Source organism: Cricetulus griseus (assembly GCF_003668045.3).
Source record: "Cricetulus griseus strain 17A/GY chromosome 1 unlocalized genomic scaffold, alternate assembly CriGri-PICRH-1.0 chr1_0, whole genome shotgun sequence".
NCBI classification, from domain to species: domain Eukaryota; kingdom Metazoa; phylum Chordata; class Mammalia; order Rodentia; family Cricetidae; genus Cricetulus; species Cricetulus griseus.
This window is the reverse complement of record NW_023276806.1, coordinates 126,136,353-126,424,710: the sequence shown is the minus strand read 5'-3', so window position 1 is coordinate 126,424,710 and position 288,358 is coordinate 126,136,353. Positions and strand designations below refer to the sequence as shown.

The following is a 288,358-nucleotide window of genomic DNA, read 5'->3' as shown; positions in this document are numbered from 1 at the left end:
GCCCAATCATATTGAGGTACTTTCTCAAGTGAGGATCCCTCCTCTCCAGTGACTCCAGCTTGTGTCAAATTGACATAAAACTAGCTAGTAGACCATATAGAGGAAGAAGTAGAAACCAACTCCACAGGTTGTGCTCTGTTATCTACCTGGTATAGCACATGTGCTCACACCACTCGAGAGTACACACTTACAACACACACACACACACACACACACACACACACACACACACGCGAGCTCACACACACACAAAAAACACATATACATGCACTCAAAGAAAGAAAAGATGGCTGGAATAGATGGATGATCAGCCCTGTGGATCTGGAGTTGCTACTCCCCCCATCTTTTTTTTTTTTTTTTAATCACAGTCAACCCAGGAACTGCTGACTGTTCTCAAGAGAGGCTTGAAAGTCACTTCTGAAAAGTTTTATGCATGAGCCTATCAGCCAGGCCTTCCCCTCTCTACACGGAGACCTCTATCTGAGGCCACCAGAGACAAGCATTAGCCCTGTCATGAGGCATAATCTTCCTAAAGGACTAGCCAGTCTCCTGGTAGCAGGTTAATTACACCAGGCCTAGGGAAAGTTTCCCTGTACCTAGTTTCAGTTCCATCTGAAACTACACATTTTAACATTGTTTTTATCCACTTGGTCTAGCAAGCTTCTCCCTGTCTCATCTCTGACCTTAACCGATGGTACTGTAACTCACAAATCAGTATTTCTGCCCCCAAGATCTTATTTTATACCAAAATGATTAGGACGCTGGCCAGCATCTTTAGGATGCTGCTATAGGTTGAATGTGAACAGTCTCTCATGGGCTTACATGTTGGAACAGCTGGTCCACAGTTGTGGTCCTCTTCTGAGAGGTTGTGAAATGTTTGGGGGCCTCGTTGACAGGTGTAGGACTGTTGAGGGAGGACTCATAGATTGCAGTCCAGCCTTGGTTGCACACTGTATCATTCTGTTTTCTGGTCTGCAGAAACACCAGCAAGCAGCTGCACACGATGGAGCCAGCACAATGGGCCATATCCCCTCAAACTGTGGACCAAAGTAAGTCCCTCCTCCCTTAGTTCCCTTCTTATTGAGCATTTGTTGACAGTGTGGCAGGAAGCATCAAGCTATCTAAGCAGACCACAAGCTCCAGCAATTCCACTCTTAGGCATATACCCAAAAGAAGCACATTCATACAACAAGGACATCTGTTCAACGATGTTCATAGCAGCACTATCTGTAATAGCCAGAAACTGGAAGCAGCCTAGATGCCTCTCATATGAAGAATGGATAGAGAAAATGTGGTACATTTACACAATGGAGTACTACTCAGCAGAAAAAAAACAATGGAATCTTGAAATTTGCGGGAAAATGTATGGAACTAGAAGAAACGGTTCTGATTGAGGTAACCCAATCACAAAAAAACAAACATGATATGTACTCACTCATATGTGGATTTTAGACATAGAGTAAAGGATTACCAGCCTACAATCCACACTGCCAGAGAAGCTAATAAACAAGGAGGATCCTAAGAGAGACATACATGGTCCCCTGGAGAAGGGGAAAGTGTCAAGATCCCCTGAGCAAATTGAGAGCATGGGAAGAGAGGTGGAGGGAGTTACGAGAATGAGAAGGGAAGAAGAGGAAGGATGCAGAGGTCATGAGGGAGCAGAGAGGTTGAGTCAGGTGAAGAATTGAAGAAAGAATATGTGATAGGTAGGGTTTTAGTTGGGGGGTGGTAGGGGAGGACGGAAGGGAGAAGGGAACTGGGATTGTCATGTAAAACAATCTTGTTTCTAATTCAAATAAAAATGATTTTAAAAAAAAGATATCTAAGCAGAAGCAGCTGAGTTTGTAACTGTGAAGTGACTCCCTTTGGTTTGGTTCCTATTGGCAGCTATTTTCAACGCTTAGCCTGCTTTCCTAGAAGATATGGAGCATGCCACAAAGCAATGACTAATGCATGTGTTTTATGTTTTTATTTTTCTTCCAATCCACAATACAAAAGGGAGCCAGGCATGAGGAGGCTGAGGCAGGAAGATCACCATGAATTCAAAGTTGAAAGCCAGGAAGTACAGCCAAGAGCCATGCTTCTCGGTGTCTCCTATCTAGATCATTGATGAGAATTTTATCTAGATTGGCTAATAGCTCGTTGTACAGCACTTGCCAACTCATTCTCCAGGCGCTGATGCAGCCATCAGCATCTCAAGAAAAAGCTACTTCATAACCTCTGAGCACAAGGTAGAAACAGGAGATATTGCTTTAAGACTCATGTTTCTATAGAGTACTTCCAGGTATTGCTGTTATAAATGAGGATCAGGGACCAGAGGGCAACTGCTGAGATTTCCAGGTTCTTATGTCCCAGAGATGAACAAGGAACACATGGGCAGTGATAGAAATACACCTTTCTATGAGAAAGACAAAGCACTCAGAGAATGGAAGTAAGCAGAGAGCTGGAACGGGTCTGAGGCTCAAAAGCCACCAAATCCTGGCACTTTGTAGCTCATCCATAGAGCTGCCTTCTCCAACATTAGAGAGTGCGAGCTGGGGAGGGGGGTTGTTTGTATGTTTTCTTATATGCCCATTTTGGTAACGAAGCCATCGATTGGAAGACTTCGTAGTCTTCCTCTGCCATTGGCTCCTTCTGTGTTTGTTTTCCTTGATGCCCCTGAGCCTCCCTCTCCAGCCTGACTGCCATGTTCCCTCCTGAATGTGGATAAGAACTACAGCTCCCCACACACGCATGTATAGTATAGAACCAGTGGCTGAGAAATGGAAGTGTGTATTACTCCCCTAGTGAAGAATCAGCACCCACCTAAAAACAAAAGCAACGTTTAATAGCTAATCAATGAAGAAAACTGGGAACAATTCAAAAATGTTTTCGAAAATACAGCTGATTGTTTACTCTTGCTTTAATGTGTCACTGTGGTTTGTATTTATGATTCAATCTATACATTACAAAATATCAAGGCAGAAACAAGGGAACACAATCAGGGCTACATATACTAGACCTGGAGACAGTTTTGAATCTGCTAGTTTGGTGAGAGGGTAAGTCACCTCATTAGAAAAGTGAGTTTTATTCCTGTATAGGAGAGAGGTACGGCTGCACATATGTGAAGGTACAAGTACCTGTGTGTGCAGGCCCATGTGGAAGCCGGAAGACAGTCTTTGGAGTCATTCCTCATGTGTCATCACATTTTTTAAAATTTGACATTTATTCTTTATTATTTATGGGGGGGTGGAAGCATACATGCCACAGAATGTGGGTGCTACTGGAAGACAATTTGTGGGATTTGGTTTTGTCTTTCCACCATGTGTGTCTTAGCTGGAGTTCCTATTGCTATGATAAGATATGATGACCCAACAGCTTGGAAAGGAAAGGATGTATTTCAGCTTACAACTGTTAGGACACACTCTGTTACTGCCGGAAGCAAGGCAGAAACTCAAGCAGAGGTGGGACTGGAGGGGAGGGAGGGGTTGCTCAATCTGCTTTCTTATAGAACTCAGAACCACCAGCCCAGGGTGGAACCACCCACAGTGAGCTGGGCCCTCTCCATCAATCAAGAAAATGTAGCACAGGTTTGCCCACATGCCAATCTACTGGGGATGTTTTCTCGATTGAGATTCCCTCTTCCCAAGAAATGACTCTAGCACAAAACCAACATGTGCAGTGTGGGTCCCTGGGATCAAACTCAGGTCCTCAGGCCTGGTGGCAAACACCTTTACCCACTGAGTCATTTTACAGCCTCACCTTTTCTAAGACAGGATCTCTCACTGAGACCTGGGGCTCACTGCTTAGATTCAGCTGGCTGGCCAGTCAGGGAGCCCAGGGGTGCTTCCTATCTCTCTTCTCTCACACTGAGAGCACAAGTTCATGCTCCTTCTCCTGCTTTTTTTATATTGGTTCTTGGGAAGGGACGCACTGAGCCATCTTTCTAGCCCATGTTCCTATTCCTTATTAAGTTTAGGAAAGGGATTCATGTCTAGGCTAACAATAAACCTTTTGTAACTGTTCAAAATATTTTAAAGACTTCTTGCTTTTGATTGTTTCTTACTTTGTCTTATTTTCTTTAGATAGACTCTTAAAAACAGTAACTTTATAACTCTTTAATATAGTACAAGCTGGTCTGGGGATGTATTGGGCTCAGTTGGTAGTGTTTGCCTGGCATGCCCAAAGTCTTGGGTTCAAGCCCCAGCACGATAAAAACCAAAAGTGGTAATGCACACCTATAATTCTAGCATTCTGGAGGTGGAGACAGGAGGATCAGGAGTTCAAGGTCATCTTTGTCTATATAGCAAGTTAGAGGCCAGCCTGTACTACATGAGACCAATGGAGAAGGTGGGGTGTAGTATGTGAGCAGTTAGCTGTCTGCCTTCTGCAATAGGGGACAATGGAGTAGACACAGATAACTGAATTTTGAATTGTATCAATGATGTGGAGACTTCTTCCTCATCAAGCACAGAGATACTGCTGTTCTAGGGTGAGCAGCAATGATATGTCAGCTTCCTTCTCTGAACTGACCTGAGAGGGTGGTTCTAGAGCCAGTGGTGGTGAGAGATGACAGCCTTGTCATTAGTCCAGTTCAGGGGTTTGCCTCAAGTTATTATGCCTAGTAGCCTAACATATCTCCGATTCTGGTCCTGTGTGAGGACAACTCTGTTTATCATTTGAACTAAAATACCTGTAGTTAGATTTTTTCTTTGGGCCACCAACCTGGTCCCAGATAAAGACACAGAGATTTATTATTAATTATGAACACTTGGCCTTAGCTTAGGCTTGCTCCATTAGCTGTTTTAACTTAATTTAACCTGTTTCTAATTTTCTACATTTTGCCTTGGAGCTTTTTGTCTTTCTTTCATTCTGTATGTCCAACTTTCCTGCTTCCTCCATGTCTAGCTGGCTGGCTCCTGGCATCTCTTTTCTTTCTTCCCCGAGCCTAAAGCCCTCCTCCTTCTTACTCTCTCTACCCAGAAGCCCTGCCTATGCCTCTTCCCTCACTATTGGCCATTCAGCTTCTTATTAGACCAATCAGATGCCTTAGGCAGGGAAGATAAACGAACACATCTTTACATAGTTAAACAAATATTCTGCAACATAAACAAATGCAATACATCCTTACATAATTCATATTTGCATAAATATTCCACAACAAACACTCTTGAAAGTGAAAACATTGCTGTTGAAAACTTTAAGAGAAAGCCAGGGCTCTATTCACCTGGAGGAGCGACCATTGGGTGCTGCTTCAAGTACTTAGCACCTTTGCTGCTTGAGTCAGAGTGGGCTCAACTGTTTTTAACTAAAAACTCTAGCCTAATACTATGGGATTTTAGGACTATAAAATTATATAATAATCTAAGCCTGGTTTGTAATTCCCAATGCTTGGAAGGTAGAGGCAGGGGGATCAGGAGTTCAAAGTCAGCTTCAGATATAGGAAATCCTATCTCAAAAAAAGCTATATATACTCTTTCTGGTGGAAGAGTTCAGAGATGATGTTCAGAAATGGAACCTCAAAAGGGGAATGAAAAGAAAATAAGTCCCTGGACCTCAAGTAGTAGTTGAAGGGGAGAATGTATTTAGTGTCTGCCACATCTTTGTTTCCTTCAATGATACCTTTGTCCATGTTACCAATCTTTCTGGCAAGGAAACCATCTACCAAGTGACTGGTGGGATGATAGTAAAGATTGACAGAGATGAATCTGCTCCATAGGCAGCCATGTTGGCTGCTAGGATGTAGCCTAGAGATGCAGGGGCATCACTACCCTGTGTATCAACTCGGGGCAACAGGAGGAAACAGGACCAAGATCCCCTGGACTTAGAGCCCAGTCAGCCCTCAGAGCTCTTGATCTGTCAGGGATAAGGATTAGGCAGATTGAGGATGTTACCCCAACCTCTCTGATAGCAGTTTTTGTGGTCACCATCTATGAACAGGACTTCTCAAATTATTTTCTCTTAATAAATTGCTTTGTGTAAGCTTTTTAAAAAGATATGTGCTTGTGTGTGTGTGTGTGTGTGTGTGTGTGTGTGTATGAATGTATGTATATTTAACAACCTAAATAGACCTTGTGCACTACAATTGTATCTATAACCTAGGATACCACATTCTATTTTGCATATGTATAAGCAAATATATATTAACTTAGATTCATAGAATCTGTTATATCAATATTGGTTCTCTCAATGTAACCATATGTTTCTTACCTAAAGAATATTACTCGCCCTGATGTTCCAAGTTGTTAATGAGGCTGAGAAATGAAAACATGATATCTCATTATAACATTTTGGTAAACAGTGATTTATTGAAATACAGGTAAGTTGAAGTGTGTTGAGTAAAATATTACCAGGAAAATATATATGTAGAGAAATTAATAACCTGGCATCTATTAAAAGTGGTGTCACTCACTTGTATAAATATTCTAAGAGAGACAGATGTAGCTGTGTGTGTACAAATATCTGTGTTCTAGGCTATAAATGTATTTGTCATATGGTTCAACAAGAATCCAACTAAAATCTCTTTTTGTCATTCTAATGTCTGTTTTTGAGCAACATTACTTTCATCAGGTATTCTGTTTAGCTAAGAAAAATAGCAAAACATACTTGATCTTGGAGTGCAGAGATGAACTTAGTACTCCAAAAAAAGAAAGAAATCAACTGATTATAACAACAGGAAATACAGCCACAATTGGGTGTCAGGTGCCTTGAAGAAAATGCTATGTGCTCTGGGACTTCAGGACTCTGGAGAGATGGTTTTGCAGAAGTTGACACTTCTGAGCTGAGACCCAAACATACTCCATAGTAGCCAAGTGTGGAGTGTCTTCTCTGGGGATAGACAAGCATGCAGAAGAGCAGGAAGCAACACTGGCTGAATTTCAGCTCACTGCCATGAAGGAAGACAGTGCCACCAGAGAGAACACAGTGCTCTTACCCACCTCTTATGCCTCAGTGGAGTGCTGGAATTCCAGTCACAGGTCACATACCCAGAGTTCTGTTTTTGCTATTTAACTTGGGCTCTGGGACTTGAATTCCATTGTCAGATCAGACTTACAAGGCTAATGCTTTTACTTGCTAATCCATTTTCTCACCTATATTTAAAGGAGATTGTGATGGATTGTGATATATATAATTTCACAAATATCACCTGACTATGAATTTAAGAAATAGAGTGGTAGAAAACTGAAAGGAAATAGCCAGTGCCCACATAGCCTAGAACACAGGTGAACATGTAGGTTTAGATGTATTATATAAGCAAACTCAGTTTAAAGTAGGAAATTCCCTCTGAAGAAGGAAAGTCATTGTGACTACATGCCTTTTGTATCTAAAGTGTAGTGCAGTTGTGTACTAATGCTCTGGGGTGAGCTCCCAGAAGCTAGCACTGGTAGTGGGCCAGCTCACCTGGAAAAACAGCCCTGGGCAATTGCTCTTCCATTCACCTCTTGCACAGTAAGCATCCAGGAATGCAAGCATTCAGGAATGCTCTGGGGGACGGGGGAGGGGGAGGCGGTCATGAGTGAGCACACATCTGGAGAAGGTTAAAAACATCATCCAAGTCTCTGGAACAGCAGAAGGGCGATTAAGGAGTGTGAGGGGGCTTGGAGCTCTTGAAAGACCCTCAGCTGAAGACGCCTCTGTGTGCTTGCTGGCTGTCAAGTCTTCTCTTTGGTCCCATCAGCTCCCTGTGGGCAGCAGTTGTACTTCCATTCAAAGTGTTTTTGTTCTCCCCTGGAAATTTTGTCTCCCAACAGATACAACCCTCTTTTTGAAGCCTCGGGCCACCTGTTTAAAACAATAATATTAAATGAAGAAATAAGAATATGCTTGATGTTGTCAGGGAAAGGCCACATTGCACCTGACAAGGATGCCTTTTAAGTATTCAATACAGTTGATTTTCCTCAGTGTTGGAACTAAATGGTGGCTGTTTGTTAAACACCTGCTGCACAGCCTGCCTTACATTTGGAAGCCAAGGGGTTCAGATGAATACATTTACCTGGGAGCCAAGTTGGACAAAGACAGCTTCTACTTCTGGTCATGGGGGAAATTTAACATCAAAAACAACCCTGTAAGGGCCAGATAATGAAAGACCTGCTTCAGAAACATGCAGGAAGATTGCATTCTCCCAGAAAAGAGAAACAAGTAAGGCTACCCTGAGTCAAGTGGCCTGCTACCACAGGAACTTTCCGGAGATCCTTCTGGAGAGGTGAACCTCAACTGAGTATGGTCAGCAGCAGACAGTGAACTATGGGAAGGCCTACATGACTAAAAAGAAGGGAGCAAACACCACAGAGAAGGGTGTTCAGGAATCTGCCTTAGTCCCCTGGGAACAGCAGCTTACTAGAAAGTCCTGCAGAGGAAGAACTCCTTTGGAGCAAAAGGAGACTGCAAGAAAGCAGGGACCAGAGGACAAAGAAGGAACAATGGAAGCAAGAACAAAGACTGCTGAATGCCACTACACATTTAAGGACACAGAATGACCTTTTACTGTCACAGATGGTTACAGAGGGCTGTATCAAGTGGATAGGGGTCAGAGTGCTAAAAGCCTCGCAGTGGAGACACCTCAGCTGAGTTCAAATCACCACAATCCACATGAAAGTCAACACCTGCCTATAATCCTGGCATTTGGCAATACAGACAGGCAATCCCTAGACAAACTAGCTAGGATCAGCTGAACAGGTGAGCGATGGCCCAACCAGAGACCCTGCCTTATGACATAAAGTGGCAAGTCATGAAGGAAGACACCCAATGGCAGCCTCTGACTTCTACACACACCTACATTTGAGCACACAAGCACACACATACACTGCATGCAAAAAATCTTCTTTCCATGGGGCTAGAAAGATGGCTTAGCCATTAACAAATGCTTGCTGCTCTTGCACAGGACCTATGTTCAGTTCCCAATACCCACATCAGGTGTCTCACCACCATCTATACTCCAACTCTAGGGAATCCAATGCCTCTGGTCTCCGTGGGCACTTGCACACACACACACACACACACACACACACTATTAAAAGTAAATTTAAAGAATTAGATCCCAAATGCTAGTAGTCCTAAAGAAACCTGACAAAAAGCTGAAAAATTAACAAACTAAAAATAACTCATTAAAATAAGCCTATTTGTTTTAAATGTATTAATATTATTTTATTTTGTGTGAGAAAAAGTTTCATTTTGTAGCCTAGGCTGTCCTGTAAATTCCTGCACTTACTGTGCAGACTAGACTAGCCTTTTACTGAAGGCAATCCTCCTGCCTCAGCTTTCCATGCACTGCAATTACAGCCTTGAGCAGTACATCCAGCAAAAAAGCTAATTTAGATGTCACATTTAAAAAGTATAAAAGCAAAATGGCCTGGCATGGGCCCATGCCCATAGTCCCAGCATTTGGTATAGGAAGGAGGATCAGGAGTTGAAGGTCATCCTTGGTTACATAGTAAATTTGAGGTCAACCTGTGCTACATGTCTCAAAAATTATAAAAGCAAAATACAGGAGCAAGAGCATGCTGATATACAGTTAAGTGTATAGCCACTCACAAAAAGAACCACAGCATGGTTTAAAGGAAACAAAAGTAAAGGAAAATAAGAGATTTCAGAAACTTATTTAGAAACATAATCATAATATCCAATATTAAACTGTGTTTATCTGTGATAGTCTTACTATGTTGTGCTGACTGGCCTCAGCTCCCACCACAGACCATGTTGGCCTCAAACTTGCTCTACTCCTCCAATGTCTTCCTCCCAAGTGCTGGGATTACAAGTGTGAGCCACCATTGTGCATGTCCAAACATGCAAGAAGCAAGAGAGGTCATTATAAAAGACAATACTTGAGAAAGTGCCTGCTACCCAGCAGCCACTGTAAGTACTGACAAGGGCCTGAAGGAAATGTGAGGATGAGGAAGACAGATGGAGAAACTGTAAAGTACCACACACTCCCAGAGCCAAAGAGGGAAATGCTCAAGGTGAAAACTTCGCACTAGAAATTCTCAAAAGATTAGGAGCTGCACAGCAAAATCTATGAGACACTTCTGAAAGTAGAAGAAATCCCGAATAAATGAAGACATAATAAGATACAATGTGTTTATTTATCTCATTATACAAATAGCCAATATCAAGATAATTAAATCCCCTCAAAATTGGTCTACGGATTCCATGAAATTCCCATCAAATACCAGCGGGTTCTTGCAGCGCCCCCCCCCGAAAAATTGACAAATGATTCTGAAATATATGATTATTTATAAAAAACAAAGAATAGGGTTAGCAAAATATTTCATTAGGAATATGCACTTGCAATCAAGGCCAGTGACATAAGTTCCATACACAGCATCCATCCACACAGTAAAGGAGAAAACTAACCTGATAATTGACTTTTATTTATTTTAAATTGTACGTGTATGAGTGTTTTGTCTATGAGTGCATGTGTCTACTACATGTGGGTGCTCTCAGGGAAAGTTGTCCCTACATTATGAAGATATTCAGCCAACCATGCAAAGGGAGCCCTGTGGGGAAGAGTTCAGCCTCTCCCAGTGACAGCTTCCTCCCATCCTCTCAGGTATGTGAGTGAGGTGCCTCCATAGCCTTTGCTCCAGTGACTACAGACAACATCTAGACAGCAGCCTTACGGTAAGCCCCAGGGCAAATGCTCAGTGAGGCAACTGGTTATTTATGACCCATTATTTTTTCAGGACCCATTTTTCTTTATTTTTGTTGTTATTGGTGGTGGCAGTGGTGTAATGTAGATACCATGGTTCATGTACCACAAGCTAGCCTCAAACTTTCCACGTAGGGCAACCTAGAATATCCTATCTTCTGACCTCTACCTCCCAAGGGCCGGGATTAGAGGCTTGAGCTACCACTCCCAGTTGGAATATCTGCAATTGTCTGTAGGCACTACATTTTGGCATAATTTGTTAAGCAGCAGTAAATAATGGACAAAGATTTCTAACTCTAGGATTTATTATAAGGAAATAATTTGATAATATGGGCAGATAACTAATAATCCCTGTATGGTTTCTGTTTTGAGGTCTTGCCATGGAATGTATAACTTATCTGGAAGGCAGCTGGAGAAATAAATACCAGAAGGGACCATGTTGTAATAGCAACTGGATGGTTTAATCTGGATGAACTAGAAAAAAAAATTGTTTCATCTCCTCGTGCCTCCAAAATTAAAGAAGGGTATTCCATAAGAAAAGCTGTTAGAGATTAAACACATAGGGAATCGAGTCAGGGCAGCTGAAGCCAGATGGGAATGGGGGTGGATCTAGACATGCTTTGCTGTGCCCAGATCACAAAGACAGCCAAAGGATAAGGACAGCACTCGAAAGCTACTACCACTCCTGCTGTCTACACACAGTTTCATGAAATAAAGCAGAAGCAATGTGTCTGCTGCTTATCTTCATCACTTTGTGAGGATGGGGGAGACAGGATTTCACGCTGTCCTGGAACTTGCCATGTATACAAGGATGACCCTGAACTCTGGTTCTTCTTGCCTCTGCCTCCTGAGCTCCAAGAGAGCAGGCTTGTGCCACTATCAGGGGTTTGTTTCTGCCTTCAAAGTCTTACTCCAAGTACTTCTTACGGTCCACCACAGCCAGAAAAGGAGACGAGAACTCTGCAAACAATCCAGCCATGTTCACAAATTTCGAAATCATTACAGGTCAGGGAGGATGATAATGTTGTTTAGAGCTAGACATTAAAGATGGGTGGGGGTAGGAGGTGGAGGGATGGGGGAGGTGGGGGGGGTGGGGAACCAAACAGTGGTGGCGCATGCCTTTAATCCCAGCACTTGGGAGTCAGAGGCAGGCAGATGTCTGTGAATTCAAGGCCATCCTGGAGAGCAAATTCCAGGACACCTATAGCTGTTACTCAGAGAAACCCTGTCTCAAATAAATAAATAAATAAATAAATAAATAAATAAATAAATAAATAAATGAGTGTGTGGGAGCTTTAGAGTAAACTTTGTAAAAATGAAACAAAGAAAGATAGAAGCCAAAACTGGGTAAGTGAAAAACTCAAAACCAACTCCTCAATTCTCAAGGAGACAGGAAAGAAGGAACTAGAAGTTAGTGATATAGAGGCTGGGAGTGTCAGTCGGTAGAGTTTGCCTAGCATGCACAGAGCCCAGGCTTGATCTGAAGCATTGAATGAGCCCGGCATGGGGAAGCATACAATCCACATAGTTAGGGTGTGGGAGCATGAGAACTAGGTTCATCTTCCTTACTTCATCCTCATACTGAGTTCTAGGCCAGCCTGGGGCACATGAAAGTGATATATAATAAAATATAAATTAATGGTATTAAATAGAAAACAAGAAGTTTGGCATTCTTTATTCTTTCCATAAAACTATTTTATCAATAAACACATTATGAATATGTTCAATACATCAAGAAGATGGATTAAAAGTAGGTTGGGTGACCAGGTTTGGTGGCACATACTTGGAATCGCAGTACCTGGAGGTATAGGCAGGAGGAACAGAACTCAGCTACATATTGAATGGAAAGCCAGCCTCAGGTATATGAGACCATGACTCAAAAAAGAAGAAAACAAAGGAAAATGCTCGAGACAGGATACCTTCCTTTAAAAATGAGGTTTATTTTATTTACCTCATGGTTTTGATACTGAAAGTCCAAATAGCATTGTACAGGCTCTAGGAATGTGCCTGCAGACTGCTTGCTTGGCATACTCAAAGCACTGGGTTAGCTTTTCCACACCACTAAACCAGTCAAGGTGGAGGCAGGAGGAGCGGAAGGTCAAGGTCATCTTTGAGTAGATAGTAAGTTCTAGGTCAGTCTGGACCACATGCATAAGTTAGCAAAACAAAAGCAAAGAAGAAGCTCATGCAGAAGGAGAAGCCAGAGGACCATGCAGGTTCTATCCTGAAAATATGACTCTTTTATTGCATGCATATTATACATGATGGGAGGGTGATAAGAAAGAGTGGGCTGAGAGTAATTGGAACGTATTATATCCATGTTTGAAGTTATCAGAGAACAAGCTTAATACTTTTAATCAACTAATTTTTAAAAAAGTAAAAAAAAAAAAAAACAAATGAATGTTTGTGAAATTCATCAGGTTGAATAAATAAGGACCAAAATCAAAATTCAAATTCATGACCTAAAGGACCACAAGTAACATTTTCTTAGCTTAAAAAGAGACAGGAGGGGCTGTAGAGATAGCACTGTCAGTAGTACCTTCTTTGCAAGCAGGAGGAACAGAGTTCAGACATCAGAACCCAAGTGAAAAAGCCAGGCCTGATGGCATGAGCTTGTAATCCCAACAAAGGGAAACAAAGACATTGCTGGAAGTATGGAAAACAAACCAGAGACAGACAGTCAACATTCTCATGCACCATGGTGGTTTGAAAGAAAATGGTCCCCAAAGGGGACCATTAGGAGGTGTGGCCTTATTGGAGGAAGTGTGTCACTGTGGGGGTGGAATTTAAGGTCTTTTGCTCAACCTTCCCTCAGTGTGATTATCAGTCAACTTCCTGTTGCCTGTAAGATGTAGGACTCTCAGCAATTCCTCCAGCACCACATCTACCTGCATGCTGCCATGTTTTCTGACATAACAATAATGGACAGAACCTCTGAAACTGTAAGCAAGCCCCCTCAATTAAATCTTTTCCTTATAAGAGTTGCCGTTGCCATGATGTCTTTTCATAGCAATAAAAACCCTAACTAAGATACCCACTGAATTGTGGGTCAAATGAGACCACTTGTATATAGCTTACTATCTAATAAATAGCTAGCCCAAGAACAATGCCATGTAAGACAGGTGTGGGGTTGCCCTCAGTGCCTTTGTACTGTTGCTGTCTATATCTGAGGTGCTGCCCTTAGTCAGGTTTATGAAGTTTACCAGCCAGTATTAGGGGTAACATGGAAGTGAAGGCCAAAAAGGTTCTCTTTAAGAGCAAGGCCAAAGCTGAAATTTTTGTGGTGCTGAGATTTGAACCTCCTGGTCTTGCATATGCTAGATAAGTGTCTGCCATTGAGCTGCATTTCCAAGTCTTGAACTATTGCTTAAATACGTGAAAGACAGGGATTGAGAGAGTGCATTGCTGCCAAGTGGTGATGCCTGCCTTTAATCTCAGCACTTGGTAGGCAGAGACAGGGAAATCTCTGACTTCAAGAGCCAGCATGGTCTACAGAATTCTAATACAGCCAGAAGTAAACAAAACCAAAACAAAGAAAAGGAGAGATTTGATTGCTAAAGTCCAGACTCCTTCCTGAAAATTACTTCCCCTCCCCCACAGGAAGTACTTCAGAGAAGTCTTTGTTTTCACTTAGGGTTCCTCATCTTCTTTCCCTTTCTCTCATGGGTCCTATAAATATTTATTATATTCAATGATCTTTTTATAACATTTCAATTTTTTATTATCTAGTTATCTGGATGCCCTCTATAAGACCCACCCACTCCCTCATGTCTTCAATCTTACATTATAACAGGCAAAGGAGATTTCAGTGCAAATGCTTCTTATGGGGTTATATTTGAAATCTAAACAAGTTCCTGACTGTGGGAAAGATGGGATAGCCATGCTGAAATGGCAAAATTCAAGTCAGTGTTGAAAAACTAACTGAACAAATAAATAAACACAGGAACCTTTGCAGAAGTGTCTTGACTATATTTTTGCATTGGTCTGCCACAGAGATCTTACTAAAATGAGCATGTGGCTGTGTCTGACCCTCTCCTTTGAATCCTTTATTATATTATGTTGCTCTTGTGACAAACACCCAAACTCTCTCTGTGGCTTGTGAAACCTTTGGGGGGAGGGCTCTGCCTATCCCACAGCCCTGTCCCTCTCCCTGGCTTGATTCATGCCAGCTCCATCTGTCTTCCTTCATGTCCCCTTCCAAAGTGCCACCTTTTCTCCAGAGAAAATCTCTACAAAGATTCTTTCCTTTCCTTGGTGTCATCTTTTCTCTCCATGCCTCCCTCAACATGCTAAATGCCTCCTGAAATACCAGATTTCTAGTGAAAGATGCTTCGCCTGAATCTTCAGATCGTCCCTCATTCTCCAGATCCAGGTGTGATGGTGACAAGATCTGGAATCATGGAGGAGCTGCACCTCTGGGTGTGTCTAAGAGGGCAGACTGAGTGTCAAGATGACAGGGGAACTCTTTAAATAGGGAGGCAAACAACTCACATTGCTTCAGGAAGTCCCTGAAACTGACCAGATTCACTAGGCTCCTCCTTGACAGAGTAAGCAGAGCCAAGCTGCAAAGAAGACTGAGACCACACCAGCTGTCTTGAAGAAGCAGAAATCAGCCTTGCTAGCTGGAAGAGGTTCAGATCAACCGAGGCACCTGGAAAGGACACTCTCCAACCCAGGCATATGGCACCTTGAACTGTCTCTTATATGTCTTGATAAACTGATAAGGAAACCTTCTTTAATACAGCTGTTCTTCTCAACCTATGGGTCATGACCCCTTTGGGAATTGAACAACCCTTTCACAGAGGTCACCTGAGACCATGAGAAAACACAAATATTTTACATTGTGATTAATAACAGTAAAAAAATTACAGTTACAGTTACGATGTAACAACAAAATAATTTTATGGTTGGGGTCACCACAACATGAAGAACTGTATTAAAGGGTTACAATATGAAGGTTGAGAACCACTGGCTTAAGATGATCACGGTTCAATGTTTTATGTTCTCTTTTGTCCTTTAAGCATCCATGTGTCCAAGTTCCCTTACTATTTACTTTTAAAATGAAACAGACTCTGAATCAATATTCATTCCAAGAAAAAGAAGATGTAAGTATTGAGAAACAAAGTGAGTTAGAAATATTTTCTTTTCCCTTTTTTAAAAAATGAAAACACTACATATGCTTCCTGAGCCTCCTCCAGTGCCCCATTGATCAGATACTCAGAAAACAGAAGGTGTGCACTAGTTCTGTGTGCTAAATTATTTTTCTTTGGCTGGCTATATACCTGTGGATCAGTCTCTTCTGTTTCATTCTCACAGGAAGAGCCTCATTTTCATATATATTTTATATTATTGTGTTTCCCACAGAGATAGAGAGTTGGACCTGTCAGCTGTGTGTGTATTTTTCTAGCACCTAGGAGAATATCATAGACTTCAGAAACTGCAAGAGATTGGATGCTGGTTGTAGTCTGGACTGCCTGCTTGCTATTTATTCCTCACATGGTATTTGCTTGAACAACAGAAAAATCTCAACCAGGCTTGAGAAAGAATAAAATGCAATTTTAAAAGACCCAATATGTTTACTAGGCATGGTGGTATATGCCTGTAATCCTAGCATGTAGGGGGTAAGGCATCAAGTTCCAGGACAAAGAGTGGGTTCCATTCCAGTTAGCGTTACACAGAGAGACCCTCTCTTAAAATTAAAACACAAAAAGAAAATCAAATCATCAGTTTAATAAAGTGGGCAATAAGCAATGTAAATAAGAAGTAAAAAATATATTTTTAAATTGCTGAATATTTTACATGGATATTTTGTACTAGGAGCATAGTTGTGTCCCCCTCCATATCTTTTACTGGCCCCCATGTTCCTCTGTGTGTGTGAGTGTGAGTGTGTGTGTGTGTGAATTATTCACATCAAAATATGGACAGTGGTCCTAGAGCGAGCTCTGTTAGTAAAAGGTTGCCCTGTAAACACAAGGACCTGACTCAGTTCAGTCCCCAGAATCCACATAAAAAAAAGAAAGAAAGAAAGAAAGAAAGAAAGAAAGAAAGAAAGAAAGAAAGAAAGAGAGAGAGAGAGAGAGAGAAAGAGAAGGAAAGAAAGAAAAGAAAAGCCAGGCTTGGTTACTTGCTCTTACAATGCCAGTTCGGGGAGGTGGAGACAGGTGGATCACTGAAGTTTCCTGACAAGTATGCCTAGCTTATTAGTGTGTTCCATGCTGTAAAGAGACCCTGTCTTCAAAAATAAAATTGTGAATAGCAACATAAAACCAATAGTAATTTGGAGGGTTTTCATTTTAGAATACTTTATTTCAATACTTTGTTTTACCTTACAGGTCTTATGCTTCTATTTTATGTTTTCCAATTTTGTGTTTTTATGGGATTTCTGTTGGGGGTGAATGTGTGTATTTCTATGTCTATCTGTGTTTTTGTGCTTTTTTGTGTGTTAATCCCACTGGTCAAGACTAAGACCACTACCACAGGTTTTGAGCCAAATTTGAAGCAAGCCTTATTAAATACCACCAAGGGCAATGGACACTGACCAAGTCCATACCCGAGATTCCCAGAGAATGGCAGCAAATTACATCAGTCCAGTGCTCATAAAGGCAAAACCCATATGGCTACATATTGCCCACCTTCATCCAATCCAGGGCAAGCATACATCCTGACATACTTCCTGTGCAGTTAGGGCAACAAATCTTGTTTCTAGAAGTGAAAACACATGGCTTGTTATCTTACATGAACAGTCCCTAGCATTTTGGGAAATTATTTGTCCTTGGACAAGTGGGGCTTACAGGTTAGAAGCATTTCCATTTTATAGACCTGTAAATGGAGTTCTTAATTGGTCTAAATAATAAAAACCCAGAATCAGATATAGAGGAAAATGCTGAGAGATCAGAGAGAAGAAGGAGAAAGCCACAGCCACTTTTACCTTATTAGCTTCCCAATAGAAAAGAGAATGAGTTCCTGTTTCTTCCTGCTTATATCCTCTCTGCCTAGCCATCTCACTTCCTGTTTCTGCTTAGCCATCTCACTTGCTGTCTGTCTGTACAGACCTCCTGTTTTCTATGGTTAGCTAATGGCAAGCGCCATCCTCCTATCTTCAGAAAGCTTTATTTTGTACAAGCAAGATTTCACCAAATATCAAATTTCTGTCTAAAGAGGGTTATAATTAATATAAGAAAAACTATATACAATATGTACAATAGCTATGTACAATATATAGGCAATAAGTACATCAAGAACGTCTAGTTCATTAGCAAATGACAAATTCAGAGAAAATACTGCATTACTTTGATGAGTCCAAAGTCTTTCACCTAATTTACTTTCTATTCTAATTTTCATTATCAAATTATCTTTTAATGTCTTTCAAACCTTTTACACTTAACACATCTTTAGTGAGTTTATTTTCTGAGTCTGGTAAACAAGGAAAACTATAACTATGCTATCTAATTTTCAACTCCTTCAGAGACCCTGGAAGGAAATAATATTAACTAAGGAAGCTCAAGCAAATAACTTCCAAAAAGTGAGAAATGACAGAAACAGCTGGCTGCTGCATAGTCATCTAAGGTTGCTCTGCAATGTAGGGGCATCTATCTTTGGCCTACAGGTCTAGCATATCTGACAGACTTTTCTTTATATTCTGTATAAAACAAAATCAAATTTATATACTAAAATAATTTGTCTAAAATTTTACATTGTTTCCAAATAAAAGTTGAAATATAATATATAAAAATCCAATCTGATGTAAAATATTTAAAACTATTAGTTGTTTTTTTTAAAATTGGATTCAATAATCTACCTTTTTATCTTATCATATCTTTATCCTCCCTTTTTTCTCTTCAGAGTAGATTCAATAATTATCCTTTTTATCCTATCATATCTGTATTCCTTTTTTTTTTTCCAAAACAAAAATTCCCCTCCCCACCCCCTCTCTCAGCTTTTCTAGACAGGGTTTCTCTGTGTAACAGCCCTCGCTGTTAGGTAGGAGATCTGCCTACCTCTGCTTCCCAAGTGTTGTAATTAAAGGTGTGTGCCACCATGCCTGGCTGTTTTATAGCTCTGTTAAACACATTAGTTTAAACTTAAAACATTTCTTTAACTATCACATTCCTGCCTTGAGTTGTATTCTGAATCAAATCTTTGACTCTACAGTGGATATCTGTTTATACCACAATCTAATAACCATCAGCTTAATGGTATCAGATGGAAATGAATGAATGTATACAGTTAAGGAATTAATGATGCCAGGACCAATAGTAATTAGCAGAAACAGAAAGACCAAAGGCCCTGTGATGGCTGACATCAGAGTTACTATGAGAATGGAAAGTAATCCTTTAATTTCATCTGACATCCCCTTTGTTCTACAATGTTTTTTGAGTATAACCAAATTATTCCTAATTATTCCCGAGTGGTTTTGTTTAGAAACAATTTTCTCTTAAAGCCATACAATAGCCTCCTTGTTTTACATAGAGCAGGTCAAGTGCCCTATCATATTGTAGAACTACTCCAGCTAATGATCTACATGTTGATAGATCTTTGTCTATTGGTTTCAATCTGTACCTTCCCTAGGATTTCAATAGGCACTCTAGGTAGCCATTTTGTCACCTATACCAAGGAGTATCATTTTGACTTTACATTCTAGCCTTTTGTAGAAGATAAGGGGTGATATACTCTCTTCTGTAACTACTTTCTGCTGAAATTAGGATGCCTTTGTCAGGGCCCAAGAAGGCTGGAATGCTAATCAAAGGCCTGGATGGGATTCTGGCAATGGGAAATTCACCAGAAGTATCTGGTTAGTCTACCCAGCTGCAAAGACAGAGAGCAATCACATCAACTAGACTCTAGACTGGTTCACATCATCTTTCACAAGTCCAGAGTTCACAGACATTTGGAACAGTTTCTAGTTCTCAGTTAATTCCCAGATGGTATCTGTCACCCAAGTGGAAATCTGCTGAGATAGATATAAACTAGTGGCAGAAGTTAACGTTTAGGAACTGAAAGAAAAGTCTTAAATTTGGAACTTTCAGGCCCATAGTCCTGATAGTTGAGGGAGATGAGGAGTCCCAAGTCCAAGGAATATACCGTCAGGAATAGGCAGGTAGCAAAACTTAGACTGTACTGATTTGGAGTCCATTTGACCTGGTTTGATGTGGATCCAGGTCTTATGACTCCCTCAACTCCTTGAAGCATATATGAATTTTTTAGTTTACAAAAAGAGGTAAGTTTTTAGCTATATTAGCAGTATCACTGTTTGTAATCTGTACTGAAATCCATATTGTAGAAAAAGCAGCTAACAAGTGCTTATAAAAACATCTGGGGTAGACTCATGCCTTAGAGTCATAGCAAAGCTGTGTCTTTGGGTTAAAGAGCATGAACATTCTTTTCTGTGTCCAGAAGGCTGGATATATAAAGGTTGGACACAGATGTGTTTGGCTTGATGAGAAGCACCTTTAAGTCTATGCTATGAAGACAAACAAAGGAAATTTGAAATCTTTTGCTTGTGACTGATAATAGTAGTCAGTGGTTTACCAGCTTATCAGAATTCCATTGATCAATGTTAAAACTATGAATATTTGAAATCTTAATATTATAGCATAGAGGAAAGAAATCTGAAACATATTTATAACCTTAAATCACATTCTTATAGTTTTATAACTTTCATTTATACAACTTAAAACAGTTTCTTAGATCATCAGAAATTACTTAAGCTTTCACATCTTAGACCTTTACATACCTTAGAACATACCTTGACAAAGTAGCTGCATCCTTAGGGAAGAAGCTGATTGCTTGGTGCCACCAAAGCTACAGTTAGCCTAGCTGGCAATGCCATCAGGATAAAATATAACAGGAAGTATAGTCTGAATGGCCTATGTATGATTAAAGTGACAGAAACTTACCCATTACCTAGGTGGTTGCCCTAGGCTCCTGTGGTATCTATGGCTTCATTTGGGGGGCAGAGGTCCCAAGGCAACATCAGTCTGTGGCTGTCAGGTCCAGAAGATTTGAGATAGTTTCCTCTTGTGGAGGAACTTAGGGTACTGGCCTACCTTGTCTAGACAAAGTGGAGCAATCATCTCTCCAATGTCCTGCTTGTTGACAGTTTGGGCAGGGACCTGGTGATAGGTGAAGCATGAGGCATTTTGCCCAGTGGTTAGCTTTACCACAAACCGGGTCTGTGCCACATCTGTTATTCTGTTTATCGCAGGAAGCTTTTCCATTAAACATTTTAAATGCCATATTCAGCAGATCTCTGAGCAGTTTGAGGACCATAATCTATTAAGTATGCCTGATTTTTAAACAAACTTTGTTTTTAGTTACTAGCTAAAATTACTAGCTTTAAAACCCCTACAATAGGCTAAATAAAACCTTTCACTGTAAATGAATTACATTTGAACTTAGCATGACTATAATCACTGTTCTAAGAACATTTAAGAATTTGACACTCTATGAGGTGACTGACCATTAACTTGCTTGTCTGGATTACCTTGAACAGTTTACAATAAGTTAGTAGCTTTTATAAGTTTAGAGTTTGCAGCTTTACCTCTGTGAAGTTTGAGCATTAAAATAAAAAAAAAGTATAAATACAGTCTATGGGGGAGTGGCATTTTTACTTTCCTCATTCTTTTATAGTGCACCATTACAGAATATCACAGTTTCTTGTATGACTCAGCTAATCAAAATAGCTAAAGCTTAACAAAGTTAGCAAAGACAAAGTGTTTAGTGCTCATAAATTAAAACATTTTATAAACTTATCATAATATAAAAGACCAAAATATGAAACATTTTAAAACTTAAACTGTCTTCTAGGCCCCAGCCTGCTCCCTTAAATTGCAGGGGTTTTTGTTGTTGTTGTTGTTGTTTGTTTTTTTGTTTTTTTTTTTTTTTTTCTGATGGCCATTTCATGGTACCAGCATCTCCAAAACTGCTGGGCTCCCTCTCCTGGGCTCTCTTTAGGAACTCCAGCCCTGCCGCACATTACCAAGTATCAACTGCTTTCCAAGCCCCCTTTATGTTTTTAAAACAAGTACCACCTGAGTGACTCTTAATTTATAAAGTTTGGCTACCCATATGAGGTACATTCCTGTATATGAACATGTAGAAGTTCAGCCTTAATACCTTATTAAACAAGCATTGTTTTTAAGTGCTATCTTTTGTAAACATTGTTTTTTGGGTTTATTTGTTTGTTTGTTTGGTTGGTTGGTTTAGTTTGGATGGTTTGATTTGGTTTTGGTTTTTCATGACAGGGTTTCTCTGTTTAATGGTCCTGTCTATGCCAGAACTCATTTTGTAGACCAGGCTGGCCTCAAACTCACAGGCTGCCTCTGCCTCTCAAGTGCTGGTATTAAACATGTATGCCACAATTGCTTAGCACATAAGAATTATCATAAAAAAATCCATCCTAATCCAAAATATTGTGGAGATCTGCTGTTGCCTCCTTGATTGGTTTATACAACATGGTTTTCTTTAATCAAGATGGCAGTAAGGGGATGGAAAGATGGCTCAAGGGTTAAGACAATTGGCTGTTCTTCCAGATGTCCTGAGTCCAATTACCAGCAACCACATGGTGCTCACAACCATCTATAGTGAGATCTGGTGACCTCTTCTACCATGCAGGTATATATACATGCAGGTAGAACACTTTGTACATAATAAATAAATATATCTTTTAAAAATTGGCATTGAAGTCACATGACATACATCCTCTCCAACCCTCCCAAAGAGACTGCCAGCCATGTGGCTGCCTCCTTCCTAATGGGGGACTGTAACTAAGCCAGTGGCAAGCCATGTGTTGTTTATATTCCAAGATAGTGTCACACCACAAGGTTCCTTTAATATTATCTATGTATAGATTTTTAATATCAACTCCCTGTGTGATGAGTTTTAAGTTAACTTTTTGGTTACAGGTTTTACAGATTTTTAACAAAACACAATAAACTTAAAAACCTTGAGGTACAGAAAGTTCACATAATACAGTTACAAATCTTGAGATAAGGTTTATGTCTTAGCAAAAGTTTTAGGCAGTTAAATGAAACCAATAATCTGTTTTTTTTTTTTTTATGTGTGTCTGTTTCTTTTGTTCTCTTCTCCTTGTCACAGAGTCAATGGGCTTACCTTACATGGGACATAAAGGAAACTTTTAAATAAACATGTTCGGGTCTAGAGATGGATAAGCCATAATCCAGCTTCAGAGCCAGCTTTTCAATAAAGTAGAACAGAATAAAACAACCTTAATATTATCCAAAGACAATGGAATCTCTGCTAAACTGAATTCAGTGACCAGAAAGCCCAGAGATAAATTCTGAACCTTGGCCATTAAAATGGCCATAGCAAGCAGCATTTATGTAGTATCTGGCAGCAGCAGAGATAGCAAAAACAAAACCAATAAACACAGAATACAGAAACCCCAAACGCTCAAAGGAGACCAGTCAGGATTTACAACTCTAGCACATTCTACAAACACTGCTCCATTTAAATGTGTGCATATCCACATGATTTGAGGGTCTGAGTATATGTACACATGTGTTATTCGTGCAGGAGGTCAATATATGAGGTTCGTGTATTTTATGATTAAGAATGTCATTTCATGCACTAGACATTATATTTTGCAGGTCATGTAAAAATGTTTTAGGTCAGATTCCTTGTATCACTAAAAATTAAACCTTAAAGTGGTTATGCTTATAATCTGAGAACATAGGAGATGGAGGCTGGAATAACTGAAGTTCAAAGTAGAGAAGGAGATGCATCTTGCTGTTTGTCTCTGCAGCCAGGACTATTCATAAGTGAAGTCAAGAAATGCTGTTTTTTTCTCTTCCTCTTTTAGAACCAACTGCAAATCATTGAAGAACTGGGGTACAGAAGATGCAAATAGAGCAATGTAGTAAAGTGACACTGGGGCTGGGAATCCCCAAGGGAGGGTCTATGTGCTGGGATCCTCAGCTTTCAGAGACAGGAGGGACTTACTGAATGAGTTTTCTCTTCTTTGCTACCAGTTCATTTCATTTGTTTGTTTGTTTGTTTAATCCTCCTCATCTTCTTCCTTTAACAAAGTGTCATAGCTTCTGGTTGATGTGAGATTTACTAGATAGCCCGAGCAGGCCATAAACTTGCAGAGACCTATCCTCTGCATCCTAAATGTGAGGTTGACAATAGTGCTCTATCATGCCAGACTATTACCTCTTTGCTGTTTTAAAACACCTTGGTTTCTTCCAAATTCTTGTGATGTGTTCTTTCCATTTCCATTAAGTAATGTAGGGTGAGGCCTGGGGATATAGCTCAGTGATAGCATGCTTTCTTGGCATGCATGAGATCCTTGACTCCATCGCCTACATGGTGGTAGTGCTGGTGGTGGTGACAGAGAAAGTTAAGCCAAATGTATACTTAACAGATTATTTCTTACATGGCCTGTTTCTTCTGTCTCTTCAGGGTGAACAGGAAAGTACCTAGCACATTCCTACAAAAACCCTCTCAGATTGTAGAAGCCAATGGAAATCCTATCTACTTGAGGGCTGCCCATAGCCACTGACAGGAAAAAGCCAAGATATCAGCTTTGTGACTTTTGTTACTTAGTTACTTCTGTCTTAATTACTTTTATTGTGCTTAAAGAGACACTATGACCAAGACAACTTACAGAAGAAAGTTTACTGGGGGCTTACAGTTCCCAAGGTTGAGTCCATGACCATCATGGTGGGGACTATGGCAGCAGGGGGTAGGCATGATGCAGTAGCTGAGAGCTCACAGCTGCTTCACAGGCAGGAGGCAGAGAAAAAGGAGCTTTCTGGGAATAGCAGTGGCAGCTTTTGAAGCCTCAAGGCTGCCCCAAGTGACACACCTCTTCTATAAAGGCCACACCTCCTAATCCTTCCCAAATGACTCTACTAACTGAGGACCAAGCATTCAATGTATTAGCCTATGGGATCATTCTCATTTAGACGACTACACCTTCCATATCTCTCATCTATCCATTTTCTTAGAAGAGCCGAGGTGAATCTAAAACCCTGCTTGCAAAAGAGGACGAGAAAAGATGCTCCAAGGTTTCCACCTGTGAGACATGGGAGACACGAGGTGAAGAAGAATGTAGAGATCTACAGGCAATATTTCTTTCCCTTGTGTATTGTCCAATCAATTCAAGTAGCCCTGTTAGACTAGAATAGAAGCATTAAATATGCATAGGAAGGCAGATTACTGGCTGGAGAGAGTTGAAGATTGGAGAAAGCAAAGGGAGACAAAGCGAGGCCTAAAGACAGAATAGATTAAATAGGTATTTACTAGAAGCCCATTATGGGTATTAAACAGGAAGGCTACATCTTTTAAAGTCCTCTAGGACAAGGAAAGGATGGACTTTCCTGGCTGTGTGGTGTTGCAGTGGAGACAAAAGAGCAAGGTAGAAACTCCAAGTAGGGAAGCCTGTTAGAAGACAACTTGAAGAATCCCCCAGTGACAATATGAACCTATTGATCATAGGGCAAGTCAAGAGAAAACCTGACTAAAGGCCTTTCTGGGAGATGTGGCCTCTGGTTCAGAAGTATTCTGCTCTTCGGGACATTATTGTATTGTCAGACGGTGGTGACACACACCTTTAATCCCAGCTCTCAGAAGACAGAGGCAGGAGGATCTCTGAGTCCAAATCCAGCTTCATCTACAGAGAAAGTTCCAGGACAGCCAGAGATACACAGAGAAACCCTGTCTCAGAAAACAAAAACAAACAAAATTCTAGTATCTTATAGGGATACAGCTCAATTGGTACAGTGCTGCTCTGCAAGAAAAAAGGCCCGTACTTATTTCCCAGAACTATATAAATCCAGTGTTGTGGTGCACACTCGTAATGCCAACAAAACAAAGCAAAACCAATAAAAACTGTTTTTATAATAAATTCTATCTTCTACTCCACCTCCAGGGGAGCCCTGCTTTTGTCAGGTTGGCCCATCTTTCAGTCTCCTGCATTCCACAGGCCCTTCAGGACATACATATTCATCATGCAGCTCTCTATAGGGGCTTCCTGGAGATTAGAAGTCAGTAACAACAGTAAGAACTAGAATGAGTGCCTTTTGTGGGGAGAGGCAAACAAGAATGACATGATGTCCATACATTAGAAGGACAGAGGAGAGAGATGTGGTAGAGTGCCCTGCCTTCCTCTATCCTTTCTTCTTTCCTCCTTCATTTTTTTTTTTAATTTCTTTTTTAAACAAGGACTGTTATAGACCTGGTGGCCCTGATTTCCAGAGGATGACCTTGAACTTCTCTGATCCTCCTGCTTCCTTTCCACTCCAGAGTGTGAGGATTATAGATGTGGTTACCCAGCTCATGCAATGCTGGGGACATAGGGAAGCTGAGACACGGACATTAGGACAGAAACCTAGGTCTCCTGAAAATCGGTTTGCAGAAGGAGCCCACCCTGAAGGCAATTTTAGTTCTCTGGTTAGGACTTCAAGCACCTGGCTGCAAGGAAGGCAAGCAGGTGGTGTAATGGGAAGAAGACACAGCTGCCTGGCCTCTCAGCAGGGGAGGGGGCTAGCACCAAGTGCTACTAGACAGGCTCAGTGCTGGGAGAGAGATGAGGATGTGTTCAGAGAACAAACAGGAATGTCTCAAATCCTGTTGAGAGCCAGTTGTTTGCAAGAGAGAGCATGGCCAACATCTAGCTGGAAACTCTCTTTCAGAAGGTCAAGAGCAGGAGAGAATGGGTTGTGCAAGGCTAGCAGAGAGGACTGGCACTTCAGTGGCAACATGCAATGAGTCACTTAAGAGAATCTAGGTCAGTTTAGGGTGAAAACTCTCTGGCCTACCATGCCTATTCCTCTTGCCCAAGGTCCTCACAACCAAAGTAGGCATTTGCCTGAAGAGCAGAGAGAAGCCATGGCTTGAATAACCCTAGCTGACAAAAGAAGCCCTCATAGAACTAAAGGCTTTCAGATGGAGAGTGGGTGGAAAGATGAGTCATGAGTAGTGATGGAAAGCCTTCCACACACTGTCCACCTCTCAGCTTAGAACAAAGGCTCTGCCCACTTCCCCATCTCCCAATTTCCCATCAGCTCTTGCAGTCACTTTCTATATATGAGTTATTTTCCTCAACTTGTCTGTAAATGGTTTATGAATACTGAATCAACAAAGAAACTCTTCACATAAGAGACAAACCCCAGGGGCTGGAGAGATGGTTCTGTGTTTTAAGAACACTTGTTTCAACCCACAGCCAAACATTTGGTGGAGCTCAAAGCTACAGAAGTGGGCATGGGGAAGGATTGTAACAGCCAGAGGGGTCAAGGACACCACAAGAAAACCCACAGAATCAACTAACCTGGGCTCATAGGGGCTTGCAGAAACTGAACCGACAACCAGGGAGCCTTCATGGGACTGACCTAGGCACTCTGCATATATGTTACAGATGTTTAGCTTGGTCTTTTTATGGGACTCCTAACAGAGGGAATAGGGTTGTCTCTGACTCTTTTACTGCCCTTTGGGCCCTACTCCTCATACTGGGCTGCCCTGTCCAGCCTTAATATAAGGGAAAGTGCTTAGTTTTACTGCAACTTGATATGCCATGTCTTGTTGATAACAATTGGATACTTGCCCTTTCCTGAACAGAAATGGAGGGGGATTGGGTTGGGGGAGGGGTGGGGTGGGAACAGAGGGAGTGGAGTGGAGGTAGGGACTGGGAGGAAAGGGCATAGGGGAAATAAATAAATAACAAGCATTTAAACACTTGCTGCTCTTCTAGAGGACCTGAGTTGAGTTTCCAGCACTGTCACTGCTCCAGAGGCGGTGGTACCTGGGAGAATGGAACCCATAAATAAAGCAGACCAAAGTCTCATGCAATAGCCAACTTTATTCAGCGCACCAGACAAGGCACTCTTAGTTTAAGAAAGGTCACGTGAGTAACATTTTCATGAGTGCAGGCTGTATACAATCACAAGGACAAGCCACATGTGACAAAAACATGTTTTTCCATTGAGACATATAAAGGACTGTTTAAAGATTTAATTAATAGCAACAAGCAATAATGCGTAAGCCGAGGTAAACCCACTCCTATCTGCTACACCTGAAAGGAGCACAAAAACACATTCCAAGAATAACTCCATGTTTTCAAGAAACTAAATCACAAGACTCTGGTCTTGTGATTTCCTTGGAGTATTCTCACAAGCTCTCAGAATCCTCATGACTCTATTCCTGGACTGTGTTCCAACAGGCTCCCACGTCAGTGGGCTCACAACTAAGTGGAGCTCCAGTTCTAAGAGAGTTAGTACTCTCTTCAGCTTCTGTGAGTGCACACACACACACACACACACACACACACACACACACACACACACACATATTTTTTTAATAAAAGAAACACCTAAACTATATTTTTCTGTCACAAGGATATGTGTACACCTATATAGGTTGGGATTACATTCCAGTTACCAGTATTTGCTTTCTCTGCTCCCACCCTCCCCCCTCCCTTTCTTTTCTTCCACTTTCCCTTCCTCCCTTTCTCCTTCCTTCCTTCCTTTTCTCCTTTCATCCCCCTTTTCTCTTTTGAGACTGCGGTTCTGTATAGCAAGGGCGGACCCTGAATTTCACCCTTCTGTTTCTACTTCATGAGCATTGGAGTTACAGGCGTGTACTACCATACGCCAGGTTTATACAGAGAGAGATTGAATCCAGGGCTTCCTGAGTACTAGACAAGAACTCTACAATCTGTATCACAGCCCCAGTCCAGTAGTTTTTTTTAAGCCACAGTTTTGCGGTTTAAGGTCAAAGGAACTTGGCTGTGATTTGAACACCTAAAGATAAATACCATTTTAACTCTACCATCCCTGCTGACCCCTGTCCTCTGCCCAGCCACTCCCCTTCTACTTTTATGTCTTCAAAAAGAGATCTATTTTATTATTTGTTATGTATATGTGTGTGACTGTGTATGTGCACATGTAATTGAACGCCTATGGAGGCCAGAGGACGTTGTATCTCCTGAAGGGGAGATACAGGCAAACGTGAGAGACTGTTGTACCCTGCATGGGTTGGTCCTGGAAACCTGACTGGTGCAATGACAGGATAAAGAAGGGACAGATTCACAGACACACATACAGCAAAGCTCAGATCTGGTGGGCTGTGCTTGTTCTAATGGAGGGCACCAACTGCAGCAGCAGCCCAAACTTTATTGGGTTTATCGTATGTATCAGAATCAGGAGGCAGGTCTCTGGTATACAGCAAGACAAGGAGACTGGTTTAGCTCAATAGGAGGTCTTTGTAGAGTGGCAGTCTCAGGCTGTGAGCATCCTGGAGAAGGAAGAAAGTAGTTGATAGTTTCTGTCCACACTGGTCAGTCATTGGTAAACACTCACATTTGGACCATAGGAAGGCTCTGCCAATTCCACAGGTCTGAGGCATTGGAGTCAGAGTCCGTGACATTATCATGTCCCTGTGAGACAATACACATCAACTTGTGGCTTCATCTACTCTCCACAAATGACTGGATGTGCTCTATATACCACTGTATTCCTGTCTCCTTACCATATCATCAAGTCTTCTGGTATATCTCTGTTGGGGGGAAATGGGTAGTATGTGTTAAGGTCCTTGGTATGGTGGTTATGATAAGCTTTGCTTGTGTATTATTATGTGCCACTTTTAACTGAATCAAGTTGAGATAGCTCATTTCAGATAGTTACCAATGGCAAGATTTTACTATGACTATTTTACTATGGAGTCCCAGGTGTTAGAACTACGGCAGGAATAGAAATAGTTGGGTACAGTTGTGTATCCCTTACCCTAAGTCTTCATTTTCTGGCATATAGAATACTTCAGTACAGCAAACAGGATACACATCCATGAGACCATGAGCTCTGAACTCTGCCTAGACTTAAATATAAGCCTCTCCATTTATGAGCTCTGTTACTTGCTGAGATGTTTAACTGCCCTTCTGTTCTTCAATTAGTTCAGCTTTTAACAGAAACACAATAGGGCATAATTGGAAAAGAGACATGTAAAACTTGCTGTACCCAACATAATACTCCTTTCTATTGTACCCCAGAAGAGTTTAGTGTGGTGGCACACACCTTTAATTCCAGCACTTGGGAAGCAGAGGCAGAGGAATCTCTATGAGTTTGAGGCCAGTCTGGTCTACAAAGCAAGTTCCAGGACAGGCTCTAAAGCTACACAGAGAAAACCTACCTCAAACCCCCCCCCCAAAAAAAAATGATATGAGATGGATATTTTCTATTACTAATATTCTAATCTCACATTTTTAAAAAGATTAGAGAAAAAGTTTCATCAGGAAGGGATGGAATATTGTGGAATGCTGTCCCTAGGCAGGCATGGGCCATTGCCCTTACGAACTCACACACTTGCAATTGCCTTCGTGAGGCCTGTATAAGACACTGCAGGCCTGGGGTCCATCACCAAGGGGGCAGGATCTCATGAAGATCCACTCTCCCTGAGGATGGAAGGGCAGTTAATGGTTGTACAAGCCAGGCAGGGAAAGAGGCATTTCCCTTAGCGGTGTGGTTGATAGTAAGATTCCCATTCCTGGGTAAATAATCCCTCACCCAAAATCCTATAAGGAACCTTCATTTGTTTTATTTGACTTTCCTTTTATTTCTTTTATTTTACTTTTTATATTAAATTTTTATTTAATTTTTTTTATACAGTACATATTGAACATGCCCTCCTCCCAACTTCTTCCAGATCCTCCTCCCGACTTCTTCCAGATCCTCCATACTTTCCTACTCACCCAAGTTTATGTTCTTTTTCTCAGTTTCAAAAGGAATAAAAGAAAAAACAATCCACAAAAACACAGAAAGGAAAATCAAATCAACAGGAAACAAATAAAGCATCCCCACCCCCATGCACATAAATAAGTTATCTTGGAGCTAGTCTTATGTTGGCCACTGCTCCAGGGCATGGGGCCTGTTCTGCAGTGTGGTTGATAGACTCAGTGAGACTCCATTGGAGAAAGCTGGTTTTCCATTTGCTAGCAGGTATCAACTGCAAATACCACCTTGGTTAGGGGTAGGGCTTGTGTCCACTTCCCCTTCTCCATGCTGGGATTTTATCTGGATTAGGCCTGTTTGGGTGTGCATGCTGTCATAGACTCTGTGATTTCATGTATGCATCAGTCTATTGGTTCTGGAAGACACTGTTTCCTTAGAGTTGGGGAAGGAAAAAATTATGATGAAAATACATTGTATGAAAAACATTTAAATAAAAAAAGTTAATGAATTAAAAAAAAACAAAAAACAAAACAGATTCTCTTCTATCCTTAGCCATGTACCAGCAACCTGATAAGGACTCTGTCAAACTCTATCAGGTTAAACACATTGGAAACCTCTTATAACTATTTGAAAATTATGGCTTCCCTACAAAACTCTTTTTTGAGATTCAAAGGCAATAAATCCCTATTTCCTGATATTTTCCGTTTTCAAAATTATGATGTATTAAACACATTTTCTTTTTTTTTTCTTTTTTCATTTTTCTTTTATTCTTTTATTAGTTAAACACATTTTCAACAGTCTCCATTCTCTATAATCTGAATCACAAGGGTTCTTCTTTAGAGAACAAAATACATTCAGTACAGCAATTCTTACAATGCACTTTAAACTACAGGAATATTCAATGAAAGACAGTGTAAAATTCAGGTCTCAGTATGTGTTATACCTTGAGAGCACAAAGACCATACACAAAATACTCTATTCATGTGAATGTCTCAGTACACATAGTATCTCTTTTATTACTCTTTCTTGTTCTTTCTAAATGCTATACTATACCTACATACATTTGTTTACTGATATACATGTACACATTTTGGGCTAGGATGTGCATGTGAGGGAGAACATGTAATGATTTTCTCTCCGAGACCGGATGACCTTGTATTTTAAGGGTTCTTTTGCTGTTATAAAATACCCTGGCCAAAAGTAACTTGAGGAAGAAAAGCTTTATTTCAGCTTACCCATCATTCAGGGAAATCAGGGCAGGAACTCAAGGCAGGAACCTGGAGGCAGGAACTGATGCAGAAGTCATAGAGGAATGTTTCTCTCTGGCTTGCTCCACTTTGCTAGCTCATTTTGCTTTTTTATATAATGCAGGCCTACCTACCCAGAAGTGACATCATTCTGTTAATCACAAATATTGGAGGAGAAAGATGACTGACCCAAATCATCATGGCCAAATTAGTTAAAGCAAGCAATTAATTGAAGCTTTTTTAATTGCATACAGGGTGCTTCTATCTAAGGTGGAGTTTTAGAGGTCAACATTGGATGTTGACCAAGGTCTTTATAGATCAGGGGTAGGGGGCTTCTAAATGGGGAATTTGGTGGACAAAATAGGTAGGGTTACAGGAGCAGAATATTATAACAAGTTAGTCCTAACAACCTCCTGAAACAAAGACATGATTGCAAGGTAAATCCTAACAATGTTTTGAAACAAAGGTAGAGTTACAAAATGGTTTCCTGGAAAAAGCAGTGCAGAAAAATTTGTAATTAAGGTTACTGGTAGACATAGCTCAATTCTTGAGAAAGAGATTTAATCATAAACAGGAATTAACCTAGTTTGTCTTTACTGTAAGTTTATAATGATGGCAGGCTAATTCATCAACCCCCTGCTGGACCCTCCCACACCAATTTCCCTTTAAAATCAAATCTGAAATCTTTTCTATATATGTTTTTAATTTTTTATTCTGTTTATGTGGTAGAAATATCCATTCTAATGTGGTATCTTCCCTCTGCATCACAATCCCTGAAGGGTATTCTCTAGATGGTAATATAACCAGAAAACAATCTAGTTTTGGAGCCACATGGTCCACATGTGCCTCTAATATTCTTTTTTCTACCCATTCTAATTCCTTTTCAGCTACAGATGATAATATTCTTGGACTATTTAAGTCCTTATCCCCCTTTAGAGTCTTTTTCAAATTTTTTAAATCATGACCTTCTACTCCAATAATAGTCTGTAGCTGGGAAATCTCTCCTAGCAATTTTTGAAGATCATTAAAAGTCTGATATTGATCTCTCCTGATCTGTACTTTTTGTGGTCTAATTTTCTGTAGACCTATTTTATATCCTAAATAATTGATAGAATCTCCTCTTTGTATTTTTTTTCTAGGGCAGTTTGTAAACCCCAGTGAGATAAAACTTCCTCAAACATTTTTTCTAGCGTCTCTGCCATAGAATCATCCAGCAATGTATCATCCATATAGTGGTATATTATAGATTGTGGAAACTGTTTATGAATTATTTCCAATGGTTTTTGCACAAAATATTGGCACAGGGTGGGGCTGTTTAACATTCCCTGTGGCAAAATCTTCCATTGATATCTCTTGACTGGCTGAGAATTATTGTAATTAGGCACCATGAAGGCAAATTTTCTTTATCCGTTTCTTGTAAAGGTATAGTGAAGAAACAATATTTTAAATCAATAATTATAATAGGTTATTCTTTAGGTATCAGAGAAGGTAAGGGCATTCCAGGTTGTAGAGAGCCTATTGGCTGAATTACTTTATTGATGGTTCTCAGGTCTGTAAGCACTCTCCATTTTCCAGATTTCTTTTTAATAACAAATACAGGAGAATTCCAAGGGCTGGTAGATTCTTTGATATATCCAGCATTTAGCTGTTCCTGCACCAACTTCTCTAGAGCCTCTAGCTTTTCAGAGGTCATCGGCATTGCCCATCCAGACAGTTTCATCAGTTAGCCACTTTAAAGGTAGGGCTTTTGGTTCCTCTGTTAGTTTGGCACTTGCATTCTGTTTTTGTACAGCCTGAATAGTTGGTGTCTGTTTTCTATAGTGCACTACAATGTTTTTTCCATAACCATGAGTTTGTTTATGGTTCATATCTGAAACTGGAGGAATATTAATCTGATTATTCCATTGCTGCAACATATCATGACCCCATAGATTTATTGCTATATCAGGCACATATGGCCTCAGCCTTCCTCTTTTTCCTTTTGGCCATATACATTCAACCCATCTCATGCTCTGTTTTACCTTAGATAGGGTTCCAGTCCCTAAGAATTGAAAGTTTACCTCCTGCAGAGGCTATCTTGGAAGTCAAGATTTTTGAGTTAGAATAGTAATATCCTCCCCTGTGTCCACCAAGTCTATCAGCATAGTGTTATTTATTGATACTCTTAATTTCGGTCTTTTATCATTTATAGAAGTCTGACAAAATATGTTTTTTATTTCTTCCATGTATGCTTGATTCATCCTCCAAAGCTAATTTATGATCCAGAGCAGTATGAATTTTTACACTAGGCACTGGATTTTAATTGTTCTGGGGAGGATTGTTCTCCACAATGACTGGGAATGACTGGACCACTTTTGACATGGGGGTCTTTAAGAGGTCCCCCAAGGAGCTTCTTGATGGTAAAGGGTTTCCTTGCTTGTCCCTGGTCGATCTACTTCCATTGGTCCGGTGTTGGGCTTTACCAAATCTTCTATGTAATCCAGAAGGTTGGGGTCTTCTGTTTGAGTTATTCCTATAAGAATCATTATTCTTAGGAATGCCTTGTCTACAATTTCTTCTCAGATGTCCTATTCTACCATAAATAAAGCATTTGGTAATTTGATGTCTTGTCATACCTTTGGAGATAGCTTCTCCTACCCAAGCCTCAGTGTCATAATCATTAGACTCAATATTGGATGTGTCCAATGGTGCTGATCTGATCTTTATGAACCAAAGCACCTTTTTGCATTGTGAACTAGCATTCTCATAAGCTACAGATTCTATGAGTATTCACCTAGCTTCTAGATCTGCTACCCCTATTTGAACCCCTCCAGTCAATCTTTGCAAAAATGCACTATAATGTTCCTTTGGGTCTTGTAGCACTTTAGTATAGGAATCAATTCTTTCCCCTGGTTCTTGAATCTTATCCCAAGCATTTAGAGATGCTCTACAGCATAGGGACAAGATGTGTTCATTATATTCAGCTTGAGTCTCTGCATCAGCATAAAGACCCTCACCAATAATTTTATCTTGGGGAGCCTTCTAACCTTTCTTTCAGCCTTGAATTCAAGTGCTTTGGCCTCTTCCCTCCATAAAGCCTGCCATTCATTTTGAAATGCAGGTTTAAGGACAGTTTAGATTGATTGGCCCCAATCTTTAGGGGTCACCCTATTTCTTGTTGCCCATGATTCTACTAATTTCCTCACATATGGTGAATGAATGCCATAAGAGGTTACTAATTCCTTTATACTTTTTAAATCTTGCATACATATTGGCTTCCAATGACATTTAACAAATCCTTTTGGGTGTTTTTGAGTTGCTGATTTTTCAGTGACCATAATGAGGTAAACCATAGGGGATGATGTAACGACACTTAGTAGGTCATCCCTGACTCTAAAAGATATTAAATCATTTTCATTCTCTATGATTTGTACCTCTGCTTCTGGTGTATCAGCCTGAAGGTGTTCTAAGGCCTGTAATCTACTCACCATTGTTTCTTTGAGTGTTTAAATCTCCTGGACAGTATACATTTCTAGGGACTTCATTAAATCAGTCAGTTTCTTGTTTTCTTCATTTATATATGATTCTGAAGAGTTACTATTCTCATCCTTAGAGATTATATGAATGGCATGGAAATTGCTTTGCAAACACATTGTTCTATCTGCTAGCTTGTCATTAGTCTCAGACATGGAACAAATGTTTTCTGTTAGTATTTCAATCTTATGTTCCATTTTTTGCATTCTGGTTGTCAAATCATCAGACATGGAACAAATTTTTTTGTTAGCTGGTCAACTTTTTGTTCCATATTTTGCAATCTGTTAAATCACCATTGCCGTTTTCAATGTTCTGAATCCTTTTTTCTAAGGTTTCATTATTACTCTGTAAAGTATTTTCAATAGTATGCATCCTTTTTACTAAAGTCTCATTACCAATCTGCGAAGTTTGTATGGTTTCTGTAAGTTCCTCATTCTTAGCTCTACTGTCCAACCATTTCTTAAAGGATATTATATGGATTATGAAGCTAATTGCTACCATGGATAATATATATATCCCAGGTAGGTCGTAAGCCTCTTCTAAAATCCCATCCATAAAAGAAACCAAAAGGTTTTTCACTTCCTGTATTGTAATATTATCTGCCATTGCTATGGGGTAGTCAATTTACCTTAAGTAGATTCCTGAAATGTGGAGATCTGGGTGATTGTTGGCTCGTAGGGAACCTTGGAGCTGGGCAGGTAAATTGAGCAGAAGAAAAAAATGCAATGACTCAATGCCTTGGGTTACTTTCCACAGGTGTGCCTGCAAATCCAAAGCACTTAAAAGGCACAGCAAAGTATGGGCTTTTCCCTGGATAGGCTGCAGAAACTGTGTAGCCAATTCAGCAGTTACAGCAAAATGCAAAGCCATGGGCTGCACAGTCAGCCAGGAGGCAGTCGAGGGGACCTACCCAAGAAAACATTCGGTGCCAATTGAAGGTGAGGATGTAATTATATCACTAGACCCAAGATAAATGATAAATGGGTGTTTACTGGCAACAACTACACAGAAAAATACAAAGTGTTTCCCTTCTCTTTCTACCGGATCCACTGACCCAACAGAAAGATCAGGCAAAGGAAAGCCATGCCTCAAGCTCCTCTCTTTCTGCTTCTGTGCACCTGAAGCCACACTTAAAGGGGTGTGGCCACCATTTCAGATCCATAGATCAGATGCCTACAGTTGTAGATGATAGTCATGGCATGGAGTTTGCCAGCAAACCAGCCTATAGGCTAAATAGGTGTTTGAGCGGTAGCTAAGAACTTACATCCTGATCCTCATGTAGTGAGAGCAAGAATTTTGAAACCCCAAAGTCCATACCAGTGACACAACTCCTCCAACAAGGTCATACCTCATAATCCCTCCTAAATAGCCCATCAACTGGGACCAAGCATATGTATGAGCCTATGGGGGCCATTCTCATTCAAACCACCACAATATCCATCATTGTATATCCATCATCTGTGCTGGACAACTAGGTTGAATCTACTTCTTGCTATAATGAATAGAGAACAATAAAGGGTAGGAACAATATCTCTCTGGTAAGGCATGGAATTCTCTGGGCTTTTGCCAGGAATTTGAAAACGCTGAGAAATGGGTTTGTTTTTACCATTGTATGTTATACTTCTAAATTGTATCATTGTTGATAAATAACATACCTTGTGATCTTTTTTTAAAAAAAAAGTAAAAATAAATTATCTCCTCTCTTCCTTCTCCCCAGACCTCAAAATTATGTCTTTGTGTTGTTTGATAATACATTTTCCTGGTGTTAAGGGTGTAGTTCAGAGGGCTTGCTTATCAGGATCAAGGTCTTAGGTTCAATCCCCAGCATTTCACAAAACTGGCTTTGGTGATATACACTTGTAACCCCAGAATACCCTGTTTCAAAAACAAATAAGACTATATATAATAATCAAAAATAGATTTCACTGCTAGAAGTTCACATCCAAGGCTTTGGGGAAGAGAGAGTCTTGGGCAGGTGATTGGACGAACAGCTGTCCTATAAAAAAAACGAAAACACACACACAAAAAACCACTGTTTAGTCTTTACCACTGTGTCTCCTTACTGTAAAGCTGAACTCTTCAAATGATATGCAACAGAGTTAGGGTGACTACTTCCTTCTTGAATGCTTCTCAAAGATGTGGACGTATTCCTTTTGGGGGTACTGAGAATGGAAGAATTCAAAGCCACTTCTCCTGGAGCTCAATCCTGCTGAGGTTCAAATCTCTGCACGATTGTTGCAGGTACAAGTTCTCAAATAAAATGTGGCATGGAACAGAATTCTTGACCAATTACTCATGTGTGTAGCTGTGCATGGCAGAAAAGTGCCAAACCTTCTGCTTGCCAGACAAGAGATGGGCTGCTGAATGGGATGCATTATGTGAAAGACACGAAGAATAAATATAATGCTGCATGTCAGTAGAACCGAGCTCGGTGGCAAAGGACACTGCTCACAAGAGGCATCACCAGTCAGAGTTCTAGGTCCTTTCTTTACCTGAGCCCCTTTCTTTGTCCTAGGCAGGCCCTTTTTCAGGATAAGCGGCTAAGACTGCTGAAGAGGCCAGGATGAGACTAAAGTGTGTGTGTGTGTGTGTGTGTGTGTGTGTTTACAGATATCTTTACAGCAGAAATCAGCAAAATGTAACCTAGAGATGAAGCCTTCCTGCTATGAGCAGTTTCTATTCTGTTAAATGATAGAGAAAGGAAAAGAACAGCACAGGCTAAAACTTTACTGTCTGGCTGTAAAAGTTTGCTGAGCCAAGCTCAAAGCTTTTGCCTGCACTCACTGACCCCTCTTCATCCCCTACAGAAAGGAGCTGGCCTCATCCTCAGCTACTGATCATTAACTCAGCAAATATAGTTTGCCTTTCTGCTCAAAGGCAAAACCACCAAAAGCTGCCTTTTCCAGTTAATAGGATGCTTTCTCTCCTCCACACTGCTCTTCTCTGGGCTTCCCCCATGGGACCAGAACTAGGGATGCCCCACCTCCAAGCAGTGAGAATCCTGGTTTTCATTGCCCAGGGCAATGGTGAAGCATGCTCTAGACATGTTTACCCTGTGGGTCCAATAAAGAGTTCATGAGGTCCCTGGACTTGGTATGGTGACCCAGAGTGCTTTGGGGCTCCTAGCCCTTCACTAGTTGTCTCCATTGCCAAACTTAGATCTGCCCACTGTGTGTGGTGGTAGTTAAAGTCTTGAACTCAGACTTGGGATGTAGCTCTGTTGGTAGAGTGCTTGCCTAACATACACAAAAGCCCTGGGTTCAACACCAGTGCTGCATAAACCCCGTGTAATGATGTGCATTGTTAATCTCCACTCAGGAGGTAAAGGTGGGGACATTCTGTCTACATAGTGATTTGGAGGCCAGCCTGAGCTGCTTGAGACCCTGGCTCAAAACACAAAAGTCTTGAACTGAGTCCCCTGGATGAAAACCTAGCTCTGGAGAACTTGATCTGTTAATGGGCCAGTGGCTTGGTTTTTCACCATGGAGAGTGGGAATTAACAGTATCTCCTATCTCATATAAGGCTGAAATTATTTCATCTGCATGACATTGTTTTAAGTTTTTGGTAAGTAGCCAATAAAGTTCCAGCTCTCTGTGTTGCTTAGTGTTCTGATGCCTAAGCAGTGTCATGGCTAGCTTTAGACATTTTTCATGCCAATATAGCTTAAATACAAGTCCCTTTCACACTTCGGCCAGACCAGCTCCACAGGGCTGACAAGACTAAGAAACAGGTGGAATATGTTGACAGAGTTTGTTTTTCTCTTTGGGGGAGGTTCAGAGTGCAGTTAGGGGTTGAGATAGGATATCTTGTAGCCCAAGATGGCCTTGAACTCACTACATAGCTAAGGATGACCTTGAACTTCTGATCTTCTTGCCTCTAACTCCCATGTGCTGGGATTACAGGTATTTTTCTATATTAGTTGTAGCCATATATATATATATATATATATATATATATTATATATATATGGATAATTGTGGTGATATATTGTTTACTATCTAATAAAATTTGACTGAAGATCATAATGCAAAGCTAGCCACAGCCATAGAGGCCAGGAAGTGGTGGTACACACAATTAATCATAACAGCTATACTAGTTAGCCAAAGAAGCTGGGTGGTGATGGTACATGCCTTTAATCCCAGCACTAGAGAGGTATGTAAGACAGTAGCAGGATTTAGTCTCCAGCCATTGAGGACAGGATTGCTCCAGCCTTGGTAGAGTAAGAGCTCTCTGGTGTCTTCACTGTTTTGCTTTTCTGATCTTCAGCTTGAACCCAAATATCTGTCTCTGTGTTGTTATTATTCACACTACTTGTGTATGCTTGTACATGCCTGATATCAACCTCCCATGTCATTCCTCCAGACAGTCCTACCTTGGTTTTTGAGACAGGGTCTCTCATTGGCCTGGAACACACGAAGTATACAAGATTCCAGGAGAAACCTTGTCAAAAACAAAAACACCCATGAATAAATATAAAGAAGTCCAAAAATAATTGTTTTTAATTTATTTATTTATTATGTTGTGTGTGTGTGTAGATGATTTGTGGGTCTGGGGGGGTCCATGTGTATGGAGATGAGAGGACCTCTTTCCACATTTATGTGGACTTAGGGTAATTGACTCAGGCTGTGTGCCAAGTGCCTTTACCACTTCCCTGACTCATTTTATAAATTTGTGTCTCTTGAGTTTCTATAAGGTTTTCTCCATTTTTACTATGCTAATAAGCACATTTCTAGAAGGCAAGTTTAATATGGTATTTCCTAACTTTTTAATTTTTCTGAGACAAGGTCTCAAGTAGCCCAGGTTAGCTTCAAACTCACTATGCAGTAAGCACAAGAACTTCTGGTTCTCTTTCTTCATCTACATGGGCAGAGAGCTGGGATAACCCACATGCATCACAATACCTGGATCATACACTGCTGAGGCTTCGAGCCCCCTCAGCCAGCACTCTACCAGCTAGTTTCTAACCTTCCATTTATTTATTTTTAAACGATTTAACCATTTATTTTCAGAAGCATGAATTGTCATCTTGAGTGCCATACAGTTTGCGAGATGCTGACATAAGGAAGGACTGCTTTAATGCTCTTTCCGCCAGTCACCTGCTTCAGGGCCCCTAAATAACACATAGAGTCTTATATTAGTTACAATGCTGCTGGCCAATGACTAGGATTTCTTATTTGCTAGCTCAGTCTTAATTATCAACCATAACTACTAATCTATATATTTTTATAAGGACTTATCTTACACCAGCCTTATGTGTCCTCTCTTCCTGGCGATCACATGGCGACTCCCTAACTACATTTCCCAGAATCCACCCTCTCTCCTAGTCCCACCTATCTTGCTTCCCTATTGGCCAACCATGTTTTATTCATTAAACAATAAGAGAGACATATACACAGAAGGACTTGCCCTATCAGACTGTGCTTATAATAACTGCTGTATCATCTAAAGACTGGGCATTCTTCTCAGAAAATGCAATGGGCTTCTATTCTAATGCCTGTAAGACTGGGACTGTGTATCAATGGCCAGGCTAGCCACTCGCATGAACCCACAGCATGCCCAGGGCTATATCAGGAGTCTCACAGGTAGGGTCTGAAGCCAAACCATTGGGAAGAAGCAGTGCAAACAGAACTGTTGACAGGAATTGTTTCCAGATCATCCTTTGCAAGGGCAGGAGCTCCCACTGGCTGGTGTCAGGCATCTTTTGAGCATATTCAGAAATACTGCCTCCAGCTAGTATCTGCCAGCACAGTCAGCCACTCCATGAACTGGAAAGGCATCTCTTGTCATCTGAATATTTGTGCCCTCATCTTAAATTCATATATTGGCATCTATAGTCAAAGGTGACATAAGACGTGAAGCTTCTCTGCCAGCCCTCATTAAGGGGTGTGCCAGCCTTCCTAAAAAGTCATGAGCACCCTGTGAAGAACACAACAAGAAGGTGTTAGCTTAGCTCAGACATGGGCCTCTCATCTGACACCAAATCTGCCAGAATTAGCATCTTGGAATTTCAAGCTTCCCAAATTGAGAAGAAATTGTTGTTGTCTAGAAGCTACCCAGCTTATATGATTCAAAGCACAATGTAAACCAAGATTGTGTCTCAGCTTGAGATGGAAGAACTCTTGATTAATTTTATTTACAAGAATATCTGGGTTATTTACCTGTGTGAGTGTGTAGCACATATATGAGGCACCTAGGGAGGCCATAGAGGACATCCAATTCCCTGGAGCTGAATTCATAGACTATTGTGGACCGACGGATGTGTGTGCTGGGAACTAAACTGTAGTCCTTTGGCAAGTGCTCTCAACCACTGAGCTAAAATAATTGTTTATTTAAAGGCTAACTTTATTTTAAACTCAGGACAGCACAAGGCTGAAGAAAGCAATATACAAATTAAAACCATAGCACTTGTCTTTGTTTGGGTTTCTACTGCTCTGAAGACATCATGACCACAGTAACTCTTATAAAGGAAAACATTTAGCTGGGGCTAGCTTACAGTTCAGAGATTTATTCCATTATTGTCATAGTGGAAAACATGGTGGCATGCAGGCAGACATGGTGCTGGAGAGGTAGCTGAGAGTTCTACATGTTGATCTGCAGGTATCAAGAAATTCTGTACCATGCTGGGTATAGCTTGAGCACAGGAGACCTCAAAGCCCACCCCTACAGTGACACACTTGCTTTAACAAGGCCACGCCTCCTAATTAGTGCTACTCCCTAGGGGCCAAGCATTCAAACACGATTCTATAGGGGCCATTCCTTTTCGGACCATCATAGTACTGTTATTTTTATTAATTTTAAAGTATTTGTTTATATTTGTACTTGGTATTTTAATCTTGTGGGATTTTTTTGTTTGTTTATTTTTCTGTTTGTTTTTGTTTTAGGGGTAGTGTCTTAAGTAGGGTAGGCTGACCTGCAATTCACTAGACAGCCAAGGATGACTTGAACTCCTAGTCCTTCTGTGGGTTAGGATTACAACACTATGTTTGGCTAACCCTTTTAAATTTCAAAATAATTTCACATTTAAAAATAACTAACAGGTTCTTCGAGATGGCTCATAAGCTAAGGGTGATTGCTGCCAAATCTGACAACTTTAGGTGGAACCCTTGGACCCACACAGTGGGAGGCTATTAGCAAATGTGCACTATGGCATGTGTACATATCCCATATAATAAATGAATGTAATGCTTTTTCCTTAAATAAAAGAAGAGCAAATTATCTTTTAAAGCCAATGTAAGATATGTAAATTACAATTATAATTGATTTAGATTTGTGGTTTTAGGTAAAGAAGATATGAGTTTTATTAAGTCTACAAACATTTTCGTAACATTCAAGAGAACTTAAGAGACAAATTTTATAACCAGTCAGTCATATTTATGAATATCAGATAACTGCTTTTGATTCTACTTGCCCAGTAGCTTAGGCTTTTTTTGTTTGTTTGTTTCAACACAGGGTTTCTCTGTATAGCACTGGCTGTCCTAACCTTACTTTGTAGACAAGGCTGGCCTTGAACTCGGAGATCCACCTGTCTCTGTTTCCCAAGTGCTGGGATTAGAGGAGTGCACCACCACTGCCCGGCTGCAATTTAAGCATTTTTAAAAAGGTAATTGGACTCATTAAATGTATTCTTGCAGCTTAATACATAGTAATTTAATTAACCAAACTATAAACACACTTTTGAAAGGAACAGTTAATTTTTTTAAATGTAAACTTCTATTTTTCTTGTCATTTTGACACAGGGTCTATTAGCCTAAGCACACCTTGAACTTGTGGCAATCTTCTTGCCTCAGCCTCCAGAGTGATGAGATTACAGATGAGTGTCACCAGACTAAGCTCTATAACTCGAATTTCAGGCTTCCAAATGCGTAACTAGTATGATTGCTATCGAACAGCATATCCTGTTACTGAGTTCTCTTGTAGTGGCAGGAGAGGTGGAGGAGACAGGGAGAGAGTGAACCACTCACTCACTTTCTTCCCCTAACCAGTACATACTCTAACACACAAATGACTGATTAGGCCCTATCTGTATCCAATGAATATTTTTCAGATGCTCATGTAAGAAACATGTGACACAAATTCTATTCTGATGGGGTCCTTTCCATTAAGCAGCTCTGCTCACTTTGCTTTTTCTCTCCTCATTTTAACCAAACTATTAATTTTTTTTTCTTTTGAGGCCCATGCTGGGCCCAAATTTCCCTTGCACTTCTGATCTTTCTGTTTCACCTCCACCTCTTTATTCTGGGAGTTCAGATGTGTGCCTCTGCACTGTGGAACCCAGGGCTTCCTGAATGCGAGGCAGACACTTTACCAACTGAGCCACATCTATAGCCCTTTGCCCTTTCTAGTCTGGACCTGCATAGTCTCCCTCCATGGAAATGAAAACTGTGCTTTCAGAAGTCTCAAGTTCATGTGCTTGGCTTGCTTGCAGCTTGACCTGAGATCCACTGTTGGACTTCATTGTGGCATGCATTAGACTGAGAAAACACTGTTTACCCACTGTGGACACAGTGCCCTAAGTGGAGATGCAGAGAGACCTTGCTTCCTTTCTCTGCTGTGAGGGAACAGAGCAAAAGGCTGCCAGAACCTGACCATGCTGATATTATGATCTCAGGCCTCCTAGATCCCAGAGCTATGAGGAATGTGTTTCGCCTTTACAGCATCCTGTCTAAGGAAGACATTGCCTTTTCTGGTTGTTGAGAAAATTAGAAACAGTAAATAAAACATCTTGAAAGGTGCTTGTATCCTGCTTTATGAATGACAGCACCTAACTCTTAAGAGCCAGTATACTCACATGTATAAAGTCATTGTATACTGATCTGTGATTACATGTATTTAGCAGGCCCTCTTTCTTCCTTCCTTCCTTTCTTTCTTTCTTTCTTTCTTTCTTCCTTTCTTTCTTTCTTTCCTTTCTTTCCCTTTCTTTCTTTCTCTTTTTATACCATAATATTTTATTGAATCTTTGGGTATTTCACATCAGGTACCCCAATCCCACTCCCAGTGGGACTGAATTAATTGAAAAATACAAACCAGAAAAGAAAGAAAGAAAAACAACAACAACAGAGTCTTTGTCAATCCCTCTGGGCAATGACCTCTATCAACCACAGCGTTTCTGTGCCTGTATTGTTCCACTCCATCTTACCTGTGTCGCCATCACACATTCATTCATTCATTCATTCATCAGAGTGGCGTTGGAAGTTGTGGTGTGTCATGCCTAATCAGCCCAGCTCAAACAGCTTAACTTGTGAATGTTCATTGCAATGAGTCCTTAGGCCGGGTCCAGGCCTCTGGCTTCTGCTACATTGTCAATACTGGACCCTCATAGAGACTCTCAGATATCCTGCTGTTGCTCTGAGTCATGGGGGATCCTGAAGCTACACACAGGCCCCTTCATGTGCTCCAGCAGTTCCTAGATGAGGAAGATGTTGGGATGGGCCAACTTAAAGCCCTAGCAGGATATTCCTAATACAAAATATTTATCTGGGCATGGTGGCATACACTTTTAATTCTAGGACTTTTGGGGCAGAGGCATGTTTATCTGTTTTTGTGAGTTCAAGACTTGCTTGACTCTGTCTCAAAATAAATAAACAAACAAGTAAATCCATAAAACATTTAAACCAAGCTTGGTGGTGTATGCCCATAATCCCAGCACTCTGGGGGGGGGGGTCAGCAGGATCAGTTCACAGTCATCCTCAGCTATATACTGAGTATAAGGCCAACCTGGGCTGCATGAGACTCTGTCTGAAGAAAATACAGAGCACAGCAAAATAAAACACAAAAGCACCTGGGGCACAGGACACTTGGAGCTATCAGATAATCCAGCACTCTGTTTACACTGGCTGCTCAGGTCACTATGTTTATACCCATCATTTTTTAAAATTATATAATCACATTCTCATGAATGTGTGTGTATGGCACTTGAGTAGAGGTCAGAGAACCACTTTTGGGAGTCAGTTCTCTTGTTCCACTATGCACTTCTTGAGACTGAATCCAGATTGTCAAACTTTTAATGAGTCATAAAGTCATGTCTCCACTTCCCAACTCCTTTGAACACCAGATGTGCTAATCTGTCTGCCTGTCAAACATTTTCCTGGGGACATCTCATACTCATCAAACTATAAAAACAAGCACTTTTTTTTTTTTAATTGCTCCCCCATCTTCCCCATCTTTGCAAACAGCAACTTCATTCTTGGTCTAAACCCTGTAATCATCTTTGGATTCTCCTTTTCAACAACAACCAAAAACGATTCCATTCTTTACCTTGACAAGTACATAGCTGAGCCAGACCTAGGGAATTACTTCTGTACTTCTAGTACTTGGGGGATGAGACAGGAAGAGTATGGAAGCTCAAGGCCATCCTGGCAATAGAGTAAGACCAGGTCTGTACACCATCTTATTTCCTGACACCATCTGCTCTGTGATCTCTATGACAGTCCTCAGCCAGCAGCACCCTCTTCTAGTTGGTCCTCTGTATAGGAAGCAGAACCCTTTTTCTTTTAGAGGTAAGACCAGCTCAAGGCTTTCCTGTGGCTTTTCGTGTCTGAGAAGGGAAAGGCCCTTTCACCCTCTGCTTCATACCTGCCAGATGACATTTGCTGTCATTCCCAGGATACAGCAGTCTTGCTTTTACCTCTGTTTCTATGTATTCAATGTCCCCTCTTCCTGGAATGCTCCTTTCCTGATGATAGATACTCACTTCTCTGTGTCATTAATATTCTGTTCGTGTGTCAGTATAGCTTAGCAGCCTTCTCTATCTAAAACAATGCACCACGCTCACTTATTTTGCTTAAGCTTCATTTTGACTTCACTTTTGAGTGTGCTTATCTGACGAGTTCCTGGCCTACAGAATGGCAGTGAGGAGTGCAGCCACCAGTGGCTGGACTTGCCTAGGACAGCAAGAGTTGGAAAAGCCATCGGAAAGATTTGCTGGAGGTGGTGTAACTACAGAGTGGAACAATCTGGCTCTTTTGTGTGTGCGTAGGTTTGTACCTGTTTGTGTGAGAGTGTGAGTGTGTATGGGTGTGCAATGTGTGTGGTACCTGTGGGAGGACACGTGCACTTGTATGGGGAAGTCGGAGGGCATCTTCTTGTAGCTGCCTTTAAATGGATCCTGGAGACTGAATTCATCAGTCTTGCACAGAAAGCACCTCTACCTGATGAGTCATCTTTTTGGCCCACGCCCAGCATTTATGTGGGGAGGTGATGATCAAATGCAGGGCTTCATGCTTGCAAGCTAGGTCTCACAGCTTATTCAAATGCTCTGCTTGAATAGCAGCAGTAAAAAGAGGACAAACCTCCCCAAGCCATTTTATATTATCTTGGTGACAAAAGTTAAACCACAATGCAGCTTATTCTTATTTTTAGACAGTCTCACCAAGCCCAGGATGACCATAAATTTTATGTTCAGTTAGGATGGCCTTGGACATCTGATCCTCCTTTACCTTCTTTGTGTAGTTCGGAACATCAAGTCCTGGCTTCATGCATGCTAGGTAAGCACTCTCCCAACTGAGCCTACAAGGCTCCAGTTAGGCCACTTGGCTGTATTTTTGAAAGTTTCTTCATATTTTAACCCCCACAGTACAAGACTAAAATGTGAACTCCATAAAGAATAGGTGCTGTTTGGTTCACTGTAAGCAGCTTCTGAAAGCCTTCTTACACTAATAAACAAATGTTTACTAGATGATGGCAAAGCTGTCAACACAACATGAGGCTTTTCATGCTGCCAGGGCAGTACAAGGCTGTCCATAAAAGTAGGTGGTTGGTGAGACAATGTGCTGTGTGTGTGGCTGGCTTTCTGCTCTGACTGAGTCACAAACAGGATACAGCCTGCTGTTTCCATATTCTGAAAGACAGATAGGACTAGTTTATAAGTAGGTGTGATTTTTTTCCTTTCAAGGGATTTTATTATTTTAGAAAAAATATGTGTGTGTGTGTGTGTGTGTGTGTGTGTGTGTGTGTGTGTGTGTGTGTGTGTGTGTCTGCCTGTGGAGGCCAGGTAGAGCACTGAGTCCCCTGGAGCTGAAGTTATTAGGTGATTGTGAGCCACTTGACATGGATATTCTTAACTGCTCAGCCATCTTTCCTGCCTCCTTTTCTTTTTTTGTTTTTTGTTTTTTGAAGAAAGGTTTTTCTGTGTAGCCCCAGCTGGCCTGGAACTCCATCTGTAGACCAGGCTGGTCTCAGAGATCTCCTTGCCTCTGCCTCCCAAGTGCTAGGATTAAAGAGGGCCTTTCTTTCTTGATACAGGATCTTGGCTAATTAGCCCTGGAACTCCCTATTTAACCCAAGTTGGCTTTGAAATTCTCCTGCCTCAGTCTTTCTGGGTGCTAGCTTTTATTTTTTTAATCTCTTTTAATATAATTTTATTTTTATTGAAATAAAAGCTCTCAAGTAAAGCCCATTGATTCTATTGAAGGGGCCTTGGAGTCAGCACACACCAGATTCTCATCACTAAGAAGATTTATTTACCCCAAAAGGATAAGTGGGCTGCTTCTGGGTGAGGCAAAGACAGGAATGGCTAACTAACAACTAACCATTTTAAGGGCTCTAACATGGAAAAGGAAGAAAGGGAGATGTCCTTCCCCTGGAAGGATTGGGGTGGCTGTTTCAGATTGGACAGGAGAACAAAAGAGATGAGGTATCGGGCTTTTTGTCAGGTAGCCTGGTGGGTTTGAGAGACATTTGTAGAATCTGATCACAGGTCAAGGAGCACTGTGACAAGGTCATGCTGATGAAGAAAGGTCACATGGAGAACACCCTGCACATAAGTGCTGAGATCCAGATTCTGTGGCCAAGCTGTTCAATCAGTCCTGACAGCATAGCCTGGGAGCCCAAGACCACAGAACTAACTGCACAGGTCAGAAGGAAACCGTAACATATGACAGGGCACCAGAAGGATGTCTATGGAAGCTCAGCAAACATGAGCTACTGAGTGCTGAGAATGAAAGACATGACTTAGAGCACTGGCTAATACTTGTGGTACCAGACATCTACTACATACTGTTACCTTTGTTTTGAATACTTAATTATGTGGGCCACATAATGTAAACATTTTAAACCATCATAGTGGTTTAAAATCTTGCTATATATAATGCTCCTTGGGTGAAATATTATTTGAAGTAAGACAAGTCAGGATTTGTTTAGTCTGAGGTTGTGTGTGTGTGTGTGTGTGTGTGTGTGTGTGTGTGTGTGTATGTGCGCGTGTGTGAGAGAGTAGTGATTCGTTTTTAGGCTTGGTAATAATTGCCCTTACCTGATGAACAATGTCCCAGGAACTAAACTTATTTTTTGAGACAGGGTCTCTCTACATAGTTCTGGCTGTCTGGAACTCACCATGTAGACCCTGTTGGCCTTGAACTCAGATCCACTTGGGTCTGCCTCCCAAGTGCAGACATATGCCATCATGCCCAGCTAAAACTTATTTTTTAATTTATTCATTCATTCTTTTGAGAATAGCCCACACTGTTCTAGAATCCCTTACATAGCAGAAGATGATTACTTCTGGTCCCTCTGTATTGACCTCCCCAATTCTTAGGTTCCAAGTATGCAGGACCAGGTTCAGGTTAGGTAGTGCTAGATATGGTCCTGGGAGCTAGACAATCATTTTACCAACTGGATCACTAAGAGATCTTTCTTTCCTTTCCTTTTTTTTTTTTTTTTTTTTTTCTTCAAGACAGGATTTCTCTGTGTAGTCCTTGGCTGACATTGAACTCACACACAGAGCTCCACCTGTCTCAGTACTGAGAACGGGGATTAAAGGTGTGCACAACCAATTTGCAAGAGATCTTTCTTAATGTGTCCTTTTCCTGTAGAACTTCTTAATAACAATAATTTGTACTTTCTAGAAACAACATTTATACTCAGAATATTGAAAATTAGTAACAATTTTTACCATTTGCCCAGGTCTAATTATTGCTTGAATTTCAATGCAGCCTTTGATTTGTGTGTTGGCAATGTTGGAATGGCTAAAGGTGAGGTTCATTCTACCTTCATACTGCCACCCATCTACCTGAGTCTTTAAGATGCTGATGCTGGAGAAATAGCTCAGGGTAAGAGTTCTTGCTGCTCATGCAGAGTACCCAAGTTTGGTTCTATTGGATGGCTTACAACTGACTGTAATTCCAGTCCCAGGACACACACACAGAGCTGTGTAACAGTCTGCTTGACATTAAAACATCCATCCTCCACGATGCAAGCTCATTAAGCAGGGAGGTCAACAACAAAAAAGTACTTTCAAGAATTCCCTGAAACTGATCAGATTCACTGGGCTCTTCCCTGCTAAACAAGAAAAGCTGAGAGTCTTTTTTCAGAGAAGCGAAGCTGAGCTACTAAGAAGCCTTTGAGAGGAGAAAGGCTGCAAAGCAGACTCCCAGACCAGCTGTCTCAAAAAAGAGAGAGAGAGAGAGAGAGAGAGAGAGAGAGAGAGAGAGAGAGAGAGAGAGAGAGACCAGCAGAACTACCTGGAAGAGTTTTAGATCAACTGAGGTACCTGGAAAGGACACACTCTCTACCCTGTTAAGTTGCCTTAAGGTTGTGCAGTGTGCTCCAGGTTCCCAGCTTTTGTGAGCTGTCACCCATGCTAGGGTGCACTTTGGTCATGCAGATGTCTTTAAGTTATTTCTGTTTCTGTAAGTAACCCCAATAAAGCTCATTGGTTCACCAAGTTGAACTTTGGTGGTATCTGTACTTTGGGCTGTTGTGGGTTCCCTACCTGGGGTGAGTAGATGAGTGTGATTCATCTCCCAAGGAAAAGTTTTGACACACAGAGTGATTTAAAAAAAAAAAAAATTAAAAATGCTGAAGCTAGGTTCCGGCATCTAGAACAGCCAGGGTTCAGGCTCCAGACTCAGCTAACTCCCTTTAGAAACCAGAATGGCACTCACCTTTAATACCCAGCACTTGGGATGCAGAGGCAGGTGGATCTCTGAGAGCTCAAGGTCAGCCTGGTCTACAGAGTGAGTGCCAGGAGAGACTCCAAAGCTACACAGAGAAACCTGTCTCAAAATAACAAAAACCAAAAACCCAAAAAACCAAAAACCCCACAAATAAACCCCCAAAGACAAAACAACAAACAACAACAAAACAAAACACCCAGAGCAGCCAAGGTGCAGGCTCATCTAACTAACTCCCTTTAGCAGGTAGGCTAAAGTGGAGCATCTAAAGCCATGCTAGGACTTCCTCTGACTGTGGTGAGTGCAGGTGCAAATGCCACAGTTAGAGGATGAGGTCTGAGGACAATGTTCTGGATTCAGTTCTTTCCTTCTTCCTTAGTTTGGGTCAGGGTCTCACTATGTAGCCTTGGTTGGCTTGGAGCTTACCATGTAGACCAGGCTGGCCTCAAACCCAGATGTCTGCCCACCTCTACTTCCCAAGTGCTGGGATTAAGGAGCCAGTGCATCCTCTAGGGTTTCCTTTCTGCTGAGCTGTGAACTCCAGGTCAGCCAGCAGAGACATTTCCTGTCTCCCATCCTGCCATTGGAGCATAAGAATTAACCTGAATTTAGGTTATCAGGTGGTATATCAACCTGATGAGCAATCTCAAAGGACCAGGTAATATTTAATAATGGTAAGATATCCTCTTGGCTCTTAGGAGAGTGGGCAGGAGGATTGCAAAGCGTTTGAGACCAGGCCGAGGCACACAGGAAATTCCTCTTCAGAAACAACATCAAAAACTAAACAAACATTCAAAAACAAAACAAAACAAAAAAACAAAACCAAAAAAAAAAAACCAACAAAAACCAAAAAACAGAAAACAAACCCAAACCAACAAACAAAACAGAAAACAAAACAAAACAAAGGTTGAAGGGCACTTTACTGGAGCAAGTTTAAGGTACAGGCCCCCAACTTTAATTTCTGTCAAGGCATTTAAATAAAGCAGTTTCTGCCCATAGACACTGTGCCTAACAAATTCACAGGTTCTCCCCACTCTCAATGTTCAGTGTGCACAGAACCACAGCAGGTAGCAACTTGGCCCAGGGTCTAAGAACTGGCAGGAAAGAGGGCTGTCTTTGGAAGAACTGTCTCACAGGAGGGTTAGGAGTCACCTGCTTGGAGCTGACTATAAAGACTGGTGTGTTCATCCTTATCCACTCTAAGTGTGGTTTCCTTTTCTTGTAGCTGTAGTGGAGGTCAAGGGAGGGAATCCCTGCTGGTCTACCTACCCTACTACCTTGAAGTAGTTTTAGAGGCTCACTGGGTGGTTCAGAAAAAGACCATTGGTTGCAGTGTTAAAGAGAGGTTTATGTTGAGTGGGCATACCTATCACTGGCCAGTTCTTAACTGGGAAGATTCTAAATCCTCTGGGCAGCTGGAGGACTGAGCCAGGCATCACCTTTGGCAGGCCACTGTAAGGTAAAACCAGCTCCCTCTGAACACCCAGCAGTTGTTTTGGAAGCCGTTATCTAAGTTCCCATCAGGTGACATTGTTTAATCTAACATTCCCTCTTTCACGAGTGACTATAGCTTCAAGGACACCTAGGCTCAGGCTTTGAACTTTCCAGTAGCTAGGGCATTTCCAACCCCACAGACTTCTTTCGGTGGCCTTTCCACTCACTCTCTTTGAGCGATCTCCCTCAAAACAGACTTCTGCCAGCAAGGAAGGGGGCCCATGAGGGGAGAGAAATTGACCTTGATTAAAAAAAAATCTGGTTTAGTCACTGAATGTATTAGACAGGACTGAGTATATAGCGGTGAAAAGTTACTTCAAACGATACTTTGTTTGAAAATTTATTTGAGGCACTAAAGGAAGACCAGTGCTTGACAAGAATATGTATACATACACACACACCCAAATATTTTGATACCTTAAAATCAGAACCTCTCACCTAAGGTTGCAAAATGTTATTTTTAAAGATACAGTAACTGCAAAGCAGAGTTTCAAGTTATATGTTAGAATTCAAAGGAAGGCTGTTTCTTACACTCCAGGTTTCTGAAAAGCTCAGGAAGGTCAACGCAGTGCTTAAAAATGTTTTCCTTAAAAAACAAAACACAAGCTCTCAGCACTCCCCCAGTCACAATGTGACATTATTGAGGAGCCGAGGGGTACTTCTGAAACCGCCTTCACGTGCCACACGCATGCAGAAAAGTAGGAGATAAACTCCGGTGGAAGCCACACCCCGGTGCATACTTAGTGAACATTCATTCAGTTTATGACTTTATTTTTGCGCAATGTGAACTGATCGACCAAACCTTCCCAAGAGACCCAGAAGACAAGTGGCACAACTGGGCACACATACTTCAATTACAGCTTTGAAATAGCACCAAACCCCTTCTCTCCGTGTGCGCGCCTCCCCCACGCGCGGTGCTCGGGTCCCCCATCCTGCCACTCGCTCCCTGCAGATAAGCACCTTTCCAGGTACACTTCCGAGCAGGCGTGTTTACACGCAACGGAGTGAGCGACGCTTTGCCCGCGATGTCCCATCCGGAGCCCGCTCCGCGCTCCCTCACCGGCCCCCTGCCTCTGGGAATCAGGAGGCAGGGGACCCGAGTGCCACCCAGTCCGCGGGACAGCCCAGGCTGCCGGCTCTGGAACGAATGCGCTCCGGGAGCCCAACCCCCAGCGCCGCCTGGGAGCGAGGGAGGGTGGGTGGAGGGAAAGCAGAGCAAGTGAGGAAGCGGAGAGTGCAGCCGCGAGCCGGCCGCCACCCCCACCGCCTCGCTGCCTCCGTTGGGGCCCCGCCCCTCCGGCGCGTCCCTTCCCCCCAGCGCTCCTCCCCTCATCCTCCCTCCCTCCCTCCCTCTCGAGGTTCCCCTCCCCCTCCCAGGCTCAGGCTCCCTTCCCCCTCGCCTTTCCTCCTCCAGGCTCCCTTCCCCCTCCACGTTCTCTTTCCCCACCCCTCCTCCAGGCTCCCCTCCCCCCCTGCCTCCTCTCCCTCCCTTCCTCCTCCCAGGCTCCCCTCCTCCTCCGGGGTCCTCCTCACTTCCTCCCTCCCCCACCCCTCCCGGCGCCCTTCCCCTCCCCCTACACGGGTCGTCCTCCCCTCCCCTCCATCCCCCTCCTCGCTCCCTCCTCCCTCCCCGCGCGCCGGGCGCAGGCCGCTCGGGTTTGTTTTGCTGTGCGGGCCGCCGCCGCCGCCGCCGCCGCCGCCGCGGGCCCGGAGCTCATTTGTGCCTGGCTGGTCCCCGCGCTCCCCGGTGCCGAGCCGGAGCCGTTGGCCGCTCGCGCGCTTGGCTCTCTCCCTTAGTAACAGCTCCCCTCCTGCCTCGGTGCTGCGCCCTGCCCCGCGCCCCTCCCCCGCCGGACCCGCCGCCCGGCTGTCAGCGCCAGCACCCCAGGGCGCCTCAGGGTGCCCACGGCGGCCAGGAGGGGAGCGCCGCGCATCCGGGAGGGGACAGCGTCGCCAGGCAGGTGAGCGCGGGCCCGGGGCGGCGGGCGCTGCGAACTTGGCCTGGGCGCGGGGGAGGGGCGGCCGCGCTCACGTGCCGCCCCCCCTCCCGGGTCCGGGTGGCCGGGCTGCGGGAGGCACTCGCCTTGGCGAGCGGGCGTGGGGGCGCAGGCTGGATGCGGGGCCGCAGCCGCTCGAAGCTCGCTTAGCGGGGGAGCGGGCTGGGCTTGGGATGGGCGCCCGTCCGCGCTGGGGCGCGCGGGCTGCAGTCACCCGGTCGCGCTCCCTTCTGGGCCCCGCCGCGCGGAGCCTCCGGGCAGCGGCGGGGGCTGCGGGCGGCTGTTGGGGTGCGGCGGGGGGAGGGCGCGGGCGGGTCTCGCTCACTCGGGACGCGCGTGTGGTTACCTTGTCTCTGTGGCCCCTCCACAAGGAGGCCCTGGCCACAGTCTCGGTAAAGTTGGGTCAGAAGTGTATACAGTTGGCAAACTTATTGCCAGCTTCCTGGTAAGTTTCGGGGTGGCACACAAGTCACATTATCTTTCTGACAGTGTAGAGGCCAGGTTGTGAGTGTTTGCTGGGTAACTTCCTCTTTGCAACCGATGTCTTTTTCTTTTTTGGAACAGGGCAGACTTTCATTTAAGTGTAATATTCCATGTTGAAAGGCAGCTCGAGGCGAGCCATGCATGTTTCGGAGTGTTCAGTAATTTTGGAAGTTCTCAGTTTGGATTAAATTTAGGTTATGAAAATGTCTGTTCACGTGTAACATTTGGATTGGGTGGCTTTTAAGAAACTCACTCTTTGTTGGGTTACCGAATACTGAGAATAATTTGGTGATCACACAGAAGTGTTGGAACGTAGCTCAACATGACTTTTCCTCAGGCTGGAGATTTCTTAAAACCTTGAACTTCACAAGACCCAGGGTGAAGGGTTTTCCTACCTATGTCATTTACAGTAAATTAGGGAAGCTTACTGTTGGCCCTCTTGTTTCCCATATAGGAACCTTAGGCTGGTCTGAACATGTTAATAAAATATGATGGGTGAAATGCTGTGTTTTGGTTTGAATCTTGAGCCTGAATGCTCCCCCACCAATGTAAAGTAACGTCTTTTTCCTCCTGTCCCCAAATCACTTGGCTGTAGCATCTGATTTAACTTAGCTAAAATAACTTGCAATAAGTATCTCGATGGCCTGTTGAAGGTAGTGACTTTGGGGTTTCCCTGTGTGATTCATGTTCATTTTTGTTAAATAAGAGCCATGCTTATTAGAGTACTTCAGTAATCCCGACTTCCTGGGACTGTATGTTCTCACCACTTTAATAAGTTTATAGTCTGGTGAAGTAGGGCATCTTTGTCTCCACAGAAACATTGTTTATCAGTTGGATTGAAACGTGGGAGTTAATGGCAACCTTCCCAAATTATCATTGAGAGTTCTAGAAACAGTTGGCATTTACCTATGGGGGAGGGGTGGCAGGACGAAAACGTGCCTGGAAGGAGTTAGGCAGGCAGGCCCTGAGTGCAGCCAAGTCGAGGCTTCTCTGCCGCTTTAGTGTATTTCTGTCTTAGTTTTGCTGTTCTGCAAGGCATTAAGTCTGTAATCACAAACATTAAACACTCCAGTCACTTTCCCTCTCTTGTGTAGTTTAATGAATGGAGTCAGATCTCTAGTATTTAGGACCAACACTAACTTGTGGGGAAAGAAAACAGTGTCAAAAGTCAAACCAATTAACTACGTACAGACTTAAAAATTCTTGCACCTTCATCCTCTGTTTGAAGCACACTTCCAACCTGTACATGTTGTTAACATAGGAGATGGAGTAGTTTCTTAATTTGGATGTGTTTTGGGGGCGATATTGGCAATTGAGCCTAAAGCAAGTGCTCTGCCACTGAGCTACCGCCCAGCCATGAGATTGATTGTATTTTGTGTTGACTTGTTGAAGAACCGACAAACACTTTAACTTTTTACATATGCCCAAGTAAGTACCCCTTTGATACTTGCAGTCTACCTAGTTAAGAGTTTTGCAAGATTGATTATCATGATACCTGTATGCCAAGACAACAAGGAAGAAATTCGTCCTGTGAATTAGGAAGCTTTGAAACCGGTGAGCAGAGAGGGAGGGTAGCTCCTGCCATATAAACATGGACTTTCTGATAGAAAGGGTGTGCCAGGTAGACCTTTGGAGCTTCAACCTGTTGAGTAAATGTGCTAGCTCACTTGTGGTGAGTAAGTCTAACTACAGTGTGGTCAGAGGCTGTGTACAAATGAGTTTCCCCACAGACTTTGTCAATGGAATGTTACTGTGGAGATTGAGCACATTTAGATGAAGTTAGTTGCAACAATTTGTTAGGTTTGTTACCTATATAAAAACAGAGAGAAATGCATTGGAGCTCAGGGGAGAGGTGAAAGAAACCTTGGCACTGGTTAGAACTGTTTTTTTGGTACATGTAGATTTGACTCATTTTCAGAAATAACATTTAGAATGGACAGCCCTGAAGTGGGAAGAGGAAGGCAGTGAGCTTCGGACATTTACTATTTATCCTCAGACTTTCCCTGTGGCTGGCTGTGTAGTAAGGCCCATGGAACTGCCACCAACAGAAACTGTGGAGTGCTGATGCTCAGGAGCTTTTACTACCTAACTGCCTTTGGTGTCATAGACTGTAAGAGTACAAGTAATTGCCCTTTTACCAGAGAGCTAAAGGAAAAGGACTCTGAGCCACCTCCAGGAGTTGTGAGGTGCAGCCTGCCATTTAGACTGATCCCCTGTGGTCAGTCTGGAGTGTTGGCTTTCTTTGATGGGAGAGATTCTAGAAAGAGGGACTCCGCTCACTCTTTCTAGATGACCATTTATGACACATTTCCTGCTGCTTTGCCAGGGTTGGCATTTCCGATTTCCTGGCGACAGACCTTGTGTTTCTAATTGGGACTGTATCTCTCAGGTACCTCTGTCAGGTGATGGCATGGTGGATGAATAGTCCAGGAGTCCTGCCATTGTGCTCAAGCGCTCTAACTGTCTGCTGAGATGTAGTGTCATATAGTTGTTGTTTTTCTTAATAGTAAAGGTAGCCTCTCCAAATACTTGTGCAGAAAGAGAAAATTAAAATGGGAAGCAAAGAAGAGTGTGACCAATTGTTGAGAAGTGTGCACTTCTGAAAACTTGTGAAAGAAAGGTCCTATGTGTGTGGTAGCTCAGCGGTCTGAGCAAGGGTTCTTTTGGTTTTCTGTCCCTTAAAGGCCCATGACCTTGAGGTTAATACTGGTACTGTCATTTATGTTTCCCCCCTTGTATCATAGTTGAGACAATGGAGTTGGTGTATGTGTGGTGCTCAGAACAGTGTTTGACTTGCCAAGCATTGCCTGAATGTCAAGACATGTTTTGGTTGTGACGTGGTTTCTTTGTATTACGTTTTCATTCTGTTACTACCGGGGTGTATAATATCACATAAACCTCTCAGCAGGTCTATTGCCTGAGTTTCTGGGCAACATTCTTGAAATAAACTTAGCATGATTTTTCTCAAAGTTGTGATTGAGGCTTGCTCATGAAGAATTTGACTGCATTGCCAATACTTTGTGGGCCTGTCCATTTCTTTGATTGGTGTGATTATAGGGGTGGGTTTCCCATACCTTGGTGGTGTTTTTTTTTCTCCACTTGGTCTTGGGCTTCAAATCTGTATTCCACTGGAAACATTACCAAATTTTGAAGTTTTTGAGTCTGGCGGAACTTGTCTGTCTTACAGGTGGGTGTTTTTTCTACCCACAAGTCTTGACCATTTTTGAGTCTGCACTCCTTGTCTTCAGTTCCTTAGGGAACTTTGTCAGGTCTCAGTCCCATAATTGTTTTCTTTTTACCACTTTCTACTCAGCAGCACTAGTGCTGTTTGCCATGTGTCTGTCATGACTACACTAGTGCTTTGACAAGTTTGAGCAGCTGGCACCCTAGATTTAACTGAGGAACAGAGGCTCGGGTAGTGAGGGGCAGGAACAGTGGCTTGGGCACAGTGTGTGTGGCTCCTCAGCCAGTGTCTTCTGGCAGCGAGGTCACAGGAAGTTGAGGAATGTGGGAGAGTTGTAGGTTTGGTCTGTGCATTAATGTTCCTGTTTTCTGAACGGATTTCTTCTCTTATCTAATGTAACCATTGACGGTGACTGGTTTTTGTCACTTAGGTCCTCCTGGAAAACCCAAAATGGTTGCCTCTTGCAACTGGACCAAGTTCATGGGCTTCAGCCTGGTGTTTAGGGCTCTTTTCTACCTATTCCATTTTCCATGGCTTTTCCAGATGGACTCCAACCGGCCTGCAGCTACTGTGTTTGCTACTGCTTTGGTTTTCCTCATGTCCTTCCTTCCCTTCTTCCCTTTGGGTGTTGTCTTTTTTTTTTTTTTTGTCTAGTTTCATCCCCACATTTTGAGAAGTCTCTTTTGCAGTCCTGACATGTTCTTCTCTGATTCTGAAAGAACCCCGAAGGCTCAGGCCCTCAGGATCTCTGCCCAGGACCTCGGCCACCCCAATCACCAGGGGGAGGGGAAAGCTTGATGCAAACAGCAAGAGGTTTTATTGCAGTTGTTTATTGAGCTAACCCCATGTTAGCTTGGGCCTTTCATCCATTCATGGTGGAAGGCTGGGAAAGACACGAAGAAGCCACAGGATAGAGATCTTAGAGGGCAGCGTAAGGGGAGTGTCTAGGGGTATGCACAGGCTCAGGATTGGTGTGCCTCCAGGCTTGGAGGACTTGTCCTGTGTTGATTGGTCAACTGGTGGTTATGGCCCATAGGCCCTCCCAGGGCGGCTGCTATCTATGCTCTGCATGTCATTGCTGTGCACTTGTCCATAAAGCACACCCATAGCCGATAGCGCTACCAGCTAACTTCTGATTGGTTCCTTGCCACGAGGCAGACATCTGACAATCTAATGACCAAGGCAAAGTCAGGTAAGCACTTGTTAGGCTGTTATGGCTGCTGAAATGGGGAGCTGGTCCCTTCAATTCCATTGCATTTAATGTATGTGACAGTTCTTCCCTCTCTCTTTTGTATTTTGTGGGGATAGGCCCTGTTTTGCCTCTGAGGGGAAGACCTTGGAGAATCATGTAAGAATGGTTTGTTTGTGTAAGACATGTTAAAGTTGTTGATGGCCCAGACTTTCTGACTTAGACTTCTAGGAGTATTACAGACATGGGTGTGTTGCTGCAATTTTAATGCTTGTGGAGTGGATGAGGAGAAAAACTTAGTTCCTTCTTAGTGATTAGTGAAAATGACTAGTTTGTCCTTTTAATGGGAATTCTAGCTGCAGTATTAAGGGAGGAGTGACTCCAGTTAGGAATTGTGTTACCTTCTCTACTTCATCCAGGTGTACATACTGACTGTTTCTTGTCCAAAATGCCTGGGACCCAGAGGTGTTTTGGATTTTTTTCCTTTGGATTTTAGCATGTGCACCATAGGATCTTGGGGATGGGATCTGAGTCTGAACCGAAGGTCATTTTTGTTTCCTGTGCACCTTGTACCATAGTCTAAAATGATTTCATATTTAGTGTTGCCTGCTTTTGTCATTACTTCACATAATTTAATATCTGAAGTTGGCATTGAGTTTGTGTTTGGGTCTGGTTAGGAAGTTTTGGATTTTTGGAGCATTTCAGATTGTGAACTTTCTGACTAGGGATGTTCAACCTGTGTGTTTGCCAGGTATGATGGTTTAGATTTTGGAACTGGTGTATGTTGAGACAGGCTCTCATGTAGCCCAGGCCTCCTTTGAACTGAGTGTAGCTGAGGCTGGTTTTAGTCTAATGCTTTTCCCATTCTGCAGTGTTGCTCTTCACTTGTGTTACTCCTGTTGTCGACGTAAAGTACTGCTTTCTAGATGTCCCTTATGTTCATTTCTTTTCTAGTCTCCACCCCCTCTCCCTTTTGTTTTTGATTTTTGATTTTCGAGACAGGGTTTCTCTGTGTATCCCTGGCTGCTCTGTAGACCAGGCTGGCCTCAAACTCAGAGAGACACAATTGCTTCTGCATCCGGAGTGCTGGGATTAGAGGAGTGCCACCTCCAGGCTTTGTTTGTTTTTGGGAAGGCTGTCACTGCATGTATCCTAGTATGACCAGGAACTTGCAGCAATTCTTCCTCTGCTTCCCGTGTGCCACTCCCACGCTCCACTGGACCTGATACTTTTCTCTGGGTCTTTTTTGTTAACTCAGGCTGGCTTTCCTCAGTAGTGTACCTATATAAAATTGCATTTTTGTCCTTGCTTTGGTTCTAACATTCTGATGAACATTGAAGCTTGATTTGAGCCATCACTTTTAACATATTAACATTCAGCATAGGTCTGTGTATTCAGTGTAAGTGGTTTTAATCTACCAGAAGAACGTTGTCTTCACCATCTCCCCTCTGAAAGTTTTTATGGTAAGATGATGCTGTATTCATTCTAACCCACCAGGGTAATTGACTCTTAAGGCAACTAATTTGATGTTATGTCCTTTCAAAATGTTTAATTTAGAGTTTAAAAATGTGTGCTTTCCAGCATGATTTTTGAACTGAACATAATGAGTTGAATGCTGCTTTGAAACTGTAGCTCAAAATGAACACAAGGCATGCCCTAGAGCCTGGAGTGCCCAGGTAAGGAAGAAACTGCAAAGACTGGGCTTAAGTGGTGTAGGAGGAGGTATGGGTGACGATTGCGTACCAGCCAGTTGAGTTATGGAGTCTGACTCTTGTGTGTAGCCTCCTGCTTCCTGGGTTTCCTAGAGGAGATAAATTAAAAAGTAGGAGGCAACTTGGTGATAAAGTCTGAGATGATCATTCCAGCATCTTCTAGAGTATTTTTTTTTTATTTTCTTCCTGTGGGTTAGAGCCAGGGTAGTGCTGTTTGACCTTGACCTCCTGACCTTCCAGTCTTGGCCTCCCAACTGCTTGAGTCTGGCTCCAGTCATTATGTGAAATTGTACTCTGAGTGTTCATACTTGACCTCCTCCCACTAATCCCAGGGTCTCATGTAACCCAACCTGTTGAACTCTGATCCTTCTGCCTGTCTCCTAAATAATGAGATTATAGGATGTAACACCATGCCTGACTCTTTCTCTGTATTTTAAGTAAATAAGTTTTAGTTAATATAATGATTTTACTCTTTAGGAATTAGATGTTAATCTCTATTAATTTTCCCTTCCTTTCTTCCTTCTTTGCTTGTGTGTGTGTGTGTGTGTGTGTGTGAGAGAGAGAGAGAGAGAGAGAGAGAGAGAGAGAGAGAGAGAGAGAGAGAGAGAGAGGAGAGTATGTGTTGTGTGTAGTTCCAGGATAGCCTCCATCTGGATGTCTAGCTGAGGATGATCTTGAATTTTAAGTTGGCTTCCACCTTCTTTTTTTGTTTTTTGTTTTTCGAGACAGGGTTTCTCTGTGGCTTTGGAGGCTGTCCTGCAACTAGCTCTTGTAGACCAGGCTGGTCTCAAACTCACTGAGATCCGCCTGCCTCTTGGCTTCCACCTTCTAAGTGCTAGGATTATAAGAGGGTACCAAATGCACTGTTTGTGCAATGCTGGAATGGACCCCAGGTCCTCATGCTTGCTAGGCCACCATTTGGGTTCTTTTCTGTTTTTGTTCTGGGGTCAAAGGTATCAGTGGTTTTTTTCTTTACTTGGTGTTCTAGAAGGTAGAGTGTTGTGAAGAGGTTATAATTGACTCAGAAGGTTTGAGAAGTTTACAGACTGTGCTTTTGTTATTACTGTGTGTTTGCTTGAACTGTGGCAGCATTTTAACATGGATCCAGTGCTAAGCCAACACATTTATTTTGGAGTTTAATTAGAACTGTTATTATTTTTTACATTTATGGTGTGTGCGCTCCCACAGGTACTGCATGCCTGGGGAGATTGATTTCAGGGAGTCAGTTTTCTCCCTGCACCGGTGCTTCTGCCTGTTGTATTCAGGTCTCAGGCCTGGTGGTAAATGCCAGTTTGCCCATGAGGTATCTTGCCAGCCTTTTTTTTTTTTTTTTTTTTTTTTTTTTTTTTTGAGACAGGGTTTCTCTGTGTAGCTCTGGAGCTATCCTGGCACTCGCTCTGGAGACCAGGCTGGCCTCGAACTCACAGAGATCCGCCTGCCTCTGCCTCCCGAGTGCTGGGATTAAAGGCGTGTGCCACCAATGCCCAGCAATTTTTAAACTTTTAATTTGGATAATTAGAAGAGGGAAGACCCAGGCATGGTACCTCATGCCTACAGTTCAAAAATTCAGGAGGCGTAGGCAGGAGGATTGCCAGTTCAGGGCATTCCTGGGGTTGGTGAGTCCTTCCCTCATAACAAGCAACCTTTTAAGGTGACAGAACTACTATTTTCTTCTTTCCCCAGTTCTGAAAGAGAGCCGTTTATTTCTGACAGCACTTCATATTTATTCCTCAGATTCATTGACAGAATTAGAGTTGTTATATGATGAAATGTGTTGAAATTTTTTTGTTGTTGAGTTTTGTTTTGTTTTCTTTCTTTCTTTCTTTCTTTTTTTTTTTTTTTTGGTTTTTCGAGGCAGGGTTTCTCTGTATAGCTTTGGAGCCTATCCTGGCACTCGCTCTGGAGACCAGGCTGACCTGGAACTCACAGAGATCCGCCTGCCTCTGCTTCCCCAGTGCTACCAATGCCTGGTTGTTTTCTTGTTTTTGAGACAGTCTTATTATATACAGCTCTGGCTAACCTGAAATTTGTTGACCAGGCTGGCCTTGAATGCACAGAAATCCACTTGTCTTGCTTCATAGATTTTGAGATTAAAGACCTGTGTCATTACACTGTATGTTGGTATATATTGTAGCTGGCTCATCAGGCCATTGATGGATCTTATGATTTTTGAGTCCTGTTTAAAGTGGACAATTAGAAATAGGAAGTTCTATGCCGGGTGGTGGTGGCGCACGCCTTTATTCCCAGCACTCAGGAGGCAGAGGCAGGCGGATCTTTGTGAGTTTGAGACCAGCCTGGCCTACAAGAGCTAGTTCCAGGACAGCCTCCAAAGCCACAGGGAAACCCTGCCTCGAAAATCCAAAAAGAAAAGAAAAAAAAAAAAAAAAGAAATAGGAAGTTCTAGTTATTCAGAAATACCTAAGTAATTTATTTCAAAGGCACTCCTTTTTCAGAGTTGGGGATCAGGTGGAAGCAGGTTTTCCTAGGCTGGTAGTTAACTTTAGTGATTATGATAATCTCTGGTTTGGTAGGAATTAAGTTACTGTGTGGATTCTGGGTGAATCATACTATGACATGGGAATTGTAATGAACATTAGATTCCTTTTCTGATTTTGGTTCCAATTGGTTGCAATTGTGTCATTTGTATTTATCCATTGGTAATTTAGGTTACTGATGCTGGGGTTTTGGCTTCCAGTTATTTGTGGACCTCATTTTCAGCTTTAGCTGGAGCCATTGCATACCCTGTTTTCATGCTGATGTCTGCTGTGCTGATGAGCTGTCAGTCTTCCTGTGGCAGTGCCCTCTCCAACAGCAACTGGAGACTGCTAGGGTCTGTCTGAACTGGCAGCAGACTTCTCTAGCATGCTACTGTGTGAAGAGCTGGCTCCAGGCAGTGCTGCCTTGATTCCTGTCACTCCTATTTATCTGTGGATGGTTTTGTGAGATCACGTGACTATTACAGTTGGTTTCCTCATCTGAAAGTAGAAATAAATCTTTTGGTTATGAGGACTGAAATAAGAATGTATGTAAAGTAGTTTGTATGGGGCCTGACAAAGAGGAGTTCCTCACTTAATGCTAGTGACTGCTTCCTGGCCTTTAGAAATTAAAAATCTTTTTCATTTTTAAAAAAATTTGTGTTTGTGTGCTGAGTGTAGGTTTGTACAGGTGAGCACAATGTCCTCTGAAGTCAGGGAATGGTGTTGGAACCTTGGAACCGTAGTCACATGTGGTTGTGAGCCACCTAATGTGGGCACTGGCAGTGGAACTCTGGTCTGCAGCAAACCATCTTTCCAGCCTGCTGGCCTCCGGGGATCAGCAGAGGCTGTAGCTGCAGAGCTGAGAAGGAAGGCGTTTGCTGACTGTTCATTTTTGTTTATGGCTCACTTTAGAATAAGAGTAGGCTGTGTAGAGTTTTTTTGTGTTTGAAATAGGTAGGCTTTTTTGTTGTCTGAATATTTGTTTATTTATTTATTGAGGCAGGTTCTTATGTGGCTCATGCTGGCTTGCACATTGTTTTGTGCTGGAGGTTGACCTTCAACACTTGTTATTCTTTCCCAAGTTCTGTGATTATGGGATGTGATGCCCCAAATAATTGAGTATGATAACACAGATGTTTTAAGAAGATTGCTACCTTAGGAGGTAAGCTGCACTGCTTTCCCCATTCATTTCCAGGGTATATGTTAATTTCTTGAAAACTGGTGTGACTGATAGTCATTGAAACCTGGATGAAACAACATGGGCTGTGTGTGCAGAAGTAGCTGAGTAAGCACATAACTGGTAACATTTTTTGTCTTCCTGTTTCTTTAGCAAACCTCCTCTCTCTGTCAGAGAGAATGAGCTCCACTGAGCATTTTGGGATGAGAGGACAACTTTGTGGAGTTGGTTCTTTAGTTGTTTTCATGATTTTCAGGGATGGAATTAGGTACCTGGCAAGCACCTTTACCTACCGAGCTATCTTGCCAGCCTCTGTTTTGTCTCTTGAAAAAATCATCTTGAGACGGATCTTACTCTGTAGACCAGGTTGGTATTGAATTCATGGCAGTCTTCCTATTGGGACTATGGGTGTGGTCACCTTGTCTGGCCTTTTTTTTTTTTTTTCTATTTAAGAACATTTCTTTATTTTTATTTTGTCTTTTTAAAAGATATGTGTCTTGCTCTGTAGCCATGACTGGGCTGGAACTCTATAGCCTCAAACTATTTCAGGCTCCTCAGCTGCTGGATTACAGGTGTAAGATATCTTAATGTCTAGTTTAAAAATGTTGTTTAAACTGACTGGGGAGGTGGCACAGTCAAGAAAATGTTTGCTATGCAAGCATGAGTGATCTGAGTTTGGATCTCTCAAGCTCACATAAAAAAGCTGGGTATTGTGACACGTGTTTGGATCCCAGTATTGAGTCAGAAGCAGGAGGATCCCTGGAGCCTGCTGGTCAGGCCAGTCTGTCCTTCTCCCTGCCGTCCTTGTTTAGTGAGAACACTCTACTCTGTCTTTAAAAACGAAAGCCAGCAGCCAGGGAAGATGTCCAGTATTGACCTCTTTTCCCCTCATGCATGTGTTTGCCTGTGCACACACAGAACATTTATCGCCCCCTCCCCCAGGAAAAAGGCCTTTTTTTTCCCCCTTTGAAGTTTACTTTATTTCATCGTAGTATTTTACATTTTATTTTAATTGGACCCCTCCTCCAGTTTGACCACCTAACACCTTCTGGATCTAACCCTTTTACCCCACTCCCAACTTCATGTTCTCTCTTTCTTTCTTTAAATTAATTTTAAAACTCTTCCCCAGTCCAATTTCTGTTGCCTATATACACATTGTTGTGGGGTCATCCATTGGAACATGATTGACTTACCCTTAAATAAAACTTTCTCTCTCCCTCCCAGAAGCCATCAACTGCCATTATCAACATAGGTAGGGGTGGGGCCTAATGAGCCCCTCTCCCTTCTATACTGGAATGTTGACTGGCATTGATAATTATACAGGTGTTAAGCAACTACAGCTGCTGAGAATTTATGAGGGCCTCGGTCCTGTCTTGTTTAGAAGACACTGTTTAGCTTAGTCCTCATGAACCTCTGGGTCTTAAAGTCTTTCCATACCCACTGTTCCTTGATGTTCCCTGTATTTTGACCATTTGTGCATTAACTCATCTGCTGCACAAAGAAGCTGGTCTGATGAGGACTGAGAGCTGCACTCATATGTGGGTACAGGTATGTGTATCTAGAGGTGCTTTGTTAGCATATTCTTTTAGCAACATAATGGTGGTAAGATCACCCCTGGGGTTTAGCACTCTGAAGTCATGGGTTCTTGGCCAAACTTAGAGTGCCTGGCAAAAGTTTCTTCCTGTGGAACTTGCCTTGAATCCAAGAAAAAAGAAAAGAAAAAAAAAAAAAAAGCTGTTGGCTACCCCCTTAACATAATGTGTCACTATTGGCCCCATTGTCCCATTTTTTTTTTTTTTGGAAGATTTTTTTTTATTTGAATTAGAAACAAGATTGTTTTACATGACAATCCCAGTTCCCTCTCCTCCCCTCCCCCCCCAACTAAAACCCTACATTATCACATATCCTTTCTTCTCTCCCTGGCTGGTAAGGCCTTCCATAGGGTGTCATCAGAGTCTATTGTGTCCTTTGGGATAGGACCTAGGCTCACCCCCGTGTGTCTTGGCTCAGGAAGTATTCCTCTATATGGAATGGGCTCCCAAAGTCCACACCTATGCTAGGGATAAATACTGAACTACTACAGGAGGTCTCGTAGATTTCCGAGGTCTCTTCACTGAAACCCACATTCCTGGGGTCTGGATCCGTCCCATGCTGATATCCCAGCTATCAGTCTGGGGACCAGGAGCTCCTAGTTGTTCAGGTCAGCTGTTTCTGTGGGTTTCACTAACCTGGTCTGGACCCCTTTGCTCTTCACTCGTCCTTCTCTGCGACTGGATTCCAATTCAGTTCAGTGATAAGTTGTGGGTGTTGGCTTCTACTTCCACCAGCTGCTGGATGAAGGCTATAGGATGGCATATAAAGTCATCAATCACATTATCAGGGGATGGCATTTAAGGTAGCCTCTCCTCTGTTGCTTAGATTGTTAGCTGGTGTCATCTTTGTAGATCTCTAGACATTTCCCTAGTGCCAGATTTCTCTGTAAACCTGAAATGTCTCCCTCTATTATGGTATCTCCATTCTTGTTATCTTCTATTCTTCCCCCGACTCAAACTTTCTGCTCCCTTATGTCCTCTGCACCCCTCTTCTTCCCTTCTCATTCTCCTAGCTCACTCCCCCCTCTTCCCATGCTCTCAATTTGCTCAGGAGATCTTGACCCTTTCCCCTTCTCCAGGGGACCATGTATGTCTCTCTTAGGGTCCTCCTTGTTTATTAGCTTCTCTGGCAGTGTGGATTGTAGGCTGGCAATCCTTTATTCTATGCCCATGGACCCATCTTAACTAGGGTAGTTATTACTGTAGCTCACAACTGGGTAAGACTGTTGGTGACCTTTCTTCTCCAGCAGCCATTAAAACAACTTCCAGTACTATGAAAGTGAGCAAGCAGGGAGGAAGCTTTCCATTCATACCAACTCATTTCTTTCTGACTTGTGACCATTCTTTATAAAACTATAAATTGATTGTAATATTTAATAATTGTTTTATTAATTCATTGAACTTAGGAACTGTGGATTTAAAGTAATATAGAAATATATTTTTTTATGTTTATGGGTTTAGAATGAGTATTGAGAATAGGCAGAAAGTTGACATTCTGCATGATAGAACATGGACAAATCATGGTCACATTTATTGTGCCATGTCCTTGACTTTCTTATGAAGCCTAGGCTAGCCTTGAGCTCCTGATCTTCCTACCTCAGCCTCCTGAGTGCTGGCATCATAGGTGAGACACTATGCTTGGCTTTCTCTGAAAGTCCTATCTTGGGAGTCACTTGTTTCTAGAACAGATGCCTGCAAACATGTCCTTGATGTAGTTGTTTACTCTTAGCTAGGTAGTGCCTTCCTAAGGATACTTGTTTGATCCATTTTCACCTCAGTTGAAGTACAGGGAAACTGTAGACTTTGCTCATACTGAATTGGGGAGGCTTTCCAAGTCATTTGAGGGTTTCCTGGTCCCTGCAGAACCTACCTTGTCATATAGGCCTAGAAAAAAGATTGGTCTAGCTGAATGAGTTCCTTGCTGCTTGGATGCATGGTGTTCAGAGTATAAGATCATCAGTCTCTGCTTGCGTATCCTGCTTTGCATGTTGGGCCACCTGTCTTTTCTTTTGGCTTGGGAGCAACTTAAGATATGCTGTCAGAGCAGGGAATATTCCCCAAACCAGGGTAAAAGAAAGAAAGACCTGAACCTAAGATTAGCAGTTAACAGCTGATTGAGTCATTATCTGGTCTTCTGCACTGGTTCCTGACTCCCCTGTTCTTTGTAATCTGGTTCCCTTAGTCCCTTCTTCCGTTTAAATCCTCAGCAAATGCTGCTATAGCACTGCTTTTTGATTCTGGTCTTTACGTGAGCTCTTGCTCCACCATACACGCTTTGTGGCCTGTGTGCCTGTAAGGCTTGAGTCTGTGCATTGCACAAGTAATTCTGTCTCCTGCTGGCTATCCAGTCACTTACTGTGTCAAGGAAGGAGCTGGCATTTCTTCCTGTGTCTGTTATTGAATGTTGACTGTTGGCAGTCTTTGCATCTTTATTTCATAATTATGAGTGGCAGCCAGATGGTTGGAGGAGAAAAGAGAGGGTCAGAGTTGGGAGAAACAGTGGTGAGCTGGCCATATTCTTAGCTACTGATGCATACTTCCTAGATAATGCAAAACCTTGGATACTGGAGATGTATAGAGTTAGGGGGTGAGGTAAGAATTTGTAGTTAATTGAGTCTTCAGGATTTGGAATCTTCAAATCTGTTGTCAGAAGGGAGCTAGCTTCTTGGTCATTTCAGCCTAATTGGATCTGCATTTGAGAAGACAGGGCTTCCAGTTTACAAATGAACTAAAGTGATTGCCATAAATAACACTTCATTGATTGGTATTGCAATAAGTCTGTGCAGTGAGAAGAACTTGCTCTGCTGTGGCTGCCCTGTTTTATGCCCTGTTTCTGGTGTGTCCTTGCCAGGTGACTCCGACATCTGGTGGATGGAGACACAGAGGCATAGAAATGATTTCTACAAGTTGAAAAGTGGCTTTCTCCCATTCTGAGGCAATAATGTACGGTTGTCTTTGGACAAACATGATGGGCCAGTGAGATGGCTCAGTGGGTAAGGGTGCTTAACACCAAGACCCATGGCTTGAGTTCAGTGAGAGAAATGACTCCACAATCTTGTTCTGTGATCTGCATATGTGCACTGTGGCACTCTTGTACCCACATGCATTTGTGACATCACATGTATAGACAAATAATGTAACAAAAATGTATGTATATATGGTATAACTTAATGATTGTGGTTTGAAGCTGTGTGAGGGTTTAGTTGTTAGTGTGGTTAGTGCAAAGAAAGCTGCTGAATGAGTTTGGAACAAAGAAAAGTTTGGAAACTGTTACTGAAGTTTTCTGTTCCAGCCTGGTCCTACAGCCCTTAGCCCCAAATAAACACACGGATGCTATATTAGTCTTAATCTGTTGGCTGATGACTAGGGCTTCTTATTGGCTAGCTCCGTCTTAATTATTAACCCATTTCTACCAATCTATGCATTGCCTTGAGGTTGTGGTTTACCCGGTAATGCCCTGGCATGTTGTTACTCCTTTGGCAGTATGATAACTCTGTTGTGAGCTCCCTCTGCCTACCTTTCCCAGAATTCTCCTTGTCTCCTAGTCTCCCCTCCCCCCATCTTCCTGCCTCATTGGCCGAACAGTGTTTTATTCATAACCCATAAGAGAAACATACATACAGAAGGACAACCCCCATCAGGAAACAGTTAATTCACCAACTTCCTTTATTTGCAAAATACCTCATATTTCTCATGGATGAAAGTAGAATGGACAATCAAGGACAAGCTCAGAAGAGTGGTTCAGGCTGTGCAACCACTCTGCATCCTCCCCTGCCCTACTCATACTTTGCCTGAGTAGCAACAGCAGAGTTCATGAACCATAGCAACTCAGGAGGTTACTGAGTTTTTCCTTTTGTGAGAGTTTGGGTAGCCATCTTTTCAGGGTTCCCTCCCCTTTTCTTTTTTGAGAGTGAGCCCCACACTATAGTAGGGGTCTGTTGTAGTAGTGGCTGGTCTGGAACTTGATATGTAGAACAACCTGGCCTCACACTTGCAGTTGTGCTCCTGCCCCAGCCTAGGCCTCCTGGTGCTGGGATTACCCCAAGGGCTCCAGGCTTTTTGTCTTACTGCATCAGTGTTCCTGATGTTGCAGTTTGCTCAAGTCTTGCTTAGCAGCTTTTTTTTTTAGGTTTTTGCTTTTCTACCTGAAGTTGAATGTTTTTCTCCTGAGAAATTAGCCACTAAAATTTTTATTATCGTTTTAATTTGGATTGTTAATTTTGGTAATGTTTTGTTATAAAGTTGTATGGGTTTTGAATGTTCTGTTTTTCCCTTATAAATCTGTTGTCTTCAGCATTGGACTTTGCGTAAATTGAAGTTACCCACCAATTTGTGTTGTTTTTATAATCTATAGAAGAAAACACCATTATGTGTTATGATTGGCACCGTGGAGTTGTGCAGTAAGTCAGTCGCCTTCCCTTTCTGTTTCCTCAAAGGGCCACATCTGTAATCTTAACAAGGCAGAGTCAGGAGGAGGATTGCAACTAGTAGCTAACCTGGTCTATGTAGTGAGTCCTGGATAGCCAGGGCTACATAGTGAAGTTTAGACCCTAAAAGCCAACCAATAAACAAAAGGCAGAGAATGGTGGTGGTCCACACCTGTAATACTGACACTTTAGAGGTGGAAACAGGAGGAGGGTCAAGAATTAAGGCTAGTTGTGGCTACAGAGCAAGTTCAGATCAGCCTGAGCCACAGGAAACTATGGCACAAAACAAAAAAAATGTTAATAAAACCCAAAGTGGAGGCAGTTATTATTTAGTATGTGAGTACCCCTTCCCCTCCTACCTGCACATACCTTATTTCACAGTGCCTTCCCCTCTGCTACTGCATGGCCAGCCCTGGCAGCTCCTTAGCTGCCTTGTTCTTCGTCTTAGGCTCTGCCCTGAGATTGGCATGGACATTGAAGTAACACTCACTAGGTCCCTCATTTTACCTTGAGAAATCTCTGTTGATCTCCTCATCCCCTTTCTGCATAATTTAAACTTGATGAGAATAGGGATGGGTTCTCTCCTCCTTGTGACTCTCTCCAGTACCTTGGAACAGGACCTGTGAGTGTTTAATTAGTGGGATATTTGATAAACTGATATTGAAATATTTGTACTAAGATATTAGATTTTAATAAGTTACATTTCATTTTTCTCAGTAATAGGAGGTGGGCTAAATACTACCAGTTACATTGAAGTGAGCTGAAGAAATTTTGCATTTTACTTTTAGCTACATTTACCTGTGATGTGGTGGTGTTTAATTCTGATCTACTTCCTAAAATTGATGGTGAATAATAATTCAGATGAGTTGTGCTGAGGAAGCCCAAAGCAAGCTTTTGGTTTGCTTCAAAAAGGAGTCTCATTGGTGTGTGGAATACAGGGCTCTTACTGAATTACTCTCCTGTGGGAAGAGTACCAGGGTAGCTGGGCTGTCTGAACAACAAACCAGGCCTGTGAATGCCTTGCTCATAGCAGCTTAGCTGTCTTTACTTCTTCCTAGTAGTCTGGCCCTTCACCTACTGTGACAGTATATAAATTTGATGACTTTGTTACTTTACCTGGGAAGTCTCTGAAAGACTCTGAGCAGTGTAGCTGGGGAAGAGGCTCTGTAGTTGTATGAGAATTGGTTGTGTCCATCCAATTGGGAACTGAAGTAGTAGGCAGCCATTTATAGCAGGAAGACTGGCCTTTAGTCCACTCTGAATGTCACTTAAGATTGTCATTTACTAGGAAGTGACAAGTGTCTCTTTATCAGGTTTCTTCACCTCTGCCATCTAGCTTTTTCAAATGAACCTGTTTTTAAAATGAAAACCAAAGGTTCTCTTTTGATAATAGCTGCACTTTTCTTCAGTCTGTGTAGGTAGTGCAGTGCTGACAGGACTGTCCTCAGAATGAGCCCCACAGTAGGGATGTTGTGGTAGTGAAGGTACTTAGGAGGATGCCAGCGAGTTCTTTATACAAATATTGCGGACATTGTAACTTCTGAGGAAGTAAATCTAATTAAGATTTATTCTACCTATGTTACACTGTGTATTTATGTATTTCTGTGTGTGGGTTTGCCTGTGTGGGTGCAGGTATTCGTGGAGGCCAGAGACCTTGGAGCTTCTTCTGGAGCAATAGTTAAGCCACCTGGCATGGGTGCTGGGAACCAAACTTGGGTTTTCTTTCCATTTTATTATTCTTGTTTTTTTCGAGACAGGGTTTTCCTGTGTAACCTGGCTGTCCTGGAACTTGCTCTGTAGACCAGGCTGGCCTTGAACTCAGAGATCCACCTGCTTCTGCTCTCCGAGCAGTGGGATTAAAGGTGTGTGCCACCACCTCCTGACTGTTCTTTTGTGTTTTTCAGTTGGGGTTTTACTCTGTATTATCCCATGGTGGCCTGCACCTCAGTCTGCAGCCCAGGCTAACCTCCAACTTGGGGTGATCCTCTTGCCATCTTCACCTTACTGCTGGCCAAGGTGATCAACCACTGTATCTGGCTGCCTCTCTTGAATTCCAATTGCTTCATCTTTAACATCCTGAACTGTGGGCTGTCCTTTCCATCTCATTATTCTTAGCCCTTTTATTACATACATGACTAAACATGTTGATGAGATGACATGGAAGATAGTACTGATACATTTCTCAGACACCTGGTTTAGAATTAGCCTCAAAGAAAAAAAATCATAGCTAGCTGAAGAGAAACTTGTGTTAATTTCATATTCTCTTAAACTATAGAGACTACTAAAAGAAATACTAACCAATCAAACTCTCAGTTGAAAATGATTTTTTTTTTCCTCTAATGCATGTTTGCAGGATGTTTTTCAAAATCAAACCAGTGTTTTTAAGCATTAAGGTTTCACCTTACTCTGTGAAAACATTTTTGAAACATTGTATTAAAATATATTAAATAATTTGAGAAAATCCTCTGCATTTGTAATTTTTAAAGCAAAATCACTTTATTGTAGGTGTGTGTAATCTTTTTCATAGTAGATGGCCCTTCTAATTAATTGATAGTCTGCATGTGTTAAAAGTATTTTGTAGTAGACAAATTGAGTGTATGTGAGTAAGAAAGGGGAGGAAAAGACCACCTTGATCTTTTTTGGCAAGTGGTTTAGTTTATGTCTAGCACAAGTTGTAAGGGGATACAGGAAGGCTCAGGAGGCAGGTGAGCTTCTACTCTGCCAGAGGGCATTTTCTGTTAGAGGGAACTGGGCAGAATTGTTCTAAGTGAAACAGCTTGTTTTCAGCTTTGCAACTAGTGTGAGGTAGGGAAGAGACACTAATTCTGCAGAGTAAGGAAGTTGAGTTGGTACAGTATGTGGTAGGTGTGGACAAGGGCACATATTCTGGGTGTATTGTAACTTGTGTTCTTATATCTACCGAAAGCCTTGGGAACAAGCAGTCTCCTTTGGATACTTCTGCACCCAGGCCCCTCATTAAACTCAGTGGGCCACAAAACTAAAACAAGAAGACAAGAATGTGGGAAAGGTACTTGTAGGGAAGAAGCTAGTGGGGGTGGGTTTGATAGGTAGGATGTCAAGAGAAGAGAGTGTGTTAGAGTAGTTGGAATCCAATATATGCATTTATAAAATTGTAAACAAACATAAGCAATGGAAATTCAGGAAGCTATCGAGATAGAACTCATTGCTGGCTCTGCTTTCTGGCTTGCAGTGTGCCTCTACTTTTGGGGAGCAGGAAAAGAGACACTGGTCCCATTGACTATGGCCAGAGCCTGAGTAGGAAGGTCAGGACTGGGAGAGGGTGCTGGACATTGAAGACCCCTTGCACCCAAATGCCTTGACGAGGGTCCTTACACCCAGTGCTAATTTGAAATCAGCCTTAGAGAGCTAGTCTGAGCTAGGGACTGATTCTAGCTTACTTATTGTTACTGAATTCTAGCTTAGTCACTTAAAAAATTTTTTAAGCTGGTATTTCCTAATGGCCTTGAACTTGATATGTAGCTGAGGACGGTGTTCCTGCCTTTACCTTCAAGTGCTGGGGGTACAAGCTTGCTACCACACCTACTTTAAAAGTCTGTGTTTTCTTTTGGAGTATGTCCATGAGACAAATGCCCTGCCTCAGAGCTACAGCTGTAGTCCTTTCCTAAAGATTTTAATCCCCCCAAATTATCTTTTATACTTGATAATTGTGCACCCTTGTTGTGTAAGTGATGTTTTGTCCCTAGTCCTTCACGCAATAGTGGGATTTTTTTTCTTTATGAGATTGATTTTTGTTTATTTAGGTATGTTTTAGTATGTCACCCACTCAGTCTTGCCTGTATGGTCCTGTGTAGATCACTTTGTCCTTTGGGTTATAATTGCTGTATTTATTTCCCCCAAAGTGTGTTAATACTGTGTTAAACACACATTTTTGTAGATGTAAGGGTATGATGGATGGGTGTGTGCAGGGATGCCAGGAGGCAGGAAACTGATTATTCAGTAAGCTCTATTTTGGAACATTTAGAAAGTTATTCAATTTCTTTCATTTTGATTTTTATTTGAAACATATTTCTTAGAGTTTTGTGAGCCATGTGAGCAGTTCAATATAGTTTTATCTAAAGGGATTCATGTGCTCTATGTCTCATTGAGGAAAAACAAAGGAGATGAAGATGAAGTAGGCTCTAGCACAGTTTTTTTCTTGTCTATAAAGTATTTAACACCTCTTTGTACAATTCATGCCTCTAAAAGAAAAAACATTGAAATGTAAGGTGGAAAAATTTGTTTTTAAGCCAGTATGGTGTCTTATTTTGGTGTAGTTAACACACTGTTAAGTGTACCTTTAAATAACCTTGTCCTGGTGGTGTTGTCCATAGCCAGTAACCTGGCATGACACAGAATTGGGCTATGATTGTCATGGAAATTAAAGCTATTTTTTGCTGGTGCATAGAGCAAACTAGTTACATATGGGTTAGGTTTTAGGTCTTCAATTGTCTCTGCACCTGCTGTGTAAGAATTGCTCTATTAACTAAATACCACTATAACTGCAAAAAACATAACAAAAATGCTGCAGCTGTTTGGTTGGTAATTTGGATGTATCTAATTTAAATTTTTTAAATTAAAAAACAACAAAAAAGAGGTCTCATGGATGAGACAGGATACCATAGCTCAGGCAGAGCAACTGCTCACTATACTATATATGAAACCTGCAAAAAGACAAAAATAGACATATTGGCAAGTTATTGTTAACTTATTTACCTGTGAGAGACATTTAGTTTATAACATGCCTGGCTGCCATCATATTTATATATTTTTATTTCATCTCCGGATTGGAAAAGCACTGGAAGTTGTTAATTTCTTCATTGAAACTCGAGAGCATTAATTAAGAGGTTTTGCTCTGTAACAATTTTTTAAAAAGAATTGGTTTGTTTGGGTGTGTTTTAGGAAGAAGCAGAGGTGTCCCTGTCTGGGCTTAGTCTTCAGTGTCTGAATTCTTTACCAGAGTCAGATCTTTGTAGTTTAGACAGGCCAGCGTCATCCAGACTCCCATTCTGCATACACTGTTATGCAACGTACCCCTACCCTGACCCTATCGACCATACCCTGGCCATTCAGGATCTTTGTTGAGTCTTCATTGTTTGGCCTTTCTCAGGCTATAAATACAGCTCTGATGATTCTTACAGTATGTGGCCTTTCCACAATCATTTCTTAGCGTAATATGCATTCAGATTTCCCTCGTGTCTTTTCTTATTTTTTCATAGCTCCTTTATAGTGAAGAACAGCACACTGTTGTCTGCCTGAACCTGGCTTCATCTCTTGACCTACTAGATATCTTGGTTAGCTCTGAATTTGGGTAGTTGGAAATAAAGCTGCTAGATACATCCACATGTACATCTTTGTGTAGATTTATGGTGTTTTTTTGTTCATGTGAGTTTGAATAGCCACCAGGTAGCACAGTTGTTGGAATATATGTTAAGACTGTTTAGTTTTATAAGCAACAGCCAAGCAGTCTTCCAGAGTATCTCTGTTGTATACCTAGCAGCAACAAGAGATCTACCCCACAGAATCCTCCCAGTGGTTGGTGGTGTCTGTGTGTTGATTTTGGCTGTTGCAGTAGGTGTGTGGCCGTGTCACAAATATTTTTGTTTTCCTGATTAGTATATGATGCGAAATATTTTTTTCTATTCTTTTTTTTTTTCCGAGACAGGGTTTCTGGAGGCTGTTCTGGAACTAGCTGTTGTAGACCAGGCTGGTCTCGAACTCACAGAGATCCACCTGCCCCTGCCTCCCCAGTGCTGGGATTAAAGGCGTGCGCCACCACCACCCGGCCTTTTTTCTATTCTTAATTTCCATTTATGTCTCTTTTTCTTTTACATTTATTTGTCTTGTGTGTATACATGTACATGCATGCTAGTGTAGTGGCAATAAGTCAAGTGCATTTCTCACTTTTTGAGGCATGGCGTCTCAATAAACCTGGAGCTCACTGATAAACTAGTCTGGCTGGCTGCTCAGCAGGCTCGCTCCAGCACAGGGGTTACAAATATGTGCCACTGTGCCTAGCGTTTCCATTAGATATTGGGAGTCCAAAATTAAACCCTCACACTTGGTGCCACAAGCACCTTGATGACGACTGAGCCAGCTGTTTTCTTACTGATCAGATTTAGTAGTTCTTGATAGATGTAAGGCCCTATTTTTGGAACCACAGCTACTATAAAATATGTTTTTTGTATAGTTGTTGGTTAACAATCTTTTATCAGGTATGTTATGCAAACATTTCTCTGTTTTCTAGCCTCTTTTCATTCTGCAGATACTGTCTTTTACAGAACAAAAAATTTAATTTAGATTAAGCCCAGCTTATGAGTTGTTTCCTTTATGTGTCCTGTCACTCCTGAGATCCTGAGCTATCTTGGGTTCTTTATCTTGGTTTCTGTCTTTTCCACATTTAGGTATTGATCTGCTTCACTGATGTGATGAATGTGGGGGTCTTTGGATTCTAATATTATTTATTTATGGAATATATATGGATGTTTTGTCTGTATCTGTGTTAGTGCACCATGTGTTTGCCTGATACTCTCAGAGGCCAGGAGAGGGAAGTCTCTTCCCTTGAGACTTGAGTTACACATGCTTGTGAGCTGCCATGTGGGTGCTGCGAATTGAACCCAGGTCCTCTGAAAAAGCAGCCAGTGCTCTTAACCACTGAGCCAAATCTCCAGTGCCCAGGGTTCGTTATTATTATAGTCACTTCTGAAGTGTTTGTTGGAAAGAGCCTCTGCAGCATGGTGGTCTTACTCTTGCCTATTGTGAGAGCTCTGTCTTCCTCTTTCACTAGTCTCATAGTCTCCAAACAGCTTTTCTTGAGGTCCAATGTAATCCCCTCCCATCGTGTTTCTCCCCCCCCCACCCAGTATTAAGTTGGCTATTCTGGATTTTTTTTGTATAAACTCACATAAAAATTTTTGACTCAATTTTCTAATACCTACAAACTAACTTGTCAGGATTTTGACTGGGATTGAATTAAATTTTTTTTTTCAATTGGGAAGTGATGGTGTCTTGACAGTAGTGATTGTTCCTGTATGTAGACATAGAGACATCCCATTTACTTGGTCCTTTGATTTTAGTGTGCTTTGTTTATGTACATCTTCTTGAGTGTAGTTTGGGAGCTGTCTTAGTCTATTTTCTGTTACAACAAAATATTCAAGACCGGGCAATTGTTAATATTAAAGTCTTTTTTTTTTTTTTTTTTTTGGTTTCCTGCCTCTCAAGCTTGGAAGCCCAAGAGCATGGTGCTGCCCTCTGCAATGGGAAGAGCTGGTCACACATATGTGCATGTGACTCAGTAAATGTTGTAGTTGTAGTTGAAGAGTTGTAGTTCGCTTCATTCTACTGAAGTGAACATGGTACTTGTATAGCTCTGATTGGTTCTGACAGCTTTATCTGACTAGACCTTATCTGTGACCCACTCTAGTTTGTGTTTCTTTACCCTCACTCCTTCAGGCCACATGCCTAGACAGTTTTCCCTCTGAACCACCTAAAGCAGTTCCTTTCCACTTCCTGTTATGTAAGTGACCAACCAAGCTTAGGGGCTCATGTCCTTAATCTCAGGCCTTCGATGCCGAGGCATGAGAACCACATCTAGTACTATGTAGTGAGTCTGGTCTCAGCATCAATCAACCAGCCCCCTCCCCTGCATTATGTGCCCACGCATGATGTTTTTGAATGTATTTAATACCAGTATTGTGACCAACAGATAAAGACTGCATTGTCGCTTTAACAGGGCTCCTTTCCTCCCACCACACTAACTAACCATACTAGACTTGTGCTTGTTATAGGTTATGTGTGCAACTCTTTGGCTCATTATTTTAAAGTTGCCCAGGCTGTTCTGAAAGCAGCCCTCTATAAGTTTGCTAGGTGGCTGGGGCTTTGCTGTATCAAGCAGTGTCCTCTCTCCCCACCTCTCTCTTTCCAGATCTTTTTTTTTTTTTTTTCTTTTCACCTGTGTTTTTTTTCCTTGCAGGCTTTGACTTCTCTACTGTGGACCATAGTAGTCAAATAGTCTGGATGTTAAGAGCTTCAGAGGGGTAGCTACCTCATAGAAGGAATGTCATCCTGCCTAAGCTACGTTTTGCTTTGTCTTGTATAAAAGCCCTAATTGGAGCTCGGGTCCTCTACCCAGAGATGATTTGTTGTTGATTATTAATTTTTTTTTAAGACAGCATCTCATGTGACTCAAGCTGACTTGAATTTAAGGTCAGTCTTCCTGTACCTCCTGTATGTATGTTGGCATTTCAAGAATGCACTACCATGCCTGGTTCCTGTGGGTTTTATAAGATGATTGATGGGTTCTTAGAGGGAGACTTGGTGAGCAGCACCATTTATGTCTTCCAGGGAGATTTTGGAGATAGCATTAGACTGGCTATGGTGACATTGCCCAAACTGGTAGTGCAGCCTGTGGTGCTGTTTACCGTCAATGCTTGTCATTGTCAAGAGCTTCTTGAGCACAGGGTGTAAGATGACCTTGAGTGGAAAGGGGGCTCACTCACAGTGCAGAGCCATAACAGCCTGCTAACTTGCATGGACTGAGCTGGCTGGTATTAGCCATATTATTCCCATGAAGTCTCATAACATGGGGGCAGTGGATATTTTTCCATGGTAGTGGCATCTTGGGTGGGGTGACTACCCTTTTGGGGCACTTAAGCAATTGGTCCCTCTTAATGACAAATGCCTTGAACAGTTGCTGGGCCATTGGTTAGCCAGCACAGACTTGCTTCTGTATCACTTGATCAAAGATCAACTTGACTCATCTTAAGGATGGTACAGGAAAGCATCAGTCACATGACTTCATAGGGTTGAGAAAGATAAAACCATTTTCCAGGGACTTGAGCTCAGTGTGTGGCCAGATGGCCTGGTCTTTGGTATTGTTTCCAGGAGCTGGATGACCTCAGCACTTCTCTGACCATGGTCTCCTGCAAAGGTTGTTCTTGGATTCTTGGTATCTGTTTGTTTGCATGGTGTCATCCGTCTTTGTTGTTGTCCTTGGTAGAAATGATATTTTGGATTTTTGCTTTTGTCTGTTCTGAGTGAAACTACTGGATGTTACAGATTAGACATGGAACTGATGGACTATAGATATAGTCTCTTAAACTTGAGTGGATAGCTGCCAAGGGGCCCTCAAGGTGGTTGTACCAACCTGCATAGCAGCTGTCAGTATTGGAGCTCTCTGGATGTTCCATGCTTTGGTTTACACTTAGTATTTTCAGCTCTCTCTCTCTCTCTCTCTCTCTCTCTCTCTCTGTACTGACTTTGAATTAATTTCATGACAAATGATGTGAAATTTCTTCATTTGCTTATTGTTGGTACATGTTTCTTTAAATGTTTTAAAAGACCATGTTTTTCATTCTTTAAAAATACTTTAAGGGATTATATATTTCAGGATGTGCATGCCACTGTAGTTGTGGAGGTCTGAGATCTTTTCATCACGGATGAAACTTGAGTCACCAGTCTTGGCAGCAAGTGCCCCTACCTGCTGGGCTGGCTCATTGGCCATAGTGTGTGATTTTTAATTGAGGATGGGACTTGCAATAATTTACAGATTTTTAAAAATGTATTACAGAAGTTAAGATAGCTCATTGTAATATGAGAGTCTTTTAAAACCCCTGTTTGTCAAAAATCACAGCAGCTTAAATGAAAACTTTGGCTGCTGTTAGGATTCTGTTTTGTCTCTTCTGATTGTGCAGCATCCATTTGACAATCCCCCTAGTTTGAGATGATCATAGCGAATTTAGTGCTGTGTCAGGTAGTTTGATTATTTTATAGAGCTTCATAAAACAAGAAGAAAGTTTATTACAGGACTTAAACACCATTTTCATACCATTTACGTAGGGTCTTTAGACCTTTAAATTTAGCATTTTCTGCTTTTCTTTGGTATCTTTAGCCTGGGTATCCCCAAGTAGCTCACATTAGCCTCAACTAGCTGCCAAATACTGTGGTCACAAGTATGTGTCAGCGTGCCAGGCTTAATTTAGCATTTTCTATTGCATGCTACTCTTGTACATATGTGAGAGAGTAAGCATGGATGATTGAAGTGTCTACTTGAAACTACCAGTGCAATAGAACATGCTAGTTGGGGATGCTTATTAAATGAATTTGGGGGGAAATCCCACTGGCTCGAGGTCCTTAAGTTCCTTTGATTTGAAGAACTAGCCTGTTGTTTCCATTCTAGGCTTAGGAATCTTGGCAAATGTTTCAGATTCTGTAGTCCCTAAGTCCCTTAAATCTCCTGTATCTGTGAACTTGAAAGGCCTACTGTTGGTTCAGGTAAAGTTCTGACTATTGTCTGAACATTCTGTCACTGGTCACTCAACAGTAATTATAAGTTAAATATCTTCAGATGGTATCCTAAGTTAATGAATGTTCTATGAAGTCAAAATAAGACATTCTCCCCCAGATTAATCTCCTTACAGTGTTATTGTCCTAAGCTTAAAGAAATCAGAGAATCTTGTCAGTAACTGTACTTTGCATGTCATATAGAGAAGACAAAAATATCAATAAACTCCATTCATATGTATAACTAAACTGTTTCCTGCCTTCTAGATATCCACATTAAATATCCATGCTGCACTGGGGATAACTCTGCTGTTACTCTTTTACCAGATTTTCCTTTGTGTGGTTTTACTTGGCTACCTCTGAGTTAATCTTTTACTTGTATTTTATTAATTGAGAAATGGAATTATCCAGCTGGCATTGTGGCATATGTATGTAATCTTAACATGTAGTAAGAGAAGGGAGGAAGTCAAGTTTTCATACTACTCTGCCCTAAAAATCCAAAAAGAAAACTGGAGTTAATCTTACTTGACTCATGATGTCCATGGAAGTGTGAGGAAGCTGTGGGAAAGCAACACCAGTGTTGCTGGTGTTTATATTATCGTCAGTCTTGTATTTATTTGCTTAGTGCTCAGTATATACTTTTTTTTTGTATTCTAGAAAATGTCTTGGGTCTTTAGACATGTTTTATGAGAGCTTGATGAAAAAGGAGAATTTATGGGAATACATCTCTAAAACTCTGAGTGCTGGGACATGTCCTGAAGTTGGAAGTAGAAGGGGAAAGAGGGAGGGACCCAGTGGAGGTGATTCTGGACTGAGTCCTCTCTGAAGATTGGGCATAATGCTTAGGGGGGGTGCAGCTTGAAGCAGCAAAGCCAGTTTCCAGTTGCTCTCTGGCCTAGAGGTCCCCAAGAGGCAGCACTCTCATTTCATCTGCCCTTCCTTTTCTTTCCCTTTTCTCCCATTAAGTATTGTATCCAGTGTCACATGAGATGTTCCTTTTTAGTCATGCTTTACGTTACATTTATTCTGTCAGGGTGAGACACTAACATATTTATGAACTCAATCTATTAGTAAAGATTTCACAACTTTTAAACAGGTAAATATACTGACATTTCTGGAACTAGCAGGTACATGATTAGTGTCTTGAAACATGGTGGCCCAACTAGTTTCCCAAACCTGAGCAGACTCTGACTTGCTGTGCCTGTAGAAGCACTGTGTGGCTGGTGGAGCATGTGTTTGACTTTCTGGAGCTAGTGCCTCTCATGCTTAGCTATGGTGGTGGGTGTCTGTTGAGGTCACCATCATGTCTCTACTATTGAAAAGGGATGTGTTGTCTATGCTTTATGAGAAAGCATAAATGTTACGGGAATTTTTGCCCGGGTGTTAGCAAGCAGCTACTGTGACCAGACTTGGCATCATGTATTAAACTATTTATGTTTTCTTAGCATTTTAAAAAAACTATGCAGTCATTGTAATGGAGTGATAGATGTGCTTGTATCTTAAATTGGTGTCTTTTTATAAAACGTGTACTGCAATTTTACTAAAGTGAGTATTATTTACCATATCTGTGTTTCAAGAAGCTTGTTTGTTCACTCTGGTTGAGAAGTGAGCTGTTTTCTTTTCTGAGGCAGGAAGATTGCTTCAAGGACAGCCTGGGCTACATAATGAAAATCTGTCTGAAAAACTAAAGATAAATACAATTTTGATTTGAATTTGAGAGCAGGATATCTAAAACACTCTCCTTTGGTGTTTTGCCTCATTCTTTGGCTCATTGTGATCCGGAAATTCATGGTTCCCCAGGGTGCAGAGTGGCCTTGACATGGATTTATGATACAAGTATTAGGCAGTGCCCCACTGAGGATATTTTTGCTTGTTTTTAAAGTCAGGGTCTCGTAGTCCATGCTGCCTTTCCTTTTCTGTGTAGCTAAAGACACCATGATTTCCTGATTCTCCTGCCTCGACCTCCCAGGCCTTGTATATGCTAGGGGTGTAACTTCACTAATGGAGCTACACCCCCAGCACCAAATCCTTCAAATTCTAGTGATGTCAGAGAACATTGTCTTTTCTATTGTTTGAATTTGGAGGTGGGAAGATGTCCTTTAGAGGTATTTGTAGTTTAGATTGATGTAATCGTAGAATGGATGTACCTATTCTTGACTTGTGTTCACTTGCTTATAGAAGAATACTTGCTTGTATATAGTACGACTTTCAGGAGGTGTCCTAGTTAGCCTTACTGATACAATCTAACTCACCCTAGGCTATATAAGAAAGCTAAGCATGAATGTGTGAGTGAGCCAACAAGCAGCATTTCTTTATGGATTCTGCTTTGATTTCCTTTCCTGACCTCCCTCAGTGATGTAATGTGACCTAGAAGTGTAATCCCAATATATCCTTTCTTTGCCTAAGCTGCTTTGGGTCAGAGTGTTAGCATAGAAGGAAGGTTAGACCAGGAAGTTAGGCTGGTTCCCAGGTTTGTATGTTTTTAGGATTGTCAGTGGCTGTGTACTGTTCTGTAGAGTGCCCAGCCAGGGTTGATTGTAGCTCTGTAGCCTTTCCCTGATCACATGATCCATCTTCAGGCCTGTCACTGTTTTCTGCTTCTGAGCTGCCTCCTACAGTTAGTACATATAGAAACAGGCATAATTCAGATTTAGATTTGTATCATGAGGGTGATAACTCCTCAGCCTGAATGGGATCTTGTTCTCTGTTCTTATGTAGTGTGTGCTCTGCTTGGTGAGTGCTGCTCTGACCGATTGTGTCATGCACTATCCCATAGTGGTGGTGTGTATAAGACAAGGTATCTAGTCCAGGCTAGTCTTAAAATTGTGGTTAAAAGTGACCTTCAAGTTCTGATCCTCCTGCCTCTACCTCTGAGTGCTGAGATTATAGCTGTGTACCACTATCCTTGGGTTATGTGTCTCTGGAGATGGAGCCAGGTCTTTGGACTTCCCAGGAACCCGTCTGCCCACTGAGCTGTACCTCCAGTTCTTACACATTAGCTTTCATTAACTTAGTTCTTATGCTGTTCATTCTTAATTGATTCTCTGAATTATTTTGAAAGAAGGTTGACAGACTTCTAGATTACAGGAAATCTTGGCCTTGCCATTTACCACACAAGGGGCCCAGGGCTGGTCAGTGCACTGCTTCTGAGGTTGTAAAAGATTGCTTTTCCGGTGAATGGCATTGTTACTTGGCCTGTGTCAGTATGTGAGTGGAGATGGGCATGAGCTTCAGAAACTTTTAAGAAAGCTGGATGGAAAACAGAATGGCAGAGAGCGAGCCAGAAGCAGTATTCCCTCATTTAAGGTTAGATGAAAGTGAGCGGGATGTCAGATGGGGAAACTCATAAGAATGTTGCTCACAGAATCTGTTGTTCGGTGGAAAATAAAGAAGTTGGGTGTGTAGCTTAAAGAGTATTTGCCTAGCATGAGTGAGGCCCTTGCTTCAGTCTTCAAGGTCATTGAGAAAGGAGAACATAGTTTACATGTTTGTGGTGTGTGTGTGTGTGTGTGTGTGTGTGTGTGTGTGTGTGTGTGTGTGTGTTGTGTAGTGTGTGGGTGAAGGAAATGCCTATAAGCATAGCAGCTCTCTGTAAAAGGCAGAGGGCAGAATGGCTCATTGTGCAGGTCTAGAGAAGACTGAAGAGTACAGTTCAAGGAGAGAAGGTAGTACTGAAGGTCCTGAAGACCAGGACACAAGGGTGACAACAGGTGGCAGCTTTGCAGGTTTTCAGCACAGCTAGCCCAAAAAATATTAATTCACTGTAGGGGGAAATGCTGGTCATGTCCACTTGAGGGCTGGCCCAGATGACGCAGACCATGCACACTTGGGGGAAGTCAGAGTGATGTAGTAAGACCTTAAATATGATGGTCGAATGCATGCTGCTCTCTCTGCCACATGGGTGCCCAGAATAACACAGAGTCTTATATTAGTTTACAATGCTGCCTTTTTTTTTTTTTTTTTAAAGTTTGATGAGCAGATGTTTATTGGGAAAGTACTCATGCAATGGAGTCAGTCTTGTACAACCAGGCAGGTCAGGGAACAGAGAGAGCCACATGTGTGCCACTCTCAGGCGGCTCCGTAGAGAAGAGAGCAGGAGGAAGAGGAAGAGCAAGAGAGTGATGTCCTGCTTATATTCTGAGTCCTGCTATGTCACTTCCTGCCTGGATCTCTACTACATTTCCCAGAATCTTCCTTGACGCCTAGTCCTGCCTAAGTTACTTCATTGGCCAACAGTACTTTTCCAACAACCAATAAGATAAACATACACAAAAGGACTACCCCCATCAATTCACTATAATTATATTGGATTTATTCTTGAATTCCCCTCATATTGGTATCTGTTTGAAGCAATTTGGAATTAATTGTAACAGATATTAGGACAAATGCAGTGTATAGTGGGAATCTTTTATCCTTGAGCAGTGAAAAGTTGTTCTGAGGGTCATAGCAGCTGAAAGTTTGGATGTAGCAGGATCCACACAGCAAGCCTGTTTGGTGGAACAGAACATGATACCACTGCTCCCCAATGTTGCTGCTTCTGTGTGCTGGTGAATTAAGCCATACTGACGCATCAGTACTTAAAATTACCTCATAGCTGCAAGTGGTGGTGCATGCCTGTGTTCCCTGAACCTGGAAGGTGGAAACAGGAAGATCAGGAGTTCAAGGTCAGCCGTAGGTACATCAATAGTTTGAGGCTACCCTGGGATACATGAGACCCTTTCTTTAAAAACCAACAAAACAAAAGCTTTCATATCTAGATGTGGTTAGTTCTAGCTTTGATTTTTACATGCCTCAGTAAGCCAGCTGTTCTTCACAGTTGCCTTACTTTAAAGTTTAGTACATACTTAAATTGCTTTTTGATGCCCTGGTCCCAGGAAGTTTTAAAAGTTATTTTTTGCTTTTCCATTTTACTAAGGAGACAACTCTTGTTTCCAGGAAAGTAATGTGTTTAAATGCTGAGTGGCACATCCACACTCCCATATAAGGAGGCCAGAGCCTTTTCATAAGTTATTTGGATTTGTGTCTTGTGTTTCAAATGGAGATAAAATAATGAAAAATTTTGATTCATTCTCTCCATGTAGCTAAAACTCCCTCTACTCTATTCTCAGTCCCATAATTCTGGGAATTATGTCAGGGGCCCAACATCACTGAGCATTTCTTGTTCGTGGCTTCTCAGCTGCATGGTACTTAAAACAAGGTGGGCTAGTTTAGCACACAGAAACTCCCTGTGGGCATAGTCAGGTAGAACTTTGAACACTACCAAAAAATGAGAAGAAATATTAGAAAACATTAAGCTACTACATGGTATGGTTTTAAAAAAGCATGTGGGGCCGCATTCTGCAGCCACGGATGGGTTTTGCTAGATCACACAGCTTGTATTTAACGAGAGAGCGGGTGACTTCCATTTTATGTGACCTGATAGCTTTTGCATTTGGACTTTTGGTTTGCACTGAAGACCCCATCTATCATCAGGTCTTAGCAGGTGCATTTTCTAGTCATTGTGGATTTCTGTTTGACTTATTTTCCCTGTTTTTTTTTTTTTTCTTCCTCCTCCCTCCCTCCCTCTATATTTTTAAACCAACGGAAGAATCTTTACTCTGAGCTAAAATATCATCTTCTCTGCCACTATGCTGTTTGCTTCTTTTTTCTTGAACCCTGTATACCCCTTTATTTACTTTTTATGTTTCTGTATTTTGACACTGTCTTAACTAGGTAAGCACTAGGTGTCCTAATACTTGTTAGGCCCATGCTGGCCGTGAACTTGGGGCAGTCCTCCTCCTTTACATTCTCTTGCATGATCCTTTAAAAGTTCCAGCTGTGCAAGCAATAACAACTGCCAAGAGAAGGGGAACTAATGTTCCCTAAGAGATGAACCCTTGCTGGTTATCTAATACCACGTGGTCAGCCATGTTCTCAAAGTAGATACCCTGGGTTGCTGTGATTTTGTGTATGTCTGCTTCAGAATTTATATTCCTACATATTCCCTGTTACACTAGAGTAATTGTAGAGCAGAGGCAGCACACTGGGTTAAGGAAGAGCCAGTCACATAGCAGATATTTGTGACAGCTACTTAAGTCGCTGGTGTATTGGGAAACATCCATAAAGAGTATTTAAATGAATAGACATGGCTCTGCTCCAGAAATTCTATTTATGACAGACACTAAAATTGAAGTTCATACTATTTTCATATTCATTTGTTCCCTTGTCACTTGAAAATGTAAAGCCATTCTCAGCTTGGAGGACATAGAAACGCAGTTTGGATGTGGCCATGGCCAGAGTTTGACAGTGCCTGCTTTCAAGCAGTGGTGAGAGTTTGAGTAGCTTTCCTTGTGTTAGTTAAACAGTTGTAGAAATTTGCAAAGTAATTGCACGTGGTGTCATGAACCAACTAGCCATCTGAAGGCTTTGTGAAGGAGGGACTCACAGTGATGCCTAGGCTTGCCTCAAACTCACTGCCTTCCTGCCTTTGCCGTATGATTGCTGAGATCACAGACACATAGCAGCCCTACATCTCCATTCTCTTGTGTGGGAAAGGAGAGTAGTTATATTCATTCCAGTTCCTCACTGAGAACAGCAGTTTGCTCTGGCTAGAAATGGGAATAGAAGGTTTTAGACAGCTGGTCATGCCAGTAGCCATGGCTGTCCATGGCAGTGACCTACTATCCACTCTTTAACCTAAAACAGTTATAGCAAGCTCTCATATGCAGTGTATAGTGGAAAATTACCAATACGGAGTCAGGTAGAAATATAAGGGTATTTCATAGGGAAAAGCCTTGCTTACAGAGCGACCTAGCCAGCCGGTGTGGCAGCAGTCTGTACGAAAGCCCAAAAGAGAAAGCGAAAAGGGAAAATGCAGTCACACTACGTCACCCTGACCACGCCCTCGCAAGCATGGTCAGGCACACCTGTAGCCAGCCCCTAAGTAGGCGTGGCTACAGCTTCCCCTACAATTCCCCTTTTAGTCTAAAAGAGGATTAAAACTTAAAATATAAGAAGATACAACAATCTCTTTATGTCACATCCAACTGTCTATTTTAACTAAACCCTAAAGTCATCTGACAGAGGTATCCAAGCCTGAACACCTCGTTCCAATCCCAATCAAAAACAATAGGAAGCTATCCCTAACTAGGTATATACACTATCCTAAGTGACAACAATGGGGAAAGGGGGCGTAGCATCCTCCAAGTTACTTCCTGCTGAAATGGGACGATGATAGTCATGTGGGGTCCTATATAGGAAGAAAATGTTAGTATAGTGAAAGTCTTGAATGAATTGTATCCAGTCCATGTTAGATGGGATTCACTTGATTGAAGATCTCGCTTGAAATCCTCAACTTGATTGAAGTCAGTACCAGAACCTCTGGCCGGAGTGTCAGTTGAAATGGAGCAAGTTGGATCCAGTGCAGTCGAGGAGATGTGGCCCATTTTCTTTCCAGGGTGTCCAGGGATTGCTGTCAGGCAGGTCTTCATTGGCTGTGGGGGACTCAAACATAAACAGCAGAGAAATGTTTGCTTGTGTATGTACACATGCTGGGGAATGCAACCATGAGAGCATAACAATTATGAGAGGGTGTACACCTTGAGAGAAAGATCCAAGAAAAGACAAAGACAGTCCCCAAATTCTTCTTTTATTCTGTATTACATCAATTGGCTTCTTGATACAATACAGAAACACTAAAGTTTAATTAAATAATGTGCTTGGATTTTAGAGGAGGAAAGCCAAATCCACCTCTAAACTCAGCATTGGTTTAATTGAATAGGGACTAGGAAATGAAGAGAAATAGAGTTCTCTGAGAGACAGCTGTAAAGTTTATCATATGGCACGTTCCTTTTGTTTGATGGTTATAGCTACCTTCTCTTCTTAAGAATCTACCCATGCAGTGTCCTTTGACTACTGGAGATGAGTTTTCCTGTGAAGATAAAAGCAAAACACTTCCCTTTCCTTTGGGGGGTTTCTATTTAGTTTATAAGATATACCTTAGTAGAATACCTGTCATTTATCCTCCTCGAGAGGTTTTTCCTTTTCCACTAGAATCTTGATCAACTTTGATGGTATCCAAAGTTTTTCTTCTCCTTGTAGAAACCAAAGCAAAACCCCTACCCCAACGTAACACATGTCCTGGTTTCCATACAGAGGTTAGTACATCTTTGAAGTATACCGGCTGATTGAGTTCAGCAGTTTTTTCTGTAGTCCAGTGTCTTTCTGCAGCTGTTTGTCCTTTTTCATTGGCATTAAGAAAGTTTAGTGTTAATAAAGCATTATGCAACCTATGTTTGGGGGGTTTAGTCTTCCAAGCTTGTTTGTTGAGCATCTCCTTAAGTGTTCTATTAGATCTCTCAACCACTGCTTGTCCTGTAGGATTGTGTGGTATACCAGTAACATGCTTTATGTTATAATATTTGAAAAATTGTTCCAATTTTGTAGAGACATATGCTGGAGCATTGTCAGTTTTTATTTGTGCAGGTATACCCATAACTGCCATCACCTCTAGCAGGTGTGTAATAACAGAATCAGCTTTTTCAGAGTTAAGAGCAGTAGCCCATTGGAACCCTGAGAATGTGTCTATAGTATGATGCACATATTTCAGATTTCCAAACTGTGCAAAGTGATAGACATCCATCTGCCAAACCTCACTTCTCCGAATGCCCTTAGGATTACAACCTGCTGGCAATGCAGTTTTATTATAAAAGGAACAAGTAGGATAGTTTTTCACTATCTCCTTGGCTTGTTGCCAAGTGATGGAGAAGTCCTTTTTCAAACCTTTGCTATTTACATGATGTTTCTTATGAAATTCTGAGGCTTCTAGCACACTTCCAATTAATAAACGATCAATCTCATCATTGCCTTGTGCTAGTGGGCCTGGCAGACGTATGGGATCTGATATGTGTAATGTATATAGGATTACTTCTGTTTCTGATAGTTTCCTGTAATTGTAAAAACAGAGAAGTTAATTCTGTATTATCAGGAACAAATTCTGCAGTCTCAATATGTAATACGACTCTCTCTGCATATTGAGAATCAGTAACTATATTAAGAGGTTCTGTAAAATCCTTAAGTACCATGAGAATTACATGTAATTCTGCCTTCTGTACAGATGTATATGGACTTTGAACTACTTTGCTTACCTCACCTGCTTTATAACCTGCCTTACCTGATTTGTTGGCATCAGTGTAGAAGGTAAGAACTCCAGAAATAGGAGTTTGTCTTACAATACATGTAAGAATCCAGACTGTCTTTTATGAATTTAATTCTGTCAGTTTTGGGATAATTGTTGCTAATTGTTCCCAAAAAGTCAGTAAGAGCTATTTGCCAATATTCATTATCCTTCCATAAGGAGGAAATTTCCTCATTAGTTAAAGGTAGTATAATTTTTGCTGGATCTTTTCCAGTCAGCTGACGAAGTCTTAATTTATCCTTTAAAATCAAATCAGATATCTTTTCTATATATGTCTTTAGTTTTTTATTCTGTTTATGTGGCAGAAATATCCATTCCAATATAGTGTCTTCCCTTTGCATCAGAATTCCAGAAGGGTATTCTCTAGATGGCAAGTTAACCAGAATACAGTCTAAATCAAGGTTCATCCGATCTATGTGTGCATCCAATATTCTGTTTTCTACCCATTGTAACTCTTTTTCTGCCTCAGCAGATCATATTCTTGGACTGTTTAGGTCCTTATCATCTTTAAGGGCCATTTTTAAATGCTTTAAGTCATGTCCTTCTATACCAATAATCGTCTGTAATTGAGAAATTTCCCCTAATAATTTCTGAAGAGAATTAAGAGTTTCATAACGATCTCTCCTAATTTGTACCTTTTGAGGTCTGATTCTTTGTAAGCTTATGTTGTAACCTAATTAGTTAATAGAATCTCCTCTTTGTATCTTTTCTGGGGCAATCTGTAATCCCCAATGAGGCAGAACTTCCTTCACCATTTCAAACATACGTTCCAAAGTTTCCTTATTAGAATCTGATAAAAGAATGTCATCCATGTAATGATAAACAAGAGATTGTGAAAGTTTCTTACGAATTATTTCCAAAGGTTGCTGTACAAAGTGCTGACACAAAGTAGGACTATTTAGCATTCCTTGTGGAAAAACTCTCCACTGATATCTCCTAACTGGCTGTGAATTATTAAGAGTTGGTACAGTAAATGCAAATTTTTCTCTATCATTTTCCTGTAATGGTATTGTGAAGAAACAGTCTTTTAGATCAATGACTATGATAGGCCATCCTTTAGGTATTAAGGAAGGTAATGGCATTCCAGGTTGCAGAGAGCCCATTGGTTGAATTACCTTATTTATGGCTCTCAGGTCTGTCAGCATTCTCCACTTACCTGACTTCTTATTGATAACAAATACAGGAGAATTCTCTGAGCTGGGTGGATGGTTCTGAGCAGCTCAGCTGCTAGTCAGGAACACCTGGGAGAGAGGGCGCTTTCCGGGCCTAGGCCGTGGGCCCGATGGAACCCACAGCCTGTCCCAAATGGGGTGTAGGTTTCCAATATCCCACTTCTGACACCAGATATAGTGGGAAATTACCAATACGGAGCCAGGCAGAGATACAAGGGTATTTAATAGGGAAAAGCCTTACTTACAGAGCGACCTAGCCAGCTGGTCTGGCAGCAGTCTGTACGCAAGCCCAAAAGAGAAAGCGAAAAGGGAAAACGCAGTCACACTACGTCACCCTGACCACGCCCTCGAAAGTGTGGTCAGGCACACCTGTAGCCAGCCCCTAAGTAGGCGTGGCTACAGCTTCCCCTATAGCAGTGTGCTGACTTTGTGTATGAGTTGGCTATTTAGAACCTAAAATGTGTTCTCCATTTAAAATAAGATGACCAGGTAGTTGAGGTTTGTGCCATAGAATTTCAGGTTTTAAGGTTGGGAAACTCCCATCCTGCTTACCACATGGCTATTTGCTCTGTGATAGCTTCTACTTGGAGATGAGGAGGAGTTAATTGCCTTTGATAGATTGCATTGTTCACAAATGTTTCCTTCCCTCCTTTTCTGGCATACACCACTATAATCAGCTGGGCATTCTCTCTCCATTCTCTCTCTCTCTCTCTCTCTCTCTCTCTCTCTCTCTCTCCTCTCTTCTCTCTCTCTCTCTCTCTCTCTCTCTCTCCTCTCTCTCTCTCTCTCTCTGTCTGTCTGTCTCTGTCTCTTTCTCTGTTTCTGTCATTATTATTACTTTGAGGAATGTCCCTTGTCTTCTACATTGTTGAGGCAGAATCGCTCAGTTTTCTGCACTGCACACTGCATACTCCACCTGGCCTGTGAGCTTCTGGCTGATTATTGTCCTGTCTCTGCCGTTCGTGTCCCCACAGGAATGCTGGGCTTACAGACGCTGACCACTGTATCTGGCTCTTTCCTGGGTTCTGGAAGTAGAACTCAATCTTCAGGCTACGGTGACAATTACTTTTACCCACTGTTCCCTGACCTGCTGGATATTCTTAGTTTAATTTAATTCCATAAAGTTTGAAATGTATTCTTTCTTGTCCCATGTTTCACTGTCAGTCTAATTTGCTTTAATGTTTTGAAAGGGAAGATTGATTTCATTGTTTGAGACTTTTCTAAGTATGACTATTTCTTGCTATAGAGTAATGACATCACCGTTTTTTTTTTGTTTGCTTGTTTGTTTATTTATGTTTTTGTTTTTGGAGACTTGGCTTTGTGTAGCCTAGGCTGGACTTGAACTTACTGTGTAACAAACATTCCAATCTTTTACCTCTATTTCTCTATTACTGAAATTACAGATATGTATCATTCCTGGCTTACCAAATACTGGGGATGGAACTTAGGGTTTTGTGCATGCCAAGCAAGCACTTTGCCAACAACTGATTCCCCCCTCCCCCCCCCCCCCGCCCCGCCCCAAAGGGTCTTACCATATAGCCCAGTTTGGCTTGGAACTTGAATTTTTCCTGGCCTTGTGTCCCTGGGATTATAAACCTGTGCAATATTTTCTTGGAATAATTGACATTAAGGGTGCATTATTCAGCTTTTGATTATTTTTAGTTTCCTGAGATCTCTCAACTGCTGTTTGCTGACTTAATTTCGCTGTTCCCATGTCTGTTTGATAATATTCAAGTCATTCATTTAGCCTTGCCTGATTTTTCTGTCCCTCTTTAGTAACTACTGAGAATTAGATACTGTTTTGTTATTGTTACCTTTTTTACCTTGGTAATATTCTGTGCTTTGACAGTCTGCCCTGTCTGATATTTCTGCTGTCATTTCAGCTTTCTCTTGACTAGAGGTGTCATGGTCAACTTACTCTTGAGTCTGTTTCAGTATTTTGAGTATATATGAAGTCTGGTTTATGTATGATGTACGTGGCGTAGTCTTGCTTATTCATTATTCGGCTAGTTTCAATCTCTGCTTTGGAGTAATACAAAATTCTACCTCCTTTAGGCTCTATGGCACAGGGCTTGGATACACACACCACCCACCTTGAAGTGATACTTTAGAGGGGTTACCTAACCACAGTGTATTACTTACAGCTACCATTTCCTTCATGACTCTTTACATTGCATAGGCAAATGGATTCATCTGGTATTGTATTCTGTCTTACAAGAACATTTTTTTATACTGCAGACCTACTAGTAAATATTAATTATCCTGCTTTTTTGTGATCTGAAACAAAGTCATTTTACCTTCTCTGAGGGCTAGTTTTATGTCAGCGTGACACACTTGTCAGAGAGGTGGGAACCTCAACTGAGAAAATGTGTCTTTAATATTGGGCTGCAGAGAGGCCTGTAGGACATTTTCTTCATTTGTGGCTGATGGGAGAGGGCCCAGTTGATTGTGGGTGGTGCCACCTCTAGGCAGATGGTCCTGGGTTCTATGAGGAAGCAGGCTGAGGAAGCCATCAGGAGCAAGCCAGTAAGCAGCCTCCATGGCCTCTGCATTAGTTCTTGCCTGTGGGTCCCTGCTCTGAGTTCCTGTCCTGATTTCCTTTAAAGATGAACAGTGATGTGTAAGTGTAAGCCAAACAACCCTTTCCTCCGAGAGTTGTGTTTGATCACGGTGTTTGATCACAGCGGTGATAACCCTAAGACACCTTCATTTTTTATTTAGTTTAATTTATATGTATGTGTGCATTTGGCCCATGTGTAAGGTCAACTTTGGAGTTGGTTCTCCTAGGACTTCTGCCTTGGCAGCCTTTGCTGCCAAGCCATGTTTCTGGCTTATCACTTGGGTTTTTAAGTTAGTGTGCATAGCAGTAGGTTTCATTATGTTTCTCATGCATACTTGGTTCTTCTTGTTCTCTTCCTGTCCTTTCAACTGGCCTTTTCTGCTTTTGGTGCTTGCATTCATGTACCTTCCTCCTGCTCAAGATCTCTTGTCTGTGATGGACCGCTTTCTAGCACCCCCCCCCCCATATATGTGTAAAAAGACTAAAATCTAGAATCTGCACATGGGAGAAAATGTGGTAGGTAGTTGACTCTCTCAGTGATTGTGTTGAACACTATTGCAGAATCCATCTGTTTTCCTGTAAATGTCATGATTTTGGTTTTCTGTGAGGCTGAATAAAGTTCTATTGTATACGTTAACCACATTTTCTTCATGTGTTTATCAGTTTATGAGACATCTGGGCTGGTTCCATCTCTTGGGAACAGCTTTGTGATATGTAAGTCTACTGTGTAAATCTATATTTATAAGTCTACTATCCCACTATATGTTCAGAAAGGTTATCTCTGGGTCAGGTGCCGTTCAGTTTTTTATTATTTTGAGAAACCTGAGCACTGTGATTTTCATAGTGGCTTCACTTGCTTATTTTTTTTGTCAGCCCTGGATGGGTTACTCTCCCCCATGTCAGCATGTTTTTGTTACTGTTCTCTTAGTGTTAAGCCATTCTGCCCACGGAACATTGAGATCTCAGAAGCGCTATTGTATTATTTCTGAAATGGCTAAGGTTGTTGAACATTTTATTTTTAAATATTTAGTAACTGTAATTTTTAAAAACATGTATGTGTCATGATTGTTATTGTTATATTATGTGTATGAGTTTTGCCTGTGTGTATGTCTAAACTGTGTGCATGCAGTGCCCCTGTCCCTGGAGACCAGAGGAAGATGATGAGTCCCCTGGGACTGTAGTCATAGACAACTGTGAGCTGCCCTATGGGTGCTGCATACTGCACACGGGTCCTCAGGAACAACAGCAAGTGCTCTGAGAATGTCTATTTGGTATTAGTTGGGCATTTGTTTTGTTTTGTTTATGTTCTGAGACATTAGGCTCTGTCTACTATATAGTTGGCAGTGATTTTCCACCTCACCCCATTCTGCGCTCTCTCTCTCTCTCTCTCTCTCTCTCTCTCTATCTCTCTCTCTCTCTCTCTCTGTGTGTGTGTGTGTGTCTGTGTGTGTGTCTGTGTGTGTGTCTGTCTGTCTCTGTCTCTCTTTTCTTCAAGACAGGGTTTCTCTGTGTAACAGCCCTTGGTGTCCTGGAACTCTTAGTACACCAGGTTGGCCTCAACCTTTTTGAGATCGGCCTGCCTCTGCCTCCGGGGTGCTGAGATTAAAAGTGTGAGCCACCAGCAATGGGCCACATGCCTCTCAATACAGATGGGTGTTTCCTTTGTTGCACAGAAGCCTTTTAGTTTCATGTTTCCCTACTGGTCACTTGAGTTTTTTTTTCTGTGCTATTGGGGTCCATTTTAGAGTTACTCCACTCCCTGTGTTTCACCATTTCAATGTTTCAGGTCTTTTATTAAGTTCTATGATCCATTATGAAGTGATTTTTGTACAAGGTGAGAGATACGGGTCTAATTTTTTTTTTTTTTAACATGTGTATATCCAGTTTCTCAGCATCATTTCTTTGGAGAGGCTCTCCCTCCCCCCCCCCCCCCCCGTGTATGTTTTTTTTTTTTAAATACATTTGTCATAAATTTGGTAGTGGTAGGTGTGGTGTGTGTTTTGGTTCTCTGTTTTAGTACATTATATATACTTGGTTTTGTGCTGGTACCATGTTGTCTATGCCACTATAGAATAATTTGAGGTCATGTATTATAATATATTTAGCATTGTTTTTTGACCACTGTTGGCTGGTTTCTTTTAAAATTTCCTGGTGTGTGTGGGTGTTTTGTCTGCATTTATGTCTGTATACTATGTGTATGCAGTGCCCATGGGGGCTGGAAGAGTGCATTGGATTCACTGGAACTGGAGTTAACAGCTGTGAGCTGCCATGTGGATGCTGGGAAATGAACCCAGGTTCTCTGGAAGAGCAGCCAGTGCTCTTATATGGTGGACTCCCTCTCCAGCCCCAGGTTGATTGTTTTACTTTTAACCAGGTATGTAGCTCAGGCTGCTCTCAAACTAATGGTGATGTTCCTGCCTCATCGACTCAAGTGTTGGGATTACCAAAATACCATCATCCTTACTGGCTTTACAGTAGCATTATTTGTGTTTAGGTTGCTTTGGTTTTTTGGAGTATTATGTGTTTTCATATACTTTTTAAAATTTAATTCTGTGAAAAGTCTTTACAATTTTGATGGGACCGGCATGGATCCAGAATTCCTATTTCAGTACTGTATCTTTTCACGATATTAACTCTTGTCAGTCTGTGAGAATGGAAGGTCTTTCAGTATTCTACTCTTCAGGTCTTAAAAGTTTTTATTGTAGAGGACTTCCACCTTCTTGGTTAGGTTCATGCCTGAGTATTTAAATTTTATTTTTAAATGTCACAGATAGGGTATTTCTCTTGGCAGGTTTGTTAATTGATCTATAGGAAAGTGACTGATACACACACATGCACACTTGTGCACTCACGCTCGTACACACACACACACACACACACACACACACACACACACACGTATCTGCAAGCATTGCTTGTTACTGATTCTAATCATTCCTGATAGCTCATGCTGAGAGCAGGATGGCCTCCTGGGAGACAAGAACAAAGCTGCAGTGGCAAAATGGTAGGCACTAAGGCCTAACATTGCTGCTGCTGAGAACACAGCAACTTCAGACCCTAAGAAGACAGTGTTCTAGAGCACATGATAATTAGCCATGAAGCCACAATGGGAATACATCAGCTATGGCTACACTCATCTCCCAGCTGTGACAGCACTCCATTTTTCCTTAAGTACCCATGGACCTGTGACCTGGAGGCAACGGGAGAGAGAGAGAGCACACCTTCAATTCTCACCCTGACTTCCTTGTATTTCTAATACAGGAACATCCTTCTCACACTGCACAATAGGTCTATCTGTATAATTTTATAGGAGAAAAAAGAGACATCTCAAAAATCCCAAAAGAAAAGACTCATGCTTAAATGGCAGTGCCTCATCCCCGCCCCCCCCCCCCCCCTTCCTGGCAAGCAATGGAAAAAGAGGAAGGACACAGTCGTTCCTTAGGTTTAAGAAAACCTAAGGAAGAGAGACCAGATTGTAGGTCAGTGACTGGCTGAGTCCTTCAGTTATTTACCTTGACAGTCTGTTTTATGTTTTTGTCAGCAGAGTGAGGGACAGTATGATCTAATTCCAAGACTGCAGTAGAAGCTATATACAGTTCTTCAAAGTAAAATCAGAGGTCTGGAAACCACAGATCTTGAGTACTAAATTACTGTTTAAAATATGCACTCCAGAGAGCTGTCTCATCCCATGTTAACTGAGCTCACATGGGATGTGGGTGTGGAAGGCGAAAAGAGCTTTGGGAGCTATGTGAAACTAGAGTTAGGATCTGTATCCTGAACCTGTGTATGAGGGAAGCAGACAGAAGTACGTAGACACAGAAAATTTGGATTCCTGTGTTTTAAACTGTGAGGTTATGTGATTTCTTCCATAGGACATTGACTGTGTAGGGACTATAAATGCTGGAAGGAGGGAACAAATGTGAATACAGAGGCAGCAAGAACTGAAACAAAGAAAGATATGGTCTTAGGTGAAATCTTTATACATGTCTACAACCCACTTAACCTTCCTGGCTTGTTTAATTACCGGCATTTGTTCCTTGTGTGCCACTCTTGTGACATCTGGGTTTTCTCATCTTGGAGCCTGTGTCTTTGTGTGATTATCTGCCTAGAATCCTGTACCCTGGTAGTCACTTGCTTGGATTTGGCCCTCAGGTCATATGCTTCTACCTCATTTCTGGTTACAGTCTTTATTCCCAGGGGCCTTGGACTTTTACACTATGTTTTGTTTATTATTTTAAGTTACAATTAAGTACTTCCAATTTTGTTTTTCTGTTCCATTAAAGGCAGTTAGGTAAAGTAGTTGCTAAAAACATCACAGTCTAAATCACAGCACTTCCACCAAGGGGATTGCTGGGAAAGGATGCTGTGTAATTGGCTTGAAGCATGGCACACCTTAGCCCTGGCTGCCTCCCTCTGAGCAGCCACCTATTTGTGGCTTGAACCATTGTGTTCGCAGGTACCTTCAGCCTCAGAGACCTCACAGTATAGTCCAATGGAGCCTTTTATGCTTTGCTGCCCATGCACAGCATAATCCCTGCTGTGTCGTGTGTGTGTGTGTGTGTGTGTGTGTGTGTGTGTGTGTGTGTGTGTCTGTCTGTCTGTCTGTCTGTCTGTCTGTCTGTCTGTCTGTCTGTCTGTGTGTGTGTGTCTTTGTGTCTGTGTGTGTCTGACCAAAATCTAGTGTGTTCATAGTAAACAGTACTGGCTTGCAAACAGCTTGGAAGCGCTACTGTTCTTGGATGATCAGTGCTATCCTTGTAGAGTTAACTACTTGGATACTTTTATGTATATGTTGTTTATTTCCTATTCTACTAGACTATGCATTCTAGTAGACAAGGAATCTTGCCTGTATTGGAAGATGCCAGGAATTATCCAAATATCTTAAAATTTGATGACAGCTATTCAGAAGAGCTAAAGTATCCTTATCATTTGGGGTGGTAGTTATGGTACCTCACTCAGTGCCTGATACTCCATGCAGTCAGGTGCAATAGTGAAGAGTGGCTTAGTAGTGGGGGAGGGAGGATCTGTCTCCTCATGGTGGGATTGTCTTTGATTCTCCCTTCAGGGTCTTGTGTTTAGATAAACACTTACATGTGTTACTGTTGGTCTTGGAGGAAGAGTTATACATACAAAATATTCTCCAAAGTGTCTCCAAAGTGTCCAAAGAAGAATGTTTTATGCCTTCCTGTAATCCTGGCTGAATGCAAGGTTGAACACAAACTTTATTGCATAATGAGTTAGAGCTTATCAATTCTCATAAAAAAAAAGAAACCAAAAAAACAAACAAAAATACCACCAAAGAAATTCTATTTTAATATTTATCATCAGGTTGGGTACCAATTAAAAATAGGCCACTTTTTTGGGGGGGGGAGGGGTGGGGTTGTTTTGAGACAGTTTTTTTCTGTGTAGCTTTGGAGCCTATCCTGGCACTTGCTCTGGAGACTAGGCTAGTCTAGAACTCACAGAGATCTGCCTGCCTCTCTGCCTCCCGAGTGCTGGGATTAAAGGCATGCACCACCACCACCCAGCAGAAAGTAGGTTTTTATAGTTGTTACATTCAGACTTCAGAACTGAAGGGTTCGTCTCAGGAGTGAGACTGTGAAAAACACAGGCTTCCCAGGAGTTTCAGGAGAGGCAAGCTTGTTTTGTGTAGTTCCTGAACCTCCAATTAGAAGCTATAGGTTAATCCCAGAGAAGAGATAGATAGTTGATTATAGCTGTCTAGTAAGGCAGACTCAAGTAACTTTTGGTCAGCACAGAAAGGGTTGTGTATCAGCCCAGATGCCTAACGCTGTCTTACTCTCTAGGCTGTGTGTTAGGGTTTCTGTTTTCCTTCTAGGTGACACCAACATTTGTTGAGCTTTTTCCCCTCAAGGCTCATCCTTTCCTAAAGTGTGCCACGTAGTGAAATGAGATCAGGGAAAGCGAGAGGTTTTGTCTCAAGTGACTGAACTGTGATAGGATACAGTGTTTGCTTAGCTTTGTTATGTGTCATCCTGGAGGTTGGTGTGAGAGCCCATGCCTTTTGTCTGATGAAAGTAGTCTTGTTTCCCAGGTACTGCTGGCCAGCAGCCCCTGGCATCTGCCTTCTACCTTGCCATTCCTGGGACTGTAGGCATGTGCCACCATATCCCACTTTTTGCAGGGTTTCTATGGGATCCAGATGAGTACAGGTCCTGATGATGCTTGCATGGCAAGCACTTTCCAAAACTGAGCCATCTATCTCCTCGGCCCTGTTGATCTTTTTAGCTGTAAGACTTGAACTTCAGAGTACTGTATTTCTCAAAATAAGTTTGGGATCTCTCTCTCTCTCTCTCTCTCTCTCTCTCTCTCTCTCTCTCTCTCTCTCCTCTCTCTCTTCTCTCTCTCTCACACACACACACACACACACACACACAAGCCTACACACATATTAATTCAAAGTGGTAGTTTCTGAATAGTCTCTTTCCTCCTCCTTTGTTTGTGTTTGTTTCTGGTTGTTTTGCTGGAGATTAACCCAAGCCTTTCCCCAAGTTCAGCACAAAGTTCACTGTTGAGCCATATCCCTTTTTTAAGTAGGAAAAGCTTTGTGGAGTAGTCTTCCATGTGTTGGTTAAAATCTGTCTTGTTGAGTTTTAGGTATTTTCCCTTGTCATAGTTTTTTCTGGATTCACATCTTGAGCAAAGCCTGGAATTTCTTGGGATGGGAACAATTTTCATGATCCCCCCCCCTTTTTTTTGAGTGTTGTGGGTATGCACAGTGGAGAACCTGTGTGTTTTTAAAGACTTCAATTAAAATTTTTGTGTAATGTGTACTTGTGATTAAGAAGGTAAAAAATAGTCAAACCTGGTGGTACAGTCTGTAATCCATGCTGCTTGGAGGCTGATGTAGTAGAATCACAAGTTCAAGTTCAGCCTTGTCTACACAGAGGCACCCAAGGCCATCCTGGGAAACTTTGTGAGACCCTGTCTCAAAGTGAAAGTGAAGGATGGACAGAATGGTATCACAGTGGTAATCGGGTCCAGCATGCTGGAGGGCCTAGCTTCAGTCCAGGGGGATAAAAAAGTAAAATACTGTTTTTAGTGATAAATTCTATGATGTTACATTTAAGTTGTTAAAATGTACTAATTAAGAGTCCCCCCCTTTTTTTAAGACTGTTTTAGGATTAATATTGTGAAGAGATACCATGATCATGGCAATTCTTATATAAAGTAAAACATTTAATTGGAGCTGGCTTACATACAATTCAGAAGTTTAGTTCATTATTGTCATGGTGGGTAGCAGGGTGACAGACAAGCAAACATGGTACTGGAGAACATCTCGATTGGAAGCCAGCAGGAAGAGAGAATGAGATACTGGGCCTGGCTTGAGCATCTGAAACCTGAAAGTCCATCCCCAGTGACATACTTCCTCCAACAAGACCACACCTCTTCCAACAAGGCCACACTTCCTAATAGTGCCACTCCCTATGAGCCTGTGGGGGTTGTTTTCATTCAGACCACCACAAAGACCCATTTGTAAATTGTGCTCTTTAGATTTTTTTTTCTTCTGGATCCTACTTAGATTTAGTCAGAACATTCACTCCTTGCCACCATTTGCAAAATAAGTCACACAGTGTAGGGTAATGCATGTGCTGTTGTTCTGTGACTTCATTCTTGCTTATAATGTTTAGCTACATTGTTAATTGAATTTGTGTTAAAGATTACCCCACTTTCAAGGGTAGTAAGCTCTGTTTTCATTTTAAAATGCCATTGACTTTGGAAGGTTTAGTTGTTGGTGTCAATTGCTTGACCTCAGTGGATGGGATTGGGAAGACTTAACAGTTAACCAAGCATTTCTGCACACCTGTGGTGGGTGATCAGTTTTTGAGTTAGCAGCAGTGACCACTGTTTAAAAGAATGGCTTGTAGCCAGATGGTGGTGTCACATGCCTTTAATCCCAGGGCTCTGGAGGCAGAGGGGGGCGGGGGATCTCTGTGAGTTTAAAGGCCAGTGGTCTACAGAGCTAGTTCCCGGACACCTAGGGCTGTTATACAGAGAAACCCTGTCTTGAAAAATAAAAACAAAACAAAAGAATGGCTTGCCTCTTGCAGCTTCCTCATAAACTCTTTCTGCCAGAAGTCATTGATCAAATAGCTGTTTTTGCACACCTGTAAAGATACTACAGAGAAGTTGAATTTCCATCCGTGACTTCATTGTGGGCACACTGGTAATCAGTATTTAGGTAAGAGATGTTGTTCAAGTACATCAGAGTTAAGATGAGTACAAGACCAAATTTGACATTAGGTCACTCTCATGGTATGTTGGGGGTTTGAATGCTACTTTTCTGACCTTGAACCTTCTTTGCTCAGCAGTGGCAACATCCCTGTTACTTCAGCCAGTGGTAAAAATTTTATCTGTATTCCTAGATGTCTTGATACAGGCTTATATTTATACAGTACTTATATCAGTCTTATACCATCAAGAAGAAATATTTTCATTTTTGTACCTCTGTTGGCTATATCTGGTAGAATGCATTCCCTTACTGAGCATGGTCATAGTGAGCAGCTCTGGCTGTGGTGTCCAGGTTGTGTTTTGGTATGCTTATCTCAGTACAGTACAAACCTTTAAGTACATCTTCATTAGCAGAAAGTGTGTTTTCTTATTAGCATGCTAGATTTCTAAACACTCCATGATTTTAACTTCCCTTCAGTTAAAACACTGGGATTATACTCCATTTCTACATATTGTAGGATTGGGGATAGTTTTCTTCATTCTCTTTCCTTCAAGCTCCATGTCTCTGGGGCTTGTAATTTTAGGTTTCTAGTGATTGATGCCTCTTTGTTTCCATGGATTTTGCAATTTCAGTACAAACACTGTAAACCACTCATGAAAGCAACAGTTGTGTCAAATTTAAAGGTCCTTTGATGTGGTTATTTGAGTGAAAATGGCTCCATTAGGCTTATAGGGAGTGGCACTATTGGGAGAAGTGGCCTTGTTGGAGGAAGTGTGTCATTGGGGATGGGTTTACAGGTATTAGATGCTCAAGGCAGGACCAGTGGCTCATTCTCTCTTCCTGCTGCCTGCTGATGTGGATGTAGAACCCTTAGCACCTCTCCAGCACCATGTCTACGTGCCACCCTGCTTCCCACCATGACCAGAATGGACTAAACTGAACTATAAGCCAGCCCCAAATAAATAAATAATATATATATATATATATTATATATATATATATATATATTTTTTTTTTTTTTTTTGAATTGCTGTAATCATAGTGGATGTCTCTTCACAGCAACAGAAATCCACGCTAAGATATTTGACTACAACAGCCTTGCTTTCCACTCAGATCTCACACACCTGTTGTGAGTGTTTGGTTTTTCAGGTGCCAAAGAGAGCCAGATTTAGGGCCAGGGGTGGAAGGTGCTGTTTGATCTTTTGGACACTGCAGTTTATGTCAATTGCCAGATAAGACAGACCCTTTCCCTCTGGCTAAAAAGGTATTAGGTGCACTTTTGAATGGAGCCAGTACTTGAAGGATTCGTGAATTTAAATTGGGGCTGATTTCTGGAGGGTGACTATGGAAGGAAAGGAAGAGATTGACTTTTAGCAGTTTTCTTCAAGGAATGGTTTTATTGTAAAATGTTTATACAAAATTTGAAGGTATATAAGAGATAAAACATTTTTCTACCGCTTAGCACTGGCAGTTAGCAAATATACTAAATCCTCCCCCCCTTCCTCCTTCCTTTCCTTCTCTAATATCCCCCCTTCTTATCCCTCCACTCCCTGTCCCTGTCTCCCCTTTTTTCTCCCCCTCTGGTGCTGGGGATCACTGAGCCACACACCAGCAGCCCTGCTTCCAGTCTGTAGTTGATCAGCTTCTTAACTGTTCTTGACTATTATGACTTTGGTGATTGTGAAGACTCTTCCTTGTGAAGAATATATGACTGGTTGTTACTTAGAGTTGGGTTCATCTTAGTGGATTTAATTAACATAAATATGGGAGCCCATGGCTGAAGCCACAAGTTAGAATTCAAAGAGTTCTGGGCCAGAAGTCTTGAAAGCTTGTTCTCAGAAGACAATTCAGTGTTTGTTAAGAACATGACTGAGTATCTTAGCTCTTGTGGGTAGGTAACTGTTATGAATAATTGTATTAATGTAGGTCAGATGATATAACATCTTAGATATGTTCGTAAAATATGGCTAAATTTCTCCTCTCGAGAAAACACAGTATGCAAAGGTGCTTTGCTATATGATGTTGGTTAAAATAAACAGAAAATCTAGCATCACTTAAAAGTATAGAAAAAAGTGTGAGTAGGGAAGCTGGCATGTGGCCTGTGATTTGAAATGTGTTCATTTGGATAAACTTGATGTGGAGAGTTAGGGTCAGATTAATAAGGGAGATAATCTTAGAGGATAGAAGAGCAACTGCTTCTTCTAATGTGGAACATGAAGGCCTTTTGCATGCTTTTGGACCTTGCTGTTCAGCTCTGGGTAGTGCTTGTTAGACTGCAGCATTTGTGTAAGGGGTGGAGTACCACCAGCAGGACATAGTCTGTAGCACTTAACTGAGTTCCCTGAGTTTTGAAAATTGACCTTGGAGGTATATAGGGTCCAGATAGTAGAGAGAAGGGGAAATGTCATCAAACCAGGAAGATTGAAACAAAGAAGGCAACATTGGACGTAGGAGCCAGGTTAGAGGTGGTGCATGTTAGAAATTGGTAATTGTAGCAGGCTTTCTTGGACCATCAGCCACCAAATCATGACACATATACTTACTATTAGTTATAACTGATTAACTTAACCTTGTTTCTAGATAGCCCACCTCCACACACCTTTTAACTTAAACCATTTCTTTTCATCTATGTGCTGCTCTGAGGCTCATTTACCTGATCTACATAGAGCCCTGCTGTCCATCCTGCTTTCCTGCTTCTTTGTGTCTGTCTGTGTGGTCTCGATGGCCAACTGGCTGGCAGCTGGCTGGCTACCTGGCTGTTCAGCTTTTTATTAGAGCAGTCAGGTGCCTTAGGCAGGCAACACATCTATGCATAGTAAACAAATATTCTGTTCCACGACAGGTAACAACACATTGAGGCTATCTGTTCTATGCTTTGTACCAGGATCTTATTATTAGGCATGGCACTTAGGGTTAGTGAAATAGGAACCTGTCCCTCAGGTATTTCATAAAGGTTGATGAGATGGCTCTTGCTCTATATTGACCATGTATATAATGCTGTGGGGAGATAGCTTGTAGACTGTTGGCTTAGGATGCCCCAAGGGGCTTTCTGTTTGAGAAGCTACATCCCTGTTCTCTTATTTGTGATATTTGATATAACAATTCCCAAAGCCTGTGGAAGGAAAAGGTAATGATAAATGATAGCACTAGTAAATAACCTTGAAGAAAATGGCTCAGCCTGAAATGCAGATGCAGTCCAGAGGCCAAAGTGTTCTTTGGACATATTTGTGTGCCCTGTGGTGGGTGTGGAGTATCTGGAGACTTGCCACCTAAGTATGATATTGATTCTGGAGCAATGGGAAGCAGTTTTTGAGATAAGTATTAAATGAACTGAACAGTGGTGGACAATGTTGTTGTTGTCTGGCCATGGTTAAGCCAGTGGCACAGCACAGCAAGTACTCTTGCCACTTGAGAGCAGTTTGAACAATCTGTCCTATGGAAACAAAGACAGAGTACCAGTAGCTCTTCCTTGTGGGACTTAGGCTGCAGGGCTGCTGTGCTCCCTTTTGCTAACCATTCATACTACCACTCTATTTACAAAATATGTTAGTCAGAGTTTTCTAGAGCAGTGGTTTTCAAACTTCCTAATCTTTTGACTCTTTAATACAGTTTTTCACGTCGTGGTGACCACCCCCACCATTATTTTTATTGCTACTTCATAACTGTAGTTTTGCTACTGCTAAGAATTGTAATGTAAATATCTGTTAAGCAGGATATCTGATATGTGACCCCTGTGAAAGGGTTGTTTGACCCTCCCCAAAAGCTTGAGAACCACTGCTCTAGAGGAATAGAACTTATAGAATGTATGTATGTATGTATGTATGTATGTATGTATGTGTGTATGGTCCATCCAGTTTATTAGAATGCCTTTACAGACTATGGTCCAGCTAGTCCAACAATGGCTGTCTACCAGTGGTGTTATGATAAAGTGCGAGGGGAACCTTGGTGGATTCCATGTCAGGTGAAGTTGACCAATGTGGAGGGACAAACATGCCAGGCAGACAGAGCTGAAGTGAGAAGTTTTATTAGAAGAAAAGAGAAAAGCAGTAAAGAGACAGAGAAGACAGAAGAGAAGAGGGAGACAGTAAGTTCTGTCTGCCCCAGGGGAACAGCGGGAAAGAGAGCATAAGTGGGTAGGGAGGGGTCCTTTGCACCTGCCTTCAGACTAGTAGTCATGGAACTCTGGGCTGACCAGAGTGTACTACCTGAGTGCATTCTGTCAGGTGACAGGGGCAGGCCAGCACAATGCCTGAATCCTTACAAGTAGAAGGTCCAAGAATTCAGTGGTTGTTCAGTCCACAAGGCTGGACGTCTCAACTAGTCTTTACTGTGTGCTGAAATCCCAAAGAAGTAATCTCTAATGCTAGTGAAAGAATGCACTTGTCAGTGAGAGCAAGCAGGCAAAGAGAGAGCAAGCCTCCTTCCAGTACCTTTATATAGGCTGCCAGCAGAAGGCTTTTCTCAGATTAAAGGTGAGTCTTCCCACCTCAAAGATCTGGATTAGAAGTGGTTGTTCCCATTTCAAATGATTTAATTAAGAAAGAAAATCCCTCATAGGTGTTCCCAACCATTTGGGTTTTAGTTAATTCTAGATGACCAAACATAGCCATCACAACAAATAGGGCCACAATTAAATAGGAATCAAGCCACTGATTAGAGAGAGGAGAGAACATAGCTGAGCATGGGTGGTTGATTTTCTGGAATAGAATTATTTGGTGTATTACTTTTCTGTTGCGCTGCTAAGATATGACAACCAAAGGCAACCAAAGGAAGAGAGAGTGTATTTAGGCTTTTTGCAGTTGTAGCCCATCATGGTGGAGATGAATGGTAGCAAGTGGCACTCAAGGTGCAGGAGCAGGAAAGCAGAGGGATCATATCTCAACCACATACTGGAAACAGAGTGAATTGGAAGTGGGGTAAGGCATTAAACCCCAAAGCCTGCCCTGTGTTGATGAGCTTCTGGAAAAACTGCACCTCCCCAAAGCTTCTCCAGACAGCACCAACAACTGGGGAGGGAGCAGGTGTTGGAATGTCTGAGACTATAGGAAACATTTGTCATTAAGAGCACCAGGTTTTGTTGTTGAGTATTTACATGTGGAACTGCTGAAGTCTCTCTCTCTCTCTCTCTCTCTCTCTCTCTCTCTCTCTCTCTCTGTCTCTTTCTCTATCCCCCTCTCCCCTCTCTTCTCCCTCCCCCTCCCTCTCCTTGATTGTCAGCTCATAACCTGTAATCCCAGCACTTGGGTGGCCAAGGCAGGAGCATTGCCATGAACTCAAGGTCACACTGGCCTACATAGTGAGTTCAAGGCCAGTCTGGTTTACAGAGTAGAAAATTAAAATTCTTTGTGGAGAAACCAGCCAGCCAACCAACTAAACAAGTAAAAATCCAACTTGATTATTTGGATGCTACTGAGTTGTTCCTATTTCTTCAAGCTGGCGTTTGGAATTGCTCTCCCTGCTGGCAGTGCACCCAGAGACACTTTACATGTACTATGTGTACATTCAGTTGTCTTTCACTAAAAGAGACCTCCAGTTTTTCTCACTTCTGTTGTTAGCAGCTAAAATCTTGTGTGGCCTTTTGTCTTCACTCAATAAACAGCTAGCTACTCGGTGAGTGAACAAGCCACTGTGGTATTTCACAGTATAAGGTGATAGCCTGAGAAGATGAATTGCAGAAAGATTCCTTTTCCAAGCCCTAGAGTCTGTCTTTCTAACTGTTCTCGAACCTTCTCTTTAAAGCCTTTTCTTTTTGAACAATGAAATTATTTTTAATGTTTTAATCTTTTCTAGGTATATAGTTTTAACAAAAGTAAATACCTCATTAGATCAATTTGAGTTACTAGATTGTGTGCTCAGGAAAAAGTACAGAATTTTGTTGGTGCAGGGTGATCTGGAAAAATTTCAGTACCTGGGACTATAAAAGTAATGAACCTATGGAATGAAGCAGTGAGGAGCCTTCCCTTTCCTCTTTTTCTTTTCCTGTTTTTTGAGGCTGGGTCTTGCTATGTTCAAGGCTGTTCTGAATTCCTCCTGCCTCAGCCTGTTAAATGTTGGGATTATAAGCATGTACCACTGTTCCAGCATTTCAGTGAACTTTTGCCAAATGAATGAGTAACTGTTGAGTGTTCTATGCAGACTAAAGAAATGAAGCAATTTTGAAGTCTCAGAAGCTGGGCTCTTTGTATTTATTGGCTGGGATGCAGCTACTTTCTTAATGCCTGAGTTGGAGTAGTCATTACTCTTCTACAAATATGCCCTGAATATCTGGCTGGTAATAATGCATAAGCTATTAAGAGAGTGGGGGCAAGCCACAGTTCATATAATGTTAAGTATATAGATTGTCATTGGCCTTAGACTCCTGGTTTCAGTTTGCTTGCTGTCTTGCATAGCGAAGACATGCCACAAGTTGATAGGTCAGAATGCCTACTGGCTCCTGGTTGGCATGCCCCTTGGTATTGAACTTCTGCCTTTCACTCTGCTCCTCTGTCTTGTGAAAGAAACAGCCAGTTTTGCACTATGTTTCTTTCTCAGTGGTGTGTAAAGTGGAGTTTGTTAGCTCTCCTGGTGGGACTTTCAGCATTCTTTCAAATTTGAGTAGTCTCTCTACTGGAGGAATTTGAAGTTGGACTGGATGAGTTGTTAACACCTTTGTTACTCCTGGTGAAGATGTATACTCACAGCTTGGATGTACATTTAGTTTGCCTGGGGCCAGCATCTAAAGTGAGTGCTTACTGATGGAAGGCACAGCCTTAAGTGACAACCCTCAAGTTGGTTCCTATTAATGTTTTAAAATTATTTTGATGTCATGTGTTGAGGAAGGAATAGGTAGTATTCAGAATATTCTGGGTGACTATCAAGACTAAAATAAAAGCACCATTAAAAAATTCTGTGGGACTACAAAGAAGGCACCGTAGAAGCCTATTAAGTTTACCTGTTGTTGTTAACACAAAAATAATCTGTCAGGAATTCAGTCTTGTATCATGATTCAGGTAGTAATTTGAAAATAGCTTTGAAAAAAAAAAAGATTTACTTGATGATTGTTTTGCCTGCATGATTGTAGGTCTACCACATGAATTCCTGGTGTGTCAGAGGCTAGAAGAAGGCATTGGATCCCCTCAAACTGGAGTTTTGAATGGTTGTGAACTACCATGTGGGTGCTTCGAATCAAACTTGGTTCTTCCGCAAGAACAACAGATGCTCTAAGCCTTATCTCTCCAGTGCCTACACAGAAGTTTTATTTGCTTATTAGTGTTTGGAAGCTAGGAAGTAAGAATATTGTTGAATAATGTTAGACTGAAGGATTTATTTTGTTTTGTTTTAAGGTTGTTTGGTTAATACAGTACCCATGACCATTTAAAAGAAAGGTTTTTTTTTTTCTTTTCATTTTGGATGTCTCAGTGTGTTGCCAGGCTGGCTTTGAACTCCAAGGTGAGTCTGGTGAGCCTCCTTAATTTTGGGGCCATTGTAGTGACCTATCTTGCTATTTATATTGAGATTTTCAGAATGTGTATAACTGTGTTTAAGGACAAAGTCCCATTTTTGTTTTTAGTAACCTGTACATTCACATTAGTGTGTGTGGTTGGTGCTTTACCACATCACATTAGTGGTTCTAGAAAGGATGGAACAACCAATGTTTCTCCAGACACAAAATCTAGGATAAAGATGTGGCTGGCATGTATTAAGCACATCCCAGTTTCTGGGTCCTATTGCATACTTGATCAGATATTTGGATCTTACTATAAACCTCTGAAAGCAGGCAATACTGCAGCCTTGGTGGAGGTGACCCCACAGACAGAACTTCCTTTTTTCACTGGGAGAAAGTGACAGATTTTTCTCTTGATTCCCTAGTTGTTTGTGAAGAATGATGGACTTGGGCTGGTGATATGGTTCAGTAAGTACTTGGGCTTCCTATGCAAGCCTGAGTTTATGAGTTCCATACCAGTGCCCAGGGTAGAAGGAGAGAACCATTCCCCAAAGTTGTTTTCTCACACTCTCCCCCATAGACTACTGTATGTGCACACAAACAAATTGAAACTAAAATTAAAAAAAAAAAGAAGACGACTAGATGAATCTCAAGAAAGACACACAGGTGAAGCAACCTGGCATTGACACAAAGGTATAAAATGTTGAGATACCAGAGCTGCAGAGGAGGAGGAGCTGGAGGTGGGCCAGGGATGTGATTGTCTTCATGTGGACTCCCTGTCATAGTCTGTCACCAGGGAATCTGGTTGACATTGAAAATGGAGATGAGCTTTGGCGTAAGCTCCTGAGGTACATCACATTGTCCATCAAGAATGTCTGTCTCTTCAGTCTGTCTTTCTGAGATTTTGGGACCAGAAGTTAACAGTGAAGGAAGACCTAACTGTTCTCATCTGCCTTGATTTCCTGAAGTGGCCTTTCAAGCCATTCCCTTTAACTATGGGGAACAGAGGGGGCTGGAGAGATGGCTCAGGTGTTCAGGATCCTTGCTGCTCCTGGGTTCTGTTCTTAACACTCAGAATAAATAGCTTATAATGACTTACTACAGTGCCAGGGAATTGAGCACTCTGGCCTACTTGGAGACCTGCACAGACTGTGGTGTGCATGCACTCTGCGTGCACTGGCAGATGGCTCACACTAGTCGCTACAACCCACATGGTAGAAGGACAAAACTGCTGCAAGTTGTCCTCTGACCTCTATGAATAGTACCTTCTCCAGCCCTAAAAAAACCCTCCTCTGACCCTACAAAAAACAAAAACCAACAGCAGTGAAACTCAGTCGTTTAGAAAGCCTGGCTCTAAAAATAAGTTTTCAGTGCTCCAGGGGCCCAGCAGGACCTTGTCTCCCAGTGACCTGAGGCTGTTGGTGTTACTTGTTTGAACTCTCCACTGACTGCTCTGACCTGAAGAATTAAGCCATAGAACCACAAGAGCAAAATATGGGAAATACCTTTGAAGAATAATGGTTATGTGTGTGTTTGTAGCATGAACTTGTACGATACTGTGCATTTAAGATGTGGAGGCCTGTTATGATAATGTAAGTTCAGGTGATACAATATTTCAGAGCTAAGGATGGTTATTTATTAAATGGGCATAACTGTCATTCTTTACTCTTAGAACAGAAATACACTTCTAGCTTTGTAAAATTCAGATACTGTTTGCATTTGTAGAATTTATCTTAATCTCATTTTTCTTGTGAGGGTGTTAAGACATCCCCCAGTATTATCACCATTAATCTCCTCCCTCCCCCTTCCTCCCTCCCCCTTCCCCCCCTTGTAACGGTAACTCCTTCCACCATCCCGAGTTCTGCTGCCACGTTAGGGCCCCCAAATAACACACAGCTACATATATATGTATATATGTATATACATAATGTATAATATACATTGTATATTAGCTACAATGCTGCTGGCCAATGACTAGGATTTCTTATTTGCTAGCTCAGTTTTAATTATTAACAATAACTATTAATCTATATATTTTATAAAAACTTACTGAGGACACCAGCGGCATGCATCCTCTCTTCCTGGGATCACATCTCGACTCCTCTTTACTACATTTCCCAGAATCGGTCTTCTCTCCTAGCCCCGCCTATCTTGCTTCCCTATTGGCCAACATTAACCAATAAGACAAACATATACACAGAAGGGCCTCCCCCATCACTCCTTTTCTTTTTATGTTTGAGGAGAGGATGGCATTTAAACTACTAACGCTTCACCGGAGGATACAGGAGTGTATGTTATCAGAAGGTTACGAAGTAGTACGTCTCAGGTGACTTTCAGTAGATAAGACAGTCATGAAATGACTAGCTACAGTGGTGGAAAGTTAGGTACAGTGTGGGTCACCTAACAGCCAAGGGATGCAACATGTCCAACTAGAGACACACATGAAGAAGCACATAGAAGTGCAAGGTGATCAGGGCTTGCTTGCTTAGCTGTAGGAGATAGGGGAGGGAAAAGCTGTATTTACAGCTGGTGTAAGTGGGGTGAGAGGTGAATTAAATTTATACACTGGTAAGTGTGAGATACTTTGGGAAATAACTGAAGGGGGAAAAGAATCTTATTTACTTCAAGTAATGATACTTCGAAGTAAATTGAGAGGCAGTTTTAAGTTTTTGATTCTTAGTGTAGTTATATTGTTTGAAAATTGACTACTGCTGCTGGAGGCACAGTAGTTTAAGTAGTAAGTGCTGACAGCGTGTCTGTATCCCCTCCAGCAGGGGATGGAGGAGATGCCTGAACCTGTATCAGCTAGGAAGAGCAGGGGACCTATTTGTGTATACTTTGCTTTTGCTTTGAACAGAATTGAGATTACATTAATAATAGCACCTGAACTATTGTAACTAAATGAGTGGTTAAACATTATCATAAACAAGAAACCCACTGCTGACTGTTGCTTCAAAATTTAAAAAACATTGGTACCTATTACACAATTTTGGAGGAATGCCTCTTACAAATAATTTGGCTTTTAGACTTTATCAGGGCTGCAGAAGTGAAGCACCCTGAGATGTTTGGAAGGGAGGTGGCCGAGCAGACAGGAGAAGTTGGACATGTTTCTCTCTCTTGGGCTGGGTAACTCTGCACAGAAGCACAGCTCTCACCCTAAGGAGGTAAGAGATACATTACTCTAGAGACAAATAAGAGTTACCATGTTCCAATGTGCTGACAGTTGCAGGAAGTTTTCATAGTAACAGAACAAAGACAGTTATAAATCAAGGCATCTTTCAAATATATTGGTAGAAACATCAAATGGGGTGGATTATAGCAAAGAGGAATGTAAAGGAATAAGTAGCCACATATTTGAATATGAATAGTGCTTTTCAAGTCTTACTGGTAAACTTGAAAAGAAAGGATTATGTATTCTAAAATCCCAAATGTCTTTAGAATTCAGATTGTATAAATTAAACCAAACTTTGACATGAATTCCCTGATTTTTATCTGTCAGTTTTTTGGTTTTTGTTTTTTTAAACAGGTAAGGCAACAGTATTTCAGAAATGAAATGCTGTGTAAAATAGAAGCTCAGAAGTATCCAGAAGGCTGAGCAAGGTGAATGGCAAAGTATGTTACTTGTAGGAGGTGAATCAGTTCTATGGTTTCTGCTGAAGAGTGTGCAAGATCCTCTCTGACTCAGTTCTACCTGGGACAATACCGTCTCAGCTCTCCTTCCCTCACTAAAGCGATACATTCAAATCTGTGCAATCATTTTTAGGTCAGAGTGGATGATCTGACCTCCCACTGCCTACCCACTGTGATCTTGGTCTTGGATCTTCTCTGAGCCTCAGTGAACTTGGTTTTGAAATTGGTACAGAGATATTGTAATAATTGTCTGATATTTAAATGATAAAATCTCCAGTATAGAGTATTCATTTTGTCATCCTAGGAACAACAGTCCTCAGTCCTTCCATCCACTAAGAGTCCAAGGATCAAATTGAGGTTGTCAGACTTGGCAGCAAGTATCTTCACTAGATGAGTCAAGGTGTTTGTAAGCTTGGTGTGTGTAAGCTTGTGGTGTGAATGCGAGCAAGCATGCATGTGTAATGCATGTACACCAGATCATCGTGGAACTAGATTTACAAGCATTGTCTGATGCCCAGTGTGGGTACTGGCAATTGAACTCTGGTACTCTGCAAGAGCAAATGTTCTTAACAATGAATAGTTTTTCTAGCCAAAAGTTTATGGTTGCTAAACCATGGTAACTTCTATACCTCCTGTAAGTTCCTTCTCCCTTATTAAACCTGTGAGGTTACAAGTTCACAGTGGTGGGCTGGAGAGATGGCTCAGCCGTTAAAGGCTAGGTTCACAAGTTCAAAGTGGCTGTAGGTATGGGTCTAAGGACAGTAACCCTGGAACTCAAATCTGGGGCTACTCTGCCAGCCTTGTCCTGCCCATGCCCTTCTCTGTAGTGGGTGCTAGCTGTGGCTTATGCAGAGTGTGTGTGTTCTGAGATTGGATCATTTCCAGAATCTCTTTTTTGGTTTTTCGAGACAGGGTTTCTCTGTATTGCTTTGCAGATTGTCCTAGAACTCGCTCTGTAGACCAGGCTGGCCTTGAACTCACAGAGATCTGCCCATCTCTGCCTCCTGAGTACTGGAATTAAAGGCGTGCACCACCAATGCCTGGCTGTTCTTTTTTTTATTACTAAGATCCATCTGGTCTCCTGTCTGAGCCCTGCCCCCATCTCCCAGTTGTGTGGTAGGAGTGGCTGAGGTACTTACTTATTCCAGAGAATTTACTATTGAAAGAAGTCCAGCCAGTCTCCCTGGGATCCCAGAGTTTCACACTTCTCAAGCAGGTCTCCCTTCCTTCTCTTCATCTTCTTCTAATGAATATTGGGACACAGTTGGGGGAATCCCATAGAAGGTGGTCAAGGCCATGGAGGGGGTTGTTCCACATTCGAAAGAGCTTTGGCTGTCTTAATTTTTCCACTGAAATATTTTAAAAGTAATGATGACAGATATAAATGTCAGTCTGTGGATGCTGCAAGCACCTGTAGCTATTAAAAAAGTTTACTGTCTAAACTGTATTAGAGTTTATGTGACTACATATTTATTCTCTTTCAGTTACCTTTTCCTGATTCACAGTAGTACATCTTGGGAAAAAAATTGGGAATCTTTATGAACCACGTAAATGACTCTGGTAGTAAATGGGATTCTTGACAGCCTGAGTTGAGTTCTGGGAGCCCACACTGGAAGAGAGAACCAACTCCTAAAAGTTGTTATTTTAACCTCCAAACATGTACCATAGCATGAGTGGGCATATGCCCTTGACATACCCACATCATATACACACTAATAATTAAATTTAAATCGAACATATTATGAACAATTAAGAAAAAACAGTTCTGATTTGTGTTTCTCATTAGCATTTGATAACATCTACGATACTCCATAATATATAGTACTAGGTAGGTAGGTAGGTCTTTATGTTGCAATGCCTAGTATCTCTCTTAGGAATTGCAGTTTTATAATATGTAGGAAATGAAAGGTTTCAACAGGTATTTCAGAGAAAGAAATTAGAGTGCTTGAAACAGAAATAACCCATTTTGTGAACATTAACATTTCTGGTCTGATTCTACCCGAGTTGGAGTTAACGCTAGCCCAAGGCATTAACATGGATTCCAGGCTGGATTGCCTCCATGCATGGAAGAGTGAAGCCACTTTCCAGGGCCCTAGTGCTCTTCAGAGGCTGTTAGTGTTAAAGCAGAGGAACTTCTGCTCCCTGCCTTTAAAGTCTGTCCTTAAAAAGCCCCATTGACTTTAACTTCTTCCCACCTTGTCCTTGCTGCATGTCCTGCTGAGGTAAGCACCCCTGTGATGCTAAGTGCATCTCCCCAAGCCTCCCAGACAGGTGGGGGAGCCCTGTGCTTGCCACTCCATTCACTGTGGAGCACTTTCTGCTCCAATGAGTAGGGGAAGGGGAACCTTCCCTTAACTTCTGCTAAAGAATATACTCATCACAGAAGCTCAGGTTTTCTGTGTTTCTTAATGTAGATTAAAATGGTTCATGTTGTGCTTCCCTTTATGCCTCTTGTTAAAAAATCTCCATGGTAGCTTGCTTGTTTTGTGCTCTTCTGTGGCCTCTGTGTAAGGTCCTTATTACTCCTTTGTAATTGATTTTTGGAAAGACACTGAGTTTTTCTGGTTCCTCATCATTAGTCTTGAAACAAGATGAATGTATCTGGCAGTTCAGTCTTGGTGTAGTTCGCTCTAGTATTCAGCACCACTTACTGTGCAGTCTAATACTGAAAGAAGCCATCCCTCTGTGCCACTTCCAACAGGATAATAATTAGAATAACAAGGTCCTCCTCCCTCCTCCCAGCCTTACAACCAATGGTTCACCACTCCTCCAGTGTCAGTTGGAGAGGCTCTGAAGCTCAAGTGATGTACCGGTCTTAGCTAGTGCAGTGGTTCTCAACCTTCCTCATGCTGCAACCCTTTGGACAGTTCCTCATGTTGTGATGACCCCAACCATAAAATTATTTTGTTGTAGTTCATAACTAATTTTGCTACTATGAGACTCAACTCCCAAAGGAGTTGCATCTCACAGGTTGAGGAATGCTGCCCTAGAGGCATTACCTGGTGAGTGTAAATGGAGTTCTTAGTCTAGATAAAAAGCCAGAGTCAGATATAGAGATCAGAGAGAAGGGACAAGCTACCGCACACTGCACACCTTACCTCCTTATCTCTCTGCTTATATCCTGTTTCTGTCCAGCTACATCGCTTCCTGTTTGTACAGACCTCCAGATCTCTGTGGCTAGCTAGTGGCAAGCTCCATTCTCTGACCACCCAGACAGGCTTTATTTGTACAAGTAAGATATCACCACAAGTGAGGACCCAGGAGGTGTAGGTTTAAGTCTGGGGAGGCATTTTCATAATAATTATCAGTCATAGAGCATTCATGGATGTGCTCTTGTCTTTTCTCCTCAAAGTAAGTTGCTCACCTGTGTTGTGCTGTTGTGCTCTCTTCAGCTGTTTAAAGTCTTGATACTATAGCTCAGCTACCCAACATTTTGGAAGAGTATGATGTAGTAGGATTAAGGGAAGTTGTCAGCTCTTCTGCTTCCCATGGCAGTGTACCCGAAGTTTTTTAGGCAGCAGAGGTGTCATTTCTCCTGTCAGCTTTTAGATACTTGTACAGTCTCTGTAGCTTCCCCTTTCTGGCTGTTTATTCCCTAAACTATTGTTTGTTTGTTTATTGGTTTGTTTTGAAGGCATAGTCCATATTGACTCTCTGCTGTTCCTAAATTTGAATTTGAGCAGTTGAATTTTGAAATATTTGATAACTCTTTGCCTTATCTTTGATCAGTAGTTTATTTTTATGTTTAATGAAAAAGTCCAACTGCATTATGCACCAGTGAGACTAACTCAGCCGAAGGTAGTAATTGGGTGCTTAGGCATCTTTGTATGGATATGTGGTCTTGAAAGTCACTCAGTGTTAGAAAATTTAAGGTCATAATACACAACTCTTTGGCTCCAGTTTCCCCAAGCAACTTGAAAAATAATGGAAAGCAAAAGCAAGTACAAGTGCTCATGGAGGCCCCTTGACTTCAGCTGAGCCTAGGCTGGTTCATCAAGATCTTCCTGCAAGGGGAGCTACCCCACCTCATCCTCTGGTGTCTGCCAAGCACAGGCATTTGCATGTCTGTGACTATCAACTCAGACACAGTGTACAGTGTTTCAAAGACTTTCTTCTCCATGCTGTAGGGTTGTCAGGGATTGCCTTGCCGAGGAAGGTAATGGATAAGTTTTTTTGTAAACTCAAGAAATGAGGACAGGCCAATTGAAACTGATTTACATACATAGCTACCTTTAAAAGTCACCCCATTTGGAGTTCGTCCATTTATCATGCTGCAAATCATGCACTAGGGGATTCACTGGGAATTCTGTGACAATTTCCCCCAGGAGTTCATTTAATAAAGGGGAAGATTCTCCTTTTTATTTATGGCTTGATATTGGACCTCAGCTGTATATGCTAGGCTACATCCATGTAATAAAGATCTTATTAACACAATCAGCTCTGGTAAGATTTTAATTTATCATCAATTTTAAATGTTACTTCCAAATTCTCCACACAAAATGAAAATTCATTGCTCTCTTGTTTGTTAAGTACTCAGATGCCTTTTCTTGTACTTGTCATAGGCAACTGGACTTTAGATTATGTTGCTCCCTGTAAAGTAAATGTTTGCAGTGTTTGCACTTTTCCTGGGGGGAGAAGCCAGATTTTCTACTGCTTTTTCAAAGATGTTGATGAGTCCAATAAATTTATTGTTACAAACCAGTCAAGATATAGTTTGTCATTTCACAGATTTTTTTTTTTTTTAAACATGTAAGACAAGCTTAATTATGTGTTGGTGGAATCATTTGCTTGGAAGATGTTTGCTTAGTCCAATGTCTGTGCAAAAGACCTTTTCTAACATTAATGCTTTATTCACTTTAGTAAAATGTTTACAAAGGTAAACTATTTTGTTTGGAGACTGAATGAACTTAAATTTAGCAGTTCACGATGTTAGCTTTGTAATGATATTCATGAGTGCACTTGAGTTTTCTGTTAGTGGAATGTCAGTCTATCCCTGCCACCTCCTGGAAGTGGTGTGAAAAGTCTGTCTTCATCAGAATAGCAGGCAGCCATTTCCTCTTCACTCCTTGTGGCTGATCTGTGCTTCAGTTCTCTAATCAAGAGTACTCATCAGTGGTCTGTGCTATTGTAACCTTTGATCTCAAGAACTACATATTTTCCAGGTACTATTCTTAGGTTTATAGAAGAACAGCAAGATGAGCAAATGGGCCCTGGTTTGCAGAAACGGCTGGGAACTCATGCTTTACAGCTGTAGAAAGAGAGATTTGCTGAGAGAGAGCCCCTTCCCCCAGTATGATAGGAGTTAAACCCCAGAGGAAAGGAAAGATTGGGCTAGGTTTGAGGACAGAACCTTTGCAGAGGTCTGAAGGTCAAGGGAGAGGAGAAGTTGGCGTTGAAACCACAGTTGTAATGAAGGTTATAGTCATAGATCTGGCGGATTACACATTAGAAGCCATCTGGGCTTCAGAGTAAGACCATTTTTCTTTTCCAGAAAACAAAAGGAAATTAAAAGGCAGATGTACAGGGTGCAGCATCATTACAACTTGAATTACTTGTCTTGGTTTAATTTCATTTTCCTGTGATTAAAGTATACCTGTAATGGTCATAATTTCCCTGCAAGTTTGTATCTGTGTCTTACACGATTGATTTTACTTTCCCGTGATTTGCTTCTTAAATGTGCTGCATAGCAGCTGGGTGGCCACAGGTAAATCTGTTGACTTGTCTCAGAAAACACCTGAACTGGAGAGTAGTGTGGCCCTCCAAGTGTTTCTAATATTCCTGTGTTTAGGTTCAATTGTCTGCACACAGCTGTCTCTCACATCCTGCTGTTTAGTAAAGATAGCTTGTGCTTGATATTGTAGAACCAGATATTTACTTAAAGTGGTATTTACCTTAAAGAGCTGTAGTATAAGGAAAAGTTAAATAAAACTAAAGGATATTGAGGAGAAATAATTAGTAGAACTTGTGTATTTAATCATCAGTAGGGCGTGTTGAGGAAAATTCTCACTGACTCCAAGAAAGTAAAAGAGCCCTAGAGAGAAGGAAACTAGCTTGAATGAGCTGATTCAGTATTTTCCCCAAGTAATGTGTGGTATTTCATATGTGTGGCTAGGTGCACAAGATCAAGGTGTCCATAGGTGGAAATCCTCATTAGCTTATTGACATGTTAGGTAACAACACTTGCTTCTGATAACTTGAAAAAGGGCTCTGGTCTGCACTGCAGCTGGCTCTGATGGAAGAGTCATTTATAATAATAGACCACAGTGTTATGGGGTGGTGGCGTGGAGAATATGATACTCTCCCTTTTTGTCATTTCATTTTCCAGAATCTCCATGGATTTCAGTGATCACCATGGCATCATTTGTTTGCTTAGATGGATTTTTGGATTATAGTATCTACTTTTTAACTGACTTTTACAAGAAGGTTCTTAACAAAGAAACTGCATATTGAAACAAAAACAGGGCAAGCTGATAGAGCTGTACTTAGAAACTAAATGAATACCCACCTGCTATGTATGATCTAGTCAGTGTAGATATCTGAGATTAAAGATTTTCAAGGAAGACCTGATACACATTCCTTTCGATACTGACTCTCAGTCTAAGAGAAAGCTGTGCCTTAAGTTTTCTTTTAAAATTTGTTATTGAGACAGGATATCAATAATACATAACTCTGGCTGTTCTGGAACTCATTCTGTAGACCAGGCTGGCTCAAACTTACAGAGAGATCCCCTCGCTTCTGCCTCCTAAGTGCTGGGATTCCAGGCATGCACCACCAATGCCTGGTTTAAAATATTTCTTATTGATGACAAAAAAGTCATTGATTAAGAAAACATATAAAAAGGTCACAATGTTAAAGCAACAGTTAGAAAATTTGTATGCCATTTGTCTTATCTCTTCTGTGTATTTTGAAATACACATAATTTAGCAATATACTAATTGTATATAAATAAATAGAAAGCATGTATGGCAACGCAAAACCTTTTTTTCCTGATAAGATCGACATTCTGATAATAGATAGCTCAGAATTAATAAAAACTGGATGAGGGAGATAGAAGAGGTTTTCTTTTCCCACCACCCACATTGGCAGCTCAAGGAAGACTTCATGTAACTTCAACTCCAGGGAATCCAGTGCCCTCTTCTGGTCCCTGAAGGCACTAACACATACATAACAGGCACACAGACGTACACATGCATGCATAAATAATTTTTAAAAAATCCTTTTTAAAAGTTCACACTTTACTATATAATAAAGTTAACGGTATTAATTGTGAGTAACCCTAAGGTAAGCAGAGTTTGGTGGCATCTAGGTTTTGTTTTGACTCAGTCGTTTGTGTATAAGAATGTTTCCCAGTGTATCCTAGCTCCTCATATCTAAACCCAGTGTCTCATATAAAACATCTTCTAGCTGTATTTCCATGACATAGCTTAAAGAACTGGAGGCCAGTGGAGAGATGTGTGTTGGCAAACCCTTCTGTAACTCAGTGTATGGTATCTAATGTTAACTTGAATTCCTGGGTCTCTAGGAAGTGTGGTCATGCACTAGGATATCTGGGTGCTCAGTGAAAAGTAAAACCAGAGGAACAAACCTATGGGGACTTGAGGATTTTATGGTTATTCAGGTATTGATTAGTGAGCTCTATTATTGATGTGCTTAAACTTGAATTTCTGCTGTGAGGCACATTCCAAGCATACCTGTTAATCTACTTTGCACCGATGATCAATGTTAGCTCTTAGATCCTGAGTGTCACCTCTTAGATGTGTCATATGAAACATAGCTTTCATCTTGCAGAATTTCCATGGATTTGATGTGCTGTGATTCACTCATTGAGAAAAGTAGAGGTAAAGCCCTTTTTTCTAAAGTCTGAGATTAATACCTGCCATGTTGTGATTAAAATAATTTCAAATCCAATTAGATATGTTTCTCACAAATCAAAATATATAGAATGCATGACCATGGCTTATGGTCGTGTCTGATGAACAGTCCACTGAACCCTAGTGCATTTATGCTCTCCAAGATTGAGCTGAATAGGGAGGGGGTCATGCGTGACCTTCCTCCGATGCTAACTGCATTAGCCTCTCAGGAATGTAGGTACTCAGTTTTTGCTGCTGTTCATGACATTGCTATCCTGGGGAGAGTCTCTGTGGTGGATGCCAAAGTGAGTATTTGAACATGCAAGGTTTGGTATGGAAAATCTTAAATTGAATTTGGGGACACTGAAACTGTTTTCCTTTTTCTTAGCCTCAGCAACTTGAGTTTGGTGGTCAGATATCCAGTTGTACATCCTCCCATCAATGCACTGCCAATGGTAAGATGCCTCCCTTTTCCTTTTGTCCTGTGTCAGTGATTCATAGCTGTACTTGCTCTTGCTTTAAAGAGACTTTTGAGAAATAGAAATTTCTCAACAATCTGAGATGACTTAGAATTTTTAGCAAAAGGAACCCTACTTTGAAGATTCTCATTTTTCTGTAATTTTATGGTTATTGCTGTGATGAGATACCTTGACCAAGAAATATTACCAAGAGGAAAACATGTATGGGGACTTACAGTTCCACAGGGTTAGAGTCCATAACCATCAAGGCAGGGAGCATGGTGGCTGGCAGGTAGGCAGGCAGGCAGGCATGGGGCTGGAGCAGTGGCCAAGAGCTTATATATTGAAACAGCAATCATAAGGCAGAGAGGGCTAACTGGGAATGGTGTGGTCTTTTGAAACCTCATAGTCCACTTCCAGTGATGCATCTTTTCCAACAAAGGCCACACCTTGTTAAAAATATGATATTGTTAGTAATTGTTCCTATATTTTTGTCTCTCATTTTGGTTAATTTTAGGGCATTTTGCTTATTCTGATGTTGCTAGTTAACATTCAGTTAAATATATAAGATTTTACATTTTTATTTAGTTGATAACTCTAGGGAGAGATGTTTTTACCTCTTTTTAAAAAAAATTTAAAATAAAAACAATCTTATTTTACATACCATTTCCAGTTCCCTCTTCCTCCTCTCCTCCCATGCTCCCCACCAACCCCCCATCTCCTCCTCAGGGAGGGTGAGGCCTGTTGTGGTGTGGGGGGGTCATCAAAGCCTGTCACATCATTTGGGACGGGGTCTGGACGCTCTCCCATTTTTACCTCTTTAGAAACGTCTTTCACTTTGGATTATAAACCTCAGCTGTCTGTAATAATGACTACACTTCTGAATGTACCAGGGCTCTCTGACTTTTGGCAGTGTTTGATGACTTGTGAAAACTTGGTAGAACAGTTATATTAAATTCTTAAGACTTATTCAAATTATAGACTTACAAACTAGAGCTCAGAATGATTATTCTCCTACTTTAATATTGTTTTGTGTTTGGGGGATAAGTAAATAGTAGATAGAGTGAATGTTTTTTTTCTGGTCTTTGACACTGAACCTAGGACTTTGAACTGGACACTCCCTGAACTCAACTGAACAACTATCTTCTGTGTGAATCTTCTACATGAAAACATTTTCCTAGCACATTACCAAGCATTATCATGATTTTTTCTTCTTTTTTTTTTTGGTTTATCAAATTTCAGTTTCAACATTAAGTTATGGAACTGTAGAAACTAAGGGTTATAGAGTTGGATGAGAATTAGTAGATGTATCAGCCTGAAGTAAAAGGAATTAGAAGTTATAAAGAACCAGAGTAACCGAGTAGGGCGACTAAAAGTAGTGACAGCAGGGGTTCCCCAAGATGCTTGCACGCTGGTTAAAAGCAAGGTTCCCTTGTCTCATGTGTCTTAGCTTAGAATTTTTTTTTTAATTATAAAAAAGTATTATTTGACAATTTAGTTTGTGTGTATAATGCATTTTGACATATTTTCCATCCCCCCCCCCCTTAACCCCCTTCCATTCCCTCTGGAATTTCCCTTCTTCCTAACACTCCCTCTTTTGGAGGGGGCAGGCTTTTCTTCTTTTTCTTGGCTGGCCTAGAACTCATAGAGATCAGCCTGCCTCTGCCTGTGCCTCTGCCTCCTGAGTCCTGGGATTGAAGGCATGGGCTACCATGTTAACAACCATGGGCTTAATCATGGTAAATCTTGATGAGTGGTTGTAGGGTTTTTTGCTGAAGCAGTGACAGCTTATCAGTAACTACACTTCTGAAGAGAAAGGAACCCCCCACCCCCACACTCCCCCCAGGAGCCATTTACCACCCTTCTATCATTTACTGGCAACTTCTGAACATTTTCTTCCACAAGTGACTCAGGAACCAGTTTTCTTTCTCTGTGGTTTCTGAAGTGTGGCAAGTGCCCTTACCTTCTGGGACACCTCATCATCCTTCTAGATTCTTACTAGAGAAAGAACCTGGTCCTTTCTGTCCTCCTGTCCTTTCTGCTCCCTGCCTAAGGCATGAGCTTTTGCTTGGAGGAGACTGCTTGTTTTACTTGCATCTCTCATTCTGGGTGTTGGAGTCTTCACTTGTGGCAGTAGGGTGCTGTCTCTCTCTCTCTCGCTCTCTCTCTCTTTTTTTTTTTTAAGATTTTATTTATTATGTATACACCATTCTGCCTCCATGTATGCCTGCGCACCAGAAGAGGGCACCAGATCTCATTACAGATGGTTGTGAACCACCATGTGGTTGCTGGGAATTGAACTCATAACCTCTAGAAGAGCCATCTCTCCAGCCCCCTGTCTCTGTCTTAAGACCCTCCTTCCTTTGGAGTCGGCCACCATGTAGACTGTATTACGGGTTTTGTGTTTGAATTGTCTAGCCTCTTAAAATGGGCTTCACATGACCAGGACCTACAGTATTTTCCTGGGCAAGTTGTTTTATATTCTTTCTGGAATTCTCATCAAGTTATCAGGACTCATTGGCCAACAGGTTATATGATTATTTTGACATTTTTTTTTTAAAAAAGTTTCAAACATGTATTAGAAAAAATCGTAGCTCCCTTTCCTACCCATGGCCTTTGTTACAGATCTTCCTTCTGACCAATTGTTGCCTGCTGTTCCTGCCCCCTGATTGATTATTATGCTCATTAACATAACATTTTATTCTAAATATTTCAATATTAGAAGTTAAAGACTACTATATAATCATAAAACCATTCTTCTGCCTTAAACCGGCTTTGATTTCTTTGGGTGGGAGAAGGAATATAAGTATATATTTATACTTGAAACCACATAACAGGTTCTTTCTGCACCATTGTTAATGTGCCAGCAGTTGCTGATTATTTGTAGCAGTTCATCTGCAGCTCTTTCATTTCCTTTTTCTCTGGATTTGAGTACCTTAGAGTCCTCCTGGAAGCAACATTCTAACAATACTTGTTCTGATTGTCTCTTTTAGTTTCCATATATGGTGTCTTAAAGTCCATCATATTGTAGCTGATGGCACTGTTTCCTCTCCCTCCCTCCCTCTTTTTTTTTTTTTTTTGGTTTTGGTTTTGGTATCATTTAGCCCTGGCAGGCTTGATGCTTGCCATGCAGATGAGGCTAGCATTGAACTCACTAAGATCCTGCCTGCCTGCCTCGGCCTCTTGCATGCTGGGATTAAAAGCATTTATCACCATGCCTGGGCTATTTCCTGCTTTTCAGAGGCTGACTAGCACACCATTTTATGCACATAGTGTATTACCTTTCTCGGCTTATTGCTTTGCTTTGTGAACATTTGGATTGCTTCTCTTTTATTTTTTCCTTGGTAGACTTATCTGAGATCCTGGTTTTAGATTTTAAGTTCTTTTTTGGAATTTAGAGTAGGCCTTTGGTATTTTAATTTTACTCTTTTGAAAATTTCCATACCTTGTTCCAGATGTTAGTTATCTAATAGATGTAAGATGTTGACAATCTTTAATAGTCATTAAGTTTCTTGAACTTCTCTTAAGTATGTTTTCATAGAACAGGAACAAGATACCAAGTTGCTGTGCAGCTTACTTAACTATACCTTTCTATCTGTAAAGTTTCCCTGACTGTTTTGTTAATTGTGTCTCGTTAAGGAAATACTCATTTTTTTCCCTTGTATTTTCTGCAAATCTGAAGCTAGGTCTAAGGGTTTGATCTAATTTTGCTGTCACTTCTCATTATCTGGAAGGTTAGGGAAGCAGAATTATCTGTAAACTTTACTAGTTCATCCTTGACGAAGCATCTAGTAGTTGAGAATAATCATTGGTTATCATGGTCTAGATTGGAAGTTCATTATTCCATGAGTGTGCACAAACATTAATGTTCTAGCCTGTAGTGTTTCTGTAAAGAAAACCTCTCCCAGGCCTCACTGCCCTAGGTCAAATACTGACTTGTTTTCCATGTTCCTAGAAGATAGGGTTTGTTGAAATGTTATTGTGAGCTTGTGGATTTGAACATTTGACATATTTTTTGCTTTGTGGTTTTATTCTTATTGATGTGAGATTTTCTTGGCAAAAGGAGCCTTTTCAAGTCGACTTTGCAGTCTTTGAAGTGACTATAGTAGACTTTGATAAGAGCCCATGCTATCTGATAACAAGATTTTACTAACGTTGTCTTCTGCCCCTATTCCCCAAGTCAACTCTGTGTCTAAGAATTCCTGATTGTTTTAAGGACAATATTGAACTGAGACCACAGTATTTGGCTCATGATATGGGTTGATTCTGGTTAGGGGAAGCTGTGTGTGTGTGTGTTATTAAATTAAGCCTTTTATTTTTAAAATACAAATCCTTAGCCAGTATTTTCATGATGAAAAATACCTGTTAATGATGTTAACATAAACTTGATTATTTTTGTGCTTATGTATGTAATATATGTAATAAATTACAAAATATTTAAAAATAAACACATCTTAAGAAAAAAATTCACCAATATGTTACATATTAGTAGTCATATTAATTATATCTAATGTTAATTATAGTAATTGCTATACTGGTTGCTTATTAATAACGTAACTATATGACATAATTATTGTTAAAGACCATATTAATTTTTATCCCATATTTTAATATTTAATGGTGAATAATAAAGCAATTCTATAATAAACTGACATGTAATTAAATATAGTTAACATAGGATTTGGTTCTTTGAGACAGTCTCCTGTCTGTCTGTCTGTCTGTCTGTCTGTCTGTCTGTCTGTCTGTCTGTCCTATCTATCTATCTATCTATCTATCTATCTATCTATCTATCTATCTCCCGCTGACCTTCAATTCAGTTTTCCTTTCTCAGCGTCTTAAATGCTGAGGTTACAGTATGCCACCCTGGCCCTCCTGGCTGTTCATGTTGATATTTTCTTATGCACAGCTGGGCTAGTGCTCCTCTGATCTGGAAACAATTGGGTGCTGTGTTTGTTTTTCTCCTCCGCCACAGCCCACTGGTTTACCATTTTGTTTAATGTGTTTTGAAATTTTTTTTGTGTGTGGTGGAGAGTGTCTCACTTTAAAATTCATCCTGGTGATCTTGACCTCACCAGCCTGACCTGACACCAATGAGGAGCTTCCTGGGCTTCTTAGTGCTGGGATGACAGATGTGATGCCCACATTTGTCGAAATATTTAGGCAATCCTTGTGTGAGCCCCACTCCCTGACTTGGCATTTGGTTGGTTACTTTTGCTTTACTTCTAGTATATTGATTTTTTTTCTTTAATTAGGCATGGATACCACTTCATGGTGTGTTATTCTTGCCTTCTTTCCCTGTAAGAGCTTTATTTTTTCTTCTCTCTCTCTCTCTCTCTCTCTCTCTCTCTCTCTCTCTCTCTCTCTCTCTCTCTCTCTCTTTTCTGTGGCTTTGGAGGCTGTCCTGGAACTAGCTCTTGTAGACCAGGCTAGTCTCGAACTCACAGAGATCTACCTGCCTCTGCCTTCCGAGAGCTGAGATTAAAGGTGTGTGCCACCACTGCCCACTTGTAAGTGCTTAAAAAGAAAGCAAACAACATAAAGCATACACTTTGTTGTCTAGTTTTTAAAGTGTAGGTATAGGACCTAAAGAGGTAGATAGTCAAGTGATTAAGAGCCCTTGCTGCTCTTCCAGAGGACTTGGGTTTAGTTCCCAGTATCCACAAGGTGATTCACAACAGTCCTGGGGGAATCTCACAATCTCTTCTGGCCTCCTTGGATACTGGGCACACACTTGGCACACAGACCACCCATACACATAAGTAAATAAACTTTTAAGTAGGTATACATATGTGTACAATGGGAATTTTGGAGAGCACCTTTTAATCAGATGAGACTGTTATTGTGCTTCTCATTGGCGTCTCTGCCAGATGTCAAGATATTAAGACTGCACATCTTTTTCTCTAAGTATTCCAAGAGCAATTCTTGCTTCACAGACAAGTTTGTCAACCATTCTGCAGTCATCCCACAGCATGCAAAATGTAATTTCATTTCATTTAACAAGACTCCTACAAGCAAGAACCATATAGGTTTGATTTCCTGTAGAATTGAACCCTTAATCAAAGGCATTTGTTTTCAAATACATCCAGAAAGTTCTGGTGGGTAGGTACAGATGAGCTAGAAAGGAAAAAAATAGTCTTTGAATACTGGGTGTCTTTTGAAGAATAGTGTTTTTTGGGGGGCGGGGTGGGGCAGGCCACTTCTGCTCAGCATTTCGAAACTGACTGGTGGCAGAGAAACCCCTGCTGCAGCCACCACACCTCATGCTTTGTGCTGAATTGTCCAGCTTCTCAGCACAGGTGTTGTGACATGTCCAGGTGCTGTACACCAGGGTTGGTCATCCTAAAAGAGCAACCTAGGTAAGACATCTGTGTCTGTCTCTCCAGCACCATGGGGACTAAGAATAGAGTAATAGGGTCCCTTGTCTCATTCCAAATTCTAGAGGAAACAGTTTTTTCTCCCTTAGTATAGTTGGCCATAGGTTTGTTGCACATAACCTTTTTTATTTTGTTATGTTTCTTCTGCTTCTGGATTATTTATTTATTTATTTATTGACTTTTTTTAAAAATTTGAATTACAAACAAGATTGAATTACATGACAATCCCAGTTCCCTTCTCCCTCCCATCCTCCCCTACCACCTCCTCAACTAAAACCCTACCTATCACATATCCTTTCTTCTATTCTTCACCTGACTCAACCTTTCTGCTCCCTCATGACCTCTGCATCCTTCCTCTTCTTCCCTTCTCATTCTCCCTCCCCCCTCTTCCCATGTTGTCAATTTGCTCAGGGGATGGTGACCCTTTCCCCTTCTCCAGGGGACAAAGTTTGTCTCTTTTAGGGTCCTCCTTGTTTACTAGTTTCTCTGGCAGTGTGGATTGTGGGCTGGGAATCTCTTATTCTATGTTTAAAATCCACATGTGAGTGAGAACATACGCTGTTTGTCTTTTTGTGACTGGGTTACCTTGCTCAGAATGGTTTCTTCGAGTTCCATCCATTTTCCTGAAAATTTCAAGATTCCATTTTTTTTTTTTTCTACTGAGTAGAAAATTGTGTAAATGTACCACAATTTCTCTATCCATTCTTCAGTTGAGGGGCATCTAGGCTGCTTCCAGTTTCTGGCTATTACAAATAGTGCTGCTATGAACATCGTTGTGGAGAAAGGGGAACACTTCTCCACTGCTGGTGGGAGTGCCAACTTGTACAGCCACTTTGGAAATCAGTATGGCGACTCCTCAAGAAAATGGGAGTCAGTCTACCACAAGATCCAGCAATTCCACTCCTAGGCATATACCCAAAAGAAGCACATTCATACAACAAAGGCTTCTGGACTTTTTATTCGTGCTGAGTTACATTTACAGTTCTGTGTATGTTTAACCAACCTTGCGCCTCTAAGATAAAATCAACTTGGTCATGGCGTGTGATCTTAATGTATTCTTGAATTTGATTATAAGAATTTTATGGGAGTGTTTACATATGTGTTCATCAGGGAAATTGTCTCTAATCTAGCTTGCTCTCTTTGTATCCCTATCTAGTGTGGATATCAATGTAATGTTGTTGTAGTAAAATGACTTTGAGGTAGCCTACATGGTAGGAAGGAGAGAACTACTCCAAGTGTTTGAACTTCATATGCCTGATGTGACAATCCCTTCTTTCCCCAAGAAAGTAAGTACAAAAATATTAAAAACTTGGTAGAATTTGCCAGGGAATCCATCTGAATGTGGACTTTTCTTTGTTGAGAAGCTTTTAAATTATTGCTTCAATGGCACTGATGATATCAGGCTGCTTTTAACTTCTTAATTCTGGTAGGTCATGCATGGCCTAGGAATAAATATATCCATTCTATGTAGATTTTTTTTTTTAGAGTATAGATTTTTACAGAATTCCTTAACGACTGACTTGTAAAATTGAAGTCTGTAGTACCCTCCTCCTTTCACTGCTAATCTTACTAATTGGAGTCTTCTCTTTTTTCCTTGTAGCCAGTTAGGCTAGGGTTTGTTATTCTTACTGACTGTATGCATTGTTATTTTTAGTCTCAACTTCACTAATTTCTACCTTGATCTTTTATTACTCTTGTTTTTCCAGGATAGTAGGGAGCATTATTAGATTATTTATAGTCTGTCTGTCTGTCCGTCCGTCTGTCTGTCTGTCTGTCTGCCTTCCTTTTCCCTTTTCCGCTTCTCCCTTTCTTTTTCCTTTCTTTTTTTCTTTATGTAAGCACTATGAACTTTTCTCTTAGCTGTGCCCCAAATGAGGTTTTCACTGGTTGTCTAAGGGTGTATTGAGTCTCCATTTATCCCTGTGGTTGATCCAGCTTTCCAGCATTTGATTTCTGTTTCTGTTGCGTGTTGATCTGGTGGATAAGAGAGGTTATTTTGATTCTTTTGCATTTGGTAATACTTGGATTGTTGCCTGGAATGTGGTCAGTTTTAGTAGTTTTCCGTGACTGTTGAGAATGTGTGTTTTATTTCTGTTGGATCATATCTTGTAGGTTGCAGTTGTACCCACTTTGTGCTGTAGTTTAACTTCTGATTTTCAGTTTGGTTTCCCCCATCCAAGGTGAATTTGGGGCACAAAATCCTCCACTCTTCTTAAATTAGGACTTACCTTTTCTGTTCACTTTTTTTTTTTTTTTTAAATGAGATTGGGAGCTGTAATTTGTTTGCAGTTATTACCTTTTGATAATTGTTCCCTTTATTAAGCATAAGTGGCCTTCCTTCTCTGGCTAATTTTGGACAAACCAACTTTATCAGTTGTCAGAGTATGCAGCTTGTTGTAGTTTTTTTCTCTTGATAGGTTGTTCCCATCCTTTGTATCTCAAGTCTGTGAGTGTCTTTAGCCATATAGCATGATTCTTGGAGAAAAGAAGATTGACTCTAGTTACTTCAGCCAGTCTGTCTCATTTTTGGCTAGTTGAAGTCATGCTTTTGTTTTAAATTTTTGGAGACAGGGTTTCATGTTATCCAAGCTTAGCCTCAAGCTCATGATGCAGAAGAGACTGGCCTTGGATTCTTGATCATCTTGCCTCTGCCTTTCCAAGTGTTAGTATGTCACCATATCTGGCATCTAAAAAGAAATACTTGAGTTTTGTTTTTGTTGTTGCTGCTGGTGGTAAAACCGAGTCTTACTATGTCATCCTACCTGGTCTCTTCCTCCTGGGTGCTGGGATTAAAGTCACAAAGCACCAGTCCCTGCCAGTACTTGTTAGTACATCTATTTTGAAGCAATACACCTGGTATTTGTCAAGCATTTAAAAAAAAAAAAAAACTGAGTTCTAGCCACATATTAGAGATGGAGATTTATTTCAAAACTAGCCTTTTCTTTTTAATGTATCTTCATGTCACATGACAGGACACACACAAGTGTTACTGCCACCACCATAGAGTTAGGCAGATATCCACCTCATTGAGGCTTGTCGATGCCCTCTTACTCTGCAGACCTGCTCTGATGCTGGCCGTGGAGTCAGCAGCAGTTGCACACTTTATAATGAGTAGTCACTGTGTATGCTGGAGAGATAAAATGCACACTGTTTTGACAACCTTATTTATTTTATTTTTAATATTTTCTTTTACTTCTTGAGATTATAATCACATTATTTCTTTCCTTCTTTTTACTCTCCCAACCCTAAAATATACTCTTCTTTCCTGTCTTTCACATTCAAGGCTTCTTTTTCATTAATTGTTGGTGTGTGTGTGTGTGTGTGTGTGTGTGTGTGTGTGTGTGTGTGTGTGTGTGTGTTCCTAAGTACATAAATACAGCTTACTTAGTCTGTTACTTGTATGCATGTTTTCAGGGCTGGCCATTTGATCATGGATAACCAGTTGGTCTGCTTTCCAATGGGGAAGATTATTCTCCCACTCAGCATCCCTTAGTTGCAAGCAGCTTTTTGTGTATAATTGAGGCCTCCTGAACTTTCTTCTGTCTGCTTTGTCATGTCCATTGCCATCATCCTTGTTTAGTTCATGTTAGGCAGTCATGCTGGTGAGACTTTATGGATGCAGCTTCTGGCATTCATAAGAAAACACTCTTTCAGCAAACTCTATTGGGTTTCTCTTGCTTTTTCTTCCCCCTCTTCCTCAGTAATCCTTGAGCCTTAGGTCTTTTGGGAGTGGGCTTCCACAACTCTCCATTTTGATTGGTTGTGATTTTCTGTAATGATCTCCATTTGTTACAAAAAAAGTGTCCTTCATGAGGGGTAGATACTACATTTATCAGCTGGTGTAAATCAAATTTGTTGTTACAGATTATGCTGATTTTGTAAAGTGGCAGACAATTTTGGTGGCTTTTTTGTTTGTTTTTTGAAAATATTTAAAAATCTTTAAATGAGGCGTGTTACTTCATGGACTCCTGAGCACGGGTTTCACCATGCTCTATGTATATTGTTTTCCTGCATGTACACACCCATAATAACATTTAATTTGTAAATTATGCCCAACAGGCTCTTGATTTGTGACAATAATAATAATAAAATAAGAACAACCATAGCTGTAATATAGTAAAACAATTTAAAACTTTGACCAAATGTCTTCTGGTCATTGTTGGAACACTGTGAGTAAAAGAAGCACAGACAGGGAAAGTACGAACAGGCTGGGAATCTTCTGTGTAAGGGATGATGCCATCAAGGGCATATTGTTGGAACAAATTCTGTTAAAATTTTCATGTGGCTCCACGAAAACATTGAACTTATTATGTAAGTAGTTTCATGTGGCTTAGCTTTTTTTTTTTTTTTTGGAGTGGTGGTGTTCCAGGTCTTGAAGGTGGAGAGAGCTACATGAGCATGATCTAACCATTCCTTTCCAACTGTGAACCATAAGCAGCACCAAAGAGCTGCTCCAGTGCTGGCCTGAGGAGAGGGAAAACTCATGGTTCACATAGTGCTACAGATTAAATTATTCTCAGTTTTCAATTTATATTAATTATACATAATAGGTGTCAGTAAGGTATTTTCATGTATATAATGTATTTTTATCTCCTTCATTTTCTTCTCTCAGACTCCAGTTTCTCTGATCCTTTTTACCCAACTAGTGTCCTTTGTACTTTCATGTCTCCTCCCTCCCTCCCTCCCTCCCTCCCCCCTCCCCCAACCCCCTTCTCTCTCTATATATGTATGTGTATGTATGTGTATGTATGTGTATGTATGTGTATATATATATATATATATAAAATTAGGGCTTTTATAAGAGCATGGGTCAGGGTTATTTACAGAAGCATGGATAACTTCAATGGTGGCTACATCTAAAATCTAAAATGTCACCTCAGGGAGGGGAGCCTCCTCCCAGAATACCATTTAGAGGTGTGTCACTTAAAGTTTGCACAAGATTCCTGCTGATCACTGAATGGGGCTGCAGGGTCAGGGGGTGGGGGTGCCAGAGATGACAATATGCACTATAAAGGTCTCCGAATCTGCACTACTGTTACTGAGACTTAAAAGAATGTTATTTCAGAAGGCTTTTTTTAAAGCCTTTTTTGTTGTTGTTGTTGTTTTACTTTTTAAATGTAACTTACTTTTATTTTTTAAAAGCTCTTTAAAACATTTTTTTTTTTTTTTTTTTTTTTTTTTTTTTTTTTTTTTTTTTTACTACTCGTAATTTCTTAGGAAAATCAGTTATTCTCTTTGCTCTCTTTTTTTGCACACTATGTGTTCCTTTGGTCTGGAAATTTCCATTTGGCCCTTTAGTTAGTGTTCATGCTTTTCTGCCTAGGGCCTCTCTGATAAATTCTCAAAATTCTCAGGACATCTCCTCAGGCTTAGCATCTGTTACCGATGGCCCTTGCTCCCTTTTGTTTGTATGTTGACTAGTTTGGAGTCCCCTTATCTCTAGGACAGTGTGAATTTAAATTTTGTTTTTAATTTCAAAAATTACAATAGGTAATAAAGATACGTAGGCTTAGAATCTAGGCTCAGTTCTAGCTGCTGGCTGTGAGTAGTGTCCACCAGTCCTTGGAGCCTCCTGGCTATCTTGGTCCTCAAAGGTGTTCCTCAGGATTCAAAGAAAACCATGTTTTGATTGATGCTTTAGTGTTTGTGTGCACATCTTTGGGTGAACTTGTGTTGGTTTATACAAATTATAGGAGCCACATCAACAACTCTCTGATCTGGGTATTTTCTCACACTTTTCACTTTCTAGTGACAGTATTTCCTGATATAGTTTAGCCACTCCTTCCTTCCTTCCTTCCTTCCTTCCTTCCTTCCTTCCTTCCTTCCTTCCTTCAAAAAAACGAGTAAGGAATAGGTTTGAGGCAGGGGTTTTGCAATGTTGTCCAGGCTAGACTGACGGGGGAACGTCAAGGCTTGGCTCAGATTTGTAGCAATCCTCCTTCCTCAGCCTCCTAGATATTAGAGTTGCAGGTATGTGACAGCAGGCCCTGTATCTTTTCTTGAATCAAAAATAACTTAGTCAAAATATTAAGAAAATATAAATATTAAGAAAATATAAAGATATGTCGTTTGTGGTATCAACACATGTGTTTTATATATAGTAGAAGGTTTTAACTAGGGAAAGTGAGTTTTGGAGCTCCTACACAGGAGACCTCCCAGATGTGAAACTGCAGTTTCTAGACAACCCATGAGGAAATGAACACTGAATACCTGTGGGATAAGTGCAAACTAGCAACCAGAGCAAGTGGACCTTAGCCCAGGAGCCAGGTTCCTATTAGCAGAGGAGTTGGAAAGGTATTGAGAATTTATAAACTGTGATGGAGACATGTATGAGGAAGGAGGAGGTGCAGGCAGAACCCACAAAGAGGTGAAGTTACCAGACTGCTCTGAGCTCTGGTGATGGTAGCTACCTCCAGCCTAGAGTGGTGAAGAGACTCCAGAACACACTGCTGTGTCCCTACAGTGCAGCACTAAGCAACAGAAGGATTCATCTTAAAGCTTCATTTTGAGTGTGTGCTTGTACATGGCTCTCACACTTTTGGTAATAAATACAAGGAAATGTTAGTTCAATCAGTAGCTTTGCAAGCATTTTATTTTTTGTGTATATCTGAACTTTTTCCCGAAATGTTATTTAAAAAACAGTCTAGGAGGGGGAGGTGTCTAAGTCAGATTCCTTTGTTAGTGACAGTCTTAGGTGTCACAATTGCCATCAATTTATGGATAACTCAAATGATTCATTGGTGACACTCTTCTGTCTCTGCTTCTAGCTCCAGAGTACTTGGGAATAGAAAACATACAGAACTGTAAATAACAATTGAAGTGAGAAGACAAAACACACTTGCCTAAGTAGTTTGTTTAGTTGTTCCCTTTTATCTGGCTTTCTATTTTCAAGAATTAAGTGAAGCTAGTCACTTACAGCCTGAGAATATTAAGTGGAAAATTACAGAAATGAACATTTTGTAAGTTTTATGTTGTTTGAAATCTTGGGTTGTCTTATCTACCAAGAAAGTGAAAAATGTTTGTCTTTGTATCCAAACTATATATGCTGACCACCAACTTGGCTATTGCTGGACCATAGTGCTGTGTTGACATTTTTTAGTCTTTTACTGTACTTTATTTATAAACTAAATTTTGTATAAGATGGAAATAAAGTATATGTATGGTGTGCTACCATCTACTCTTTTAAGTCAACTAGGAATTATAGACTCCTTAGCAGGTAAAGAGTGCTGCTTGCTGTACTTCAGAGTGACAACAGAAAGACTAAGATCTTGTATGAAACACATACTGAAAGTGGATGGGTACCCACAGGCTTAGGTTCAGCTGAGGGTTTTAAAGTGCTTTTTATTTTCCTCTTACTGTCCCACTTGACCAAATTATCACTTACAAGTAGTTGAACATAATTTTTTCAAGAAGGATGTGCTATATGAATTTTTACTTAGAAATTATTATTAAAGTCTACATTTTAGGGGGTCAGCAGAGAGTCAGTGGGTAAATGTTTTCTGTACCAGTATTAGAGCATGGGTTTGGATTCCAGAAGTCATGTAAAGGTAATGACAGGTACACACATCTGTAACTCTGTATGAGGTGATTGAAACTGGCAAGATCCTGGGTGTCACTGACCAAACATTCCAGACAAATTGTTGAGCTTTCAGGCTTAGTGAAAAACTTTGCCTTAAAGAGTAAGCTGGAGAACAATTAAGGAAGACTCTTGGACCTTTGACCCCTGGCTGTTGCTTGCATGCCCACATATATATACATACACACACAGACATGTACACGTTACATACAAGTCTGCATTTTAGATATAACTTAAGTGCATTGAGGCAAATAATTACAGTTTGTTTGGATTTGCGTGGCTCCTTTTAGAGCTATGACTGATAGACATGGTGCTACAAAATAATGCTTTGCTGTAGTGACCAATTTTATTCTTTCTCTTAAGAAAGCTATCATGGCCGGGCATTGGTGGCACACGCCTTTAATCCCAGCACTCTGGAGGCAGAGGCAGGTGGATCTCTGTGAGTTTGAGGCTAGCCTGGTCTACAGAGCGGAAAAACCCTGTCTCGAAAAATAAAAACAAAAATAAAAAGAAAGCTATCATGGCAGAAATATCTATCTATCTATCTATCTATCTATCTATCTATCTATCTATCTATCTATCTATCTCTATCCTGATGAATTGGAGACATAATAATGCCATTAAATGTGGTGGCTTTTAATCAGCTTGCCAATGTTGTAATCTCAAAGTATAGTTGAAAATATATTTAGTGTAAGTGAAAGTTTGAGAGAATTCTATCCTAGGGTCACAGTTTCTTTTCCATCATAGTTTTATTTTGCTTTTGTTTTTCTAACTGGAAAAAAATTCTATTAGTGGCTATAAATATTGTTTTAGGTACCATGTATTACCAGGTGATGTATTATGACTAAGAAATTTATTGTGTGTATGCCAAATTATTCTAAAATCATTTGAAGTACTTTTCATTAAAATGAGCTTTAAGGAGATTCTTTCAGCCAATTTGATTGGCATTTATTAATTGTTAAAAGTAACTGGTTTGGTCACAATGCTTTCATTCCTCTCCATGTATCTGGTAGGTACACCATGACCATGTTCCCCTCCATAGCCCTCTCTGCCCCAACCCCAGTCCAGCCTCTCTAAGAAGTCTTTTACTAACAAGTTTTCTTTGTACTAAATGCTTGATTGCTCTATAAGATGTCCTGGGTGGATTGTGATGGAGTCCTGCTATAAAGTTAAGCTTGTTAGTTATTATACCTCTGGAGTTTTGAGTTTACCAGATAAGAATGTGAGCAACAAGATGGTCAGTTGGCTCATCTTCAGTTTAAACTATAGTGAAATTTGTCACATCGTGGACTGTGAGTTGAAAGTAAGCAGTGAGTTACATTGAGGAAACAGAAGGTAGAAAATCACTAGAGCTAGAACAAACCTCACATCCTTAAGGTCTTTTGCCCTCAGAAGTATAATTTCTTTGAGTAGAAAAAAAATAAATACAAAAGTTCTGTACATCACCCAAAAGGGAAGAAAGAAATGAAAGGAGGGAGGGAAGATTTTTTTTCCCCCCATTTAGCCTTGTTAGAGAATAAAGCCAAATTCCATTTTTTTTGTTGTTGTTGTTGAGATCTATCCAAAAAAAATTATGATAGGAAGGTAGCATCATTAATATATATCAGAGGCATAGTTGTCAATTTATCACATATTAAAATAAAATCAGTTACTTAATTGAACATCTTGTTTCATTTTCATGCAATAACTGAGTTTGTGACAGTTCTTAGTTCTAGTTAGTACTGTCTCTAATTGTGTGATGTTGGAGGTTCAGGTCTGACTGGCCTTGAGTGGCCAGGGGAAGAATGCTTTCAGGCCATTCAGAGGATCCCTTTGGGGCCGCAGTAGTTTTCCTGTTAGTTCATTCCAAGACCCTGGAGGGTGCCTTCCACCTGGACATGCTGTGTTTTCCCTATGTACACATTGCTAGCATCAGGTATATAATCAGAATGGAGGATCAACAGTCAGGGAGATGGAGGTTATTGTCTACTATGATAAAGGTTATTTAAAACTTATCAGTGGTTATTTCTGTAATTTTCCCACTAATTTTTGGACCCTGGCCAAATGTGGGTAAATTGAAAAGGAGAAGTGCTGTATCTTATTTTATTACCCCCATTTTCCACATGAGTAAACCACGGCCTATGCAGAGACTACCTGATTGAGTCTGGGACCTTCTCACACCATACAGCTCTATGTATGTTTTTTTGTTTTTGTTTTTGTTTTTTCTTTCTTTTTTCTTTTTGAGAATGGGTCTCTGTGTAGCTCTGGTTGTCCGGGAACTCACTCTGTTGACTATGCTGGACTTGAATTCCTCTGCCTCTGTCTCCTGAGTGCTGGGATTAAAGACATGAACCATCACTCCTGCCTCAGCTTGATGTTTTACTTGACTGAATTAACATTACACACAGGATGAACTTTTAAACAGAATAAATTTTAAAAATTAAATGAGCACACAAAGTATGCTTTTTCTTCATCAGCAGCTACTTCTCACCATTTTCAACTTGCTTTCCAATTTTAAAGAACTATATAGGCTAACGTCTTTACAGTGGTAGAATAGCTACCCAGAATAGGTGGGGTCCAAAGCTGGCACTGCCCCACTGTACACAACCCACAAATCTTTAGTTTTGGGGGTTTTGTTTTGCTTCGCTTGGTTTGTTTGGTTTTTCGAGACAGTGTTTCTCTTGTAGCTTTGTAGATCAGGCTGCCTTGAACTCGAAGAGATCTGTCTGCCTCTGCTTCCTGAGTGTTGGGATTAAAGGCCTGTGTCACCACTGCTGGGCTTAGTTTTGGTTATTTTAAAAGTTTAATTTTAGTACTAAGGTTTCAGTAAGAGAAAGCTTTCAGTAAGGCAGTTGCTTATCTCCAGCTCTGGTGATCTGACTAGGCACCATAGCTATAGCAGGAAATATTGACAGGGTCATGAACTCCCTATATCGAATTAAAAACACGTAAGGGAGTTTAGCTAAGATCTCAGAAGAGATAAGAGCAGTTTGTGTGAGTGAGTGAGATACCAAAAAGCTAAGAATTATCAGCCAAAAACATAGCATATTTGGCAAGAAAACAGCCTGTGGTCACAGGGAGTAGAGTGTGTTTATGTTACAAGATGCTTTTTTCCCCTCCTATATTGATGCTCACTTGGGCTCCAGTTGGCTTAAGTTTCCAGTTACTTGATTGCTTTCTGATTTGATAGACACTACAGTGTCATGTGGTTCTTGAGGTCACTGAAGGACTATTTCAAGTTGAGTGAGCTCACATCTGTTCGCCTGGGTTCTTTGAGCAGAAAATTAATACTACTTGTGCAAAAAAAGGGACACAAGTTCTAGGGCCTTTATCAGTGAACGTACTAGCATCTGTGTGTGTGGTGGGGTGAGCAGGGATTGGCTTATTGGGTTATGGAGGACAAGAAATCTGGCATGCCATCTGCAAGTGGCAAAACATGAAGGAGTACTCCAGAGCCTCAGAGTCGGGCAGCTGATGCGTGTAGGTTCAGGCCTAAGTAAGGCAAGAGAGCCAGGAGAGCTGGTGCAAGCCTGCAGTTGAGCCAGAGGGCAGAACAGAGTCTGAGCTCCAGAGGCCTAGGTCTGAGGGAAGAGAACTAAACCCCCATTATACTAAGCTCATTGATTAGTAGCAAAATTGAGGGTTAAAACATGTTACTAAAAAGTCCTTTTATTCACAGCCCCCCACCCCATTCCTTCAGGACTATGAATGACATCAGAACAGAATTTTTAAGCTTGCTTCAGTGGAGATAGAGTTTTGAGAAAACCCCAAACTTTGGGAAGACACATAGAAAGAGTGGATGCTGGTCACAGGGAGATTACAGAGATGGAAGCTTTCTGCTCTGAGCAGAGGAGAACATCTGGAGGAATCTGATGACTCCTGATAGGCCCAGCCCATCATTGTGTTTGTGTTTTGAGTTGCAGTCACTGTAACTGTGAGATGAGTTCTGTCTACTTGGTCCTGGCCATTCAGAAGCTGCTGCCGATTGAGTACTTCTCGATTGAAAGACTGCTTCTCTTGAGTCATCATGTTTTTGCAGAGTTTTTTATTGGGATAAATTATAGATACCCAAACTGACTGTGTGTGTGTGTGTGTGTGTGTGTGTGTGTGTGTGTGTGTGTGTGTATCTCATAAAGAAAGCTACAGCCCTTTATGTGTGATCTCTGTGAATAAAAGCATATGGAAGAGAGATGAGCTTTAAGTTGCAGCTACAGAGAGACTGCTAATGAATCTGGGTAAGGAGACCTCAGCAGCAGAGAAGCTCTGCTTCTCCACCCAGCTCATTGTGTGATGGGATGCAGCCTAGAATGAGGCTATAAGGCCTATGTCTTTTGTGACTGCTGCTGCTACTGCTGTTTTTTTTTTTTTCTAATGTATGCCCTTTCTTTGATTAATTTTTAGTTGGCACATAGAATAATAGTCTGCAGTTACATGATTGTCAACATATTGTGGTTTGTTCATATTTTCTCCTCAGTTGTTTTACCTGTTAGTAAAAAAACACTTTAGATTTATTTATTTGGGGCCATGGTCTCTAAATATCGTTGGCTGTCCTGGAACTCACTTTGTAGATCAGCCTGCCTTTGCCACCTTAATGCTGGGATTAAAGGCATGTGCCAACAAGACTGACCTCAAATTTATTCGTTATTTTACATGTATGAGTGTTTTGCCTGAATGTTTGTATGTGCACCATGTATATATGTCTGGTACATGAGGAGTCCAGAGGAGGTTGCAAGATCCCCTGGGACTGGCATTATGGATGTTTGTAAGTTGCCATGTGGATGCTTAGATTTGAATCCCGGACCCCTGTAAGAGCAAAAAGACCTCTTAACTGCTGAGCCATCTCTCTCGACTCCCTCTTTATTTTTAATATTAATGAGTCTCTGTATTAATATAGGACAATGACAGGTATATCATGCATAAATCAGTAAAATATTTGTGGGATACATGATGACTTAAACCACTAATTTTAAATATAACTCAAATGTTATGTGAATGTCTATAGAGAATTCCACATACAGAGGTGTGGCCTTAGAAAAAATTTATTATTTTTACTTTTTTGATGGTTCAGTTACATGGCATATGTTTAACAAAAACTAGACCTTTTGCATACTGACATTTATGGTTTTTTAATTTAGTATCTATTAAGTACATTTTCAGTGGGGATACATAATGCATATTCTCATATGAGCATAAATGAAAGATTTAGGCTAGGTTATAATCTGAGCAATTCTTGTGGCCTAGTGAGGTAGTTTCCCTTTTCCTCAGAAAACTGACTTTGACAGAGATGATAACTGGTATTGCTAAGAAGAAATGAAGTTTTACACGAACAGTTCTTAGGCATTCACAGTCCTGTTACAACCTGAGTTTATTAACTGAAAAAGGCTCCTTTTTTCGATATGGGTTATATGTAATAAGTTTATAATTCAAATTTTAATAAAACTCCATGCATAACATAGTAACACAAATCATGTGTTTTATGAAATAAGTGTTTTCAGAGAAAAGCATTTTTATCGGCATTGTTTTCTGTTTTTGTGAATTCTTTAATCTCTGGCTTGCTGCACAGCTGGGTACTCACATCTGTTCTGAATTGGGGTGTGAAGATGTGTTGCTGCAGTTGAAACATATGGGGATCCCTGGCTGTGCAAAGAAATCTGGAAAGTTTCCAAATTAAAACCAGAATTTATTTTTGGAATAAATTTCATAGTCTTTTTGTATTACTAGACTAAATCTCAGCAAATGGACAGGGTTTACTGTGATACTGTCTCTGAAATTATTTCTGTGAAACTTGTATATGTTTTGATTAGTTGTTGTTATTTTTAATTATGTGTGTGGGTGGGATATGTTTCTGAAGAGGCCAGAGCCTCTGAGCCTCTGAAATCCTCCCCTACCCGGGGCTGGGTCCTCTGGTAACGTTCTAGGGACTGCTGAGCTCTTTGCCCCCTTTTGTATTTCTTTAATTTTGAAACATGCCAGCCTTTCTCAAACCTTTTTTTTTTTCAAGACAGGGTCTCACTATGCAGCCTGGCTCACCTAGAACTTGCAGTGTAGACCCAGATGGTCTCAAAATACACAGAGATCCACCTCACCTGCCTATTATTTTCAAGTGCCGGATTAATAATATGTTCCTCCACAACTGGCCCTTCCTCAAACTTTTAATATACCCTCTATTCATGCATAATTTTGTAAATTTTATACTGGCCATTTGAAAAAGATTAAGTTAGAAAACCTTTCATCATCCTGTGATACATTATCAAAATATCAGCACCATTAATTAATTCACCAGTATCCTTGTTAAGATTAGGTACTGGGGCATTAGCAAATTTACGACACTGTTTCCAAAATCATAAGCTTTTCATTTAAAAGCTTAAGCTTAATCTTTGCCAACAAATCATTGATATTTTCCTAGAAATGAGAGTTTTTGCCTCATTCATTTGTAAGAAATGGGATTCTGCCAATTGAAAAGCCATTCTGTTTTTTGAAGTGTAAACTAATGAGGGTGCAGCCAAGTCAACGCCAGAAGTAAAGGCCTATATGAGCTTGGTGTTTTGCTACCTGGGATATTAAAGGTCATACTAATATTAAGATATTAATAGGTTTAAATCTTCAGGGAAACCTTTTCATTTGGTTTTGTTGTCATGCACAGTGATGGAAAAATCGTAACAGGTGTTCTAACCCGTGAGGTGGGAAACTCATCATTGCTAGATAGCATCAAAATGTCAGCTACATTGTATGAAACTTGACGCTATAAATTCTGTAGGCCTCCTCTGGAGACCCAGTACTACACTGAGTTTTAAAAGTTGATCACGTTTTCCATGCACATACTGTGTATTTATTGTATTTGACTTGAAGCTGTGAGTACCTCTAACAGCTGTAACAGTGAAACATTTGCTATGAAGTGGGGAGGATGCATTTCCCACAGGATACTTGTCTCTCATTCTAACTAGAGATTATGTAATCTCTCTGGCAGGATATTACTAGGGCTGAACCCTGTCTTACCTGGGGTGGTTATGGAGTAGATTTTTGTTTTTGATTGTTTTTGTTTTTCCTTGCAGTTTAGCTGCCTATTTTTAGAGCAGAAACCCTGGAGGAAGTGTTGTCATCTTTTTTGCTTTTCCCCACTTTTCAAGATCTGTGTGTTGTCTCTTGCTAAACACTAACTGCACGTTAAGCCCTCATCATTTGACTTGAACCAGCTCACATTGTCTATTAGGGTCAATGCTGATTCCTTCTTTACAGTTTTCTTTTTTGAAGAACTGGACGCTAGTCTCTGTCCTGTTTGCTACCAGGACTAACTGGTACAAATTTTTATTCTTGCTCTTTGAATAATTTTAAGTACAATAGTATGTGAACACTTTTCTCAACTTACTTAAGGTTTGGTAGTCTTAATTTTGCTGACTCGCCTCCTTATTCTGGAAATGGTTTAAAAAAATTATAATCATGGTTTTCTCTACTCTTCCTGCTGTGCCTGAGTTGAGCACAGAGCTTACTTGTTTTGCTGGTTGACCAGTCTTTGGTTTAATTTGAGGTTGTTGTGCTAGCTCTCTATGCCATGAGCTTTCACATGCTAGTCCTGGTTTTACTTCCCATATTGGACTGTCTCAACGTTCTTTCTTGGGGGAGAAAGTGGTTTGTTTACCTTGAATCCTGTAGTTGGTTTCCTGAGAAACCTCCTAGCTGGCACCCACATTCAGAGGGCTTGGTTAGGTCCAATGATGATTCCCCAGCTTTCTGACTAGGGTCTCTGTGCTCTCACTAGGTCAGGTCAACTGTTTCTGCAGGTTTCTCCTGCATAGTTTTGGCTCCTTTGCTCATCCTAAGTATAGTTAATATTAATTGAAGTTGATACCTGTATAAGTTTTGTCAGTTTTACTAGACACATTGCTAAGACCCTTTGAAATGGCTAATTTGGGATTCCAATGTAGTATTCTCTAGTATCAATGGTGACTACCCTGTTTATAAAACAACACAAAATTGACTATGAACACAAAAAGAAAGTACCCTTTTGAGTAAGTGAACATCTTGTCAACTGTACTCTTTGGAGACTTACCTGAAGATAATTGTATGCCGGAAGAGAGTGGCAACTTGCATTCATAACTTTTTCTCTTCTGCTTTTCCTCTTGCTTCCTTGCATTTGTTTCTGTTACGTGTGGGTATACTGTAGGTTGTCTGCACTAGAGCATTATATCTAAAGTATTGAATAAGCCTTGTTAAAAAATATGAGATGTAGGTCTAGTGACTTTATTTTAAAGGATTTTTTCCATTTTAGTGTGAATTTCATAGGATGAGTCTTAAGATTGAAATGCAATTTAAATAGCATTTATTCTTAGTTGAGGAGCCAGATTTCTTTTTTAAAAATCCCCCTAGATGTTACCTGTTACGTACTTGTGCATTTAGGCACAGTGCACCTCAGTGTGCGTGTAGGTCAGTCCTCACCTACAGCCTTGCTGTTGTTGGCTTTGTGTCTGCTACCAGCTCCTGAGACATTGAGTTAAGAACTCATGCTGTAATGTCCAGCTTTCATGTGGTCGCTGGGGATCTGAATGCTGCTCCTAGGTCAAGTGCTTTTGGCCGCAGAGCTGTCTCCCGAATTTCGTTGTTTTAATGTATTAGATAGGTTGCCACCAGCCATCCTTACACTATAGTACAACTACCATAGTGTGTACACACACACACACACACACACACACACACACACACACACTCACACACAAGCAAGTATACTATTATTGACTGATGCTTTAAGAATTTAACAGATTTGGCCTGGTGTGGTGCATTGCACCTTTTAATCCTGGGACTTAGGCAGAGGTAGGTGGATCTCTGTGAATTAGAGGCCAGCTGGGACTACATAGACTCTGTGTCCAAAAAAACAAAAAGAACCAAAAACCTGGAAGTAAAAGAATTGACTTGATTTTGTTAGACTGAGGTTCAACTTTATTTTAAATTAGTTATCAAACAACCTGGAACATGCATTTCATTTAGGGGAGTTTCCTTCCTAAGATTATCTAATCACATTAAGATCTTCATGTTTTCTTTGTTTTATTGTTTACAAATGTGCTTTCATAAACAGGATATTATTTAGCCTTAAAATACTAGAAATTACTTGTCTTTGAAGATGTGAAAAATGCCTCAAAGCTTTCCTCGCTTCTATCTACTTTTTGTACACAAAATGGTATTACCTTAACCTTGGGGAGGTTTTCATTATTTTCAATGAGGTGGTAAATTGAGAGTAGAGTACTTTCAGTGTGGTTGCAGTGTTTAGTGCTGTTTTATTGGGGGAAGAGTAGGACATAGGATGACAGAAGATAGTAGGTGCTAATGTACTGAGCTAATTCCTGAAGGGCATTGTATGTTCACAAAGCTCTGTGAATTCAGATGGTAAATTCACAGGTATCAAATGGTGATTCCATAGAGTTTCAGGCTTTGCAGTGATGAAACCACATGTTGTCCTGCATCTGTCAAGTGCCATTGGCAACTTGAGATGTGGAAACAAGTTCAGGGGTTTGATAATAGGATACCATAGATAAGCCTCTCCCCAAAACAACAAAACCAAACAATAGTACTTTTACATTAGCTAGAGCTACTATAACACATCCCCACTGACTGAGTGGCCAAAAGAAACCCGTCCTTAGGATCCTAGGTGATGCAAAGTCAAGGGACCATTATGGCCGGTGTCTTCTGAGACTCCTGTGCCCACAGGGCTGCTAAGGTTGATGCTTCTGAAGCTCCTCTGTGCCTGTGTATCCCTGGGGTGTCTCTTAAAAAAAGGGAACCAACCCAAGTAAGACCCACATAGCTTTATTTGAACTTAGAGAACTTGAGAGACCGTGTCTTCATTACAGACTCATCCCAGGTGGCTCACTTTCTTTGCACTTGTACACAGTTACATAGTTATGCTATTTTGAGTTGAAAAGTATAGTGAGCCCACCATGTTAAAGAGTCACTGTTTGTTGCTACGGTGTATCTTGGCTTCACAAAGTCAGCTTGACATAGCACTTTATAATGGCAACATGGCCACAGATGAATGATGACTGCTTATGAGTTTAAGAGCTCCCCTCAGTCAGGATTGTGTTAGTAGAAGATGCTGTGTATTCTGAGCTCTTGTTCAGTAGGGATTTTGTTGCCTGTGTATGACATGTTCTTGGTACCTTTGAGGATGTGATGCCATTTGTTAAAATAACATTGTGTGTAAACTGTTGTGATAGCTTCCACTATTCATATAGATTGGTCACATGGGTCAGGGCCTGGAATTAGCAGAGAGACCTCCTAGTGCCAAGTGTCACTTCTAGTAGTCATCAGAAATTAGTATTTGAGTATTTGAGTACATAACCCTGTCTACAGGAATGGTCTTGCCATATTGAAGTGAGGAAGATAATACTGAAAAGGAAAATCAGCAAGTATTCAACCAGGTTCTTTATCTGTTGTCTACAAGTGCTCTGTAAATGGAAATTACCCCCTCCCATTTTCCTTACTATTCCAAACTAATGGAAAGAAGTCTGTGTGCCATTGTAACAAAGGTAATTAGCTATACTCAAAAGGACTAGATCCTCCTCACTGTGCTGTGGATGGCACCTGTGAGTCAACCATATTTCACATCCTTTGCCTGCTTAGGCACACTGCCCTAACTTGTATGCACTCAATGTTGTCCAAGTTGAACCAGGAAGGTTGTGGGATGTGGCCACAACCTGTGTTTGTCAGGTCTCTGAGGCCTGCTAAAGTTCCTGGTTCACCTCTTAAGTGCTACAGCAGCCTTTCCATACTGTTTCTGTTAGCAAATCTAATCCACACACAGTACTGTAAGATCCCTGGAAGCTCAGGCTTCCAGGATCTCAGCCCAGGACCTCGGTCACCCCAATCACCAGGCAGAGTCGAAAGTTTGATGCAAACTGCACGAGGCTTTATTATAGTTGTTTAACGAGCTAACCCCATGTTAGCTCGGGTCTTTCATCTACCTGCCATGATAGATGGCTAGAAAAGACAGCTCGAACCGTCTGCATGGAGATCTTATAGGGCAGCGTAAGGGGAGTGTCTAGGGGTACGCACAGGCTCAGGATTGGTGTGGCTCCAGGCTTGGAGGGTTTGCCCTGTGTTGATTGGTCAACTGGTTGTTATGGCCCATAGGCCCTCCCAGGGTGGTTGCTATGCTCTGCACGTCATTGCTATGCGCTTGTTTGTAAAGCACACCCAGAGCCATAAAGCATAGTACCACCAGTTAACTTCTGATTGGTTCCTTGCCACGAGGCAGGCATCTGACTTCCTAGTGACTAAGACAATGTCAGACAAGCACGTGTTCAGCTGTTATGCTGCTGAATGGGGCAGGCATCTGACCTTAGTGACCAAGACAAGGTCAGGCAAGTGCGTGTTCTGTTATGGCTGCCGAAATGGGGAGCTGTTCCTTTCAGTACCATCATTAAGTGGAAATCCAATTTTCTTCAACCAAGGAGAAAACCATTGGCACTTCTTTCTATGAAGCACGATGAACATGGTGCAGTTACTCTGGAGCATGCATGTCTGCCAGGGTGTCCCTTCACCTCCACATCCACCCAGTGTAATAGGCAAGGGCCATGTGTACACAAGAACCATGGTGTAGAAGTTAGCACAAGCCCACGTGTTTGATGCACCTTTATTCTGAGTAAATGCCAGCATAGGTTTTTAAAACAGATCAGTACACAGTGGGTCAAATCCAACCCACCACCTCTCTCAAAAGGACCAAAATCAAAGATATGTTTTGTTTTACTTTCATTTTAAAAGGTGTGTTTGGGGCTGGGGGTATAGGGAGAAGACTGATATTTAACATACAATAATTACTGTAAATTATAAGCTTCAGTATCCACAAATAAAGCTTTATTGGAGCACCATCCATGTCCTTTTGTTTGCATTCACTGTTTTGCACCACAAGGTAATACTGAGTAGTTGTAACAGACTATATGGCTGGCAGAACCTCAAATATTTACTGTCTGGCTCTTACGAGTTTTCTGACCACTTCTTAAATTGTGAGCATAGATTTATGATTATATGTCATGTCCTAGTGTCCTTCTTGCCCTATCCCACCCTATCCAGTAAGAAACTGTGGCATTCTAAGAACTGTGTTCCAGCATCATGGTTGTACACATACCCAGATCTTAAGACTTTGAACACGGTGTTGAGATTCTGAAATGTAGAGAGCAAGTCTACCAGCTGTGTAGACATCACAGAGCCGGAGGAGATGGCTGAGGCACCGCCCTGCTCAGTGCTTTAAAATTGTGCCTTTTTTCAGTGACTCGTGTTCTTGAACCTTAAGTCTTGTCTCCTCCCTCCCCTCTAGTTAAGGAGTCTAAAGGGAGTAAGTTTTATATTACATGCAGTGTTGAAGGCCTTTGTGAATCTTTTCCTGTTTGATACCATGTTACCCCATAGAAAAATAGCACTAGCTTACGTTGATTATGCAAATCATTTTACTACCAACGGAATTAATTATGTTAATACTGCAAGGCAATGAAGAACCTTTGTTTACCATTATTTAATAAAATCAAATGTTTTTTATAGCATTGTTTACATTTTCTAAAATATAATTTTACTGAGAAAATAATTAACTTTGTTTTATTTTTAGGGTTATATCCTGTGTTGTGACCTCATGGTTTAAGTGGGAATAAAGATGAGTATAAGCAGTGATGAGGTCAACTTCTTGGTATATAGGTACTTGCAAGAGTCAGGTGAGTACTTCTATAAAGTAATAGGCCTCAAAATCTTTAATATTCTTAATTATATGCGTTTGAAATTTGTACCAGCCCAAACTGTTGAGCTTTGTCTGTTTTTTGATTCTGGACTGCAACTTTAAAGCTATGTTTGCTGCATGGTTTAACTCTCTGACTCTTTCAAATATGTTGGGATCATTTCAGGCAAATACATATAACTAGTAGTTTGCCTTTCAATGTTCACAGGTCATTTTTAATACATAAGATGTTATGAAGTGACTTTGTATATGTTTGGTAAAAACTCAGATACCATCATCTTTGTAATGTATATCACATGTGTACAATTAATTAATTTTCCTACTTACCTTTAGAATCCTAAAATCTAAATTAACAATACTTTTCAGAATATTTTTGGAAGTATTAATCCCAATTTATTAAATATATTCTGATTTGAACTCTGATTAATGTATCAGCAGGGTTATTAATATAGATCATTGAATGTGGTTTATAGTTAATATTGAGATGTTAATATTGAGATGTTATTGATCAAGTTTCCTAGATTAAGAGATCTAATCATAGCAGAAGTAACACTGCGAGCGAAGATGTTGCTGGAATGGGCAAAAAAAATTTACTACTGCCCCTCTTGGAATAGCTGAGAAGATGACATCTGATTAGAAAGAGAAGGGCAGAAAAGAGCTCAGAGATTAGAGTAACCACCCAACAGACAATAATAACCTGTTAGGAAGCTTTGGGATTTGTTTAAACTGAGAGGGAAGGAAGATCCAATAGGAGATTTCCAGAGATTGTTTAAAACGACCAATAAAGTGACAAAATAGTGGCCCTCACAACTGTTCCACATATCCTGTGAATGTGTTTACAAGTTGTTACACAATACTTGCCCTCCGTGGAAGGGGTTTGTTGTGGGACACCGTGACTTTCTCCTCTTAAATCTGACCTTTGCCTGTCAGGCCAAGTTTTGAAGCCTTTGGACAGACAGGCAGAAAGCAATGTGAAGGGCTGGTGGATGGGTACATACATACGTACATACATGCATCTCATTTGGTGTATTGAAGGCAGCTGTTTAGGTCAAACCACTGTATGTAAGAATCCCAGCCACAACAAACTCCATTGTCTGTAGACTGGACACTTGTGTGCAGAGTTGGTTCTGTCGAATGTTACATGATTGTGATCATCTCTGAAACCAAGGGATTCAGTTTTGTCTGCACTATCGATTTCAGAGGTGCTTGTGGCAATCAGTTAAATATTTAAGCAATATAAGTTGCTTGAGTCATAACTTTTTCTCTTGAAATATCTAGCCCCAACCACACCCCCCCCCCCCCCCACAGAGCCTTCTTACTCCTTACTTCATCCCCTTTGAAATAAGTAAGTCCAGAAAGGAGGCCATGGCAGAGGTGTATAGAGAACTAGTCTGTGAAGTGATTAGACTACAGTAAAGTGTCTCATTCTGGCTGTCAGGCTAGAAATGCCTTAGGAAGCTTTGGTTCTGTTTTGATAAATAATTGGCTTAGAAGTAACATTTTTCAGTAAGAACTTGTAACATCTGTTCCATGAATACCATGTTTAATGTTGACTAGACTTTGATTCCACATCTAGAAGGAATGAAGCTATTTTTAGTCTTAAAATATTTTATACTATTATTAACACTAGCAAACATGATTTGCCACCAGATGACTAACTTCCAAGATGGGTTGCTTGTTGAAAGGGATGGCATCGTGATAGCTTTAAATATTCAGTTGGGCTTGCCTTTCCAAACTGGCTGTTCCTGACATGTCAAGATGAAGACAAAAGTATTATTTATCATTGGTTTTTATTAAGTGTTGTAACTTTGTACTTCTCAATTTTGTCTTAGTTAAGTTCATGGTAAGAAAGTTGCTGGGGTCCTTACCATTCAGCATTTTTAGGAAGCCAACCCAATGCAGCAAATACCTCTTAGGAAATCATTTCTTCTTCCTTTTGAGATAACTTAAAAATGTGAAGTATTTGTTATATGTAAGTAAGGATTGATTTGAACCAGTGTCCATTTTCTAGTTAGTGTTTGCCTCAGGGTATGAATTTGATTGCCCTGTTGACTTACCCTGTACAGTAGCTACCCAGTGGTCCATGAGTCATGTAATTAAGCCAGACACAGTATTCACTAGAGCTGACCTGGTTTGGATCTTTCCTACCAGCCACCCACATTCAGTTTTGTTTGTTGGGTGGGGGTGTTAAATAGATTTTCCCAGGTAATTTCTTAAGAACTTTCTGGTATTTGTTCTTCATTTAAGAACTAGCTGCTTCATTTAAGAAGATAAAATTTCAACTGGGTGGTAGCGGTGCACACTTTTAAACGCAGCACTCAGGAGGCAGAGGCAGGTGCATCTCTGGGTTCAAGGCCAGCCTAGTCTACAGAGTTCGTTCCAGGACAGCCAGGGCTACGCAGAGGAAAAAAAAAAAAAACAAAAAAAACAAAAAAAAACCCTGTCTCCTGTGGGGGAGACAAGATAAAATTGCATATTGCTACTTCTGTGTGTTTGATTGGGGAACCCTTCACAGATTTGACTTGTCATCGCACATGTTTAAGAGCTCCACACATCTCTGTTGATGATGAACTCAGCTCTTAAAAGTCATGAAACAGATGCATCTTACGATTGACTAAGTAGAAATTGCAAAATTCCAAATGCACTTAGTACTACTAAAGCCAGGGAAGCACTAGATTATAATGTTGGAAAGTCTTAGGAAGAAAACCCCCAAAGGTTTAGAGCTGAGACTCATGGTGCACATAGTCTCCCTGACATCACTCCTGTATCTCACCCCTGACTTTTGTAACCTCTTTAAAAGGTATCAAGTCTCCTAGATATAGGCCATACCACTTTGTAATACGGTACTTATCCAAATGATGTAGAAAATTGGCACCTGTAACTGAAAAATCTGAAATCCAAAATGCTTCAAAATCCACTATCAGGTAATAACTAATTTAATGCAAGTAGAAAATTTCTCATCTGAGTTCATGTTGACTAGACTCAGTTAAAATACAGGGCACACTAACTATAATGTTACAAAGAATACATCTAGATTTTTTGTAAAGGGTGCCATGTACCATTAATGAATTTGTTTAAATATGGGTCTCATTCTCATGAGACAATCTCATTACAGGCATACATATGTTCCAGAATCAGAAGTCAGACACAGAAATACTGGGCCTGTGTTTTAGTCACAAGATCTCCTATGTATATATGCTTCTTTATACTTCTGCCATACTGTCAAAAGTAACAAAACACATAGAAAAAGAAAGATGCCAAGATTAACAATGTGCAAGTACTCTGGCAACTATTCTAGTGGACTTTTATCTTTAAAAGTATCATAATTGAGAAATAGAAACTTCCTATTCTATACAAAACAGTCATTCCACTTACAAAATAAGAAAAAGTGATTTTATTTTTTATTCACTTTATTATAAAGAAGCATAAATGCTGATTTCCACTTCTGTGGCTAGTCATCTCCTCATTTAAAAGCAGACAAACAAAACAAACACAACAACAACAAAAACTTAAACATGACTTTGACTAAATAAGCTTCATCATCCTACTAGGACACTGCCATATTCATTTAAGCTTTGCCTTAAGGGAGTGGCTGGGGAGCAGGTAGTTTGCTTGTCCAAGCACCCTATACCTTAAGCTTGATATTTAAGAACCAATTTTTCCTTAAAAAACAACAACAACAACAACAACAAAACACCTCATTTTTTTGTGCTTGGAAAATAGAGTTGCCAGGCTCTGGAGAGCAGTTCATTGTCTTTTTAGAGGCCAGCTTGTCCCTGGAAAGCACTTGTTAACCAAGCAGTGTAGAAAAACAGGACTGAGGCACAGACACATATACATAAACATGCACACACCCTGCCACTGTTGTCCCTGTGATTTCCTGGTTTCTCCCCCAGCTCTCCAGAGGAGCTCCTTTACCCCACTCTTAGTTACCCTAGCATATATTCTGAGTGCTGCCCATGTCAGACTCAGGTTTCCTTGTGAAAAGAAAGGCTGCTGTTTTTAATAAGCCAGATTTCAGTGGTTTGCAGATTTAAGCAGTTCCCTTTACCCCTATGTAAATCTAAGGTTGTCCCTGAAAGAGCATTTTCATCAAATGAATAGTAATTTAAGGGGGGCATAAACCTGGTTCAAGTTTTAGTTGTCTTTTAACAAAGACTGGCTTTTCTGGAGTGACAGATTTTTACATATGACAAAATGTGTTATGGTGGAATAACATTCTGATTTAACAATGATTAAACAGGTAACTTACTAGTTTCCCAGAGTTAAAGGATATTACTGTATTTAAACCCTTTCCTTGACTTGCACATGGAGTAGTCAGTATAGACTGTTCAGTTTAGCATTCATGTACATGTGTATGTTGTAAGATCACAGGAGAAAATGATAGGTGAGGGAAGCAATACTGTCAGGCTCAGAAGCAAGGGGTGGGTACTAAAGCATGGTGGAGATGCTGGGTACCATTTGACATCTTACAGACTTAGTGTGTGTACTGGGATGGGAGCTGCCTATTGGAGGGGGGGGGGGACAGACCTGTGGAGAAAGGTAGGACTAAGTTCCAGAAATAGCTTCATCTGTACTATATAGGTCTTCATCATGATGGCCAGGAGTATCACCAATAGCAGTTGTCAAGTGATGCTGATGATTTTAAGTTGCTCAAGGTTGTCCCCTTACTGCTTGAGATAACTCAGCACATTTGCAGTGACTTGAGATGCTCACGAGCCTCTTTCCAGGTCTGGGGAAAGTGCAAGCCATACTCAGCTTTCCTGTTTAAAGCGCAGTTCTGCCTGCTACTGCAAGCAGTTGCATTCATGGGCAGATCATTAAGCTTAAACTGGAAGAAAGCTGGATAGTGTTGTAATTTTAAAAGAAACAGCTGGGGAGAGAAAGATGCCATGTGACAGATTTCAAGTGGAGGGGGGTTTTCTATTAAGGAAAAGGATTGTAAAAAAGGAAAGAGGAAGGGTGTGGGATTGGTCTCTGTGGACAGAAGGATTTGGAGCATCAGAAGAGAGGAAAGAGAGGTGTGGGGTGGAAGGGTAATAGAGAGAGAGAGGGAGAGTAAGAAAGATAGAAGGATGGGAGGTGGGGAGGATAGTGACTATGCACAGATAGTGCTCTTAGTGGCTGGAGTTGAGGACATATCCTGTCAAAACCCCAAGGACAAGCTGGGCAGTGGTGGCACACACTCCCAACACTCGGGAGGCAGAGGCAGGCAGATCTCTGTGAGTTTGAGACCAGCCTGATCTACAATAGCTAGTTCCAGGACAACCACCAAAGCCACAGAGAAACCCTGTCTCCAAAAACCAAACCAAAACAAAAAACAAAAACCCCAAGGGCAGGCCAGTACGGATGCGTGATAGGATCTGGAATCTGGTAGTTCTGAGAAATGTATTCAAGGAGAATGTAGAGAAAACAGGTTTTACTCAGCTTATGATTGTAAATATAAACTCCTTCCCAATCCTGGTGAGGTGCCCTAGTGTTTTATAATGTGCCTGTTCCTCTTTCTCAGTCCCTAAGGAACAACTGAGCAATGATGACTGCTGTTCTCAAGTGTAGTATTTTGACTTTTCAAGAGAATCAGGAAGCAGGATGGATTTGAGTCCCTATTGCGTCCTGTGACTGTCCCCAGCCTTAATTCATAATATAATGCAATAAAGAGCTGGTGTGTTTTCCATAATGGCATCTTCTGTTTCAAAGTCTTCTAAGTGGTTGCCCCCACCCCATTTTTGATTTGTTGAAGAACTTATTTGGGGACTGTCATGTTATTTACATAGAAATCCCCAACCTCCAACTTCATTGCCTCGTCTCCAGTCCTCTCTCTTAATACTTCCAAGAATTAGGCTTGCCTTTCTGTGCTGGTGATCTGGAAGCTAGACCTCCCCAGATTCTGGAACTTGGGATTCCTGAAGGATACTTCAGAAAGGTGTCTTTCTCCCCTGTCTCACAGCCACATTTGTTTCTGCCATCTTTGTGACTTCAGATAAAACACAAAACCTTTAATGTGCCTAAACACAAACTAGTCTGTGGGGGAAGTCATGAAGTTAAAACTAAAGTCTTAGAAAAATGACTGTCTCCCCCTCCCACCGTGGGCCATTAAGGAAGGCATGGCTAGCAGAAGTACAAGCTTCGAGGAGAACCCAGCCAGGTGTACTCTGTCCACCCACGAGCCTTTCCCAGCCACATGCTGTTTGGATGTGTACAGGCTTTAAACTTAGTAAACTGTGATGGGATTTCACAGAGAGCAGCCATCCTGTCTGTTACTGGAACTTCTCTTTGTTATCTGGACTAGACTTTCACTATAATATGAAGTTAATATAAAGAGACTGGCTATGTGAGTTTCATGCTTTGAAGTATTTTTTTAAATTATTTAACTTTTTGAGATGGCCTTTCCTTGTAGCCATCCCCTGGCTATCCTGGAAAATGTTGTGTAATGTGCCTCTGCTTCCTGAGTTTTGGGACTAATTTGTCAAAGGAGACCTACCTAGAAACTGGACTTTCATTTTATAGTTCTTTTCTTAAGTGCTTGTTTAGATGAGTTATTCCTAAATTATGAGTATTTTTTAAAACAATGGATATAAAATAATTTTATATAAAAAGTTCAAGTGTTATAATTTGGCTTTTTATTTCTTTTGGAGACAGTCTCACACAGTACAGGTTAGCAAAAGATAACCTTGAACTCTGATCTCCCTGCCTGCATCTCCTGCATGTTAGCAGTACTGGTGTGCACCATTGTCCACAGTTTTCTCAGTGCTGGCTTGGAGCCCAGGACTTCATGCATAACTAGGCAAGCACTGAGCCACATCTCCAGCCCAAGTCTGTTATCATTTTGCCTTTTTTTTTAATTATAGCTTGCATTTTATTCGCTAATTTTTTTAAGCTACAAAACAATGAAGGTGCTTGACAGTTTGTCTCTAAAATTTCAAATATACCACAGAAATAAGACCTGCCATATAAATCTTGATTTCTGTTTGTCTCATGAGGCAGTTTAGGTCCATTGTTTCTCAAGGCTTTTCAGTTTTTACATTTGATGCATTTTCTTCAGGAAAGCTGTGTTACTGTTAGAAATACTAGAGCCATTCGCTATGGTGGGATGCCTTGCTCCATCCTGATACAGGGGTGAGGGGCTTGGCCCTACCTCTACTTGGTAATCCAGACTTTGTTGACTCCCCAAGGAAGGCCTTACCCCCTCTGACAAGTGGGGGTTGGGAAGGAAGGAGGTGGGGAGAGGGGAAGGAGGGGGAACTGAGGTTGGTATGTAAAATGAAAAATAACTTTTTAAATTAAAAAAAGAGAAAAAGTACAAAAGAAAAACTGGAGCCAACTAACCTAGTAGATGCCAGAAAGTTACTAGCACTGCATTGATCATTGGTTTAAACTCATATTTTACTTTAGCTGTCCATTTACAATTTCAAGTGATGGCGTGTGATTATGAAAGATTATAAAGTTTTTTTTTCCCATTTGTAATTTAATGTGAAATTACTAAGAAAGTAAATTCTCAGGTCTTTTCTTTTGCTTTTAGGATTTTCTCATTCCGCGTTTACCTTTGGTATAGAGAGCCATATAAGTCAGTCCAATATAAATGGCGCCCTTGTCCCACCTGCTGCATTGATCTCCATCATCCAGAAAGGCCTACAGTATGTAGAGGCAGAAGTTAGCATAAATGAGGTAAGGCAGACGAGTTTCATTTCAGACACTGATTCTGATTCTTAAATGCATTTGTTTATTCAGTATCTGACTCGATTTCACTGTATTCAGACAAAATAAGGTCATCATTCTTAATGTACCAGTCAGGTTGTACTAGCTATGCATGTGGGCTTCGCTCCAGTGGCCTGAGTCTAGATTATTCCTTAAGGGAGGGGGTGGAGGGGGTGGGGAAGCTGTGTGTGTGTGTGTGTGTGTGTGTGTGTGTGTGTGTGTGTGTGTGTGTGTGTTTGTGCTTTAAGTAAGCACAAGGAAATAATTTTTAACAAATAATGAATTTTGCTTTATTGTACGGCAACAACTTGATGGCAAGCATTGGGAAATCCATTGTTTAGTGTCATGTACCCTGATTATTGAATCCAGGTATTTATAATGGATGCCCACTCTTGATGCTCAGAGCTGCATGTGTGAGGTTCATGTGTAAGTAGGGGGTTTGTTTCAGGTGTTGGCATGCTTCTGGGGCCTGATTCTGTAGATCAGCTTTGTAACTCAGGCAGACTCATTCACATTTGGACTGTCTGGGTGGATACTGGGAACATGAGGTGCTGTGACACGGATCTTAAATGCACACACTGCCTGCTCTTTCCTAGAAGTCTGCAGAACTTTGCTCTAGCTAGAAAGTTTAATGTATTTCCAGGACTCAGAACACGTTGAGGTGTTCCCTTTATTCTTTACTTGAAAAGTGAACACACTCCTCCCCTGCCCTTCCCCCCAAAAACATAAGTGGAAGGATTTTAGCTGTTTAAAGTGTCCATTCTCCTGTTGGTATCCTCAAGGATGGGTCCCTCATTGCCACAGTGAGCACCATCTACAGTGCTCTTGATTTACACCAAATGGTACACATCTAGATCACATATATGATGTGCTTGTTACCCTGTTATGTTTAAGGAAAATCTACAAGAAAAAGATCTGCCCCAGTTCAGTACAGGTGCATTTATTTTTTTTCCAAGGCCTGGATTCAGAGTACTGATGAGACACTGCCTCTTTGTTGTATGAGCTACTCTTATTGGTTGATGTTTTTTACTGACAGCCTTCATTACCTGAATTTGACATATTTCCATTTTATTATCTGTTTAAGAGCTTTTATGAGTGGCCTCTTGTATTGCATTTGTCTTTGTAGAGTTTAGCAGGATGTAAGTGAAGAGTAGAGGGCCATTTGCATCTGCCTCATTCAGGGTCATTCTTATTCTCTTCTCTCCTTCCTGCTCAAATTCAGAAAATTACCAGGTTTTCCTCAAAGTGAAGCTCTTCATTCTGTTAGTGGAATGCATGTCACCCTCAAGGCTACATCTCATTTTTCTTTCCGGGTTTTCCAATCTCAGGATGGCACCTTATTTGATGGTCGGCCCATTGAGTCTCTGTCGCTGATCGATGCTGTTATGCCCGATGTAGTCCAAACAAGACAACAAGCCTACAGAGACAAGCTTGCACAGCAACATGCAGCCGCCGCTGCAGCTGCCGCCGCAGCCACTAACCAGCAAGGATCTGCAAAAAATGGAGAGAATACAGCAAATGGGGAGGAGAATGGAGCACATACCATCACAAGTGAGCTAAGAATGTTTAGAGAGTCTCAGAAAACACTTGGCCTTACATAGACTGTCCCATCCTTAGAACTGAAATGATACCTCTATGCCCAACTTAGGTCACACAGCTCAGAGTTTATACTTAAGGTTCCAAAAAGCTAAATTCACTGTATATTCCTTTTTAGGTGTTTTTGAACCCTTTTTCTCTTAGAATTCCGAATCTGCCTTTGATTTTTAAGTAAAAGTTGGAATGTTCTCTCTTAAACATAAGTAAGGCTATGACATTGAGGAATAAAGATGACTCTCATGTTATATGAACGATATCAGCAACCCCTACTGGCAGAAACTCAGAATAATATTGTTATAGATGGTTTAATTCAGCCACATTATCATTCCAGCCATGCTGAGGTTCACTCCCTTTTCACTCCTCTTTCTCCCTTGCCTCCTTCCATATCCACATCTGTGTATATAGACCCTCACATGCTTAGGACTAGTACTAGAATTGTGATTACCTCTTACAGAGATTGTTGCTTCTCATGATGCAGATAATCACACTGACTTGATGGAAGTAGATGGGGATGTTGAAATCCCTCCCAACAAAGCAGTTGTGCTACGGGGCCATGAATCTGAGGTTTTCATCTGTGCCTGGAACCCTGTTAGTGATCTCCTGGCATCAGGGTAGGTTTTTCAAAGGATGTTGGGTATTTTGTTTGGTTTTAGACAGGATTTACTGTTTAGGGGAGGCTAGTTTTGAACTGTTGACCCTCCTGAGTCCTGAGATTAATAGGCCTGCTGCAACATACCCAGATCTACAGTGCCAATTAAGGCTACCTTACTGAATGGACTGTTGCATATTTTGTATGTATTTCACTTTCCAGGTGCTTGTTGCCTGCTTCTGGTCATGTTACCTTAGTAAATTGATATTTCCTGTGAAGTAACTTTAGAATTTCTTGGTAGGAGCTCTAAAATGTAGAATAAGAAAAATATTGGGAATGTTTATGCCTGGTAGTCTGCTTCTTACTCAGATGCTAAATGTATGGCCTGAGTTTTGGAATGCTGGAGAATGTCATGAGGACTTAAACCTATTTTTGAACTTTGAAGGTCTGGAGACTCCACAGCAAGAATATGGAATCTTAGTGAAAACAGCACGAATGGTCCCACACAGCTGGTGCTTAGGCATTGCATACGGGAAGGAGGACAGGACGTTCCCAGCAACAAGGATGTCACTTCTCTAGATTGGAATGTGAGTGTCCCTTGCTTTAGTGGTTTGTGAATGAAGGCATTTGAGGATTTGGCTGTACAGTCAACCTGGCTCCAAATTCCTAAGTCCTGATCAGAATTTTACTTTTTACTTCTTATAAAACCATTTTCGTGGTGGTGTTTTGATGTCCTTTTAGTCTGCAACCTACCTCCATCCTCATTCATGGGTGTCTATGAAAATATTCTGCAGAGGGTTATTGTCAGTCCTACTCCACAGCGGTTATGACCAGTGCTCAGATTTGGGGTGGGCCTTTCAAGAGCATTGACTTCATCAGGGAAAGGGGTTTTGCCGGCCTTTGGTGGCACTCACACAGAGATGAGATTCCTTTGTGCCTGGACATATTCATAGTAATTAAGTAGCCTTAATTGTGTAATGAACAAAATTTATTTCTCTGGCAGAGTGAAGGTACACTTCTAGCAACTGGGTCATATGATGGATTTGCCAGAATATGGACTAAAGATGGTATGTATTTTTCTAACTTTATTGATGTTCTATGTTATAAAGTTTGAAGTAATTTTAAAGTTTTTTTTTGTTGTTGTTGTTGTTTAGGTAATCTTGCCAGCACCTTAGGGCAGCATAAAGGCCCTATATTTGCATTAAAATGGAATAAGAAAGGAAATTTCATCCTAAGTGCTGGAGTAGATAAGGTAAATGATTATTTACCTAACCTGTATAACACTATATTTGAAAGTAATTTTTTTCTTTTCTGATAATCATTTAAACTTCAGTGCATTCAAGTATGGATTTTTGACAGTAATAGAAATAATTTCTTGTTGTCCGCTTGTTTTCCTTAATCTACTCATCATATCTTTTGTTTATAAGCATTCTTCATTTTTGCTGGAATTTGAACCTAATGAATGTTATCATTCAGCACTTTGTGCTTTGCCAGTTTATCTCAGTGGTGGCTGTAACTCTGGAGTGACTCCGTGGGCCATCCATGTCTTCCTGTGCTCTGTGAAGTAAATAGAGACTGGTTGGAACTGGCTCCTCCTCCTCTAGGCCCCCTCTACCACACTTCCCTAAATAATAAAAGGTTTAAGACTTTTTTTGTTCCAGCAAAGAACAGGCTATTAATCATTTGGGTGGTGTTGGGAAGGGGACATAAACTGGCTTAGATTCATAGTTCTGATGAGTAGTTTTCACAGACTGATGAAGGTATCTGGGGAGGAGAAGAGCCAGTACTGTCTTTCTCATAAGCAGCTTCAGGACCTGCCTTAAATGGTATCAAAAATGGAAACATCTATTTTTCTTTCTTTTTTGTCCATGTAAGCTTCAGGAAAGGAGAAATGTTTCAGTATTCCGGGATAGGTGATTTCACTACAACCTTCTAACTTCAGAGCTGTAAAAATGCATATTGAACACACCATTGCAGTGGAACCTGTTACACAGTCTAATATAATGCCAGGCACTTTGTTGACAAACAATAGTTGTTACTAGAAATAAGTTGGTGAAAAATTGCCACAAAAAAGTTAAACTACGTCATGGTCATTTCCCCTGACCTACCTGAGTGTGAATGATGCCCTTGTGCTGTGAGGAATAAAAACATTGAAGATGAAGTTCACTGTCGAGTTTCATTCTGCCTTAATGCAGTCAGGCATCCATTCTTGCATTCACATACTCTTTAACGTCAGAGAAATTAATTTTTCTTTTCCTTTTAATCTCAGACTACCATTATTTGGGATGCACACACTGGTGAAGCCAAGCAGCAGTTTCCTTTCCATTCAGGTAAATCTTGACAATACACATGGAAGCTGAAGCTCTCTTCTGTTTCTCTAATTAGAGTGTTGGCCTCATGGAATTCGTTCAGGACCTTGACTGTCAGACAGCATTCTTGGTACCAGTCCTCTCAGGAGGTGTTCCACAGCTTTCAGATAGTTCTTTTTGGAGGATCAGCAGGTTTTCTGTGAAATGTACTGTTAAGGAAACACCCTAGTGGTATGGTTGGGGTGGTGCTGTAGAATTGGACGGTCTGGCCATGACTGTACATTCTCCACTTGATAAGCTCTCGGTTCACTTAACCTTTTAAGCCTTCTTTTCACTATATGCAAATGATGAGGGCTCTTGATAGCTATTTATAGCTATCTTGATAGCAGGGATAAGAAAAATGGCTTATGTAAGGATAAATTCAACTGTTACAGGTTTACATTTCATCATCTTGTGCATTTTAGATTGATGTGTCATGGGCAGGTCTCATGTCTGAGCAATGAAAGATGGGCTTTCTCGGTGTCACATGGAGGTTTGTTCCTGTGAGATGTTTAGCCGTGTTTGGGCATGTGGCTCAGTGCAGTCAGTGCCTTCATCCTGGAGCCACTGTACCTGTTCTCACTGACTAGTTCTGTCATTTTAGAAGTCAGGGAGGAACAAAATTATATCCCAGGCAGCTTCAGACTCAAAATAATCTTCCTTCTTCAGCCTCCAGGATACTAGGGTTACAGGTGTGTAAGTCTGGCTTCTCAGTTCATTTCTTGATTTCAGTAACTAAGTAATATTGACTGCAACAAGATGCATGAAGACAATCAGAGCAGTAGTTTTAGCATTACCTGGTAATAGTTGCTGCTTTGAGGCTTGTGCTCTGAAGCAGAGCAGATGGTTGTAGTTATCATCCTCATGTCTTTAGTAATGAAAAGCCACTTACAAAGAGCTAGAAGTGTAGCTGTGACCAAACAAACCAACTAGGAGCAAAATGATATTTTGGTATGATCTAGTAGAGTGGTTTGCAGATATTATGTTAAGAACCAGGCATTTTAATTCTATCACAGCTTACCACAGCGTACGTGTTTGTACAGCACCCCCTGTTTACCTGTTCTGCTTCTCTTTGACCCTGGCTTCTAGACCAGGTAGACTATTCTTTGGTCTCTGGCTAGTCTCATATTTCCTCATACATCCTGGGAGTGATAAGAAATTGGAGATGGGAGAGCACGTGCATGCTTAGCCACAGTGTGATAAATGCCACCCATTTGAGGTGTTCCTCAGTATATTCTCTCATACTTCCAACCAGAACTTTCTGGGGGATAGAATAAGCCTCTGTCCATTTGTTCCTGCTTCATATATGTATGCCACATGTATGTTGTGAGATACTGTGCCAAGGGATATGATGTCATTTTAGATAGGAACCAAAACACAAGGGAACAGGAACCTGAGAGGGGTCAGGGGATGAAGAGGGAGGATAGGACTGGATGTATTTGCCTTGAAATTATTAGATATGTATACACCAATGAAATCATAATCACTCTGAAGATATAGGTATGACCTTTATCTGGCTTCCCTCCTGCCCTCTGTGATGTCATTTTCCAGGCAATCACTGAAAGTCTTTGTCACCAAAGATTAGTTTATGTTGTACATTTTATTTGGAGGACTCCGGACTCTTTCGTTCTTCATACTTATTCTTCTGTTCTCTAACAAACACTTTCTATTGCTGACAAGGTTCCTTTGGGTGGCCTATATATTGTGTTTACCTACTGTTGAAGTAAAATAGTGTTTGCAGTTTGGGCTTATTACAAATACAACAACTATAAACATTCAAAATCTTTTAGTGTAACTAGTAGTAAAATGACTGCATTGATAAGAAACTAAAATTGATTTCTAAAGCAATTTATTGTCACCAACAGTATGTAGTCCAGTGACTCTATCTTTTCCAGACCTTAGTTTGTAATCACACTTTTTAATTTTATCCAGTTTGATTGTTTGTGATGACATCTTACTGTGGTTTTAGTTTGCCTGTTTTTCTAAGAAACTAAATAAAATGTGTGTGGGGGATGGGGTGTGGATGTATATGGAGATCAAAGGTCGATAGCAGGGGTCAAGAGTCTTCCTCTATCACTTTGCACATTATTTTTTGAGGCAAAGTCTCATCATTGGCTGCCCAACAAGCTCCAGGATCCTTCTTGTCCTTACCTCCCCAGTGTTGGGATTGCAGGTACACACTGCCACATCTGACATTTTGTGTAGGCTCTGAGCATATAGAAACTCATCTTCATGATTTCTCAAATAAAAGGGACTTTATCTGCTCAGCCACCCCACCCTCCCACCCTGCTGCCTTGTTATTTCTATTTCTTCACACTGGCCACCTGTTAAGTGTATAGCAAACACTTTCTCTTCATCTGTGGCTCGTCTGTGCTTTTTGTTATGTTTTGTTTTAGAATCAGGGACTCACTGTGCAGTTAAGGTAACTGTGCTGATCTCTGACTCAGAGCACCCCTAGCTTACAGGCGTGTGCCTCCACACCCAGTCGGGTGTTCTTAATGTTGATGACTTCCATAATTGGTATGTTTCCTGATTGTTACTTTTTAGACAACTGTCACCGTGTAGCACAGGCTAGTCTGGCGCTTGAGATAAGCCTGCCTTAGCCTTCTGAACTCTGGAATTCTAGGCTTGCTACATGCAGCCTCTATTTTTCAAAATGTGCTTTCCTTTCCTCCCAGAATAACTTTCTGACTGAATTTTTATTTCTTTGAATCTGTGGAGTATTTAAATTATGTTGCTTGTTTCCTACATATTTGGGGCTTTTCTAGAGCTCTGTCAACTACCAATTACTAATTTGGTTTCATTGTTCTTCTAAACATTTAGGCCAGTTTGTTAGTGGTTAGTGTTAACCTTAGTGTTTTTACCCTTTACTGCTTTTCTGTCTGTTAGGCAATCCATTTTTGAGAGACAAATTCTGCAATCTCCTAACTATTGGAAAACACACAACCACCCCCAACCACATCTCCTCTTCATTGTGCCTGTGCATTTGCACATGTGCCTGTGAGGGTGTGTGTGCTTGTACAGAGAGAGGCCAGAGGAGGATGTCAGGTGTTGTTGCCTCTTACCACTCACTGTCCGACTTTATTTCTTTGAGATACTGGTGGCCAGCAAGCTGCAACAATTTTTCTGAATATACCATCGATGAAGTGTTAGAGTTACCAACACAGGCGTGGCCACACCTGGTTTCTCATATGAATCCTGGGATCAGAATCAGGTCCTTTTGCTATTGCATCACTCTCTAAGACCCAGTAAACCATTTGAGAGGTTACTTGGAACTGGGGTCAGGTGTCAGGATGAGGTGTTAGTGCTCGGTGATGGAGTATGTAGTAAGTTTTAGAAATAGGGAGATAGTTGCATAACAGTGAACTTAGGTAATACCACAAAATTGTACATTTAGGACTAGTTAAAACTTGTTGTGTATATGTCTTAGTCAGTGTTTTATTGCTACAAAGACCATGACCAAGGCAACTTTTGAAAATAAAGCCTTGCTTACGGTTCAGAGGTTTAGTGAGTTATTGTTATGGTAGGGAGAATGGTAGCAGGCAGATGTGGTGCTGGAGAAGTAGCTTAGAGCTATATTCTGGTCTGTAGGCCAAGAGAGAAACTGAGACTGGCATTGGCTTCTGACACCTTAAAGCCCACTCCCAGTACACACTTCCTCCAACAAGGCTGCACCTCCTAATCCTTCTAACCCTTTCAAAGAGTTCTACTTCCTGGTGACTAAGCATTCACATATTTGAGCTTGTAGGGGCCATCTTACTTAAATCACCACCATATATTTGCTCACAAATTTTAAAAATAATGAAATACTGTGAGCACCATTTGTTAAAATATTTAAAATTGGTGAATTACATTTCAGTAAGGCCATTAAAAATGCCAGTGAGTTGTCAAAAGAACAGATTTAAAAAAAAGAAAGATACTAGTAAGAAATAAATGTGCCTTTTTCTTCATAGGCTTATTCTTTACAAAAAAAATCATGGAATCTATGTGGATTACTGAATATAAATCAGAACAGAAGAGAGAATTTTTCATTTTAGCTCTAAAACTTTTAAAACTGTTTGATAAAAGTATCCTACTGGGAAAATTACTTAGCCTTTCTTAGCTTCCTCTTAATGTGTAAAATGTAACCATAATAATAAACCGACCTTTCACTTATTGGATTTCTTTGGCCCATGTTAGGAATGCCTATTCCCTGGTGTTTCCCTGGATTACCTGGATCTGTGGGGTTTCAGAGCCAGGCACATTGCAGGCACTTTCCTCACAACTCTCAGGTCAGCATTCCTAGTTGAATTTCTTACACAGTTTGCTTTTTTCCCAAAACTAAGGTATGACTACCATGGTGAGGCTTACTATTTGTCAGCCTCCTCTCGGGTTTGCTGGCCACTCAGGCTCTCATAGGTCACACCTGTTATTTGGCTGCCTTCATACCTTGTTTTGTATAATCTATTTTTAAAAATAATTAAAAACCCCAGCCTCCTCCAGCCTTTTTTTCCTACGTCTTAATATTAGAATTGTTTTTTTATTAAAGAAGTAAATTTAAGTAGCATCTTAAAGAAATGATATTTTATATTAATACTACAATGTTTACTGAATCAAGATTTTGGCAGGAAGACAGTCTGTAGTTGGGGATCCAAGAAAGGGACTTCAGCAGAAAGAAACTATTTGTGACCGTGTTGTAAAGAGGGACCATTAGGAGCAGTGAGGTCACCCCGAGAAGAGCAGCTGCAAGAAAGAGACTGCAGGGAGATGGAAGGTGCTGCCAGTCCAGTAGAAATCTGAACCACTGACAAGAGGCTACCCCGTAACAGCAGGGCCCATTGAGAAACCCAGGCTGAGCGAGTGGAAGCAGCAGTGTATCTTCTCCTGACCTTGGACTCCTGACCCCTCTGCTCCTCTGTGAAGAGGAGGACTTGCTCAGTACTAGGAGGACAGGCATTGGAGGGCAGCTTGTGAGAGTTAGCTTTGTGGTCAGGGCAGACTGAAGAGAACAGAACTGCCGGCATGCCTGCAGTCACATACTGCTGAGCAGGGTGGCCACAGCCACTGTCTGATGCAGGTCACACCCCCTGGAAGTCATACCTAGCCAAGTGTGAGACTGAAGTACAAGATGGGTTTAAGAAATTTCTGTGCAATGCAGATAGGGAAACATCCTTCACCTTCCTGTTTCTTCTTGTCTCTAAGTGGGGTTGGTAGACTATCAGGGTTCAGAAAGTAGCTTTTAGTAGTTTGGCAGACCATAGGAATTGATACTGAGGCTATTATTTCCTATGGAAACTCCTTCACCATAGCTGTCTGGAATGTGAAGACAGTGTTCTTAATGTGTTCACACTTAACCCAGTTATGCAACCCTTGCCTTGATCTGTGAGGCTAATTACAGAGTCATCGCTGCTTATTACAGGGGAAAGAAAAGAAGTCTGTAACTCTCTCTGAGCTAAAATGGAGCTACTCACTAAATCCTAGCCAACTTTTGCACTTAAGAGATTTTAAATTTAACAGTTTTGAGTCACTTTTCTTAAGAAGGAATTTTACAAAAATTATTTAGAACAAAATATATTTGCTAATAATGTGAAGTGTCCTTGTTTTGGTAGAGTAGTTAACAATGGGAATGGCTCTGACACATTGTTTATCTGAGTTATAATCTGTGGCATTCTTCCGACAAGCAACTCCTTGCTTGGCCCTGGCAGCATCTCTAAGTACTAAGTGAAATTTAGAAATGGGTGTTATCCCAGGGTCACCAGTGACTCGCTTGGCTTAAAACAAAAGCAGTGGTAGAACCAAAGCTCTGTCCATCATATATGCACAACTAAATAAAATTGAAAGAATTTATCACCAGGCTTGACTTTTATTAGTTATACAAAAGAGAAGCCAAGACTCAGAGCCCTGAGTTATTAAGCACAGTGATCACACAGCTGAAAGTTATTGGCATTTTTGATACTAAGATCACTTTATCTTTTTAAAGTTTTTTCTTTGTATCTTAAAAAGTATAAAGTAGGCTCTGAGAGATGGCTCAGCGGTTAAGAGCATTGGCTGATCTCCCAGGGAACCTTGATTCAATTCTCACATGACAGCTTACAATTGGTTATCTCCAGTTCTAGGCGATCTAACGTCCTCACACAGACAGACAGACAAATAGACATGCAGACAAAACACCAGTGCACATTAAAAATAAAAAAAGAATATATCAAAAAATGTCAAGAAAAATTTATTTACTGCTTAGAATTCTTTTTTTAGCTTATATATATGTATATATTTATATTTATATAAAAAGAGCAATAATGGCAATATGTTATGCATCAATAGCAGCAACAGCTTTTCCAGGTTCTGTAGTCCTTTGAACAAAATTGTAGAGACATCCAGTACACTCCATTTTTAAAAAAACAAAAAACAAACAAAAACAAAAAAACAAACAAACAAACAACAACAAAATAGCAAAAAACAAAATCCCAGAAGACAGCACAGTTCTGTTACTCTTGTGGTATTTGGGACCATTTTTTTTTTTTTTTTTTTAAATTAGTTTCTCAGTCATCATCTGGGAGGAAACCATTCTGAGCAACATTATTAAAAACAGCTCTGATAAAGCATGGTCACTACTGTGTATCATAACTGCTTAGAATTCTTAATGTCTAGCCATGCTTTAGAGGTAAAGCTCCTGTGTGACACACATGTGCACAATGTAAGCCTAACCTGTGATCCTTAACATATGTGCACAATGCAAGTCTAACCTGTATTCTTTTCCAGCCCCAGCACTGGATGTTGACTGGCAGAGCAACAACACCTTTGCATCTTGTAGTACAGACATGTGCATTCATGTCTGCAAATTAGGACAAGACAGACCTATCAAAACATTCCAGGGACACACAGTAAGTCTTTTCCCTCCTGTAAAATGGCTATTTTGAGCAAGTAATATGTCAGAATAGTTTTTGAATACCAAATAGCATCCTGTTCTATAAAATGAAAATATAAATATTTACTGTCATTTTTAGAATGAAGTAAACGCTATCAAATGGGACCCAACTGGCAATCTCCTGGCCTCGTGTTCAGATGACATGACCTTGAAGGTAATTCAGGTAGTGGGTGCTTTAGGGTAATGGTCCATATATGGCTGGGCATTTTAAGGTGGGTCCTTCCTTCCTTCCTTCCTTCCTTCCTTCCTTCCTTCCTTCCTTCCTTCCTTCCTTCCTTTCTTTCTTTCTTTCTTTCTTTCTTTCTTTCTTTCTTTCTTATCAAGGTCTCACTGGGTATGTAACTCTGGTTGTCTTGGAACTCAGCTATGTGAACGAGGCTGACCTTGAACCCAGTCTGCTTCCTGAATGCTGGGATCAAAAGTGTGTACTTATCACATCTGGCTTAAAGCTTTTAAAAATGTTCTTTTGATGTGTAAAACCTAAATTTAGACTTTTTTTTTCCCCTTGTAATACTTGCATACTTGAATATAGCAAATTCTATTAAAAGGCATACCAGGTATATTATGCTGCTGTACTTGTCACAGTTCTCACTAGTAAGGAGTTAGGCACATTACAACTAATTAGGAGCATACATTAACCTATAAGAGAGGGAAAATCTATACACACAGTCATGGAGTCTGAAACTTATTCTTTGCTGTTTTTAAACTGGATGGATACCCAGGAAAGCCAATGTTTTAGTTATTTTTCTATTGCTGTGCTAAGATACCATGATGATGGCAACCTATAGAAGGAGTTTTTTGGGCTTAACAGTTTCAGAGGGTGAGTCCTTGGCCATTATGTCAAGAAGCAAGTGGTAGACAGGCGTGACACTGGCTTACATTAACAACCCAACCGTGATGCAGAGAGACAGAACTAAATGAGAATGATGTAGGTTTTTTAAGTGAAAAAGCCTATCCCCAGTGATTTACATTGTTCATCTAGGCCTCACTTCCCAATTCTTCCCAAATAGTCCCATCAACTAGGGACCAAGCATTTAAATGTATAAGCCTGTAGCAACCATTCTCATTCAAACCCCAGCAACCAGCCATGTGGATCCAAACTTGAAGCTAAAGGCCTGAGAATCTGGAGTATCACGGCTATTGGGTAAGGCCCAGGCAGAAGGCCCATATTTTAGATGAGTAATGAAGCTAGAGAACACAGTGGTTGCTATCTACATAGAGAATGCAGTCTGCTCTGTTCTTTCTCATTGACAAACATGGGTAAATAATACTTAGCCAAATATTTGGATTCTCATGACCCAATCAAGTTGAGACAGGGCATTAGCTATCCAAGAACACAATGTGATGTGAATAAAACCAAAACTTAATTCCTATCATACCATAGCTAGTGAATACCTCTTGCTAATCTCTAGAATGACTGAATATGCCTCTTCATGCTACACATACTTTCCTGAAAACATTTTATCCTCGATCTTGCAGTATCAGAGACTGTAGTGTAACCCTTACACATAGGATAGACGTGCAGGGAAAAAATCACTTTTTATACTATGTACAAGCTAAGTGTTCCTTTCCCTCAAGGGTCTTGTGGAGGATTTGGGTATGCTAAGAAAGCATGCCAACACTGAGCTGCATCGTTATCCTTTGCTCTCTTGAGTCAGAATCTTACTATATAGACTATGCTGGTCTTGAATTTGACATCTTTACATCTTCCCAAGCACTGGGTGTAGGCCTGTGCCACCACATTAGCTTAATTATCTTGTCTTTGGGTTTTTTACTCATGCATTAAAGCTTGGACTATGAAAGAAGGCCAATATCCAGAGAACCACATATCATGGATTGAGTTGCAAGCTGAACAGCCTGGAATTAGATACCTCAGACTATATAGATTGGAGCTTTTCTTTAACACTACAAAGAATTTTGGGTCACAGATGATTTCAGAGCAGTAGTAGAATGGGTGGTGTGTAATGAATAGCAAGTTATAGGGTGATAAACCTCAATAACAGAATCCCTAGATCAAGAAAATGACAAAAGTATATAAAAAATGTAAAGAGGATTGCAAGGGACATGTTAAGCTTGCCAGTGCTGTTGAAAAGGCCAAAGGAAAATGTAGAAATGTATCAACTGTATACATTTAAGCTACAAAGCACTGTAGTATTGTTCTCCTAGCTGTTTACTGCATTTTATGTGAATTCCAGTTTTTTTTTTTTTTTTTTTTTTTTTTTTGGGTGTGTGTGTGTGTGTGTGTGTGTGTGTGCTCTCGAGTGTGCGTGCTTACTCAACTGCTCATACAAGTGCTCTACCACTGAGTTACTTTAACCTTAGTCCAAGGACTTCTAGCATTAAGATTTGTGCAGTTTATGGCTATTGAAAACAACCTTAGAACAACCGCAGTGAATTAATTCAGCCTTCAAATTTTTCAATAAGGAGTATTTGAAGAATTTAATACATTTGTATGGAGTAATGTTAAATATATTCAACTACTTTTAAATTTCTTTGTAGTCATTCCTTGATGTCTGGTTATATGACTCATTTTGTTCTGAAAAGGTAGTACTTTTAAATGTGTTTGTTGAATGGAAAAATTACCCTTTTTTTTTCTTTTGGTAGATTTGGAGTATGAGACAAGATAACTGTGTCCATGATTTGCAAGCACATAACAAAGAAATTTATACTATTAAATGGAGTCCAACAGGACCAGGGACAAATAATCCAAATGCCAACCTTATGCTAGCAAGGTGATGTGTCAGTTTCACTTTTCCTATTGAGTCTCTCAAGAATAAAATTTTTGGGAAAATATGGCAGAAAACAGGGAGCATATCTTGAGGGGAATATATTTCAGTGGAAACCTTTAAACATGGGATTTTTAACATTACTATTTTAGGATTTAATGCCCCCCTTTCTTAATCTGTTGAATAAAACCCAATAATCAGGCTGGGCTTGTGTTTGTAATCCAGCACTTAGGCCTGTGTGCCTGACATAGTAAATAACTTGTGCTCTAAAGTGAGACCCTATTTCACCAAAACATACAGATCATTGGGGCATAGGATAATAATAAATTTTTTGTATCCACAGCTTTTAATTTTTAAAGAGATATATGAATCACAAAATACAGTCAGTTTGATATTCCAAGCTATGGATTGGTAGCTAGGATTATTGGGAGCGCAGTGACTGGACAGGAGCCCAGGGCCTTCAGCTTTTTCTGTTTGTCTTCCAGTTACTATACTATTTGGATTTTAACAGTGTAATCTGGTAGCTAGCCCTTAAGGATAGGCAGAATGTGGGAGGCTGGGGACAAGTCCAAGAGAATATTTGATTGCTAATAAAACTATTTTCCCTTCTATTTTCAGTGCATCCTTTGATTCTACAGTTAGGTTATGGGACGTAGACCGAGGGATTTGCATCCATACTTTAACAAAACACCAAGAGCCCGTGTACAGTGTGGCTTTCAGTCCTGATGGTAGATATCTGGCAAGTGGTTCTTTTGACAAATGTGTGCACATCTGGAACACACAGGTATGTCCCAGTAATTTAGATAGTTACTTACTTACAAATACTTAATCAGTTAGAAGCATTTACCTATTAACTTATATTTTGATTATTTCTCATGTGACATCAGCTTAATGCTTAGTTTTAAAAACCTAAGCGTACTTTTAGGGCACTTGATAGCTAAATTAACACTGATTGAAAGTTACATTTTTATGTGCAAATCAGAATTTAGAATTAGATCTCTTGTCCTGTTATTTTATTCTTGAAGAAGCTTATGAGGCACTTGACATATGTTGAGGTTAAAAGACAAGATTGCATGACTGAACCAGATTTAACACTCTGCTCCCTTTTCAGGGATGGCACTGTAAAGAGCAGCCCCCAGAATAGAAGCCAGCATGTTGCTTTTGCTTTCACATTTACAGCTTTTCAATGTATGAGGTTTTGTGTCCCGTACTCCGCCCTTTGTTTTTCTCAGATCTGTGTTGGTGTCTGACATATTAATACACTACTTTCTGTAGTAGATTTCCACTGTAGTTAATTTCATGAGTTGCTGTAAACCATCACATTTGAGTGTTTCCATTAACTTCTACATCCTATGGCTTTGGAAGGTCTGCACTGAGGAGCTTTGGCCATCTCTGCCCTCCTGCCACACAGTAACTGTTGTTAGTGGCTTCTCCTTCATCCTTACTGAGCTGCTTATTGCACAGAGCACCATGTCTCTTGTAGGTCATACTCAGCATAGGTCCAACTTCTAGGTAGAGGTTGATATCTCAGTGTGGAATGAAGGTGAGTGTCTCGGTACACACTTAAGGGTATGTAGGCTGACTTCTGAGCATTTTTAAAGTTGTAATTTTTCTTTAAAAACTAGCATTGAAACTAAAGAGTTTCATTGTGCCACTTTCTGCATACTTTGTTTTTGTTGAGGGTGTTTCCCCACTCCCCTCTCTGACCCTTACACCCAGCCCTACCTTCACCTCCTCCCCAGTCTCCATTCCATCTTCATGTCACATGGGTTTCATTACCATCTTCTCCCTCATTAAGATCTCATTAATCCCTTCTCATAACCCCTTCTATGATGTTACTAGTTCATGCCGTGTACTCTACCCACATACGTAAAAATGAAAATCTAGGATCCTCGTGAAAAGAATCATGTTATATCTGTCTTTCTGAGTCTGGCATATGTTGCTTAACAATAATTGCTATTTCCACCAATTTTCCTATAAAATGTCACGGTTCTATGTTTTTCTTAAAGATTACATAAAATTCCATTTGTATACATTCTTTCCTTTTCTCTCTCATTCATCTTTTGATAAACACCCAGGCTGGTTTCATTGCTTGGTCATCTTGAATAGTAAACAGTGAACAGGGCTGTGCACGTGTCTCTGGTGTGCTGACGAAGTCTTCCCGTGAGCACTTGTGCCGCTCCTGCGTGCTCTGCTCTGCTTCGCTCTTTGACTTCTGTAGTTGTTGGACTAGTTTGGACTGCCAGCATGTTGACACTTGTTTTCTTCGTGACAGCCATTCTGACTAAGGAAATTGGAAACTCAAAGTAATTTTAGTTCACCTTTCTCTGATGATCAAGGATGTTGAAAACTTAGGAAAACATTTATTGGCCATGTTTGTCTCTTCTTTTATCAGTTATTCAGTTGACTGGATGAGTTATTTACTTGGTGCTTAATTTTTTTAAATGTATTCTCTCTATATTTTTCTGTCTGAAGTATGGTTGGCACAGGTTTTCTACCATTTCCATTTTCTGTTTCTATTTTGCTGAGTATTTCCTTCGCTATACAGAAATTTCATGTTAGGAGTTACTTCCTATGTAGTTGAGGCTCCTTTATGATCATGTCCTTTCCTTTTTCAACTGGATTGTTGGTGGTTTTGGTTTTTTGAGAGGTCTCACTTTGTTGGACTGGCTTTTAACTCATCCTGCCTCCTCTTCCAAGTGCTGAGATTAGAAGCATGTTCCTGGTTTAAAATTAAAATATTCTATTTTAATATCTTCTTAGATAATGTCTTATCTCTATTTCATTTTTTTCTTTATGAATATGTGCCAAAAAATTCTGTTGTTATGAAATACATGTTTAAAACCACCATTTCCAAGTTTTAAGTTTGTGTTCCTAAGTGAGCACTGGTGCACCCAGGTCAACTTCTCAATCCTGAACAATGATGTGTATTTGGGAATGAACACAACTATGAACAATATGGTTAGCATAATCTTCAGAGTTACTTTATAATGAACATAAACATGAACAGTATGGTTAACATAATCTTCAGAGTTACTTTGTAAGGATATTTTGCCTTGTTTCTTGTAGATACCTTTTTTCTGGTTCCTACAGGATTTCAACTAAATTGTTTTTTGACACAGTTAAAGTGTTTAACTCCTTTCTGCATCAGTCATGGAGAGCTGTCAGCCATTCCCATAGTAATTGTATATACCGTTTGGAAATTGTACATGAATGGTATGATGTGCTACATATTTTTTAAAGCTTGTGATTTGCACTAACGTTTTTCTGGTTTATAATCATACAATTTCATGGAGATCTAACATAATGGTTTGGTTCATTTTGTTATTGATACGCAAATGAATCAAATCTTTTCTACTGCTTATATGGACTTTATGTTGAATGTCTGCACATCTGTGTGTGTACATGATTGTATGCTCACAAAAGGAATTCTGAGTTCATGAAGTATCCATTCTCAACTGCATGCCACATTGTACTTCCATATTTTCTATATCCTGAATTCTCAGTCCCCTAAACATTTTTGTAATTTGGTAGATGTAATCATATTTATTTATACATTGAGTTGTACAATCTGTTTGGAGTAGACAGTACAGATCACCTGTTCTTTTTCATTATTTGTTAGTTGGTGGTATTTGTATGATCTAGGCACTCTTCTATCCTGGGTGTGATGGAAGTTGTCTTCCTTTCTGTCTTCTTCATGGAGAATTTACCATATCACTCTTTTAAATGAGTGTTCAGATCGGTGCTTTTTATAGCTTTGCATATAAACAAATATATATTTATGTCACTGGGGTCTCTGAATTTTTTATTTTTCCTACAGTGGTTTAGCTTGATTTTGTTGGTGGTACCTCTGGTGTAGATTTGGATGGTGTGAGGTCCAGATAGAAAGTCATCTTTACATGGGTAGGCAGTTGTCTTGGAGTCATTCATTGTCCCCTTACTGTTACCACATATACCATGTCTGTTAACTATGCACGTGGTTGGCTTGCTGCTTGCTCTTTGCCTCATAGTTTAGGAGATTGAACTAGCACTTTAGTAGGGCCAGGTGGCACCCTACATTGAACTGTATTTCTAGCCCCCGGCTCTCTTTTGTGCCTTTGGTACATTTGTACATAGCTGAATCCACATTGCAGACCTAACCACTCTCCATGATATGTGTCTTGATCCTTGTCATTCTTTAGCTTTTCTGTTCTTGGCACATTGGTTATCAGCACATCCCAAAATAAGTGTGTATTTATGGATTTGTTTGACCCCACTAAGTCTATAGGTTACATTGAGTTAATTACCAAAGAGTACGCTGTGTCTGTCTTATTTCTTCAGTAAATTTTTATGATTGCTCTGAAGTGCCTTGTGAATTTTAGATGTGTGTGAACGCTGTCTCTTAAAATGTATGGTCTTTTTAGTTGTTGCTAAATGTTTGGAAGATTTTCCAATTAGAAATCATGGTGCCAAAATAATTTCAGTGAAATGTAGCTCATTTAAGGTATGTGGTCAGCTGTCTGCTGGTGTTCTATCCACTGATTTGAGCCCTTTTACCTTTTTAAACTTGAGTGAAATGGCAGGTGGCATCTGTGGGTAGGAACAGGCACTGCTGTCCTCCAGTGGGGTAATTCCTTTGTGTTGTTCAAAGTGTGTCTCCTGAGTGTATGACAGGTGGGGCCTGGGTCTTGTTCCAGCATACAGGTGAGATGATGTGACCTACTAACCTTCATCATCACAGTTCTGCCTGTAGCTATGTTTGGATTCATTATTGTCTTGCGTCAACTTATATAGATTGGTAGATGTTGTTAATGTAGGTAGGTAGGTAGGTAGTTTAGGTGGGTGGATGGCTATTTGTTTTAACGCCACATTCATCCATCTGCTGTAGGTTAGCAGGTCTATAGGGCTTGCCTTCTACACCTCAGTCACTTTCCATCTTGCTGGCTGTTCCTTTGTTTTCTCAGTAACCATAGATATTTACGGTCACAGTACTCAGCTTTTCATCAGTCTCAAACTATGAAAAGTTTTAGGAAAGAGGGAAATTTGTCAAATTTCAAACAAATTTCTCTGATCACACTACATCTGTGGTTTGAAAACAGTGTTGGGCTGAATTTGAAGAGGAAGTCAAAGCAAAGGTATTCAGACGTGTATGCTAGGATAGTGGTGGTCAAGATGTGTGAGGGTGTGGCAGAGGAAGCCCTCAGGTCCCCACTGAGCTGCAGGGCCACTTACATGCTTTATCAGAGCAAAGCACCTTTGTAGTATCTAGCTGCCACTGCACAGCCTCTGCCCTCTGCCCTGTGGCTGCACAGGAGAGTACATTTCTGATCTGATTTTAGTTCTTTAGTGGCAGCCGAACTTTTGTTCTTGGTAAAGAATAAAATAGCTATACTTAGAATTGAGCTAAGAGGATGGGATTGTTAACATTCCTGGACACATTTTTAAGAAATTCCTGAAATGGAATATGTATATCTTTTCTTCCGTTGCCTTCCTTGGACTATCTCTGCCCCCCTCATACTACTCAAGGAAACAAGCTATAGACAGCACGAACACAGTATCTTTCTTATTTTTTACACTTCATCTTTGAGATGCTTTCTTTTTGTTGGCAAAATGCATACATCCCTCAGTTACAAGTATACTTCATATCTTGCATTGAATGTTCCACCTAGTGGGGAATGGTCACCAACACTAGAAAAGCAGCTTGTGCTGGAACCATCCCTTCCAAATAGTCTGATCACATCTGTGAAGGGGTACCATAGCACATTTCTGGGGGCTCAGAACCTGCCTATATTTTTACTTGAAACCAAGTCTCACCTCTGATTGCTAGAAATATTGCCACACAATATATTTTTGTATTTTGACTCATTCTCAGACCTAATCTATTCACAAGTTCTGTTGTCTTTTACAGTTTATCTTGAGCCCATATACTGTTTTTAAATTACTTTATTCTAAATTTATACTGATTACTATACTAATTCAACTACACTAGCCTCCTAAATGGGTTTCTCCCCCCCTCCCCCCACTCTTTTTCTCTCTTCCTCTTTCCCACCACGTGATAACTATACATAGGTTTCATCATGATATACATGATGTAATGTATTCTGGTGAACACCCCCCCCCCCCCCACACACACACACGTGCCTTTTTGTCACCCACCCACTGACTGTTTTCCTTTTCCTAGTTAGTTCCTCTCCTTTAATGGCATTTGGGGATTGGAGAAGACTGTGAATCTAAATAGTTACTTGTAGGAGCATGGACAAGAGCTACACCACTGAAGAAAATGGCTTTTCTTCTCTCAGCAACCATTAACTACTTATAGATCCTTGTGTGTTGTGGTGGTGGTGGTGGTGGTGGGGATCTCAGGAGTCAGTCTTTCGCATTGTCATTTTCTTATCTCGCTGTTTTGACTTCTGTAACAATTCTTTGGGTTCTGTTTTTAATATTTTCAGACAGGTGCTTTAGTTCACAGTTACAGGGGAACAGGTGGGATTTTTGAAGTTTGCTGGAATGCAGCAGGAGACAAAGTTGGAGCCAGTGCATCAGATGGTTCAGTGAGTATACTCATGAATTTTAGAGAGAGGGGCGCATGTTGGATACACAGTCATATTCTTTGCAAAATAAAAAAAAAATTAAAGAAGGTATTGATGTCATCCCACCACCACTCCTTGGGCTACATGTGCTGGACATGTCATTGCCTTTGAATAGAATAAAACAGTTTTCAATGTAAATCTTCATTTGTGAAATTAAATGTACTGAAGTGTCATGCCTCCGTGATTGGCATTTATAGAGTCTCTTTCCCCAGATCTCCTTTCTGTGGAGGGAGTGTTGAGGTCATGGAATTGAGACTGATTTTTTTCATGGAGATATTTGACACTGAAACCTTTGGGATACCGTTTAGTAGGTTGGTTTTTTTTAAAATGGTAGTGTGGCCTCTTCTGTTATAAAGCAGAAGCTACAGAGTCCTGGGGCTGTTGAGTAAGGTGGCCTCCATAACTGTGATGGCTTTTATTACGATCTGAGAGTTAGGAACAGTGTTTTGTATGCTTCCCACCCCCGTTTTACTGACTATAAACATTAATTCCTAAAAATTACAGCACCATTTCTTCAGTTACTGTCACTTGTGGGCGCTCACTGCATAGTTTAGTGATCTAACGCCCTTCAGTTATGTCTTTTTCTATGATTTGTTGCTTTGATTTTTATGAGTATTCAGCTTAGAAACAGATTGTAATTACACTGTGATTTATATACAAGTTGAGCTTGAAATGTAAGGTAGGTTTCTGCCTTCTGGCTAACTGTTGGAATCTCTTACAGGTTTGTGTCTTAGACCTTCGGAAATAGCGTTACTAGTTGGAAGCCATGGACCGACTATGAATGTGTACATAGCCACAAGACTATCCCTGACCCACATACTGCTATAGTCCCACTTGAACCATGGCCAGTCCACTACAGCCAAATCTAAGAGAAATATATACGTGCAGTGTATATGAACACAGCTGTACCCTGAAGATGACAGTCTCATCCCAGCTTGTGAATTCTGCTCACCAAGTGCTGGGATCTAACCTGCTGTGCCCCTAAGTAGCGTTTAGAAGTTTGGATATGAAAAGCAGAAGAGATGGAAAATGCATTATAAGAGCAAACCACACATGTACCAGTTTTGGATATTAATGACAGCCTTGTTTCTCCCCTTTAAATCAGCAGACACCATGGATTATATTCTTTTTCCCCTTCAGTAGTGCGCAGTTTGTATGTACAGAGAACTTGGACTTAGCAAAAACTCGCGGCCGCAGTTTGTTCTTGCTTTCAAGTTTGTTTTGGTTTAGATTATGGATGCATGAAATAAGGGAGTGAATCATATTCTTTTACTTTTCCTCACCTTTTAAACAAACAAAAAAATCTTAAAAAAATATTTTACTGCATTCTTTGGAAAAGGTAGATGTTTGGTACATTTTATGGCTCCCAGAGTATATATTCAGTTGGTGCATATTGTGGAGGGAGTTGGAATTAAAGGAAACCACATGACATTTGTCATGTTACTCTCTAACACACATCAGCAAAGGGTATTACCTTATCTTTGTTTTGTTTTTCTCTGTGTGTGTGTGTGTGTGTGTGTGTGTGTGTGTGTGTGTGTGTGTAATGGCTTAAATAAAATAGTTTCTTCTTGGGGACGTATTTCTGCCAATTTAAGAATAGGAGGGCACAATTTTTTTTTCCTAATAACATGAAGAAGAGACATTAAAAAATAAAAAAAAAAACAAAACAAAAAACAAAACAAAAAAACCTTTCCGATGTTTCCTAGCCATAGCTAAATTATGGTCAAAATGTGCACTATTGTGAGAAGGGGCAATGTAGTCTGGGGCTTTTTTTTTTTTTTTTTAATTTTTATTTTACCACTTGTCTGTTTTTACTTGTTTCTTAAGAGATTAAAATGTTTCTGGATAAGGATTAGCTTCTCAAAGTGTCCATCATTCTATATAGAAGCTTAAATATGTAATTTAGCCAGATTCCAGTATTAAAAATCTCTCCTGTTATTTTTCTTTTTACAAAGCAAGATTACAGCATATAACACTGCCATCACATGGCAAAATGCTTGCTACCTTAGTTTTAAAAACAACTTTTAAAGGCTTGCTTCGAGGTTTTTTTGAGTAGCGATGACTGAGGATTTAGGGAGAAGTGTGGCTGCTGTGCCACTCTGCCCGAGTCTGTGGCGTCAAGGCTGCACTTGGTCAAGCAACATGATCTAAGCTGCTGCTTTCCAGTAATCACTACTACATCATGTCTTTTACTCTGTTATATCAAGTTTGTTTTTAAAGATACAGGTATCCAATCAGATCTCTTCTTATGCTCAGCTAAAAGTAAAATAACCTACAAATATTCACCAGAGGCCATGTTTGTGAAGGTGGTTAACAGGATAGTAGGGATTAACAGAACCAAGGCATGTCGGTTCTGAAGAGAACAGTTGTCAAATTTTTATCTTTAAATTTTTATTAAGAAAGTGCTTAGCAAATTTATAACACTATTTGTGTCCGTAGTTGTTTTGAGGCCTTTGACTCCTAAGTCCCCCCTGTGTTCTGTCTAAGGGACTCTAACCCAGCCCTGCAGCTGCGATGCTTGGTATCCGCTGCTTTGCTCTTTGATGCAAGTCTTGGCTTCACTAAGGTAGGGTGGCATTTGCTTTTGGTAAAGAAGATGAATACACTTAAATTTCACTCTACATTGTTATATCTCCCCCATTGTTGTTAGTGGGGACTATGATACTGTAATAATAGTTTTAAAATTTACATCCAGAGAGGCAGTCATTTATGGCTTGTGCCAGGTGTTTTTTAGGGTTGGATCACACTGAGATATTTAGAGCTCACTGCTCTGGGGTTCTGTAGGAAATCTACAATGCCAAGAATGTCTGGCACTTGAGATTCTGCTTTTACTGCGAGAGGGTCACATCTGTTGGCCTCTGTTGTTGCTGTTTAAAAAATATATATAAAAATAAAAAATCTGTGCAATAATTTATAAATGTGCTCCCAGGAATAGACACAAAAGTTTTGAGTATGCCTAAACTGCATTTCCTTCAGCAATGCATTTGTCAGTTGCACTGAATCTAACCCTGATAGTCAGAGGTGATTGCTGATAGTGCTTTTGTATTTTGATATGGACTTTATTCATTTGCATACAGTCATTGGCATTCTTCCCAGCTGATTCAAAGACAGTCACAAACCTGCAATACAGCTGCCATAGTAACAGCTGACTTTTTATGATATTGTCTTGCTTCCTGTTGGGTATGTTTGTTGGTTTGATTTCTTTTCCTAATTCTTTGGCTATTTTACTTTAGCACTTAGTTGTGATAGAATGTCTAACAGAGCATGAGTGCAGACCTTTGCTGTTCCAAAGCCTCAGGTCTTCCTGTGCAGGCTTGTCTGAAGGTGTCCATCTTTAAGCTGGTTCTTCATGAGCGTAGGACTGTGTGGTTTGCTGCTGTTCTCACTGTCACCGTAGCCTGCTGACGTGCCACAATGCTGCTCCACAGACACTGCACCGTGTCTCCGCCAGAGCAGTCAGGTGATCACGGGAGACCATGTTTCACAGCTTATGAAGTTCTGTCTTGGGGTTCTTATTTTCCCTCTTGTCTTTTTCTGAGAGCTTACTCTGAAGATTCATGGAGTCCAGTTGTCTTTCTATGGTGTTCATTTAGATCATTGTTTTATACTCTTCTGTAAGAAACTTAATTAATCATAAGGAAAGAGAATAAGGAGACTTAAATGAATACTCTTTGATTAAAGTAGAATAGAGGGAGCAGCTGCCACCCTTAAAAGGCATGAAGAAATCTCTGCTCTCCATGCGGGAGACCCCTGGAGATGGAGATTTGCCCCATTCCCGTTTCCATGATCAGGTAATATTATTCACTTTCAAATGTCTTTAGGAGTGGTAAGTGGAATAATAGATCTTAGAGTATAGCAAATTCTGTTTTCATGAGTTATCCTCTAGGTGAGTATGTTTTAGGATTAAACATCTTTTACAGATACTGAAAGTGCCTCCTTTTGTGGTATAAAAAAAAAAAAACAAATTATGGTGCAAAAAGTAATCAATAGATTGAATCACATGAAGGTTTTTTGCTTTTTGACATAAAAATGTCAAGAGACAGGCCAAAGATTTGTACTTTTCACTTATAAAGCACTCCTTTTTTCCTTAAGATTATTTCTGTCAAATCAGATTTAATGAGAGAGTACTATTTTTAAGGAGCTATCTGTTTATGTAGAATGATTTTGTTTAAAAAGAGTAATGTAGACTATGAATGAGGAGCAGAGGCCCATGGAGGACTGGGCATTCTGCTGGTGAAAGGAATCACAGATGACCAGGCTTCTGCAAGCAGACATGACCAGTTTGACCAGACGCATAGGAAAACCATCTCAGACAGAGCTGTCTTGCTCTTTTAAAGACCATTTATGTTTTTGTAAGTGCATTGCACGTTTCCACAAAAGCTGGATTCCCACGAGTTAAGAGTGGTACTGGCACAGTTGCTGCAGAAATCCTGCCTCCGTGGACCAACATCGTGGCACACCAGCAAAAGCCAGCATTTGGGGGCTAGCAGCCAGCCTACAGAGACCCTGGGGGTGGTTTTCTGTTTGTTTTTGATTCCCTCCTTTTGTTTGAAGTCAGCAAGGGGGGAAGGTGTGAACTAGTCCTTCCGGTAATAGCTCTGAAGTGTCTGTCACATTTGATGCCAGTTGTTTTAATATGTGACTCTGGTTGAATGTAGAAGAGGGGATAAAAGGGAGTGCTCACATTTTTAATCCACTCATTAGAATCTGATGTCTTCTCTAGCAGTTCTGAGGTGTCCATAGCATTCTTTATTTTTGCCCTTCTGTGACCATGTTGGAGCTGGGTGAATAATTAGGCTTTTTTTTTTAAAACAACTAGCAGGCAGTTTCATGTTTTCTTTGGAATTTCTGGATAAGTTGGAGGAAACATTTTGCATGTTTTGTCTGGTTTACTTTTTCATCTCATTACAGACTTCATTGTGTATCTCTGTCATCCTTAAATACAGAAGTGGTTTTCTCTCCCGACTTTGACATTGTCACTATGTAGACTGTTTTCATTTGGGTTTGGCAAATCCTTTGGGTCTAATTCTGTGAGCATACCTTACCACTGGGTGATGATGTCTGCATCCTTTCTTTAGTTCCCCAGTAACCTTAAAGCTGTTGTAAAGTGTAAACCAGCCCATGACAGTTTTTGTACATGTTAAAGAACTTTATTGTTCAGTTTTCATGATGATTGTGTAAGGAAGACTGATACAGATGTCTGTCTCTCCTGGACCATGTCAATGACACTTACTATGTATTTTGGTTCCACATCATGGTGATTTGTCCCCAATGACCCTTTGACCCTTTCCAGGCACATTTTTTATGTGTGTGTTGTTGCAGTTTTCCCTTTGCATTGTATTGCTTTGACAACTGTAATTTGAATCAGATCTGAAAGAGGTCCAGAATAAAGTATATTTTGATATTATGTTGGCTGTGTACATATATAAAACCTTTGATACCTAGGTGGTTTGTACAGACTGTTTAGTCATGGGAAGAGAGGGATGGCATTTGTTTACAATTTCCTGTTTACATCTTGATTGCTTTTATCTCCCACTGTTCAGTGTACAATAAATGATTTTGCTCCAAGAGTCTTCCCTACTACAACCTATCTGTCCTCACTCTTACTATCTCCAGTGAATATAACTGCCATGGGAATCACTGTTTTCATAAACATTGTTTCCAAGATGTATACTTTAAAGAAGCCCATAGATGAAATTAAAGTTTTTGCTATTTTATTACTTCTTGCAGGGGATAAGATTTTTTAAAATGAAGGGATTATTTTCTATATTTGTTAAATAATAGCATGTAATCAGCTAAAGGATAATGATGACTCCTGAGTGATTTTGAAAAATTGATAGTTTATTTAGAGGATTTCTCACATGAGCTAAGACTTCAGATTCACTGTTAGCTTTGCATGCAGTGACACAAGACACACCAAGTATGGGACTGAAGGCTTTCAGGGCAGGAGCCCCTCCCTCCACATAAAACAAGCATTCTGCAATATTTAGCTAATTGCTTATATCACTACAAACCTATTAATCTATGAAGAAAGTCTTAAGGCACCCTTCTAGCCTCTGTTACTCTCAACATTTTTGTAGCTACTGGAGACTTTCAGAATAGAATTATTGGACATGTTCTTAATTTTCTTGGTCAAGTTGCCTTCTCTATGTCCTCTACATTGCTTCAGTTTCCTTGATAGCAACAGGCAGATATAGCCTTGTCATGCTGTCACTGCAGTTGCTAAAGCTAACAGCCTTTAGTTTTCAAGGGGTTAACTTCTATTGCATGGCATAGGTTATTAATGGCATTCTGTTTTTATACTTTTCCAGAAAGCATTAGGCTGCCAAGGATTAGAGTCCATATAAGCCTGAAGTTACAAATTCATCAAGCCACCATTGCAGGGGATTATTTTTAATTTCCTAATTCTCATACTTTATCATGAATTAGATTTCTTACCTACTATAATATGTAGCTGATTGGGTTAAAGTTTACTGGGTTTTTTTCCTATATATTCTTTTGAAAACTTCAGTAGAGGAAAAGCCATATGGACACTTGGTTTTGTGGTGCTTTTCTCTGCTGTCCCAAGGGTCTGTCAATGGTGAAAATGTTAACCCTATGCTGCCTTTCCCTGCATGCTTCTTTAAATGTCATCTACCAATGCTTAATTGTCCTAACTTGTAATATTTTTGTATTAAATTTTTTAGGAGTTCCTTGTAATTTCTTTATAATTTAAAATATATTAAACACAAAGTGTTTAGTAAAGTTCAGCTGACAATTACTAATGTTTCTTGGTTGTTGGGTTTGTCTGATCCAGGTGGGAAGGGAAATTCTTGTTTTAAGAACTAGGACCAGTGGGGTGCAATTAGCACTGGAAAACAATCACAATTATTTAGTTTAAAATAACCTACTGATACAAGGTCAGAATGGGCTGCCATACAAGATGCCACTCTGCTGGTCAGAACAAGCATGGGCTGGGTAGTAGTGCCTTGGGGAACCCAAACCCTACAAATGCCAGACCCGGAGACTCCAGCTTCAGAGTCTACATAATTCAGGAAAGTAAAACATCCTGCACTGCTGGAAAATTGGCTTTTGCATCAACTATTTACAGACAATCTTGTTCATGTGAGGAGACTTACAGGAGGGGAAGAACAAATAAGTGATTACATGATTAGTGGGGATGACACAGACCATAAAATTATCAGAGCAAATGTAGCATACATGAACATGCCTGTGAGCAAAGCAACCCCACACCTGTAATCCTAGCATGGGGGAGGCAGAGTCAGGAGGGTCAAGAGTTCACGGTCACATATCCAGTCTGAGGCCAGCCTAGCCTACATGAGACTCCATTTCCACCACTCTGTCCCCAAGAAAGAAAAATGTACCTGTGCACATTTGGTATTTTTAGCTGGGTTGGCTGAAATATTTCAGTGTGTGGTGATAAGCATGGTCACTGGCCATGTGCTGAACTAAAGTAAGTCTTCAGATATGAATAGTATCAGAGATAAGTTAATTTCAACTTCAAAAAATTGTATACCCTAGCCAGGTGATGGTGGCACACGCCTTTAATTCCAGCACTCAGGAGGCAGAGACAGGAAGATCTCTGGGAGTTCGAGACCAGCCTCCAAAGCCACAGAGAGACCCTGTCTTGAAACCAACCCCCCAAAATTGTATACCTTGTAGATGGAAGTTTCTGTCCTGCCTGTTCCCACAGCCGCTTTGCCTCAAATAAACACACAGACTTATATTAAGTATAAAATGTTTGGCTGATGGCTCAGGCTTCCTATTGACTAGCTCTGTCTTAATTATTAACCCATTTCTATTAATCTATGTATTGCCACGAGGCTCGCTGTGGCTTATCCATAATCTGGCATGTTACTCCTTGAGCAGAATGGCATCTCTTGGTGGCCTCTCCCTGGTTTCCTCTCCCCAGAATTCTCATCTGGTAGAACTGCCTATACTTCCTGCCTGGCTACTGGCCAATCTGTTTTATTCATCAATAAGAGAAACATATATACAGAAAGACATGCCCCATCAATACCTGGAATGTGCATTAGAATTCTTGTAAAAAATAAAGTGCCTGGCTCACCTCTGACCTAATACAGTATAGTATGAGAGTAAGTGTGCTTTTTGTGAGTTTGTGCAGGGGTTAACTGGGGAGTGAAGCTGCCATTGGCATGGGGTTGATTGCATCTCATGCATACAAATATAAAGCATAACAACAGATGTGGTCCTAAGCTGTAACCAGTTCCTCACTCATATCCATTGTTAGAAATTTGATGTGTTCTTCAAAACAGATTCAGGGTACACTTTCTCAACTGGCCTACATGTAAGAGCCTTAGGAACTTTGGTGTCCCTTCTCCAGCCTGTAGATGTAGTATGTCTGCTCAGCTTGACCTTCACGACTGTCTGACTTGTTTCCTAGTCTATAAAATGGTGCTAGAGGTATTGACTTCATAGGTTGGCCATGAATATCAACCTTGTAGTCTGTCTAAAACCCTTAGAGAACAGCTCTCTGTGTGTAAAGGACAGCATGCTGCTGTTTGTAAGTAAGTTTATTTTGTATATGAGTACAAGTGCCTCAGCATCTGTGGAGGTCAAAGGACAACTTTTGGGAGTTGATTTTCCTCCAGTTTGCTTTTTTGTTGTTTGTTTTTGTTTTGAAATGGGGTGTCTCCATTGTTGCTGTCATTGTGCTGAATACTGGAGGATAGCTTAACCCTGGAGCTTCAGCCAGTTCTTCTATCTCTACTCCTTATTTCCTCGTAGGAGAGCTGGAAGTACAGATGCAACCTGTGGTTTTACATGCTGACCCATCCCCCCTGGTCCACACCCTGCTCCTTGGACTTTCTCTAGCCACACACTGGAGTTCAAGCCACCTCCATGGACACTCCATTGACTTACTGCAAACTGGTTCACACACAGAAAGAGTGAAAGAACCCATGGGTAGAACAGATTTATCGGTTCTGGTGCAGCTTGGCTGCGAGCCATTTCAGAGAGTCCTTGAAGGTCAATTACTGAACTTCATTTTTAAAGGGAACCGTTTAGGAACTTGTAGAAGAGGAACCCCTGGGAAGGGTGTTTCCATTTCCTCCATGCAGATACAGGAGAGGAAGAGGCCAACATGACAGTCCAAAGACTCAGCCTTTTATTTAAAAGCCATTTAATCATGCTAAAAATACAATTAAGATTTTGTTTGGGTTTTTGGCTCTCTCTCTCTCTCTCTCTCTCTCTCTCTCTCTCTCTCTCTCTCTCTCTCTCTGTGTGTGTGTGTGTGTATAAAATCCAAGTTCCAAGGGGTTTCCTTTTGGGAATGGAATCTTATTGCATATTCCAAGTTGGCTCAGTCATGTAATTCTACTTCCATATCCTAAATTACTGGCCTATGCCGCCACTTTGGACACCTTTGCCACGTCTTTTGGAAGCCAGGCTTCTAGTTCATGTGCTGTCTTAGACATTTGGGATTATTTTCTGTGATCCTTTTAAAGGCATTTTGAACTCATTTTCCCCTTCCCAGTAAGTCGACTTCCTTTCTTCATCATTTCCACCTGGCACTGGAAATGCAGTAATGATCCAGTAAAAAACAGATTGTGTTTTTGTGAAGTGGGATTTCAGGAGAAGGTCGTTTGCAATGTCCCATAAAAGGAAAGAATTACAACTACCTACCTTAAATTCCTGTTGACTGAAACTGAGCTGACTGGTAGATTGCAAGAATGCAGTCTGATTTGAGGTAAAGGGAAATGACCTGTAAAAGGCTCAGGGTCTGAGTCTTTGGACTGTATGTAGAGTGACATGAGTCTGTTTTCTGGGACACAGTCTTTGTTACTTTTCTAAAAGGAAGCATTTACTAGGGGCTTTTATGTTGTTAAAGGTGACCCACCACCATTGTGGGACATGGCACTGGAACAGTAGCTGAGAGCTTATGTCTGATCCATGTGCACAGGGCAGAAGGAGAGCCCATTGGAATGGTGTGGCCTTTTGACCTCTCAAAGCCCATCTCCAGTGACACACTTGCAAGATGCTATACCTCCCAACCCTTCCCAAGCAGTCGAACTAGCTGGGCACCAAAGTTTGAACATGTGATCCTATGGGGGGACATTCTCACTCAAACCACCACAGACACTGAATATCCCTCTGGCTCTCAGTACACTTAGACTCTATTAAATAGTTCTCCCTGCTTTCTTAACTACAAAAGGCAAAGGAATCAAGTGCCCATCTTAGTTCTCACTTGGAAAGATGACCTGACTGGAGCAGTTAACTGCTGAGAGGAAGAACTTGGAGGTTTTGGAATCCTATGCCTATCAATGTCATGTTCTTCATACTCCCAGACTTCGAAAGAAATAAACTTACATTTCAGCGAATTTTAGTTGTCTTTGTGCCTTTTACCACTCAGTTCAGGTCTCAGGAGGTTACTTTGAAACTAGTGACTTAGCTATTATATACTAATATCTGACAACCAAGAACCTAATAAATCTGCTACGATGATAGATCTCCCAAGTATACTATGCACATAGGAAAAATTTAAAGACACAAATAAAAAGACAGACATCACTATCCTTGTCTGTCCTAAATGCCTAAAGAATCTTTAGACCACTGTGACATTGTTGCTGATAGGAGTACATGGAAAAAGAAAGCGGTTCTCCCAAAGGAATCTTGTCACAGCTTGTCTGTGTATAAACATTAGCTAAGCTGCTTTAAAGGGTTGTCAGGAAAGGCAAGCTCAAATTAGCTGTACAGCCTGGTCAACATATTGTTTCTGCTCATCTTGTTCTGTTACCTAGCAGTGACTACTGCATCTAGTTGTAAGGATTAGTATATTTTAAAGCAGGTACTCAATGTATAGGAAATCTCGAGAAGTGCATCCATTTTCTTCCCTTGGCCATGTTGGTAGAAGGTGCTAAATTGACATGTGGGAGTCTTCGCCCCTTTTGTTGAGAGTTAAGTTGTACTTTGTATTCATAATGGCAGCTGATAGACAGTCTCACTGCATATGTTGAGTTCAGTGCCCATTTAGAAACTGGCTTTATTCCTAAACTTTGCTTTTGCAACCATCCTGTGGATTTCTTGTTGATTTTGGGATGTGAATTCAGTTCCTTGCCAAGTGGTCTGTCTGAGTCTTGTGTTATATATAACTTGTGTGATATATAACATGATACTACATATCATATTCATGTCACATTTTTTTTGTTTGTTTTAGAATTCAGTTATCAGTGAAAGTGAGGAGTCCCAGTGTGAGGAGTGGGATTTCTTCTTAGGCCCACTTCATTGGGATGGTTACAGAATGAGCAGCAGTGTTAAACATCTGCTCTCCAGGTGTGTGTGCAGCGCTTGTTAAATCTACAGAAGCACTATAGGAGTGCACTACAGCCTCATGCTCATCTTCCATGTCCATGTGTGAGATCAGTGTAGCTCTTTCTTTCAGTAGAACGGTTGTTAGTATTTAGACTCCAGAAGATTCTGTGGCATTGAAATTTGGTATTTTTTTTGGGGAGGAGTATAAATGATCACCCACTAATCTTCCCTGACCATAGGGAATCCTGTCCAGTCCCTATTCACATTTCCTTTTACCTAAAAATAATGATAAAAATAAAGTTTGGCCAGGTGATGGCGGTGCACACCTTTAATCCCAGCACTTGCAGAGGCAGGCAAATTTCTGAGTTTGAGGCCAGCCTGGTCTACAGATCCAGTTCCAAGACTGGCTCCATAGCTACTGAGAGAAACCTTGTTTGGAAAAACCAAACCAAACAAACAAACAAGTGAATACCTTGTGACTGAGTCCCTTTTCATGATTCTTGCCACATGCCTAGCTACAATGAGTCATCATGAATATGTAATAGCACCAATTTTCACCACTTAAGGTTTTTATTTTTTTCTCCAGTAGTGCTCTCCACAATTTGGGAAGTGGTTGACTTAGTAGTGATGAAGACCTGCAGAGCTGCTGGATGCAGAGAATTCAACAGTCACATTTTACATGGCAGCATTCCACATATAGAGAATGAGGGATCCTAGTCATGATATGCCTGGCCCAAGTGTGACCCACACTTGTGAATTGTTGCTAGTGTCTGTGAATACTCCTCTGTCTCAGAAGGAAGCTGTCTGTGGCCTGCCTGATGAGGCAAGGGCACCAGCCACTAGGCATCACTTAAGTATATGGAGTAGGAGTTCTGGAGCAAATCAGAAGCCATGCTACTACATAGGGCTCTTTTGCAGGGCAATGAGTTAAAGGTGTTCAGAGGAGGTTTGTGTGTTGGGTTGGGGTGGAGGCTGAGTGGCAGATACTGGAGGATGGCCAATTGTAACTTTGAGTTTAGCTATTCTTAGCAAACCAGGTACTTCCTGGATAGTTTATCTTTCCCTGTACTCTTAAAGTTGCTTCTGTCTCTCCCCCCTCATATGCTTGCAAATCCTCCCCTCCCCTTCCTAACCTCCTGTCTGGATCAGGCTTATGCTCGTGTTCAGGCAAGTGTTCTGCCAATGCACTCCATCCCCAGGGGCTGGGGAGATCTGATTCTCTCTTCTGAACTCCATGAGCACATACATACATGTGGTACATATAAAGACAAACAGATAACAAATGCCTAAATAATCTTGAACAAATAAAAACTACATCTCCTGCTCTGCCTAGTTCCCCCCCCTTTATTTTGGCAATTTTATACATGGATATAGGATGTATTATGATTATATCTGCCCCTTCATCTTTCTTTCCCATCACTCCTAATAACCCCTTCATCCTAACAAAACTCTGTCCTACTTTGATGTCTTTTTTTATTAATATTTTTTATTTGCTTAGAAACAAGATTGTTTTACATGTCAATCCCAGTTGCCTCTCCCTCCCCTCCTCCCCTGCCTCCCCAACTAATACCCTATCTATCCCATACTCTTTCTGCTCCCCAGGGAGGGTGAGGCCTTCCATAGGGGGTCTTCTGAGTCTGTCATACCCTTTGGGATAGGGCCTAGACCCATCCCGTGTGCTAGGCTGAAGGAGTATCCCTCTATGTGGAATGGGCTCCTAAAGTCCATTCCTATGGTAGGGATAAGTACTGATCTACTACAAGGGGCCCCATAGATATCCAAGGTCTCCCCACTGACACACACGTTCATGGGGTCTGGATCAGTCCCATGCTGGTTTCCCAGCTATCAGTCTGGGGAGCAAGAATAACCCCTTGTTCAGGTCAGCTGTTTCTGTGGGTTTCACTAGCCTGGTCTTGACCCCTGTGCTCATCAATCCTCCTCCTCTGCAACTGGTTTCCAGTTCAGTTTAGTGTCTAGCTGTGGGTGTCTGCTTCCACTTCCACCAGCTGCTGGGTGAAGGCTCTAGGATGGTATATAAATCAGTCATCAATCTCATTATCAGGGGAGGGTATTTAAGGTAGCCTCTCCTCTGTTGCTTAGATTGTTAGTTGGTGTCATCGTTGAAGATCTACAGACATTTCCCCTAGTGCCTGATTTCTCTTTAAACCTATAATGGCTCCCTGTATTATGGTATCTCTTATCTTGCTCTCCTCTATTCTTCTCCAGCTCAACCAACCTCCCTGTCCCATCATGACTTCTTTACCCCTCCTCTTCTCCCCTGCTCATTCTAGCTTCATCGCCCTTCCCCTCATGCTCCCAATTTGCTCAAGAGATCTTGTCTCCTTTCCCTTCTCCAGGGGACCATGTATGTCTCTCTTAGAGTCCTCCTTGTATCCTAACTTCTCTGGTGGTGTGGATTGTGGGCTGGTAATCCTTTGCTCTATGTCTAAAATCCTTATATGAGTGAGTACATACCCTGTTTGTCTTTTTGTAACTGGGTTACCTCTCTCAGAATGGCTTCTTCTGGTTCCATCCATTTGCCTGCGAATTTCAAGATTCCATTGTTTTTTGTTTTTTGTTTTTTGTTTTCTGCTGAGTAGTACTCCATTGTGTAGATGTACCACATTTTCTCCATCTATTCTTCAGTTGAGGGGCATCTAGGTTGCTTCCAGGTTCTGGTTATTACAAACAATGCTGCTATGAACATAGTTGAACAGATGTCCTTGTAGGAATATGCTTCTTTTGGGTATATACCTAAGAGTGGAATTGCTGGATCTTGTGGTAGACTGATTCCCATTTTTCTGAGGAATCTCCATAATGATTTCCAAAGTGGCTGTACGAGTTGGCATTCCTACCAGCAGTGGAGGAGTGTTCCCCTTTCTCCACATCCTCTTCAGCACAAACTGTCATTGGTGTTTTTTGATTTTAGCCATTCTGACAGGAGTAAGGCAGTATCTTAAAATTGTTTTGATTTGCATTTCCCTGATGGCTAAGGATGTTGAGCAGTTTCTTAAGTGTCTTTCAGCCATTTCAGATTCCTCTATTGAGAATTCTCTTTTTAGTCTGTACCCCACTTTTTAATTGGATTATTTGGTGTTTTGGAGACTAGCTTCTTGAGTTCTTTGTAAAATTTGGAGATCAGCCCTCTGTCGGATATGGGGTTGGCAAATATCTTTTCCATTCTGTGGGCTGGCATTTTGTCTTGCTGACTGTGTCCTTTGCCTTACAGAAGCTTCTCAGTTTCAGGAGGTCCCATTTATTAATTGTTGATCTCAGTGTCTGTGCTACTGGTATTATGTTCAGGAAATGGTCTCCTGTACCAACTTGTTCAAGGATATTTCCCACTTTCTCTTCTAATAGGTTCAGTGTGGCTGGATTTATGTGAGGTCTTTGATCCATTTGGACTTAAGTTTTGTACATGGTGATAGGCATAGATCTATCTGTAGTCTTCTACGTGCCAGTATCCAGCTATGTCAGTACCATTAGTTGAAGATACTTCATTTCATTGTATAACTTTAGCTTCTTTGTCAAATTTGGGTGTTTGTAGGTGTGTGGGTTAATATCAGGGTTTTCAATTCGATTCAGTTGGTCTACCTGCCTATTTTTGTGCCAATACCAAGCTGTTTTCAGGATTATAGCTCTGTAATAGAGCTTGAAGTCAGGGATGGTGATGCCCCCCATAAGTTCCTTTATTGTACAGGGTTGTTTTGGCTATCCCTGTTCTTTTGTTTTTCCATATAAAGTTGAGAATGATTCTTTCAATGTCTATGAAGAATTATGCTGAGATTTTAATGGGGATTGCATTGAATCTGTAGATTGCTTTTGGCAAGATTGCAATTTTTACTATGTTGATCCTACCTATCCATGAACATGGGAGATCCTTCCATTTTCTGGTATCTTCTTTAATTTCTTTCTTTAGAGACTCAAAATTCTTATGATACAGGTCTTTCACTTTTTTGGTTAGTGTTATCCCAAGGTATTTTATGTTGTTTGTGGCAATTGTAAAGCGTGATGTTTCTCTGATTTCTTTCTCAGAGCATTTACTTTGATATCTTTTTGTGCTCTCTCTCTCTCTCTCTCTCTCTCTCTCTCTCTCTCTCTCTCTCTCTCCCTCTCTCTCCCCGTGCGTGCGTGTGTGTGTGTGTGTGTGTGTGTGTGTGTGTGTGTGTGTGTGTGTGTGTGTGTGTAGCTGAATATATTCTTGTCAGATAAAATCAAACTATGAGCTATGACTTGTCATCTACCTGTTCATTGTTCTCTTCTCTGCCTTTGTTCTGAATTAGGTGCCTCTGTTTTCCTGACTTGGGTATTTGTAGAATAGTTCCTCATTCTTAAGAGTGAGAAATACTTGAGACCAAGTCACTACAGTGCAAAGACCATCTGCTTCTGTCTGCATCCCTGAAACCTAGCTCTGGACCTGGAAAATAGAAGATTTGGTGATTAATGAGAGGCATTGATAAAAGGAAAATGTCTCCAGAAAGGTAACTGATGATTAAAACTCTTAGAAACATAGTGTATTATACTATATTATTATCTCTTGGGACATATTTGGTACAATTGCAAATTTGGCATAGTATTTTCAGCACCTTAGTGTGTGAATGTGCGCTGGAGACTACCATCAGTCGGCATCCTTCCAGACATCAGTAAAGAATCCTTTCTAAGCATGTATGTCATAAACTTCAGTCCATATTTGTTCAGCTCTGGCTTGTGGCAAATAGACCCATTTATGTACCAACCATGAAAACACTGGAGAGAAACACAAATCATTGAAAATTCTGATGCGCAGACACGAGTCAATTCTGCCCTCTTGTTTCAATCCTCTATTGATGGTGTGTTTTCAACATAGTGTTCAGTTTCCAGGGGTCATATAACTGAAATATTTTACACACACACACACACACACACACACACACACACACACACACACACAAAGGAACGTGGGTGGTGGTGGGGTAGTAGGGGATTTCACATTTGCTTTTTCACCCAGTTTTTAAAAGGAGCCTATGGCTTCCCAACCATGCTGGGTTAGTTGATGCTTCATTTCATCCACACCTTGACTATCCATTTGTCTGCTATTATATTTGCCTTTTCCCTGTATTTGGAAATTTTGAATCAGTCTGCTATCAGCATTTATCCATAGGTTTTTGTGTCAGAATTCTAAAGGTCAAATGTTGTGCACAGGAGTGGATGTGGTATAAACAAGGTTAACTTTGTAAGAAGCAAACATGGACTCTTTGGCAAAGTGGCTGTATCATTTTCTAAAATTTGATTCCTATTGGAATCAAAGAGAATTGATAGCACTTCACATCTTTATCAGCATTTATAATTTCTAATTTTTTTTCATAGAAGCTATTACTTTTAGGTGTATGGTGTATCTAAGTGTGGCTTCTATTTGCATTTCCTTAACAACTTAATGATACAGAGTATCTGTTTATGCTGACTCTGTATCTTACATGGTAGAGGGTCTATTTGCATATATAGTGCAAGCATCATATATGTACACACACACACACACACACACACATATATATTCTAGAGAATAGAGCAGTGTTGAGTAGGAGTGGTTTGAGCTGATATTTTTTATCTGACTATTGAGGAATCAACATTCATTCCTTTCCCAAAATGGTTCCATAAACTTTTTTTGGTCTTATTTTATTTAGTATATATAATATTTTTATTTACAAACAATATTATTTTGCATATCAATCCTCCCTTCCCTCTCCCCAATACTCCCATGCTCCCCCCACTCCCCAAGGATAGTGATGCCTTCCATGGGGAAATCATCAGTCTGTCACAGCATTTGGGGAAGGGCCTAGGCCCTCCTTATTGTATCTGGGCTGAAATAGTGTCCCTCTGTGGAGGAGCACAGATCATGTCCCTGCAGGAGGGGAGTGGCTCAAGTTGACGACTGTCCCGCCAAAAGAGAGAGAGTCACAAAGCTGACGAATGTCGCCATTACAAGATGGCGCTGGGAGGAAGCTACACAGGTGAGGGTTCAAGGGTTTACTAAGAAAAACAATTGGCTGCCCAAACTCACACCAGATGAGGTCATCACACTAGCAGACCGTGCCCAAGAGGGGATAGGACACTAGAGACATCACAGGAATACCTTTAGAATTATTGGGTAATACTTTTCCTGCCCTGTGGTTTGTTTTTACTTTAAGGGGGCTTTATTGTTAAACAATAAATGAGATCTTGCTTGACGTGACTCTCTGTTACACCTGATTGTCTCCGGTTTCACGAAGGCTGCAGGACTGGCGAACGCTCATCACTCTATTCTCTCCTACGTTGACCCAGAGGGTCCCCAGAGACCCCCAACATCCCTCCATAGAGAATGGGCTCCCAAAGTCCATTTGTGCACTAGGGATAAAGACTGGCTCCACTGTCAGAGGTCCCATAGACTGCCCAGGCCTCCTAGCTGGCACCCACATTCAGAGGGCTTGGTTCGGTCCAATGCTGGTTCCCCAGCTTTATGACTGGGGGTCCCTGTGCTCTCACTAGGTCAGATCAACTGTTTCTGTAGGTTTCTCCAGCACGGTCTTGACTCCTTTGCTCCTCCCTCTCTACAACTGCATTCCAGGAATATGGCTCAGTGCTTAACTCTGGGTGCCTGCTTCTGCTTCCATCTGCTGCTGCATGAAGGCTCATGCTTGTCTTTCTGTGACTGGGTTACCTCACTCAGGGTGGTTTCTTCCAGTTCCATCCATTTGCCTTCCAATTTAAGATTTCTCCATAAACTTTTTTTCAGGTGCCTTTTATGTAGCTGGAAATCACTGTTCAAATCACTGTTGAAAATTCATTGTGAATAAATACTGAGTTACAAATGCTTTTCTCTGTGCATTCAGATACTAGGTTTTTCCCCGTGTTAGTCTATTGATATCTGTACATAGACTGGGGTTTTAAAAGTTCAGCTAGGGGCTGGAGAGATGGCTCAGTGTCTAGGAGCACTGGCTGCTCTTCCAGAGGACCCAGGTTCAATTCCCATCACCCACATCGCAGCTCACAACTGTCTGTAACTCCTGTTCCAGGGTCCCTGACACCCTCAACACATACATACATACATACATACATACATACATACATACATATTCAACTAACTTTACATTCCTAGAATAGTTTTGGGGTTACTTTTGTAACCCAAAAGGACTGTTGTTTTGTAATTAAAAAAAATCTTTTTGTGCTTGCTGTGATGCCTTGTTTTGTTTTTATTTTTTTATTTTTTTGGTATCAAGCTCAGTCAACCAGGTACTGACTCACTGCTAAAGACCTAGTGCATGCCCTCATAGAATACAAATCTGAACAGACTTGGATATTATAGTCTGCTCACATGTGTCAAAATCAACCAATTCCAAAAATACCATTTCTCCTTGGACTTTTATTACATTCTACAGCTGTAAATTGAAGGCTGTACTGATAATTTGGCAAGGCTGCCTTTTTGACTCAACCTTCCTAATGCTATGACCCTTTAGTACTATAACCCCTATAATAGTATTTTGTTGCTGCTTCATAAACTGTAATGTTGCCACTGTTATTAATTGTAATGTAAATATCTGATATGAAGGACATCTGATATGTGACCTTTAAGGGGTTACCCCACAGGTTGAGAACCACTGGCTTAGATGCTGCCCACCTTCCTTGGCTCACAGCTTTCTCCTTTATCTTCAGGATCAGCAAAATTGCCCTTCATGCAGCCATTTCATTTCTGTGCATGCTGCCCCTTCTCTTCCTCTTTTTCCGTCTCTCTTCTCTCTTTCCCCATCACCTCTCCTCTGCCTGCCATCCACTTTTATATATTATTGGCTCATTTTGTATGTAAGTGAAAATATCACCCCCTTCTTAAACTGCTTTGTTAACCTGTTTTGTCACAGCAAGGAAACAATTGACTAATATGCATGGCAACTCAGTCAGTGAAGGCTAACTTTGCTCCTTGTAGAGGTGGAAGTTTGCTGATGCTGAAACATATACAAGTATTCACCTGCCCAAGTTTGGGGTTCCAGCTGGGTCAATACTTCTCTCTAAGGAGAAGGAGTCAAAGGAAGGAGTCTCTGGCTTGGGTTCTGAGTGACTGTGTGCTTCCCCTGGCCTCTCAGGAGTTGCCCTGTGTCATAGTATGACAGCTACAGAGCTGAAGGGTCTCCTTGAAGACTGGCCAGATTCCTAAACAGAGTAGAACATCCTACACAGAGTGGGATACAGTTGACAGATGTCAAATATTGTGAAGTAAAGACAAAATTCCAAGATTATAAAAGTACTTCCCCATTCAGAAGAAATTGTATGAAAATATATGAGTGGGTTTTTGGAACAGATCTTTAATTTGTTACAAGTAAGTTGATTTACTAGGTTACTGTTTTTAAGGACTGCTATTATGCAAATAAAGTAGAACTATGTATTTCCATAAATCTAAACTTTGTCATCACTAGAATTTCTTTATGACCTGTGGTTCTCTGTTACTCAGAGTGATTAAGTCAGTATCTTAAAGATGTGTTAATGGGAAAGAAAAGGAATAAAGTTATCATCGAGACAAGTTAATCTAATTGCTCACAGGACCTGAAGCTATTCCCTATTAGTAGCTGCTTTGTGCATTTACTAAGACAGTGAGAATGGTAAATTGCAAAATAATGGCAATACATTAAGGATGAATCAAAAATACATTTCATATAAATATTAGAGATGATGGGCCTCAGTGAAACTTCAGAATTATGAGTTTAAAAAATCGAAGAAGAGTGAATGTTGACAAGTTTGAAGTCTCTTTTATGAGAAAGTTACAATGGCAGGTTATGACTTCATGGTCTTAGCACATACAGGAATGTATGGGTTGGGAATGGAGGTGGGCCTGACTGCAGGTCCACTGCATCACTGTTCTAATACATGAGAACACAGATGCCAGGAAAAGTGCAGTGACTCACCCAAAGCTTGGCAGCTAAAGTAAATAAACATTAAACAACTGATAATTGTCACATCAGTGGTGCCAAGCAATCACTCAAGAGGGAAGGGTGGCTGGGTGGGGGCTTGATGTGTAGTGCATGTCTGCTACTTCTTTACATGAAGATTTACTGGGGGGAAAAAGATACCCATACGAGCATTTGGTTCTGGTTCAAGGATTCTCCAATTATCTGCTGAAAGTATGTGTCACAGAAGAAAAATGTCTATAAAAGGGACAAGTCATGGAATGGTAGGCCAGTCGTGTGGCCTTTGTGTTTCTATTCTTTACTGTGTGTGTCTGTGGACACACAGGTGGAGGTCAGCCAACAACTTTATGACCTCGGTTCTCTTCACACTCATTTATGTGTGTTCCAGAGGTTTAACTCAGCTTCCCAGGCTTTCTGAACAAGCACTTTACCTGCTGAGCCATCTCACTGGTTCTATATTTTGTAATTTGAAACAGAGCCTCAGGTGACTCAATCTGCTCTCTGCGTGGGCTGTCTATAATTCCAATACTCAAGAGGCAGAAGGATCATGAATTCAAGATAGGCCTAGTTTGCATGGCAAAACTATCTCAAAACAAAACAAAAAATCAACAAAAAGAAACACACTGATTCCGATTTTTAAAAATATATTTAATGTGTTTACATGTGTACCATGTGCATGCAGGAAGCCTCAGAAATCAGAGGGGGTCATTGGGACTCTTGGAACTGGAGTTATAGATGGTTGTAAGTTTCCAAGTAAGAGCTAGAAATTGAACCTGGGTCCTCTGCAAAAGCAGTGTTCTTCACAGTGACCAGCTCCCTAATCCCAGATTTAGACATTTTTAACAGCACTAAATTGAGAAGCTCTCACTTTCTTTCTCTTGTATCAGAATGGCTCTCAGGAGATGCTCCTGTGTAATCTTCCTGGAGACATCATACAAAACAAGGTGTGCTGTCACAATAACCGGTGACATTAGCATCTTAAGTGGAGAGGCAGCAGCTGGCCTGCCTGGGACCGTCCAGGTTTGGGCTGCATCATCTCTGAAGAGTGTTGTCATAAGAGTGTTGATGCAGAATCAAGAGCTCAGGTTCTTCCCCATAGAGACTGTTTGCTTCAGTGCACAGAGTGTTTCTGCAATTGTACATATCTGGTTTTGAAATACAAGTTAATCTTTTCCTAGCTGCACAACCTTCACAAGGCACTCAACCTCCTAAAGCTATTTTCTTCCATTTATAAATTTGGGATACAAACATATACCCTCTAGGACTCAGTGGCGTAACTGAGTATATGAAGTGTTTATTGCTCCTGGGAGTAGCTTGGTAAATGTTTGTTTCCACACAGATGACTCTTATCCTATATGGATGTTTGCTGTTGAGAAAGATGGTGAACCCGGCTGTTCCTATAAAACCATGGTAACAACATTGCTGTACCCATGGGCTTCAGGGTTCTTCCACTCTGTGGACTGAATGGAGTCCTGTTGGCTGTTTGTATGCGAGTAGGGTGGGTCTACATTTCACAATCTGAGGCAGTTCCCTGAGTATTGATGGGAGCAGTCTGCCAGGGTCCTTCCCTTCCGCATGGACAGTATCAGCAGCAGTGTCAGTGTCCACTTGGGAGTGAAGATAGAGACCTTAGCTTGTAAAGTGTCCTTGGCTTGACTGAGGGGGAGTTAGTGACCACTTATCCATCTGACATTGGGATGGTTAATGGTAATTATGAACTGGACAGGATCTAGAATCACTTAGGAAACAGAACTCTGGGCCTGCCTGTGTGAGAGGGTTTCTATACTGGGCTAACTGAAAGGGGCTAACACCTTTTGGAAAAGAAAGAATTCTCTCTCCAAGGCAATGTGCACACAGCCAACTGCTTATTTCAAAGGTGAATGAAGGAAAACACAATAAGGAGGAAAATAAAAGCCCCTTGGTATTTCAATACACCACACAGCCACATCTCTGCCCTTCCGTGCTAAATAGAAAAGATTTAGGTCTAATAAGTAAGTAAATAAAGCACATTCTTACTGAGCCCTACCACCTACTACGTGATAAAGCATGCCATTTGTCATATGCTAGTTTTCATCTGCTCACCTACTGTTGCCTAGTTCTTCTTCCTCCTCCCACTCTTCCTCCTTTGTCAAGTCCTCATTTAGCTTTCGCTGGCTTCAACTCAATGTGTAGCTGAGGATAACTTTGAATTCTTGCTATTCTTGCCTGCACCCTTCCCCCCAGTGATGGAATCATGGGTGTGTGTTACCACACCCAATTTTCAAGACGTCCCTGTTGTGCCCAGACTCTGAACCCCCCAAACCACCAAGAGACCAGATCCGATGCAAAAGAAAAGAGTCTTTTTATTTTATGAGTTAACTTGGGTCCTCCATCCATCTGACACAGCAGGTAGAGTAGGAGGTACCTGGAGCAGCAATGGGACAGGACATATTTTGGGGTAGAGCAAGGGGAGTATCTGGGCTCTGCTAGTTGCACTGCAACAGTCTCACAATTGGTGCACCTCTGGGCTGAGGGAACCTGTCCTGAGTTGATTGGTCAGTTTCAGAAAGGTTACTATGCCTAAAGGCCCTCCCAGGGCAGCTGTTATGCTCAACATCCCACTGTTATTAGTAAAGCACATCCAGAGCCTTCCAACTAACTTCTGATTGGTTCCTCGCCACATGAAGGGTGTTATTCTTTTGTTTAAATTAGAAATGAAGAAAAGGCGCAAGATGAGACATGAGACTATTAGACATTAACCAGTTTATTATAGGCCCGGCAGAGTAGAGTGACTAAGAAAGAAGAGGAACAGGATTAATGGCTGACCGCCATGGCTGGTCACCATAGAGAGGCAGAGAAAGCATAAGAGAAGAGGCAGAGAGGAGAGGAGAGAAGAGGGGCAGAGAGCATAGGTGGGAGAATGGAAGAGAAGAAGAGCGAAAGTGGGCAGGGGGTCTGTCTTTTAAAGGGGTCCTTTGCACCTGCGTGCAGACTTAGTTCCCATGGACCTCTGGGCTGACCAGGGTACTGCCTAAGTGGATTCCACCAGGTAACAGAGGCGGCCAGCATAATGCCTGAACTGTTCAGAGGGTATCTGGCATTTGCTTCCTAGTAATTAGGACAAGATCGGGCAAGGTTGGAGGCTCAGCACATGCTGCTGAGTCAGGGGCCTATGCCATGCTGGGTCTTTTCTGCAGCCTGTCATGGCTGCCAAAGCACAGGGCTGGGTGAGGGGCTGGGCCCTTCAGTCCCCTCACTCAATTTAACTACTGGGACAAATTAGGTATCCAAATTGTATTAAATAATAGAAAGTACATTGAGAAATACATCAAAATTCTATTTCTTCTTCCTACCACTTAAGAGGTTGGTTCTCTCCTATATGAAGGAATTCCTTCACTACAGGTCACAACACAAATACTGCCATCTGAAGTCGAGAAAAATGACATGTTTTCATTTCTTCTTGTTTTCTTCTTCTTCTTCTTCTTCTTCTTCTTCTTCTTCTTCTTCTTCTTCTTCTTCTTCTTCTTCTTCTTCTTCTTCTTCTTCTTTTGCTATTATTATTTCACTGTTTTCCAGAAAGGAAAAAATAAACAGCAATAAATTCTACTGTACATTTAAAAGTGGATTTTATTTCTTTTTAAAGTATCCGTTTTGTCATTTTTTAATTATCCAGTTCAAGATTGCAGCATATAGAAGTCTTTTTTTTATGTGCTTCGTCTGTTGCTGGTGCAGTTTTGCTCTGACAGCTGGCAGAGGCAGCACTTCCTGGGAGGCACTTGAATGGTGTTTGCGTGCATATTAATGAAACTCTACAACTTTCCTGTTTTAACTTCAACACTTTACTGCCACTTCTGCTGATTACGGGCCTGGATAATTGCTACAGTGAAGCCCATATTTAGTGGAAACAAAGTATATTGATGACAAACATGTCTCTTATCAAAAGCCAGAAGGATGGATCTGAATTCAGATCAGGGAGAAGCAAGGATGTGAACTTATTACACAAACACGCACCCAATTTACAGTGGCTCAGAAAACGAATGACGATGGCAGCTTCACATCAGGCATAACTGCTGCAAAGGCAAGGCTGGCGAGCAGACAGACCTGTACAGAGGTGCATATGGAACCATCGAGGGCTCTGGAAGGTGGCAGAATGGAGCACGGAATCAATATGAAGTCAGTGTGAGGGAGAAGCTGATTGGACCAGAGTGACTGTGGCCAAGGTCATTGCTTCTCAACCTGTTGTGTCCTGGACCTGCCTGATAGAGAAGTAAAGCAGGCATTTGAGACCCAAGTTTTCTTTGTGTGTAAATAGCATCCTAGTTGAAAATGAAGATTCTTGCTCCAGAGTTTCAGGGTAGCCTTGCCTATATCTGCTTTTGTATTCATTATTCATTTTGGTAACAAGCATTTGAAGAGGTTTACCTTCTTATGTATTAAAGAATTCCCCTCCTCCTCTCCCATTGTTCCTTTCCAGAGAGTTAACCCATATGGTTTTGAGTTATCCTAAATCTCTTTGGATGACATAATTTTTATGCTCACATGCAAATATGCATTATCCAATAATAAAAGTGGTGGGTGTCCTTGAATCAAAAGCACTGATAATTGCACACTCTTTAAAATAATTAATGAGCCAAAGGCTGATAAATACTAGCATTTGGAAAGATCTGTGCAGCTTTAGCCTCTAATGAGTTCATCAAAATCCATCACAACCCTCCTTGGAAAACAGAGGCTGAATTTAATCATATTCAATCAGATCTCACATTGAAATTATGAATACAAGGCACTGCTGAGTGTGAAATTGCCGTGGCATGTTAATTGTTAAACTGATTTCTGTGGCTGCTTCTAGTTGAATGGGGAAGTAAGTACTTTGTACACAGTGCCTGTTTGTTCAATATGAAAAAGTGCTATGGTATCCAGACTACACCCACTCATATTTGAATTCTCCATTCCATTGTCTTAGCCACTTCAGGGTTCAACTGTCTACAGGCAAGCAAGCTTCTTCTGACTCCTCTTACCTTTGAGTCTGTGAGATTTGCTTTCTCAAAATGATATAGAACATATCTCAAGACTGTGGTAGGAAACATGTTATTTTGACATTGATTTATATCATAAAGGCTTTTTTTTTTTTGAGACAAGGTTACAATCTAAAGCCCAGGGTGGCCTTGAACTTGTCGTCATTCTCCTTCTTCAGCCTCCCAAGAAAAAGTTTTTAATTGAAATAGTGATAAAATAGAAGACTTTCCCCCAAGACTTTTTGCTGACCACCCATATTCTGATGGTATTCACCATCCTACCTTTCATCAGACTGTAGTTTACCTTTTTTGTTGTTGTTGTTTGCTTTAGGTAAATGGAATCATTTAAGATAGATGGTATCTATTTTATTGTTTAGTTTCTTCTCTTAACATTATGTTCATAAGATTTACTTGAATTATTGTATGTCATAGACCATTTGTTTCTTATTGTCCTGAAATTCTCCATTGGCTTAGTAGCTCACCCATTTTAAAGTTGAAAGATAGTTGGTTAGTTTCTAGTTTCAGACAGACTAGCATGAAATGTGCTGCTCTGAATATGCTGTAAGGCTTTTTTTTAATGTTAAACTGTCATAAAATGTGGGTACTATGCAGTTGCCATTTTATCCATTTTAACTGTTCAGTTCTCTAAAGTGCTAGCAAAATAAGTAAGCAGAAACTACTGGTCTGAAACTGCCTGTGCCTTTTAATTCCTTTATAGGAAACTGCAATTTGACCTAGTTAGTAGTCATACTGCACCCTATATCAGGTGTGTGTGTGTGTGTGTGTGTGTGTGTGTGTGTGTGTGCGCGCGCGCGCACATGCAAGCAACACATAACTTTTTTTTTTTTAGGTTTTATTTATTTACTTATTATGTATACAACATTCTGCTTCCATGTATACCTACACACCAGAAGAGGGCACCAGATCTCATAACGGATGGTTGTGAGCCATCATGTGGTTGCTGGGAATTGAACTCAGGACCTCTGGAAGAGCAGTCAGTGCTCTTAACCCCTGAGCCATCTCTCCAGCCCCATAACTATGTTTTATAAACATCCAGCCAATGGATTAGACCAATACAACAAATATGGGCTAACACTATGCCCAAATAAGGTAAATGCTTCCTTTTGGTCAGCATCTTAATTACTTTCTCATTACAGTGTTAAAATACCTTGACAAAAGCAACCGAAGGGACTTATTTTGGCTTCAGTTCCATCTGTCGTGGTAGAAAAAACATGGTAGCAGGCAAGGAGGACATAATGTCAGGAGCAGGAAGCTGGTAGTCATGTTGGACCTACAGGTAGAAGCAGAGAACACAGAGGAAGTGTGTTTCAAAAGCCTCAGGTTTGTACCCAATAACCCACTTGCTCTAGAGAAACTCTACGTCCTATCCTAAAGATCCCACAACCTTCCTAAACAGTGCCATCAACTGGGGACCAAGTATTCAAATCCAAGAGCATATGGGACACATTTCACAGTCAGCTGGGTTTTCTACATTACTTCTATACCCAACCCATAAGAACTGGCTGCTCTTCCTATACATCCTATTTTGACTGATGATCAGTTCAGGAATTGTTCTTTGCTCAGGATCCATTAAAATTAATTTACCTGAACTCAATTTGGAGATGGAGAGATGACTCAACAGTTGAGCATATCTGCATCCTTTGCAGAAGACCTGGGTTGGGCTCCCAGGACCCATCAGAGGGCTCACAACAGCTTCCAACTCAAAGGGATCTGATGCCCTCTTTGGCCTCTGCAGGCTTTTGGCATGCACATGACATACATACATACATGCAAGTACTTAAACATACTAAAAAATTTTTTTAATGTTCACATTGTTTTGCAACTAATTATATATTTTTTTCATTATGTAAAACTAAAACTCTTTGTCCATTAAGCAACTCACAATTCTATGTAATTCCTAAGTCAAAATTTATGTCTCATGAATCTGATTACTGTAGGTGCATTATTTAATTGAAGTCATATGATATTTTTATTTTTAAATATAATTGCCTTATTTTATTTAGCATAATATACTCAAGGTTTATCCATATTATAGCACATTAGGATTTTCTTTCATTCTTTTTTGAAGACAGGGTTTCCCTGTGTAGCCCTGGCTGTCCTGGAACCAGCTCTGTAGACCAGACTAGCTTTGAACTGAGTGTTCCACCTGCCTTTGCCTTCCAAGTACTGGGATTAAAGGTGTGCACTACCACACCTGGCTAAATTGTCTTTCTTCTTAAGATACCCACACATTTAAGAACACCTGTTTTTTGACAAAGAAGCTAAAATTATACAATGGAAAAGAGAAATCATCTTCAACAAATGGTGCTGGCATAACAGGATGCTGGTGTGTAGAAGATTGCACATAGTTCCATATCTATCACCATGCACAAAACTTAAGTCCAAATGGATCAAAGACCTCAACATAAATCCAACCACACTGAACCTCTTAGAAGAGAAAGTAGGAGGTACCTTCGAATGAATTGGTACAGAAGACCATTTCCTGAACATAACACCAGTAGCACAGACACTGAGATTAACAGTTAATAAATGGGACCTTCTGAAACTGAGAAGCTTCTGTAGGGCAAAGGACACAGTCAACAAAGCAAAATGGCAGCCCACAGAATAGGAAAAGATATTCACCAATCCCACATCTGACAGAGGGTTGATTTCCAAAATATACAAAGAACTCAAGGAGTTAGTCCCCAAAACACCAAATAATCCAATCAAAAAGTGGGGTACAGGACCCTAAAAGAGACATTCATGGTCCCCTGGAGAAGGAGAAAGGGACAAGATTTCCTGAGATAATTGGGAGCATGGGGAGAGCGGAGAGGGAGTTAGGAGAAAGAGAAAGGGAGAAGAGGAGGGGAGAGGAGGGCATGAGGGAGCAGTAAGTTTGAGTCGGGGGAAGAATAGAGGAAAGCAAGAAAAGAGATACCATAATAGAGGGAGCCATTATAGGTTTAAAGAGAATTCTGGCACTAGGGAAATGGCCAGAGATCTACAATGATGAGCCTAACTAACAATCTAAGCAACGGAGGAGAGGCTACCTTAAATGCCCTTCACTGATAATGAAATTGATGACTACCTTATATGCCATCCTAGAGCCTTCATCCAGTAGCTGATGGAAGCAGAAGCAGACACCCACAGTTAAGCACTGAGTTGAACTCCTGGAAGTTGCAGAGAGGGAGAAGTGATGAGCAAAGGCTGGAGAAACCCACAGAAACAGCTGACCTGAACAAGGGGGAGCTCATGGACCCCAAAACTGAACCAGACCCCCTGAACGTGGATGTTAGTTTGCAGGCCTGGCAATATATGGGGCCTCTGGTAGTGGATCAGTATTTATACCTAGTACACGAATGGACTTTGGGAGCCCATTCCACATAGAGGGATACTCCCTCAGCCTAGACACATGGCGGAGGGCCTAGACCCTGATCCAAATGATGTGACAGTCTCTGAAGATCCCCCATGGAAGACCTCACCCTCCCTGGGGAGCAGGAAGCATATAGGATAGGAAGTCAGTAGGGGGCAGGGGAGGAGGGAAGGAAGAGGAAACTGGGATTGACATGCAAAATAAGCTTGTTTCTAACTTAAATAAAAAGATAAAAGGACTGAGTGATAGTGCATTGATTATGTGTGTTTCATTTTAGCAGATGTTTGGATTGTATCTAACCTCAGTTTTAATGGTTCTATAAATGCTTATAGCATAGAATTCATGATTTTGAGTTTAATTTTGCTAGTAATTTCTAGCAATGGTTGGAACAATTCACACCCATCAAACATATTTGAACCAGAAAATTGTATTTTAGGTTCATATGGAACAATGCCCATATGCCAGTGGATGCATTTTAAGTGTTAATGTGTATGCCAATTGCAAAGGTAACAAACAGTGGCTCCTGCAGCAGATAGAGTGCATTTGTCACTAAGTACTATGGTGCTTGTGTGTATTTCTGATGAGGTAGTCCCCTTGTCTCTCCAAAATGGCTCACTAGCCTCAATTCTTTCCTTTGTTTTATGGCTTTGCCATATTCAACACATGTTTCTAATAGCATACTGAGATCTGTTACCTGAGGAGTGAACATGGAGGGAAATGTATACCATCATTTTTACTGTCTTAGCCAGGATAAGAGTAATTTTTCTGTTCATGTCCTTCTAGGAATACATACCATTGTTGCATGCTTTCATTTCTACCAGGTTCTTGTTTTGTGGCTAAGAGGAATGGTGAACACAGACACTGAAGAATGAGTCAAATGAGAATTTGTTGAGTTAAAGGGAAAGCTCTTGTTAGCCAAGAAGGACCTGAGGGGTTTGCAGAGAAAATGCAGTGCTTGGGGTTTTGTTTGTTGTTGTTTGTTTATTTTAACGAGGTTAGGTGGGCTGATTGGCTCCTGTGTGTATGATAAATAGGTGAAAGTTAAGGTCCAATCAGAGGAGAACCTGAGAACCCCAGGTAGAATTGTCAGTTAGGTCCACAGCTCCATCTCTTCTCCCTCCCTTGATGTGGCAGTGGAAGTGGGAGTTGTGGAGTGAGAAAGGATCCTATGACCCCAACCTCAAAATGGAGGGGCAAAGTGTTTCTTGGTTAAATCACTGCTTTCATTAGCAAGTGTACACCATGAAAGGGAGCATGAATACTTGATTGGCAGCTAAACACCTTTGCCACACAGACTTTTGTGTTTTTGTGTATGAGTCCTCAGAAACTATGTTCTTTTTTAGGATCTCTGGCTGAGAGAAGTTGATGACAGATATCAACTGAAGGACTTAGAAAAGTAGCTTTGTCTGTAGAGACAAAGTCAAAACACCAAAACAACCCCCTCAAAAAACCTTGCTGTTATTGAGATATTTCTCAATATTTTACAAAATGAAGTCTCTTGATAGTATTCTATATAATTACCTATTGTAGAGATCTTGCTTAGAGCCATAAATAATAGCACAAAGTAAGGAGAGGGACAAAGAAATGGGGAGATACAAGGGAGAGAAAGGGGAGGTTGGCAGAGGGAAGGGGTAGGGGAAAGAGAGGAAGGAAGAGAATTCCAAGGAAATTCCAAGGAACATCCAAGAGCACATTTAGGGATGTTTGTTCCTACAGTTCCATTCTATGTCTTGGTAAATCCTTGCTATGTAGCTGCATTCAATATATAAAAGTATTGGTCATAACCAAAACCTGGGAGTTCTTGTTGTCCTTGTCTTTAAGACAAGGTCTCATGTATTCCAGTATGCACAGAAAGTCACCCTGTGGCTAGGAAAAGATGACTTTGAATTCTTGATGGTCCTGCCTCCATTTCTGGAGTTCTGGCATAGTTTTGTATCTGAATGGCCTAGAATCGCTCCAATTCTTCATGCCTCAGCTATGTCTCACATCTTCATCTGAATCATTGGACAGCCATGTACACCATGTACATCCATAGTAACAAATAAGAGGATAGAGGGCTTAGTATTAGTTATCTGTTCTGTGATCACTATAGTTTTGGTTTGTAAATCAAAGGGAACATGATAAAAGAATCTCTACCCAGGGTGTGTGTGTGTGTGTGTGTGTGTGTGTGTGTGTGTGTGTGTGTGTGTGGAGAGAGAGGGAGAGAGAGAGAGAAAGAGAGAAAGAGAGAGAGAGAGAGAGAGAGAGAGAGAGAGAGAGAGAGAGAGAGTCTGCCCATCTTGTCTCTGTCCTTTAACAAAGTGACCCATGTATGCAGCCTGTTGGAGTAGTTTCCCTTTATCTTCATCCTAAAAAAATCTTTGATTCTCAAATGTTATGAGGTCCTTTACAGTTGGATGAGTGCTGAAGCTTTAAAGATGAAGTGAGATGTGGGTTGACATTCGTCACTTAGCTGTATGTGTAGGTGGTGACACTGGGGAGAGAAATGATGGAGACCTCTGAAAATAGCTAATGACTGTGCATTTTGGATCACATGTGCCATCACATTGTATCTGCAGTATACTATTTAATCCTGTGGCAAAGGAAATACTGAGGTGTAAAAATGCTGGCATGCTCACACTCAGTTGGTGTGTGAAGAAGCTATAGTGTGTGCTGGTTCTGTCTTACTACTGACCAGTAAAGTGGCCCTCATGGAGAAACCAATAGATAACAAAACTTGAATTGTTTTGTGTGGTGGCTTCACCCTTTGCTAAATCAACAGTGCCTTTTAGAGAGTAGGCTCACTGCCATTAATATCCATTATGGTGACCTTGTATACCAGTAGTGTGAGCTTTTTATATTGCAGACCAAACTTTAAAAAAAAAAAATTCAGTTTTCTGGAGTTTTTATGTTAAAATATTCCTTTCATCTCCAAGTGATTTCTAGATATGACAATCCTAGGAAAGGAGTGTGCTTTTTAATTGTCAATTGTCAATTCAAAGTGTATGAACCAAATTTTGTCACTCCCAATTTATAAGGATAAAAACTTTTTTCCTAGACTTTGTCCATCAACCCATCAATAAAAAGATAGACATGTTCCAGAGAACCATGCATTTTGTAAGAAGGTGACTTTTGTTTGTGTAGCAAATGTCAGGTTGCCTCAAAACAATAATTTACTTACCAGCAAGAGAGGCAAATTACTTCTTCAGCTAAAGGGAATTTGAAGTATGACCTAGTCAGGAGGAACTGCAGGAATGTAAAGTGCCACATTAAGAATTTCTATTCTGAGGCCTGAAGCAGCAGAGTCAAAGGGACCTTCAGGCCAAGAGCAGCATCAAGGGAGTTCAGACCATGGACCCCACAGGGCTACCATTGTCCCATTTTAGCAGGAAGTAACTTAGAAGATACTACGCCCCTGCTCCCCATTATTGTTTATTAGGGTAGTGTAAGCCTAGTTAGGAATAACTTTCTTATTGTTTAGAGTTGGGATTGGAAGGAGGTGTTCAAGTTAGACATCCTTTCCACATGACGTTAGGGCTTAGCCGGAATAGACATAGTTAGGATGTGCAATAGCAGATTATTGTATCTTCTTGTATTTCACCTTTATGATTGTTAATTTTGGATGTTTTACACTATTAAGTCTTAATCCTCTTTTAGACTAAAAGGGGAATTGTAGGGAGACACTGTAGCCCTGCCTCCTAGTAGCCCCTACAGGTATGCCTGGCCACGCCCTCACGGGCGTGGTCAGGGGAGGTCAAAGATGATGCCGGAACAATTCTTAAGGGACCACACATACTCGGATAGCCCTTCTCTCTGGCCACGCTAGCTTACGACCTGTGGGCACGCTCTGGCTTGTGTTTGGGCTGGTGTTTATCTGAATAAAGAAATCTTAGCATTACGGACTACAGATCATCTTTGAGCAGCAGGGAATAATCAACATAGACACATAAGGGACCATGGATGCCAGCCCAGACTACTTTACACAGCAAAGCTTTCAATAACAATAGGTGGAGAAAATAAGATATTGCACAATAAAACCAAATTTAAACAATACCTATCCACAAACCTAGCCCTATAGAAGGAATCTAATTTAAGACCCCAATATCAACCCACACACCTATGAACACCTAATTTTTGACAAAGAAGCTAAAAATATAAAATGGGAAAAAGAAAACATATTCAACAAATGGTGTTGGTATAACTGGCTGTCAACAAGTAGAAGAATGCAAATAGATCCATATCTATTGCCATGCACAAAACTCAAATCAAAATGGGTCAAAGACCTCCATATAAATCCACTCACACTGAACCTCATAGAAGAGAAAGTGGAAAATACACTTGAATGCATAGGCACAGAAAACCCCTTCTAAATAAAACACCAGTAGCACAGACACTGAGAGCAATGATTAATAAATGGGAACCTCCTGAAACAGAGAAGCTTCTGTAAAGCAAAGAACATGGTCAATAAGACAAAACGGCTCCCTACAGAATGGGAAAATATCTTTACCAACCCCACATCTGACAGAGGGATGACCTCCAAAATTTACAAAGGACTCAAAACACTGGACATCAAACTACCAAATCATCAAATTAAAAATGGGATACAGTATAGTGGGAAATTACCAATACGGGAGTCAGGTAGAAATATAAGGGTATTTAATAGGGAAAAGCCTTACTTACAGAGCAACCCAGCCAGCCGGCGTGGTAGTGGTCTGTACAGCAAGCAGCAAAAAGAAACCGAAAGCACAAACGCAGTCACACTACGTCACTCTGACCACGCCCTCACAAGCGTGGTCAGGCACACCTGTAGCCAGCCCCTAAGTAGGTGTGGCTACAGCTTCTCCTACAGTACAGATTTAAACAAAGAATTCTCAACAGAACAATCTCAAATGGCAGAAAGACACTTAAGAAAACACTCAGTGTCCTTAGTCATCAGGTAAATGCAAATCAAAACCACTCTGAGATTCCATCTTACACCTATCAGAATGGCTAAGATCAAAAACACCAATGACAGCTTATGCTGGAGAGGATGTAGAGAAAGGGGAACACTCCTCCATTGCTGGTGGAAGTGCAAACTTGTGCAGCCACTATGGAAATCAGTATGGTGATTTCTCAGAAAATTAGGGATCAACCTGCCTCAAGGTTCTGCAATAGCACTTTTGGGCATATGCCCAAAGGAGGCACATTCACACCACAAGGACATTTGCTTAACTATGTTCATAGCAACATTATTCATAATAGCCAGATCTTGGAAACACTAAATGCCCCTCAACTGAAGAATGGATAAAGAAAATGTGGTATATTTATACAATGGAGTACTACTCTGTGGTAAGAAACAATGACATCCTAAAATTCACAGGCAAATGAACAGAACAAGAAAAAACCATCCCGAGTGAGGTAACTCCAAACCAGAAAGACAAATAAAGTATGTACTCACTCATAAGTGGATACCAGACATAAAGCAAAGGATACCCAGCCTACAATCCACAACCCCAGAGAAGCTAGAAACTTCTTCCAGAAACAGATGGAAGCAGATGCAGAAATCCACAACTAACCTTTGGGCCAAGCTTCTGGAGTACAATAGAAGTGAGGGAGGAACAATAATATGAACAAGGGATTCAAGCCCATGATGGAGAAACCCACAGAATCAGCTGACTCTAGCTAGTGAGAGATTACTGACTCTGGTCTAACAAATGGGGAACCTGTACAAGATTGAACTAGACTCCCTTAATACAGGTGACAATGGTACAGCTGGGACAATATATGAGGCCCCTGGCAGTGGGTCCAAGATCTAACTCTAATGCACAGACTGACTTAGTGGAGCCCATTCTATTTGGCAAGATACCTTGCTCACCCTAGACATAGAGGTGTGGGGGGTTGGAGAGTTGCCTTCATCCTACCTCAATGAGATGATGGGACAGACTTTGTATACTTCCTAGGGAAGGCCTTACCTTCTCTGAGGAGCAAATGGGCTGTGGGGTAGGGGAAGTGGGAGGTTGGGAGGAGAGGAGGGAGGAGGAACTGAGATTGGATTGTAAAAAAATAAATTGATAAAAAAGCAAAAAGAATTCCTATTACATTGATATGCTCAGTTCTGCACCCCAAAATATTGACTTCTGTTTGACTTCATCAAATACTTCTACCAATTTAAGGGCATTTACACTTTCTACTTCTTTCTCATTTGTTTGTTATCCCAGCCTCAAACACTCTATTTGGTTAATTTCACATTTAAATTAATTGCTGTTGTGTTATTAATGGTATTAGGGTGGGTGAAGTATAAAATTAAATTGAACCCTTTCATATCCTTCCAAACACACACACACATACACATGTGTTGTGGAATATTTAACTATGTACATTTGTTTGTGCTGTGGAATATTAACTTTAATTTTGTAAAGGTGTGCTATATTTGTTTTTGCTATATTTGTTTAATGATGTAAGGATCGTTATATTTGTTTATGCATTTGTTTAAGTATGAAAAGAGATGTTGTTTCATCTTGCCTGCTTAAGGCACCTGATTGGTCTAATAAAAAGCTGAATGGCCAGTAGCCAGGCAAGAGAGTGATAGGCAGGGTTGTCAGGCAGAAAGAATAAATAGGAGAAGTTGAAGCTAGAGAAGAATGAGAGGAAGAAGAAGAGAGAAGAGACTGAGGGAGAAAGTGCAGGACACACCTGGGCCCAGAAGCCAGGCAGCTGCCAGCCAGCCAGACACGAAAAGCAATGAAACTAAGATATACAGAAAGGAAGAAAGGTAAAAAGCCCTGAAGCAAAATGCGGCTAAAGAGAAGCAGATGAAAATAAGAACTAAGCTAAGGCTGAACATTCAAAACTAATAGTACATCTCCGTTTCATGATTTGGAAACTGGTTGGTGGCCCAAAGAAAAATGCTAGTACACAAAGGAAATATTTTAGAACTTCATTCTCTTCTTCAAATATGAACTCAGTTCAGATCCACTTTCTCAGTTGTGCTTGCTTCTTTTGAGTGTTCATATATGGTTATACATAAATATACCCATTATTTCAGAAAGAACCCTAGAAGGTCTTAGCCAGATGTGTCACACAACATTTAGCTCACATTCCATTTGTGGAAATTGGTCATAAACTCTTTTTTGCTGGGTAGCTGTACTTCTTGACTATGTACAACAGGCCTGGAAAAGTAGTGGATAGATAGCTATTTCACATACCATATATATTTAATGATCCAGAGGCAGCTAGGTTAAAAGCCTTTGGAAACAGATGCAAGTTCTGCCTCTGAAAAATTCAAATATTTGATGCTGAACAACTTAGACTCCCTAAATATGCATCCTTTTTTTTTTTTGTAAGAAGCAATGGGAGTGGCACCTAATTTCTAGGACCTTTGTCAGGAGATGTACATATATTGAATGTGTATTTTGAAAATGTGTACTTTCAAAGTACAAGTGTACTTTGAAATTTGAATGTTCTATCAGTATATATAATTGATCTATCTATCTATCATCTATCTATCTATCCATCTATCTATCTTCCATCTACCTATCATCTGTCTCTGACTTATATTATTTATCTATATATGAATAGTTATTAATCATTTAGTTCTCAACTATCTATCATCTATCACCTATCACCTATTAACTATAAGAATTGCATGATATACTATACCATTGATGCCAATTATTCACCCATCCCTGTAGCCTTGCCTATCATCATTTCCTGTCCCTTGAATATGTGCCAACCTTTTGACTAGTTTTGACAAATAGGATGGGCTGGTTCTGAGCCTAGACCTTAACAAATATTATAGGCCTCTCACACCATAAAGAGGAAAGCCTGTTTCGATTGGTGAGCTAGGTCCCATGACAAAGGGCTGACTGACAACTCTTGACTCTTACATTGTCCAGCCAATCTCAACTGAGGCAGGGATCTGAAAAAAAATTCTGATTTATACAGAATGGAGTGTGGTTACTCACTTGGTATCATTATTAGTGGCAATAACCACTGTGACTACTATGTTCATTAATATCTGTGTACTTCAATTTGTTTTAATATTTTAATCAGTATAAATGACCTAAAGTAATAAATCAGCCAAGGAAATGTTTGGTTAACTTACAAAATATTTTCTTTCTTTCTTCTCTATCAGCATTATTTGGCACTTGAGGATATGGGTCTTGCTATGCCATCCTAGCTAGTCTCATAGTCACAGAAATCCACTTGCTCCTTACTCCCCAGTGCTGGGATTAAAGGTGTATATAAGTATGCCAACATATTTTTATGAAGAAGTTTACTGAGTATATCGCAAGAGACAGTGGGTTGAATAAGAACGAGAGTTATGCCCACAGCCAGACCATGACTTTATTAGGAAATTTAATGAAATTTCAGTTGTGAGATGGTTGACTGACTAAAATCTGCCTTTGTATAATACAGTGAATGGAAGAGTGAGGATAATAAATCATGACTACTCTAAAGAAAGCAGGATTTGAAGAATACCAGAAGTCACAAAGATGGCAATAGAACAATAGAACAGCTGAAAAGTGCAGAGAAACAAAAGTGTGATGCAGAGAAAAGATACACACATCATATGGGTATTAAGACCAAAGCACGCAAAGGTACTGATGGCATATGGATGGTAGAAATGTTGGGCAAAAGATTCACAACTCAGCTTCAAAAAAATAATCATTGATTTCAAAGAGGAAAGAAGTGGATTGTAGCAAGGAAAGCAATTTGGGTTGTAGGTAAGAAAGTTGATAATACAGAAGAGAAAGAAACACAAATGAAAAATTCAGCAAACAGGTTTTGAAATGAAATGTTAGAAATGAAAAACTCAATAAACAAATAAAAAACACAGGGGAAAGTATCACCATTAGACCACACAACCAAAAGAAAGAATATCAGGGATGGCAGACCAGGTTGAGAACTACTGTATACAGACAACAGTAAAGAAAAGAAATAAAAGGCATAGCCACAGCATTTAAGAACTCTGGAACACGGTCAAATGAGCAAACCTAAGTACTCATGGAGAAAACAAGGAGCTGAGATCTAAAGAGAAGGCATAGAAAAGCTGTTCAATGAAGTTGTAGAAAAAAACCTCTAATGGCTAAAGGAAGATAGTGGCATACCAGCACAAGAGGCATTTAGAACCTTTCCAGAGGAGAACTTTTCCCTGAAGCATGTTAATAAAAACTCAAGCTACAAAGCAAAGGAATGGTGTTAAAAGCTGTAAGATAAAAACACCAGCTAACAAAGGAAAAACCATCAGACCATTGAACAGAAACCTTAAAATATGGAAAGCATGGAATAATGTTTTAATCCAGGAAAGTAAGTAACTGATAATATTCAGTGAAATTATCTTTTAGAATTGAAAGAGAATTAGACACATTTCAAGACCATCACAAACTAAAGCAATTCATGATCACCAAGCCCACATTGCCAATGATACAGAAAGACTCCCACACAGAAGAATCTCAGCTATGAATGTAGGAAAGAATAAAATTCTTTATGAAATTATGAAAGAGATACACAAGGAAAGAATCAATCATGTCCAACTAAGTAAACCATCAACCCCCCAATACAAATATGAAAGAAAGAAAGAAAAAAGAAAAATCAACCAGAAAAAAGTCAAACAAAATGATAGGATCAGCGAACCCCTCTCAATAATAGCCCTAATTGAAAATTTTAATTCTTTAATAAAAAAATCACAAAACTGACTGTATTGAAAAAAATGATACCAACATTACCTTTCTGGCAAATATACCTTTCTGGCAAAACACACACAGATTGAGAATGAAAGGAGAGAAGGCAACATGCCAAGCAAATGGAATCCAAAACCCAGCAAGAGGCACTTTACATACATGGTAGATGTCATGGTAATATTATTCAGAATAGATAAACAAAGCCACTACATATTACCAAGGGGAACTATTACATTAACTCTCTTTGAGGAGTCTTGAGCAGATGAACATTCCTCCCAAACAGGGCACTAAAGGTAGACTAAAGGCCAGGAATCCATCTTAGTCTTGGTGAACCATGTATGTTAAATTAATTATAGGTTCATGGGTAAGGGGTTACTGAGGGGAATGTTAGTGACTCCAAAACAACAGTACCACTATAAAGTTCCAGCCATTGTGGATTATAACCTAAGGGAAGGCACATGCTTGAGTTCCTTTTCCAGTTAGCCTTTGCCCTCCTACCTACTTTAGAGTGCCCAAAGATCAGTTGCAGCTGTGCCGGTGTGTCGGTGTGTGTGGCCAGAATTACGATGAGGATTCTATAAGCAACCTTCTCCCAGATGCAGCTTCAGTTTTTCTTGGCTCTCCTGTGCTGCCTCCCTGACTAAGCCTTCTGCATAATGCTCCGCACATACCATACTTTAGAATTGTGGGTTTATATTGTTAGTGATGAAGAGATGTCAAAACAAATGCTGATGAGTTTAACTATACTGAAAACGAATTCATTTGTGCTCAATGACAGTCAGTTAAACTAAAGTAGAACAGAAAATGATGTAAAGGAATATGTCATTCTATATCTTATTAATTTAACCAATTTGAGATACTAATAAAGCCATATCTCACTATTAACAACTTATTTCCACTACCATTGTTATTGCTATTCTTGGTTGTCAACTTGGTTACATCTAGAATTAACTAAAACCCCCAAATGAAGGACATAACTGTGAGGGATTTTTGCTTAACTTGAAGTAGGAAGATCCATTTCTAATCTAGGTCTTTGAGGTAGGAAGACACATCTTTAATTCAGATTTAATCTGGGCCATGCCTTCTTCTAGAAAGCCTATATAAGGACAGGGAAGAAAGAAGCCTTTGCTCTCTTCCTGCTTGCTTTTGCCTTGCTGGCAAGTTCATTCCTTCACTGGCATTAGAACCTACTTAAGGACTCCAGTGTATACTGAAGACCAGCTGAGATGTCCAGCCTTGTGGACTGAGAAACTACTGGATTCTTGGACTTTCCATTCAAACCATCCATTTTTGGATTAGCTGGACCTGTAAATCCAGCTGTAAGTCATTCTAATAAATCATATATATATATATATATATATATATATATATATAAATTCTATATATTCTATAGTTCTGTTACTCTAGTGGACCCTGGCTAATACAGGTGGATTTCATAGTTTCCCAGGTTCAGTCCATTATCATCATGGTAGGGAGGGAACATGAAAGCATTCAGGCAGGTGTTCTAAAGCAGTAGTTGCAAACTACACCCTGCTCCATAGGATTCACAGAAGATGGGGAGCTGGGGTAGAGACACAGACACACAGACAGGCACACTTACAACACACTTACTCACACACACACACACACACACACACACACACACACACACAGAAAGAGGGGGGCAGTGAGACTGGTTGAAATCCAAAAGGCCACTCCCAGTTACACAATTCCTCCAACAAGGCCATACTTCCTAGTCCTTATAACTGGCAGAACTATTCTTCCTGGTGACTAAGCATTTAACTATATGAGACTGCTAGGGACATTCTTATTCAAAAGACTATCCCTGAGAAGAGGGAACATCATTTGAATAATCTCCTCCATTAGACTGATGTGTGGGCATGTCTGCAGGACATTTTCTTGTACTGACTGATGTGGTTGGTGCCACCCATGGGCAGGTGGGCCTGAAGTGTACAAGAAAACAAATACTAGGGAGCAAGTCAGTGTTCCTCTGTGGTTCCTGCCTCTGCTTGCACTTAGCTGCTTGCCCTGACTTCCCTCAATGATTGAATGTAAACTGTAAGATGAAATTAACACTTTCCTCTCCCAAATTTGGATTTGGTCAATGTTTTATCACAGCAATAGAAAACAAACTATAACAGCACTGAAATGCTTCTCATAGAGACACATGGTGGTGTGTGTGTGGGGGGGGAACATGCGGGCAGGAGCTGATTTTGCTAGATGCTTGTCTCAGATAGGCTCCCTTACTTTTGCTGTAGTTACAACCTGCTAGGTAGGTGGTCGCCAACTTGTGACTCTGCAGCCGCAAGACTTACAAATACTTATTTTTTGCGCATGTGTGTTTCACTTGCTTTGTAGAGGTCAGAGAGGTGGTTGAAACCAGAGTTCTGGATGCTTGTGAACCACCATGTGGGTCCTGGCAAACTGAATCTGGGTCTCTGTAAGAGCAATAATGCTCTTAACTGTTAAGTCATCTTGGCAGCCCCATAAATTATGCTTTTAAAGAAATCAAGGTCTGGCCTGGAGAGCCGAATTCATGGTTAACAGCCCATGGTGTACTTGCAGACGACCTGAATTTGGTTCTCAGACAGCCACATCACACAGCTTACAATCTATAACTCCTTCTCCAGGGATTCTGATTTCTCTAGCCTCCACAGGCAACATCCACCCCCCCCCCCACATACAACAAATAATAACAAAGTAGATCTTTTTAAAGAAGTAAGGAAAGAAGAAAGAAACAAAGAGAAGAAACGGAATTTTAAAATGATGCCCTTTGTTCTCCGGGACAGGAGAGGATGAAAAGCTTCATATAAGCTGAACAAGGAAGGTAGTTCTGCAGAAACGACAATTAGAAAAACAGCAGATCTCTACTGCTCTGGAAGTTTTAAGGAGTGCTGTGTTTATGGTGGTGTGTCCCATTGAAAAGTGATGAAAGTCAATTGCTTTCCCTTCAGAAAAAGACAAATGAGCCATGAGAATTGTCACACCATTTGAAGGCAGGCCTAGTGAATACCATCTTTAGATCATAGCTTATGAAAGCATGGCTTCAGGGGCTTCAACTGGCTCACTGTGTTAGATGCTTGCCGCAAAAGTGTGAGGACAAGAGTTTAGATCCTTGGCATCCAGACAAAAGCCAGGAAGGTGTGGCACTTGTCAGTAATCTCAGCAGTTGGGAGGCAGAGACAGGAAATGCCTGAGGCAGGCTGGATAGCTAAATTGGTCTGTAGATAAACTGAGTTAAACTGAGAGACCCTGTCTTCAGAAATCATCAGAGATACTCCATGTCAATTTCAGGCATTCCTATAGCATGTGCACTTGCACCTGCACACACAGGTACACTCCCATACATGCAAACACACACATATTCACATTCATGTCATGCACATAACCCCCTACACATTCACACAAAGGAAAGAAAATCATGTGTTTGGTTTTGTTTTTTAGTTTTAAATTTTTTTCTTTTGTTGTTTGTTGTGGGATATTTGTATACATTGTGCGAAGTTACATTGCTGTAATTGTTTTTTTCTTTTTCTTTCTTTTTTTTTTTTTTAAAACTGACCTGCCAATAGCTAGGCAGGAAGTATAGATGGGATTTCTGGGGAGAGAAAGGAAGAGGATGAGGAATGTAGGCATGTAGATTACAAAAAAAAAAAAAGATGCTAGGAGTCACAAAGGAAACAGGAGGTCCAAAATGGAAGAGAGGCTACACTACATGATACAACATAGATTGATATAAATGAGTTAATTTAAGTTCTAAGAGCTAGTTGGGAGCAAGCCTAAGCTGTAGGTCAAGCTTTCATAATTAACAAGAAGTCTCTTTGTGAGCTGGTGGCCCAAAGAAAAATTCAATTACTGTGGTTTATGATCTAACAAATAAAGCTTGCCTCAAGATCACTAGTTGGTCATGGGGGCCAGGCAGTGGTGGCACACATCTTTAATCCCAGCATGTGGGAGGCAGAGGCAGGTGAATATCTGTGAGTTCAAGTCAACCCGGGACTACACGAGATTGATTCAGTCTAAAAGAGAAACAGAGCCAGGTGGTGGTAGTTTACACTTTTAATCCTAGTCTTGGTAGTTGCATGGCTTTAAACCCAGTACTAGGGAGGTGGAGAGAGCAATATAAGGTGGGAGGAGACAGAAGCATGACATTCAGTCTGAGGATTCTTAGAGACAGGATTGCCCAATCAGTCTGAAGATTTGTAGGGACAGGATCTTGCTCACTTTGGTCTGTGATTCAGTAGAGGTAAAAGGTCTCTCTAGTGTCTGGGGGGCTCCTTTATGTCTCTGACCTTTTAGCATTTACCCCAATACAATTTACACTACAGATTACAGTTCTTCTTCTTCTTCTTCTTCTTCTTCTTCTTCTTCTTCTTCTTCTTCTTCTTCTTCTTCTTCTTTTTCTAGGGCTTTACTCTATAGCTCAAGTTTGTCTTGGTCTCCTTTTGAAGTACTATCTGGCTTTAAATTTGCACTGACCTTTCTGCCTCTGTCTCCTAGGAGCTGGAATGCCAGGTATACATTGCCATGCCTGGCTCAGAAACTCTGTTTTTAAGTCTTACTTTTGTTTTCTTTAAAAATTATTAATTATATTATTAATTATATTAGTTATTGAATTTAGTGTGTGTGTGGCAGGATATGGGTGCACATATGCCATTGCATACATATGGAGGCCAGGGGGCAACTTGTGTGAGTCAGTTCTCTGCATCCATCATGTGAATCTCAGGAATCAAATTCAAGTCATCAGGTTTGGTGGCAAGTGCCTTTACTTGCTTAGCCATTTCATTGGTCTTAACCGTTGCTTTTTTTATTGTTCTGAAAATATTCATGAATCTCTAAACTTATATTTGAATGAGTTTTATTTATTTTAACTAGTAAATACTGATAATTTGCCCTTTGCATCATACCTTAGGAGACAAAGGAGAACACTGAGTTTCTGCTTGATCAGCTACTCATGCAGAGGATGCTAATAGTATGGGACCATATAGTTATCTCAGAAGGTCATGGGTAGAATCTGTTAGGAATCAGTTACAACATGTGTTGAGGAGGGGATAAGAAATAGGTCCAGGAAATGTCTCTGTGCTCTTTAAAGTCAGGGTTGGGAAAAGGTGTCTGCACAGACAGACTTGGCCTTGGACTCAGGCCCATTGTAGTCACAGCCTTTGGGGAGCTGAAGCAGGAGGATCATAACCCTATCTCAATATGAGCAAACCAAGAAGATAACAAGAAAGATCAAAGGAAGCAAAGGCACTTGCATTATGAGCCCCCCTTTCTCCCCCCAACATTCTATGACCTGGAACGTACTTTGTAGACTAGGTTAGGCTAGCCTCAGACTCACCCCAATCCTCCTGTCTCTGTCCAGCAAGTACTGGAACTATAGGTCTGAGCCTGAGCTGAGGGCTTCTTATAGGCTCTCTAGCAATGAAGAACTTGCCTATCCACACTGATAGTGCCTTCAAGGCGAGCGATCCAGCCGTTAGCTTCTTTCTCCCTGTTAAGTGAGTACAGTCTCAGCATTGTGATGAAATTATAGCTGAAAAATGAGTGAATCCACATGGGGAAGAAAAGGGACATTATTTGCTCAAACAGCACAGGTCACGGGCTTTAAAATTAATTCATGGGTGTGGCTCCTGACTGGTTAGCACACAGTGGAAACCATCATGCAGGTGGTGTGAGTTATTCCTGCATCAGTTCTGGATGGTGCAGTTTTACTCACTAGAAATCCACTGTGCTGAATGCCACTGCAGTGCATTATTTCCTGCCCTGAGGTTTGGCTGGCTCCATGGGCTCTTGTAACTTTTTGTAGAAAAGGAATAGACACCTGAGGAATTTTTCCATGACTTTACCGTCTCTCTCCCCACCTCACCCCTACTTTTCCTTCTACCTAGCCACTATCATTCATAGCAAAAGTAAAAAGGATTTCAATGTGCTGTGTTGCCAAAATGCTACAGCCTAGCTACTTAATCTTTGACATAAATGGTTCTCACTTGCAGTCTAACATACATACCTGGCTTGGCTGAAATAGGGACTACTGAGAGGAACTGAGAGGCAAGACAAACATAAATCAGCAGCCACTATAAGTTTATGCACAACCAAAATGCTGTTACGTGATGTTAATATGGGCAGAGAGTGATTCACAGGGGGAGAGAGGGGCTGAAGTTGCTTGAAGGTTGCCTGGACAGCTGTGGAAATGGGAAGAAGGTGTTCCAGAGTGCGCAGCTCAGAGGAGATGGTCTGGCTTGTGGAATAGTCTTTTTGTACACTGTGAAGATGTGTCTTTGCCAAGGCACCTTCTAATTGGTTTAATAAAGAGCTAGGTGTCCAATAGCTAGGCAGGAGGTATAGGTGTGATTTCCAGGAACAGAGTGAATTCTGGGAAAAAGAGAGGCAGAGATGCCATGGAGATACTGAAGAAGTCCAACACACAGAATGGGAGAGAGGTAAAAGCTGTGTGGTGGGATGTAGATTAATTTTTTAAAAATGGGTTAATTTAAGTTATAAGAGTGAGTAGGAAAGCCAAGCTTTCATAATTAATAGTAACTCTCTGTGTTATTATTTGTGACCTGGTGGTCCTGATGAGAAACTACTGCTACAGGTCTGTATTTTCAGAGAGGAAACACAGTGCAGAGTGGTTGTTCACCTGAGAAATCTTTATTGTGAGCCCACCATTTTCCAGGTGCAGTTCTAGGATCTAGTTATAGAGTCATGAACAGAATGAGGCCCTGCTCATAGAATGGGCAGGCTGACTGGCTTGACCTGTCTGTATATGATATTTTGTTGAGATGGAGAAAAATCACTCAGCCTTTCCAAGCACCAGTTTACTGTGTATACACTTGATTTACATCAATCCTTCCATGGTTCCATTAGGGATAGAGTTGGCTGGACAAAATGCATGAATCATTTATTAAGCCATAACATTGTTGCTGTTTTCACCTGTTGTAACCATCAAGAGATGGGTTGTATTTTTTAGGGATGTGTTGTGGAATATTCCTTTGCACTGTGTGAAGATGTGTCATTGTGATTGTTTTAACAAAGAGCTAAAAGGCCATTAACTAGGCAGGAAGAGGTTAGGTGGGACTTCTGGGGACAGAGAGTGCTCACAGAGGAAGAAAGACAGGATCGACAGCCAGATGGAGAGGAAGCAGGATGGGCAATGCAGAGTAAAGGTAACCGAGCCACATAGAGGAATGTAGATTAAATAATTTGGGTTAGTTTAAATTATAAGAACTAGTTAGGAACAAGCCTAAGCTAAGGCCAGGATTTCATAATAATAAGTCTCTGTGTCATGACTTGGGACCTGACAGTCAGGACAGAGAAAGACTCTATTCTATACAGGGGTGATGCAGGGCTCTGGTTGAAGAAGAAAGAGTTGACACTTGCCTGGTAAAATCCAGTAAGTTGAAGTTGCAGGTATTGGGCTACAGGAAAGCAATGTTCAAGAACATAGCACTGGCTCTGGGAAGAAGTAAAGGATAGTGAGTTCAAATAAAGGAGACACCCAAAGCCTGCTCAGTTTCTCCATCCAACTGCCCTGGTTTAGCCTAGCTTATGAGTCAGTCCAGAGCAGTGGGACATGTAGAGAATCTAAATCATTTTCATCCAGATATTTTATATGATAAAATACTGAAGTATTCTCTAGATGGACAAGTGGACTAAACACATAATGACTAAAGATGATGTACAAAACCCTACATGACAGGCTGGAGAGAGTTTAGTGGTTAAGAGCATGACCTGCTTTTTCAGAGGGTCTGAGTTTGATTGCCAATATCCAGGTCAGGCAGCTTGAAATTACCTGTAACTTCAGCTTCAGAGAATACAACACCATCTTCTTGCCTTTGTGGATAATTACATGTAAACGCCTCTCTATTACATAAAAATGAAATCTTAAAAACAGCAGAAACCCTATATGGAAGCTTACAATCTGTACCAGTCAATACAGGGAACTTGCCAGCTGGGGAAGAGTCACTAAAGTCAGAATATAAAGAATGTATGGTATGAATCACCAATGATATTAAAAAAAACATATCTAGTGTCTATTTCCATATCTATCTATCTATCTGTCTGTCTGTCTATCTATCTATCTATCTATCTATCTATCTATCTATCTCGTTTTTAGTCGTGAAGCTTAGCTTTTAGTGGTTGAGTTATCTCTCCAGTATTATCCATTTTGACAGTAGTCTAGGCTGGTCTCAAATTCCTGGCATCCGAGGAAGACCTTGAACTCCTGCTACTCCTGCCTCCACCTGCCAAGTACTAGGATAACAGGTGTGTGCCACCACACTCAATGACATGCATATGTTAGGAAATTGCTAGTCAATAGAGCAATGTTTCTTGAAGATAGAACATTAAGAACCTACTACAGCTGGGCGTTGGTGGCGCACGCATTTAATCCCAGCACTCGGGAGGCAGAGGCAAGTGGATCTCTGTGAGTCGAGGCCAGCTTGGTCTCCAGAGTGAGTGCCAAGATAGGCTCCAAAGCTACACAGAGAAACCCTGTCTCAAAAAACCAAAAAACAAAACAAAAAAAAGCAAAACAAAACAAAAAACCAACCCCCCCAAAAAAAAACAAAAACCAAAAAAAACAAAAAAAAACAAAAACCAACTACAAATGTCACATTTCTTCCTAAGAACTTAGGCTTGAAGGTTATGGATTTTTTTCCCCTTTATGTCTTTAAAAGTTTTTGTAGGTCTTATTGGTCATAGTGCCCTAATACCTTCATCAAGCTGCAATTAAGACCTTTGGGATGGAGCCCTGTGCTTCTGTGTGAGATAATTATAAAAGCTAGATTAATTTGCCATTGAATTATTTATGCAAACATAAATACCACAGAAGCAATCAAACCCCAGGGATTTCTTAAGGTGCAGATAAATCAATTTACATTGAGTACCTCCAGTTCATTTCAGAGGATGTGTGGCAGAAAACAGAAATCTCAGGCAAAAGGCAAAATGACACTAAAATCTATCTTGCCATTAATGTTCTTTGCTCTCTAAACATATCCCATAAAGTAATTTCATGTGTTATTGTAATTCTTTCCAACTGCCAGAGATAATAAGTCAGAAGATATTGAGAGTTTTCTGTTGTCAATACCAAAAAGTCAATCTTCAGACTATTCCAGGGTAATTTAGCACAGTAAGAATCAACTGATTTCACAGATATTAGCTTTATCGAATACACAAATGGAAGAACTATAGGGAGAATAATTTCTCCTCCAACAGTAGAGATAACATAGCAATCAGGAAATGTAGTCTCCTTTTTTTTTGGTGTCCAAATTTATTCAATGACTAGAGTTTGCCTGAAATGCCTCCCTTCCCCCCAAAGCAGTGATTTGCAGAAATGAAACCTGTGGGATATGTATTATATAGACGCTCTGGGCAAATGATACAAGGCATCCTCAAACAATGAAAGGAAAGTTATTACATTTGTGGAGAGGGGAATGTGAGGTAACACCGGTAAACAGTTGTATGAATAGAACCATCAAGGGGCTGTTTCAGGAGAGGTAGTTGTGTGACACTATGATGCCCAAACTCTAGCTTAGCTTTCAACTTTTTCCATGATGTAGGCAAGAGTTTAAAACCTTCACTTTTCCTTTTTTCTACTTTTTATTCTTTAATTAGTACTCATATTTACATATCCATCCCCCCATTCCCTTGCCCTCCCATTCTCCCATTTTCCCCACCACCCCCTCAACCCACTCCCCAACTCCTCCCCAGGGATAGTGAGGCCCTCCACAGGGGACCTTCAAAGTCCATCAAATCATTTGGGGGAGGGCCTAGGCTCTCCTTGCTGTACCTGGGCTGCAATAGTATCCCTCCATAGGGAATGGGCTCCCAAAGTCCATTTGTGCTCTACGGATAAAGACTGGTTCTACTGTAAGAGGTCTCATAGACTGTCTCCTAGCTGGCACCCACATTCAGAGGGCTTGGTTTGGTCCAGTGCTGTTTCCCCTGCTTTATGACTATGGTCTCCATGCTCTCAGTAGGTCAGGTCAACTGTTTCTGCGTGTTTCTTCAGCCCTGTCTTGGCTCCTTTGCTCATCCCCCCTCCTTCTCCATAACTGGATTCCAGGAGAGAATGGTTCAGTGGGTGCCTGTTTCTGCTTCCAAAAGCTACTGGATGAAGGCTCTAGGAATGGTCACCAAGGTAGGCATCAATCTCATCATAGGGGAAGGGCATCAATGGCATTTTCTCCACCACTGCCTGCATTTTTGGTTGGGGTCATCATCCCAGGGCTAGTGCATGATCTTCAACTTATGTTTTTCAAACTTCTTTTAAAATTATGTTCATAGTCATATTTAAAATGTAAAACTTTATTATTACTGTGAGTATGTGTGTGCATATTGTTTGTGTGTGTGTATATGCCATGGTATGTGTGTGGAGGGCAGAGGACAACTTTGTGGAGTAAGTTCTCTCCTTCAAGGTATATTTGAGTTCTGGGGGTGGGATTCAGGTGGCCAGGTTGTATGGGAGACACTTTCTGAGTCATCGTACTGGAACAACTTTTAGCTTTCTAATACTGAACATGATGCTGTGAAATGTGTGTGAATTGTCACATAGCATGAATCAAGATAATTAGCATATGTCTTATTTTGTGTTGTCTCTGTGTGTTTATAAAACTAAAAGTTTACTGTCTGTGATTCCTCAGTATAAATGCAATGCTATTAACTATACCTACCACATTGAATAGTGAGTGGCCTCTGGAGTTTATCCCTGTTATGGGAAACGAAATACTATATCCTGAACAACCTCTTCTTGATTACTACCACTCACCCTAATCCCTGGTAATTTTAGTCTGTTCTCTGCTGTGAGCTCCCTGTTATTGATGGAGATTAAGCCCAGGGTCTTTGGCATGCCAGCCATGAGCTCTGTCATAGAGTTTATATGTTTTTTTTCAATGAAATTGTTTTTTTATTTTTAAAACAATCTTATTTTACATACAAATCCCAGTTCCTCTCCCTCTCCTCCTCCGAGTCCACCCACCATATGTCTCCAATCCACTCCACAGAGAGGGTGAGGCCTCCCAAGGGGAATCATCAAAGTCTGTCATGTTATTTGTGGGAAGACCAAGACCTTCCTCCCCTGTATCTCGGCTGAATACCGTATCCCTCCACAGGGAATGGGCTCCAAAAAGCCAGTTCAAGCACTAGGGATAATACTGGTTCCACTTCCAGCAGCTGCACAAACTGCCTAAGTTGCCCATCTGTCACCCACATTCAGGTGGCCTGGGTCGGTCTTATGCAGGTTCCCTAGCTGTCTGTCTGGAGTCAGTGAGGTTGCATTTACTGGGGTCAGCTGTTTCTGTGGGTTTCCCCAACATAGTCTTGACCCCTTTGCTCACCACTCCTACCTCTCTACAACTGGACACCAGGAGTGCAGCCAGTGCTTAGCTGTGGATCTCTGCATCTGCTTCCATCAGTTACTGGAAGAAGGTTCTATGATGGCAATTAAAGTAGTCATCAATGTGATTATAGGGAATGGGCATTTAAGATAACCTCTCCACTATTGCTTAGATTCTTCATTGGGGTAATCCTTGTGGATTCCTGGGAATTTCCCTAGTGCTAGGTTTCTCATTAACCCCATAATGACTCCCTCTACCAAAGTATCTCTTTCCTTGCTCTCCCTCTTTGTCCTTCTCCCAACTCAACTTTCCTGATCCCCCATGTTCCCTCCTCCCTCTTCTTCTCCCCTCCCCAAACTCCTACTTCCCTTAGCTTCCCCCCAAGATACCAATTTACTCAGAAGATCTTGTCCATTTCCCTATCTCAGGGGGGATTCATGTATGTCTTTCTTAGGGTCCTCCTTGATTCTTTCTCAGCCTGTTTATCATCTGTATATAAGGGGCCTACTGATTTTTTTGCATTAATCTTGTACCGTGCCACATTACTGAAGGTGTTTACCAGCTGTAGGAGTTCCCTAGTAGAATATTTTGAGTCACTTATGTATACTATCATATCATCTGCAAATAGTGAAAGTTTGACTTCTTCCTTTCCAATTTGTATTCCCTTTATCTCTTTTTGTTGTCTTATTGCTATAGCTAGAACTTCAAGTACAATATTGAATAGGTATGGAGAGAGTGTAAAGCCTTATCTTGTTCCTGACTTTAGGCAGATCACTTTGAGTTTCTCTCCATTTAGTTTGATATTGGCTGTTGGTTTCCTGTATGTTGCCTTTATTATGTTTACATATGTTTCTTGTATCCCTGATCTCTCCAAGACCTTTATCATGAAGGGGTGTTGGATTTTGTTGAAGGTTTTTTCATCATCTAATGAGATGATCATGTTTTTTTTTTTCCCCCAGTTTGTTTATATGGTGAATTACATTGGCAAATTTTCATATTTTGTGCTATCCGAGCATCTCTGGGATGAAGACTACCTGATCATGACAGATGATTTTTCTGATGTGTTCTTGAATTCGGTTTGCCAGTATTTTATTGAGTATTTTTGCATCGTGTTCATGAGGGATATTGGTTTGTAATTTTCTTTCTTAGTTGTGTCTTTGTGTGGTTTGTGTACCAGGGTAACTGTAGCCTCGTAAAAAGAGTTTGGCAATGTTCCTTCTGTTTCTATTTTGTGGAACAATTTGAGGAGTATTGGTATTAGCTGTTCTTTGAATTTCTGGTAGAATTCTGCACTGAAACCATCTTGGCTTGGACTTTTTTTTGGTTTTGAGACTTTTGATGACTGCTTCTATTTCCTTAGGGAGTATAGGTCTATTTAGATTGTTTATCTGTTCTTGATTTAATTTTGGTATGTGATACCTATCCAGAAAATTGTCCATTTTCTTAACATTTTCCAATTTTTGTGGAGTACAGACTTTTGAAGTATGACCTGATGATTCTTTGGATTTCCTCAATGTCTGTTGATATGTCCCCCTTTTCATTTCTGATTTTGTTAACTTGCATATTTCTCTGCCTTTTGGTTAGATTGGATAAAAGTTTGTCTGTCTTGTTGATTTTAGGAAAAACCAACCATTTGTTTCATTGATTCTTTGTATTGTTTTCTCTGTTTCTATTTACTTCAGCCCTCAATTTAATTATTTCCTGGCATCTATTCCTCCTGGGTGAGTTTGTTCCTTTTTGTTCCAGAGCTTTCGACTATGCTGTTAAGTCACTAATGTGAGAGTTCTCCAGTTTCTTTATGTAGGCACTTAGTGCTATGAACTTTTCTCTTAGCATTGCTTTCAAAGATTTGAATAAGTTTGGGTATGTTGTGAATCCACTTTTGTTGATTTGTAGGAAGTCTTTAATTTCTGCAACATGGATGGGTTAGACTTTGAAAACTATTCTATGGTTCTACATTCTTTATCATGGAACCAGGACATGGAGAATGAAGACAAACTAAACCAGGTGCTAGCCAAAATTCGGGAACTCTGCATCCATCCCAGGTGATAAAGCAGGTGACTGCCTTTTTCATTTGAGTCATCTTCAGACCCAGCAGTATTTGTATTATGTTTCCCAGAATTCCGTACAGTAGGCATAAGCAGACACTAGAGAAGGGGTTTGGGGGTACCACATCCTGCAATTGCTTTATCACTTCAGAAGAAGGCCCTCATGGGATGTCATGGTTTGAATATATAATGATTCCAGACCATCTGAGTGTACTTAGTGAGATTCTGGAGAGGGACATTGAGAGAGAGAGACAAAGGGGGGAGGTGATGTGGAAAGAGAGAGAGGAGAGAGGGGGAGGCAGAGAGAGGAAACAGATGGAAGAGAAAGGAGAGACAGAGACAAATGGGGAGAGAGAGAGAGAGAGAGAGAGAGAGAGAGAGAGAGAGAGAGAGAGAGAGAAGAGCACAGAAATAACTAATACACAATTATTTCCCCAAGTTGGGGAAAGGAAGAGATACCAGAGTAGAGCAAGCTGAGGTCCATGATGGATTTTTATGAATAACTGTGAGGACTCAGAACACAGCTGCGAGATGTTCCTCTAGAGCAGTAGTTCTCAACCTTCCTAATGCTGTGTCCCTTTAATACAGCCGCTCAAGTTGTGGTGACCCCAAACATAAAATCTTTTTGTTATTACTATGTAACTGTAATTTTTCTACTGCTATGAATCATAATGTAAATATCTGATATATAGGATATCTGATATATGATTCCAAGGGGGTTGTGACCCAGAGGTTGAGAACCACTGCTCAAAATGAATGACCATTTGTCCTACTCTAAGGCAAGAGGATGGCCCACTTATCTCTAAGTTAGACCATATAGAGGAAACATTGGATAGGAAGACTATTTCCCCTCCTACAGATATCGGGTGAACTCCTGTATTTCCCCCTGTTTATGTATTGGGTACTTTCCAGAAGCATATTGGACATTTCCAGAGGCCTGTCTCTTCAGTCAGTCTAGAGCCTGTCAAGCTGACAATATTAAGCGCCACAGATTTCTCATCCTGTTACCAGCTGGCTCCTCTCTAAGCCCCGCCTACTGTTTCAGAATTTGCTACTTGAACTGGCTTTGACTAATTCTTGCTCCTTAACAAGTACCTGCATTAACCTGTTCTACTTGACTGGTTTCCATGTTTTGCTGGAAGCACTGATGGCCTTGGTGGTAAAAACCCATATCCTTATCTTGACGCTGGCCCATTGCCAGGGCCATCTTCTGCCAGAACACAAAGGTATGCTATTGAGCTTTGAGTCTCATTCCTCCGGTTGACCTTGGTACCCAGATGATCATACACCCGCTTCTGGTGCTACGATTCCCTGATGCTGACAGCTCTAGATCCATCTTCTCCTCCAGGAGCTATGCTTCCTGATTAGCATCTGCGGTCTGGAGTCCATTCTTCGGAGGATGGAAGATTGTAGTGTGGTCCTTAAACCCTGACACACTGGAAATCATTTCCTGTACTTCCTCTCCTTTTCTGGCTGTCTTTCTTTCTGCTTTTTTGCACTAACTTGTTCTATGATTCCAAAGAGGATGAGAAACTTCAACTGCTGAGCATCTATACTGCCTGACTGTCAATCTGAGAAACAATTGCCAATGCATTGCTTTGGGGTAAGGGGGTGGAACCGTGTTTGCAGAGTGCTTGTCTGGCATGCACAAACCCTGAGTTCTCTTCTTGTCACTGCATAACCAGGTCTAGTGGCACATGACTTAAGAGGTAGAGGCAAGAGAATTCAAAGGGCAAGGTCATCTTTAGTTACTTAGTGATATCAAGGCTATCCTGAACTACACGAAGCCCTATCTCAAAAGCAAAAATGTAAAAACTGTGTTGGCTTATGTTCTCTTGGTCTCCCTTCTTCCTCCCTCCCTCCTTCCCCACACTGTTTAATCTAATTGTTAATATTGTTAATGTCTTTGCTGTTGCTTTAACTGATGCAGATTTGTGGACAGATACTCCTTGCTGTGCTGACCAGCTGATGTATGACTCAAGCTGGCCTGATAGGCCTTGCCAGTCTGCTCTTCCAGACAAGTCAACCACCTAGCACTAGAACCAAAGGAAAACCTCCCTGCATTATTGGACAAATTGACCCTTGAAAGTGACATAGTTTCGTTAAGTGTGAACTAAATCCACTTATTATGTAACTGGTTTCCTAGAAGTGCCTAAGAAAACCCAGGTTTTTTTTCTATTGAAAATCCTTGTTATTTGAGAAGAAATCTACTGTATCTTTGAAGTTCTCTTGAACAGGGGATTGAATCTGGGACTTAACAAAGGCTAAGTTTGGGGTCCTTCAGCCAAACACTGAAATTCGTAGCACTGTCCCCCTCAGATGTCAGAAGACAACTGTCTTCTTGCCTCTATTCCTTGATGTTCATTTTTTATCCTTTATTGGGTGTCTAGTAAATTTTACAGAACTTGGCTGAGGTTTTTTGGAATATATATTTGTACTTTTAATTTTATTATTATTATGTTTTATATTTATGTATATGTCTGTGTGGCATTTCTCTATAGTGCACATGTACAGGTCAGAGGGCAATTTGAAGGAGTCAGTTCTCTTCTTCACCATGTTGAGTTACAGGGATGGTACTTATCATCAGGCTTGGTTAGAGTCATTTTTATCTGTGGAATAATCTTGCTGCCCCCAGTAATTTTTATTTTTTAAATAAACGAATAAGTGTGTGTGTGTGTGTGTGTGTGTGTGTGTGTGTGTGTGTGTGTGTGTGTGTATAGAGCTCATAGGTCAACCAAAATGCTATTTCTCAGGTGACATCTACCATCATTGGCCTGGAGCTTGCTGATTTAGGTAGTGAGTCCAGGGACCTTCTCATCTATTCTGGTCTCTGCTTCCCAGTGTTTCAGTTTTAAGGTGTGTCACCATGTCAGGCTTTTTAAAAATGTATTTTGGAGATCAAACTGGTCTTCATGTTGTCATAACAAGTGTGTGTGTGAGTGTGTGTGTGTGTGTGTGTGTGTGTGTGTGTGTGTATTCATGTGTGGATGCATGTTTGTGTACATGTCTGTGTAGTCCACAGGTCTTCTTCCATCTTTCTCTACCTTGTTTTTTGAGATAGCGTCTTTCATTGGACTAGGCACTGACCAATTTGGCCAGGCTGGTCAGTGAGCACCAGGTTTTCGTCTATCTCTACCCCTACAGCAAAATATGTGGCTTTTAAATGTGGATTCTGGGAACCCAACTCAGGTTGCCATGCTTATGTATCAAGAACTCTACCAACTGAGCCATTCTACCACGGCCCACAACCTTTTTACTTTCTCTACTAACTCCATATGTGGAAGGTGACTTCATCTTTAATTTCCCAATGCTGTTCTCTCATTGAAGATGGTACCTAGCAGATTTTGTTCAAAGTTTAGAGACAAGTGTGGGCATGTGTGTGTGTGGAGAGGGAGGGTACTACATGCTGGACTAAATCTTCCTCCTACCTCTCATCCAAGTGATGAGTCCTTACCTTTAGAACCTCAGGCTTTGACTGTGTTTAGAGGTCTTAAAAAGGTAATAAGGTTAAGTCATTGCTGTGGAGCCAAATGCAGCAAAATTATAAAAAATGAGAGTAGGACACAGAAACACACAGGAAAAAAGACTACGTGAAGTTTTATGGAGAAGATTGCTATTTGCAACTCAAGAGAGCCCCCAGAACACTCCAGCTCTGCTGATGTCTTGGTATTGTATAGAAGCTTCTAGATTTGTGACGAAAGTTGCTATTATTTACAGTTGCTAATCTGTAGTAGACTTTATGGTAGCCCTAGCTGATCAACATGCGAGGCCATATTACAATAGAACACTGTCTAGGATCCAGTCTAATGTTGAATACTAGTTAATAGTTAATCCTTCTCCCATTATACCTCAAAACTTTGTCAAGAACAAAAGAGATTCTTAGGATGTACAGCAAGATGGATCTTCAGAGAATCTCAAGCCCATGCCTGGGGGTCACACAGGCCTGATGGACATCTTGTCCTACCATTTCCCACTTGGGGTCCAACACTGAGCCTGTCCATCTTCAGGTCCTTATCTATGTTTGCAGGTGGTACTTACATCTCCTGAGAACTTTTTAAAATACATCTGTGTGAGACACAATCTCTAATAGCCAAAGCTAAATTCAAACTTCCTATGTAGCCAACAAAGATTTGAACTCCCACCTCCCTTGCACCTACATTTCATGTATTAAGATTAGAACAATGTTGCCTAGATTATTTTAATTATTAAATATACAAACAGTGTATGCAAAATTCTTATTAAAGGGCTGGAGAGATAGCCCAAGATAGTTAAGAGTACTTACTGGTGGGTATTTCTGTAATCTTAGCTCAGGGGATCTTTGTGTTTGAGGCTAGCCTGGTCTATATATTGAATTTCAAGCCAGCAAGAGCTGAATAGTGAGACCCTGTCAGAAAACAAACTAAACCAACCAAACAAATGAACAAACAAACAAAAAACTAAAAAAAAACCTTAAGAGCACTTGCTGTGTAAGCACACAGACCGAAATTTTGAAGTTTCAATCCCAGCACCCAGGTAACATGTGGAATGTCCCACAGCTTTCTGTAACTTTGCTTCTAGGTGGACAGAGACAAGAAGATCTCTGGTATTGGTTAGCTTTCAGTATAGCTGAAGAAACACTAGCCCTACGTCCAGGGAAAGACTTTGTCTCAAAGGAATAGGCAGAGAGTAATAGAGGAGCTCACCTAAATCACTTTTGATCTCTGTGAGTTCTCACACAGGCATATGCTTCCATACACATATTCACTTACACTTGCACAGGCAACATACAACATAACACTAATAATCTTAAAAGACAAACAGCACACTGCAGAATGCTGTGCTCAGTGAACATAAGGTGCAAGCTGATGTGATGGTTTTGCTGCCCCTGCACATAATGGGCTACTGGTTGTAGGAAAAGATGTTAAGTAGTTCAGGCACCCAGGAAGCCTGTGCCAAACCAAGCCAGGCTACACTTCCTCCAGTATATAGCTAGGCTACACTTCCTGCAGTATACAGACAGGCTGTACTTCCTGCAGTAAACAGACAGGCTGTACTTCCTGCAGTATACAGACAGGCTACACTTCCTGCAGTATACAGACAGGCTACACTTCCTGCAGTATACAGACAGGCTACAGTTCCTGCAGTATACAGACAGGCTACACTTCCTGCAGTATATAGACAGGCTACACTTCCTGCAGTATACAGACAGGCTACACTTCCTGCAGTATACAGACAGGCTACACTTCCTGCAGTATACAGACAGGCTACACTTCCTGCAGTATACAGACAGGCTACACTTCCTGCAGTATACAGACAGGCTACAGTTCCTGCAGTATACAGACAGGCTACACTTCCTGCAGTATACAGACAGGCTACACTTCCTGCAGTATACAGACAGGCTACACTTCCTGCAGTATACAGCCAGGCTATACTTCCTGCAGTATACAGACAGGCTACACTTCCTGTAGTATACAGCCAGGCTACACTTCCTGCAGTATACAGACAGGCTATACTTCCTGCAGTATACAGCCAGGCTACACTTCCTGCAGTATACAGCCAGGCTATACTTCCTGCAGTATACAGCCAGGCTACCCTCCTTCTAGTATATAGCCAAGTTACACTTCCTCTAATATACAGCCAGGTTGTTCTTCCTCCAGTAAACAGTCAGGTTACACTTCCTCCAGTATGTAACCAGTCTGCACTTCCTGCACTATATAGCCAGGCTATACTTCCTCTCGTATATAGACAGGGCTAGTAACAGTTTACGTGAACAGAAAGGAGTTTGGGCAGCATTCCTAGCTAATAATAAATCAAGGTGGTGTTTGTAGGCACACATATCTTGGGATACTTAGGGTGACTTTAAACAGTGGAGTTTAATTGGATTTGTCCTGAAGCTGCCAACCAGCTCCCAAATAAAGACACAGAGACTTATTATTAATTATGAATGCTCAGCCTTAGATTGGGCTTGACCCACTACCTCTTTTAACTTAATTTAACTTGTTTCTATTCGTTTATGTTTTGCCTTGGGGCTTTTTACCTTTCTTTCATTCTGTATGTCCTCCTTTCTGCTTACTCTGTGTCTCCCTGGCATCTCTTTTTCTTTCTTCTCATCTTTACGTGGCTTTTTCATTACTCTATTTCTTTTACTTTTATTTTTTCCTTTTCTCTTGCTGCTTATGCTGAGTCAGTAAACCTCTCTTGAAGGAATGAACCACTGGAGCCTCTGCTTGTTTATGGCAAACAGAGACCATCCGAGAAAATGCTACCAGGAAGTCGTACTTGTCTTTGTTCATTTGCTTCTAAAATCCCTTTTTAAGCTTTTGTGAAGTTTTTATATGGGAGTTTGTAATCCCACCTCTGTCACCATTTTGTAACGATAAGTCTTTCTGCTGCTATCTGAGTCCTGCCGCCATGTGGGTGCCCAGAATAACAGGCAGAGATTAATATTAGGTACAAATGCTGCTGGCCAATGACTCCGATTTCTTATTTTCTAGCTCTGTCTTAAGTATCCACCCATAACTATTAATCTATATATTTTATAAACTTATCTTATTGAGGATGCTGGCCTTGCTTCCTGTCTTCCTGGTGGTCACATGGCAACATTTGTCTCTACTACATTTCCTAGAATCCTCCTTGACTCCTAGTCCCAGTTAACTTGCTCCCCTATTGGCCAACAGTACTTTATTCAACAACCAATAAGATAAACATACACAGAAGGACCTCCCCATCACTTGTCTTTTTTTTTCTTGTTTGTTTTGTAGGATAGGGTTTTTCTGTAGTTTTAGAACCTGCCCCAGAACCCATTCTGTACACCATGCTAGCCTTGAACTCACAGAGATCTGCCTGCCTCTGCCTCCTAATTGCTGGGATTAAAGGTGTGTGCCACCACTACCTGATACTTGTCTTTTTTTTTTTTTAAGTCACAACATAATATTTCGTTAGTAACAGTACATTGCAAGGTAGACCAACTTGGCTGGGAAAAGCCCCTTTTGAAACTCAAAATTGGTGAGTGACACTATCACTACTAGCAAGCTAGTGTCTGAGAATCCCATCCAAGAAAGATGACACCACAGTCACCCTGAGCAAGAATTTTTCCATCTGCGTTGATTGGTTTAGTCACTTCGACAGCATCTAAAATCACCAAGGAAATGGGCCCCTGGATGCCAGTGCGGGAAACGGGCCTTCGGACATGCTTGTGGGGATTTGGGGCCTCTGGACATGCCTGTAGGGGATTTTCTTGATTATCATCATTGACATGGGAAGACCCATCATAGCTGTGGGCAGGGCCATTCCCTGAGCAGGGGATTCTGTACCATATAAAATGGAGAAAGTGAGCTGAGCACTAAGGAACAAGGAACAAGCATTCCTTGTTCTGTTTCCTGAAGACTATAGATATCTCATGACCAGCTGTTTCCCACTCCTGCTGCCTTGACTCCTCCCCATCATGGACTGCAGCTTAAACTGTGAGCAGAAATAAGCTTTCTTCCTTAAAATGCATTTTGTCATAGTGGCAGGAAAAAAAAAACCGAGACACCACTTGACACCTGTCTATCCTTTGTGGGTCTTATGTAATGAAACAGCATTGCCAAGTTCTGTCACAGAATCTGAAAGCTTTCCTTTGTAGGTGTTGTGAATGAAATCTCTGGGGAAAAGGTACCATCCAGGTCCTGACTTTGTCTAATTCGAATCCTTACCATCCCTCACATAGTGCTTTTCTGGGTAGTTATTAATTATACACATTATGGATTATACAATCAATATGCCTGAGTTCCTCTAAATTATCCCTTAATTTGATCACAGAGCAACCCAGTTAACAAGGCAGAAATAACTTTTAAATGATGTCTAATTATCACCCTAGCCACCAGATGTCAGTTTTTAAATGCAGGTCACAGATCAAAAGGCATTTTTACAATTGTAGGGGCGGGATTGGTGGCTGGTGATGAAGTTCAGCATTGCTGGTCTGTGGCTTCCTGGGGAGTATTCAGCAATCAGGGATGAGTGACAGCAATTCTGTTCCTGAGTGAGCAATGCTGAAGAGCTGAGATACTGTGTGTGTCTGTGCTTCATGTTTCTGTCTCACCAAGGAATATATACCTGAGCCTCAGAGATGATAGGAAGAACTCCAGCTATATGCTGGTTGGGAATGTTGGCTTGTAGGTAATGGATGTTCATGTGCATATCAGGGTAGGGAGGAGGTTAGCCCAGCTTATCTATCTTCCAACTGCTCTGGTGGTCTACCTTTACCTTGTCAATATTCTTTCATGTCTCCCTCCCTCCCTCCCTCTCCCTCCCTCCCTCCCTTTCTTCTCCTTCCCTTCTTCTCTTGTCCCCATTTTCTCTCTTCTCTTCAGTGAAATCAAATGCAGAATTGCATATAACCTAGGGCAGGGATTACATTACTTTCCAACAGAACCCTTTGATCTAATTTAAGTGAGAAGGCAAAAGCTGCCTCTACATTCTTTCTGTAATCCAACCACCTCTCAAGCTCAGGGGCTGATAAGGAACACCAACATTTTCCTGTGAAGATTCTGTTTAATAAGCAGATGATCTAAGTTGTGATCAGTCCCTAATGAAGGAAGGCCTGGTTAATGGGAACAGAAAGCCATTTCTATTTGTACTGAAGATGCAGATTTGTTTTAAACAATTTTGGCTTTTGAGGCTGGTCACCGGGGATGAGTAGACTCTCAAGTGCATGAGGACATGTGGAGAGAAGCAGAGAGCTGTGTCAAAGGTGCCATGGTCTTGGAGGTTGCAGGACTAGACTCTAGTCAGAGTGACTGTTTCTTTTTTACTTAGGCCACAAAAAGTTGAGGGTGAAATGTGGACTACCACTGATAGCATCCCTTTCTAGCATTATTGTGAAAAATATAATCGGTATTGTAAGCACAGTGCTGGAGCTGGATGGGCTACAGGATCTTGCAGCCATTACACTGTCAAACACGGTTTTTGTGGCTTGGGAGATGTCTCAGACAGTAAAGTGCCTGCCCCACCAGCATGAAGATCAGGCTTGGTGACATACCCTTGTAATCCCCATACTAGGGCCAGGAACAAGATACAGGCAGATCCCTAGGGTTCACTGGCCAGCCAGCCTAGCCTACCTGGTTAGTATTTGGGAGACTCTGTCTCACAAAGAAAAAAGAAAAAGGTGACTGAGAAATAACACCAGTGTTATCCGTTATCCTCTGATTTTTGAATGCATACACACACACACACACACACACACACACACACACACACACACACACACCTTTTCACAAATTCTCATAATCAAACTATTATTTTCAGTGTCCATTTATCTCCATCCCTTTTATCTGCTCAGATTTATAAACATACTAAGTTAAGTCCTGAGCCATAATACTTACCCATAGCACTTTCCTCATTTTGATCTATCTTCGAAGCCACACCTGTCCTTCTACACAGAGTTTGAAGCTGACCTGCCCCCTTACCAACCAACTCCCACTGCCCAGATGCTGCCTCTTCTGTTCCATTCCATGGTTGCTTAGCAACCATGTGGTGCCCTATTTTCTCACTTTTTCTTCTCTGCCTCGTCTTCCTAGTGAAAGCTCTGGAAGGCAGGAAGCTGCCTCACTGCTGTGTGTTCTGTCCGTTGTTACAGTAGTTCAGAAGAAAGGAGGCCAATACTTACGTGAACAACAGTCTCACTTTGCTTTCTATTACTGTGTAAGCACTGTGACCAAAAACTATCTGGGAAAGAAGGGGATTATTTGGCTTATAGTTCCCTATTGCGATCATGAGAGAAAGCCAAGGCAAGAACTCAAGACAAACTCAAGGTGGGAACTTAAGCAGGGGTCATAGATGAACACAGCTTACTGGCTTGCTTTATATGGCTTGCTCAACCTGCTTTCTCACTCAACCCAGGAGCACCTGCCCAGGTATGGAACTATCCCCAGTTGGCTGGGTCCTGACGCACCAATCATTAATCAAGAAAAAGCCTCATAGACTTGCCTACAGGCCTATCCAATGGACACATTTTCTCAACTGAGGATTCTTCTTCCTAGATGGCTCTGACTTATGTCAAGCAGACAAAACAAAACAACTAATTAGGACATTAATGTAGAAAGCTATAGATTCACAGACCAGAATATAAACCCAGTGAAAGAATATGTGGCATTTTGTGTCATCTTATATTTCACAGAGGGGGAAACTGACACTCAGATACAGCAGACATCCACTCAGACTTATGTATGCTCCTTGTTTTAGATCAGTATAGTGTTTAATGAACACTCACAGAGATGATGTGTTAATACAGACCCAAACATGTAATGTTTTAATTAGTACATGTTGATTCTTCATAGGCAGACTTGTCAGTATTCTCTTAAAAATGTGTCTTAGGGGGCTAGGGATATGGACCAGGCAAACTGTTTGTCACATCAACTCAAGGGCCCAAGTAAAAAGCCAGGTGTGGTGGCACACACTTGCATTTGAGAGGTAGGGACAGGATGGTTCCTGGGCCTTACTGGCTGTCCTAGCAGAATTGGTGAGCTCCAGGTCCTTGAAGAGACCCTGTCTCAAAAAACAGTGTGGATGGCTCCTGAGGAACAGCCCCTGAGGTTGACCTTTGGCCTCCACTTGCAAACACAAATCCTGTATATACTCATACCTTTACACAGAGAGAGAGAGAGAGAGAGAGAGAGAGAGAGAGAGAGAGAGAGAGAGAGAGAGAGAGAGAGAGAGAGAGGAGGGAGAGGAGAGAGAGAGAGAAAGAGAGAGAGAGTTTTAGTTATCTTTTTTACTTCATAGAGAGTTTCTCTGTGTTGTCGACAGTGGCCTAAAATTGTGGATCAGATGATCTCAGATGACCCTCCCACCTTCACTATTAAATAATGTGCCACTATGCGTGGCTTTCCAGGATTAAAAAAAAGTAATTAAAAAGTCACAAACAGTTCAACATGTGACATTGATTTTCTGAAACTGAAGGTGATATCTGTGTGTGCTGGGTGCGAGGGCTTTTAGCCACCTGCCTTGCTTCCAGTCTCTCCCTGTCATTTTAAACGCACCTGGATTGGGTCCCTTTAAAGTCAGCCTCTGCCATGGGAAGGGCATAGCCAATACAAGTTACTTTAAAGCTAGGTTTGCTTTTGCTTATGATTGTGAAGTTTCAAATGAAGATGACTTGGCTCTAGGTTTTAGCCTTCTGGTAATGGTGACCTTTATGGTGGAGACTGTGTCAGAGTGAATGATCACATCTTGAGCTAGAAGCTGAAGAAGACAAAATTCTTAATTCTTTTGGAGGGTATGTCCAGTTACCCAAGGACTTCCTACTGGATTCACCCATGGCCAACCCTAAAGGTCGACATCACAACCAGCTTATCAAGCTTTACCCATGTAAATTTCTGGGGAACAGTGTCTACGTTCAAAGCAGAGTAGACTCTTCCCCTCCTCCATGCAGTCCAAGATACTCAAACGAAGGTGAACCTGTCTGTTCCTAGGGATGGATCCTGATTGGTTGTAGGTTCTAAGATAAGAGATGAACCTTAGGAGTCTGCCAGGTGGTTGATAATGAATTTTTTAGCATTTAAATCAGAGTTGAGAGAAATTGCTTGTTAGAAGTTTATGGGAAGTGTCCTCCTCCCTCTTTTAAAGTCTTTGAGGGGCTGGGGACTAGTTTAATTAAATGATCACTATGCAAGCATGAGGACCTGTATTCGATCCCGCAACCAATATAAAAAGCTGTGTGTAATGGGGGAGGGCCTAGGCCTTATCCCAAAGGATATAACAGACTCTGAAGATCCCCCATGGAAGGCCTCACACTCCCTGGGGAGCAGAAAGGGTATGAGATAGGTAGGGTGTTAGTGGGGGTTAGGGGAGGGAGAGGGAACTGGGATTGACATGTAAAACAATCTTGTTTCTAATTTAAATAAAAAATGAAAAAAAAAGCTGTTTAGTATAAGGCTTGTAATTCCAGTGCTGGGGCAATGGAGACAGTAGGATTGCTGGGGACCGATCACCAGCCAAACTAGCCTACTCAGCAAGTTCTAGGGCAGTAAGAAGCCCAGTCTCAAAACACAGGAGCCAAGGCTGTCCTCTGGCCTTCACATGCACAAACTTGCATGTGTACTTTCCATACTCCCCTCCTACAGTCCTTGGGGACTACTCTCTCTCAAATCAGTGTGAATGAGAATACCATGGGGACCCAATTACATTGTATTAGAAAAGTCTTAGGATCACAGAGGCAGCAGCCTCAGAATAGAATATGGATGTAGCAGCCAGTAGGAGAGCACTTGGGCTCTGTACCATGTTACCGCACTTTGGGATCAACACCGATTCTTCCTTTGCACTTTGTGTCCCATAAGCAGGCAGAGCTCATGCAGACTGGAGTCTTATTGTCTGACTGACATTCTAGCACAGGCACACGAACAGATAGTTCCCTGAGCATACAAGATGGGTTCTTGGCAGGCAACAAAATGTAATATCTGCTGCAATATAAATTAATACTTCTGCAGACCCCTCCAGGGAGAGCTCTGAACTAGTCAAGCAATTCTGAGTGCTGTTAGAGAATTTTAAAATAGTGATTTGAATATTACAGCCTAGCTTCTAATAACCCCAAGGATCCATGGCTGTATGAACACTTATGCTCATTGCATACCTGCATGGAGCCCACACTCAGTGGAGTTGTAGGATTTTGTAATAAGAGGTAGAATGGGAATTGAGAACATCGAAAATAGAGAATTGAGAACTCCTTATGCACACTTAACGCTCCTAAAGTCTTTATTAAGTTCCCCATGGATTCCTCAGTGGAATTAAGACCATGGCATTGTTGCCATTTACCTATTCTGTGCCAAGTACATTATAAACATTTTTCCTTTTAATTGTTCCAGTCACAGTGGGGTTATCCCATTTTTGGAGATAAACAAAGCCAAGGCTTAAAGAACCTAATAAACAAAGCCAGGTGTGGTAATCTCAGCACTCAGGTGATGGAGGCAGAAGGATCCAGTATTCAAGGCTACACAGTGAGTTCAAGGCTAGCCTGGGATACACAAGATCCTGTTTCAAAAGGAAAAAAAAATTAAGAAACTTGTAAAAGGGCCAACAGAGAGTATAAGAAAGTTTTAGCTTATATCCCTTCAGACTTAAAATGTAGGTTATCAGCTAGCATGTTATACTGTCTTAAAATTATGTTATCCTTTTGCTCAGTTCTTCTTGATTTTTATTGTTTTCTGTGGTGTGTGTGTGTGTGTGGGGGGGGCATGTTGCTTGCAGAGGGTAGAGACATCAGAACCTCTGAAGCTGAAGTTACAGACATGGCTGCTGCTTGGAACTGAACTCAGGTCCTCTGCAATAGTAGTGTGTGCTTTTAATTACTAAGCCAGGTCTCTCAGCACTCATTTCTTCTCTGTTGAACATGAATGTTAAGGTGTTGTTCGAGGGGCAATGGAATGAATACGTTAGACAATAAAGGGAAGTTGCTGCTCCACAAATTTACAAAACACCCCTATATTTAATGCACATATGAGGTAAAACATAGGGAAAAACTAAGGGAAAATTATTCATGTGTGGTTTCTTTATGAAACTATCCACAAGCTTCCTATCTAACAGTAGGTGGTGCATTAGCTGTAGGGGAAAGCCTGGTCTTGTGCAAAGACAAAGTTGGTGAGACAGTGTAATTTTAATTCTTGCCAGTAGGTGGCAGTCATGCACCACAGTTACCTGAACCTGATTGGCAGATACAACTCACAATAAGTCCCTAAATTCCTTGATTTCATAATGCTAGTGTTTCCTGTGCTATCTAATTATCTCTGTTGAACGGGTTGAGTACATGAAAGACTTACTCAGTACAATCCGAAATACAGGTAATGTGGTAGTGTAATTTTCAGTGACAATTTATACACTTTATTTTAAGATAGTCCCCAAAGTGTACCAAATCTTATTGAAGCCTATGGATTATATTTGTATTCATGGTGAACAATCTACTGTGATAGAAATACTCTTAGGGAAGCACGGCATTCTGTTAAATTATATGGTCAGACACAAAATTGAGATTCTAATAAAGGTTTTCACAGAGGAAAATGAGATTGGAAAATAAACCCCATTCCTGGAAACCGATATGTCTTTTAATCAGGCTTGAAAAGTTATTCTGATGATCTACAGGGAGTCTTTGCTATTTTAGAGGGATGAGAACACTGTTCTGGCCTTAGAAAAAGGAGTTGTGTGTTCTGAGTTCTGATTAAAGGCTTTCAGTAACATGCCTAACAGTACACTCATTGTTTTTCCTAGTCCAGACCGAGGGCTTACACCATGCATATTCATCTTTCAAGTCCCTTGCATTATTTTTGGCAGGGTTTCACTGTGTGGCATAGGCTAGCCTTTAAGTTACTATCTACTTCCTTCCACCTCCTACATGCTTGGGTTGCAGCTGTGGGTGACATCATGCTCAGCTTCATACTACTGTTTCTAACATATGTAAATTTGTATGTGTGTGCAGACACATGCATGTGAAAGCCAGAAGACACCCCAGGTGTCCTTCTAAGGTACAACCCACTTTTTTTCAGTGTCTGGTACTAGCCTGGTATTTGCCAAGTATGTTAGGTGGCTAAAACAACAATGCACCAGGGGATGACCCATCTTAAACTCTCTATTGCAACCTCTTGCCCAACTGTTTTTTTTTGTTTGTTTGTTTGCTTGTTTCTTAACCTATTGTTATGACTAATCTTGGATTACATTGAGAATCAGCTAAAATCCAAGCAGCTGGGCACACTTGTGAGGGATTATCTTGATTGGGTCATTTGAGGCGGGAAGACAGATGCTAAATCTGGGCCATAATGATGTCAGCCTCTGAAAAAGGACATGAAAGAAGGGAGCTTTTTTTTGGGGGGGGTGTTTTTTCTTTGACTGCTTGCCCTCACTTTCACTGGCAAGCTTATGTATTCTGATGCTGAGGCATTTCTTCCCCGGGAATTAGCACCTGTTTCTTCAGAACTCCAGAATGGCATAAAGACCAGCCAAGACATTTGATGGGGAATGTTCTTCTGTACATATGTTTCTCATATTGGTTGATGAATAAAACACTATTTGGCCAGTAGAGGTAGGAAGATAGGCTGGACTAGGAGACAAGGAGAATTCTGGGAAAGGTAGGTAGGAGAGACCTCGAGAGATGCCATATAAGCTCTAAAGGAGTAACAGGTCTGGACATTCTCTAGTAAGCTAAGATCATGTAGAAATACAGAGATTTATAGAAATCTGTTAATAATTAAGACAGAGCTAGCCAATAAGAAGCCAGCCACATTTATTGGCCAACAGTTTTATAATTAATATAAGTCTTTGTGTGTTTATCTGGGCAGAAGGGCTATGGGACCTGGTGGGACAAGGAACTCCAGCAACAGACATCTAGCCCTATGGACTGAACAACTCTTGGGTTCTTGGCCTTTCCTGGGCAGGGGCAGAGGCAGTTGTTTTTGGACTACAGACCACAGCCTGTAACCCATTCTAACTAATCTCTTTTTAATACACACACACACACACACACACACACACACACACACACACACACACACACACACACGAGTTCAGTGTTCTTCTGCTAGATAACCCTGATTAACATAGCAGAGGTCCAGGGACTAAATTCAGGGCCTTGTACTTGGGCCTTGTACTTGCAAGGCAAATATTCACTGATGAGCTAAATCCTCAGACCGACCCCCACATTATTTATGTTAAGCAAATAACTGAGGTTGTGTTTGGATGAAACCTAGATGTGAACAAAATTTAGAGTTCTACCTATTTGCCACTGTTTTGACTTAGTTGTTTGAGGTCGTTCGGCCTCAAACACTTCTTTCTGACCAGCTTCTCCTTGCTCTGTTGGGTGATATTGTTATTTGCTTTCTGTCTGGCCTATTTCCTGAATTACACAGCAACAACTACAAAAACTATCTCATTTTCAGAACCTTAAGCCATTTTGATTGCATTGTTGAGAAGCTCCTACTTAGTAATCAGAAGATCTCCTGTTGGCATTTGCAAGAACCACCGAAGTGTTGACTTAGTGGCTTGTAAGTCACAGACTTTAGCATTCTCCGCTTTTGTTTCCTATGTTAATTTTGGAAGAAGTTACCTCAAGAAGCTGCCAGAAATAAGTGGTATTAGTTTTGCTTTTGTTGCTAGAACACCCCTGATTAAAGCAACTTGAAGAAGAAAGGTTTATTTGGCTCATAATTCCAGAAGGGATACAGTGCTACTGTGCCCATCATGGCAGGGCAGGAAGGGCAGAAGGATCATGAGCCCACATTGTACTTGCCATCAGGAAACAGAGAGAGAAAGGGAAGTGGGCCATACAACCTCAAAGTTCCCATCCTTCAACTACTCCCTTCAACAAGGGCTCACCTCCTAAAGGTTCCACAACCTTCCCAACAGTGTCACCAGTTAGGGCCCAAGTGTTCAAACACATGACCCTGTGGGGTTCATTGCCCATTCAAACCACAACAGAAGCCAAGAAAGTGATAATGCTGCTGGCTTGCAGCTCTCAGCCTAGCCCCATTGCATTATGTTTCTGCAATGTTCCTTGAATACATTTCTTTCTCACTTCATTTCTCTCTGTAGAAATGGTATGCCTGAATGTTAGCCTAGGTGTAAAATAGCCGTTGTATTTGGTGAAATTAAAACTTTTTGCCATTTTCTTGGAGGGTGACAGGAGAGTGTCACTGTGGTATTTGGAATATCTCAGATCCTGACTAGAGTGTTCAGGTCTTTGTCTGTCTCCAGCTCCTGGTTCTATCTTCAGTTGGATAGAATTGCTTGTTATCCAGAATTATGTCTAATAGCCTCCACATCTAACATAGCTATGCTTCAAGTTAACAAAAAAGAGCAAACTTTTTTTTTTTACCTTCTATGCCTTTTATAGCCCAGAAGTTGTTTTTCTTTTTCTGTGAGGCCAAAGGAGAAAATGAAAAAAAAAAAAAAAAGAAAGAAACCAAAAAACAATGAACTAACAATAGCAGATCTCTGTAGCTGTCATGAAGCAAGAGCTAAAATGGGTAAAATTGTCTAGAGAAAAATGAAAAATCGATCTTTGGTTTTTTGCCTGAATGGCAGCACTGGAAATTTTAATGTAAGGATTGTGGGGTAAGAAATCTTTCAGAACATGAAGACTGCCAATTTAGAGATTTTTGTTTAAGCCAATTCAACATAGCACTCGACAATTGTCTGTAAAGTGTCAGGGACAGAGCGCCTTCCAAAGTCTACATAAAAAGCCAGAGAGGGTGCAAGGGTCTTGCTAGAGGAGAATCAGAGAGATTAAAGCTAAATCATAGTGCACTGTGGCATTTCAACAGTGACAGTTGATGAGTAGAGTCCATAGTTCCTGTCTTTGCTAAGTGAATCTTGCAATGGCAAAGGGAAAACAAACAAACAAACAAACAAACAAACAGCAAAACACTATTTAGAGATTGAAAGTCATAGAAGAGTGTGAACCCAGCTAAAGCACCTGAGAGAAGACAGCATGGCCCACTGCTTCTAAATTAGATCACAGATTTTCTAGCTCATGGCAGCATCTCAGGACTCAGCTGAAGGCAAATATCTGAGAAAATTACAGTTTCATATCTTAAATTCATTGGCTCCTGCTGAGATCAATAGGGAAGCAAAAACATGCACATATGTGGAAATCCATGGGTCCAAGGGAGCGGGCATCAGGGCAGCACAGGGTGAGAGGGCGCTGGTAGAAAGTTAAGTCTTTGCCTGTGCAGCAGATGAGGGATCCCACTGAATACATGGAGGAAGGACCTTCTCTCAGAAGAGCCAAAGCAGACTTAAGAAGCCAACTTCACCCACTGAGAGATTTGTGTGGTTAATGGCCTGGATCATCACTCTTCCCTTTACACATAGGAAAACTTAACATTGACACAAGACTCACATGAGAACTTTTTTGTGAGTTCCTAAAGAACTTTTCAGATTAGAAGCAAAGAACAGTAAGATTATGTTTGCCAGGCTGAAGAATTATATCCTATTTCCTTAGATATTGGGAGGCAGAGGAGGCTTATGAGATGATGAGAGGACAGAGTTATGTAAAATTTATGTGGATACAAAACAGTGGGATTTTGTGATGGTTGATCATCATTGCCAACCAGGCTAGATTTTGTATTAACTAGGAGAATGCTCCTGAAGTTTAACCGGGCATCTTGATCATGGGCCAAAGTCTGAGACTAAACTAAAAGGGGGAAAAGGAGGAAACTACTGGGGACCATCACGGTTCTGGTTAGTTTTTGTCAACTCAACACACCCTCAGGCCATCGGGGAAAGAGGGAACCTCAACAGGGACAATGCCTCTATCAGTTTGCCTTGTAGATATGGCTATGGGACATTTTCATGGGTGCTTACTTCATGAGTGATTGATGTAGAATGGCCCAATCTGCACAGTGCCATCCCTGGGTATAAGAAAGCAGCATTCTTTCATGGCCTCGGCTTGAGCACCTACCTTGGTTTCACCCAGTGATGGAGTAGACCTTGTACATGGAAGCCAGAAAAAAAAAAAAACTCTTCCTCCCCAAGATGCTTTTGGTCTGAGTGTTCCACCCCAACAATAGAAAGTAAACTAAAACAAGCATCAATCTCTCTCTTCCTGATTGCAGGCACAATGAGACCAGCTACGATGCTTCTGCTGGTGTGCCTTTTCCACATGATGGCTGCACACTCAGACTGAGTCAAAAAACCCTTTTCCTTCCCTAAGTGGCTTCTGTCACACCTTTTGTCACAGGAAGAGGATATGTAACCTATATGATTGTTTAATTCATTTTTGTTGCTGTGATCCAATGCATGACAGAACCAGTTTAAGGAAGAATTATTTCTTTTGGCTCACAGTTCCAGAGGGCTCTTGTCTATGTGCTTCTGCGTTTGCGGTAAGGAAAACATCATGGTGCAACAATGTGGCAGAGGATCATTTTCATGGTAGATTGGAAACAAAGATGAGGCTAATAGATATAACAAGTTAGAACAAAAAGAAATGCCCTCAGTGACCCACTTCCTCTAACTAGAACCTCACATCCAGCTTTTACCATTTCTTCATAATGTCATCATATTATGCATTGATGATATCAGAGCCCTTATGTCTCATCATGTCTAGAGGTGTCTCCTTCATCCATTAGATCCCTGGACCACTCAGAGGGTGCTTCACTAAGTTCCTAGGTGATTCTGATTTCAGCCAAGCTGATAAGAATAACTCTTTCAGACACAATTAGAATACTTTAAGTGAAAGTAAGTATGATGTTGAGCTTGGGAGATGTCTCAGTGTGTAAAGGTGCCTATTTCTGACTTTTCTGACTTGATTCCACACCTTGGACCCGAATGGTAGAAGAGAGGTGAGTCCTACAAATTGTCCTTTGGCCTCCATATATATGCCATGGCATGAGAGCATCCTCCAAAACAAATAAATGCAACAATAAATATTTAAAAATAATGAAGTAGGAGCTAGATGAAGGGTAATTAAGATAAGAGGGACACAAGAAAATGGATGAAGGGGTAAACATGAGGTTGCCTAGAAACTGCTTGACCACATCAATCAAGGGAAAGAGGAATCACAGCGATTCAGGATTTTAAGATAGAGCCACTATCAAACACATGGAAGTAGTCACAGAGGTGCCATCCTTAGGAATGAAGCAGGTTTATGAGGAGACTTGAACCTAATTTTCAACATAGATTCTAAGAGTTCTGGGGAAAGCCATATTGAAATGTCCATGAACTTACAAAAATCTGAAGCTGTTGTTTGGAGAGGGAACAGTTGGAGCAGACAGGGTCAATTTCATTGGAAAATTTCATTGGAATGTTTCTTGTAAACATTCATTTTAGTTTTGCAATTTATTCTTCCATATACATGTGTTTATTTTACAAACATTTACATTCTTTGTTTTACAACTAAGCTTGACATTCAGTTAAAAAATCTTATGCATACAAATTTATATTTGTTTTTGTTTGGTTTAATGCAAGAATATGACTTAAAATTAGTTAAGGTTAAATAGCACTAACACTTATAAATGTTACTGCCTGCATTCTCCTGGCTGGAGCATTGTACACATTGGCCTTTATTTTAGTGATCATCTGGGTGTTACAGTCCACACAACACCATGAGCTTAGTTTCAGCAGTTCATGGAGAAGTAGAATGGTTATCCAAAGGGAGAGTGAGGGAGAGGTTGAAGTGCCACAGAAAGGGTGAGGGGCAAATTCATATTTATGAAGCAGAGGATGGGAAACCCTGTTAGGAACATCCAGAGAAATGGCAAATTATCAGTTCTCAGGAGGAGGAATCGTGGATTGCCAGCCTAATCAGATATTCAAGAATATGTTGAATGAAGAATGTTTGAATTAGGGAGTAGAGGCCATGGGAAGATAAATTCCAGTAGAGAAGAGATGGTAGAAATCAGAGCCCAAGGATCAAGAAATATGCTAATGGACAGATGCCATAAATCTATAGGCTCTTTGCCTGGGAAACTGAGGCAGGAGCCCAGATAAGCTTCTCTTTAGTTTAGACCAATACAAGGCCTGAATGACATGTAGTTTTGTTTAAAAGGCATGAGAGAACAGAAGCAAGGCAAGCAGCTCAAAAAACCCACACAAGTGATTGAACAAAGTTATTGTGACTTTGTTTGAAAAACAGTACATTAAATCATTACTGATTAAAAATAAAATCATTGAAAGCCAAGCATGATGGTACTGGCTTGTACACCCAGCTACTCATCAGGGTGAGGTGAGAGGATTAGTTTGCCCAGGAAGTCAGGGCCACCTGAGCAGCATAGCTTGACCTTACAAAAAAGAAAGGGACAGAGTAGGGGCCAGACAAAAGGAAGGAGACAAAGGAAGGAAATAGAGGAAGAAGATTTTGAATGAAGATCTACATATTTTGCAGGTCAATGTGAATTATGTAGCTGGAAAGGAAATATGGAAAGGTCTAAACATAAGAGAAACTCCATCTGTCGAACAGGGCCTGGGGAATCCTTGCTGTTAATTATGACACCAGCTCTGACTCTCTCCTTTATTTCTAGGACAACCAAATACTATTTCAGTGATTAAAAAGCAAACAGGGGCTGGGGAGATGGTTCATGGGTCAAAGAGCCTGTCATGCAGACATAATAACCAGAGTTTGAGTCCTCAGTTCCCATATGAGTGGGAGAATGGGCTGGTGGCCTGCCTGTATTCCCAGCACACAGGAAGTAAAGGCAGGGAATCCCCAGACTGAGCTGGCTGTCTCTATTAGTTGAACTGGTGAGTTTTGGGCTCAAGTGAGAGGTCCAGAGTCAATATATAAAGTGCAGCAGTACTAAGAAAGACATGATGTCAACCTGCAGCTCCCATATTTGTGATGCACACAGGTACATTCATGCACAACCCATGAAATACCCATACACACACACCACAAACACACAAAAAACAAATGACAATAAAAATCCAAATACCATATGTTTTTTAAAATACCAAATCTGAGGAAAGTAAAAGGTGGCATGTGTTCTTGGTAGGAAATGAGTTGTGGGGAGCACAGGATGCTTCATTCTGATGATACATGCCTGTGTGCAACACACTGTTCCAGAAGCTTCTGCCTTTCCAGTCTGGGTGATGTCTGGCATGATCCAGTGATGAGCTCTGCCTCTCTTCTATCATCTAGTGGATTGTATTAAGCCATGTAAGCACAGTAATTTAATTATTGCTGCCCTTGATGAACGATGCTCTCTAATGTTCTTGGATTGAGGAGCCCAAATCAGAGGCACAGGTTAGGTTGGCATTTGACTTCACTAAAGTGCCAGGATTCTAGAATTTAGATCATGTTCCCGGAGAAAACTAAAGTCTGGATGCCAAGTTTGCTAAATATGCACAAAACAATCCCATACCCATGAGTGGCTGGGAATATATTCCTTTTGCCAACTTGGCTAAAGCAAACACACATTCTCCTTTTCCAACTTGAAGCTAAAGAGCCAATCTCACCCAGATCCCTGGAGGGCCAGTTCAGCATGCCGACCAGCTTCCCCTGTGTGAGTCTCTCATCAAACATCAGCGTTAATTATGACTGATTAGATGAGTTGCATTTGTTGACAGAATAGCTAATGGAACTAATCAACTCCAATTTTTTCAAGTTAATTTTGTAAATGTATTCCAACTGAAGCACCATGGGGTAGGGACTTTTCTTGTTGAGGGCTTTATTAACAAGAAGAAAGAAGTATGGGATAAAAAAATTGTAGTTTTTTTTTTAAATTAGTGAAGCTTGTGCTTGATAAAAAGAATTTTCTGGAAGCTCTAGAGCAGTCTGTAGAAGCTGACAGGGAGTTAGTTCGTGGCACCATGAATCAGTGGGCTCAGCTGTTCTCAGATATTGTCTGCTTTAGAAGTGCCTGCTTAAGAATTCCTCATATGGAACAATGGATCTCACCAAAGAGCATGCTCTAGAGGGATCACATCTAAAAGGTAAACTGGAAATCCATTTATTAGTCAATTAGCTGACATCTAACACATCTCTTTCTGTTCAAAAGTGGGCATCTGTTGCTTGATTTGTAACATTGCAATAGTGATATCCAGCCTCTTTCTCATGTGTGGAAGTAAAACTGAACCCCGAACTCAACAGTTTCCCTCAGCAGTGGTAAATATTCTGATTTAATAAACCAAATCAAACAAACAAAAACAACAAAGCCAGCCATATATTTTATTTCTTAAATTCAACCCCAAAGTCACTTTGAAGTTTTATTAAAGGTGCTTTCATTCTCATGGTTCCACTAGCAAAACCTATCACACTGTTTGAGTTAGCTCTCTTTGACAGCTAGCATCTCTGCATCTCTTGGCCTTACCCTCTCCCATTAATTGAAATGGCACATTCTAGCTTTCAAAGGTAGGAGATTTTGTTGACAATGAAAATATCTTTGCTTCACTTGGCATTTACTAACAATTTGTATTGACAAACATTCAAGACATTCTTTGTGTGGCAGTTCATTTTCACAGATTTCCACAACTGAAATCATTCAATATATATGTATGTATGTATGTATGTATGTGTGTATGCATGCATATATACATATATATGTGTGTGTATGCATGAATATACATTTATATGTGTGTCTGCAAGTATATATATGCATGTGTGTGTAAATGGAGTTCTTAAATGGTCTAAGTAATAAAAACCTGAAGTCATATATAGAGGAAAGTGCTGAAGGACCAGAGAGAAGGAGAAAGCCACCACCACACCTTACCTCCTTAGCATCTCAGCAGACAAGAGAGTGAGTTCCTATTTCTCCCTGTGTATATCCTGTTTCCTCCCAGCTAGCTCACTTCCTGTCTGTTTGTACAGACATCCAGACTTCTATAGTTAGCTAGTGGCAAGCTCTATTCTCTGACCTTCAGGCAAGCTTTATGTTTGTGTGTTTATGTTTGTATTTTTTGAGGTAATTGTCTCATATACAGACATCCAGCTGTGGTGATATATTATTTATGATTTATCAAAGCTTTCCTGAGGATTCAGAAAGCAAAGTCAGTCAAAAGTCATAGAATCCAGGTACATACCTTTATTCCCAGGACTCAGGATTAAGAGGTAGATGGATATCTGAATCCGAGATCACTCTGGGCTACCAGAGAGTGAATCAGAGCTCATACCTTTAATCCTAGTATTTGAGAGGTATAAAAGTTAGAGACATTCATTTTTCAGCCACATTGAGACTAGGGAAACATTATGAGAGTTAGTCTCTAGCCACTTTGAGGAGAGCATAGCAGTCTGAATGAATCTGAGGAGCAGTGAAGTCAGGAGCAGTTTGAGGATTGCCTCTTTGTCTGAGCTGAGGTAGAGGTAAGAGGGAGTGGCTTCTGATCTTCATCTGGGAGCATGAACTCCAATATCAGTTTCTGGGTCTTTTATTTATTGTGTTATATTTGGCACACAACATTAAAGTATGGATACACAAAAAAGTGTTTTTGAGGCCACTGGTCCAGACCCAAGTCTGAGCTGCAGGCAAGACACCCACCTGAGTCCCTCCTGCCTGAGTCCCTGCCTGACCAGGTAGTTATTCTTCTCAAATCTTTGAGCAAATGTGAGTTTTTTTATTGTAGCTTTTGTAAATAGTCTTCGGCTGCCACCAAAACTTGGGAGGCTTTTGGGCTTTTCCTAGAACTCCTCTCCTCCGGCTAATATTCTCAGCTTAGGACCACAAGTTAGTTCTCTGATTCAGACATGCTACCCCTCACAGTTCACTGACATTGTCACCAGATTTGGTAAGTCAATTGGAAATTCTTAAAGAAAGGGGTTAATTAAAAATTGTTTACCCCCCACCCTAAAAAATGGAAAGCACTATTAAAATGAAGAGAATTAGGTCTCAGTATGATTACATAATGGATGATTTAAAAATGGGACAAGAAGGAATAATCAGCTTAACAAGGATTGACATACTATACTTATCATTTTGATAATCTTTGTTGTCATTTTGATAATTCTTGGTTTACCTCTGAAAAGTTGGTTGAAATGAATACTAAGATACAGGCTTTAGAAAAACTAAAGCAGATTACAGAGATATTCAAACCCAGACTGAGACACTAAATGGTGAAACAAATTCAGCATTGCATTTTCAGGTTAAAAGAAACATTCTAAGGTCTTAAGAAAACCACAATTAATATATCCAGTAACCTTACCAGAAGTGCCCAATGAAAGAGATTCTATAAGAGCTACTTGGAAGCCTGTGACAATGTTAGATTTTTAGGGAAATTCAAGGAAGCTATAGTCTCATATGGCATTCATTCACCATTGTGAGGCAAATGATAAACATGTGGTCAGTTTGTAATAGGGTTATCCCTATTGATTCAATGATTTGATTAGATCTGTCCTAGAACCTGGACCACCCATTACAATGGGTATACTTGTTCAGAAAAGAGGCTAAGATAGTGAACAAAAGGCTAAAGCTATAAATATATATCTCCCAAGATCAAATTCTTGGAGAAGGAGATTATGCTACTTTAGAAAGGCAATGCTTATTTGATGATTGCCTCTTGGGTTTGTGCCAGGCAGCAGCTTTGAATGCTTTGGACAGAACTGGAGAAGCATGAAAGAAAATTGAATCATTTACAAAAGTTATACAGGGCCCAAAGGAAACATTTATGGACTTCCTACAAAGGCTGCTATTATCAGTCAACAGAATAATAACAGACACAGAAGTTAGAAAAGTTATAATTGAAACATTAGCTTTTGAAAATGCTAATGCCAACCTACAAAAGGATAATTAGGTCTTGAAAAACAAAACCAGGCACCTTTGCAGTATTGGATCTGAGATACAATTAATATTGAAGCTCTTGGCAATGATGATGATACATGGATTAGAGAGGAGATTTCAAGAGGTTTAAAGAAAAGTCAAAATGGCAAATGTTTTAATTGTGGCAGACAAGGTCACCCGAAAAGGGATTGTAAACAAGGCATTTCTAGAAACAATGCATTTTATAAACATAATCCAAACAAAAACCCTTACCTTCTGCCTTTGCAAAAGGTGTGGCAAAGGCAGGCATTGAACAAATGAACGTAGGTGTACAGGAGATTAGCAATGGAATACTTTGCTGTTGGGAAATGCTTTGATGGTATTCTCACAGGCCTCTATGCAAAACCCAATGCCAAATTCAGTTCAGTGCTTTCTTGTCACCCTGAAAACTTCTTCCCAGAACAATTAAAGAGCCTAATACCCCGCCGCAGACTGACCTGGAACGAGGTGAGTGAGCTCTTGCCCACTCCTGACCCCAGGCCAGAACACCACACCACCCCCATCCCACCACCCCCACCTGTGCCTGCCGACTTGGGCCAGACACGCCCAGGCAGGGAGGAGCTCCCTGCCCCACCAATCTGCTAGCACCCCATTCTTACATTCGGCTGCCGCAGACTGACCTGGAACTAGGTGAGTGAGCTCCTGCCCGCTCCCAACCCCAGGCCAGAACTCCCTACCACCCCCGCCTGTGCCTGCCAGCTTGGGCCAGACAAGCCCAGGCAGGGAGGAGCTCCCTGTGCTCCAAATCTGGTAGCACCCCACTCTTCCATGCTGCCGAACAACCGAGAAACTAGGAACTAGCGAGGAGACCACCAGGAGCGTCGAGATCATCTAGAGTTGTGGACATCGAATTCCTAGCCCCCACACACCACTGGGCCACAAGAGGAGATAGAGAGAACCCACCCGCACCCACTAAAAGAAGATATGGGGAGAAGACAGAATAAGATTTCACTCAACAACACAAAGACCAACATGACACCACCAGAATCTAGGGACTCCACTCCAGCAAGAGCTGAAAAGTCCAACACAGAGCATGAAGAGGAGATGGACCTCAAAAATTATCTCAGCAAGTTGATAGAGACCTTTAAAGAGGAAACAAGAAAATCTCTTAAAGAAATAGAAGAGAAAGCAAACAAAAAATTAAATGAATTGGAGGAAAAGACAAACCAAAAAATTCAAGAAATAAAGAAATCTCTTAAAGAATCTAAAGAAAGCCAAGAAAAAACATCCAAGCAAGTGAAGGAAGCTCTTGAAATAGTTCAAAGCATGAAAGCTGAAATACACACAATAAAGAAATGAATGAGACCTTGTTGGAAATGGAAAGGTTGGATAAACGATCAGGAACTAAAGATGTAAGTATATCCAACAGGATTCAAGAGATGGAAGAGAGAATCTCAGCTACTGAAGACTCGCTAGAGGATATACATTCATCCACCAAAGAGAACCTCAAGTCCAACAAAACCCTAACACAAAATATCCAGGAAATATGGGACACCGTAAAAAGGCCAAACCTAAGAATAATAGGTGTAGAAGAAGGTGAAGAAACACTGCTCAAAGGTACAGAAAACATATTCAACAAAATCATAGAAGAAAACTTCCCCAACCTACAGAAGGATATGCCTATGAAAGTACAAGAAGCTTACAGGACACCAAACAGACTGGACCACAAAAAGAAGTCGCCCTGACACATAATAATCAAAACACCAAATCTACAGAATAAAGAGAAAATATTAAGAGCAGCAAAGGAAAAAGGCCAAGTAACATATAAAGGCAAACCAATCAGAATCACACCCGACTTCTCAATGGAAACTCTGAAAGCCAGAAGGTCTTGGATAGATACCCTACAAGCACTAAGGGAGCATGGATGTCAACCCAGACTACTGTACCCAGCAAAACTTTCAATCACTATAGATGGAGAAAACAAGATATTCCACGACAAAAACAGATTTAAACAATACATATCCACAAATCCAGCACTACAGAAGTCTCTGGAAGGAAAACTCCACCCCAACGAACATAACTACACTCACAAAGACACTGGCAGTAGTTAATCGAATTTCACCAAACACAAAAAGAAACAGGAGGGCAAAATCCACACGCAATGATACCACCAACAATAAATCCAAAACTAAGAAGAACCAATGAACAATGGACATTAATATCCCTGAATGTCAATGGTCTTAACTTACCCATAAAAAGATATAGGCTAACAGAATGGATACGAAGACAGAATGCATCCTTCTGCTGTTTACAAGAAACACACCTCAACTTCAAAGACAGGCGATTCCTCAGAGTAAAAGGATGGGAAAAAATTTTCCAATCAAATGGGATCAAGAAACAAGCTGGGGTAGCAATGCTAATATCTAACAAATTAGACTTTAAACTGAAAACAATCAAAAGAGATAAAGAAGGGCATTTCATACTCATCACAGGAAAAGTCCATCAAGATGAAGTCTCAATCCTGAACATCTATGCCCCTAATATGAAAGCATCCACTTTTGTAAAAGAAACATTACTAAAGCTCAAACCACACATAAAACCACACACACTTATAGTAGGAGACTTCAACACCCCCCTTACACCACTGGACAGAACTACTAGACAGAAACTTAACAAAGAAACAAAGGATCTGAAAGAAGTTATGACACAACTGGGTTTAACAGATATCTATAGAACATTCCATCCAAACACAAAAGAATATACCTTCTTCTCAGCGCCACATGGAACCTTCTCAAAAATTGACCACATAGTTGGCAGCAAAGCAAACCTCCACAGGTACAAAAGTATTGAAATAACCCCCTGTATCTTATCAGACCACCATGCATTAAAGCTAGAATTCAACAGCAATACGAATTGCAGAAAACCTACATTTACATGGAAAATGAATAACTCCCAATTGCACCATTCCTGGGTTGAGGAAGAAATAAAAAAAGAAATTAAAGACTTCCTAGAATTTAATGAGAATGTAGACACAACATACCCGAACTTATGGGACACCCTGAAAGCAGTGCTAAGAGGGAAGTTCATAGCACTAAGTGCTCACATGAAGAAACTGGAGGAAAGTCACATTAGAGAATTGACAGAACAACTGAAAGCTTTAGAGCAAGAGGAAGCAAACACACCAAGGAGGAGTAGACGCCAGGAAATAATCAACCTGAGAGCCGAAATCAACAAAGTAGAAACTAGGAAAACAGTACAAAGAATCAATGAAACACAGAGTTGGTTCTTTGAGAAGATCAACAAGATAGACAAGCCTCTAGCCTAACTAACCAAAAGGCAAAGAGAGAGCATGCTAATTAACAAAATCAGAAATGAAAAGGGAGACATAACAACGGACACTGAGGAAATCCAGAGAATCTTTAGGTCATACTTTGAAAACCTGTATTCCACAAAATTGGAAAACCTAAAGGAAATGGACAACTTTCTGGATAAATATCACCTACCAAAATTAAATCAAGATCAGGTAAACAGTTTAAATCGAACTATAACCCCTAATGAGATAGAAGCAATAATCAAAAGCCTCCCAACCAAAAAAAGGCCAGGGCCAGATGACTTCACTGCAGAATTCTACCAGAAATTCAAACAAGAGCTAATTCCAGTACTCCTCAAACTGTTCCACACAATAGAAGCAGATGGGATATTGCCAAACTCTTTCTACAAGGCTACAATCACTTTGATACCCAAGCCTCACAAAGATATGACTAAGAAAGAGAACTACAGACCGATATCCCTCATGAACATCGATGCTAAAATACTCAATAAAATATTGGCCAACCGAATACAAGAACATATCAGAAAAATCATCCACCATGATCAAGTAGGCTTTATCCCAGGGATGCAAGGATGGTTCAACATATGAAAATCCATCAATGTAATCCACTATATAAACAAACTGAAAAAGAAAAACCACATGATCATCTCACTAGATGCTGAAAAAGCCTTTGACAAAATCCAACATCCCTTCATGATAAAGATCTTGGAGAGAACAGGAATAACAGGAACATATCTAAACATGATCAAGGCAATATATACCAAACCAATAGCCAACATCAAAGTAAATGGAGAGAAACTCAAAGCGTTTCCTCTAAAATCAGGAACAAGACAAGGCTGTCCACTCTCTCCATATCTCTTCAATATCGTACTTGAAGTTCTGGCTATAGCAATAAGACAAGAAAAGGGGATCAAAGGGATACAAATTGGAAAGGATGAAGTAAAACTTTCACTATTTGCAGACGACATGATAGTCTACATTAGTGACCCGAAAAACTCTACCAGGGAACTCCTACGGCTGATAAACACCTTCAGCAAGGTAGCAGGATACAAAATTAACTCAAAAAAATCAGTAGCCCTACTATATACAGATGATAAATCCAATGAGAAAGAAATCAGGGAAACATCACCTTTCACAATATCCACAAGCAACATAAAATATCTTGGGGTAACACTAACCAAAAAAGTAAAAGATCTGTACAATAAGAACTTTGAGACTTTAAAAAAAGAAATTAAAGAAGATACCAGAAAATGGAAAGATCTCCCATGCTCGTGGATAGGTAGAATTAACATAGTAAAAATGGCAATCCTGCCAAAAGCAATCTACAGATTCAATGCAATCCCCATCAAAATCCCAACACAGTTTTTCACAGACATTGAAAGAACAATACTCAACTTTATATGGAAAAATAAAAAGCCCAGGATAGCCAAAACAACTCTTTACAATAAAGGATCTTCTGGAGGCATCACCATCCCGACTTCAAGCTCTACTATAGAGCCATAGTTCTGAAAACAGCTTGGTATTGGCACAAAAATAGACTGATAGACCAATGGAATCGAATTGAAAACCCTGATATCGACCCACGCACCTATGGATACCTTATTTTTGACAAAGGTGCTAAATCTATACAATGGAAAAAAGACAGCATCTTCAACAAATGGTGCTGGTACAATTGGATTCGGACATGCAGAAAATTACAGATAGATCCATACCTGTCACCATGCACAAAACTTAAGTGCAAATGGATCAAAGATCTCAGCATAAATCCAGTCACACTGAATCTTCTAGAAGAGAAAGTGGGAACTACCCTTGAACAAATTGGCACAGGAGACCACTTCCTGAACATTACGCCAGAAGCACAGACACTGAGGTCTGCAATTAATAAATGGGACCTCCTGAAACTGAGAAGTTTCTGCAAGGCAAAGGAAACAGTCAGTAGGAAAAAACGACCACCCACAGAATGGGAAAAGATCTTCACCGATCCCACATCTGACAGAGGACTGATTTCCAAAATATATAAGGAGCTCAAGAAGCTAGCCACCAAAACACCAAACAACGAAATTAAAAAGTGGGGTGCAGAACTAAATAGGGAATTCTCAACAGAGGAATCTGAAATGGCTGAAAGACACTTAACAAAGTGCTCAAAATCCTTGGCCATCAGAGAAATGCAACTCAAAACAACTCTGAGATACCATCTCACGCCTGTCAGAATGGCTAAAATAAAAAATACCAATGACAATCTATGCTGGAGAGGATGTGGAGAAAAAGGAACACTCCTCCATTGCTGGTGGGAGTGTGAACTTGTAAGACCACTCTGGAAATCAGTATGGCGGTTGCTCAGAAAAATGGGAATCAGTCTACCTCAAGATCCAGCCATTCCTCTCTTGGGTATATACCCAAATAGGGCATGTACTTACAACAAGGACATTTGTTCAACCATGTTCATAGCAGCATTGTTTGTAATAGCCAGAACCTGGAAACAACCTAGATGCCCCTCTACTGAAGAATGGATTGAGAAAATGTGGCACATCTATACAATGGAGTACTACTCAGCAGAAAAAAGCAATGGAATCTTGAAATTCGCAGGCAAATGGATGGAACTAGAGGAAACCATCCTGAGTGAGGTAACCCAGTCACAAAAAGACAAACAAGGTATGTACTCACTGATATATGAATTTTAGACATAGAACAAAAGACTACCAGTATATAATGCTCTTCACCAAAGAAACTAGGAAACATGAAGGACTCTAAGGGATAAATGGTCCCCAGGAATGGAAGTGGCATGAACTCCCGAACTAATTGGGGTCAAGAGGGTGGGGGGGAGGAGCTGCTACAATAAGAGCAAGAGAAGAGGAGAAGAGGAGAGGAAACTGAGGGGCAGAAACAGTGAGTTGGGGGAAGAATAGAGGAAAGAGAGCAAGATGAGAGATACGATATCAGAGGGAGCCACTGTAGGCCCGAGAAGGGATCAGGAACCAGGGAGATCTCCAGAGACCTACAAGGATGACACGATCTGACAATCCAGGCAATGGTGGAGAGGATAACCTAAAAACCCTCCCCCTAAAATGAGATTGATGACTTCTCTTTATGCCATCCTAGAGCCCTCACCCAGTGGCTGATGGAAACAGAGACAGACATCCACAGATATACAATGAGCCGAAATCGGGAATTTAGTTGAAGAGAGGGAGGAATGAAGAACGAAGGGGTCTGTACTAGGTTGGAGAAACCCACAGGAACAGGAGACCTGAACAAGGGAGAGCACATCGACCCCAGATGCTGTCCAGGAGGCCTGTACAAGACTGATCCAGACCCCTGAACATGGATGTCAATAAGGAGGCCTCTGTACTTCAGGGAGCCTCTGGTAGTGGATTAGTATTTTTCCCTGGTGCAAGAAGGGACTTTGAGAGCCCATCCCATACGAAGCATTACACTCTGGCCCTGGACACATGGGGAAGGGCCCAGGATCAGCATAGGAAGACTTGGTGGACTTTGCAGAGCCCCCATTGAGGGCCCTACCCTGCCTGGGGAGTGGTGGGTGGATGGGGGTGGGGGAGGAAGTTTGGGGGTGAGGGGAGGGAGAGGGAAAGGGACTTGAAATAAGCTTGTTCCCTAACTAGAACTAATAAAAGAAAAAAAATGACAAAAAAAAGAGCCTAATACCCATTATAAAAAATCATACTGCCCTGGATTATAGAGGAGCTATAAAAGAGAAAACGAAAAAGTCAGGAAGAATCACAAAGCGAGTATATTGGCAAACTTCAATATATGAGCAGAATTAGAAGTACAAATAAATAGGCCGGGTGTTGGTGGCACACGCTTTTAATCCCAGCACTCGGGAGGCAGAGGCAGGTGGATCTCTGTGAGTTCGAGGCCAGCTTGGTCTCCAGAGCGAGTGCCAGGATAGGCTCCAAAGCTACACATAGGAACCCTGTCTGGAAAACCAAAAAAAAAAAAAAAAAGTACAAATAAATGATGTTATCATTGAAGGTCTAGCAGACACAGGTGTAACAATTATATCACAAGGATCTTGGCATCCAAATTGGCCTTTTCAGGAGGTAAATGTTTAACATTTAGGGATTGGAAATTTATCTCAGGTAAAAAAGAGTGCAAGATGGCTCGAATGTATAGGGCAAAAATGACAGAGAGGAATATTAAAGTCATACATTGCTAATATTGCAATGAATTTGTGGGGACATGATTTATTACAACAATGGAATACTCAGATAAACATTCCTCCAATCTTAGAAACAAACCATAGATTAACATATGGGTCTGGAAAGTTTATAGGATGCTATTATAAAGAACATCCACTGACCATTCAGGTAGTACAAGAACAGGACACAACAGATGCTAATCTTCCAAAGACACCAACAGGCCTACCTTTAAAATGGCTGATAGATAACCTGTATGGATTGGGCAATGGCCTTTAACAACAGAAAAACTGCAGGCTTTAGAAGAACTGGTACAGGAGCAACTAAATGCTCAGCAAATAGAGGAGTCTACCAGGCCTTGGAATTCTCCTGTATTTGCTATTAAAAAGAAATCTGGAAAATGGAGAATGGTAACAAATTTAAGAGCTAGTAATAAGATGATACAGTCGATGGACTCTTTACAGTCTGGAATTCCTTTGCCTTCTCTATTGTTTAAAGGATGGCCTCTTATAGTTATCGATTTAAAAGGTTGTTTCTTTAGTATACCATTACAAGAAGAAGAAGACAGGGAAATATTTGCCTTCACAGTGCCTACTTATAATGATTCTCAGCCTGATAGGAGATATCAGTGGAAGGTTCTCCCACAGGGAATGTTAAATATCCCTACCCTGTAAGGCAGTCATTGGAAATAATATATAAGCAATTTCCTCAATCTATAGTTTACCATTACATGGATGACATTTTACTATCTTATTCAAATGTAGACTTTAGAAAGAATGTTTGAAGAAGTAAAGGAAATTTTGCTGTGTTGGAGATTATGAATTGCTCCTGAGGAAATACAAAGAGGAGATTTTATTAATTATTTAGGCCATAAAATAGGTTTATAAAAAATTAGACCCCCAAAATGTACAAATTAGTAGAGATTGATTGCAAACTCTTAATGATTTTTAAAGATTGCTTGGAGACTTTCCCATCTATGGCACATTATTTTGATAAAACATGATCAACTGATTAATTTAAACAAAACATTAGATGTTAAGAAGGACTTAAATAGTCCCAGGGAATTAACAGCTGAAGCTGTGAGAGGATTGGCACAAGGTAAGCATGAAATTGATCAACTATTATTAGGAAATGTGCTAAAGGCCTCAGACTTTCATAAAAAAAACCCCACCATATCAATAGCAAAGTTCTCAAAAAGACTTTTCTATCACATGGCAATAAGTCAAGCAGATTATAGGGGAAATATCCTATTTCTTCTTTATACAACTAAACTCCACTAGCTGCAAGAAGTAACCTAAAGGGTACTCAAAGGAATCAAATCTGGCATTTGGATATGTTCCATTTTGTAGAATTTGGAAAATTAAAATGTGTTCACCATACCATTGATACCTATTTAGGTTTTCAATGGACAACTGCTTTGAGTTCAGAAAAAGGCTGATTCTGTAGTTACACATTTGTTAGAAGTAATGGCCTCATGGATATACCTGCACAAATAGAGACAGACAATGTTCCAGCATATGTCTGTAAGAAAATAAAAACAGTTTTTTGCTTATTATTATTATATAATGCATATTACAGGAATGCCACACAATCCTATATGGCAGGTAGTTATAGAAAGATCAAAGTGAACTCTAAAGGAAATGCTAAAAAACAGAATGGGATGATAAAGAACCCCTCCGAAATAGATTGCATAGTGCTTTATTAACTTTGAATTTTCTGAATGCTAATGAGAAAGCAACAACAGCTGCAGAAAGACATTGGGTAATAGAAAAAAACCTACTAAATTAAATCACCTGGGATACTTAAAAGATGTGTTGACCTCCAAATGGAAACCAGGACATGTGTTACATTGGGGAAGAGGTTTTGATTTTGTTCGCACATGTGAAAAAAAGCTATGGATACCATCAATATTGATAAAGATTCGATTTGAACAAGACACTTCTTAATTAGAAGAGATGATAGTTCATCAAGCAGCATGACCATTTAATTTAAACAAACCTATAAAACTAACAAATGCTTTCATTTGATCAGAAATAAGTTGCCAAAGGAGAACCTCCCCCAAATTTAAGGTTGGGGAAGGGTTTTATTTTTGTCTTTTTAGAAGAAGAAAGGTATGCATCTAAGGAATCAGGAGACCACTGTACATATGAGTCATCAGAAGAAAAGGGACAAAATAATTGAGAAAAAATGTCCCAAGAAAAGGAGAAAATTGATCTTTGGTATATCATATTTCCAATAGGATAATATTTTGTAAATCTTCTCAAACGTTTATTTCTGCTTTTCTCTAGAGACATAATGCAAAAAATTCTTTTGTAGTCCCAGTCCAATTAAAGATTAAAGGTGGTTTTGGAGTTGAGTATGGTTCTCTCCTTTAAACCCAAGCATACTTGGTAAGGAAAAAAAAATCAAAATTCTTTATCTCACATCAGAAGAGCCAGGAACAGAACAGAAGGAAAACAAATATTTAAGGACTACTGTATTGCCACTAATCTCATAATCCTTTGGTTTTATATTGACTTTTAAGAGCTGTTTTTGCAGCATAAATATTACATATATATATATAATATATAAAGTATATTATATATATATATGTTCATACCATTAATGGTTGTATGGAGTACTAACTAGTTCTTGAAAAAGGTTTCATCTAACTTCCTGTACATGATTTCAGGTTTTAGTCTCTACCAGTTTTCTACAGTGTACCATGACTACACTTAACAAGGACTTATTCTTAGATATATAATTTTAAATATGACTTCATTAAACTTGAATGCTTATAACCCCCCCCCCAAAACCAAGGACCTTTGAAGTATTTAAAGGAGGATGGGGCCTTACAATGATTTCACCAGGACTATGGTAACACCATTAAGCTAGACAATACCAACTAAAGATCAACTTTGGACTACAAATTGCTCAGAGCAATTTTGAGGAAGCCAGCTGAGATGATCCAGCCTCACAGACACTGCTTAGAACAATTTTGAGGAAGCCAGCTGAGATGATCCAACCTCACAGACTACTCTAGCCAGGGCTTGAGACAAGCCTTGCATTTCCCATTATGCCATGCCTGTACAAAAATGATACAGCTTAACAGTTAACCCAAATATTCTTTTCAGGATCTCCTGGAGATGCCATTGCCCCCAGACAGCAGGAAATAGCTTTAAAAACACATTGTCCACATTCCCAAGGTGGGGTTGGTAGTGTTTGGTCATTTGATGGATTATGGATATTTGTGATTGTTTAACGAGATTCATTACAAAATGTTGTTGGTTACAGTCAGGAGGAAAGATCAACAAAGGGGATTAGATTCAAGGTTTTTGTTTTAAAAAAAGGATAAGATATGACAGGATAAAATGGTTGAATCTACTCTTGAAAAGAAAAAAGGGACGATATAGATATGATAAAAGGTAGATTATTGAATGTACTCTTAAAAATCAAATACTAGTTTAAATATTTTTCATTTGATTAGACTTCTGGATATTTAATACAAATATTATATATTGACACAGATTTGAAATTAATTGCTTAAATTATGCTGTACATACATTTCTAAGGCATTGTTCAAAATATTGTACTTATACAACTCATTTATCAATGTAATGTATTTTTCTAGTTCTTGAAACTTGTTATTATCAACTGTATAAGATAATAAGGAAATGTAAGTTAGTAATTAGTCAACTATTATAATCAAACTCATAATCACATTAGATATATTTTCAAAGTCATTCAGAGACATATTTTAGATAGACAGGTCATCTTCAAACATTTCAGAAATCTACAGAATATGGCATTTAAAATGTTTTAATAACATAGGTTCTTTTTTTAAATGACAATGAGACATGTCTGCTCCTGGCAGCACCGATGTATTTCATAGGAGATGATGGGCATCAAAGAAATTCACATGGAGTTTACACTATTTGAGGAAAAAGTAGCTAATGGGCAAGAAAGTGGCTCAACTGCTGACAGTATGCTGTTCAAAATGGACAAACAGGACACAAATAGACTGAGTGCAAAACCTTGCCAAGACTAGTTGGGACAGCCATTCAGAAAATCCTACTTCACAAAAAGTCTGTAAATATGCTAGGCTTGTAGGCTGGAGATGGATGCCCCAATATTGCAGGGTCCAGACAACCATCTATTTTGTTATTTCTCACATTTTTTTGGATGTTGCTTGTTGGAACTTCCTGTTTACTCACTTAATATTATTTCCTTCTTGGGTTTTTGAAGGAATTGAAGACTAGCTACTTATCATTTTCCTTGTTTATCAGACTCAGAAAGGAAACTCACTAAAGAAATGTAAAGTATATAAGGTTGAGAGACATAAGAGAATTTGATAACACAAATTAGAATAGAAAATTTGTTAGATGCAAGACTTTGGATTCTCCAAGATAGAATAGATAATAAAGCATTTTCTCTGAATTTTTAAATGCAAATGGGCTAGATATTGTTGATGTAATTATTGTACATATTTATTTTATGTAGTTTTCTTATGCTACTTGTAGCCTTCATTTTGTATTAGACAAGAAAGGGGAATTGTGATGATACATTATTGATGATTTATTAAAGCTTGCCTGAGGATTCAGAAAGCAAAGTCAGCCACAAACCATAGAATTCAGACACACATCTTTAATCCTAGGACTCAGGATTGAGAAGTAGATGGATAGCTGAGTCCAAGACCACCTTGGGCTACCGGAGAGTAAATCAGACCTCATGCCTTTAATCCCAGTATTTGAGAGGTATAAAAGTTAGAGGCATTCATTCTTCAGCCACACTAAGGATAAGGAAGCTTTCTGAGAGTTAGTCTTAAGCCACTTTGAGGTGAGCATAGCAGTCTGAATGAATCTGAGGAGCAGTGAAATCAGGAGCAGCTTGAGGATTTCCCCTTTGGTCTGAGTTGAGGTAAGAGGTAGTGGCTAGCTGCTTTGATTTTCTGATCTTCAGCTTGAAGCTTGAATCCCAATGATCAGTTTCTTGGTCTTTTATTTATCATGTTACACCCAACCTTATGATTTGAAAGGTCATTTTGAAACCATTATTTTGTGTGTGCACACATGAGATATGGGAAAATCTAGGATTTCTGTGGTTTAGTTCCAGAAGATAGAATGGAGAAAAGGTTATGAAGCATGTGGATTTCACCTTTGCTGTCATCATGTAAAGCATTTAGTTGTACCATGTTTGGTCTGAAATGAGTGAAGGTTTGCATTTTATTCTTGTCAAAACACTTGTGCGCTGACATTGAAACAATGATGTTTGAAATGTCACCTTTGATGCCTGTCTCCTGGTCCCAGGCCAGTGCTGTTATAAACCTAACACTTCTGAGACCTCTGGAGGGTGTGATGGTGAGCAGTACTGTTATTTTACCTTGTCACTGTGCTTTAAACTACTGGCAGCCCAACTCAGGCCGTAGCCTGTGGGGAATCCTGTTCCCCAGAAAATGGCTCTGTTGCTGCTGCTAAAGGTATTTTAAACTAAATTTCTATTGTTCTAGTAAACTGGGATTCAAAGGCTAGGGAGAAAACCTGCAAGCTCAGAGAGTTGGAGTAGCAACTGCCTAACTTTTCTCTTTGTTGGTTTCTGGAAAGAGAAGTCACCATTCCACACCCGTTCCAACTGGAAAAACAAAACAAAACAAAACAAAAAACCTCATACTCCGCTCCCCTCTGCTTTTTCCTGTCAACTAGTTGCTAACCTTGCTTCTCTGAGCCCAGATTAATTTTATTTCATTTACACAAGTGTATCACATATTTGCATAGATAAACAAATGCAGCATAAACAAATGTAACACATATTTGCCTAATTAAACAAATGTTCTACAACACGATACAGAGAGGTGGCAAATGTATACATACATGTGTGCACACCGATACAGTTCTTGGAGATCAGAGAACAGAGAAGTGAATGCATTGTTATTTCTGTTTCCTGAATGCAGAAATGATATCAAAATAGGGGAAGCTGACTGTCTATTAGTTTTGAGACAATTGTAAAACAAACATCATCATTGAGGTGTTTTTTTTCTAGCCCCATCTTGCCTTCCTGTCCCCACTTACAGTGTGACTGATTTGTGATCAGTAATCAGAGTTATGCTGGTTTATGGGGTTCTACTCAGGATTCACATCTATGTTCATATAGTATGAGTGAAGGTACAGGCATGGCTGATGACTGAGAGAGAGCAGAAGAGGAGGCAGCTTGGTGGGTAAAGTGCTTGTCGTATAAATGTGGGGACTTGAATTCAAATCCCCAGCACTCACATACAATACTTTGGGTGGTGGTGTGGACCCATAATCCCAGTACTTGGAGGCAGAGACAGGAGGATCCAAGGGCCAGTCTAGATAATGAACTTCAGGTTTAGTGAGAGATCCCATAAAACAAAACAAAACAAAACAAAATGATAAAATGAAAAATAAAGCAACAAAACAAAACAAAACATGGAAAGGAATGGAGCAAGACACCTAGTGTTGACCTTTAACCTCCACAGTTGCATATCCAGGCTCATGCACCCCAACTCATGTATCCACATGCATGCACACACAAACTTAAAAGTCCTTCTGAGAACACTATCTAATCCTCCAGGAAGGAATTGTAAGGTTTATGGATGTAGGAGTGTTGACTAACTTAAATTTTATCATAATGGGAAGCACTTTTGTACATCTTCTGGGCTAGAAAGTGGTTTAGTAACTGTGCACCTGCATCTCCTCCAACCACCATAGGGCTCAGTGTGTGTGCTATGCCTGCCTCTTATATAGCTGGCTAGACTGAGGTCCTGCATATTAGTGACTTTTCTGTTATTGTGATAAAATACCATGACGAAAAGCAACTTAAAGAAGAAATAATTTATTTTGGTTTCCAGTTCCAGAGGCATAGAGTCCATCATTGGAAAGATGCAACTTGATGGCAGGAGCAGGAGGCTGGCTAATCACATTGTCACTTTCACGAAGGAAGCAGGAAGTAGGGTAAGGTTATAAACCCTTAAAGTCTGTCTCCCAGAGATGCACTTCCTCTAGCAAGGCTGCACCTCCTAAAGGCTCTATAAGCTCCCTAAACAGTGTCACCAACTAGGGACCAAGAGTTTCAGATACATGAGTATATGGGGGCATTTTTCACTCAAACAACTGTAACCTGTTTCTATAGCATTAACACTGCTAAAATGGGTATAAAGTCATTAAAAACTATTTCACAACTTTTCTGTGCTAGGCTGGATAGTTTTATGTCAACTCTACATAAACTAAAGTCACCTGAGAGGAAGGAGCCTCAGTTGGGGAATGCCTCCTTGAGATCCACCTGTAAGACATTTTCTCAATTAGTGGTCAATGGGGACGGGCCCAGCCCATGCGTGGTGCCATCCCTGAACTGGTTGTCCTAGGTCCTGGGTTCTATTATAAAGCAGGCTAAGAAGCCATGGGGAGCAAGCCAGTAAGCATCACTTCTCCATGGTCTCTGCATCAGCTCCTACCTCCAGGTCCCTGACCTACTTGAGTTCCTGTTCTAACTTTGTTCAGTGATGGACCATGATGTAAGCCCAATATACCTTTCTTGCAAAGTTGCTTTGATCATGGTGTTTCTTCATAGCAGTAATAACTCTAAGACACTTGCTTAGTGAGTTTTTACTTATAAATCTTTGTTTTAGTGATCTATGATTCTTTCCAATGTAGGAGCCCTGTTCCCTGCAGTGGACTCTTCCTCCTGGCCTTCTTTCTCACCAGTGCTCCAGTCCTCCCCTAGAGTTAATATGATAGGTAGGAGGAGCGTACAGACAGCAGGTCTGGTGATTTCAACCGTGGGGCAGATGGCTGGTATGCAGGTGCTAGTGACGCGGGTTAGGCTCATCTGAGTGTCCTGCAGGGAGGCTGTGGAATTTTGGGGTGGTCATGTGGTGAAGAGTTTGTCTTCACCTGTCTGCACTACTGGTCGACAGTGGAGCTGTTAAGAGGTAGGAAAGACATGGAGTGGAAAAGAGTCAGAGGTTGTGCCCTTGAAGGAGGTCAGATCTCTGGCTCTTCCTTTCTATCTTTCTGGAGTACATCATGACTTGAGGAGTCTTTGTTTGCCACATGCTTCTGTCCTATCTATCACAGGCCTCAGGCAACCAGGTCAATCAATGTAGAACAAAATGCTTGAAACCATGAGCTAAACAAATCTTTCTTTTTAAAAAATGAGTTAAATTTTGTGTATGTATCAGTATGAGGGTATATGAATTTAAGTATAGGTACTTGAGGTATCCAGAATAGGGCATCTATATCCCTGGAGCTACAGGTAGTTTGGGGCTAACTGGTGTAGGTGCTTAAATGTGGGCAGCAAAGCTCAGTTAGGGAACACTTCTGAAAAGAACCTCCAAACATCCACTGGCATGAAAAAAATGCAACAATACTGAAGAGATATATTGGCCTAGAGGGAGGTGTTTAGAAAACTTTTTGGTTGTTGGAGAAAGTGGTCAAAAGTAAAGTCATGACCTTCTAAAGGAGTAGTATGTGTTCTTAATTGCTGAGCCATCTCTCTAGTCCCATTTCCGTTAGGTTTTTTCAAGTATATTGCCATAATGGTGACTTAAATACTCCCATAATATGTGTTGGCTTCCTGCTCTTTGGTATTTGATATCTGCTGCAATTATGGTTTCAGGTTTTAAGCCGCATATCAAATTGAATTTCCTGTCTAAAAATTCTGTAGTCTCTGCAGTCGGGCAGCTTAATCAGACTGTTGTGTCACCTTTGGATGACTGTGGACTGTCAAGAAGTTCAGCTGAGTGAGGAAAGAATGAGTGAGTGTGCCTTGATGGGAGTGAATCCCCACACATCAGAGCATGGCAGAGCAGAAACAGTGGTTGAACCTCCGCCAAGATCACAAATGTGACAAGCGGTGTGTGCAGAATCCCTTCCAGGGACAGAGCAGAAGTATAGGAGTTGGAGAAGATTAGATGTGGGCAGCAAAGCTCAGTTAGGGAACACTTCTGAAAAGAACATCCAAACATCCACTGGCATGAAAAAAATGCAACAATACTGAAGAGACATATTGGCCTAGAGGGAGGTGTTTAGAAAACTTTTTGGTTGTTGGAGAAAGTGGTCAAAAGTAAAGTCATGATTAAAATAATAACAACTGAAGGAGTCTGTTTACCAGAAAAATGAATTCAGCATTGAGGAGATGGTTTGGTGGGTGCATCAGTTAGGCTTTCTATTTCTGTGAAGAGACACAATGACCATGGCATGTAATTGAGGTGTTAGCTTACAGTTCAGAGGTTCAGTCTATTATTATCATGCCAGGGAGTATGGTGGCATGCAGGCAGACATGGTGCTGGCTACACATTGAACAGAAGGCAACAGGAAGCAGACTGGCACTGGGAGTATCCTGAGCTTAGGAGACCTCAAAGCCTGCCTCAACAGTGATACACTTCCTTCAACAAGGCCATACCTACTCCAATAAAGCCACACCTCCTAATAGTGCCACTCCGTTTGTGGGTCATTTTCTTTCAAACCACCACAGTGAGTAAGAACACTTTCTGAAAGCATAAGGACCTGAGTTTGAATTCCTACCACCCACACTAAAGGCCACGCAGGGCTGTGTGCCCCTGTGACAAAAGCATTATTGGTGGAAATAGGAGGATCCCGAGAGCTCACTGGCAGGCTAGTCAAGCTGATATGGCAAGTATGGCAAGCTTCTAGTTCAGTGAGAGACCCTATCAGAAGACAATAAAGTTGAGAGTGATAGAAGATATGTGAGACTCTGCTCTGGCTTTCCCATTTATGTGTACATTTATGTGAATGCAGCACACACACACACACACACACACACACACACACACACACACACACACAGAGAGAGAGAGAGAGAGAGAGAGAGAGAGAGAGAGAGAGAGAGAGAGAGAGAGAGAGAGAGACAGAAACACACATCTAGAAAAGCATAGGATAACATGAATAGTTACTCTTCTTGTCTCACACCACTTATCAGAAAAAACTCAGAGAAGGAAAGGTTTACTTGACTCACAACTGGAGGTATAGTTCATCATGGTGAAGAAGACACGGTGTTAGAAGCATGAAGTAGCTGGTCACATTGCATGTGTGGTCTGGAGTCAGAGAATGGTGAATGCTGGGGCTCCACTCACTTTCTCCTTCTTATTGAATTCAAAGCCAGGGAACGGTGCCATCTACAATCAAGGTGGGTCTGGTCTCCTCAGGTAAATAACATTGAAAGTGCCCTCAAAGATCCCCCAGATATGTGTCTCCTAGGTCATTCCAAACCTAGTAGAGTTGACAATGATGATGAACCATCATATACACATATAATTAATTTTTCTTACAGAACTGTTCTTCATCCTAAGTTGTTAGTAATCTCAATAGCTAGCTATTACTTATCACATTAATATTCCTTGCCAACCCCTCTCCAGTTACTGGGACAGAACTGTTTTATCTTGTTGTAAGAGAGGAACACATATTCAGGAAATGCAGTCCAACAAAGCTAGTGAGTTGAGTTATTTTACAATGTTGAACATGAGAGCTTCAAGTTACTGTGAAGAAAATATGTATCTTTTCACACAAGGAGAGCTAGGGAGATTTGATGGAGGTATACTTGCTTAAATGTGCTCTTGGAATTTTTGTCATGTGTGTCTTAATTCCATAGCTTGTCACATTGTTTCATGGGAATTTGGTATTTCCAATAATGTGCAAGAAACTATGAGCTAAGCATCCTGTAGATCTTGTGTCAGGGGTGAAATGAATTTGATCAGAATATTCCACACACAGCCCTTAACCCATCAGGACCAGAATTATAACTAGCCTCTTTAAATATCATTGATTGTTGATAGTTTAAAACTTTGGGTGGAGACATTTGCCTGAAAGATATATGTATTTTGTTAAAATATGCCAAAGAATTAAATTGTAGGAAATCCCTATTTCACACTCTAAGCCTTCTATTTACAGATAAACTTGGAAGGAGTGTTTGTTTGCACCCCTCCCTTATATTTACATCCCATGCTCTGGTAAATATCCCTAGATTAAGAACAGTGGGTATCTGTTATGCAATTTTTTTTGTCAAGCACATTTATTATTCAAATTGTTAGTGTGGCCCATTCTTTATCTTATGTTTGATATAAAAGGGAAAAAGTACCTTGTCTCTCATTCTCTATCAATTCTTCTTTGCAATCTATCAAATGTGCAAAGAAGTTTGAGATTGAGTGAATGCATTACTAACAATAGGGGATGTCTAGTGCTTAAAACATTTAGGATTTTTTTTGACATTTATAATTACATTCCTTAATTGTTCAGGGAATTGTTGAGGATGAGTGACAGGTGATGATATCAGAAGTCCTCTCTGTGGCTCTTTGTCCTAGTCATGGAGATCAAAGGAGACACAGGTCAGTAAGCAGAGAAGACAGCAGAAAAGGACTCAGAGAAGAAAGCCAGAGTTGGTTTCTTCATCTATTTCATGTATGTCAGTGGTCACCTACTTTGCTGGGTTACAAAGATGCAATTTCTATCTCCTGGATGCTTAGTCTAGACAGGGATAATGTGTGTTATAAAAAGAGAATATTTTCCCCCAGATGAACACAATTTTATTATCAGTTACTTGACTATAGATACAGTGGTCTTTCTTATGTTTTTTTTTTGTTTGTGTTTTGATGTGGTTTCATGTATCTCAGACTGACCCCAATCATACCTCTTTGATAAGAATGACCATGAACTTCTGATCTTATTGCTACTATCTTCTAACTGGAGGGTTAAGGATTGAATCCAACACTTTGTGTATGTTGGGCAAACACTCTACCAACTGAACTACATCTCCAGATACCTTCTCCTCCTTTGTTTTTGAAACAATATCTCATGTTACTCAGGACAGCATTGAACTCACCATGTATCTGAAATTGGCTTTGAACTCTTGACTCCTCTGCCTCCATCTTCCAAGTGTACTAATTACTGGCAGGTACTGCCATGTGTTCCTACATTCCAGCACTGAGGAGGTGGAGACAAGACATCTCCATCATCACAGCAAGCTGGAGGCTAGCCTGGATTATGTGAGACCCTATCTCAGAGTTCCTGCCATTCCTCCCTCTTTTCTCTTGATTCATAGAATGTCGTCAATTCTCTTGTGGTTCCCAGGACCAATCATTATTGTGAAAAACTCAATCCAAGTGCCATGACCCTAAACTCTGAAATCTAGAAAGATTCAAATTCCTAGGACCTAAAATCCTGAAATATTACAGTCATAGAGCTGAAACTCCCCAAATCATAATTCCTGTGGGGGATTTAACAAAGCCAGCCATTCAAATGACAGCTCTATTCTGATAACAACTGGCAATAACAACAGTTACAGTTCTATATATGTCATTTGTCCAGATGGGTCTCCAGTGCTGATGATACCTAAGATGAATCCCTCTTGCTCTTTGTTGGTGCTTTTGCAGGCATGCATCGTTCATGGTTGCTGTGGTTCTAAGGTGCATGTTACTCTTGTGCCTCCTCTTAGGACTTTTGCCTTCTTCTAAATGTGAAGAAGGCCAGCCTAGCCTAGTGACGGCCCTCTAGCAGCTGCTATTCAACACATTCTGTTTTTATTCGTTTAGGGTCACTGAAACTGTGATAGCATTGCCTCCCATGAGTGGGAATGGTGTTGCTTTGGAATACTGAATACCCCTTAAATCTGATCTTATTGGTTGATGATGGTAGTGGTGGCATTGTAAATGTTAGAAATGTCCCAAGGTTAATTCTGGATGTTCTCATTAGCCTTACAAATAAATTTCTGTATCCCTTTGCAACTTAGCACACAGACAACAATTCTTTTTCTTTAATAAACCAAGATGATAGCTGTTGGCTATGTCACACAAGGGTATAGTTTACATAAAATCAGAGACAAACTTGGGTTGGGTGTCTTTTCAAATGAGGGCTACATGATAGTTCCTGTACAGGAATGGGTTTCTTTTATTTTTTCTCCTTTTTTGTAGTTAAAAATATTTGCTCTGTCAATGTGAGAGAACTTTTTTTTAGGTAGATGTAAATAGCAGAGTTTCAGGTTGATTTTTTTTCAGAAAAATTTATCCTCTCAGACAATACATCCTGATCAGTTTTCTCTCTCTCTACTTGTCGCAGTTCCCCCTTCCCACATGCCCCACATTTGCTCCTCCTCCATTTCCCTTCAGAAAAGACCAGCCCTCCCAGGAATATCAACAGGACAGTGCATAACAAGATACAATAAGACTAGGCATGACCTTCATATCAGGGCTGAGCAAGGCAACCCAGTATGAAGAAAAGGGTCCCAAGAGCAGACGAGAGTCAATCACACCCACTGCCACTGTTAGGAGTCACACAGGAACACCAAGCTAAACTATCATAACATATATGCAGAGGACCTAGTGTAGACCCATGCAGGCTCCATGATTGCTGCTTCAGTCTCTGTGAGCCTTTATGAACCCTGCTTAGTTGTTTCTTTGGGCCATTCTCATGGTATCCCTGGCTCCTTTGGCTCCTACAAGTCTTCCTCCCCCTCTTCTATAGGGTTTCCTTAGCCCCAAGGGGAGAGACTCATGGAGGTCTGTAATTTGTGCTCTCTCTCCCTAATGTTTGGCTGTGGGTCTCTGTATCTGCTCCCATCAGTTGCCAGCAGAAGCTTTTCTGATGACTATTGGACTAGTCACTAACCTATGAGTATATAAGAATATTACTAGGGAGAAATAGACTCACATATGTTGTCCCAGGCTAGTTTGTCCTGTCTGGGGTGGAAAAGCCAAGGGCCTGCCTAGTGCTGGCTGGTCAGGCACTGTTGTGGGAGGGAGAGAGAGGAAGAGGTTCAGGTCTTGATCCATGGCTCTGCTGTAGCTGCTATCTGCATTGATATCAAAGACTTCTGTTACCACCGAAGGCCGTGAGGATGTCAGGGTTTGGGCCACCACATGTGGCTGTGTTGGTGCCCAAGGGCCCTGCCACTGTAGGGGCCATCCCAATCTAAGTGACCTGGGCTACCACTCAGGGCCATGGAGATGATCAGACTTGAACTGTGGCCAAGGACCACGGCTGCATCTATGACCCTATTTCACCCAGACTCTGCATTGATGCCCGTTACCATTGGGGGTGGTATGGATGCCCAGGGTCTGGGTCCCAATCTAGAGCTTTGTTGGTGTCTGAGGGCCACCTTGCAGCTGGGGTGATGCCAATATGAGTGGTCCGTGCTGCCACCTAGAACTATGGTGGAATCCATACCAAGGCTGTTGCTGAGGACCATGTCTGGGTTCATGATCCTACTGCAGCTGGGGTCTCTGTTGAGGTCCATGGTCCATGCCACCACCAAAGGCCACACAGATGTCTTGGCTCTGGGATATCCCCTGTGGCCATGTTGGTGACTGAGGAACATACTGACGTGGGGCCATGCTGATCTGCGTGGATTGCACTGCCATCTGTGGCCAAGTATAAGCTGCTGCTAGGGGCCATGTCTGCGTCCATAGCCCTGCTGCAGCCAGTGTTTGTGCTGATGTCATTGCCTCCTGTTATACAATGAACATTTGCAAGGAAAGCTATTTGGACAAAAGTATATAATGCATGATACACAGCAGCTGTAAAGGTCTGTTGAGAATTGTTTTGGGATTTCAATGGGAATCGCATTGGATCTGTAGATTGCTTTTGGTTGGATGGTCATTTTTACTATGTTAAATCTACCTATCCATGAACATGGGAGATCTTTCCATCTTCTGATATCTTCTTCAATTTCTTTCTTCAAAGACTCGGAGTTCTTGTCATACAGGTCTTTTACTTGCTTGGTTAGAGTTACCCAAAGATGTTTTATATTATTTGTGGCTATTGTGAAGGGTGTTGTTTCCTTGATTTCTTTCTCAGTCCATTTGTCATTTGTATATAGGAGAGGTACCGAATTTATATATAATATATATATATATATATTATATATATATATATATATATTATCTCGTAATCAGCTACTTCACTAAGGGTGTTATCAGCTATAGGAGTTCTCTGGTGGAATTGTTAGGGTCACTTATAAATACTATCATTTCATCAGCAAATAGTGATACTTTGACTTTTCCCTTTCTAATTTGTATCCCCTTGATCTCCTTCAGTTTTCTTATTGCTCTCACTAGAATTTTAAGTACTATGCTGAATAGATATGGAGATAGTAGACAGCCTTGTCTTGTTCCTGATTTTAGTGGAATTGCTTTGATTTTTCTCTTCATTTAATTTGATGTTGCCTGTAGGCTTGCTGTACATTGCCTTTATAATGTTTTGGCATGTACCTTGTATCATGAAAAGGTATTAGATTTTGGCAAATGCCTTTTCAGCATCTAAAGGGATAGGTTTTTTCAGTTTTTTAAATGGTGGTTTACAGTGACAGATTTTCATATGTTGAACTATTTCTGCATCTCTGGGGTGAAGCCTACTTGATCATGTTGGATGATTTTTTTAAATGTGTTTTTGGATTTGGTTTCTGATTATTTTATTGAGTATTTTTCCATCAATGTTCATGTGAGAAATTGTTCTGTAATTCTCTTTCTTTGTTGAGTCTTTGTGTGATTTAGGTATTGCAGTGACTATGGCCTCATAAAACAAATTTGGCAATGTTCCTTCTGTTTCTATTTTGTAGAATAATTTGAGGCATATTGATATTAGCTCTTCTTTGAAAGTCTGGTAGAATTCTGGACTAAAACTGTCAGTCTGTGGGCTTTTATTTGTTTTTAGAAACTTTTAATGACTGCTTCTATTTCTTTAGTGGTTATAGGTATATTTAAATAGTTTACCTGATCTTAATTTAACTTTGGTAAGTTATATCTATCAAGAAAACTGTACATTGAGATTTTTCAGTTTTGTGGCGAATAGGTTTTTGAAATGTGACTTAATGATTTTTTTTGGATTTCATCAGTATCTGTTGTTATATCTTCCCTTTCATTCCTGATTATGTTGCTTTGGTTATTCTTTCTGTCTTTTAGTTAGTTTGTATAAGGGTTTGTCTATCTTGTTGAGCTTCTCAAAGAACCAATTGGATTCTTTGTATTGTTCTTTTTGTTTCTGTTTTATTGATTTCAGCCCTCAGTTTGATTATTTCCTGCCAACTACTCTTCTTGGATATGTTTGCTTCTTTGTATTCTAAAGGTTTTACATGTGCTGTTAAATTGTTTGATCTTTGCAATTTCTTTATGAAGGCACTTAGTGCAATGAACTTTCATCTTAGCACTGGTTTCATTGTGTTCAATAAGTTTGTATGTTGTGAATTCATTTTCATTGAATTCTAGGCATTGAAGAACCTCCTTGATTTCCATTTGTGGCAAGATTAGCTACTGGACAAAGAAACTGCCCTTGCCTCAACTATTGACAGAATGTTGTCCAAACTGGACAAACAGGAAATAAAGGAAGGCAGCAGACAAACTTTGCCAAGACAAGATATGGCAGTCCTTCAAAAGTTCTGCTTTACACAAAACTCTATTATATATTTTAGGCCTGTAAGCCAAAGATAAATGCCCTGTCATTACAGAGGAACCTTGTGGTGACTGTCCAGGCAGTCAGCTGTTTCTGTCATTTCTCATACCTTTGGGAGTTGCTTGCTCTGCATTTTTTGTTTACTCAGGTAATATTATATCTTTCTTGTGCTGTTGATGGGGTTGAAGAGTAGATGGTTATAGTTACAGTTTCCCTTAGTCATGATAGAAAGTAAATTAGATACAAAACTTTGGACTAATCAAGATAAGTTCGATGATAGAAGTATTTTCTCAGAATATGCCAAATACAAACACACTGAAAATTGTGAATGTACTTCTTACCTGAGAATTGTTATTGTTGTTTATAATTTTATTATGTTTAAGTTAAAGCCTTTCCTTTTTATTTAGACAAAAACAGGGGAAATGTGGAATATTCCTTTACACTGTGTGGAAATGTGTCACTGTGATTGGTTTAATAAAGAACTAAATGGCCAATAACTATACAGAAAAAGGTTAGGTGGGACTTCTGGGGACAAAAGACTCAGGAAGAAAAGCAGGGTGGCCAGGTGAACACAGAGCAAGCAGGACATGCAGGAGGAGATGTCAAATCCACGAGCCACATGACTAATAGAAATGGGTAGATGAATAGAAATGGGTAAATTTAAGTTTTAAGAGCTAGTTAGGGACAAACGTAAGCTAAGGCTGAGCTTTCTTTTTAAAATTCATTTTATTTAATTAACTTTTCCCCATTCTTTTACATATTGACCACAGTTTCCCCTCCCTCCTCTCTTCCTGTTCCCTCCTGGTGACTATCATCTACCCCTCCCCATACATGCTTCCTCTGTCTTTATTCAGAAAGGGGCAGGCCTCCCATGGGCTTGAACAAAGTATAGCGTATCAAATTGAGGTAGGTTGAAGTTCTTCTACCTGTATCAAGGCTGGGTGAGCTAACCCAGCCCTGGGGAACAGGTTCCCAAAAGTCAGCTAAGAGGCAAGGGCAGGTTCTGATATCACTGCTAGGAGCCTTGCAAACTGACCAACTTACATAATTGTCATACACATACAGAGAGCCTAGGTCAGTCCCATGCAGGCTTCTTAACTGTTGGTCCACAGTCCATGAGCTCCCATGAGCTCAGGTTAGCTCAGGTTCCCCATCGTGATCTTGACCCACCAGGTGGCTGAGCTTTCATAATTATTGAGTTTCTGTGTCTTGATTGGGGGGCCAGAGGTCCAAAAAAGCCTACTACATTTCTCTAGCCATGTACTGTCTCCTGATTCTTACTGCCTTCTCCAAACTATTGTCTCTCAACATCCTGTGGAAATTATATTTTCTTTGGGAAATCTCCTTGCATTCTGAATAATATTTCTTTTAACATCCACCATAATATGTATACTTCTTTGTACTGTGGGTGAGTAGACCTTTATGGTTCAATGACCAGAGCTGTATAGAAACCCCTTTTAAAAAAGTATTTTGTGGTGTATAAGAGAGTAGGACATTGTGTATAAACTGAACATTTAGAATTCCATTGAAAATATATTTATAATTGCATATGAAACAAAATGTATTTGAACTGTGTAGTTTTATTTTTAATTATCTTTTTTTTTAGTAAATATGTCCCTAAAATTTCAAGAAATAGGGCATTGGTGGCACACGCCTTTAATCCCAGCACTCTGGAGGCAGAGGCAGGTGGATCTCTGTGAGTTCAAGGCCAGCCTGGTCTCCAGAGCGAGTTCCAGGATAGGCTTCAAAGCTACACAGAGAAACCCTGTTTCGAAAAACCAAAAAAAAAAAAAAAAAAGTCAAGAAATAAAATCTCACAGCCTGATAAAGGAATAAATAAAATATGGTAAAACCAGATGATATAAGTTTACATGAAGAATGGGATGAAATTTAAATAAAAAACATATGTAGTCTTGTGAAACAAACATTATACTTTTATATGACACAAACATCTCTAGTGTATTATAAGCAAGAAAGTTTTAAAATTTTAAAATGCACTTTATTATACTATCTTAGCTTTATGCCCAAACATGAATATATTTATATTTCTTTTTGTTTTTATTAATCCACTGAAGCAGCTTTCAGCTCATTCCCACAACCTGACATGGCACACAGATGCTGTCTCTTCATAGAGAGAAGAATACGTTTATGTATTGTGAAATGGCTACATTATCTTTAATGAAGGCAGTTTTATTGAATAAAAAATTTTCTGACTTTATGTAACAAAGAACCTCAAAAATGATAAAACAGCTGCACAAATAATAAATAATATGTAGAAAAGTAGGTCACTTGGCATTAATTCATAGAGAAAATAGGTCTTCTCTGGCACAGGTCTGAGAGGTGTAATTAGTGTTAGTCACTTCTTCCTTGCTGGAAGGAGTTGTGACTGATGGCTCTCTTCCCTTTCCTCCCTGGCTGTCTGGAATCTTGTGTCAGCAAACACTGCAAAAGCAAATGAAAGAGGTTCCTCAGCAGTTCTGAGAGATGCAGCCAGGTGAAGGTTAATGGTAGCTGAGTGTCTGCACTCCCTCACAATGACAGACCAGCAAAAGGGTGGCAGGTACCCCAGTTCCTCCACCCAGACCAGGAGACCTGCTGCCTTCCCTCTTCACTGAGGGAAACACTTCTCAAAATGTAAACTAGGAAGGTGCAGCTTGACTGTGACACTCTCAGGTCTGCGGCTGGCATTTGCCAGTCTCAGAACAACTGCTACTGTGAGTTCCATTAGGACTCTTTTAGGAAGCTGTCTGTGGTCTTGAGCAAATGCTCCTGTGGATTCATGACGGAGATGGGAAAGTATTTCTTCTATCTGGGGAAAATTCTGATGTGAGTCAGTGTATATAGAACAGAGGTTGCAAACTCACAGCTCCATGACATATTTTGATTAGATTAGACATTTTGCATATTATTTTTATTAAATGTTTTGAGTTATTCTTCAACACTTAAAAATCAGGAAATCTCACATTGAGATTGTTGAAGTTCCTGAATTTTCCTAACAAACTGGCGAATTGACAGTGGGCCTGGTATCCCTCTGACACCTGGCTGGAGCTGAGTAGCAATAGTCCTTGAATCTGACACCTGAGACTACATGTCTCCCAACACTGTGCAGCAACAGTCCTTACCAAACCTTCACTTACAAGTCCTCACCACACCCTTGTGCTTACATTCTCTGGTGGCCTTCATTTCTGTCTTTTACCTTTGTCTTTTTGAATTAATGAACTTCAAAAATAGGAATGTATTAGAACATTCTGTAGACCTCTGCTGCAACCAACTGTATTCATTTGACAAGAGTAGAGTAGTGTGTGTGTGTGTGTGTGTGTGTGTGTGTGTATTGTATAGGCCAGAAGACAACATCAAATGCCATATATTTTCTTGGTTTTGAGTCAGGATGTCTCACTGGAACTGAATATTTTAGACTGGTTAGATACAATGTTAGCCTTAAAAGTGTGCACCACCATGTCTGGCTTTCGGAGTGGGGTAGTCTTTTTTTTTTTTTTTAACTTTTATTGATTCTTTGTGGATTTTACATAATGCATTCTGATTCCACTTATCTCCTCATCCCCTCGTATCTACTCTCTACCCTTGCAACCTCCCTCCCAAACCCCCAAATTTAAAAGAATAACCCAAAACCAAACAAAACAAAGACACAAAGTTAAAAACAAAAACAAAACAAAAAACAAAACAAAACAAACCCAAAACCCAAAGAAAAAACAAAGAAGAAAAAAAGAAGAATCTTGTGGAAGCTGTAGTGTGGCTTATTGAGTCACGCAGTGTACCTTTTTATTTCATTCATTTTTACTTGCAAATGTTCATTGCTGTCAGTCATTGGTCTGGCTTGAGGCCTCTGGCTTCTGCTATGCCACCAATAATGGGCTCCCAGTGGGGCTCCTTTTTGATATCCTGTTGTTCTGTGTCGTGGGGATTCTGCACTTTTGGATATGTAGGTTCGTTCCCTTCACATGCTCCAACAGTTTATAGATGAGAGGGATGTTGGAGTGGTATAACTCATAGCCCTGGTTCTGGGTCTGGGTGATATCTGGGTTGGTCAGGTCCTCAGCTTTCCTTCATTGTCACTACCCAGCAGACCTTTCCAGTACTGCCTTGTCTAGATCATCCAATGCAGCTTGCAGCAAGGAGCAGGGTTAGTTCTCCTGCTCTCTGGTCCTCAGATCTGGGTCACCCACACTCATACCATCAGGGCCATGTAACACAAATAATAAAAGAGCCAGAGGCAGATATTGGGGTTCAAGCTGAAGATCGGGGAAGAAAAGCAACCAGCCACTAGCTCACACCTCTAATTCAGGCTGAAAGGGCTGATCCACACAAGAGCTCTTCATCAAGTCTCAAACTGCTGCCTCTCCTCAGTGTGGCTGGAGAATGAATGCCTCTACTGACTATGCTGGGATTAGAGGTGTGTGATCTGTTACTCTTTTAGACTGATTCAATCTCATGTATCCCTGGGTTGCCTTGGACTCACCCTTTACCTCTTAATCCTGAGTCCTGGCATTAAAGGTGTATACCACCACCACCTCCTAGCTTCTGGCTCCTGGGATTAAAGGTGTGTGCTTGGCTTCCATGGCTTGTGGCTGACTTTGCTTTCTGCATCCTCAATCAAGCTTTAATAAATCATAAATAATATATCACTACAGGGCCAGCGCTATTGTTTTGCCCTGGTAAGATGTAGGGTCCTCTCTGCTAATTGCTGTAGGGAACATATATAGAGGGCAGGGGCAGCCCTCCTGCTTTTACACCCTCAGGGCTGGGTCACCTCTGTCCTGAACCACAGGGTCAGCTCTAGTGTTCTGTTCTGGTGGGGTGAATGCCTTTGGTAATGGGTGGGGCCACCTTTCCCAAATGTGGGGGCCAGCTCTCCCTTGATAGGTGGAGCCAGCTCTCCCATTGCAGTATCCAGTGAGGGGCAGAGTCAGCTATCCCAGGCCAGTGAAGGGTAGAGCTCTATCAGCACAGCATGGTTCCAATGAGTCCCTCTGTTTGAATTTCCCCCACCCCCTTTACAAGGCAGAGGGGAGAGCTACTGCGTGATGCCCATGATCTTCCTCTCTCTCTCTCTCTCTCTCTCTCTCTCTCTCTCTCTCTCGTATTGTACAAAGCAAGGACTTTTTGACTGGCAAAAGAAGATGCATTTGTAGAGTGTGCATTCCATGAGAACATCCTTTGTAATGTCCATAAAGAGACAGGATGTCAATTTAAAGCCTCATCTGTCACAAGCATTTTCAATCTTGTCATGATTTATGAAATACTATAAATTGCAATCACTTTGGACCATAATATCCTGGCAGCTACTTCAATAGCCAGACTTTTATCCAAAAATGTGATGTACAAGCAGAATAAAAGTTTCAGAGATGGAGTGCCATTTAATAGGCAGAGCTATTATCTGGTGCTCACAAGGGAACGTTCTCTCAAAGATGGGTGTTTCATTATTACCCACGGACACTGATTCTTGAACAGACCTGCTGAGCAGGAAGTGCTGGCTTGCAATTTTATGGGCATCTTGGGAGTGAGTTCGAGGAGGCTGTGTGAAAATGTACAAGTGGGAGAATAGAAGTTTTCCTTTGCAACCAACTGTCCAAGCTTCTCCATGCTGTCTTCTCCTATAGGAATACATGAGCAGTTGTGTGGGAAAAGACAGCTCTGACTGTCAGTCAGGAGGACTGGTGTGATATGAGTTGGACTGGCAAATTTAGGATGATGAAAAAGAGGAATGGGAGAGAAAAGAGAAAGGAGAAGGGAAGGGGGATGGGAGGGAGAAAGATTGTTAGTTGAGGCTGTGTCTGATTGGTTCTTCTTGTGCATGGATAGCAACATGTAGTGATTTTTCCAATGTTGGCATGCTGGATTCCTTTTTTTCTTTTCTGAATCAGAGTCTCAATACATGGCTTTAGCTGGCCTGGAACTTACTATATAGACTAGGCTGATCTTGACCTCATGGAGAGCCTTCTGCCTTTGCCTCTAAAGTGCTGAGATTAAAGGTGTGTGACCTTTTTTTCTTTTTTTTTGAAGCAGGATATAATGTAGCTCAGCTCAGCCTTCAACTTGATAGGTAGGAGAAGTCTCCTTGGACTCCTGATCCTCCTGCCTCTATCTCCTGAGTCCTAGGGTTATACACCATCATACCCAGTACATAGTGCTGGAATCAAAACAAGGGCTTCATGACAGCTAGGTAAGTACTATACCAACTGAGCAGCATCCCCAGAACCTGATATGGTGAATTCTCTGAACAGCTTAACATTTAAGATTCCATAACTGTTCTTTTGTCAAGAACTTACCATCACCTTCAACTCTGATGTTAACAGATTCTAGAAAATCCACCCTAGTCATATTTCTAATGCAGGCATCAGTTGAGTGAAGAAGAACTGCATATTAGAATCATATTTTATTATATTTTTAAGTTTTTAATTCAAAATACAATTATATAATTTTCTTCTTTCTCTTTCCTCCCTCTAGACCCTTCCATGAACCCTACCCTTTCTCCCTTTCAAATTTGTGGCCTCTGGCCTATGTTTCTTTAATCGTTGCTATCTATCTATTATCTATCTATCTATCTATCTATCTATCTATCATCTATCTATCTATCTATCTATCTATCATCTATCTATCTATCTATCTATCTATCTATCTATCTATTCCTAAATATATAGCCATGACATGCGTAATAATATTATTTGTGTGTGATTTCATGTTACTTCCCTGTTTTTATCTTGTCTATGTTTGGGGGCCTGTAAAAATTTTCCCTTCCATGCTTCAATATTTATTGTTGTCATTCTGATTCAGGTCTTGTTCGGTAGCCATGTTGTTGAGATTTCATGTGTATAGCTTCTCTGTCATTTCGAGGAAATGCAATTTTACAGCAAATTTCCCATTTCTCTGGCTCTTGCAGTCTTCTCATTCCCTATTTCATGGTGTTCTCTGAGCCTTAGGTGCAGGAGTTGTGCTGTAGATTGTGCTGTAGGCACTGCATAATCACTTATTCTCTGAATTTTGATTGGTTGTATTTTCTTTAATGGTCTCTGTTGCTAATGGATGTTTCTTTTTTGAGGGAAGAGAGTAGCATTTTTCTGTGGGTATAAGGACAAACATTTAGAATGCAGTTAGGAATTGTGCTGGTTTAGTAAAGTAGATGTTGTAAGTTCCCCTACAAAATCCATAACCTCACTAGCCCTCAGTAGTTGTCTAAGTTTCCAGTAACAGGCATGATTTTCTTCTTGTTGAGTGAGCCTTAAGTCAAGTTACAGAGCTACTGGTTACCAGCAAGATATGAGTGCCACTGTTGTACCCTTAGGATTATTGTGCCTTGTTTGTCATTATTATAGTTCATAGGTGTCATAGCTGGATAAGATGATGGGTTGCTTTACTCCCTTGGAAGCTTGTGTGGAGGCTTCTGGCATCATGAAAACTAGTACTCATGGACTAGCCTGTCAGGTCAGATCCATCTTGGGTCCTCTGTCCAAAATGCATGGTGTTTGCAGCAAAACATGATACTTACCTTCAACCTCTGGGAGGCAGCCAAGGGCAACAGCAGTAACCTGCAATATTGTGGGTGTCTCTTGAACTCCCCCACCAACAATGTATAAGGGGGCTTTCCATGCTTGTTATTGGGGTTTTGTTAGATTTAAAGTTAGAATTTTAAAGCAAGATATCTTTGCCTATAAAAACCCAGCAGAAATGAAACCATTTCTCCTGATGGAGGTTTGGGAATTGACTTACATCAGGCTTTCTCTTAGGGTCAGTTGTTCAAGCTTTCCTTGTGGTCATATGGAGACAAAGACCTCTCAATACTCCGGTAAGAGAGAGATCATAAGGAACAAGTAGTGTGGAAGGGAAGGTAAATTTATGAGTTGGTAGACTTGTAAAAAATCTATCTGAAAGTGGTATACACTTAAAATGGGGGAAGGATAATATACATTTGAAAGGATAACACATATATGTAACAATAAATCTTTCCACCAATCTGCCCAAGCCCTGCCACCACGTGGGCTCTTTCTGCCAGGCTTCCCGAGTTCCACCCACTGCCACATAAATGCCCCACACAACACACAGAGACCTATATTAGGTACAAATGCTGCTTGGCCAATGACTAGGATTTCTCATCTGCTAGATCAGTCTTAATTATCAACCATAATCATAAGACTTATCTTATGGAGGACACCGGCATTGAGCGTCCTGTCTTCCTGGGTTCACAGCAGCTCCAGAGCAGAGAGTAGGAGGAAGAGCAAGAGAGTGACTTCCTGTTTGTCCCTGTTTGTATATGAGTTGGCCTGCTATGTCACTTCCTGCCTGTATCACAAGACTTCTTTTTACTACATTTCCCAGAATCCTCCTTGACTCCTAGTCCTGCCTAACTTGCTTCTTCATTGGCAAAAGTACTTTATTCAACAACCAATAAGATAAACATACACAGAAGGATATTCCCCATCACATATACATTGGGGAAAAATAAGTATAGTGTTTGTTCTGAATAACAGAAGGAATTATGACATTGAAATTCTGTGAAGGAGTAATGATTGTCTAAGAAAGTAAAATCTTAAAGATAGTTTTGGTTAGTTGACTCTTTTGTGATAAGGTAAGTTTTTTCAGATGAGTGGGGCTGAGTCTCTTGCTCTATCTTTACTCAGTCTGGTGTCACCTTCATGCAGTATTATGTGGTCTCTCTTGCCTTATGTTGATGGCCTGTGTTCTCCTCCTTGTACCCTCACCTAGAAAAGCTACTTGCAGAGCTCATTTGTTGAGGAACGTTTTGCTTCCTGGCAGAAGGAAGTTTGATTTAAAAACAGCAAATTACTTGATGCAGCCCACTGTGGGAGGCCATTTTTGTTGTTGTTGTTGTTGTTGTTGTTGTGTGCTCTGGAAATGCTAAACTTTACTGAGACTTTCTTTACAGAAGCCACTGACAGTTGAGCAATCCTGTCTCATATTGGTGTCCTAGAAATGGCTAAACTGTGCTAAAGAAATACTGTACCGACAGAATTAAAGAGGCAAGGACAACTTTATTCAAGCAACAAGAATCAAGACATTTGCAACAGGAGAGACAGAATGAACTTAGCTGTGAATATAAGAGGAACATATGGGGACACAGATGGAAAGAAGCAGAGATGAAGAGAGAGAGAGAAAGAGAGAGAGAGAGAGAGAGAGAGAGAGAGAGAGAGAGAGAGAGAGGAGGAGGAGAAGGAGGAGGAGGAGGAGAGGAGAGATCTAGCCACAAATGATGCAGTGGGTTGTGGCCCCATCTTCCAGCTTGTGGTTTCTGGCTAGTTAGAATGACCAGCATCTTAAAGGGGAGGGTCATGATCTAACATATGTATACTTCCAAGAAGAATTTGTTTGGTTTCAGGGTGAGAAAGGGGAGTGTGTAAAAAATGAGGCCCAGAAGGACTTACATAAAACCTGCAAGTGTAACATAGGAGGACAAACCTATTGGAGAAGAGGAAGCCTGGAAACAGCACCACTCTCACCCTGCAGGCATATGAGAACTGGCTTGAGTCACTAGCACAGGTGTGTCTAATTATGCACTATGGCTCATTATAGTTACAAAATGTATGCTATTGGGTGGAGATTCAAGATGCTAATGTGGTACATACAGTTGTATTAAATGTATGTTACAGAGAGAACAGAGAAAGCATTACTATGGAAGTGACTCTTAACTCTCACACTACCTAGCATTAAAGCTCCATTTTTGCAGTGTAGTCATTGGGTGTTTCACCTCTCCCTCTGCTTCTTTCTTTTTTCCTATATCTTTGGAAATGTTCTATCTCTTATCAAACCATAGCCTTTTCTGTTCCTGTCCATGTTTTTGTCCAATTCCTTTCTCTGGAGGTGCCCACTGAAACCTGGTATCTGTTGATATCAAGGGCAGCAGAATGCTGTGGGATATTTGATCACACTGTGAAGATGTGTCTCTTTCCTTCCTTGCCTGCCTAATGCACCTTCTGATTGGTTTAATAAATAGCTGAATAACCAATAGCTTGGCAGGAGAGGATAGGTGGGACTTTTTGGTAGAGATAGGGACTTGGAGGAAGAATCTGAGGTGGGGGATTCACCAGAGAGATGTGGTGGAAATTGGGCATATATTATGAAGGAGAGGTAAAGAACCACATGACATAATATAGATTAATATAAATGGATTAATTTAAGTTGTAAGAGCTAGTTGGGAACAAGCCTAAGCTAAGGCCAAGCTTTCATACTTAATAAGACGTATTATTCAGGAGCAGGTGGTTGAAAGAAAGATCTGTAACAGGGGAATTCTGGCTGAACTGAGTGGTGTCCTAGTTGAGAATGAGGCCAGTGCAGCCTGACTGCTTGATCAAGGAGCATGTCCTTGTCTCTGAGAAGAAACCCATGCCATCTATCATGGTGACTGCCATCAGGTGATGATGTTCTTGTTCATTGGCCTCCAATATACCACTTGTTCCTCCCAATATCTTTGGAACACTCTTGGTTAATGAGTGCTCTCCTTGTTGTAAGAGCCTAAGTGAAACCCTCTCAGTTCCACAGTGCAATCTATCCTTCATACCTTTGGAGATGTGCTTGACTAATAGTAGAGTAGTCTTTGAAAGCAGTCTTTTATTTTTAAAATTTATGATTAATCAATTAACTTATTTCTTTTGTGTGTTGTGCACACATTTGTGTGTGTGTGTGTGTGTGTGTGTGTGTGTGTGTGTGTGTGTGTGTGTGTGTGTGTGACTCCATGTTCCAGTGCACAAACATGTTGATGGCAAGGGAGGATGCTGAGTATCATTTATCACTCTTTGCTTTATTATGTTTTAGCAGGATCTATTACTGAACCTAAAGCTTGCCATTTGTGGTTAGGTTGGTTGGCCAGTAGCAGCAGTAATCTTCCTGTCTCTGGCTCCTTGAGGGCAGGGCTTATAGGATGCATGGCCATGTCTGGGAATTTACATGGAATCTGGGGCTCTGGATTCAGTTCTGCATGGTGGTATAATATATTACACTTACTATGACATTCCACAATCCCTTTGAAACCTGTGTGCCTCAATGTACTGGCTGGTTTTGTGTGTCAACTTAACACATAATAGTGTCATTAGAGAGGAAGGAGCCTCAGTTGAGGAAATGCCTCCATGAGGTCCAGCTCTAAGGCATTTTCTAATTCAGTGATCAATGGGGGAGGGCCCAGCTTATGGTGGGTGGTACCATCCTTGGGCTGGTGGCCCTGAGTTCTATAAGAAAGCAGGCTGAGCATGACAGAGGAAGCAACCCAGTAAGTAGCTCTTCTCCATGGCCTCTGAATCAGGTCATGCCTCTAGGTTCCAGCCCTGCTTGAGTTCCTGTCATGACTTCAATGATGAACTATGATCTGGAAGTATAAGCCAACAAACCCTTTGCTTCCCAACTTGCTTTTTGGTCATGGTGTTTCATCACAGCAAAAGAAACCCTAACTAAGACACCCACTCAGGCAATGAGAGCTCTAGGGCCCCAGGTGCTCATTCCTGCTTGACAAGTGGGAGACTCCATAGTCAGATTCCATCATTTCCACACTGAATCCTAAATATCTATTGCATGCAGAACTGTTTGAGATCTATGGGTCTTATGAAATTCACAAAGAATTTGTTCTTTCATCTTATAAAGGGAAAGGTACTAAAAATAATCAGGCTTATTAGACACATTATTATTAATGAGTTCCCTGGGAAAAGCTGGCAATACAGATTAAATTTGTAATTAATGTGTGTTAGAAATTACATGCTGCTAGGGGCTAGAGATCTGGCTCAGCAGTTAAGAGTGTGAACTGCTCTTTCAGAGGATCTGGGTTCAGTTCTCAGCACCTAGATTGGGTGACTCACAGTTGTATGTAACTCCAGCTCCAAAGGATCTGGCATATTTTCCCTCCCTCCCTCCCTCCCTCCCTTCCCTCCCTCCTCCCACCCTCCTCCCTCCATCCCCCCCTCCCCCCCCTCACACAGGCACATCACAGACACACATTAAACAGAAGGTAAATCTTTATATAAAAAGGCACAGCCTTGTCAGATAAAAACTTTATTTTGAATGACAAATAAAATACAATGGAACCCCCCCCACATTTTTATTGCAGTTTTACACTGTTTCCTCTGAAGGGAGGTCCTTTGTATCTTCAGGTTCAATGGCTGTTTGTTGGAAAATGGACATCGACCTGGTGGGAACTAGTGACCCCTGGGTCAGCACACCCTTTCTCTATTTGATGATGCCTGTATAAAATCTGCTCCTTTTGTTTCCTTTTTGTTTCCTTTGATCTTCTTTCTGGTCATTTTAAATGCCATTCTTTGAAGTGCCTCCCAGAGAAAA

The 288,358-nt window shown here is 40.8% G+C and overlaps 1 protein-coding gene across 6 annotated transcripts; it reads left to right on the top strand.

The window, feature by feature from the left end:
• The first annotated feature begins 53,129 nt into the window (after positions 1–53,129).
• Positions 53,130–181,080, top strand: Tbl1xr1 (TBL1X receptor 1). Of its 6 annotated transcripts, none has more exons than XM_035451089.1 (16): positions 53,130–53,407; positions 120,376–120,442; positions 146,961–147,063; positions 154,603–154,748; positions 156,107–156,329; positions 156,829–156,985; positions 157,409–157,550; positions 157,967–158,030; positions 158,118–158,215; positions 159,233–159,293; positions 166,050–166,171; positions 166,295–166,369; positions 168,820–168,947; positions 169,560–169,725; positions 175,370–175,471; positions 176,232–181,080. In XM_035451089.1, the coding sequence occupies exons 3-16, from the start codon at positions 147,006–147,008 to the stop codon at positions 176,256–176,258; spliced, it is 1,569 nt and encodes a 522-aa protein (XP_035306980.1). In that variant the 5' UTR covers positions 53,130–53,407; positions 120,376–120,442; positions 146,961–147,005; the 3' UTR covers positions 176,259–181,080. The 6 variants fall into 6 exon arrangements, with proteins under 6 accessions (XP_035306980.1, XP_035306984.1, XP_027247898.1 ...); XM_027392097.2 differs by having other exon boundaries at positions 53,135–53,407; positions 156,853–156,985; XM_035451090.1 differs by lacking the exon at positions 53,130–53,407 and adding an exon at positions 53,752–53,888.
• Positions 181,081–288,358: the final 107,278 nt, after the last annotated feature.

Bases quoted from the DNA above. Each gene is read 5' to 3' on its own strand.
- Tbl1xr1 (XM_035451093.1), top strand. From the start codon at position 147,006: ATGAGTATAAGCAGTGATGAGGTCAACTTCTTGGTATATAGGTACTTG. The intron at 159,294-166,049 runs GTAAATCTTGAC...ATTCTTTTCCAG, and splicing joins GCAGTTTCCTTTCCATTCAG to CCCCAGCACTGGATGTTGAC. The intron at 166,172-166,294 runs GTAAGTCTTTTC...TGTCATTTTTAG, and splicing joins AAACATTCCAGGGACACACA to AATGAAGTAAACGCTATCAA.